General features: G+C 40.1%; 2 protein-coding genes across 2 annotated transcripts; one reads left to right on the top strand and one right to left on the bottom strand.

Annotated features, from left to right (window-relative positions):
* The first annotated feature begins 21,393 nt into the window (after nucleotides 1-21,393).
* On the top strand, nucleotides 21,394-23,760 carry LOC127644509 (CD209 antigen-like protein E). Its single transcript, XM_052127698.1, has 5 exons — nucleotides 21,394-21,539; nucleotides 21,967-22,149; nucleotides 22,896-23,044; nucleotides 23,142-23,254; nucleotides 23,353-23,760. The coding sequence occupies exons 1-5, from the start codon at nucleotides 21,434-21,436 to the stop codon at nucleotides 23,510-23,512; spliced, it is 711 nt and encodes a 236-aa protein (XP_051983658.1). The 5' UTR covers nucleotides 21,394-21,433; the 3' UTR covers nucleotides 23,513-23,760.
* Nucleotides 23,761-37,208: 13,448 nt separating this feature from the next.
* LOC127645111 (uncharacterized) lies at nucleotides 37,209-176,459 on the bottom strand. The gene is made up of 13 exons (XM_052128641.1): nucleotides 175,176-176,459; nucleotides 124,482-124,776; nucleotides 121,287-121,406; nucleotides 114,918-115,085; nucleotides 91,130-91,311; nucleotides 56,601-56,857; nucleotides 55,592-55,728; nucleotides 53,919-54,040; nucleotides 50,336-50,453; nucleotides 48,140-48,448; nucleotides 46,754-46,958; nucleotides 44,981-45,419; nucleotides 37,209-41,670 (listed from the first exon to the last, which is right to left on the bottom strand). Exons 1-13 carry the CDS (start codon nucleotides 176,457-176,459, stop codon nucleotides 40,708-40,710), a joined length of 4,599 nt encoding a protein of 1,532 aa, XP_051984601.1. The 3' UTR covers nucleotides 37,209-40,707.
* Between the last annotated feature and the right edge of the window lie 71,566 nt (nucleotides 176,460-248,025).

Below are 248,025 nucleotides of genomic sequence, written 5' to 3' on the forward strand. Positions count from 1 at the left end.
CTGTAACCTGCGGCCAATGCCCATACAGCAGCTCAAACGGGGAAAACCCGGTGGAGGCTTGTGGAACCTTTCGTACTGCAAAGAGCAGGGTTTTGAGCCACTTTTCCCAGATTTTAGAATCTTTTCGTGTACGAACTTGCGAATCATGTTTTTTAAGGTATTATTTATTCGTTCGACCAACCCGTCGGTTTGCGGGTGGTAAACACTAGTGCGAATCGACTTAATGCCTAATAATTAATATAGTTTGTGAAGTGTACGTGACATGAATGTTGTGCCTTGATCAGTGAGAATCCCCACTTAGTGGGGGGGCAGTTTCACCAACCTGGGGGGGATAGCGGAGAGAGGCGGGGTCTGGGTGGGCCTCCCCACCTCGAGGAGCCGGAACTGGGCGGAAGTGAGGGGAACAGGGGGAAGGGGATGGAACATAAGGCACAGGGGGTGGAGAGAGAGAAGAGAGAGAAGAGACTGCTTAGCCACCTCTGCCAGCTGGATGGCTGGACCCACTCAGACACGCCTCTACGAACTGCTCCAGTACCACCAGATTGACCACTTCCACATCGTCACGGGTTCCCCCCACCAGAAGCCATTTCCGGCAGGCGTCACGGATCTGCTGTGCAAAAGCGAACGGGTGGCCGTTTAACACACTCGACGGTAACCGTCGTCAACCAAAGAAAACTCAAAATATAAAACTCTCTCGGAGCGTGCTTGTTGTGCCTTCAGGTCACTCTCTCCTCTCACTAAAGCTCTGTTGTCCCTTTTTGGTCTCCCTCTGCATCACTATAATGAGAGACAGGTGTTAGGGATAATTGTGAACCAGGTGACGAGGATTAGCGCTCTCTCCCGCAGATCGTCACATGACCACGCCCCCATGCCACAAAGATTGTTTGGTTTTAATTTATATATATGTAAATAAATTCAGATGTTTTAAGTGTGGCATATCCAAATACTGTGACTACTGTAAATGTGAGAAACCCTCTATAAAGAATCGCAGCTTCCCTTTAAATATAAGTTCAATGTTCAAGGTTGCTAATTCATATTTCCAATTTGTACTTGACAAAAATGTTATTATGGTGGATTTACAGCAATGCTGGCTTACATTATGTATATTTACTGTAAGTCTGAGGCATTTCCTCATGTTTCTTAGCTGAACTGATAAGAAAAGTCTTTGAGGGAAGCCTGTCTCATAAAATGGTCAATAAAATAATATTAAAAGGAATTAAATGGATCAATAAGCAAGTCAGATACTACAAATATTTGTAATTTATGTTCTTGTTTACTGCCTCTACCTTTTTTTTCTGAACATCTCAGTTTATATCTCTGGTTCTCCCCTCCATGATGTTGTGAAATAAAAGTGAAACTATTTTTAAAATGTACTGCTAAACCGTCAAATTCCTGTGCTTAACTTTTGCTTCACTGCCGTGGAGGTAGGTTGGTTGTCTCGTTATGCTTAAATCAGAATTGTTATTGTAACTGTATAGCACTACCAAATTGTTATTATAACCCTTTAATTACATGGCATTAAAAGGAGAATTCACCACTGTACATTCAAAAACTTTTAGGAAGCCTTTAGGTGGAACATTTAATTTTTACTTCTCCGGGATTATATATTGAAAGGGTTCATTACAAATACACAGATATGTGTAATCAAAGATACATTATATGCTAATTGTTATTCATGGGAAGACAAACAGATCAATGTGTTTAAGGTAGGGTACAACAGGGCAAAAGGCACACTTTTTTCTGGTTACAAGATTCAAGTTTTTTTTACTGAATATTGATGGAGCAACATCATTTATGTGAAAAGAAATAACAGAAAGTTGTTTTGAATAATAAAAAAAAAGAAGAAATAAAAAAAAAGCTGGCAGACCTGGGTAAAACGCACCCATGGGGTTAAACTGATTTAGTGTAGATACTGAGGAAATGTAAAGGGCACTATTTGTCAACTTATGCAAATACTTTTGAGACAGCAAGATGCTTTTTTGAGCAACAAATTAAGATGATGCTTACTCAAAATAACTACTTCAGAGCAGGGTGAACGATTTCTTGTTTATTTCAAACACAATGGGCAATTCATAAAGTATTTTATGGAAAAAAATTAAATAAATCAATGTCCACCATGATTGGATCAGTCAATGGAAGTCCACTTTGAACATTATTCAGAACAAATGTATTCTTTCTACTTAAAAAAACAAACATGTGTATGCCCACTTATTTTAATTTTTTTTTTAAGAATGAATCACCTTGAACAAAACTGAAGTTGACAAATAAGTCTTTATCTCAAAATAGATGTGATAATTACCTGAATATTCATTAGCTACATACATTTGCAACATTAACCAACATCATATACAAATGATTAAATAGGAGACAAAATGACCTCAAAATATACAGACATTACATGCAATAATCTCATGGAACAGGACATTTTGCAGTGTAAAGTGACAAACAGGTGTTTAGGAAAGTGCTGTGGAAGTTTTTGATGCTATTTAGTGTTTTGGGAGAAAATAAAATCAAAAGAGCCTTTTACCCCATGGAGCCTTTTGCCCCGTTGTACCCTTTGCATTGTGCTAAGTTTAAGCAGTTCACAAAATTATACTTGACTAACTAATGTATTCCAACATTTATCTAAAGGTTTACCCAACGTTAGTCCTACTTTCAGTAAAGCAGGATGTTTCCGGCACCAATGTTTCAGACCCAAAGTTGTCCTTGTTGTATCTGGCCTGAATGTTACTATGCTGGCATTCAACCGGTGTGGCATGGAGGCAGAAAATCCTACGTTATGTATCATGGAACTACAATGGCAAATGCAATGAGAATCATGACTGAAGGCTTCACCCCTTCTTCCAGTGGAATGCTGGGACCTGGAGTTTATGTCACTAGAAGCTTTCAAAAAGCCAGCAGTTACCCCAAGCATTCAAATGGCCAGATGCTCGCTGTTCTCAAACTTAGTGTAAGAGTGGGCCGGGTGAAGAGGATTGATTATCAGGGTCATCCTTTACAGAAGACCTGGTCTCAACATGGATATGACACAGCATGGGTTCCTCCTAACTGCGGAATGGTACCTAGTGGCCTAGAGGAGGATTGCATTTATGATCCAAGGAGAATCAGAGTGCTAGAACTGATTACAAACCCCAGATTATGGTAGAACCGTGATAAAAAAAAATCTGGTACCCTGTAGAGTATCACCTTTACTTGTTTAACAATTAAATGAGATTGCAAAAGCCACAATGAACTATTTGGAAGTACTTCATGGCTGGTAATAAGTATGCGCAACATACTGTTGCAGAGCCTACTTTTTTAATCTGATTTAGAATTAAATTCTTTATTAAATATTGGGTGGGACATTTTCAGAAGAGGACAAGTGAGCATCAGGATTTATTGTGTTAAACCTTCTGTTTACCAGAACATTTAATGTTACCTAGTAAACACTGATACTGGATCTTATATTGAAAATATTAAACTGTACTTCTTCAGAGTCATTTTGCATGATTATGGTTTTACAAAATGTCAAAACATTAAATTAATAAAATGTGACTTTGTACATTTCTCCATATGATACACATATTTAAAATGACCTTTATGTAGACTTATGTATAAATCAATGTGCATGCATTCCGATGCCCATTGTAGGAATTACAACATGTAAACACTGTTGAAAACAGATGAGGAAAAAATGCTATACAAATTTTACAATTTCCCCCGCAACATAAAATTGGTGTTGGCCAACCTAACTTGTAAAAGTAAAATATTGTAGTAAAAACTATTTGGGAAGCAGTATGTTAAGATAAACAGAGAACAGTGAAAAGCTTTAAACCTCATCAGAAGAATGAATGAAGACTTAGCTTATCTTTCTGATGAAGAGCTGCACGAGGGAGTGGAAACATCAAGGTGAGTAAACTGAAGATGTATAATCCCATGTTAAATCGACTGTTTGCTTGAGAAGCAAGGCAAAGCATGTGAGATGGAAGTTAGCGATTGTTTGCTTGAGAGCAAAGGTATAGCGTGTGTTCCGCTCACATGCGTGAAAACAAACAGCGATATAACGAGAGGTAAATCTGGAGTTTATGAAGCAGAGGCTGGATTATGAATGGATGAGATACCTGAATTGATTGAAAGGCATGGAGCTACTAGAGGTCTCCCAGCGAGAACTACCACTTATGCTTCCATTTATATGTTGAGAGAACCCATATGAGATTTTAATTTTTTACTTTTTTATTTAATTTGATGCAAATTACATACACATCTTCACTGCAGGATCAGGATTTATTCCTTGCGTTCTCTGAGCGTTTAATGTCAATGGTCAAAAAGCTATCTTGTTGATAGTTTAGATAACTGCAGCAGCTCTTGGCACATGATAAAAGCTCTTATTTGATTTTTATTGGGCAAGGCATTCATCTCCCGTCAAAGAAAAAATTATTGACACACTCACCATAACCGTTTCTACTATATGGAAGAAAATCTGCTCACCCCCGCTTCACACGCTAGACAGCAACTGCTTTTTGGCATGTTTGTATTGTCTATCAGTGTTTTCGAAATACAATTAATAATATCATCTTATATATGTGCGATTGCAGTTGGAAAGATGCCAGCTTAGTTTTTGAATGTCCACAATGCAAAAAGTGATTTATTAATCATTTGCTTATCCAGCCATAGTATTGCCACAATGAATGCGTGCAATCATCATTTGAAGTCTGTTTGAAGACAGAAATATACATGAAGATGTGAATAAAGCACTGAATCCACTAAAAAAGAAAGTCCAGCATTAAAGGCATATTTTCTGCATTTATGACAGACGTCAATGCTTCAGCTCACAGTGATGGGCTGGCACCCAGCGTTCTTTGTTTCAAACTTGCATAAAGCCGAGGAATTAAATTTTTTTAATGCCCTCCACCACCATCAACGCTTTATCTGCACCGCTGTCATTCCCACAATGCACCTCGCAAGCATGGCACTTGGCGTCAATAGACCTTATTCACCCAAAAGCCATCTTTGATTTCTAATGGGAATGACAATGAGGCTGTGAGGGATAGACTTACAGACTCTTCAGTGGACTGTACAGCAGTTTAAAGTGTTTTCGGATCATTACATGGACAAAACATAGATAAAATCTTCAAAAAGAACTCCACACAACAAGAGTTGCGATCAGATGTGATCTAGGAACTTTATACAGCTTTATACCATTCATGCCTTTGAAGTCTATCCCTCACAGCCTCATTGTATTTCCTATTAAAAATCAAAGATGGCACTAGCCTGAATAAGGTCTATAGCACTGAAAATGTGCCAGTGGAATCGTAGGGTGGAATTCGCGCGATTCAGCACGAAGGTTCGCTCAGAGAATGGCTCGTTAGAAATCCATTGTTTCGATTCAAAATGTTAATCTCGGCACAAAATCGCAACAAAGATTGCAAGAATGTGTGCAAAGGCCTTTAATGTAGGTCGACACATCTAAATGAGTGTTTACCTCTTATAACCTCTTACTGTTAATATTATTACAGTTAAGGTTATGTAGTAAACTATAGGCCGGGTTGAAAGCGTAATTTGTAATGAATTCTGTTAGAATACTCTTCGTCAGTAACATAATCTAAATACTTTGGATTACTTTTTTAGCACTGGTAGATTTTTTCACTTGTTTTTTACTTTAAAGATGTGAATGACATACTGATTTTATAATGTTCATTTTTGTAATATATAGTTTTAATAATGCATGGATTTTTTGTTTCTTGAGTTCTTGTTAAAGGGATAGTTCACCCAAAAATAATGCTCTCATCATTTACTCACCCTCATGATATCCCAGGTGTGCAGCTGTAACGATTACCCTGTCTTGTCTCACTGTTGCCCTCTTGTTTTCCATCTTGTCACTTTTGCACTTCTTAGTTTTCACTTTAGTCCCTTATGTAATTCCATAGTCCTTGTTAGCGTTCGTGTTCACTGTTCATTGTTTACACCTGCCCTTGTTAATTTGCCTTTTGGTTTCTGTTAATCACCTTGTTATCTTGTTTGAGTTCTGTTCTTTCATTGGCCACCTATCCCATGTTTGTGTATTTATACCCCGTGTCTTTGTTCTGTCTTTGTCGATCGTTGTTTGATGTTAGCCTGATGTGTGCTTCTCTCCCTTGTTCCCTGTTTGTCTCTACCGTGGTTACCTTAACTAGTTTATGTTTCTTTCCCCATCGTGGGTTGTTCTTTTGTTCATTTGGTATTTTCTGATTAAATAAACTCAAACTGCGCTTTGGATCCGCGATCTCCTCGCCAGCCTCGTTATTCAAACGCTACAGAACGATCGACCGCGACAATGGATCCAGCAGTTTTTCGGGCTGAACTATGAACTGCTCAGCCTGAAGCAAGGGGACCGACCTATAGAAGATCACATCCACGACTTTCTGGCTCTGGCAAACGTTTCAGACTTCCCTAATTTCTCCCTGGTGGTCTTCTTCCGAGGCAACCTGAGTGACGGGCTGAAGGAGCGGCTGCCACCGCCAACGCTAGCGACTGGACGCTCCGCTGCTCGCTGAGGAGACCCTACAGATCTGCGGTTCTCCCTTAACAGTGGACATCCTCGAGGAGAACCCCGTAGCGCCTCCCGCAGTATTGACCCTCCATTCACCCGTGGTTCGTCCTTTCACGCCAGTCAACGAGCCAGCGTGGTCCTCTTCGTCTGCCCGGAGGAGAAGACAGGCTTCCGCCTCCCGGCCCACGCCTGCCCCGGTCTGCGAGCCAGAGCCCACGCCTGCCCCGGTGAGCGAGCCAGCTGCCACGCATGTCACGGTGAGCGAGCTAGAGCCCACGCATGTCACCGTGAGCGAGCCCGAATCCTCGTCAACCATGGTAACCCAGCCAGAGCCTGTAGCCTCAGACGTCAGTGAGCCAGTGCCGCTAGCCTCAACCGTCAATGAGCCAGTGCCGCAAGCCTCAAACGTCAATGAGCCAGCGCCTGTGGCCTCGACCGTCCCTGAGCCAGCGCCTGTGGCCTCGACCGTCCCTGAGCCAGCGCCTGTGGCCTCGACCGTCCCTGAGCCAGCGCCAGTAGCCATGACCGTCCAAGAGCCAGTGCCAGTGCCAATGGCCGTGACCGTCCAAGAGCCAGCGCCTCTCGAGCCCCCTAGGGTTCCGCCTCTCAAGTCTCTCGAGTCTTCCAGGGCTCCTCCTCCCGAGCTTTCCAGAGCTCCGCCTTCCGAGTTTCCCGAGCTTTCCAGAGCTCTGCCCTCCGAGCTTCCCAGAGCTCCACCTCTTAAGCCTCTCGAGCCTCCTAGGGCTCCGCCTCTCGAGCCTCCTAGGGCTCCGCCTCTCGAGCCTCCTAGGGCTCCGCCTCTCAAGTCTCTCGAGTCTTCCAGGGCTCCGTCTCTCAAGCCTCCCGAGCTTTCCAGAGCTCCGCCCTCCGAGCTTCCCAGAGCTCCACCTCTTAAGCCTCTCGAGCCTTCCAGGGCTCCGCCTCTCGAGCCTCCCAGGGCTCCGCCCCTCAAGCCTCTCGAGCCTCCCAGGGCTCCGCCCCTCAAGCCTCTCGAGCCTTCCAGGGCTTCGCCTCTCGAGCCTCCCAGGGCTCCGCCCCTCAAGCCTCTCGAGCCTCCCAGGGCCCCGCCTCTCAAGCCTCTCGAGCCTCCCAGGGCTCCGCCCCTCAAGCCTCTCGAGCCTTCCAGGGCTCCGCCCCTCAAGCCTCTCGAGCCTTCCAGGGCACCGCCTCAAGCCTCTCGAGCCTTCCAGGGCTCCGCCTCTCAAGCCTCTCGAGCCTTCCAGGGCTCCGCCTCTCAAGCCCCTCGAGCTTCCCAGGGCTCCACCCTTCAAGCCTCTCGAGCCATCCACGGCTCTGCCTTCCGAGCCTCCTCCAGAGCCTCCTACGGCTCTGCCTCCGGAGCCTTCTGCGGCTCCGTCTCCTGAGCCTTCCTTGGCTCCGTCTCCTGTGCCTTCCTCAGCTCCGTCCCCGGAGCCTTCCAGGCCTCCGCCTCAAGAACTGCCTACGGCGCCACCGCCCTCAGCTCCGCCTCCTGAGCCTCCAGAGCCTCCCTCTGCTCCGCCTCCTGAGCTTTCCAGGGCTCCGCCCCCCGAGCCTCCTACGGCTCCGCCTCCAGAGCCTTCTAGGGCTCCGCCTCTAGAGCATCCTAGGGCGCCACCTCCCTCGGCTCCACCTCCAGAGCCCTCCAGGCCTCCGCCTCTAGAACCTCCTTCGGCTCCGCCTCCTGAGCCTCCCTCAGCACCGCCTTCTGAGCCTTCTACACCATCGCCTCCATCGGCTCCGTCTCCCGAGCCTCCCTCGGCTCCGTCTCCCGAGCCTTCCACGGCGCCAACTCCCAAGCCTTCTTCTGCTCCGCCCCCAGGGTCTCCTGCGGCCCTGCCTATGCCTCCTGCGGCGCCGCCACCCAAGTCTTCGACTGCCCCGCCTCAGAGGTCCTCCTTGGCTCCGCCTCACGCGGCTCCGCCAGCTCCCCCAGTGGCCACACCTCCCAGGTTCCCTGAACCAGCCCTTGCCCTGTGGTCATCTCCCAGGTCCCCTGAACCGGCCATTGGCCCACGACCACCTCCCACCTCCCGGCCTCCATCCTGTGGCCTCCTCCCAGGCCTCCTGACCCGGTCCCTGTCTTGTGGCCTCCTCCCAGGGCTTCTGACCCTGTTCCCGTCCTGTGGCCTCCACCCAGGCCTCCTGCCCCTGTTCCCGTCCTGAGTCCTCTCTCCTGGCCTCCTGACCCAGTCCCTACCCAGTGGATGTCCACCAGGCCACCTGACCCTGGTCCCTTGACACACCCCCATAGACTGCTTGCCTGCCCTCTCGGCCTCCATGGTCTACCTGTCTACCCTCTCCACCTCCCTGGACTGCCTAATGGGACTGTCGCAGTGCCCCTTGTACCCCCGTGAACTGTCTCTGTGTGTTTGCCCCTGGTGCCCTCATTTTGTTTTTTCTTTGTGGGTCTTTTTGTCTTGTGTTTTTTTTTTTTTTTTTTTTTGGATCGTCTGGTATCCGATCCTTAAGGGGGGGGCTATGTAACGATTACCCTGTCTCGTTTCACTGTTGCCCTCTTGTTTACCATTGTTGTCACTTTTGCACTTCTTAGTTTTCACTTTAGTCCCTTATGTAATTCCATAGTCCTTGTTAGCGTTTGTGTTCACTGTTCATTGTTTACACCTGCCCTTGTTAAGTTGCCTTTTGGTTTCTGTTAATCACCTTGTTATCTTGTTTTGAGTTCTGTTCTTTCATTGGCCACCTATCCCATGTTTGTGTATTTATACCCCGTGTCTTTGTTCTGTCTTTGTCGATCGTTGTTTGATGTTAGCCTGATGTGTGCTTCTCTCCCTTGTTCCCTGTTTGTCTCTACCGTGGTTACCTTAACTAGTTTGTTTCTTTCCCCATCGTGGGTTGTTCTTTTGTTCATTTGGTATTTTCTGATTAAATAAACTCAAACTGCGTTTGGATCCGCATCTCCTCGTCAGCCTCGTTATTCAAACGTTACAGCAGCCTATGTATTTCTTTCTTCAGCAGAACATATCTGAAGAAAAATAGAAAAATATCTTAGCTCAGTTGGTCCTTAAATATGGGGGCCCATATGCGACATGCAATAATCAATTGATAAATAAATAAATAAATTGAGAAATCGAAAAATCAATTGAACAATCAATTATAAACATAATCTGATAAACCAGTAAATCAGCATATCAACAGATAAATCAATTGAGCAGTCAATTATATACATAAATAAATAGATCAACAGTTTTATAATAAAAATAACTAATTAATAAAAACAAATATGCCTATACATAAGTTAAAAATGCAATATTCATAGCAATATAGTAGCAATATCTATAGCAATATAGAATTTATGAATAATATTTTTCATTATTCAAATGTGATTACGGAGTGATTGCTAATTATCACTCACTGCCCAGATGTTACAGAATTCAGGATTCTAGACCCTCCGTCTGTGACAGATATGTACCAACATGCAGCATGAGATCCTGTATCAGCGGACACCAATTAGCGGCCCACGGCCTGGGCCGGACCCCAGATTGGTTCCATCCAGATTGTGAGATCATGACAACGTTTGCCCACATCACACCGTTTCAATGGAGCTGCCTACAGCGCAAGCACTCCGGCACATGGATAGCACTTAACACCAAACACGCTTCATTTATGCCCTTTCACGCTCTGCACTCATTGCCTGTGTCCCACAGCCTGCGACATGAGTCACTGCATAGAAGAGCTGCAGACACTCTGCTTCTCTTAGAAGCCGAGACAATCCAGATATCTTTGATGCATGAAACGTTAATAATAATGTGAAAACGGCGTGAAACAGTGCAATCAACGAGCATTGACCAATGACAGATTCTGGGACAAAAGTGATGATAGCAGATTAGGCACTGCCTCCTTCCCTTTATCGAGGGAAATCGATAAAAGGACACCAGATAATAGAAAAAACAATTGGCAAATTAAAAATTAAACTATCAATCACTCCGTAATCAGTTTTTAATAATAAAAAAATCGAGTTCATCATAAATTCTGTATTATAATTTGTTATATTGAATATTGCATTATTTTATTTTTTAACATATGTTTTTATTAATTAGTTATTTTTTGATGATAAAATTGTTTATTTTTTTCTATTTTTCAATCCCATGTATATAATTGATTGCTTTATATATTTGAATAATTGATATAATTGAATAGGATTGATTTTTCTGTTGATGTATTTATTTATCACATTATTTTTTTCATTGATTGCTCAATTGATTTATCGATTTCTCAATTGATTGATTTATTTATCAATTGATTATGGCATGTCACATATGGGCCCCAATACTAAACATGAAAGTGGATGGTTATTCGACTTTTGAAGCTCCAAAAATCACAGACAGTCAACATAAACTTCAGAGTGCAGTGCAGACTACGCTCCTGGGCATGTCGACAGCCCTCTAAAAAAAGAGTAAATATTTCTCTAAAAGAGTAAGCACGTTGACGTTGAACATCTTTTTAAAGACGCGTCTTTTTGAAGATGCCCTTCCTACTTTGTTTCATTCCTGATGCGGTCGTTAGCTCTCCACGTCTGACGGCCATGGGCACTGCCTCACGTGTCTGGGCAGAGATCACACCGAGGCAGCGTTTGTGGATAGTTAATGTTCTCAACATTAATGTGAGAACATGACCATGGCAACGTTGCGGTCATGGCTTTCCTTCTTCCGGGTGACAGCCACTCTAGCCGCCCCCTACGTCGCACCTTCCACCCATGGGTATAGGGCCAGCACAGCTGGCGCTGGAGGCAAATTTGGGAATTTCGCTGGGTAAATCCTCGCGGACCACCCGTTCCCCATGCCCCCATCCGGTCACCTTACAGCCAGTCTGATGTCTCTTTCAGATCCTCCGAGCTGGATGAGAGTTTCACCCCTGCATCGGAGAGCATCTTGGCGGACTCCGGCGTTGAGGACTCAACTGGGCTAGCGCCTTCGGGTGTGCCGGCCCAGTCTGAGGCCGATGCTGAGCTGTCTGCTTTGCTTGCCTGAGCCGCCTCGAGTGTGGGGCTGGATTGGAACCCTCCATCCTCACCTTAGCCCACACGGCTAGATGATTGGTTCCTGGGTTCGGGGCACCTCTCACAGCCACGGTGCGGACCTTCCGCCTTCACGTGCCCATCTGCACCACACTCGCACCTCAGGCCGGCAGGTGGTGATGAGTCTAGAGGTCGTCGCTATAGAACCTACTCCTCAGTCACCTACCAGCCCCAGGCCGGGTATATGGAGCAAAGTGAGTGCTTTGAGCCTCTCCTCAGCACTACCACTCGGGATGAAGTAACGCTCCCCGAAGGGACGTCGCCTGCTCTCCCCACCCCCCCCGCCGTCAGGCCTCACCTCCAGGTAAGTCACATGTGATCGTCCACTTTGTGCCCCTCGCCCCGGAGACGTGTGGCTCATGTTTTCCATCCCTGGCTGGCCAGGACCATTCGACTTGGCTACGCATTCAGTTCGCAAGGCGCCCTCCCCGCTTCAGCGGCGTCTGCTTCACCTCGGTGCAGGGCGAAAACGTATCCACCCTGCATGCGGAGATCACAACCCTTCTGCGCAAGGACACGATAGAGCCTGTCCCTCCAGCTGTGATGGAGAAGGGGTTCTACAGCCCTTACTTCATCGTACCGAAGAAAAGTGGTGGGTTGCAGCCAATATTGGACCTGCGAGTTCCAAAAAGGGTCTTACACAGACTCCTGTTCAAGATGCTGATGTTAGACTCAGTCTCAATGACAGTGCGCCTCACAAGCGACCATGCACAGTCAGTGCTGAACTGCCTGAGTACGTTCAGACCAGGCACAGCGGTTCCACTGAAACAATTTCAGAGGCTCCTGGGGTATATGGCATCCTCAGCGATGGTCGCGTGCTCGGGATGATGCATATGAGACCACTTCAGCACTGGCTTCAGACTCGAGTCCCGCGATGGGTGTGACCCACACCCCTTCCTGTTGTCACTTATTCATCCCTTGGACAGACATCTGTTTTCTATGGGCAGGAGTCCCCCTACAGCAGGTGTTCAGAAGAGTCATAGTTACTACAGACTCCTCCCAGTCGTGTGCAACGGGCACTCAGCCGCTGGCTCCTGGATAGGGCCGTGGCTGGGTTGGCACATCAGCTGCCAAGAGTTGCTGGCTGTATTTCATGCTCTGCTCAGATTTCATCAAGCGCTGCCCTGGGAGGAGGCAGACCCAGCCTTTGCATTGCTGTGTCCGGTGCATGCTTTGCGCACCTATTTGGATTGCACACAGAGCTTTAGACACTCTGAGAAGCTCTTTGTCTGTTTTGTGGACAGCGGCAAGGGAACGCTGTCTCCAAACAAAGCCTTGTCAACTGGATCGTGGATGCCATTGCGTTGGCCTACAAGACCCAGGCCGTGCCCGCCCCCTTGCGGATTCGAGCACACTCTACAAGGAGTGTGGCATCCTCATGGGCACTGGCCAATGGCACCTCTCTAGCAGACATCTGCAGAGCGGCAGGCTGGGCAACACACAATACCTTCGCGAGATTTTACAATCTTCAGGTTGAGCCGGTCTCGTTCTGTGTTTTGACAGGTCTGAACATGTAGAATTCAGTAATACCGTTAGTGTGAATAGTGTGTTACGCATGCGCATAGCGCCTTTCCCCTCACCTGAGGCGAAGACGCATGCTCTACTCCCCCAGTCAAGTTCACAAGTCACGGATCCTGGATGTTCTTCCTCCCTAGCCTTCTGGCTCCAAATTCAGCAGAGGAAGTTCCCAGCCAGACCCACCACAGGCACTGATTTGCCTGTACTGGAACAGGTGCTCAACAAGTTCTGATTATTCCGATAATCTCCTGTGATGTATTTTCCGCAGTACGGTCCCCCGGTTAGCGGACCAACATCTCCCTTGGGCAGAGTTCCCTCTGCCCTCCGTTCACTGTGTTTGTAGGGCTCCTCTCCATCGAGGCAGGACCTACCTCCCGCCACATCCATATGTGGCTGGTAAGCCCATGTGACGTATTTTGCCACATTTTAGCCTCCCCTGCTGGGCACAATGTGGTCTACACAGGGTGTTTTCCCCCTGAAAGAATAGGATAGGAAAAGAACGCCTTCCCTGTATAACAAATGTGTGTTATAGCGGTAAAATGGCCACAGCCTTATCTAACACTCTAAAGAGCGAAAACATAGAGTGCTCCCATGCTAGTTACATCGCTTCCCCCCTCAGGGATGTGGGGAACTATATGACGTCTTTTGGGGGATTGTGGAATGTTACGTGCAGTCTGATGCACCTGCTATTTTGTACCTAGCAGCTTGCTTGCACCTGCATCTGCAGTTCACATAACATGGTTCAGTATTGTGGAGTTTTTAGATAGGGACCCCTAGTGTCACTACATCGACACAATGTCGAGTGACTGACAGAAGGGGATCGTCTCGGTTATTGTTGTAACCTCCGTTCCCTGATGGAGGGAATGAGACATTGTGTCCCTCTTGCCACAACACTGTACTAGTTACTGATATGGCCGGAACCTTACTCTCAGCTCCTCAGCTCAAAACCTGCCTGAACAGACACACGCTTCCCTCCTTTTATACCCGTATGTCTGGGGGAGGGGCATGGAAATTCTGTTCGCCTATTCTCATTGGCCTTTTCTCAAAGATAAGAGGTAACTGAGGCGTTTTACTCATTAAATCTCCATAATATTGACCCTTAAAAACCTCTTCTGATTGCGACACCATTTCATTATGTCACACTTAAATATTTAGTATTAATTTATACCACTGGGCTGTTGAATGTTTGTGTCATATTCCCTGTTGTCTTTTGTTTTTATACTTTTATGTTGAAATTTTTGTTTAGTTCCTGTATCCTGTTAGTTTTGTAGTCATTTGTAGTTTTATTCCTTGATTGGTTCTCCCTGATTATTTCTCATTCCCTGATTGTTTCCCCAGGTGTTCCTCATTCCCTTGTTTGTTCCCTTGTGTATTTAAGCCCTTGGTGTCCCTGTTACCTGTGTCAGTTCTTGCATGTTTAGCTTTCATGTTATTATTTCTGGATTTCAATTCACAGTTTTTAAAGAGTGTCTCCAAAACAACTGTGATATTATTGCACTGCTCTATCTCTGTGTCTGATTTAGAATGGGCAGAACTCCAAATCTCAAATCTTCCAGTCCAAATATGCACAGTAAAAATCAAAGACAATTGTAAGTAATCAACGCTGACAAGTGACCTTGGTTAAACTATTTGAATGCACTTCTGGAGGCAATGTTCGATGCACTCCTGGGTGTGAATTATCCCTTATTTGGCCATTTGAAGTGATTGTTATTACTAATGAGAGCCGCTTCAAACACAGGTAATTCCACACACAATCTCTCTCAGTTCCTCTCTTTCTCTCTCTCACACACACACACACACACACACAAGCACACATGCACTACCTTGTTACTCCAGTAAGTACTCCACTAAATCAGCACATCATCTGTTGCAAGTTCTGAAATGACTTTTTCAAACTGGCAAGGAAGGCTCGGGCTGTCTCAAACAACACACAGAATCCGTGGCAGATGAAAGTAGTCCCACTCACAAGAGCGTTTTAGGGATGAAAACCAGAAAATGTCTTGAGATACAACCCTGAACGATGTCTTAAGGTGTGGTAACCATGGTATTGTCATGATCCCTTGTTGTCTGTCCCATGTTTTCTGTTTCACTTATCACATTCCATGTCACGTTTTCCTTGTTGTCCACCCCGTGTTTTTCACTAGTCCTTGTCAAAGAAACTACACTTCCCATGTTTCCCGGCCCTCATCTCTGCCTGCACTGTGTATTGTCCACACCTGTTTGTTATTTTGTCATCATTGTGTCTGTCTATTTAAACCCTGTTTGTTCTCCTTTCCCTTGTCTATAGTTAATGCTTGTGGATGCCTGTTTCCGTGGTCTTTGTATGTTTCCTTGTTAAACTCCTCATATGTTTTTCCGTATTTTTGGTTATTTTCCCATTGCGGGCATTTTCTTTGATTTGGTTTTGTCTGTTTAAGTTTTCTCCAAATTAATAAAGTTACACTGCGTTTAGATCCTGTCTCCACGTCTGCCTTCATCTGCAATCGAAACAGAACGATAGACCACAAATGGATCTAGCGGTGCAACGTGCAAACTTCCTGCTGCTCAGCCTGAAACAAGAGGACCGTCCATTGGAAGACCACATCCACGACTTCATCAAACTGGTGAATATCTCAGACTTCCCTGACTCATCCCTGGTGGTATTCTTCAGGGGCAATTTACATGTTTCGCTCAAGGAGCGGTTGCCACCGGCGATGCGCGGCTGGACGCTATGGGACTATATAGAGGCGACTTTATTGGTCTGTGGTTCACCGTTCACCGTGGGCGTCGTTGAGGAGGATCCTACCTCTCCTCCCTCAGTGGTGACTCTCCAGTCACCCATGGTACTTCCTGTCACGCCAGCCCCATCTGTCAGCGAGCTCAACTTCGTCTGCCCGGAGGAGAAATAGAAGACAGGCTTCCGCCTCCCGGCCCACGCCTGCCCCGGTCAGCGAGCCTGAGCCCACGCCTGCCCCGGTCAGCGAGCCTGAGCCCACGCCAGCCACGGTCAGCGAGCCTGATGCCACGCCAGCCACGGTCAGCGAGCCTGATGCCACGCCAGCCACGGTCAGCGAGCCTGATGCCACGCCAGCCACGGTCAGCGAGCCTGATGCCACGCCAACCACGGTCAGCGAGCCTGACGCCACGCCAACCACGGCTAACCAGCCAGAGCCTGAAGCCTCAACTGTCAATGAGCCAGTGCCAGAAGCCTCAAACGTCAGTGAGCCAGCGCCTGTAGCCTCGACCGTCCCTGAGCCAGCGCCTGTAGCCTCGACCGTCCCTGAGCCGGCGCATGTAGCCTCGACCATCCAAGAGCCAGCGCCAGTAGCCATGACCGTCCAAGAGCCAGCGCCCCTCGAGCCTTCCAAGGCTCCACCTCCCGAGCCTCCTAGGGCTCCGCCTCTCAAGTCTCTCGAGTCCTCCAGGGCTTCTCCTCCCGAGCCTTCCAGGGCTCCGCCTCTCAAGTCTCTCTAGCCTCCCAGGGCTCCTCTCGGGCCTCCCAGGGCTCCGCCTCTCAAGTCTCTCGAGTTTTCCAGGGCTCCTCCTCCCGAGCCTCCCAGGGCTCCGCCTCTCAAGTCTCTCGAGTCTTCCAGGGCTCCTCCTCCCGAGCCTCCCAGGGCTCCGCCTCTCAAGTCCCTCGAGTCTTCCAGGGCTCCGCCTCTCAAGTCCCTCGAGTCTTCCAGGGCTCCGCCTCTCAAGTCCCTCGAGTCTTCCAGGGCTCCTCCTCCCGAGCCTTCCAGGCCTCTGCCTCTAGAGCCTCCTATGGCTCTACCTCCCTCGGCTCCGCCTCCCGAGCCTTATGAGGCTCCGCCCCCTGAGCCTCCAGAGCTTTCCATGGTTCCGCCTCCCTCGGCTCCTCCTCCTAAGTCTCCCTCGGCTCCGCCTCCTGAGCCTTCCTCGGCTCTGCCTCCTGAGCCTCCCACAGCTCCGTCTCCTGAGCCTCCTGAGCCTCCCTCGGCTCCGCCTCCCGAGCCTCCCTCGGCTCTGCCTACGCCTTCCAAGGCGCCGCCTCCCAATCCTTCTATGGCTCCGCCTCCAAAGTCCTCCTTGGCTCCTCCTATCACGGCTCCGTCTCTTGAGCCACATTCGTCTCCGCCTCCCGAGCCCCCGTCTCCAGAGCCCACCACGGTTCTGCCTCCTGACCCACCCAAGGCCTTACCACCTGAGTCTGCCATGGCTCTGCCTGCTTCTGCTCCACCCTCAGAGTCTCCCACGGCTCTGCCTGCCTCTGCTCCGCCCTCAGGGGCTTCCACGGCTCTGCCTGCCTCGGCTCCGCCCCCAGGGCTTCCTGCAGCCCTGCCTACACCTCCTTTGGCACCGCCACCCAAGTCTTCGACTGTTCCGCCTCAGAAGTCCTCCTTGGTTCCGCATCACACAGCTCCGCCAGCTCCCCCAGTGGCCACTCCTCCTCCCAGGCCTCCGGAACCGGCCCCTGCCCTGTGGCCAGCTCCCGGACCACCTAAACCGGCCTCTGTCCTGTGGCCACCTCCCAGTTCCCCTGAACCGGCCCTTGCCCTGTGGCCAGCTCCCGGGCCATCTAAACCGGCCTCTGTCCTGTGGCCACCTCCCAGACCTCCTAAACCTGTCCCTGCCCAGTTGACGCCTCCCAGGCCACCTGACCCGGTCCCCGTCTCACACCCTCATAGACTGCCTGTCTGCCCTCTCGGCCTCCCTGGTCTGCCTGTCTGCCCCTTGTGCCTCCGTGGACTGCCTAATTGCCCCTTGTGCCTCCTTGGACTGTCTCTGTGTCCCTTGTGCCCCCTTTGGTCTGTCTGTTCTCCCCCTGTTCTAGCCCCTCTCTCCTTGGACAATTTTTTTTGTTGTTTTGTTGTTTTTGTGGGTTCCTTTTTTTGGACCGTCTGGAATCCGGTCCTTTTGAGGGGGGGTTATGTCACGATCCCTTGTTGTCTGTCCCGTGTTTTCTGTTTCACTTATCACATTCCATGTCGCATTTTCCTTGTCCGCCCAGTGTTTTTCACTAGTCCTTGTCAAAGAAACTACACTTCCCATGTTTCCCGGCCCTCATCTCTGCCTGCACTGTGTATTGTCCACACCTGTTTGTTATTTTGTCATCATTGTGTCTGTCTATTTAAACCCTGTTTGTTCTCCTTTCCATTGTCTATCGTTGAAGTTTGTGGACGCCTGTTTCCGTGGTCTTTGTATGTTTCCTTGTTAAACTCCTCGTATGTTTTTCCGTGTTTTTGGTTTATTTCCCCATTGCGGGCATTTTCTTTGTTTTGGTTTTTTCTAAGTTTTCTCCAAATTAATAAAGTTACACTGCATTTAGATCCTGTCTCCACGTCTGCCTTCATCTGCACAGGTATAATAATAATAATAAAAATTATATAATTAATTTAATTTATATAGCACTTTTCCCAAACTAAAAGTGCTTTAAATGCAACAACAAACATAAATACATACATAAAATAGTCCCCACAAATCACTAAAACAATACAGTCCACAAAAGCAGAACACAACAATCCAGGAGTAAAATGTTTTCCGAAGTAAAAATGTTGATGTGCACAAGTCCAATCCAACAGTTCAAAAGAAATGAGCAGAGGGGGAACAAAATGGGATGAACCTCGTGGAGTGGCTCCCACCAAAGTACCTGCGCTGACCTGCATCTCCAACGCCACATAGCCATGACGAGTACAAACTGCAGGACACCTAATGGCGAACAGGAACGCAAGAAGATACTCACACCGGACACAGATTTGTGTATAAGCAGAATAGTGCGTTGTGGCTGCATTCCAACCTCGGGTATTCATTATCTTTCAATAATTCAATGGTCTGTCATTATTTGTCCCTTACAGTACATTGTGCACACAGTGTAATTAAAATGTTTAATAACAGTTAATGTTCTAAATGTTTACATCAGATGGTTACAATTCAGATTAATTGTTTTTTCAAATTGCATATATGAAATATGTAGGTGAAACAAGTATGCATACTACCTGAGTGGAAGAGAATGTAAAATAGAGGGTAGAGAAAGATGCCAATTGAAAGCTGAAAGATTGGCATGATGACCTGTAAGCCAGTTGCCCAAGTGCAAAGCCCAGAGAAAGAGACAAGAGCTCAAGTTACAGTACTGTTTTATATTTGACTGGAGCATGTGACCAGAACCAAACCTGATACACTTAAACGGACCAATTAGCTGACCACCTTTAACCCCCACTGTACTCAGGTTGTGGCCATTTGCAGACGAATACAAAAACACTTCTGATAGCGATAGATCACTTTTAGCAAGCTCTGAAAAAGATATGGAAACATATTTATTTCTTTGATCATTTTCAACCCTACAAAGCATTACATTGGCATTATGAATCACTTTGGTATGAGCATGTTTGCACAGCAAATACACTTAAATAAACCATAGATGTAAATGTACATTAAATAAGCAACAGAGTAGATAAACTGAGCTGGGTTTACCTTTAGTTTAGAGGTGTCAAGAAGTTTGCTTGAGGAATCCATGATCATGAACTAGATCATATGTGCTAAAAAAAAAAATATATATATATATATATATATATATATATATATATATATTATAGAACTTGATCATTTTTACTTGATAAAAATCTATTTAAAAAACCTGAAGTTAGACTAATATGTAAACAACAGCAAAAACTATATATATATATATAACATTTTGATGAAGTTGCACATAAAGATAGAAGGATAACCAGTAAGACACTTCAACAAATGACCATAAATGGACAATATGAGTGTTGTGGTGGTGGTGTAGTGGACTAAAGCAAAACTCTGTTAATCAGAAGGTTGCTGGTTCAAGCCCCATGGCCACCAACATTGTGTCCTTGAGCAAGGCACTTAACTCCAGGTTGCTCCAGGGGGATTGTCCCTGTAATAAATGCACTGTAAGTCACTTTGGATAAAAGTGTCTGCCAAATACATAAATGTAAATATGTCATTGTGCAATGACTCATAATATAAACAGCAAATAATGGCCATAATTAAGTGTGCAAATGGAAACAAAAGGGTACAGAAAACAAGAATACTCTGTGTTTGAAAAATACACATAAAGAAATTTGTTTAAAAAATTATATAATTAAAACAATGATCTCTTCACCATGGCGAAAAATAGGATTTCTGGTCAGTTTGTGGTTATTACCACATTGCCAGTACAGTTCTAGTTAAATTTATAAATAAGTGTATGATGGAAGTGTGGGTTTTGTCAGATAAAAAAAAGATTAAAACCTTAAACAAGGCTTGTCCTTGTTTAAATGCAACATTTCAAATGTATATTGATAAACCTATATTAATTATAATAACAGACATTTCCCTTAAAACTGTCAAAAGCTTCGTTTTTGTTCATCAGTGTCTCTTCGCCTAACTTTGAGAATTAAGCAAGCAAATTTGGCATCTATTCCCCTAGTGAGTCATTTTGCGGAACATTGCAAATCTCCAGTCTAGGTCTATTATAATTATAATTCTAGGTCTTTTACAATTCGAGTTAGATTAAATGAATAATTGAGAAAGATTCGGTCTAAACTAACCAAACAGCCAAAATCACATGCGCCAGAAAAGACACTCTACTGGATACCGCTATTGGACCAGTGGGGTGTTGGGGTTAACTGGTGTTGGGGTGGCTGGTACACTTTGCCTTAACTACCTGGCACAATTAATATTCTGAGAGAACTCTAAAGGCTATTGTCACTAAGGGGTTTCTGAACTTAAGGGGTTCTTGCAACCGGCTGCTGGTCCTTAAAGGGATAGTTCACCTAAAAATGAATTTAAATATATTTACACACCCTCACGATATCCCAGGTGTGTATGACTTTCTTTCTTCACCAGAACACATTTGAAGAAAATGTTAAATATATCTTAGCTCAGTAGGTCATTAAAATGCAAGTGGATGGGAATCTGATTTTTTAAGCTCCAAAAAGTCAGCATAAACATCATCAATATGATACCAGCGGTTAAATTAATGTCTTCAAAAATCAGATCACCATTCACTTGCATTTTAAGGACCTACTGAGCTAAGATGTTTTTCTAATTTTCTTCAAATGTGTTCTGGTGAAGAAAGAAAGTCATACACACCTGGGATATTATCGGGGTGAGTAAATAATGATTTTGCATTTTTGGGTGAACTGTCTCTTTAAGAAAGGAAAAGAGGATCAGTATTGATATCATATTGTTGACTTTAAATATACAGTGGAGATTTTCAGAGACAGTCCTGCTAATCTTCTTAAATTCATTCAGTCTGAGCAAGTACACTTCTGTATACTTCAAAAACACTGAAGTCACATGAATCCATGGCTTCCTCTTTATAACCACTTAAAAAAGAATGTGTGACTTATTTTGAGAGCTGGAAGTGGTCAAAGGGTGCATATAAAACTTTAGATTTCTGTGTATACCAACAGTAAAATAACTACATCTCTGTGTAAAAAGGAATGGAGTCTTTTCAGAACACAAATCAAACATTTCATCATACTAGAGATGAGTTTGACATATCATATCAGCATGAAGGAGCAAGAAACAAACCTGGACATCAACAAGGTAAACACTCAAACAAAACAGATTATAGAAAATACATTAAAAAATAATTTGATAGTTCTAAATGCAAGCTAAATTTAGCCACAGTTAGTAATTATAGGTGTCCTCAAATTGTTAAGTAATTTTCCTGACTCATGTGACATGTTATCTAAATGTGCTTATGTGCAGACAACCCGAGTTCACCTCTCTTCTCCTTATCTTTTGTCATGCTTCCTGTTCCAGTCTTGTATAATAATAATAATAATAATAATAATAATAATAATAATAATAATAATAATACCTGTACAAAGCTGGCTAAATCAAAGGATGAATCTGAGATAAACTGCTGTAACTCAAAGTGTGTGCAATTTTGAGATCTGAGACAATGACATTTAAGCTGTGAAAACTGAACACTTCTACATTTTGGCATGTGTCCTGTATTTACTTTCAGGATTTCTCTGCTGTAATAAGAGGCCATGTTTCAAAGGAATCAGTTCAGTGTGTCTGGGATTACTGTGTATTCTCCTGCTGGTTACCACAGTCATACAGCATTTCATGTGTATATCAAGCGAGGAACAGCTAAAATGCATTCAAAACAAGACTGTACAAATAGACAATTTCCTCTCTGATGTGGGTAAGTGAATCTTTGAAATAAAATAATTCCAAAGCACAAAAGTTCAAAGTGGTCTCATATAAGCAACGGGGATATTCTAAATCTTTTGAATACTCTTAAGCTAACACTAGATGGACTGTGATGAATCTCATCAGATACAGTGTCTCCAAATTCAATTTGGACACTTTAGCCACACTTAAAAATAAATATGTATGAATGTTTTTGCATAATATAACAAAATATCAAAACATGTGGCATGTATTTTAAAGAAATACTTTTCAAGCAAAACCTTTCTCTTTAAGAAGTTTATATGGTTTCAAATGATAAAATCGTACTATATAGTCTTCAAAAATGAAGGGAAAAAGTACATTATTTGGACACTATAATTGTCAAACTGTTTGGAATTAGCCCATAGCAAAAGTGATTAACTGGTTACTCTTCAAGTACTCCTGTGTGAACATAAAGGGGAACTGACTTCATGCATCCATTTAAAATCAGCAGTTAAAAGTGATTGGGAAATTTGTTTTCTGAGAAATGTGTTTGCAGACATTTGCTTTGATATTTTGTTATCTATTGCAGTGACATTGAGGCATCAAGTGTTTAAATAGCTTGGTTACTTTGTGCTGGGCCACTAGCTTAATGCCCAAATTTAACAATCAAAAAACACGAACAAGACACAAGATAGTTACACTCAATAGGGTTGTTAAGGAGCAAATTACATACATAAAGATATAGCAGAGATGCTATAATAATTCTTTGCTACACAGATGAAGCAATACAAAATAGATGGTGGTATTACAACTTAAGTGTTTACTACATATCCAAGTTTGAAGAGAATATGGACTGGACTACGAGCAGACACTTCTGTAGGATGAAGAAAGCAGATCTGGTGATCATAAACAGCTTTGAGGAACAGGTGAGTAAAGTATAGTTCCGTATATGAAAATATGTGTAAGTCTTTTCAATTCATTTGAAATAAAACTGATGACATGAGCGGTTCGCCCTCACAACAGAAGTTTATTGCACATTTATGCGATATCTTTCAAATGGACGTGTGGATCGGTTTGAAGGACAGAGATAATAATGGAGAGTGGATGTGGGTGGATGGTACTCGACAAATCACTTGGTAAAATATTTTTTCATGAGCAATTACTTACAGCTTTCAGTGCAATTCTCTTTGTGAAAAGAAATGCAATAATTGCTTTTATTTTATGTTGTTATCAGGTTCTGGAGTCCAAACCAACCCATAAATCTGGGATATCAAGACTGTGTTGAAAGCAGAGCAGGGTTTTTAACACAATATATTTTTGCAGGAAAACGATGGAACACCAAAAGTTGCTATTGTGCAAATGGTTTCATTTGTGAGAAGAAAATGTTCATCTGATTATTAGTTACAGATTCTGTTTTGTTTTAACTGTGCAATGGCAGCTTCACTATAATGCGGTATACTTCGCTGTGTAGTCCAGAGTAAGTGGGTTAATTCAATTTAAGAAGTATAATGCCAAACCCAAACCAATATGTTTTGCTTTGAAAGCACAGCACATGTAGCTACAATTACTTTTATAAACATTCTTAAATCCCAATTATTCTCTGTTCATTTAATATGTATGTAATTAACTATTATTTAGTTATTCTGCTTTTCAAGTGTTGATGTGCACTTTCATTCAAAATATTTGTAAAATCTTCATTCTACAAATGCATGTACTGAAGTGTCCTAAGTTACAGCGGTGTCATATTTAGCATCACATTAACAGGGTCTTAAATGTGTGTTTGATTTTATTCAACATTACATCAAGGTTGATTATGATGTTCCAACAGGAAAAACTCAGAAATGTATGCAATGTTTGTCACAAACTAAAGGCTGCATTAGACTGAATGTAAGAGTAGAAAGATAAGTTGAAAGTTTACAGTGTTGGGTGGGGTTCAAGTAATGTGTTTAACTGATGTCAGAGTGCAAATATATGCATGAGGTACAAAAACATAAGAATACAACTCTCTTTTACAACTCACTCACTAACTTATCTGCATGCACCACCACACCAATTCTAACCAGTGACATTAAATACATTTTACAACTTGAATGAGTGTACCTCAAATGTCAGGGATGGTGTGCTGCATACAGTAGTTAATGAGATCCTGCTGGTACCTCCATAATGGCCACAAGATGGCAGCACCATCTTTGGTTGAATCCAATAGACGGTAGAGTCATGAAGTAATTTTCCTTTCTTTTCTTTTCTTTTCTTTCCTTCACATTTTGAAATACCAAAGTCTGGATCTGGACAGACCTCTCCAAGGGACAGAAATTAAATCAATATATTTTGTAATGAAACAAAATGTAAAATTTTCATGGTGAATGCTGACTTACATTGTTCTGCCCTCTGTGGTTGTACTTCCTTTTTGCCCAAGCAAAAGGTCTCTTGGATGTATCAGTCTTTGTCCTTTTTACTAAGAACCATGAAACAGATTGTTTAAACAACTATTCTGCATTGCAATGGCTTAATGCAAGTGAGGGGAAAAAAAATAATTATGCCAAAACTGAGTTATGACTGTAATGATGTCTCTGGTCTGACCTATGACATAGGGGTTTGGCTCAAAAATTCTGAGATTCAGATAATTATAATACAATAATTCTATTTTCAGAGTATTATAACAATGTTTTATTATCAACCTTTGGCTGGACTATCAGAACAACTTTGAATGTTCTTAGTTTTAGAATTGGTGTAATTACAGTGTTTTGGCTTTGTAATCTTATCTACTCTACTGACTGTAAAATCTTATCTACTCGACTGTAAACATGCTTTAGTAAAAAAATTATAATAATAATTGTTAAACGGGTATTAAAATTGTAATATATTTATAAACACAATACATACAATTATGTAAAAATTAAAACATTTTAAATGGAAAAAAATAAATGTATATTATGTTTAACAAGAGAGTACATGTACTTTTTAAAAAGTAAATTATTGTTAATATTAAGGTAAACATCAATAATCAATAATTCCCAGCGTGACTCATTACATTTAATCAGATTTTAAGGGAATAGTTGTGTTTCTCTTCATTTTTAAGATCAGTTATGTACTTAGGGGTGTTCTGTTATGTAGCTGATGTAGTTAAGTTAATGTTTATTGCATTATTTTAATTTCACATGTGTTACCCTGATGGTGTCTCTACATGTTTATATGTCATTGCTACTGGAATGGCAACTATTGATGAACTTAATTTCATCATGGTCCTTCTGTAATTACTAAGGTTATTAATGATACATTATAAAGTGAAAAGCAGCTTTTTTCAGTTTCAGAAGATAAATATATCAAGTTTTCATAATATAAACAACGGTATACATCATAAAATTTACAGGCATTAAAATTAAATCTTGTAAAGCCTGAAACACGATTATTATAAAATGTCTTCCCTGATAGGTTATAAAGGGAGGTAAATGAGTCTGTCCATTCAGGTTTTTGCTCTGAGGAGCTGAGAAGGAGGTTCGGCCATAACAGTTCAGCGTCGTGGCTGGGAGGACACAACGTCTCTTTCCCTCCATTTGTGTCGAAGAAGTGACACTAGGGATCCATATTTAATCACACCATACGCTGAACCGTGCACGTGCACTGCTGATGCAGGTGCGGGCAGGCAGTTGCTTGCCAAAGCGACAGGCCATGTCAGACTGCACGTACCCTTCCCCAACGCCCCATAAAATCATCATAAACTTCTGGTTCCCGGCACCCCCAAGGGGGGAACACGACGACGTGCCAAGCATGGGAGCAGGCCACGCAAGCCGCGCCTTTTCTCTGGGACCATCTTAACACTATCACATGCATCAGGGAAGGCATTCTTTAACAACTCCTATTTTTTCAGGGGGAAAAGACCCCTCGGAGACTACACCTGCCAAGGCTAGGGGAGGGAAAAGAGTTAAATAAATCACATGGGTTTTCAGGCCACATGTGGAAAATGCCGCGGTGGTAGATTCTACCTACTGAGAGGGAGGAGTTGCTACAACATGGTGACCAGGGAGCAGCGGAGACTGCCCAAGGGAGACACGGGTCTGCCCGTAGGGGGACCGTACCATGGAAAATACACACAGGGTGATTAATCCACACAGGGTCCCATCCTGTGGAGCACCTATTCCAGTACAGAGTAGTTTCAGTACCCGTAGTGGGTCTGGTCGAGGAATTCCTCCGCTGAATTTGTGGACCAGAGGGCTAGGGAGGAATCATCCAGGTAGCCGAGTTAGTGGGATCTCCTGGGACAAGAGCGCACATGATCCCCTCAGTGGAGGGGAAAGACGCTAGGTGCAAGCAGTACACCTGGTCAGCTCTACCGGCTCGGACCTGAGAAAAAAACGGGACAAGACGACTCAGCCCTGAGATTGTAATATCTCGTAAAGGTGGTGGTGGGCCACAATAGCGGCTACATACACCTTCAAGGTGGAGGGGGACAGCCGTCCCTCCAAACTCTCTTGCACGGATGAGAGCACTGAGCACATCTCTGTGGGTCTTCAGACTGGGAAGAATACCCGAACAAGCACCACTTCATGACGTCTGGTAGAGGGAGCTCTGGCTTGGTTGATTGTGTCTACGACGGCTGGTGGTAAGCCACTTAGATATTCCACATCCCATTCAGGGGCCAGACATGGAGGTTCCAGAGGTCTGGGCATGGATGCCAGAAGGTGCTCCGTCATTGAGAAAGAAGGTCCTTCCTCAGGGGAATTCGTCAGGGAGGGGCTGTTGCGAGGAGCACGAGATCCAAGTGGGCCAGTAGGGGGCCACCAGAATGACATGTTCTCATCCTCCCTGACCTTGCACAGCACCCATGCAAGTAGGCTCACTGGGGAAAATGTGTAATTGCACAGCACACAGGGCCAGCTGTGTGCCAGCGTGTCTGTCCCGGGGGGAGCCTCCATTAGGGAGTACCAGAGCAGGCAATGGGAAGTCTCTTGGGAAGCGAACAGGTCTACCTGTGCCAAACCATTCCCAAACCAGCTGGACCGCCTGGGGGTGGAGCCTCCACTCTCCGCTTTTCACCTTTTCGCAACAGCACGTCCATTGCCTTGTTGAGGTTGCCCGGGATGTGAGTGGCACGCAGCAATCTGAGTTGCTGCTGTCTCCAGAGGAGGAGATGGTGGGCAAGTTGTAATATATGACGGGAGCACACGCTGCCTTGGCGATTTATGTATGAATTATCTTGCCGAATCAGCTGGAGGAACCTCAGTAGGGCAAGAAATACAGCCAGCAACTCTAGGCAGTTGATGTGTCAATGCAGCGGGGGCCCTTTCCAGGAGCCAGCAGCTGTGTGCCCATTGCACACGGCGCCCCAACCCTGTTTGGAGGTGTCTGTGGTGACCAGAACGCGTCGGGACACCTGCTGTAAGGGTACTTCTATCCACAGAAAGCAGAGGTCTGTCCAGGGGTTGAAAGTCCCGAGGCTCTGGTGCTGAGAGAAGACTCGAAGCACTTACCTTGCTCCGCACACCTGGCAGGGGGCGGTTTAGTGACTGAGGAGGAGAAGTCCTCTGGACTCGTCAGAACTGGCCGGCTAGGGGGAAGCCGTCGTAGGTCCGGAGGCGGGGGGTCCACGTCCGGGGTGCCGGGACTGCTGAAGTGTGGCACCAGGTTGCCGTGAGCATGGCAATTCAATCAATCAATCAATCAATCAATCAAATCAAATCACTTTATTGTCACACTAACATGTAAACAAGTGCAACAGTTGGTGAAAGTCTTGTGTGCAGATGCGAGACGTTTACCAATTACAATAACAACATATTTACACAACACAATTTACATATCAATTTACACATACTTACACAACACAATAATAATATACAATGTAAATATACACACAATATAGAATACACAAACAATAAAAAAAAACTAAAGAGTATATAAAAAATATATATATATATATACAGTAGCTGTATTGTGGAGAATATAATTATGACTGTCCAGTGTGAGATATAAGATTACTAAAGTGCAGTGCTGATTATTGATCGTGAGAGATCAAGTGTTCAAAAGTCTGATTGCTTGGGGGAAGAAGCTGTCATGTAGTCGGCTGGTGCGTGTCCTGATGCTACGATACCGCTTGCCTGATGGTAGGAGTGAGAGCAGCCCATGACTCGGGTGGCTGGAGTCTCTGATGATCCTCCTAGCCTTTGCAGGCCAGGTGACCCGGGAAGAGAGGAAATTGCTCTATTATTGAGAATGTTGGAACAGCAGCCCGATGGTTCTCCTCCCGGCCTTCCACCGGGGGACTGAGTGGTCTACTTACCAGTAAAAGGTGCCCTCTATGGCTTTGTGAACTCTTCATGCACCTCGGGGAAGAAAGGATCGGGGGGGTGGCTAACCTGTCTAGCCATGAGGGGTGAGGGGGGGTTGAAGGTTTCCAGTCCCGCCCCGCACTCACGCTGGTCTGGGCAAGCATAGCGGACATCTGCGCATCAGGCTCAGACTGGACGAGCAGACCGGGATGTGGCAGCCCAATCGAGTCATCAGCATCAGACGCCATTGTGACACTCTCCGATGCAGAGGCGAAATCATCATCCAGCTCGCGGGGTCTGAGGGAGTAAACAGACTGGCAGTGAAGTGAGCCGCTCTCACCTCAAGCACGAACGGAAACATAGGAGCGTGCTGGGGGGCGGGTGCTTCGTGGGGACGTACCCCGTTGTACGCCCCAAATCGGCTTCATCACCAGGTGTGGTTGGCAGCTGAAGTGGCTTTCTCTTCTGAAGAAAGAAAGCCATGACCACAACATTGCCATGGCTATGTTCTCGCACTGAGAACATGAACCATTAAAAAACACAACGTTGAAGTGAGCGACAGATGGGGAACTAGATGCCACAGTGTGCTTCTTAGTTACTAAGCTTCATTTGAGCAGGATTACAGGCCAATTCACTTATTTAACCTTCAATGAAGATATTTTTTACAGTGAATAGATGAATAAAAGTAATTGTTTCTATTTTAATACCTGATAACATCTTCTTTGCCGTTACTGCTGTGCTGCGCTGGTGCTGAAATAAAAACATTTTACTTATTTATTTTGTAAAATATTAATTACAAAATAACTAATACTACTTTCTGGTTTAAAGTCCTTTAGTCCTCTTCTACATACCTCGCTCCCTTCCTTTCTATTTCTACACTGATTTTCTGTCAATTTACTCTTGGGAGTTCGAAGACTAAGAATTATTGGTAATTAAGATTGAATTATCCACTTCAAACTTGAACACATAGGAGTCAATGTGAAGGAGGAGCAAAATGTGGGCACAGCCAGAGGGGTGAAATGAGATGGTGGGCAATGAATTATTACATACAGGTACATAGGTACTCTTTTTTTACTCTGCTAGTCCCCCTACAACAGACTAACAAACACACTCACAGAATGAAGCCAAGAGACTTTGTGTACCATGGAGAAGATCAAAGAGAATTAGTAATTGTTGCTTTGGATAGTTACTACCTGCTGCAAAACACACACACACACACACACACACACACACACACAACACACACACACACACACACACACACACACACACACACACACACACACACACACACACACACACACACACACACAAAACTTGCTTTTATATCATTGTGGGGACTCTCCATAGACTTCCATGCATATTATGGATTACCCCTACCCCTACCCTTAAATTTAACCCTCACAGAAACCTTTTTGCATTTTTACATGTTTACTAAGACATTACCCTAGTGGGTACCGCTGGCTTGGCCCCACAAGGTAGGTGATCTCCGATTTTACTATCCTTGTGGGGACATTTGGCCCCCAAAATATTGTATAAACATGTACACATACACCAACACACACACACACCACACATCATGACCAAAAGGTGTTTTACTGCAGTGTTAGTGCATGTACATACTAGGACTGTCAGGAAAGTGCAGAGTTGCTGCTCTTGGGTTGGTTTTTCAGTGGGTTAGTTATCATGGAACACAGTCATTTTCACCTTGCTGTCTTTAAGGATGCAGAAAAAAATGCAAAACTGAGAAACATTCATGCAGTGTTGGGTGTAATCTAAATACAAAGTAATTAATTAATGTAATAGAATGGCTTTTAGTACAAAAAAAGTGTTACAATAATTTTAATTACTTTTAATTACTTTATCTGGGTTATACATATTTCTAAAAATAATATTATATATGTACATCCCATTTAAAACATTACACACTGAACCGATTTTTCTAACCATGCATCTTTGAATGCAAATGTGCCTGAAATTATTTGCACTAATTAGTGGGCCCACAAGGTGGCAACACTTGCATTTGAGCCATGATGTCACGAAGAAATGCTAGAAGATGTAATCATCGCTAAACATCAGGAGATGAAGGTAAAAACAACAAAAGTGTATGTGCAAGTCAAGAGCGTGTGTGTGTGAAGAGTTAAGGAGATGCCTCCATTTTTATACCTCGAGTCTGAAGGAATATAAAAACAATTCTGCACGTGCAAAATTCTATTTTGAGCATGCAAGATTTTATTTTGAGCACATGAAAATGTTCTGTGAGTGTAAGATGATATTTTGAATGCATTAAATGGTATTTTGTACACGCAGTATTTTGTTTGTAAAGCAATGTAAATTCTTGCAAAGATTAATTTTGTGCTTGAATACGTTTCTTTGAATAAGTTTCTTTGAATGTGAATTTGCAGATTTCTGAAATGTGTGTAATGCCACTGTTTTTTGCATAAGATCTCACTCGCTCTCTCCTACTACCCACTCTGCGTGCGCTCATAGCTTTGACTGCTTGTTTGCTCAACAAGTTTACAGTATTATAATATGTCAGAACTTCATTCAATCAGAGATGAGGTGGTACATTTTGATTGGCTGGCTAGATCAGAGATAAAACTGCTAATCAAAACAGAAGGAAGAGGAGAAGGGAATGGTTTGTTTTCAAGAAAGGAAATGTGTAACACTATGACCACATGAAAGCAGTTCTTTTGTTGACTGTTTTTATTTAACCTTAATGAAATATATTTTTTTAGTCTGTACACTGCCAATAGGCTTACAAGCTAGATAACTATCTGTCTAGCTCTCTTAGTTTGGTCTATATTAATATTTGGTCATCTAGGTTACCAAGTTAAACTTACATAGCAACTATCTTGGCCATGTTAGCTAACACTTTTATCTGAGATTGTATTAATTTAATCCCTCCCATGTGTAAAACTACAGTTATGAAGGAACTTAATTTGACTTATATCTATCCCAAAGGATATTCTGAGACATCAGTTTATTAAAATAAATGTGACCAGATTGCCGTCTACCATGGATCTGCAACAACTGAATCTTCTTCTTTTTGTAATTAGTAAATTAAATATTATTTTGTCCACCATTTTTAGTGTATCCTCTCCCATTTTTCATCAGCCTTGTGTATTATAAATTGTATTAATATTACAAATATTACCTAAATTAACTTCTTCTATTCTTGATAATATAGTAGAAAAGCTGTTTATGTTTGCATTTCAAAGCTGTGGGGTATCTTGAAATGTTCAGTAAGTTTATGCATTCTACCACAACCCTTATGGCAAAAATTATTAATGAGAATACATTTAAGAAAAGGAAAAGAGGCAAATTATGTCTCCTGTCATAGTTTGGGGTAAATTAATTGTACAGTATATTGAACATCAATTGTTTGAGACTGCAGAAAGTAAAAAAAATAGAAAGAACTCCATAGTATTGCATGATCCCAGTCTACTATATTTTGAAAAATGTGCATTACAGTAAATTAAACCTTTCAGTATTGTTGGTAAGTCTATAATCCATGGGGAAATATATTTTGTAATGGTAACTGCGTGCAGTATTTAGCAAAATATCATTTTGCGTTTGCAGAACTTATTTGTGCACTCAAAATGTAATCTTGTGCATATACAATATTTTTTTTGTACTCAAAATATAATTTTGCATGCTCAAAATACAATTTTGTATGCACAGAATTGTAGCACATACAGTATATAACTCCATATATAAATACATCTTTTTGTGTATACACTCCTGAAGAGAAATAGTCCAGTGTAGCATCTGGACCAATCAGACACACAAATATTCATTATTTAATGAATATGCCAACAGATGTCTCAAGACCATAACAAGCAAAGGTCCAAGTAGGCCAAAGCCGGCTCCATTTTGTCTGCTCCCCCACTGATCATTATCAAGCCTTTACACTGTCTTTGCTGCCACTGGACCAGCAAATAGTGGACTCCAGTGACATTCCAAGCAGGGGGAGATTAGCTGCATGCTAGAGCAAAGAATGCAGAAAGATTGATTCATTCCTTTCCCCAATATGAAAAGGACATAAAGCACAGAACACAGACTTTTATTCATACATTTATAGACAAACTATAAATGAACATGTATATCCCCAGGATAATGTGTATAGGATCATTATTGTCTTGTATAGTGTCTTTTTTATTTACTGTGTACTGTTTTTATGCATGCCTTATGACAGAACTACCAGATAATGTACAATTAGTTCTGTCATGTTTCCTACCAAATGAATCCTTGTGTGACCCACTGCAAAGTGGTATATATATAATTTGGATAGTACGCATAGTATGCTTGCTATATTAATCAGAGCATAAAGGGGCACATATTAAAAACGAACCCCAATCATACAAATGAGTCAGCTTCCAACAAAGGAACATTTCCCACTTGGTAATTGCACCTTTCTCATTGGTCAAGCCAGACTCGAGAGGAGGGACCTCCAGCAGAAGTTAAAAGACACGTCCCGCTACTCACTCTCTTTCACCTGGCTCTTTCCCTTGACTCTCTGCTGCTGTTTGTGTGGGACCGGGACCCCGGTCCGACCATGAGGCCGGCAGGCCTCAACACCTCAAGCCATGTGCAACTACCACAAACATAGAGAAGAAACACCACCGTTCATCATAATTTCTTCATTCAACGTGGAAAAAATTGGGTGCAACTTGAACACCATCGACTCGAGGAACCATTGAGACGTTCTCCTGTGACTGCTCTCTCGACAGCCAAGGCAATTGCAAGTATTGTACCAGTAGCTAACTGAACCTATGTTTAGTCTAAGAGGTAAACCCCTTTGTAACAAAAGGTGCTTTTAAATTAAGAGCTCGATGGTTCTCTCAGATGGTCAAAATTACTCTTTTCATTACTGCATTTCCCCTATTCTGTTCCAGTTTCATTTTATTTTTCCCTTTCCCATGTATGAGTGATTTGTTTGTATGTTTTTGTTTTGATTAGTTATGTGTTCGTATTTTCGTTAAATAAACTTTTGTGTACATTCTTGCGAGTTGATTCTGGTCTGCTTGAAAATCAACATAAATTTAACGATTTGATCTCAGCTCCATGCTAAGGAAGAGTTATTTTGTGTGGCCACGAAAAATGTTCCTTTCTGAGAATTGATAGACGATCAATACTTAGTGTTCACTGGATAAATTGATTGTAATAATTCAGATACATTAAGTTGATTCTATTAACCGATCCATGTCCCCATAGACTTCTCGGGGATACACAAATGAAGGCCATGAGATTGCAAGTTCACATTAATTGTGTCATTTGGGACAGGGTCTTATATGGAGTATTCTTTGACAGGCTTGCGGTTGACTGTATGCAGACGCTGAGTGTTCACGTTAAAATGGAAGTATACCAAGGGTTTAGAAAGCAATTTCATGACACTAAAATTATGTTTACATGTATAATGTTTACGTCTTGTGGTTTTCTTTTAAAACAGTGTGTATTTTAACCTGTATGGACTGGTCGCATTCACTTTCATTTCCTTAGAGTAGCTACGATTGCTTTTATATTATTTATATATATATATATATATATATATATATATATATATATATATATATATATATATATATATATATATAAATGAGGGACAAGTCTAAATATGTTTTGTGGTAATCAACAAATACCACAAAGTGCTCTCGATTGAGCTTAACTATTAAATCCGTAACTTTCCTTTAAAAGGTGAGTTCTGAATGATCGTTAATTTTGAGCCTTGCAAAGCTATCACAGTGGAAGGTAAAGTCTTCAAAGGGAATAGAGCATAGGGATGAGCAATTATGAATGGAACACAACTGAAATTACAGGCAAGTATGCAAGAGCTGGATCGGAACAACAACATCTGCAGGATAGTGGCCCTCCAGGAGCAAATTTGAATTGCCTTGCTAAAAGAGGTCTTGCGGATGAGCTGCATGGTAATGATCTATAACTTCATTTTTTTTTTTTTTTTGTGCAGGATGCAGACTGTGCAGGATTTCAGGGCAATTCACTAATGTAATCTTTAATGAAGATATTTTGCAGTGAATAAATAGGAAATCACTTCTTTCTTATTCATGATAGCATACGTCTGTGCACCTCATCTTCTGATCTAAATGTTTTCCTGTTTACAAAATACTAAAAATATTTTGTTTCCTGACTACTTTTAGAAATAATCCATTTGTGGCATAATTTCCTTGTCTGATTCCTTCAACATGCCCATTAGTAATCCTATTTGTGTGCAGAACGGAATGGAGAAAATTATTTCTAGTCTTAGTTTATAATTCTTGATACTTTTGAGTTGTACTGATGATTGGGGCCCCTTACCACATCCTCCACAGTTTTAGCAAAAATTTGTTGAATTATTAATAATACAAATTTTACATTCTTTCTTATATGTTAAAATTTGAATTTTCCTGACCTGTAAATACATCTTTTATATATATATATATATATATATAAAAATATGTGCTTTTTTTAATCTTCTTTATGTATACAGTACATTTTGGTTGGTTTATAATAATTTTTTATCATTTTTGTTTATTTATTTTTTCCTTTTTCTTTATGACTCTATCTGTGTAATTTTGTACATCTTTTTGAACATTTATATTGAACAAAAATCCAGTTTAGCACAATGTGTGAAGTTTTCACATGGCCCCTTATCACACCCTCCATAGTATTTGCACGTTTAGCACAATGTGTGGACTTTTCAGATAGTCCCCCAGACCCACCATAGGCAACATTTCCAACTTATATCAATGATAAATTAGCGATCTCAAACGATTTTACCCTACAAATTGCGTCCCGTTTTGATTCGATACAGGATGCATCATTTCATCTTTAAAAAAGGGACAATCCTGTATTTTACAGGACGCGTGGCAACCCTAACTGTAAGTGTGAAAGGTTCTCACACCATCTACAGCGTATTCAACCCAGTCTCATGAAAATTCATACATATTTTACGAGTTGGCTATTTCGTATGATTTAGTACAAGTTTGTTTGTATAAATTTGTACGATTACAAATGCGGAAGTAAGTATGAGTTTCACACATGAGGTGTTAAGGACATGCTTATTAATATAATGCCATACCCAAACCTCTTATCTAAACTTAACCAATCAGTAGACAGTGTAAACATGATAGGAAGCTGTGTGTGACAGAAGCTAATTGTTGCTGTTGTAGATGGAAACGATGTCCAGCCATGTCATTGGCTGTTCAATTTATATGAGTGCAATCGTACCATATCATACAAATTAGTCAAATTTCGAAGTCATATGAATCCTTTCGATTTCGGCATGAGACTGTGTAGGTGTATTGCGTAATAACTTTCACATTAATTCATTATGTAACTCAAGTATAGAGCACACATTCATAATCTCACTCTCCCCAAATCATTTTAAATCCCTCTCCTGAGCTAACTTAATTTTGAATCAATCACTCTCTGTCTCTCTCACTATTGCCTCACATTTCATGAGTCAAGCTTTGTGAACATAATTAAGCCAAGCTTCATCTAACAAGATATTTGTCGAAGCTCATGAATGGTTAATCATCCTCAAATCGAAAAGGTGGATGTGGCTTGTTTATTTGCAATTACTTATGGGTATGCACCATTTCTAACACAATCACACACCCTTTGCAGGATTGAGGCAAAAGCATGGTTGGCTCAGAGGTGCCTTATTTTCAACACTTTTATTGGATCAGATAAGGCATGTCAAGCCTGCTAATAAATCCAGCACATTTTGTGTAATCCAGACTTCACCTAGCCCGATTTTCAGTTTGAACTTTTGTCTTACTTAAAGGGCTACCTCTCTCCATTTAATTGTTGACCAAGAGTTTTGTGTCTGTCACATAATTGGACTGGACACTGTGTTCACTCCCTGCAAACTCTTTCTCTGTTTGGAGTGGCTTCATGGCCACAGCCAAAACTTTTATTTAGCCTACTCAAGAACAGCAAACAGAAACAAATCTATCACTCACCTTTGTCTTTTGTACCCCCACAGCCACACCAGTAAAGCTCAAGCACCCCTTCATCTATACCAAGCTAAACAAAAATTGCAAATGACATATTACAATGAATTATCATTTAGAATTACCATTAATCTATTTAAAATTAAAAAATGCAGTTATTATAAACACTTAACTCAAGTATTGAGAATTAAAAATGTATTAACTGTACTGTGGTATTGGTGTCTGCTTGACTGAGACGTTTGATGGGAGGAAAATATTACAGAGATTTGTATTATAGAGTGAGATGAGTAAAAAACGGTTATGGTAAATGGTCTGCACTTATATAGCACCTATTTAACCTTAACGGTATTCAAATCGCTTTACACTGTGACTCATTCACACACACCAATGGCGGCAGAGCTGCCATGCAAGGCGCTAGCCTGCCATTGGGAGCAATTTGGGGTTCAGTGTCTTGCCCAAGGACACTTTGACATGTGGACTCGTGTGGCCGGGATTCGAACCACCACCCTGCGATTAGACCCACTCTACCAACTGAGCCACAGCCGCCCCGAACTGTTGCAACAATCTACCTCTGTGTATTGTGTCTTACTATACAGTAAGCCTACATTGTGAACATGTATGGCTACAAGTGTCTTCAACACACACTGACAAAACTTACATACTATTTTATTTTCCTTGAATTGATTGATAATTAACAGAAAATAATTTTCCCCCCCCAAAAAAAAGATGAATTAATATTTTGTATAAAATTATAATTGACAGCAAACCTATTGACATATATATATATAACGTAAATCCCCGTTTCTGTTTTGTAGCTTAATCACAATTATTCCAAGGACCCCTTGAAGTATATTACAGTATGTGTATGCTTGGTTGAGAATCATTGGATTACACACTTGACTCAGTCACACATACACATATTTTTTGTCAAAGGTCAATTTAGTCTGCAGTTTCTTTAAAAAAAAAGAGCATTCACATTATGTTGCGCACACACCCCCTCAAAACATACTGTCTTTATTCAAATTTACAAAAAATAAAAGGAAAAATATAACATAATAAATACATTTTATTTAGTACACGCCATTGTGAGATCTCAGTACCAACAGGGCCAACTTAGTGCTGGAACAAATACAGTGCAAAAAGAAGGCAGAAACCAGGATGAATATAGTAACTCCACACCCAGTTACATTTTTACCTAATGAACCTAAAAAAATAAATTAAAAAAATTATGAACATTATTTATGAAATGGGAACAGAGTACATTTTCTTTTTATCGTCCCACAAAATCTGTTGAAAAAATTACTCAACAGGGATGCAATTTGTCTTTCTGTAATCTGTCAAACTTCTTACCATACAATAAAACTGACATGATATTTAATTTAATCATTTAAGAGCATGCCTTTTATTGACATGACATTTGTTGGTTTGGTCGGCAGGTATAGGTTTGGATCTTGTGAAGCCCCCTGGTATCGTTTCTCTCTAAACCCGTGCACATGATTGTGAAATGATAAAGTGGTTCTGGTTTAGTCCAGTCACAGTGACTCAGAGTCCACGTGGCAACAAACAGTGTGATTAATCGGGACATCAAGGCAGAGTGTGTGCTCCACCCAGAATGAGGATTAGAAAAAGTCTGTTTTACAGTTTTTCACATAGTTTCCACAATGACTTTGCATTCAATTCAATTAAAAAATGGCCGGTTTGGGAAGAGCAACACATCTATATCATGTATATAAATCCAACATACTGTAAATGGCAGGGTTTAATCTAGTTCTGTCTGTCCAGTCTAGTCCATTGTCTTCCAGTTATATCCAGTTCCCCAGTCCTGTATTTTTAGGTGGCATTGTATAGTGGTAATTTTTAATTTTTTTTGTTAAAGACCACAGAACTGTTGTCACTTTTCACAATGGCATTCAGTGATATTTACATTTAAACATAAAACATCTGTTTTTTTTTTCAAAGAAAAAACAAAACAAAAAACAACAACAACAACAACAATCTGTAATCTATTTATGAACATCATATATAAAAGTGCATTGTAGCTGAAGCAGGCCTGTCAGCTTTCATAGATCGTCTCGAACTTGAACATTTATTTGTTTACTTATTCAAGGGCTTTTAGACAGGTAATTATAGTTTACTGTATCTGTTAGTTTGTGGCTTGTCAGCTCTCTCCTCGTATACAGTATGTTGCACAGTTTTAGCATTTTTATTTTGTGATTTTTGTTTTCTTGAGCAACTTCATAAACAATCTGTTCTTGGCAAAATGTGTGAATCTTGAACCCTGACAATGAGACATCCGCATTGAAGAGGCAAAGCAGAATTTTCAAGCAAGGTATGAAATACAGGGTTTGATGTGTGTTTTCGTCCGCGAAAATGTTTGTATATGTGTAAATGCCAAGAATATTTCAGCAGACAATTATTCAGGACTCGACTGTAATATTCAGTGCTTTCTTTTGGAATGAAATGGACTGAATAATTCAGCCCTCTTGTGAATGCATAAAAAATTTCTGTACAAATTTTAATTTCCTACCCCCTCTCACGTGTTCCTTAACATCTCATCTGTGTTATTCAGCCCTTGTCTCTTACTCCCATGGGGTGGCATTGTCTTGCACACTGCCACAGAATTACAAGTTCAAATCTCTCTCTCTCTCTCTCTCTCTCTCTCTCTCTCTCTCTTTATTAATGTGGTCTAGAACAGAGGTTTTCAAACATTTTGATGACAAGGACCCCCACATATGATGACCTCTTTCCTAAATTGGCAACTATATATATATTAATTTTTTTTCATTTAAAAAGACTGATTTCACAGTTAAAAGTATATAAAAACAACACACACAAACACACACACACACACACACTGACGAACTGAGCAAAGCTAAAAAATCAAATATGCAGGACAATATTTGAGTTCTTAATAATTGTCCTCAGTATCACTGCTTTGTTTAGTCAACTTAAATCTCTTGTTGAAAAAACTACTAATTTCTTGTCCAGCCAACTATCAATTCACAATAGAGAATTAATAATTAACTGCATTTTAAATTAACTGCATTTTTTTTGTCTCTGAAGAAAGGTATACAAATAGTATGTACAATTGTTTGTCATAGACACACAATAGACCTCAATCCTTATCACACAAACCTCAATAAAGGTGACAATCAACAAACCTCATTAAGTTAGAAGATGAACGCTTAACAATTAAATAACAATGGCAACAACAAAAAAAAACTAAATTAGCATTATATATAAAGTCAGCAAACAGTGAAAAATAAGCGTATAACACTTACCGCTAAATTTATACATGTTGCGATGCATGCTGGGAACTCGCAAATCAGAAATTGAAATAGCTCAATATGAATATGAGATTGTTCGTTCAGACAACTTTGTTAAGCAAGTTGGGACAAAATTTGGGGGAATGCTGTTGGTCTTACATGTTTTTATGTAAATGCAATATAATTCACATTTCGTAGAATCTGTGACTCAAAAAAACCTATAAGCTGGATAAAATTAAATACAATTTTTAATGTATGATATGTATATTACATAAATAATGTTTTTTTTTTTTTTGTGTGTCATTGTACTAAAACCAAATCAAATGGTAAAAATGTTATCTGAAAATATTAACTTTTTTTTTCCTGCCCAACATTATAACTAGGAGCATAATTAATTTAAGTGTATTTGTAAAATCGCAACATCTTTTCTGAAACAAATACGTTACATTGGACAGATGAAAAATGTATTTTTTTTTAACAAAACTATATGCACAAATGTTATTTGTGTCTAAAGGCCCAGGTATACTTGTTTTTGCATGTTCCAGATCGGCTCACGCCTGGTCGACCACGTTGCATTTGTGAGTATACTCTTCTGACCGGGAAATTCTAACACGTTTGACACATGCCCACTTCTTTGTGATAATCTTTTAGTAGAGTCAATAGCTGGGGCATGCGGCAACGATGCACACAGACGGAGGCCATGCAGACTGGATCCACAACATGGATGTGCGAAGTATGCTTTGGCCTTTACATTTTATTTTTTTCTTTCAAACTTTCTGCAGACCTTTAAAACCGTCCTTTGGCTCCATGTTTGAAAACCCCTGACCTAGAAGAGTTAACTTGCACTCGCTTCCCAGCACACTTGAGGAATGTTAAATGCTGGCTAAAGAAACACATCTCTAAGTGTCTCTGTGCTCACACATCAGCGCTTATTGCTTCAAATTGCATCAGTCTCTCTCTCCATTGCCTTCCCTCTCTCTCCATGTCCTGTCTTCCCTTATTACCTTTCCTCTTCATCTCTCCCTCCTTACCATTCACTTTCCATTATCCTAACTCCTGTTGCCTTTTAATCATTGTACCACCCCTCCCTTTCACTCTCGCTTTCTCAGACATTCGCCTGCTCCTCGTCTCCAGACTGGTCCTCCTTCTCCTCCCATTCTCTATCCTTGTGCTTTATGCTTGTCTCCCCATCTTCTTCCTTCTCTCCACCCTCCTTCTCTCTCTCTCTAAAAAGCTGGGCTAATTTCTGGAACTGTGGGCCCCAATCTTCCAGCCCTGCTCCCCATACCTCCTTCTCGGAATCCTTCCCTCCCTCGCTGTCCAGGGAGCTAAGCGACCCAGCACGCGATCCAGTGCCCTCAAGCCCGTACACCTGCACTGAGTCGTAAGGAGGCTGCGAGGGGTCAAACATTACCTGTGCCAGGCGCAGACGCAGGAACTCGCCAACCCTCAGGGCCAGGGAGTGTGCCCCTCCTACAGGGCCACCCCTTCCCGATGTGTCAGGCACTGAGGGCCAGGCTCCACCATAACCCAGGATTCCCCTAAAATCCCCCCGGCCCTGCCCAGGGTATGGAAGCAGTTGGGGAGTCATATCCCTCCTGCCTAGCGGGTACCCTGTTAAACCCACCCGTTCAAGCCAGTCTCCCATGAACCCTCCACCCTCTGGATATCCCATCCCAGCACAGGTACTCCCACTCAACGGAATGCTCCCCTCTCTCTCGGGCCTCCCCAACACAAAACCACTACCCATCTCCAACCCTCCCCGACCCAGAGTCCCTGGGTAGTCTCTCTGCGGCTCCCCCTGCAGGATTGTGGCGTAATTGCCACTGACAGATTGCATCTGGACCTCCGCACTGCCATTAACATTATCCACCACTCTGGCGTGGTTGGACTCTGCATTGCCAGTACTGCTTCGGTTCAGGGAAAGACTGTCCCGAGAAGAGTGCCGCCCTGATCTGGGAAGTGTGGTGGTGTCACACACCCATCCACCAGTGGGACCCGGCCCAGCAACTGAGCCGGAACGGGTCAACACCAACTCTCGTTCACGTGGGGCTGTTTCCGACTGGACCTGTAGGCAACGGGGAGGAGCAGGAGGGTTAGAGCGGGAAGTAAGGATGAGTTTATTCTTCTGTTATTCAAAAAGGGATGTGAGAGAGGATTGTTAAGAAAGGAGAGGTATTTGAAAGAGAGAAAGCAAGAGATAAGTCAGACACAATGAACAGGTAAAAAAACAGTAAAAGTGATAAAGATGAAGGAAGTAGTGTAGAGGAAGTTACAAAATCAGGTATAAAAACAGAAGAGACAGAAAAAGAGACAGAGTTGATGAGCTGAAACAGGTTAACTGATCTCTAAAAAGAGCTAACACTGTACTGTGAGATGAGGATGAGAAGGGAGAGACAGCAAGAGACAAAAAGTGGAAACACACCTTTATCAGCAACCTGTTCAGCATCACCAAAAAAAAAAAAAAAACAGCCAACAATAACTAACATGCAACCAGAGATGGACTGGGACTTAAAAAAAAAAAGAATACAGCCCAATGCAAGCCCCGCTCCACCCATATGTAGGGTACAATGGAGCTAAAGCCACCCCGTAACCTTGTGCGACCCCACGTACACATGCGTGGACATTAATTTATTTAAACCGACCGAACTCAGTTCAGAAGATTCTGTGCAATCAGTAAAGTGTTAAACTTTCAATGGTTTGTCATTGGGGAAAACGGCAACAAAACTACATCTGCTAAGAAACCAAATAAAGTTTTTACATTGAAACCTCTTATTTCATCCAATATGTCATATTTCAAGTTTGAGTGATTTATTGTGAAATGCCACGCTGCTTAACACATTGTACACTTATGTGTACTTTGGCAAATTTTTTCCTAAGAAAACCTATATTTACTGTGTATGTTTATATGGAGTTAGGGTGAAAAAAAAGGTGCATTTCGAAAGTTCAGTTTCAGGCTGCATATGATGTTTGCATCACTCAACTTGTTTGGCAGACATGGAACAGTGGTAATCAGCACATTTTAGAATGTATAATTTTATTTTAAGATGGTTGGCAGTGATTGGATATTGCTGGCCATTACTTTTAATCAGAATTATTTATGCTTATTTCTGATGTAATGTCAGTAATGTCCCAAAACATGAATAACCATGGATACAAAATAAACAATATGATAAAATAAATCTGACTTTCTATAGCTTGGTATTATTTAACATTTCGTGACTTAGTCCTGCTGTCTACATCTGTGGACATACATTTTAGGAAAACTATTTGCGCTAGCATTTTTATTTATTTTTTTATGTTTAATGGAAATGGACAGCAGTTACACTCGGGTTTCAGGAGGTTAAAAAAAAGAAGAAAAAAAACAATTCTGGTCGCAAAGTGCATCAAGATTCAATTATTTTCATTTAACTGATGGAGGAACATGATTTGTGTGAAAATAAATAATAATGGAAGGTTGTTTTTAGCCCTTTTAGCCCAGTTAAAAAGTTATACTGATACTGTAGTGTAGATAAAGCAAGATGTTTTTTTGAATAAGAAATTAAAGGGGTCATGACATGAGAAACCAAATTTGCCTTGATCTTTTGGTATATAAGAGGTCTTTGTATCATTAAAACGTCCTGCAAGTTTAATATTTTAAGACGTCCTCCCCATTCTAAACGAATCATTTATTTAATCAAGCTCAAAATACAGCTCGTTCTGGATTCATGGTTAGAAGTGACGTGACGGTTAGAAGTGACGTACCAGCGTTTGCATATGACCGCCTCCAGCACAAGATAACTACGCTTTAAGCGCAAGACAACTACGCTCATTTCAGTAGCGCCGTGCGCCTCACAAGTGTTCAGTCGATGGACAGCGAGCTCTGACAGAGACTACTTGTGCACAGGAAAATTACGATGCCACACAGATGTGCTGTTCCTGGCTGTGGTCAAACAAAACCTCTGAATAAGCTGCCGAATGATCCAGGCGTCAGGGAAAAATGGATGCAGTTTATTTTTTGCGGACGTCCCAGTCACGGCAGTGTTAACTTAAGCGTTTGTTCTGTACATTTTAAGGATGACTGTTTTGAGAACAAATCTCAATATGATGCTGGCTTTGCCAGAAAACTGTTGCTCAAAGATAAGTCCGTGCCGACTATTCTGGGAACAACGACGGCGCTAAACTGTAAGTAATCTATTTTAAACTTTAAACTACTTTTTAAAGCGCAATTTCATTCATTATGAATAATCACAGTGTTTTTACTTAGTTTACTTGCATATTGTTCTGGCTGGGAGCGTCAATAATTGATACATAGGCACTGGCGTTAGCCAATCATAACAGTGGGCGTTAACACTGAAGTCTTAAATGGAAAACGCCCCCAAAACAGACTGTTTGAATCAGAGGATGAGAAACAGGGTGGGAAAAGGTCATAAATCACTAGATTTTAGAAGTTTTCTTAAAAAAAAATATATTAATACTATAATTGCACCTAAGGGAACATAATAATACAATAAAAAAACTCATGTCATGACCCCTTTAAGACAATGTTTATTCAAAATAACCACTTATGAAAAGGATGCACCATGCCCTGTCAATTGCAGTCACATTTGGGATTTCTTAACTTCTCCAGTATCTCCATTGTGTGGATCAGTTTTAGAATTCTTCAAAACTCTTTTCCCCTCTTATGAAAAGCAATGTGTTTTATCTTTTCACTTATTGGACAGTTATTGAAAAACTTTGATTGAATCATCTTGAACAGAACTGAAGTATTGTTTCTAGAAATAAATGTGACAATTTCACAGAATCTCACTGGCTATATACATTTGAAAAGTTATTAAATGTTCCATCAAATTACTCAAAAATCTACCTTTAGACATTGATAACCTCATGGATCATGAACATTTAGCAGGGCATATTGATAAACTTGTGTTTGGGGAATTGCTGTTTTTATTTTTATTATTATTTTGATATTTAGTGTTTTGGGAGAAACTAAAATAAAATGTACCTTTTACTCCAGGGGGCCTTTAGCTCTGTTGTACCATATAACGTGTATACAAATTGCCTTATATCGATTTAACGTACTGTCTTAATTAGCTGTTTTTATGTTGAAAATATATAAATACACAATAGGTAGTTGTAAGGGCTGCTCTACAAATCTTTGCCCATATACTGTATGCTAAATCGCCTGTGAATTCTAGGAACTTAATTTTCCTCCCTGTAAATCTATGAATTAAAATTTTTTATAAACTTGGTCCACAAGTCAACCAGCACACTGGAAAATCTCCCAGTGCTCCCTACGGCCAGTCCATCCCTGCCCGCCACTGAAAAAGAGAATAAACAACACTCGGACTCTCACTTTATTACAATAACAACAAAAAGAGCAAAGAATGTTGTTTTACCCAGTCCAGATCCTGTCTTTGATTCTGACTCTGCTGAGCATCACTGCTTGAATCCTCCTTTGAGTCATTTTTGCTTGGTGTTCCTCTCCCTGATGTGGTTGCTCTGTCCTGAGATATTATCCCTTCTTTAGAGCTGTGACTGACCTCTGCTGGCCCCCCATAATTGGCCCCGGGCTCCAGAGGCCCCACCATGGCAGCTTGGTTCTGAATGACAAGTGAGTGATCTGGTTGACTCCCAGGAAAGCGGTAAGCCAGCTCAGATAAGCCAGGCTCATAAGGCCCCTGTGAGTGACGTAGCACTGGGAGGGTGTGGCTGCTGTAGCATAGCCTCCCGTATAGAGGGGCCCCTTGACTTGCGTTCTGCCCGGGGTCCAGTGCTCCAGCCTGAGCCCAGCTGTTATAAGTACGAGCCTTATCCTGATTGTGTTGTGAATAACGTCTGGGGGAATCGAGAACATAACATGAACTGAAGCCCTATACATCCAGCAATTAGTTTACAAAAGTTAAATGAATAATGAATTTACTTATTTACTCTATACCTGCTATTTATAAAAATGTACATGCTGCTGTTTCCCATAAACCTAAAGTAAATAGGAACTGGGGTTGTAAAGAGATAAGAAAGCATTGGAAAAGTAGTTGATTTGACTTGTGTGCTACATTCCAAGTCTTCTGGAGACATACAAAAGCTTTATGTGAGAAACAGACTGAAGGTGTTATTTGCTAAAAATATTCCCTCCACAATAGAGTTTGATTGCTTGCCCTAATTACCATTAACTTTCATAGTATGTATTCTGTTAAACACCTATTTTTGTGCTCCATTAAAAGATAGGAAACGGGTTTGGGAAAACATGAGCACAAGCAAATGAGAGTAACGGGCAGCTTCCCGGCATGTGTTTGTCTTTTTAAGTTTGTTATTATTTGTATTGTTAAGCCGGTTCTCGCCTCCTCCTTTCCATTGAACTTTGTTACACTGGTGACACAAACTGGGAAGGAGGAGGGATGTGCCGTAGTAGAGTCCTCGCCACTACCATCCAACCCAATGGAGCAGACGTAGCCATCAGCCGGGGGACGGAGGAGCACGGCCGCCTGAGAGCAGAGGAACAGCCAACGACCACGAGGGGAAGAGGGGCTCCTAGTTGACCACCTGGAGCAGTCAGGGCCGCTTCCAGGGGTGGAGGAGACCCCTACCAGCCGCTTCAACGAGCATGGAAGAGTTCCTGGTCGACCGCCTGGAGCAATCAGGGCTGCTGCCAGGGAGGGGAGACCACCTTCCATCCATCCATCAAATGCGGGGCACTTCTGTCCGATAAACCCGGGGAGGTGCAGATGTCGCCCACTAGAGTGTAGATGAGTGGCCGAGGACCAGGCTATGGCGTATTGGAGAACTGGCGAGTATGTTTTTTTTCTCTCTCTCTCTCTTCTCTCTCTCTTGCTGTCGCTCTGTGTTGGCCATTCCCTCTCTTTTTTTTTTCCCCTACCCTTGTCACCCTCCCAGGTGATGCCGGGAAGGCACGCCCCCAGAAAGGGGGGTATACGGGAGGAGTGTAGGGGGAAGGGGAGGAAGGATTAGCCTAATCAGGCTAATCAAATAATTTTTCATACCCATTGCTAGATTTATGCTTAAAAAAAATAGATAACGAATAGATAGCAACAAAAATTATTTTGCACTGTATTCATTTGTCTTTGTACAGTAAGATTGAATTTACAGTAAATAGCAAATATAAGAGTATACTGTACTTCCCCACAATGAGTGTGTAAATGAGCCATACTCACATGTTCCTGCTGTCCAGTGTGCGGTACCCCCTGCGTGTATTGTGAGGAGCACTCTGCAGCGCTGTGATGTCAAATGCTGCCGTGTCAGCCTCGCCCCCTCCTTCATCATCATATGTGATGATGTTTTCTCTTACATCATCATCCTCTAATGGAGAAAGAGAGTCTCTTTTCTGCCTGCGCAGGGAGAGTGACAAAGCACTGACAGCTAGAGAGAGAAGAGAGTGAGAGATACATTTTTATTATGTTTTTATTATTATTTCAATAATAATAACAACCACAACAACAACAGTTATGATTAATACATTTATTTATTTATTTGTTTATTTGTGGAGACCTGAAATCACCTACATTGTGGGAGCCAGTTAAAAATCATACTAAACATTGTCGCAATAAATGGCTTTTGAGAGGGTTACGTTTAGGGTAAGGTTAGGGTATAGAAAATATAATTAGCTAAGTATAAAAACAACAGACGTCAATGGACAATTGGACTATGGAAAAGAAAGAGAAGAAAAAGGAAGTGCGGGGGAAAGAAAACACAGAGGGGAATGGAGAGACAAAGAGTGAGTGTTCTGTGTTGCCATTTATAAATAAGGGAGGACTTGTGTGGTTTTGCTGGATGACAAATTTGTGCAATAAAATTGCAGGGTGCTAAAGAAAGACAGATACTCAATAGACACATTTGAAAAGCTGGCAATCTAACACTTAAATAGATTTATAGCTAACTTTTTTTTTATTAAGGGACAGTAATTGTCACCTGCAATAGCTTTTTAACCCTTTTTAACCCTTAGAATTGGTTGTATTGCATGTTAGATTATAAATCTCTCTTCTGTCTGTCATGTCTGTTGTAGATTTTGATTTAGATTTATATTAGCTACATTTCCAACAACACTCAACAATGGTCTGAGATAGAAAAAATAGGTATCTGCCAGCTACACTGCAGGGAAAATGCAAAACAAGCAGTAGTAATTACACATTTTGTCCAAACTGATTTATAACCAAAAGCTAGTCTATTTAGACTATGATCTGCCCTGCAAAAAACAGGTTTGCATTAACTATTGTGCTTCAGATTCATGTAATGTACATATTTAATCAGTGCATTACCATTTGTGTATTTACCGTATGTAATTTTGTTTTACTTAATATGTTGCCATAGTTACTGCATTTTGCCTTTATCGGGCAATACATGTCATTGTCTGCAGAGGCACCAAACCCATAACTACATAGGACTAGAATGGAGTATTCTAAAATATATCAAATGGGAGGAATTCAGAACATTTTAAGTATAGGGAGCATTTTTATCAATTTCCGGTTTCATTTTTGCACCAAAGCCTCACATAAGGGTCACATAATCACAGATATGCCATTAGGAAGCCAAACGGATCTTACCCAACAGAGTGGCCACACAGGCTAAAATAGCCAGCAGGGCAGCAGTGCTGAGTCCAGGTGAGGGCAGGGAAGAGTGCTGGGGCAAACAGACCGTCTCTCTGTCCCACTCTGCCTCACTTTGTTTCTCTTTTTCTCCAGCCCGGGCTCCCCCTTTCAGACAGGGACACACAGATACAGTGACTGTTCCTGTGCTGGTCAAACCTGAAGTCCCATCCCTCAGGACCAGAGGGACATAAAGAGTGAGGGAGGATGAAGCAGAGCGAGACAGGGTCTGCAAAGGTGATGCCAGTACCAAACTGGCAGTGGGGCCTAGAAAGAGAGACAGACCATTAAGCAATATCTCATGAGTACAGTTCAACTAAATTCAATATCAGCACGCCTGTTGTTTATAAACAGGATGTTGAGCAACTTACATTGGCCAGTTATTTAGTCTATTTTACAAAAAAATTTAAAAACCTTGTGCAGTCTCGTGCCTATGGCCGATATTACTCGATATTAAACAAGAAGTTAATATCCAGTAACTCATATTTTGATTCAATTTGGTAATTTATTTTGTCTATTTTTGATCTGCAAACAAAATTAGTTACAAAGGCTATATCCACACCAGGGTCAGATTGGCCCATCGGGAAAGTCAAATTTTCCTGTTGGGTCAGTGGGCAAGAGGGTCGCTAGAAGGCTAAGGCACATTATGATATAAAAAATTATGCATTAATACAATTTTAAATAGCCAATTAAACTAATGAATCCCCTTCAAAATATATACATTCTTGGGGGGGAAATTGTTAATATTTCATGTGACAAGCTGTGTCATCATTTAAAGATGTTAGATTGTAGAAAATGCAAGGGGTGTTCTCACGAAACATGTAGGCCTTCCCGCACTAAAATACCCTAGACGCATTGCCATGAACAGAGCAGAACGCAGATGTGTCAATACACCTTTTTAAAATGTAACAGCTTTTTTAACAGTTAAAGTTCTTTTCAACTTGACACGTTGCCTAAAAATCACAGAGCTCCAGCACAAGACAGAAAAACAGTGAGACTTGGAACAATGGTCAAGGACGTCCATCTAGAGCATGTTCACATAGGAATACAACTGGAAAACAGCATGGATGGATGCAAACATGCAACAGCCCCAAAGTGTGGTGCTGAGAAATACAATGTCTCAAAGGAATTAAAATAAGCAGCTAGATATGGATAATGTACAATGTCATTGGGCTTGCCCACAAGTTCCTAACTCAGCCAATTAATGTGAGAGGAGTTTTTTTGACTCTTCAGTTCTTAAAAAACATACTTGATCAACCAGCTCACAAAAAGTAATCTCCTAAGATGACTATTGACAACTTAAAGGTAAGACAGATTTGGTCAGAAAGGTCTGTATAGTCTGTTATCAATCATAAACCTTTTTTTTACTATATAATTAAACAAATTTTTTTTTATTGCCGTTTGCCCATTTACCATCCAACACTTAGATATTTATAATAAAACCTATGTCCAGTGGGGCGCAAGTCTCCAGACATTACCAGTAAAAAGTTTCTCACAATGTGACCTTGATCCACACTAATTTATTTTCGGTTGAAAAACATTTGCAAAGTTCAAGCCTCGCATCAAAAGTGGAATGCTGTTTTCCTCCACCAAAATCTGTGACTTTTGAAAAACTCTCTAGTACTGTTGATATTGACTCTCTACAGTACTATAAATTGATGTTATTAGGACGTGACCAAAGTCAATACAGGATCCCAATGTTATATAAAAAATAAGCACTATTGGAACATTGCTTGTCCAATCATATTAGAGACCCAAAACTTACTGTTGTAAGAATAATAGCAGGGAAATGGAGAGAAAGAGTCAGAAAAAGAGGGCTTTTAGATCAAATTGAGCTTGATGGAACTTTAATTTAACTGAACTCAATCGACTCCAGTTTAATTCCATTGCTCCTGGTATAACATTTGTACAGCCCAGTGAGCCCGAATGCACAAGGAATGCCAGAGTGCATTTTGTCTCTATGCGCCGGGAGTAGATAGATATGCCAGAGAAGCAAAAGCAAACAATGAGGGAAACAAAGAAGCAGGGCACAAAGCAGCAACACAATACAGTCCCAGACACAGACTAACGGATCAAGACAGGGGCTGATGCACAAGGGTGGATGGGAGAAACAAATTGAGGCAGAGAAAAAGGGTGAACGAGGAGACTGCATACCTCCACTCTCCCTGACGCTAAAGTTGAGGGCAGCACCGGAGTCCAGAGGGATGTTAAAATGAACGGCGCTGTCATTTCCTCCCTCATCTCTATCAATCGCCCGCAACACCTGCACCACCTGAGAAAATGAGATAGGAGGAAGATGGAGAGAGAGGGAAGAAAATGAGGGTCATGGCCAAAAGGGAGGGAGGTGAAAAAGAAGAAGAGAGCGAAAGAATAATGGACAGAGAGTGGAAAAAGAGAGGAGGAATTTGTTTTATAAACCTGATCCGCATTTTAATCTCAGACATCAGCATTAACCTCGGCAGCACCTTTGGTAAAGAGGTGATGGGAGACTGATTAGCCCACACTGCGCAGTCAAACAATAATTAAATTTGACTCGAGCAGCAAACCTTGTGGAACACCTAAACATAGACACAGCTTAAGCATGTGCTCTACAAATGAGGCACTGACTCCAGAGATCCACTTAAACTAGAAATAATCACACTCTACGCTCTTTCTGCTACACTGCCCGCTCTCTCAGGGAGAAACTTAAAAAAAAGCGAGCTGTGTGATGGAGATCAGAAGAATGGGTTAGGAATTGTGCTGAGGCACAAAAAAGGCTTTTTTTCCTGTGATCTAAGTGCTGCACGGAGATTAAGATTGTCGAGTCACATTAGTAGTTCGCTAAATTTGAAGGTCGCCAAACTTTTCTGCCCAGTAAGAAAAACGTGCAGTAGGAAGTTATGCAAGCTTCCAGTAAAACAAGTAATAATAAGTAGCCACTTAGTAGTCGTGACTTACAGTACACTTACTATAGGGACAATCCTCCTGGAACAACCTGGGGTTGTCCCTGGATATTTTGTTGGCCTTGGAACAACATTCCAGCCAAACAAACATAGTCCTTGGCTTAATCTTGCCTATTAACTTCCTACTAAATTCAGAGGGAAACAATAGGTTGATAAGAACTTCCTTTAGGCTCCAACCTGCCGATTTTTCTTCAGCTTAAAACGGTATACATTGACAGAATTTGAAAACACTGCCTCCATAGGCTAAAGCGGTATGTGTTTCAGAGCATATAAACATCAGTTTATATCCACGAAAGGTCGCCAGGTCGATGTAAATAGAATTGTTTTCACCTGAACATGGTGTAAACCAGTGAAGAGAAATGCTTATTTTCTTTAATCTACACCATTAACCAAAACCCAAATCTTACCCTAACCATTAGTAGAGATTAAATGCAATGTTAGGGATAAAAATGCAAGCTCCTTATCATGCTCGTGATTGTTTATACAACGTGATTACTTCATCATTTGAATGTGGATTGAACTGTGGTCTCCATTGCAACTGAAGCAACACACTACCAGTTCCAAATATGTCCGATGGGAGATAGGGCATGTCAGTGTGTCGGCATACTGTTGCCAATCCTAGGATACGGGAACTTTCAGAAACAGCATGCCGACTTCCCATGTGATCATGCTGCAAGGATTGGAATTATTATAATGAGGAATAAGAATTATTATTATTTTAAGAATATTATTAATTATTATACAATTTTATATAGCTTTAAATATTATTTTTTATTCTTTTTATATGATTTAATTATTAACTCATTTAATTATTACCTTTTGATATTAATTAATAATTAATCCTTTGATCAGCTCATCTTCATTAATGTTACATTAATGTTAGTTCTGTGACGTACATGTTGTTCTCAGTGTCTAACTTTCTTAATACACCAGAATACACTAACTCTAATATAAAGATTGCTTTGGTGTGTTAGATGCATGGATATTTATCAAAACGTGTTTTCTGATATCCACAACTGCATAACAATGTCAACAATCTTCTCTGGATAAGTGTGTTCTGACTATTCACTCACTGCCATAAGCTTATAAAGGAATGTTTCGGGTTCAACACAAGTTAAGCTCAATTGACAGCATTTGTGGAATAATGTTGATTACCACAAAAAATTATTTAGACTCATCCCTCCTTTTCTTTTTGAAAAATTATTAATTTCAACATTATGCCACAAATGCTGTCAATTGAGCTTAATTTGTATTGAACCCAGTATATTCCTTTAATGCCAGTCAGCAGAGGTGAATATTGGATAAAAGTGCCCGCCAAATTAATAAATGTAATTGTAAATATTATCATATTCTGGTGCCCCTAAACCCTTAACCTAACACTAAAATCTGATTTAGATTATAAAAATGTTGATCTAACAAATATGTTGATCCAGGAACATGTCCTATTTGGTGAAAGCACAGTAATCTTCCAAACTAGGCCAAGCCACAACTACAGTAGAATCATGAAGACAAGGAAAAGGATACATGCTAAGACAGCTGTACAAATGCACACTATCCAATTAAGAAGGAAAGAAAAAACACGAGTCAATCACATGGAACAGACAAAAACATGGAAAAGACAATCACTCGAAATTAATGAAAGTACTGGAAAGAGCTGGCAAGACGGATGTACGTCAACAGACCAGAAGATTAGAAGATTATAATGTATATATAAAGGATATGAAAAATCATGTGGCATTCTCATGATCAACAGCAGTGATTCAGCTGCAGGGCAACAACAGAACAAATCAATCAGTGTGCAGCCTGTTTAATGGACACATTCAGAAAGGTGTACAAAAACAAGTTAATGCGCCACCAAATCCATATGAACACAAAGAGCACGAGTCAGTGAGTCTAAAGGACTGAAGTCTTGAGAAAAGATAATTAACCATTCATAATTCACCTGTGACAATTATTTCATTGCATCACAAATACAGGACTCTTATTAGAGAACTTCCTGTACCTATTTTAGTAAAGTTTTATAAACTGTGCAGTCAATGAAGACAGGTATGGACTTAATGGTCATGAGGAATCTATTTTTCCTTATTTTGAGATAAGGGTTCAATGTACTATGAAAGCATACTTTCAGAACTCAAAACTTCCTCCCAAAGTGAAAAGAATTAAGCTGCAAAAATGTCTTGTTCTGTCACAACCCTGCTAAAAATACAGCATTGCTGGTGTTTTGTGTTCTGGTCCCCCAGCATGAAATGTTGGTGTGCTGGTGACCTTACCAGGCTTTTTATTTAGCTAAAACTGTTTCACCTGAAAGACCATGCTGGTCAACTAACTTCACCAGCTTGGTTTTGCTGGTGAAACGCATGGCTATGCTGGTCCACCAGCTTGACCAGCACCAAACCAGCACTAACCAGCATTAACCAGCTTAGACCAGCATGGGAATTGCATATGGTTAAAGCTGGATTTTTTTAGCAGGGAAGTCAATGCAGACTTTTGAAAGAACTGTTACTGAAGAATGGAGCAAACTTGCAGCCCATGTGTAAAATTGCAGTAAATTGCTGTATTTTGATTCAAAGTAGGTGTTTACATAAATCTTAAAGGCACAGAAGCAAAAACTGGCTGCTTATTACTAAAAGAAAAATAGTAAAAAGAAAAAAAGTTATGATTGTATTTACACTATATACAATATAAATGGACCTCAGGGGAGAAAAATCAATATAAACATTTATGAAATGATAAGAATTTTACAATCTCAAATTCACACTCTACTTCTATACATAATGCATGGCTTGTTCTTTCACCTGTCCAGTGGAGGTAGAGTCACAAATGGCAGTACTGTACTGCCTGTCCAGCTCTGGGGCATTGTCATTTAAGTCCAGCGTTTCTATGGCAACAACAACCCTGGACACCTGGCTGGGGTTATCTGAGGTAAGACACACACACACACACACACACACACACACACACACACACACACACACACACACACACACACACAAAGTAAAGTTTATTACACATTTACATATGCACATGCAAGTTCACACTGCAAAAATAACATTTTCATACAATTTTGTTTAGAAAAAATATCTAAATATCCAAATAAACTTGTATACCTGTTATCCAAAAAAGTAAAATGGCACAAGATATTAGGACTTGTTTTTAGAGAATACATTTTGAAGTAAATACATTTTATGTTAACCAACCCTCTGACAGTGTTAGGGAGTAACAAAATACATGTAATGAGAATACGTATTTAAAATACAAAATATAAGTAACTCTATTCAATTACAGTTACAATTTAAATTATTGTTTTTTAGAATAAAGTTACATTAAAAAATTATTTTGATTACTGAAGAGAATACTGAATTTTATAGTCATTTGTTTCATTTAATATTTAGTCCTTTCAGATGGAAAAATGTATACATATAAATGATGCGATCCAAAATGCATTTGAACAGAGGTGAAACACTTTCTTATGATGTGTTACATTCATATGAGCAGACAGAGAAGTAAGTTTAAAGTAAGTTTGGAGCAGAAGAAATAGAAATAAACCTTGTGTATATTGGCCATTTTACATGCACGTGTTAACAGGCACAATCATATTTTTTTATCAAGAAAATTCACGTTGGATCATTATTTCTTTTTTCTAGTAAGACCTTTGATATTAGGGCAAAAATTGTATTCTTGATAATATTTTTTGTATTGTTTTCCTGTAAAAATATCTAAAAATCCTTAAAACAAGATCAGTTTGATTAATCTTGTTTTAGAAACAACACACGCAGAGCATCAGTCACTCTTCATATTCTAGACTAATGGCTTGTCATGACAAATAAATAGCTCTCACTGTAGTATTTTGGTAGTATAGGTAACTATAGGTCTCACCGGAAAACAAACCTAATTGATTGGTGTGAACCTGAAAAGAAATAGATGCATTCTCTCTCCCTCTCTCGTTATAATTCAGTCCCACACACTTGCCTGTGGTTTAGGCTGATTTCACTCAAATGTCTTGGACTACATCCACACAAACACACACTCACACACTTAGAGCTGTAACATGATGTTGTGGATAAGTGCCCACTGCTTCACATTACTGGGAAGAAGCTTTGCCTACAATAGCCATCAGGCCTCCCTGAAGCTGTTCAGACCTACTTTCCATACGACAACAAAGAAACATAGATCCTCTGCTAACATGCCATCTTGGGGAGAGATAATACAATGTATGTTTAAACCATGTTTAATCCATGCATGAATACAGATAAATAAGTAAAGAAAATAATGAAACCACACATCTGGTGTTTCAGTTAACATCATGATTGGCAAAACAGTATAGAGAGGATATTAAATGATAGAAAAGACCCTGAAAATATTGTTTCTTTTTGACAGGCATTGTAAAACCAAGTATCCTTTTGGCCTAATGAACAGCACTGTATTCTGACCAATGTCAATGAGACCTTGTTACTATGTGTGTGTGTACCTCTCTGTGTGGCAATGATGGTGACATTATACCACTGCTCATGCTCACGGTCCAGCTCAGCTACAGTAGTGATGAGCCCAGAGTCTGGAGTGATGCGAAACAGAGCCTCTGGGTCAGACTGAGGATCGATGGAGAACCTGAGGGAGACAAAATGGGTATGCCATAGACTGAATATGAGCAGATGACTTGGCTTATCACAAAATCTCTCATACAGGAGTTTCTTTAAGCCCAGTGGATATAAAGAAGAGCTGCAAATGACAAAGTAAGGATTCTCTAGTCTAAACCCTAATTAGGCACTATTGAAGTAACTGTGGACCACTTGAATAATAGATGACCTATATTATTGGGCTTTTCCATATGAAAATTAGCAGGTAGGCTTTGTAACATGATTACCTTCATCTTTGTGATACGTTTTTGAAGTGTTTGAAACACAGAATATAGAACCACACAGCCTTAGTTAATTAGTCACATGATGGCTCTGTTCCAAATTCTAATGAACTTCCTACATTGAGAACATTTTTATCCATTAAAAGAAAGGCTGTTCTAAAATTATGCTGCCTTATAAGATAAATCATTTTGGTTAAATTCTAAGGCAGTGCCACTTGTATCTTTTGCAGATATTGCCATCCAGGAATGCAGCAAGACAAACTTGGTCAACAAAGTCGAGAGAAATGTTGTAAATGTACTGTATGTTTTTCAGTAGTGAATCAATAATATCTAAAGAAATTTAAATCTACAATAATTAAAAATATTACCCTACATGTATGAGTGTTGCAGACTTTACTGCTTCATGTGAGGATCATGTTACCTTTAAAAAAGTATCTGCCTATGTAAAGTGTCTCAATTCAGTCACTTACAGTATAAGGTTCAGTTTCAGTTGGGATGCTGCCATTGAAGGTAGTTACATTTGTAGGCAGTTTACAGCAAGGTTGCACTTAAGTTTGGAACAGGGCCTTTGTATTCTTTGGTGCCTACAACGCATTCAGAGCAGCACAAGACTGCAGTTTACCTGATGTTGTTTGTGAGCCCCGTATCTGGGTCCACTGCACTGACCCGTCCCACTGTGCAAGCCGGCGGGCAGTTCTCTGACACATCCATTCGGTACCGTGCTCGTGAGAAGCGAGGGGGCTCATCTGCATCCAACACAGCCACTCTGATTGAGGCACGGTCTTTAAAGGGCCCGTGGCGGAGGAAGCGAGGGTCCACGGTGGGATTCAGAACCTCCACTGAGAAAGAGTAAGAGCTCCGGCTCTCATAGTCCACCGCCTGCAGGCCAAACACAGAGCAGTTGTTTTATACACAAATACATAACAATTTCACAGCATTGATAAATCAAACATATTCACTGCATCTGAATATCAATAATTCCCTACAATATAATATGCCAAAAACTGTGTGCCAATGAAGTAGTATGTCAAAATATCCAGTATTCATAAAACAGTAAGCAAGAAATACCAGATAACCTATTATTTCCAGCAAGATTCTGAAGTGCAGATCGACTGAACGCACTTTACGATCCTGTCACATCACGATTTCACAAAGTCATCTTCATCAAATACAGTATATCCTCTGACATGAATGTGATTTCAGATGCAGGGATTGACATACTTTTATGTCAGCTCGAGCTTTTGAAAAGTGGGGAAGCACAGACTCTTGCTTTTATGAACAAAAATAATGGAGCAAGCTCAAAAAAATTTCCCCCCGAAAAAACGGAAAATATCCCATTATAAGTGTAGCGTCATTTCAGGCGGGTCACGTTAGCTCAGCTGATCTTCACGTCTACCAATACAATTCAGACACCTATCAGAGTTCTATTTAAGTGCTCCATTTATTAATTGCTGACTTTCCATTGCATGGATGCAAGCTGTACTTAACACCCTCTTCAATCGCCAGCTATCTCTTGTATGGCAGCTTTGTCTTTTAGTTTGTTTACATCTGTCTTGTTCTGTGCTAAGACTAATACAGTATATAAATACAGTATATGTCATGGGAGATCTCCGGACGTCACTGCACTATCGGGGGAGTTTATTTATCTCTCTTACACCCCACCCCAGTAGCCCCTGAAAGATGTCCCGTTTTCCCCCCTGTGGGTGGGTGTAGAGTTTGCCTAAAACAAAACCATAGCGCCAAAACCAACAGATTGCTTTAATTGTGTATAAGAGTATAAAAGTTTTCAAGTATTCAAGTCAAGTATTCATTTGACGGAAGTGGTCCTGACCAAAATAAGTGTGTTACATGATGCAACATTGTAAATAAATGTGCTTGTATCGCTGAGTGGCCGAACACTTTGATGTCTACAATGATGTTTTTAGATGTAATACACTGTCTGTCACATATATCACTATCTCAATTACTGGCTGTGTGCTGAAAAGTCACGCCTATTTGTGAGGTCAGCCAATCATCACATAGAGAGCCCAATGTCCAACAGGCAATCAGATGCAGATCCAATGCAAATAGATCTTACAAAGCTCCCACAGAGTTACTGTGTCTAGGCAGGACCCAAAATGTTTAAAGCCTCTTGTCCAATAAACATCGATCTTTTGCGGCATTCATTTGAATGGTACAGGTATTTGCTGTACTTAATGGGGCTCTATTGTCCGTGCGTCCACTGAATTCTATAGATATAATGATGTAGAAAAAAAAGCTTATTGCATAACTAGAAAAGTACCATAGTGATGTGATATTTTGCACTTTTATTGGCAAAAATATTGAAATGCACAAATATTTATATTTATATAGATAATTTGTAGATTAAACTTGTCATTGCCATATGTCTTATGAAATTTTACAGCAAGCCATGCTTCCCATGTAGTCTTAAAGCAATTACTTCTGAGAAGTACATCCTCCCAACGATAGATTGTGGTTTTTACAATGCAAAAAGTAGATAACAGACTACAAATACACAGCAATTTGAGTTTTACAATTACAATTATTCAATTAGCTGACACTTTTATCCAGTGTGACTTACAAAATGAGGCATACAACTCAAGTAATATATCCTACAGAGGCAATAACATAAAAAGTGCAGCAATGCAATGTTTCTCACAGAAGTACAAGGTAGATAGAGCAGAGATGAAAGTGATACAGATAAGCGATTTTCTTTTATTTATTTATTTTTTTTCATTAACAAAATGGTCACACTTATATTACTTGAGTTGTATTCCTCATTTTGCAAGTACTCAAAAAAAATGGGGAGAGAGTGTGGAAAGAGGATTGGGGAAATGTTGCAAGCCAGATACAAACTGGCATTGTCTATATGAGCACCAAAGCTCTGTATATCGCTTTACACACTTAACGCTAGGGAATTTCGTGACAGTAACCTATTCTTGAACTATAGGCTACTCTCTTTGGTATGCATCTAGCATAATTTTTCAGACTTTAATAGTTAAGATTTTTGGTTATCACAGTCTCTTTATATGCAATTAAGCTCTTTGATAAGGTTGGACATGGTAATATCAGGAGCAGGGCCCAACATTTATTGTATTGTGAGGAGACATGGGATTTGGATCTGGCATTGGGCAATGGTTGTCTGGGACACTGGAGCCGCAGGAGTGGGTAATGGGTTAGTGTTGGCAAATGAAGCCCAACTGGAGCAGTGAATGGGGCTCATTACGAGAGCTACACCGTGTGGATAAGAGTCAATGCTGTCATCAGCTCCGTATATCTGCTCATTGCTATAATACAAACACACGGGTGCCCACATACACACACTTACACACAAATTCTCACACTCTCCTCAATGCAAGACCAAGATTATGTTGGATGGAGTCAGTGTTGCACACACTGTGATTTGGCCTCTGTTTCCTTTAACAGACTGAAGGACTGTGAGCTGAATTAAACTGAATGGATTGGAGGACATCAGGTCACTATAATCTCCAAATTCCTGTCTCATATTGACCTGCCACTACCAAGATACCAGCAAACCAGAGTCAGTGTCTTGATCTTGTGATCTTGGTCTTGAGACTGCTGAAGACCACATAAATGTGGCCTTGGTCTGGGTCTGAGTCATTATTCAAGATCTTGGTCTGGGCCTGGGTTCCAAAATCAAAGTCTTGGAAGTTAAGTCTGGATCTGGGTATTGGCTTATGGTCTTTGACAGACACTCTATTATGCAACTTAATAAAGGTGATGGTTTACTCAACCACTGGTCTGCATAGGATGTGCTGCAGTAAATTCAGCATTTTAATTGTAATTCATTACAATGGACTACCTGGTGCTTGGGCCAAGAGGTCTGGTATTTCATCAGAATGTGCGCCTTAGGGGGCCTGGCATTGCTCTGGGTCTTAGTAGGTCTGGCATTGTTCTGGGTCTTATGGGGTCTGGTATTGGTATGTGGTGGGTCTTAATAGGTCTGGTATTAGTTTGGGTCTTAGGGGGGCTGGTATTTATTTGGGTTTTAGGAGGTCTAGTATTGATCTGGGTCTTAGGTGGTCTGGTATTGTTCAGGGTCTTAGTGAATCTGGTATTGGTCTGGGTTGGGACTTAAAGGGATAGTTCACCCAAAAATTAAATTTCTCTCATAAAAAAAATCCATATGATTCCAGTGGTTTAATGTTTTCTGATGCGATCCACTCGGTTTTTGGATGAAAACAGACCAAAATGTCACTAATTTTTCATTGCACATCATGCCACTGCAGCCTCTAGGCATGATTTCAAACATTGTTTCAATCTTGATTTCAATTCCTAAGGCTTGCAATAGGATGTGTAATTGAGCTTGAAATTGTGATTGCAAAGGAGACTGCTGTCAAGATTTACAGTTTTCATTTTTGGGTGAATTATCCCTTTAAATGGTTTGGTATTGGTCTTGGATGAGTCTTAGGGCATTTGGTATTAGTCTAGTATCGGTCTTAGAGGGTCTGGTATTGGTCTTGGCGGGCCTAGTATTGGCCTGAGGTGGGTTTTAAGGGGACTGGTTTCGGTCTTTGATGGGTCTTAGAAGGTCTGATATTGGCCTGGTTTTATAGGGCCTGGTATTGATCTGGGATGGGTCTTAAGGGGTCTGATATTGGTCTGAGTTATAATGATATCTGGTATTGGTTTGGGTATAAGGGAGACGGGTATTGGTTTGAATACTAGGGGGTCTAGTTTTGAACTCACATAAGATCAAACTCACATACACAATTGCACACTCAGCTATTAATCAAAAAACCTCTACAAAGAGACAGATTAAAGATTTAATATATTTATTATAATATATATTCCCAGGATCCCATTAGAGGCAGAGTGAGACAATCTGTCTGAGGAGGAGAAATGCCACTTACACTGTGAGCACACACTCATCACCCTATCCCTTCTCTCATGTACTCAATCAGTCTCTCGCTCTTACTCTTTCTCTCTCTCTCCCTCACCCTCCTTCCCTCTCTCCATCACTCCATCAAACACTCTACACCCTCCTAGAAAGCAGAAGTCTGATGGGTAATGGCTTCACAAAATGGAAAATGGCTATAGGAAAATAGCTAAAGCATTGAAAATACCCATTTCCACCATCAGGTCAATAAAGTTCCAATCAACTTCAGATGTTATGAATCAGCCTGGAAGAGGACACGTGCCTATATTGTCTCCAAGCATGGTAAGGAGGATAGTTCAAGTGGCCAAAATTCTCCAAGGAACACAGCTGGAGAATTGCAAAAATTAGTTGGGTCTTGAGGGTCAGAACGTCTCCAAACTACAATCAGATGTCACCTACATCACAAAAAGTTGTTTGGGAGGGTTTCAAGTAAAAGCCTCTGCTCTCATCCAACAATAAATTCAAGTATCTTCAGTTTGCTAGACACTACTGGAACTTCAAATGGGACCGGGTTCTATGGTCAGATAAAACAAAAATAGAGCTTTTTGGCAGCAAACACCAGAGATGGGTTTGGTGCACACAGTGAGGAAGCCATATGGAAAAGTAACTCATGGCCACGGTTAAATATGTTGGTGGATATTTAACATTGTGGGGCTGCCAAAGGTCCTGGACATCTAGTTTGGATACATGGCATCATGGACTCTATCAAATACCAACAGATAAAAAAATAATCAAAACCTTACTGCCTCAGCCAGAAATCTTAAAATGGTCCCTGCTTGGATCTTCCAGCAAGATAATGATCCAAAACACACATCAAAATCAACACAAAAATTGTTCACTGACCACAAAATCAAGGTTCTGCCATGGCCATCCCAGTCTCCTAACCTGAATCCCATAGAAAACCTGTGGGGTGAACTGAAGAGGAAACTCTACCATGTGGACCCCAGAATTTGAAGGATCTGGAGAGATTCTGTATGGAGGAATGGTGTCAAATCACTTGCCATGTGTTCTCCAACCTCAGTATGCATTATAGGAGAAGACTCAGAGCTGTTATCTTGGCAAAGGGAGGTTGCACAAAGTATTGAATAAAAGGGAGCCAATAGTTGTGCCACACATATATTTGACAAACTATTCGTTTTTTGATAAAACTTGTTTTGTGTTTGTAATTGTTTGACATCCATTAAATAATATATTTGTGTGAATATTAAGAATAAAAATCAAAAGGATAAACAATAAAGACATATTTTTCACAGCCTTCTTTGCTCATTTTTACCATAGGTGCAAATATTTTTGGCCACGACTGTATGTGTGTGGGTGGGTTTGGGTGGTATCCAAGGACTTTTTAGGTTAAAAACTGGTAATTACAAGGGTATTATGCTATAAATGTGGTTTATGAGCACATTTCTAGTGTTCCCATAATTTAAATTGCTTAAAGAACATACTAAACTATGTTATTTTTTAAATGTAAAAAAAGATTTTGTGAGGGTTAGGTTTAGGGGTAGGGTTAGGGGATAGAATCTATAGGTTGTACAGTATAAAAATAATTATCTCTATGGAGAGTCCTCATAAGGACAGCCTCACTAACGCGCAAGTGTGTGTGTGTGTGTGTGTGTGTGTGTGTGTGTGTGTGTGTGTGTGTGTGTGTGTGTGTGTGTGTGTGTGTGTGTGTGTGTGTGTGTTTGTGAGTGCGTGCATGCGCGTGTGTGTGTTTGTATGTGTGTGCCTCAGAGTGTTTGGATCTATTTTCTTTATGAATTTGTATTTTCCCCCTGTTTGCCTATCTGTGCATAAATACATTTGAAAAAAACACAAAAAAGTGTCTATTTTTTTATATGCATCTGTATGTGTGTTAAGATGCTTGCATTAAAAGGTGACAGGTTGTCAAGTATTAGGTTGTCTTCTGACACCTGATTCACAGTCTCTCTCTCTCTCTCTCTCTCTCTCTTGTGTTTTAATACAACTCTGGGACGTTAAACCCAGATTATCCTCTGAAGCACTTCACACACAAAATTCAAACAAAGTACAGCTTTCCTGTGCTCCCTCCTCAGTCATTCCTTCATATCTCGCTTTCTTAAACCTTACAAGCCCACAACTTTGAGTCAAAAACAGGATTTTGTTTCAAATATGACCCTGCCAACAATCTAGGTCCAAAATTCCATCATTCCAATACTCTTCTTTTTCACTTTAATTCCTTCTCCTTTTCACATAGTCCTTTTCTCTCTCTTCATCTCTCCTTCCATCACTCTCTCTCTTTCTTTCTCTCTCTCTCTCTCTCTCTCTCACTCACTCACTCACTCTCTCTCTTTCAATGTATTTCTAAAGAAGATTAACAACCAATATACAGCCAATTAAATATTTTAGAGCAGAACATAACTTGAAAGAAATATGTTAATACTGTATATCAGAATATACTGTATATGAATAACAAAGTTAATTTATAAAATATATAAAATGAATGTAATTATATTTTCTAGATTTTATTACACACACGTGTAAAATATATACACCGATCAGACACAACATGAAAACCACCTGCCTAATGTTGTGTAGGTCCCCCTTGTGTCGCCAAAACAGCGCCAACCTGTATCTCAGAATAGCGTTCTGAGATCCTATTCTTCTCACCACAATTGTACAGAGCAGTTATCTGAGTTACCATAGACTTTGTCAGTTCGAACCAGTCTGGCCATTCTCTGTTGGCCTCTCTCATCAACAAGGCATTTCCATCCACAGAACTGCAGCTCACTGAATGTTTTTTGTTGTTGTTTATAGCACCATTCTGAGTAAATTCTATAGACTGCTATGTGTGAAAATCCCAGGAGATTAGCAGCTACAGAAATACTCAAACCAGCCTGTCTGGCACCAACAATCATGCCACGGTCCAAATCACTGAGATAAAATGTTTTCCCCATTCTGATGGTTGATGTGAACATTACCTGAACTCCTGACCCATATCTGCATTATTTTATGCAGTGCACTTGTACCACTCATTTGGCTGATTAGATAATTGCTTAGATGATTGTTGGTGCCAGAAGGGCTGGTTTGAGTATATCTGTAACTGCTAGTCTCCTGGGATTTTCACACACAACAGTCTCTAGAACTTACTCCGAATGGAGCAAAAAAACAAACAAACAAAAAACTGAAGTTTACTTACACTTTGTTATTATTTGGTAGCATTGTCTTTGCTTGTGTCACAATCACAGACTCTGTAAACTCCCTCTCCAACCATCAGAGGGCGCCATAGCCTGAATATTGACTCTCTCTTCACACTACATTTCCCTACAGCCCCAGTTCTGACTCTAATCACCATGTTCAGCTGTTTCTCATCTACTAGGCTATTTAGCTGCACTGCATGCAGCTATCAGTGCAAAGTCTTGTTTTGCTACTGTGAACATTTCTGAGCGTTTATTCCTGTGACTGCCTGATTGTTTGTGACCCTGCCTATTTTGGTTTTCTCCCTGTCTGCTGCCTGCCCTGATCTTCTGCCTGGTATTGTTCTACGATTTAGCCCTGTCCTCACTGCTCTTTCTGCTGGTTCCGACCCTTGCCTGTTTGACTACTCTTTTCAATAAACTAAGCTGCATATGGATCTCTCTGACTCAGATCGTTCACAACAGAAGACTTCGCCTACTCATGATCCAGCAGCTATATCAACCTTGAACGCAGCCTTCTCTGCCCAAGCGGGTCAACTCGCTGCCCATCATCAGCAATTGGGTCATCTCACCTCTTTAACGGAGGAATTGGTCAAAGCAATACGAGGGCTTCAAACGTCGTCATCCGAGCAGTTGCCCAACCAAGCCTCGACCACTGTTGCCCCTCCTGCAGTACCTCCACCTACCACGAGTCCTCGTCTCGCACATCCAGAAAAGTTTGACGGAGATCCTGGCAAGTGTAAGGGGTTCATTCTCCAATGCTCTTTATTCATTGCGCAACAACCCACAATGTTTTCCACCGAAGCTGGTAAGATCGCCTTTGTCTGCTCGTTACTCACTGGGAGGGCATTGGATTGGATAACGGCAGTATGGAAGGATGACGGAACTGCATTTCCGTCATTCGAGGTGTTCCTCCAACGCTTTCGTGAGGTCTTCGAACATTCAAAGGATGGGAAGGGTGCTGGCGATCGCCTGCTTGAACTTACGCAGGGCAAAGTTACTGCGGCTGAGTATGCTCTTACGTTTCGCACCCTCGCCGCGCAGACTTCCTGGAATAACGACACGCTCAAAGTGGTCTTCCGAAGAGGCTTGAATGATGAACTACAGTCTGAGTTAGCTTGTCGTGATGAAGGTAAGGACCTCGACCAGTTCATAAACCTCACCATTCAAATTGACAACCTCATACGATCTCGCAGAGCGAACCACCGCACTATTCCTGCTCCCCGCAACGTCCAAATACCCAGAGCTACAATCCCCACTCGCACTGAGGAACCCGAGCCAATGCAGATCAACGCTTAACATCTGTCCGCAGAGGAGAGAGACCGAAGGATCCTTCATCACCTGTGTATGTACTGTGGCGAGGCCGGTCATCTTCGTATTTCCTGTCCATCCAGACCACGTCTAACAGCATCACGACCGGTGAGTCTTAATGTCGATGCATTAAACCCCAACTCATGTGTATCTGTGCCTGTTGTGATCACTGCCAACGGCCAGCAGATTACCACCGGTGCTCTATTGGACTCCGGAGCCGCCGGAAATTTCATATCTGCAGATTTTACTCGGCAACATAACATAACATTAATCCGTTGCCCCTCTTCTCTCACAGTCAAAGCCATCGATGGATGGCCACTAGGCTCAGGTCACGTTTCTCAGATCACCCAGGAACTCCATCTACAAACTGGGGCACTCCATCATGAAATCATACAATTTTATGTCTTCCACGCTCCGCACACACCTGTGATCCTAGGCCTACCCTGGCTTCGCAAACACGATCCACAAATTTCCTGGAGAACCAACCAGATTGTCCGCTGGAGCGATTCATGCCACTCCAAATGCCTCGTCCAGGTCGCTCTATCACCCGTCCGAGCGATAACCTTACCCGTGGGGAGATCGAACATGAACAACCTCCCTTCCGAATATCACGATCTGTCAGAAGCCTTCAGCAAAATAAATGCCTCTAAACTCCCACCTCATCGTGCCGGTGACTGCGCCATTGACTTGCTACCAGGGTCCACGCCTCCCAAGGGTCGTATATTTCCCCTCTCCCAACCTGAATCCGAGTCCATGAGGAAATATATTGAGGAGGAACTCACAAAGGGCTTCATTCGACCTTCCACGTCTCCGGTGTCTGCCGGTTTCTTCTTTGTACAGAAGAAGGACGGAGGACTCCGACCCTGCATTGACTATCGTGCCCTGAACAACATTACAGTCAAGTTTCGCTACCCACTCCCCTTGGTACCAGCCGCCCTGGAGTTGCTCCGCACTGCGAGGTACTACACCAAGCTTGACTTGCGCAGTACGTACAATCTCATCCGTATCCGGGAGGGGGACGAGTGGAAGACGGCCTTCTCTACCAGCACAGGGCACTATGAATATTTGGTCATGCCTTTTGGCCTGGCGAACAGTCCTTCCATTTTCCAGTCATTCATAAACGACGTGTTCAGAGACATGCTCCAAAGAACAGTTATAGTATACATCGACGACATCTTGATTTACACTGACACCCTGACTGACCATGTGCAGCACGTTCGAGCCGTCCTCCAGAGGCTCATCCAGCACCAGCTATACGCGAAACTGGAGAAGTGCGAGTTCCATCAGACTTCTACTACCTTCCTGGGGTACGTCATTAGCGCAGAAGGAGTAGCCATGGACGAGGGCAAGGTCGGAGCAGTTCTAGAATGGCCACGACCTACCACCCTGAAAGAACTACAGCGCTTCCTCGGATTTGCCAATTTCTATCGCCGCTTCATAAGAAACTTCAGTTCCGTGGCAAGCCCACTCACATCCCTGGTGAAGAAAGGAACACATCGTCTTCCATGGAATGAGTTGGCCACCCAAGCCTTTAATCAGCTCAAGCAACGTTTCACCACAGCACCCATCCTGCGTCATCCTGACCCTGAATTACCATTCGTGGTCAAAGTGGACGCTTCCAATACCGGCTTAGGAGCCGTTCTCTCTCAACGTCAGGGGTCACCGCCCAAGTTGCATCCCTGTGCGTTTTACTCCCGCAAACTAAATACTGCCGAAAGGAATTACGATGTGGGAGATCGAGAACTTCTAGCCATGAAGGCCGCCTTTGAAGAGTGGCGGCATTGGTTAGAGGGTGCTATTCACTCCTTTACTGTTTTTACCGACCACAAGAACCTGGAGTACCTACGTTCCGCCAAGAGACTGAACCCCAGACAAGCTCGCTGGTCACTGTTCTTTACCCGATTCCACTTCACAGTCACCTATCGTCCAGGTTCAAAGAACACCAAGGCAGATGCCCATCACGTCAATCTGACCCCGAGTTCACATCACAAGACCTCAAGACAATTTTGGCTCCAGACCTCATTGTCGCTCCCATTCAGTGGGACGTTGAAACTGAGATCGAGCAGATCAACTCCCGGTCTGAGATCCCATCCGCCTGTCCACCCAACCGGGTCTATGTCCCCGATACGCTCCGGGATCAGGTCCTGGAGCATGTTCTTACTCTTCCCAGCTCTGGACATCCGGGAATTACTACTACCATCCAGCTGCTACGAAATCGCTACTGGTGGCCCTCTTTGGCCCAAGACACCACTGCCTTTGTCCGACACTGCCAAATCTGCAATACTCAAAAATCATCACGCCAACTACCTGCCGGTCTGTTACAACCTCTTCCCATTCCACAACGCCCTTGGTCACACATAGCCATTGACTTCATTACCGATCTGCCTGTCTCCAGGGGTAACACCGCCATCCTTTCCGTTGTGGACAAGTTCTCCAAGGCCTGCCGCCTGATACCCCTGCCTAAGCTTCCTACTGCTTTACAAACAGCAGAGCACCTCTGCAACCTGGTCTTCCGATTTTACAGCCTACCCGAGGACATCGTCTCCGACAGAGGACCCCAATTCACGTCTCAAGTCTGGTCAGCCTTCTTCAAGACCCTTCAGATCAACATCAGTCTCACTTCAGGGTATCATCCTCAATCAAACGGGCAGGCCGAACACATGAATCAAGAGGTCATACGATTCCTACGCTCCTACTGTCATCAACATCAGGAGGACTGGAGTCGCTATTTGATGTGGGCAGAGTATGCCCAGAACTCCATCCAAAAGCATTCCACCGGCATGACCCCTTTCCAGTGTATCCTGGGGTTTCAACCGCCCCTCTTTCCATGGTCAGGAGAACCCACGAACGTCCCGGCCGTGAATGACTGGTTACAACGCAGTGAAGACACATGGAATCAGGCCCATACTCACCTTCAACGAGCCGTTCGTCGCCAGAGAGAGCAAGCCGATCGACGTCGTCGTCCAGGTCCGGTGTACCACCCTGGCCAGTGGGTCTGGTTATCCACCAGAGACCTACGCCAGCGGCTCCCCTGTAAAAAGCTCAGTCCCAGGTATGTCGGTCCATTTCAAATAACAAGACAAATCACACCAGTCTCTTTCCGTCTTGCCCTGCCTAACCATTACCGTATTGCTCCCACCTTCCATGTCTCACTGCTCAAACCCGCTGATGGTCCCAACGAGAGGGAGGAGGAGGGATCCCAGGAGCAGAGCCCCCAACCCATTCTAGTGGAGGCCTATCGAGTCCAGGAACTCCTAGACTCCAGGTGTCGGGGCAGCACCCTACAGTACCCGGTCGATTGGGAGGGATACGGACCAGAGGAGCATTCATGGGTTAATGCCACGGACATTCTGGACCCTATTCTAATTACTGACTTCCATCACGCCCATCCCAACAGACCTGCTCCCCGACCACGTGGGAGACCCCGACGCCGTCAGCCACCTCACGCCAGGAGTCGCTCGCGGGGGGGGGCTCTGTCACAATCACAGACTCTGTAAACTCCCTCTCCAACCATCAGAGGGCGCCATCGCCTGAATATTGACTCTCTCTTCACACTACATTTCCCTACAGCCCCAGTTCTGACTCTAATCACCATGTTCAGCTGTTTCTCATCTACTAGGCTATTTAGCTGCACTGCATGCAGCTATCAGTGCAAAGTCTTGTTTTGCTACTGTGAACATTTCTGAGCGTTTATTCCTGTGACTGCCTGATTGTTTGTGACCCTGCCTATTTTGGTTTTCTCCCTGTCTGCTGCCTGCCCTGATCTTCTGCCTGGTATTGTTCTACGATTTAGCCCTGTCCTCACTGCTCTTTCTGCTGGTTCCGACCATTGCCTGTTTGACTACTCTTTTCAATAAACTAAGCTGCATATGGATCTCTCTGACTCAGATCGTTCACAACAGCTTGGGTCAAACCTTTTGGGTAGCCTTCCACAAACTTTTCACAATAAGTTGCAGGTTTGTATGCCCCCTTGCTCACACATGCTTTTTTTAGTTCTGCCCACAAATTTTCTATAAGATTGCGATGGCCAATCCAATACCTTGATATTGTTGTTTTTGTGCCACAACTTGAGGTATGCTTGGGGTCATTGTCCATTAGGAAGACCCATTTGCGACCGAGCTTTAACTTCCTGGCTGATGTCTTGAGATGTTGCTTCAATATAGCCACATCATTTTTCTTCCTCATAATGCCATCTAGTTTATGACATGCACCAGTCCCTCCTGCCGCAAAGCACCCCCACAACATGATGCTGCCACCCCCATGCTTCACGGTTGGGATGGTGTTCTTCGGCTAGCAAGCCTCACCTTTTTTCCTCCAAACATAACAATGATCATTATAGCCAAACAGATCAATTTTTATTAAAAGACATTTTAATAAATAAAAGACACAAGACATATCTCCAAAAAGATCTTTGTCCCCATGTGCACTTTCAAACTGTAGTCTGGCTTTTTATTGTGGTTTTGGAGCAGTGAATTCTTCCTTCCTGAGCAGCCTTTCAGGTTATGTTGAGTTTTACTGTGGATATAGATACTTATCTACACTTTTACTCCAGCATCTTCACAAGATCCTTTGCTCTGGTTCTGGGATTGATTTGCACTTTTCGCAGCAAACTACGTTCATCTATTCGAGACAAAATTCATCTCCTTCCTGAGCGGTATGATGGCTGCATGGTCCCATGTATTTATATTTGCGTACTGTTGTTTGTACAGATGAACGTGGTACCTTCAAGCATTTGTAAATTGCTCCCAATGATGAACCAGACATGTGGATGTCAACAATTTTTTTCTGAGGTCTTGGCTGATTTATTTTGATTTTCCCATGATGTCAAGCAAAGACGCACTGAGTTTGAATGTAGGCCTTAAAATACATCCACAGGTACACCTTCAATTGACTGCAATTAGCCTATCAGAAGCTAAGTGGCTAATTGCCTTAAGGCTTGACATCCTTTTCTGGAATTTTCCAAGCTGCATAAAGGCACAGTTAACTCAGTGTATGTAAACTTCTGACCCACTGGAATTGTGATATAGTGAATTAAAAGTAAAACTATATGTCTGTAAACAATTGTTGGAACAAGTAATTTACTTGTGTCATGCACAAAGTAGATGTCCTAAATTACTTGCCAAAACTATGAATATATCCCTTAATCTTCCAGGCCGGGACAACGCCATGCTTATATAATTCTAGGTTGTCTATGTGCCTGGGAACCCTGTTTAGAGCAAATTAATTTACTCACATGGTCATGGACCAGAGTTTTAATTCAAAGCAAAACACTGCATTTGTGAATATCACAGCATCTAATTCATTCAAAATTTAAGCATGAAAACGTCAATCACTCAGCTCAAAGCAACTAATGTTGCAGATACGCCATTAGGTGGTACTGTTGTAAAGCTGTGCAACATTGTAGCAACTAGCACTTTCAAAAAGGTGTTTAATCACTACTTTAGCATCAATCACTTAAAGGACAGTTGGTTGTACAACACTGTCACAAGAGATTACAGATGCAGATCAATTGCCGGGACATAAAATATTTAAATGAGCACAGACCTCCTCCATCATAGTACCTCAGAGCACAGTTCTCTCTCTCTCTCTCTCTCTCTCTCTCTCTCTCTCTCTCTCTCTCTCTCTCTCTACACACACACACACACACACACAAACACAGATTTTCAGCAATCTGCATACGCTTAATCAGAGCAGCACGCCACCCACCAACCCACACAAACACACACGAGCCATTCTGTCTGGATAATTATGCATCTGAAAATTCACTTTGTGTTGATTAGTCTAAGAACAGTGAATAATGCTGTGTAATGCCAGCGTGAGGACACAATTTTAAATATGAGCAAAATTCAGACACAGACACATGTAAAGTGGACTCAAACATTGTCCCCGTATAATTTCAATCTGCAGTTTTATACTTTGTTCCATTTTTTAAACCTTAGCTCAAGGCTTTCCTAAGATGGACACAATGTTTTTGGGCTGGCTCTGAATCAACTCCCTAATTCTGAGTTTACACCACACGATTTTAAGCCCGATTTTCGCTCGCCAACAGTTTTGTGGAGATTGCTGGCAAAAGCCTGAAATCGTGGGACATTTGGAGCTCGCTCCCGTGAACAACGATTGCAATGTATGAACTATCAAAGGCGTGATCTGAGAGACGTTGTTAGCGAAAAATGTTAAATATCTGGACCAGTCTGCGACTTCAAATCGTCCAGTGTGAAATATGTTTTGACTGAATACAACGGCAGCGTTGACCTACAGCCAATGAGAGAGTGGTGGTGGTGTAGTGGTCTAAGCACATAACTGGTAATCAGAAGGATGCTGGTTCAAGCCCCACAGCCACCACCATTGTGTCCTTGAGCAAGGCACTTAACTCCAGGTTGCTCCGGGGGGATTGTCCCTGTAATAAGTGCAATGTAAGTCACTTTGGATAAAAGCGTCTGCCAAATGCATAAATGTAAATGTAAATGAGAGAGCAAGAAACAGGTCACGGGAAGTTTCAGTGGGAGGAGTCCTGATGTACCTGCAACAGAACATCAACTAGCATGGCTGTGGTATCAAGAAACTATAATTGGACTGAAGAAATGGAGGAAAAATTTGTGGAACATTGGCAGGAGCACCAGTGCCTATTTGATGTTTCCTCTGAACTGTACCACAACCGGGTGGAGAGAAGAGTTGCCAATTCTCTTGGACAGTCAGGTAAGCAAATAGGTCAATTGTTCAGTTGGAGCAACTTTTTCATATTGTAACCAAATAAAATATATGATAACTTGAGGCGATTAAAAGCATACACACCATAATCTGAAATGCATCATGCACTCTGTTGTGAAACGTAATCTGGAGTCCAGGCAGAGTCGTCTGGGATTCCTCAGTAGTGAAATGTTTTGTAATGTGTTCACCCCTGTCGAGGATTCGTTGTGTAATTTGAAAACGCTACGACTTCAGTGACAAGATACACAGTTTTGTAATATGAACGGTACCACGATCCGACATCTTTTAAAGTCGTGTAGTGTGTAGGAGCCATAAGACAATGTAAATGTGGTCTTGATCTTGGTCTCATATTTTAGAGTCTCTAAGTCTTTCCAACATGTGAAATGTAATAATTATCTCAACCGAACACAAATCAGTCCAGTATCCTCACTATTAAAGGTATAGTTCATCCAAAAATTGTTATTCTCTCATCATTTACCCACTCCCATGCTATCCCAGGCAGATGCGTATGACTTTCTTTCACACAAATTAAAATTATTTGAAGAGATTATATCTCAGCTCTGTAGGTCCATACAATGCAAGTGAATGGTGGCTAGACCTTTGAAGCTCCAAAAATCACAAAGTTAGCACAAAAGCTATCCATAAGACTCCAAAGACTACATAAATCCAAATCTTTTGAAGCGGTATAAGTGTGGGTGAAAATAAGAGTAAAATTTGAAGTCCTTCTTTAGTATTAATGGATTTAACCAATGGAGTCTTATGGATTACTTTTATGCTGACTTCATGTGCTTTTTGGAGATTCAATGTTCTGGCCACCATTCACTAGCACTGCGAGGATCTACAGAGCTGAGATATTCTTCAAATAAATCTTAATTTGTCTAGAAATTCATACACATCTGGGATGGCATAAGGGTGAGTAAATGATGAGAGAATTGTAATTTTTGGGTGAACTATCCCTTAAAGACCAAACACATGTATATTTGTTCCACTCAACATGTATAATTGTAGCCTGATAGAATCTAAGGCTGTCAAATTAAATTCAAAATTTGAATATTTGTCGAATTAAAGAGAAAAACACATTCAAATGTATTGCAATTTTTTATGTGTGCCAAGCACTGACAATAACTTCAGTCAGATTGCATTCTTGTGCTAAAAAAAGACTAGATACAGTTCAACAAATACAGAGCGCAGGTGTTACACCTGCAGTGCATGCTATCTCTCCTGAACGCCACCAGAGGTCGCCATCTCCAGAGTACTAACCCTTTACGAACAACATTTCCTATAATCCTCCACTCTGAATGATTACACACCCACCTGTTTCACATGAACTCTGTCTATTGAAGTTCCCGGTTTCCACGCATTCAGTGTGAAGCCTTGTTCTGCATTGTCTGCAATTCTGAGCGTTATTTACCATTCTTGTTTTCTCTGTGTTTTGACTCCTGCCTGTTCATCCTATTTCCCAGCCCGCTTGTGTGTTTTTTGGACTTATTGCCTGTTTACTGGATTACCCTTCTGTGTCTCAGATTTACTTGGTTTGCCTTTCTGGACTGTCTTCCTGTGTACCGAACTCTTGCCTGCCTTTTGTTTACCCTTTTATTTGCTACTTTCTTGTACTGTTATACTTTTTTTTTAACTGCATATGGATCTTAACATTACAGCCCCTGCATCTGCACTACAAAGACTTTGCCACACTTAGATCCAGAAGCCTTCTAACAGTAACAAGAGCTTGTTACAGCGCAAGCAGCAATGCTTGCCAGTCACCATCAGCAGCTGTGCAAGCTCACCTCAATCATGGAAGAACTCTTTAAATCCGTGCAGCCGAACCCGCAAGTCTCTCTGAAGGGGGTTTCCACAAGCAACTCATCCTACATCACAATGCACTCTACAGCTGTTGTTAATCCTCGACTCTTGCTTCCTAAGAAGTTTGACGGATCACCCAGTAAGTGTCGAGGATTTCTCTTACAATGTGAGCTTTTTCTTTCTCAACTACCTCAAATGTATCCCAATGATGAAGCTTGTGTTTCCTTTATTGTATCACTGCTGTCAGGAAAAGCACTAGATTGGGCTACTGCAGTATGGAGTTGTGAGAACATTTTAAAGTGCTCTTTGTGTCACTTCCTAGAGTAGATACTAGACGCCAAGATCTACACCAAACTGGATCTTTGTAACACCTACAATTTAATCCGTATCCGGGAGGGGGATGAATAGAAGACTTTACTACACACATTGGCCACTACGAAAACCAGGAAATGCCTTTCTGACTTTCCAACAGTCCATCTGTCTTCCAAGCCTTTGAAAATGGCATATTTCATGATCTCATTAGCAAATAGGTTACAGTATATATTGATGACATTCTGATATAAACTTCTTCTCTCAATGAGCACGTTCAACCACCTCATCCAACATCAACTGTATGCCAAGATGAAGAAATTAAAGTTTCATCAGTCTACCATCTCTTTTCTGCGATATGTCATCTCCCCGAGGGGGTCACCATGGACTCTTCTAAGGTACATGTCGTGCTGCAGTGACCACTACCTGGGTCGTGGTCACTCACCTCATTGCTTCGTGGTAACGCCCAGAAACTAAACTGGACACTTCTTGCCTGTCAAGCCTTCAATGATCTCAAACGTCACTTCACTACTGACCCCAATCTTCATCATCCAGACCCCACTCGACCCTTCGTGCTGGAAGTGGATGCCTCTGATTCTGGAGTTGGTTAAATACTCTCCCAACGACAAGGATCTCCCGACAAACTCCATCCCTGTGCCTTCACGCAAGTTATCTGCTGCTGAGAGAAACTATGATGTCGGCAACCAAGAACTCATATCCATGAAGGTGGCATTCGAGGAGTGGAGACATTGGCTTGAGGGAGCGTATCATCCTTTTCTGGTGATAACAGATCATCACAACCTGAACTGCATTCAGTCTGCTAAACACTTAAATCCTTGTCAAGCTTAATGGTCTCTCTTCTTCTCCAGGTTCGATTTCACCATTACCTTTCAACCTGGCTCCAAGAATACCAAAGCCTACGCCTTATCCTGCATTTATGGGTCCACTACTGGCAATGACTTGTGACTTCCATTATCCCACCTACTCTCATTGTTCCTCCCGTACAATGGGACATAATGGCAGACATCACCCAAGCTCAGAGCCAAGAACCCACTCCCGCAGACTGCCCTTCAGATAAGGTATATATTCCTAGCTCCTTACACAACAGAGTTCTAAAGTGGGTTCATGACTCTGCCTGCTCGGATCATCCAGGCGCTCAAGCTACTTGCAGGTTAGTTCAAAACCGGTTTTGGTGGGAGAACCTAGCGACTGAGTTTGCTGACTATGTAAAGAACTGCAGTGTGTGTGCCACATCTAAATCTATTCGACAGCTCCCATCTGGTCTCCTTCAGCCTCTACCCAACCCTTGACTTCCTTGGTCTCATATTGGAGTAGATTTCGTCATGGATCTTCCCAACTCTCAAGGTTTTACTACCATCTTAACCGTGGTGGACCACTTCTCTAAGGCCTGTAGATTTATCCCTCTGCCCAAGCTCCCCTTGTCTATGGAATGTGCTGAAAACCTGTTTCAGTATGTCTTCTGCTTTTTATCTACCTGAAGACATTGTCTCCGAATGTGGCCCCCAATTCAGCTCCCGAGGCTGGTCTGCATTCTTCAAATTGCTCAACATCAATGTGAGTCTAACCTCTGGTTATCACCCTCAATCCAATGGACAAGCTGAATGCCTTAAACAGTACATAGGTAAATTCCACTGGTCTTATTTTCAAGTTAATCAGCATGATTGGAGAAGTTTCCTTTCTTGGGACGAATATGCTCAAAACTCCCAGTTCAAACCAGAACCACCCCTTTCAAGTGCATCATAGGGTTTCAACCTCCACTCTTTCCCTGGTCCAGGGAGCCATCTGATGTTCCTGCAGTTGACTACTGGATTCAGCACAGTGAGGCCACCTGGGATCAAGCTTTACAATATGATATATTGTGGAGCAGGCCAATCTCCATCGGCGACCTGGCCCTAACTATGCAACTATCCAGGACAGTGGGTTTGGCTATCTATCTTTGTCTTCGTCTCCTGTGCAAGAAATTAAGTCCCAGGTATGTTGGCCCATACAAAATCCTTCGTTAAAAAATTTATGATTCCTTCAAGCTTTAGCTCCCTGCTAATTACCGTGTTTCCCCCACCTTTCATGTTTCCTTGCAATGCCTCCAAGAGAGAACACTTCCGTTGCTCATTGATGGAGAGGAGGCCTTTCGGGTAGGCAAGCTCCTGGACTCTCAACGTTGGGGTAGAACTCTCCAATTCTTGGTTAACTAGGAGGGCTACAGCCCTGAGGGGCATTCCTGGACAAACTCTGAGGACATTCTGGACCCTGCTCTCATCGCTGAATTCCACCACAATTTCCCTAATCATCACACTCCCAGAGGCCGAGGTAGACCCCGATGCAGACACCCTCCTCACATCAGGAGCCATTCGCAGGGGGGGGAGGGATCTGTTACACCTGCAGTGCCTGCTATCTCTCCTGAATGCCGCCAGAGGTCACCATCTCCCACCCACCTGATTCATATGAGCTCTGTCTATTTAAATTCCCGGTTTACATGCATTCAGTGTGAAGCCTTGTTCTGCCTAGTCTGCAATTCTGAGCATTATTTACCATTTCTGTTTTCCCTGTGTTTTGACTCCTGCCTGTTCATCGTATTTCCCAGCCCGCTTGTGTCTTTTTTTTTACTTAATGCCTGTTTACTGGATTACCCCTCTGTCTCTCAGATTTCCTTGGTTTGCCTTTCTGGACTGTCTTCCTGTGTACCGGACTCTTGCCTGCCTTTTTGTTTACCCTTTTATTTGCTACTTTGTTGCACTGTTATACTTTTATTAAACTGCATACGGATCTTAACATACTGCCCCGGTGTCTCTAGATACGTTTTGACACTGCATAAAAAAAACAGCACTCTAAATACAGAATAATCTATAAAATTGAAAACTATTGTTTGATTTAATGTTTACTATTGTTTAATGAAAGGAGTATAAACTGCTACTTAATACACTTTTCAATTAAATCTTCATCAAAACCAATCAATGCTATAACTAATCAAAAAGTAATCTGGTTCTATTACCTAAAATGTATAATTTAAAAGATTCCGTTACTGATTACAGTTTTTGTTGTGTAATTTGTAATCAGTACTAGATTGCATTTCAGAAGTAATCAAACTAACGCTGCCTGCAGTTTTACACTTTTTTTCTTCCTTAAAGGTGCACTTGCTGCCCGATATGGCAGTCATCTTGGACTTCTAGCTGCGTGGATGCTGCATCACAACCTACTCAATGTAAAATAAAACAGCTTTAATTAGGCTACTGATATGACTGGAGTTGTCATCCTATACATGACTGTATTCATATTTTTCACAAAGTACTTTTCAAAATTACAGCGTGCACCTTTAAAAACTCAAGGTGTTCCTCTGAAGGACACAGAGTTTTGGTACAGAATCTGTGATTTTCTAAAGCGGAGCACCGCCCTAGGTCTTTGAAGCTTAGAAATGAACGCAACACATAACTAACATCCCTCAGGGGAGAGAGATAGAGGGAGACTGCAGAGAGAAACCCAGCACTGCATACATGCTACGGAAAATGAAATGAGTGAGGGAAGGAGAGATAGAGAGGTTGCGGTGTAGCTTTCAATAGAAACTGTTTCTCCTCAGACAGTGGCAAGCATGACCTAGCTTACCAAAAAAGGTCCTGACTTACCCATTCACTCAAACACTCGCACACAAACCTTAAATATTTCAGCCCAAGGCTTTCTCTTTGACCTCTTTGCCTGTGTATCAAAGGTCCCTTCTCTTGTCTGCAAGAAGCTTCCTTCCTTAGTATGTTTCATTGTTATACTGTGCTCCACTTTTGTCATCACATAGTTTGTAATTCAGAGAACTATTAAAAGAGAGCAGAAAGGTCATGTGTAAATGAGGGTAGTCAGTATGTGTGAATGAAAGAAAGAAAGGGTGTTTGTATCTGTCCCTGCTGAAAGCACCAGCTTGGACCAGAATTAATTTCCATACTAGTTTAAGCTGGTCTATCTTGTGTAACAGCACAGTTTTTCTTGTGAAAGCTGGTTGACCAAGGTGGTTTTACTGGTTAAGCTATTGAAAGGAACAGATAACCAAATATAAAGAAAATATGTAATCATGTACTCATTCTCATGTCATTCCAAACCCATATGACTTTCTTTCAAATTCACAAATGGCCCACCATGGCAGATTTAACATCTATGACATCCAGTATCAATGTTTCTGGTGTGATCCATATGATATTTGATAGGTATGGCAAAGGGGTTTCAGCTTTTCAGCTACTTGGATTTCCGTCTGTTCCTCACACAAAGCTATTCTATGGCTTCAGAAGATTTGAAATATACAGCAGAAGTTATAAAGACTACTTTTATGATCCTGCTATGGAGCTTTTTCCCTGGCTCCCCAAGTTTTTAACACCATCCGTAACTGTTGTTAACCTTCCCTGATTAAACAGAGGATAAGCAAAAATTGTAAACACACTGAGAAAAAGATATATAAAATAAAATAAAAATAATCAAATAAAATAGAATTATTAAAATAAAAGAAAGACAAAAGCTAAATGATTCAGTGAAATCAATAAGTGCAGCACAATGCTCGGTCAGAAATTGCACAGCTAAACAGATGTGTTTTCAGTCTGGATTTAAATGTGGCTACTGTTGGGGCACATCTAACCTATTCTGGAAGCTGGTTCCAGCTGGGGTGGCATAATAGCTAAATGCTGTCTCACCTTGTTTTGAGTGACTCCTCTGTATGGTTAACTGACTTGATCCTAATGATCTGAGAGGTCTGTTAGTTTTATATTCAACACGCATATCTGCAATATCTCCTGTGTAAAGTCATGATGACTGGAGTAATGGGTGAGATTCCTGGCACCGGCATTCTGAATGAGCTGCAGGTGTCTAATGGTCTTTTTGGGAAGGCTGGTTAGGAGTCCATTGCAGTAGTCTACCTTACTGGTGATGAATGCATGAACAAGTTTCTCTAAGTCTTGACTGGATACAAAACATCTAATTCTGGCTGTATTTTTTAGATGATTGTAGGCTGATTTAGTTGCTTTGATGTGACTACTGAAACTAATGTCTGACTCCAAAATTACACCAAGATTTCTTACTTGATTGTTTGTCTTTAGGCCCTTGGAGTCAAGGTATGTATTAACCTTTGTAATTTCACCTATGTTGCCAAATACAATAACATCTGTCTTGTCATTGTTTAACTGAAGGAAGTTTTGGCACATCCAGCTGTTAATTTCATCAATGCACTGGCACAGAGAATCTATGGGGCTGTAGTCATTTGGCGATAGGGCTAGATAGATCTGGGTATCGTCATGGTATGAAATTTGGTTATTTTTCATAATTTGACCTAGTGGGATCATATACAGGTTGAACAGGAGCAGTGCCAGAATTGAGCCTTGTGGGACTCCACACGTCATGGATGTCCACTTAGATTCAGTTGCCTATTTTCACATAGTAACCCCTACCTTCTAGATATGACCTGAACCAGCTGAGGACCATCCCAAAGAGCCCTACCCAGTTTTTGAATCTGTCTGGAGAGTGTTGTGGTCAACAGTGTCAAAAGCAGCACTCAGATCTAATAATATCATCATTAGTATTTTGCCTAAATCAGTATTTAGGAGGATTCTTATGAGCGCCATCTCAGTGCTATGTTGTGGTCGGAATCCAGATTGTAAATTGTCCAAGTAGCCATTTGAGATTAAGAATTGGTTCAGCTGATTGAAAAAAACCTTTTCAATGATTTTGGCTGTTAAAGGAATATTTGTAATTATTTTGTTCAATATTGAGTAATCTAGATTGCTCTTTTTAAGAAGTGGCTTGACAAATGCAGTTTTCATGGACTTCGGAAATGTGTCTGAAAGGAGTGATGCATTTACTATTTCTAACAGATCTTTTTCCAGACAGTTAAACACATTTTTGAAAAAAGAGAATGGAGTGTGTCAAGACAGCAGATTGAAGTTTTAAGATGCTATATCTAGCGCATATTTACCTGTGTGGATGGTTGCAATACTGTAATGAATGATAAACACTGTGGTATCACCTTTATTATGAAACTTGAGCCAGGGGTAGCACCAGTGCAGCATCATGTTAAAATAGAACTGTCTATTGATGCTTTTCTTCTTCCCTCATTTTACTTTTACTTGACATTTGAGAATATGAACTGGCTAAATCTTTTTATTTATTTTATGCTTTTTAGTTTAAAATGTAATGCACTTTATTTTACAGCCAGGAATGTTCTTTGCAATAATATAACATGGTGCTGTTTGGCTTGTATGTCCTCATTGCACCCTTTTTTGTACTAAGGAAACTATGTAAATTTGAAAATCTGGTGGCTTCAAAATTTGAATTTAATTAAAATTTTGGTCATATTTAAGGTAAAAATTAAAATTTAGTTTCTCAGCCCAGTTGACATGCCTAGTAGAGACAGGGCACCAGCATCTAAAACAATGTATGTTGGTGTTTTCAACAGGGTTGTCATGCTGATATTTGTAAGTGTGTGTTTATATATACAGTATATACTATATATATATATATACTATATATATATATATATATATATATATATATATATATATATATTTATGTGTTTACATATATTATATGTATACACATTTGTGAGTGTGTGTCTCATCCAAGTAAAAGCGACAGTGCTCTATATGCTCAGTGGGCTCCTAAGGGGTCATGGCGGGCATTTTGATGACAGAAATTGCTCCTATTGGAAACACTTTCCTCACTGGGGAGAGCTCTTCCTCTCTTTCTGTCTCTTCTTTTCGCTATCTCTCACTCTCCCTCTCTGTCTCAGCCTACTCAAAGAAATCTCCAACTTCAGCCTTTCTTATATGCAGTGAAGTAAACAAGAGGCAGGCAAGACGTTCGGCTGTTCTCAACAAGATAGGGAGGTGGCCAGACAAGAGTGGGGTCCTGTAAAAACAAATGCAAACACTACAAATAACGTTCAGCTGTTTTTCTTTTTCTTTAATGAGCCGGAAACCAAAGGGGAGCTTAGTGCTAATTTTACACTTTGTTTGTTTTAATTCTATTATCGTGGTATCTTTCATGTTTTCTATTAGTTGCGCGTGGGTTCCCTAAAAAGGCTAAATCCCTTTTAACCTCTTCAATCTTCCTCGTCAGATACTCCCACCTGTCTCTCCTCACTCGTTGTTCTCTTTTTCTCTTTCTTTATTTCCATCATTGTCTAACAGCTCAGTCAAGAGACTTGGCCAGAATTTCGAATTTTGTAAAAGGACGGACAATGGAATAGTCTCTGTGTTTTGATAGGAATATTAGAGAGAACTGTAACACTGAAGCAATTTTAGAGATATGATTGGCAAATAAAGCATCAGTGCAATGGAGGATGAAGTATAAATTTAAGTAGAAGCACGGAAGGGGTTCATTTGTTTACCCTTAATAACCCCCTTTCTTTTCCTCCCTCACTAAGCATTCTTTAACCTTCCCCTTTTTCTTTTTCTCATAATCTCTTACTCTCATTCCCAGAAGAAAAGTTTATTGTTCCGAGGTTGCTCTTTCATTGCTCAGGAGACTTACTGGAGTTCTGTTCTACTGTATTTCATTTAAAGGGATAGTTCCCCCCAAAATATAAAATCTATAATAATTTCCTCACTCTAATTTCATTCAAAATCCAGATGACATTCTTACATGGAACACTAATGGAGACATAAGGCATATTGACAGCCTTAGTCACCATTAACTTTCATTGCTTCTTTTTCCTATCCAGTGAAATTTTGTGGTGGCTGAGGTTGTCATTCGGTCCAAATAAAGACTAAAAGTCATACAGGTTTGGAACAAATGAGGGTGAGTTAATGAAAAACAAATTGTCATTTATGGGTGAACTGTCTCTTTAAGTATCAACTTTACTTGTATTTTTCATCTAAAATTATTTTGGATGAATAAAAATAGACAAAAACGGGACAAATAATAATAAGTGGTAAGATTAATAAGAGCTACAAAATGTATGTGGATTGCATAGCTCAGATAATTATGTATTGGAAGAATTTTATTAGATATTTTTGTCTTATTTTTGTTGATCCTTTGTTGAGATGTCCTCTGAAATGTGACATCTCATGAGACACATGTGAGATAACTGGGAAGAAATTACAAGAAGCAGGAGACTTACAGGTTCAATACACAAGTTAAGCTCAATCGACAGCATTTGTGGCATAATGTTGATTATGTAGTTTGACTCAATCCTCCCTTTCTTTTATAAAAAAAAAAAATCGAGGTTACAGTGGAAGTGAATATAGACACTGAAAGTGAATGTGGCCAATTTTTGGAGGGTTTAAACACAGCTTATATAAGCTTATATTTTTATAAAAGCACTTACATTAATTCTTCTGTTAACACCCATGTATTATTTGAGGTGTAAGGTTGTTAAAATTGACATTTTTACAGTCATTTTGGGGTATTAGGGTTTGTTGACATTAAATCGTCATGGTACTGACACTGTAAAATTGGGTATAACTTTACACAGAAAAGGTTAGTAAGTGATTTTATCACACTAAAATCATGTTTACACTCATATCCTTTAAGTCTTGTGACTATCATTTTGAAACAGTGAGTATTTTAATGTTCAAAAATAGTTCCCCATTCACTTCCATTGTAAGTGCCTCACTGTTACCTTGCATTTTGCTTTTTGTAAAGAAAAGGAGGAACGAGTCAAAAATAATTTTTGTGGAAATCAACATTATGCCACAAATGCTGTCAATTTAGCTCAACTTGTATTGAATCTGGAATATTCCTTTAAAGAGGCCCTATTATGCTTTTATTATGCCACGCAAAAGGGAGTAATTCTCTCCCACAGACAACACCGGTCAAGAACTACATGAAACGGCTGGTTTGTAGTCCAAAAATTTCTTCTGAAAAGTAGCTACGTCACTATGTAACACATTTGCATAATGCCCTAAGGTCTACTTTGGCCTGTCTGCCACGATGAGTTGGGTTAGTGTTGTCGCCATGTCGAGAAGATGCTGTTTTCTTCACTGTGAAAGCAAAACCTCTTTGTTTGGACTAATCAAAGGCAGACGAATTGACGAGTATCAGTAGTTAAAATGTATTTTTCCACTATTCCTCAGCAGTACAACTACAAGCAATGCAGGATTTTCAAGGCAGCTACCCCTGAAAGATGGAGAATTTCCCACTCTGTTGGAACAATCTGGCGCATCAGTATAACAACCTGTAAGTATGTCTGATTATTTGTGGATTCATCTGCTACCGAGAGTTCAAATGCAGAGTTTTGTGTTGTTGCTACGGTGTACAACCAGTGCACAGCTGTAGGCCTCTGCTAACCCGCTAGCTAATGTTATTGCATTGAAATAAGTTTGCTAATCAGCTCTGGGCCCACTTTTACCTACAACTGTGTAGAATTATGCAGATTGTTTGTTATTCATACTATCATGAATATTGATCAAGTGTGGAGATGGATTTATTTTTACAAATGGTAATTTTATATCTGCAATCCACATTAGTGCTTGGATAACTTGCTATGTAATGGTATTGTTTTGGTAAGAGTTTATTAATCAGCTGTGGGCCGCCTTTTACCTAAAACTGTGTAACAAAATGGTTAATCTCAACAGTCTTATATAATTACAAGCTGTAATGTTCTGCAGGTATCCACGGTAGTCCACAGCTAACTTGCTCACTAACTCTCTAATACACCCAGCAATGTCCAACCAGAAGTAAGCCTCTGTTCTCTGTTCATATCTTGGGCGAAAAAAGTTTGGCTACACCCATTCCAGCAAAAGATGACAAACTTGGATGCACTAAGTGTCTTTTACTTGAAGCTTTGTTAGGTTCACAATAATCATCAATGTACTCGTAAGAAAGCTACAAAATTAAACCTTACCACTGTAAAACGTCCTACTCAAGTTGCACTTGCAAAGGTGGTTCGGGTCGATCAGCTTGTTCTTCCAAACATTCATTATCGGATTCGGGCTAGAGCAGGTATGGCAAAAATGGACACCGCTGTTACCATAGTTACAATAGTGTTTACAGAGCTGCTCAGGAAGACTCGTAGCTGAAACTCGGTTATGGTAAGGGGTGATACATTTCCGACACACACTCTACGCGGTTTTCCAATCACAGCAGACTGGGCTTTTTGGAAAGGGGGGCTTTAAAGAGACAGGAGCTAAATCAGAGTATTTCAGCCAGAGTATGAAGAGAGGGAAGTAGCAATGTACAGTATGAGAAAAAGTATGTTTTTTGAACATTTAAGCAGGTATATTCTATTCTAGTATACCCCAAAAATAACATTATGAACCTGTAAATTAGCATAATATGGGCTCATTAAGTAAAAGGCTCAATTTGCATAAGAAAAACAATTGAGATAATAATATTTTATTTTTTATTTTTTTCTGCCATCATTTGACTCATATGGCTTTCTTTGTTACATGGAACACAAAAGGAGCTATTTATAGCAGTTCCAAACTGCTCTTTTCCATACAATGAAAGAGAATGTTGGCCACTGTTCTCAAGCAAGATATTCAGTTAATACATAGTCCACAAGTTGTATAGTCTACCTTTATAATGTTTTTAAAAGTGTTTTTTGTCCTTTTTAGAACTTAACAGCCCCTGCTACCCATCAACTTTCATTGTATGGAAGAGAGCAGCTTGGACATCCTGCAAAATTTCTCTTTTTATGTTCTGCAGAGGAAAAAAGTAATATACGTGAGTAAATTAGGCAAGAATTTTCATTTTTGGTTGAACTATCAGTCAAATTAAAGAGATCTCTTTTGTGATTTTTCTTTCCTACGGGTTCTGTCTTTATACAACTTCACCAGCTGTCGTTGCCTCGAGCTTTCCCCCTAACTGAAAGTTTGTAATCTGTAATACTGTCTTCTCTAGTGTATCTCTCGTGGTATATCTCTATATACTCCCTATTCTCTCTGGCCACTCGTTTAATCTCTTCTGTCTGTTCCCCCCTTCCCTCGATTTCCCTTATCGCAGCAACACATCCCTGGCCTAAAATCCCTACCTGGCTCACCTGCAGCCAAAGCTTTTTTAAACACAGACTTTTCCACACCTGCCAGGCCTGTCACAGTGACAAACCCCCTCACTTCATTCACACAAACTTGCATGAGCAAAGGGCACAGTACAGTCACTCTGACATGCATAGGAACAAGTCCAGGAAGCTGGATTGGCATCAATAGAACTGAGCTGACTTTTTCCAGTGTCTGATCACAGATCCAGATCGGCACACAGCATACACAAGCCATCAGTTGGCTTCCCTTCAGCTTAGAGGCAAAACGTAAAAGGCAACATGCAATTCAAAACGTACCTCATAATTTAATGGAGCGTCACTGCAAAACATAATTAGTTGAGATTATTCAAATTAAAACCGATCCTTTTGATTCATTTGCATTGCTTTCATTTAATAATGCATCTTGTGTTGCTTTTCTTGTCAGAAAGACAGACATTTTTCAAAAGGTTAAATGGTGTCACAGCAATCAAATTAAGTAATCTCCCTGACTAAAAAAAGACTTCGCTACAGTGTTTGAAGTGTCTGTACAGACTGTTGTAAATTTGTTCTCACAAACATTGACTAATGGGGGGGAGGGGTCCAATTACTCTTTTTTTGTGTTCCACTAAAGACAGAAGTCATACAGGTTTGGAACAAATGAGGGTGAGTTAATGAACAAAGAATAGTCATTTATAGGTGAACTGTCTCTTTAAGTATCAACTTTACTTGTATGTTTCCTCTAAAATTATTTTGGATAAATAAAGAGACACAAACGAGACTATTAATGACATGTGTTAAGATTAATAAGGGACACATCTCAACTCTTTTTAAGAACAAATCTTGATCAATCAAAAAAAAAATCATGATCATAAAACTATTAATAACTGTTATTAATTAACAGAGTCACATTTGGCTTGCTTACTTGGGGCCTTAAGACAATAATTTTTAAGGCATGCTTTTTCAATCTGGTTATTCATTTGAACTGCACAATAAGAACTTTAAGACATCACGGCATCATTTAATTTATATATATGGAATAATGTACAGAATTTTCAGTTTTGGAAGGAAATTGGTACTTTAATTCACCAAAGTGGCAATCAACTGATCACAAAGTATAGTCAGGACATTACTGATGTGAAAAACAGCACCATCACTATTTGAAAAATTTCATTATTTTTTTTTTCAAATCTAGACAGACCCCATTTCCAGCAGCCATCACTAACAAGTCAAGTCAAGTGGTTTTTATTGTCATTTCAACCATATACAGTTAGTACAGTACACAGCAAAACGAGACAACGTTCCTCCAGGACCATGGTGCTACATAAAAACAACAAAGGACCAACATAGGACCACATGAGACTACACAACGAAATAAAATACCTATATAACACCTTTTCCATGAGTAATCAATCTAAATTGCTAATTTGGTACTAGAAAATCACTTGCCATTATATCAAACACAGTCGAAAGCTATTTGGTTTGTTAAATGAAGCTTAATAATGTCTTTGTGTTTGTTTTTGAGTTGCCACAGTATGCAATAGAAGAAAAAAAAAGAAACAGCTTTCTCTAGAAACTCATCAGTCAATAACTGTTTTGAGGATTGAAGGATATAAAATGATTGAAATTGCCCAAAAAATTAAGATTTCATACAAATGTGTACACTACAGTCTTCAAAGACAAAGGACAACTTGCTTTAACAAGGACAGAAAGAGATGTGGAAGGCCAGAAGTACAACTAAACAAGAGGATAAGTACATCAGAGTCTCTAGTTTGAGAAATAGACACCTCACATGTCCTCTGCTGACAGCTTCATTGAATTCTACCTGCTCAACACCAGTTTCGTGTACAACAGTAAAGAGAAGACTCAGGGGTGCAGGCCTTATGGAAAGAATTGCAAAGAAAAAAACACTTTTGAAACAGAAATACAAAAAGAAAAGGCTAGAGTGGGCAAAGGAACACGACATTGTGCAACAGATAATTGGAAAAGAGTGTTATGGATCATAACCCATTGAGCTTTTGTGGGATCAACCAGTCTGTAAGGTACGTGAGATGTGCCCATCAAGACAGGAACATCTATGGCAAGTGCTACAGGAAGCGTGGGGTGAAATGTCACCTGAGTATCTGGACAAACTGACACGAGGATTTTTTGATGAGAACTCTTTGAAGTAGTTTAAGAAGTTCTGAATTTTTTGTCAAATTGTAATAGTAATTCTTCACGTTATTAATGTCCTGACTATACATTGTGATCAGTTGAATGCCATTTGGTGAATATAAGTACAAAATTCTTTCTATAAGAGCATACACACACACACACGCACAATATATATATATATATATATATATATATATATACAGTGAGGAAAATAAGTATTTGAACACCCTGCTATTTTGCAAGTTCTCCCACTTAGAAATCATGGAGGGGTCTGAAATTGTCATCGTAGGTGCATGTCCACTTTGAGAGACATAATATTAAAAAAAAATCCAGAAATCACAATGTATGATTTTTTAACTATTTATTTGTATGATACAGCTGCAAATAAGTATTTGAACACCTGAGAAAATCAATGTTAATATTTGGTACAGTAGCCTTTGTTTGCAATTACAGAGGTCAAACGTTTCCTGTAGTTTTTCACCATGTTTGCACACACTGCAGGAGGGATTTTGGCCCACTCCTCCACACAGATCTTCTCTAGATCAGTCAGGTTTCTGGGCTGTCGCTGAGAAACACGGAGTTTGAGCTCCCTCCAAAGATTCTCTATTGGGTTTAGGTCTGGAGACTGGCTAGGCCACGCCAGAACCTTGATATGTTTCTTACAGAGCCACTCCTTGGTTATCCTGGCTGTGTGCTTCGGGTCATTGTCATGTTGGAAGACCCAGCCTCGACCCATCTTCAATGCTCTAACTGAGGGAAGGAGGTTGTTCCCCAAAATCTCGCAATACATGGCCCCGGTCATCCTCTCCTTAATACAGTGCAGTCAGCCCTGTCCCATGTGCAGAAAAACACCCCCAAAGCATGATGCTACCACCCCCATGCTTCACAGTAGGGATGGTGTTCTTGGGATGTACTCATCATTCTTCTTCCTCCAAACACAGTTAGTGGAATTATGACCAAAAAGTTCTATTTTGGTCTCATCTGACCACATGACTTTCTCCCAGGACTCCTCTGGATCATCCAAATGGTCATTGGCAAACTTAAGACGGGCCTTGACATGTGCTGGTTTAAGCAGGGAAGCTTCCGTGCCATGCATGATTTCAAACCATGACGTCTTAGTGTATTACCAACAGTAACCTTGGAAACGGTGGTCCCAGCTCTTTTCAGGTCATTGACCAGCTCCTCCCGTGTAGTTCTGGGCTGATTTCTCATCTTTCTTAGGATCATTGAGACCCCACGAGGTGAGATCTTGCATGGAGCCCCAGTCCGAGGGAGATTGACAGTCATGTTTAGCTTCTTCCATTTTCTAATGATTGCTCCAACAGTGGACCTTTTTTCACCAAGCTGCTTGGCAATTTCCCCGTAGCCCTTTCCAGCCTTGTGGAGGTGTACAATTTTGTCTCTAGTGTCTTTGGACAGCTCTTTGGTCTTGGCCATGTCAGTAGTTGGATTCTTACTGATTGTATGGGGTGGACAGGTGTCTTTATGCAGCTAACAACCTCAAACAGGTGCATCTAATTTAGGATAATAAATGGAGTGTAGGTGGACATTTTAAAGGCAGACTAACAGGTCTTTGAGGGTCAGAATTCTAGCTGATAGACAGGTGTTCAAATACTTATTTGCAGCTGTATCATACAAATAAATAGTTAAAAAATCATACATTGTGATTTCTGGATTTTTTTTTTAGATTATGTCTCTCACAGTGGACATGCACCTACGATGACAATTTCAGACCCCTCCATGATTTCTAAGTGGGAGAACTTGCAAAATAGCAGGGTGTTCAAATACTTATTTTCCTCACTGTATATATATATATATATATATATATATATATAGCTTAAAGGCTTTAGTTTCATTACAGCATGCACCACGATTTGCTACTTGCTGTTTTGTTGCAGAAAGGAGGGACTTTCATTCTAGAGAACATGTGTTTGGACAGAGAAAAGTAGTGCGAGATGAGTCATCAGTATTTTTGGTTTATTTTCCTAAGGGAGAAAGATTGTCCTTTTAAAAAAAAAATGTTTTGCTTCAAGTACAATTTGTCAATGTTTAGGAGTACTCTAGCATAAAGGTGACCTTAAAGCTAACACATGTGGTCTAAAAGCCACCTTTAATTTTTTGATTTCATGAGGTCTTAAACTAAAGATTTGCACCTCTACGTTGTTGCTGAAAACTGAAAATCAAACTAGGATCATTTGGAAATTGGATCGTGACTCACTGAATTAAAATCAAATCAAATCAAAAGTTGCCTAAAGTTTCATACCCCTAGTCAGCTTGAATGTTCATCAATGATGAAAGTAGCTCTCAAAGACAAGTACAGTCTCATGGGGATCACACATGTGACAAGCACCGCATGGGCGTGCCAGTGTAAATCACACTCCATTCTATTGCAGCCTGTCTGATGGGTGTCTCACATGCATACTTGGCTGCTCTCAGTGTTGCACAGACTGTGATGGAGCTGATTCAACATTGACTCTACAGCACTGACACTCTCGCTTTGTCCTTTTGTGGAGGGTTATTTTCTTCACTGGAACAGATTTCCACACGACACCTGGCAGAGTGAGTAACATGCCCCTCCCACACCAGAACATCATCTCTATGAGACATCTTCTGATCTCTGCCCACCCTCCATAAACTCATGCACACACACACATTTCCCACCTGAAAAGACCAGCATGTGGACACCTGAACACCACCCACTTACTTGCGATATAAAACAGCTGTTGGCTCGTTGAGACTCATGTATACAGAGCCTAAATCAAATATGGTAACATGTCAATAACATCAAACCTCAATGGTTCTTCTGCATCTTTAAATGTCATGAGGTCATGATGACCAATGTGGCTTGATGTTGTTGTGTCACCATATTTGACCTGGCTTCTGTACACATGAGTAGCTTAATTATTTGAACTGATTTGATTTGAAAGCTCCAAAAATCACTGTCAGCATAAACGTCATCCATAGGACACCAGCTGTTATATTAATGTCTTCTAAAGTGGCACGATCGCTTTTGGTGTGAAAAAGATAAATATTTAAGTACTTTTTAACTGTCATCCAATGTTTCCGAGAGGGAGGAGTTCAAGTGGTCTCTCATATGATGTATTTGCGTTACCATGATACAGAAGCAATCTCACATTTTCCACTCGGTTGAGATATCCAGGATAAACACACAAACACACCCTTGTAAGAAAATAAACAGATAAAAATATATCTAAACCAAAACCAACCACTGAACAGTGTTCCTCCTTCTCACTTGTAAACTGCGCTGCTCTTCCGGCTGCTCCTTCTTGCTTGTTTTAAATACCAATGTGATTACGTCACACAAGCGTTCCGCTGCAAACCGGGAGCATGATTTAGAGCTACAAATAGTACTTAAATATTGATCTTTTTCACACCAAAAGCCATTGTATCGCTTTAGAAGTCATTTGGTTTATGCTGACTGTGATATTTGGAGCTTCAAATATCAGATCACCATCCACTTGCATTTTAAGGGCCTACTGAGCTAAGATATTTTTCTAATTTTCTTCAAATGTGTTTTGGTGAAAAAAGAAAGTCATACACACCTGGGATATCATGAGAGAGTAAATAATGTGAGATTTTGAATTTTTGGGTGAACTATCCCTTTAATACTAACGAGCATAGGTCTTTTCAGCAGGGAACACATTAATAGACAGCATGGAAAAAAGCTCAATCATAAATGATTAGACAGCAATGTTAGTCCATGTCCAGATGTATAGAAAACATTGGGTAAAAAACAAGCTAGACCAGCACAAACCAGCATTAACTAGCCTGAAACAGCATAAAAATTCATGTTGGCCCAAGCTGATCTTTTCAGCAGGGTTCTCTCCCACCTCTCCCAGACTTCCTTTGGACCTTCCTCCCACCTTGTCGAGAATGATCACGGCCTCTTGATTCGCTACAGTAATGTTGAAGGTGTCCCCTGACTCTCCGTCCAGGATGGTATATTCCAGCTTGGCATTGTCACCCAAGTCAGCATCTGTTGCTGAGATCCGGCCCACCTCCGCCCCAGTCACGGCCAACTCTGATATAGAGAACAGCCAGGAACCTGAGATAGCGAAAGGATTTGGACAAAGGATTTGGAAGACAAGAAAGACATGGAGAGAATCAATTAGGTCATACACCCATTCCTCATTTGAAACTGACTTTGACGCAATCTCCATGTACCTCTATCTTGTATTCCTTTTGTCATTAAGAAGTTTACATTTTGGCTGGCATATTTCAGCGTCAGCCATTCTATGGTAGAATTGTAACCTGACGACCTCACATTAAATCAAACAATTACTGCTACTCATCTACAGAATGTAGCACTCTCATTAGATTCAGCAGGTGTGGAAACATTTAATTTTGGTTCTCAGTGGTTTGTACTATTCACATTCTCTCATTGTATTTGATCCCAGCTGAAAAGACCAGCAGGTAACACACATACAATACATTATGTTATTATAGGGGTTGGTTGGCATGCTGGTGTCCCCAAGAGGATTCTCAATAGTTTAACTAGCAAACTTCCTTGGTCAGCAGGCTTCTTCAAAAAAACATAGTAGTCGACTAACTTCACCATAGGGTTCCCACACATTTTCATCAATGAATTTCCATGTCTTTTCCATGATATTACAATGGATTTTATAGTTGTTACTGGTTATAAGAATTTTTACTAAATAATTTCATAGAGATTGCACTCACAAAGAGCAACTTCTAACAGATTAAATGTTTTAGTGATGAACATTATGAGAACAATGATTAGTCAATATAAAGTAGATATTCCCATGTCTTTTTCCTCTTTATTTATGACTTTTCCTGGTCTAAGTCGATCTTTTCAATGTGGTTTTCCAAAACAAAAAAAAGAAGCAGAGAGAGCACATATAAAAAGAGTAAAAGAGAAAGACTGAGTATTATATATTGAAAAATACAAGGCGGAATAAAAATGCAGAAGAATTATAGCTCAAAAAAGTGTTCATAGTGAGCGTTTGTTCCAAACATCACAACTTGGTATATTATACAGTATATCTCCATTAGACACCTTGTATGTGTGACAGAACAAAACAACAGACTGATATGAAAGTCAAAGCTAATCTCTATCCCAGTATGTCAACAAACCACATCATAATGTAAAGAAATACATTATAACAGACTTTTAGATCCGTTTTGCATCTGAAAGGCTTTGTATTGTGCAGACTGGCATGCAGTCAACGGCCTGCTGCTCTTTGATGAGAGAGAGGTGGCTGATGGGAAAGAGTCACCGGCACTACAAGTGTCTGAGGAGATGTCCAGTGAGTGGCCACCGCGTCATTCCTGGGACATTAAAACACTCTGTCACTACTGTCAAGCAAATGGACACGCTTCCTCTTAAAACGTCAGCCTAACATACAGCGCATTTGAAGCAAAATCGAGGTGAGCTGTTTGCCTTGGGATTTAAGGATTTTACACAACAGGAACTCAAACACAGACACAAACATTGTTGCAAGCTCAAGGTTGCTCACTTGACAAGACAAGACGTCCACTAAACAACAAGACTCAGAAAACACACACAGTTGCAATGTATGCCCTTGAAAAAAACCCTCTTGATTGGCTGAGAATGACTAATTGATTTTTATGTTTGGGGTCCCAAAGATGAATACATAAAAAAAAAAATGATATATATAAAAAAAAATTAAAAAACAGACAAGACACAGCACTGAAACACCACAAACCTCATAAATGTAGCTCTTATAATTAAAAAAATAAGTGCTCTTATGACAAAGTGAGAGCATATATTTCTCAGATATTTCCTTGTCATGGTGGAAAACTATTATTGTCAAAAAATGTGTCCTTTGATCCTATTTTGCAAACTATGAATCATGTTTTAGAAATGGTGCACACATTGTGTGTGGTGGATAAACAATTTATTAAAAATCCACTATAGCACTATAATACAGTAAAATCTAGACCTAATAGAGCAATTTAAAAACAGGAGTTATGTACATTTGCATAAAAGGGTCATGAAATAGAAAAAAACAAACATTTTCCTTGATATTTACACGTATAAGAGGTAACTGTTCAATAAAAAATACATTTCTGAACTCAAATCTTCCTCCACAGTCAAAAAAAAGAGCATTTATAGTTAATAATTCCACTTGGCTGAAACTTCTCATTTTGAAAACTGTGTGTTTGTGTCATCACGAGACATTGCTCAGTTGTATTTGCACACTCCACAACATTGACCCCGCCCACATGCGCTCAGTTCTTTTCGTAAACAGAGGGAGAGAGACAGGCCTAGTGTGACCAACTATTCCTTAACAACAAAGGTGACCCATCTGGACTATTTTGAAATTTTTTGTGCATATAACATGCATTACACAGACATCTTTGACCATTGTCATGTTTATCGTGCCGCTTTTAAAGGACGCTGTGTCAAGTTACAAGTCAGAAAATTAGACTCAGTTCGGACTTATTCAGCTGCTCTGTGTCTTGCTGTTCTTGCGCCCATCTGCGCTGTTTTTAATTGTCGGTGTATGTAAACAAGCACTTGGTCGTCTTTGACAGTTTGGATGCATTTCTGGTGATCTGCACCTCAGCGCACCTATGTGTTCTGTTTTACCATGCCATGGACAGAATATGTGTGGCAAATATCAGCGTGGACTGCTTGTGAACCAGTAATAATACGATTCAAGATTTGCAAAGGAACTATTATTGAAGAATGGGCAGTTAAAAACACTTTACTGATATTATCAGTGGACCTCAAGGAAGACATAAAAATTTCATCTTCATGACCCCTTTAAAACTTTTTTTTTCTATGGTACTGTATGGTTGACATTTATGTGGAATTGCCTGAAAGTAATTAAAAAATTAGCCTCTTATTTCCCCTTCAAATTCTTACCCATTTAGCAGATTTTATGGCAGCTTTATCCATCTGTATCACCACACAGTAGGCACACACGTTTCAGAAAGGTATGCATTCTAGTAACACTGTTTCTGTTTGTTAAAAATGAAAATTCTCTTCTCACTCACATCATATGACTTTCTTTCTGCTGCACAAACAAAGATTTTTAAAAGGAATATCTCAGCTCTGATGGTCCATTCAATGTTAGTGAATGGTGGCCAGAACTCTGAAAGTCCAAAAAGCACACAGAGGCATAAAAGTAATCCATACATCTCCATTGTTTAAATCCATGTCTTCATAAGTGATATAATAGGTGTGGGAGAGAAACAGATCAATACTTAAGTCATTTTTTACTATAAATCTCCACCTTTGACTAGCCCTAAGCAGTAGGTGGCAATATGCATGAAGAATGTGAACCACCAATAATCAAAAGAGGAAGAATGTGTATGTGAAAGTGAAAGTGGAGATTTACAGTAAAAAGGATTTAAATCTTAAATCGCTTCTGAAGACATCGATTTAACAACTGGACTCGTATGTACAACTTTTATACTGCCTTTATGTGCTTTATGGACCTTCAGAGTTCTGGCCAGCATTCACTTGCTATGGACCTATAGAGCTGAGATATTCTTCTAAACTTCTTTGTTTGTGTTCAGCAGAAGAAAGAAGGTCAAACACATCTGGGATGGCATGAGGGTAAATTAAATGAGAGTAAATGATGAGAGGATTAACATTTTTGAGTGAACTATCCCTTTAAGATCTTTATTTATAGTCAGTTATAAAAAGGCATTAAGTATCCATTTAATTGTTCAATATTGAGTTTATTTATTAAGCTATTAAAATGGCCTTCAGGTCTCTCAGACCCCAAACAGAACATGAGAGTTAAGCTTCTCAAACTGTTTCCCAGGCTCTCACAAAATGATTTGTCATATTCTATGGCTTAAAACTGATCAAACTACTCCACTTCACTCACACAAACACGACGACAGCTATCAGTCACCTCATAAATCAGAAATCAGGACAGAAGACGGGCAGAACAGGAAAAACGCAGCGAACAGATGATCAATTTTTCCAAGGCAGCTTTAGCCGGCCAATCAAACAGCATGAAGAGACGGGATCAATGTTCTGTGACCTAGAGATATAGCACTCCCCACTGGGTCACTGTAATTGTGTTCAGAAGGGACAATCGAGGTTTCTCCACAGTGCCTGCTCTAACTCACTTCACAGAACCACCTTTACTCTTTGGCTTCACTTCTGTTATAAGAGAAAACCTCCTTGTTTTATTCTTTTAATTCATTAAGTACTCTAATGGGGCTCGGCTGTCCAGGGAGGAAGCTAGGATTGGCCGGTATGAGTCAGCACCCAAAAGGAGATCAAGAGGAGAGTATTTAGTGCTTTAAAAGGATAGGCAGATGGAGTTAATTAGTGGGTCTGTGGATAAATACAGGTTCAACTCAGTAAATAACACAGAGCAAAATTATCTCAGGTCCACAGAGCAAGATGACTGAGAGCGAGAGAACATGAGAGAGAGGAAAGTGGAAAGACTGCATGTGGGCAAACAAGAGGTGACTTTAGAAAAGAAACACACTAACATGTAAACGGCACAATGCATCTAGATGGATAGAGAGGACTGTATTGTTTGTAAATGAGGGGAAAACGGCTTGATTCAAGATTAAGCAATTACAAACAGAGCTGCATAGAAATTCAAAAATAGGCAATGCTAAAAGAGAGACCATGCAGTCAGGAGGCAAACAGTGAGAGAGAATGAAAGAAAGAAAGAAAGAAAGAAAGAAAGAAAGAAAGAAAGAAAATAAGGGGTCCTGGCAGTTGCAGACCTTATCTATGGATGAGGCTTTATGTTGCAGTAGAAATGAGAGTTAGCAGAGTCATTAAAAATGTGTCTAGCTAGCTAAAGCTCAAGCGCTGGTTGAAAACAGCTTGAATAAAATCTGCATCCTTTTAGGACATCCATCACCGCTGCACTTATGGAGGTAGTATGTAAAATGAGGGATGTGGAGAGAGAGAACGAGATAAAAAGAGAAAAGCAGAGATAAACATTAGCAAAATAAGATTTGCTACACTACATACTAGGGATGGGCATTTTGCTCATTTTGTCTGGTCAAGTATTCAACAGACAAATCAGGCGAGTACTCAAGTACTCTGGAGAACACATAATTGTGCTAATCGTTTCTTATGTACATTAGGGTTTACACTGACATGTGGCGGACCACATAATTTCAATTGAGCTTGTTCTGTGTATGGTTAATTTTGAGTATTTTAGATAAGGTCAACACTAATCCAGCAACAAGTCAAATATTTTTATGGACATCAGTCGACTAGTGAAAATGAGAAGCCGTACAACCGTACCCGTCAAATCAAACTTATTTGCCATAGCATCCTGTCTTTGCTGTCTAATGTCACGAGTGTCATGTAAAACGGCATGTCAAGTTAAAAATACTTCAAGTTCATTTCTATTCCATTGGTATGCAAAAATGTGTTCTACGTGATATTGATGAAAATTTATTTCTGATGGCTCAGAATGCAAATTACTGCTGAAAACGATGCCATAATAGGACAAAGCAGCTTTTTTCAAACTTTATTAATAAAATAAATTAGAGCTGTCAGTAGATAACATTTTTTAATTGCGATTAATCTCATGATATTTCATAGTTTATCGTGATTAATTTCAGATTTTAAAAGTGCTGAAATTTTACTCTATATATACTTATTTCCTGTCAAAATGCATTTATTTCCTTCTTTGGAAAGAACAACACAATATAACAATAATGCTTTATTTAACATTTTCCAAACTCCACAGTACAAAGACAGAAATTCACTAAAATAGCACCAATTCTAGTAACATTAATCATTCACCAAAGTCTAAGTGGGGTGTTGACTGATTGATAGAACTACTATTCATTGCAATATGCATTAAATCTCTTAAATCCTCATCCTCCACAATATTTATCATCATCGGGCTGTCTTTTCACTTTGAATATGGAATGCACATGATTTGTTTCAGGGCAGCAAGAATTGTGTTCTGCATTTTGCTCTGGCACTGCCGATGGAAATACAATTAATCAGAATTGTCTGGTAATCATTAGCAATGGGTACAGAGTTGAAATGATGATACATTTGAGTGGAGGGTCAACAGACCCTCCATGTGGTAAAATGTTGACTTACAAAAGACGCAAAGAACTTGTCACAATTTCCGTCAGCATTTGTTTTATAAGAGTTCCTTTCTCCATCACGGACTTACTGTTGTGTGTTTGTTTGTAGTGTGTATTTGAGTATATTGTCCCCAATAGTCACATTGTAAGGGATCCACCCTCTAACGAGTGTTCAGAACTCACACAGAGCTGAATAACCCGTCAAAATATAATGTCAAATCGGTACATGGCTTAATCGGGATTAATGAAAAATTAACACATTATACATTTTAAATTAATCATAGACAGCACTAAAATAAGTTTAAAGAACTGCATGTGCTACAATAAAAATGGTGTTATTTATTAGAAATATGATGTCAGTTTATATGTTTACATCTATTAAACTAGTTTATTAGCTTATTTTAAATCATTTTAAATCCTCTTGAGGACCCCTTTGAAGTCTTCAGAGGCACACTAATGGGCCATTAATCTACATTAACAACACATTGTGTCAAGATCAAGAGTTATGACTGAAATTGGGTCCCTAAGACTCTGTCCTGTGACAGATGGGATTGGTTAAATTATGCTCAGGTTTTAGGAAAACAATATGTGAATTAGAGGTTGACTGATGGGTTTTATTGATATATTGGCACCGATAGTAACTTTTTGACACTATCGGTTATTGGAAAACATCAACGCCTGTTGTTGCCGATAGTTTTTATTATTAATATTCAAATGTTTCCACATCTGGACGGTTCAACAGTATAAAAGTGGCCTCTAGAGGTGAAATAAAAACAATCACTGACTTCAAGTGGAGTTTGCTGTGGTAGCTGATTACTATTGATGAGTGATGAATTATTGATCATACAGTATTTATTAACATATTAGAACGATTACTTTATAGTGCTTATATTGTAATAGATTGTAGATTATTGCAAGAGTGCATGTTTTGATTTCCTTATGTGTTAGTGTAAGCTGGGAGCACATACATTTTCAAAATAAGAGTCCCTGGTGTATTGCTGGCTTTTTAGTAGCTAAAGTTTCTATGTGCACTAAGTCTTTTTTCATTTTTTTTTTGTTTTGTTGTTGTTGTGGTTATTGGGTATTTGTTTACACATTAAACTACATCTGGGATTTTTGTCATTTTGGACTCTTGAAATCATTTTTTAATTATTCAATAAATTGATTTTTAAAATAGATCCGCCAATTAATCGGTTATCTGTCTTTTCCACCAGCTTAGTTATCAGTTTCTGCAAATCCACTACTGGTCGTCATCTAGTATAAACATTGCAGTAAATTCAAAATCAAAAATTATTTTTTCATTGTTTCAGCATTATAGGGCGGTGTAGTTGTTACTGGATTTTAATCTGTGTAAAATGTTTTGAAACTGATAAAAAAGTTAAAATTGCACAATCACTTTCTTTTCATGATTGATCACTGCTGTCACTTCCAAGTACTCAAGTGTTTCCTTCTACATGCCCATGAAGAAAGGATAAGACTCACTGAAAAAGAGGCATATGAGGCCTTTTTCACCCAAAGAGCAAAGACATCAATAAAGACCCACTGAGTTGATATGATTATAGCTGTTTTAACAGGATATTTGCATACAGCTCCTGCTGCGAGGTTAAATACGTGATATTAGTGGTGCACTGGTGGAGCCAGAGATCACATCCTGAGCTCACATCCAGTGAATGGGTGAATCATGGGATTGAGAGAGGGTTACAACCACTCACTCGTGCCAACCGGAAAGATTCAACACAGCACGGGGGAAATTTGGTAACTGTATATGAATCCATCAAAAGACTAACTGAAGACACACAGAAAGTAAAAGGAGAGATTATGAAATGAAGGCAGTGAGTGGAGGACTCAAAGTGAGAGATGCGTGGGAGATGGGCAGTTATACAGTTCCATCGAATAAAAAGACGAATGCAGGGTTCCAAAAGCTAAAGGGAGGGAAAGAGAAGTCAGACGAGGTGAAATAAATAAAGAAAAAAAGGTGGAGAAGGAAAGGAGAGATATAATGGGGAAAGGCAGAGCATTTGTGTGTCCATTTCCATGAGTATGTGCTGTCATCTGTGATATGGAGGGATGAGAAAGTTGAGGCTGGGAGGAGGGGGGAAGTGTCTGTGAGCAACGATTATGCCGTCTATTGAAGCAGAAAGCAGTGATCTTTAGAGAAATATTAATAAACAGAGCAAAACTAAGAGGCCAGAAAAAATAAAAGGTATTAAAAGAAGGCTAATATTAACAAATATTTTCATTATTGCTCTACTAAGATGTGGAGCTTAAAGGGATAGTTCACCTAAAAAAATGTAATTCTCTCATCATTTACTCAAGATTTTTAGAACAATATTTCAGCTCTGTTGGTCCATACAATGCAAGTAAATGGGTGCCAGAACTTTGATGCTCCAGATAGCACATAAAGGCATCATATAATCCATACAACTCCATGTTTTTAGTTCATATTTTTAGTGTCATGATAGGTAAGGATGAGAAACAGATCAACATTTAAGTCCTTTTTTTGCTAGAAATTCTTCTCCCTGTCCAATAGAGCGCAATATGCATGAATAATTTGAATCACCAAAACCACAAGAAGAAGAATATGAAAGTGAAAGTTAAAGTGGAGATTGACTGAGATGGAAGAAGAATTTAAAGTAAAAAAGTACTTTAATATTTATCTGTTTCTCACACACACCTAACATATCGCTTCTGAAGACATTGATTTAACCACTGGAGTCTTGTGGCTTACTTTTATGCTGACTTATGCGATTTTTGGAGCTTAACATTTTTGGCACCTATTCACCTGCTTTGTATGGACTTACAGAGCTGAAATATTATTCTAAAAATCTTCATTTGAGTTCAGCTGATGAAAGAGATTCATATACTGTACATCTGGGCTGACATGAGGGTGAGTAAATTAGAGAATTTTCATTTTTTGGTGAACAATTCCTTTAATTAGAGAAGAAAACAATTGAAATTATGTTTATTATCACACTGTTCTGTTATTATTTATATCACCATCATTTCTACCATTCCAACAAGATGTTTAATCAGCGCTAAATTAGGATGACTTGGGTTGAAACAGCCATTCACCCATCGTGCACTAGACTGGGCCAGACTTTTATAGATCAGCCTAAATTAACACTGGATAACTCTACAGTTACAGGGTATACTTAAATACTTTGCTTTTTATAACCCTGGAACCCAGTAGTTTTTCACTGGGTAATCTATAGCCACTTATTTACTGCTGCTAAATATGGTTGTCAGAGAGTGCACGCTGCTTAAAGCAGCATTTTAATGAACTGAAACAAAACACTGTGCACCTCTGTTGATTTATATCAAATCAATTAATTGAATCAAATTATTAATCAGAATAATTATGACTGTTAACTTTAAAATATTTGTACAAAATAAAATTCCATGCTGTAATAAACATTTGGCCGCAGTTTCCCAATGAAATGTCTAGCGGGGGCACCAAAAGCGAGTGAAATAATGTAATCATACAAGGTTTGAGGTTTTAATATTAAAACACACATCCCTTATCTAAAACTTAAGCCTAAACCTAATCAATAATGTCCTAAAAGATAAATGGGAGATGAACAAAACAGACGTCCTTACCCTAAAGCAACACCTAAACATAACTGATAGTGTTCTTGTCGCAAATGTGGCATAAAAGGCAATGTTTTTAAGCGACCATGTTGGTTCTATAACGCTTTTGACTCACACGTCAGCTTCCATGCTTGGCTGGGTTGTTGTAGTGCCTTTGATGTTGATTTCACCAGGAATCTGCTGTGAAATGTAGAACGTGACATGTAAAACTCAGTTTGCAAAAATGTAGCTATATTAATTTTTATTCTGTGAGACTAGGTTATTTAAAATAAGGGCCTTTTTCTCACATTTGCTGGCATTTTGTTCCAGAGCCTTGGTTATTACTACAATTTAAATCAGAAGTTTACATACACCTTAGCCAAATACATTTAAACTCAGTTTTTCACAATTCCTGACATTTAATCATAGAAAATATTCCATGTCTTAGGTAAGTTATGATCACTACTTTATTTTAAGAATGTGAAATGTCAAGTCAAGTCAAGTGGTTTTTATTGTCGTTTCAACCATATACAGTTAGTACAGTACACAGCAAAATGAGACAACGTTCCTCCAGGACCATGATGCTACATAAAAACAACAAAGGACCAACACAGGACCACATGAGACTACACAACGAAATAAAATACCTATATAAACTACCTATATATACCTATATAAAGTGCACGTGCAAACATGTGCAAAAAGTACAGGACAGTACAACAAATTACTGACAATGAACAGGACAATAGACAGTGCAGCGCCGACCAGTACTCAGTAGTGCAAAAAGATGACAGTTTCTAAAAATGTAAACATAACATACTATGAGATAGTGTTCTATGCACATAGCCGTTATTGGGGTAGCGGACAGTTATATTAATGTGGGAATAATAGTAGAGAGAATTATTTATTTCAGCTTTTATTTATTTCATCACATCCCCAGTGGGACAGAAGTTTACATACACTTTGTTGGTATTTGGTAGCATTGCCTTTAAATTGTTTAACTTGTGTCAAACATTTTGCATAGTCTTCCACAAGCTACTCACAAATATTTGTTGGAACTTTGGCCCATTCCTCCAGACAGAACTGGTGTAACTGAGTCAGATTTGCAGGACTCCTTGCTTCTTCAGTTCTGCCAACAAATTTTCTATCGATTTAGGTCAAGGCTTTGTGATGACCACTCTAATACCTTGATTTTATTGTCCTTAAGCCATTTTGCCACAACTTTGGAGGTATGCTTGGGGTCATTGTCCATTTGGGAAAACCTATTTGCAACCAAGTTTTAACTTCCTGTCTGATATCTTGAGATATTGCTTCAATATATCAACATAAATTTCCTTCCTCATGATGCCATCTATTTTGTGAAGTGCACCAGTCTCTCCTGCAGCAAAGCACCCCACAGCATAATGCTGCCACCCCCATGATTCGCGGTTGGGATGGTGTTCTTTGGCTAGCAAGCCTTACCCTTTTTCCTCCAAACATAACGATGGTCATTATGACCAAACAGTTACATTTTTGTTTCATTAGACCAGAGGACACTTCTCCAAAAAGTAAGATTTTTGTCCCTATATGCATTTCTAGTCTGGCTTTTTTTTATGGCAGTTTTGGAGTAGTGGCTTTGCAGAGCAGCCTTTCAGGTTGTGTCAGTATAGGACTCGTTTTAATGTGGCTATAGGTACTTACCTACCTGTTTACTCCAGCATCTTCACAGGGTCCTTTGCTGTTGTTCTTAAATTGATTTGCACATTTTGCCGCAAATTCATCTCTTAGAGACAGAATACGTCTCCTTCCTGAGCGTTATGATGGCTGCATAGTCCCATGGAGTTTATATTGGCATACTATTTTTTGTACAGATGAACGTGGTACCTACAGGCATTTGGATTCGCTCCTAAGAATGAACCAGACTTGTGGAGGTCCACAATTTTTTTCTGAGGACTTGGCTGATTTGAAGCAAAGAGGCACTGAGTTTGAAGGTAGGCCTTAAAATACATCACAGATACACCTCCAGTTCAGAAAACCTCCTATCAGAAGCTAATTGGCTAATTGTCTAAAAGTTTGACGTCATTTTCTGGAATTTTCCTCTCTGCTTGAAGGCACAGTTAACTTAGTGTATGTAAACTTCTGACCCACTGGAATTGTGATAAAGTCAATTGAAAGTGAAACAATCTGCATGTAAACAATTGTTGGAAAAATTACTCAAAGTAGATGTCCTAAACGACTTGCCAAAACTATAGTTTGCTAATATTAAATCTGTAGAGTGCCCAATAAATGAGTTTTAATGACTTCAACCTAAGTGTATGTAAACTTTTGACTTCAACTGTAAAGAGTATGTCAACCATTTAAGTTTGAGTGTGTCTCAAATCAGTCATTGAATAACCCATATTAAATGACCACCAATCTGAATATGGGTGTCTCTTGTCTGCCAAAACTTTGCAGTATGTATAAGTAGGCTATGAGTTTCCCAGAAGAAGAGGAAGAGAGACTAAAGCATGAAAATAGATAGGGAATGGTGACAGATATTGCTTGGAAAAGAAAATAGAGAAAAGGTGGACAGAAAATGAGAAGGAAAGGGCCAGAGATTGTTTATGTCAGGATTGCAATGTTTCTTAGAAGAGATACAGGTGGTGGAATCAGTGTTGTGTGGTTCCTTCAGGGTGTTAATACCTCCTGAGATCTCTTAGTCTATTTCTCTCACAAAGACCACTGGGGCTGTGGGGTAATCAAAAAACATCCGCACCTTCAGCTCAAAATGAGTTTAATATAAAACCCTTCCCTCTCTGTAATTCAACTTTAATAACAGAGACAGGATTGTGTCCTGGCCTCCTGGTATATATTGTTAGGCTGTTGCTGGCTTTCTCAGGACACCTCAGGTCAGTTATGTGGTCACAGCAGCATTTGAAATCAACGTGAAATGCTATTCTTCCTTAATGTGTTTACGAGTGAAACACTATTAAATTGAGCATGAAAATTGTCTCCTGTCATTGGTCAGTTTTTTCGCGCTCAATTTTACTGTATTTGGATTTACAGTAAATAAAAAATGCTGTATTTTAATACCACTCAGAGTATATTTACCCATGATGCAACTGTGAAATACAGTAGCATACTGTGTAATCACTCCTCAGTAATAAGCCAGAGAGAGAAAAAACAAGAACGTAATGGGAGTTTGCTGATGTATTTCTGATATTAAATTGTCTTATATGATATTTTTTTTCTCGCCTTTATTTATATTAGGGCCGCTGCAGGACAAATTGATGCCCTACGCAGTGTTCCCGTGGTGATATGAGCGTGAAGCGATCGTCTGTGTTTCAGCAACTAATTTTGGGTCGTTGAATAATGTATAACGTGCGAGTAAGGGCAGCCGATGGATTTCTGGTGCCCTCCTAGGGTAAGATTGTGCCCCTCTAGGGAGTTGGTGCCCTACGCAGACTGCATAGTATGCGTGTAGGGAGCGGCGGTACTGATTTATAGTAATAAGGTGCGATTTATTCAATTAATCGATTATTTAAAGTCGAGTTCTATGTGCGTTATGCTTCCCATTTGCCTCAGGCTTCACTGTGTGGCCACCAGAGAGCGGATAAATTTTTCGAACGTAAACTTAATCTCTCTGAAAATATTTGTCAACCAGTATTTGTGTGAAATAAAGAGCAAGGACTCCATGCTGGTTCTTGTGAAACACTTTCAGAATGGCTCAAAAAGTTGAGTGTTGTTGAGGCAATTGTGCCTATTTTTTTTTTTATTTTTTTTTAACGGTTTGTAGTTTTATGTGCTTTTCCCTTCATGTAAATGTCACCATAAGTTTAGTTACAAGATAGTTAGCTAGTGTAGATTTGAATCACCTTGTAATCGCAATATTTGATAGCCTGCATGCATTTTGTGTTTGCTGGGCTTAACGCTCACAAAATGATTCAAAATGCACATCTGCGAGCAATGTTGTCTCTTTCTGGAGACCATACATGCTTTTAATAGGTTTGCAAAGGGGCACGACTAGGGCACAACTAGGCTATGTCTGAATCCCTGTGTACGTTCACAATGGATGCGTCAAAAAAAATCTACAAATGCTGGCCTCTGATGCTGTAAGTGAAGGTAGGATGAAAATAAGTTATTTTTCAAACTGTTCTGAGACCACTTTTCTTGAGAGTCCCCTTCATTTAAAAAAAACTATTAACTGATTAGGCAGCGAGTCAGCTGCCCAAAACTTTAGAATGCAGCCACTATCGGTTTTCCAAAGTATGTGGTAATGGAAATCGTTTTCAAAATGCATATGTATTATTGTGGACAAGGTCTAATTTTATGTGTTCTGTGTTTTGGTACATTTGTGACATAATTAATATCTCAGACAATACACAAAAATCTGAAGTTTGCATCCTATTAATATTATATATGCTCTGCAGAGAGAGATACTCAAAAGTATGATTCACTGTTCCTTTTCACAGATGTAAGTACTTTTCATTTTAAAAAGTGACATAATCCATGATATAATTCACACCTGATATAACTGTTAAATAATCTGTCTACTGCAAACTAACTAACTAACTGTGTGTGTGTGTGTGTGTGTGTGTGTGTGTGTGTGTGTGTGTGTGTGTGTGTGTGTGTGTGTGTGTGTGTGTGTGTGTTTGTGTGTGAGAGAGCGCATGCGTGCGCGTGTGTGTTTTAGGTCGCATCAACAGCAGATGCAGAGATTTGCACTCCCAAGTACATCACAGCTGAACACTCTTGGTAAGATCCTTTAAAACTTTAACTAGTGTACTTCCCTGGTGCATCTGATTTATCACTACAAATAAAAAATGTGGGATCATATGGATTCAGAGCACTTGCAATCTATAGTGTTTAAGTTATTTAGACTAATCGTGTCTAAATTAACCATGCTTTTTGTTTTGTCCTTTCCAGAACTTCACCGATTCTGCTCACTATGCGTGCACTGTATGGAAAAGAGGGGTTGGCAATGGTGACGGAATGATGTTAGGTGAGTAAATTATGGCAGAATTTTCATTTTTGGGTGAACTAACAATTATCAGAAAAGCTCACACATTTACACATAACTAATGACAAAACTTTTGAATGTTTTAGCGAGTTTTCTTTTTCAGGGGATTCAATTCTGCCCAGAAAATAAATGAATGCTGGCAATTGAAAGTCAAAAGTAAGCACATCTAGTGATATGTCATAATATCTTATTCTGTTAAAAAGATTTTTATATTGTGATATAAAAACTCTAATTTACTCATCCTTATTTCATTCAAACCCCAAATAAATTTTTTATGCTGAAATCTTAAATGATTAGTACACCCAAAAATGAAAATTCTCTCATAATTTCTCATCACAGACATGTACGACTGTCTTTCTTTAGTAGAACTCAAGATTTTTGAAAGAATATTTCAGCTCTGTAGGTTCATAAAATGCAAGTGAATGGGGGCCAAATTTGCAGCTCTAAAAAGCACATATAGCCATCATAAAAGTAACCCACATGACTCCAGTGGTTTAATTCATTAATGTCTTCTGAAGTGAAATGCAAGGTCTGTGTAAGAAATAGATCAATATCTAAAACTTTTTTCTAAAAATGTTTAGAGTTCAATCAGCCTTCCGCGTGACCGTGTAAGCCACAGCTCAGAAGTGCAGTGTTGTTTACAACACAGGAGCATAGATAATCAAAAATACAGTGGTTGCCTCATTTGGCTGGTTTAAATACATCAACTGTGGCATCATCTTTGAACGGTCAACAAGGAGAACTGTTTTAATCAGTTTGAATGTAAGTGAAATGAGGAGATGCCTCACACCGAGCTCCTTGCTCAGACCATTGCATAAACTGCTTTTGTGTGGAAACAGTATCGCAGTCCATAGGAACAGCTGATAATAAGGGATCTTATTATATCTTGAATATCTATGCACAGGAGGCTTTCACGCTTAAGTCATGCAAGAGGCAGTTTGAACTCCACCCTCGTCAACGAGTAAACAACAGCTGGACGGAAGTGATAATTTTTATGAAAAATAAAAAAAACGTTTGAAATATTAATCTAACACTTTTGCTTCAGAAGACATTCATTAAACCACCGGAGTCATATGGATTACTTGTATGATGACTATATGTGCTTTTAGGAGCATCAAATATTTGGCACCCATTTCCTTGCATTTTTATGGACCTACAGAAATTAGATATTCTTTAAAGAGCAACATGCAGGTTGAATTTATAACTGAATTAATACATTATATTGTCTGCAGAGGTCTTTTAAAAACACATATGTAGAAATTACTAATGAAATCTCATTTGATGTAGAGATTTTGATGAAAATGTGCTAGGCTCTGGAATACGCCCTTCCCGCTGTAGCAACGCGTCATTTGACGTAGGGCGAGGCAAATAAAGGAGCTCGCGGTCAGCTCTCTCATTGTTGGGTGTTGATGTAGTTAGAGCAGTAGTAAGAGACAGAAAGTTTTAGATCGAGTTTTAGAGAAGCCATAATGGTAAATTATTGTGTTTGTGCTGGTTGCACGAATTCCAGCCTGTCAGGACATCGTGTCCATCATTTTCCTTCTAGGAAAAACAAGGCTTTTCGGTCTTGGGTGCGTTTTGTGCAGGTGAAGAGAGCAGACTTCACTGCCGCGTCTGTTACCACACACTCGGTCGTGTGTGGTAGCACATAAATTATCGACCTGGAGATTTGTTGGAGTCTCGGATGGGATTTCGGAGTAAGGACCACGTGAGGCTGATTACTGATGCTGTTCCCTCGGTGCACTCGATGGAATCAAGTCCACCGTCAAAGATTACACCGGATTTTGGCGCGGGCGGGACTGGAGGACTAAGTGCTAACGTTAGCAGACATTCTGTGCAACGGAAACGAGCACTTAGCAGAGTAAGTCTTACTTTTAATTATTTTAACTCTTAATTTGTGTAATTTCGTAATAATACTAGTATAATATTTTTATATAATATATTTTTTTATAATATTTAATATTTATTTAGTATAATAATACAGAGAGAGGGAGAGAGACTGAGCTTTAGGACAGGTTGTCGTAACGTAATTGTCTGCCTTCTGAAATGAATTTAGTAGTTTGCACAATGCCATCATAGGCATGTTCGTCCACACCGGAGAACTCAGTTTCTTCATTCGCATCCATTGTAACCTGAGCTTGAGCTTGACCAGACTCCCTCGGCCATCGTCACTTCCGGTTAGTGCTTTATAGACGCGGAAGTTATTTTATCACAATTTATCTCAAAATATCGTTAATGGCTAAATATATATTACTCCAGTTCCAGTTGATCTAGTTGTTTTATCATCAACATACACTATGCTATATAGGGGTGTCCAACCTGCATGTTGCTCTTTAAAAAATCTTCGTTTGGGTACTGTTGAAGAAAGACAGTCATACACGTCTGGGATGGCTTGAGGGTGAGGAATTGATGAGAGAATTTTTATTTTTGGGTGAACTAACCATTATAAGAAAAGCTCCCACATTTACACAAAACTAAGGGCAACACTTTTGAATACTTTAGCAAGATTAAAATGATTTATTTTGCAGGGGATTCAGTTCTCTATTGAAAGCACAGTAAAAGGTAAGCAGATCTTGTAATATTCCATAATATTTCAATCTGTTTAAAAGCTTTTTATAATAGTAGAGGTGATATACAAATTCTGTCATAATTAACTCGTCTTTATGTCGTTCAAAACCCATAGAATTTCTTATGCTGAAGACAAAAGGAGATATCTTAATAAATATCTCTAGCTGTCTTATCAATCCAATGGCAGTGGACATTGCCTTCATGCAGCTTGTGCATCATATTCCAGGTCTGAAGTGATATGGTCACATTGTGTGATTAACAGAATAAAATAATATAAATATTGTAAAGCAGTTCAATGGAAAGGAGGAGACGAGAATGTGTAGGAATTCACTAAACATTCACTAGTTCTACCTCAGAATCCAGTCTTTATTGTAGTTCTACAGTATATGAGAGCTCATTTTACTTTCTTTTCTGCGAGAGGAAGTTGCGGGTTCATGGTATGGTGTGAGACCCCCATTGTGCTGGCAGTCCGACGGCTGCATCCATCATAGAGACATAGAGCACAGACAGAAAGCCCTGCCGGTAACATTCACATTAGCATGGAAATCACTTCCCTCTTACCTACCCCCCACCCCTCCCCATCTCTCTCGTTCTCTGCCTCCATACAAAAATAATGGCTCTAACTCCTATTATTCTGCGTAAAGGCACACTGCCAAGGTAGATGACAAGAAAAGCAAAATCGTTGACCATTTTTTCCCTCACTCCACTCTCGCTGATAGAACAAGAGCCAACTTCCTGATTGATTCCATCGCTTATGTACGGCTCTGGGTTATTCCTCAAAACTCAGACAAAGGACCAGCACTCGTTAAACAAAGTTTCCCCTACAGCTCACATCAGAATTTTGTTACCCTTGGTTTCCTGTGTTAGATTCAAGAAATTTATCTGTTGTTAGATTGTCTAAAAAATATTCTCACAGTGACAAACTAACCATATGTTATGAACCAAAATTGGGACAAACATAAGAAGCGGTCACAAGGACAGTAGAAAACAAAAGTCACTGATCTACAATACTTAGTCTTACATCAGAAACCCGTATAGGTTCTTTTGATGGTAATTTGGCCTCTTGGAAAAAACAAGATTGTTGGCATGTCATTTTGATCTGTAGTATTGCTGATGATTACTGATGTAAATCTCTAAGGAGGCTTTGCAATTTTTCTCATTGTTTTCTCTCGTTAATGACATTAAACTCAGTTCCAAGAAGCCTTTTATGTTTCACCCTTCATACCCTCCAGTGTCTTCCATTCCCCACATGCAGAGTTAGCAGACTGCCCCGCCTGGCCGCAAAGACACAGTCGTCACCACAAATGATCGCATGCTACCAGTGCCTCATGTTGAACTAGAGGCCATCCAATCCCAGCTCTAATTGGCCATTGTGATATGATGTAGTGATTTCAGGAATGTTTTCATGCCCCACTGCTATCTGTAGCCCCCCAAGGAGAGCCCATGGGCAGCCGGGGAGTCAGAAAAGCTTTGCCCGCTTGCCTTATTCATACCAAACCCAATCAGGCGAATCAGTCAACAAATTATCCAATCTGAGCACATGACTGAGCACCTCTCCAGCGAACTGACTTAGGAAATGGACAAAGACCAGGCCATGCATCACAGATAAGAAGCAGACAGCATAGCTTCTTTGACATTAAAAAAAGCACATCTTCTACATATTGTTACTGAGCACAGCGTGAGATGAAACAACTCACACTTGTGTGAATCCAGCAGGCTGTATGGCCAAGATGAGGTTGTTAGCATTCCTCACATATCTCCTCTGCACCCCCTCCATATCCTTTCCTTCCTTCATCCCTCCTTCACGCTCGGAGAACTCACCCTCGGGATGTGTTTTTATGGCTTCAGACACACATTACACATCTTTATCGCATCATACGTGGTGAAAACATAGCAATATAAACTTATGGGATTTAACCAGCCCATCAACTACAAATAGCTGGAGAGACTCTCAACCAGTGGGAGGGCCTACTGAAGAGAATGAATTATGTGAAGGTACTGTCATTTTAATTGAGTCCTCAAGACCCAAAGGTAAAAAAAAAAACATATGTGACTACTATAAAATAAAAAAAAGCTGAAAGCGCTTGACGTGAATTTTTTTCAGAAAAGTCACGAGACAGAGGGTTTCACAGGCTTGGCCCTGATTAAAACCTCTTTGCTCTCTCCACAGACAACATCAAACAAATTTGTGTGATGCCAGGCAACTCATTCTTTACGTTTTAGTCTTGCCTTACTTTAAAATGGGTTCCATTAGAGGCTGAGATGAGCTTACAGTGTAGAATCTAGTTACATTCGAAATGTAGCGTTTTATTACCATTATAGTTTTCAAGAGCACATTTGCATCAGTCCTAATTGCTTGCTGAACTTGACACTGCATGATTCCATAATGCATAGCTAGAACACTAAATGAGCTTTATGGTTTCATAAGAGTGTTACTGCTGCTGTTAATAAATGGGCTTTATGGTCTGCTGAGAGCACACAGTAGCTGTTTTGATGTTAGCGAAGAAGAGTATTGCATGCATACATGTATTTTATTGTCTGTGTACTTGAATGTCCACTGCAGTGCCTTTAAAATAAATGTCAGCTGAGGATATGGGGGTGAGGAGTAGTCTTAGCCTCATACGGCATGCCTACAGACTGCCAGCTGTCTGTTTGCTGACTGCCAGATGCATATTACTCTCAAAACTGGCAAGCACATTTTCAATCTGGAAAATTCTAATCTTATTGGCTGACTTTATGCAACATCCCAGAGTAAGAGCACATGTGTTTTTTATTAGTCCGCCTGTAAATCGTGTTGACAAAGTACCGGGTTATTACAACAAGCACTTTTGAGGCATGATCATATGGGAAATCTACATGTTGTTTCCGAAAGTTCATGTACCCTAAAATCAACAAGTGTGAACACATTTTCCTCTAGTAAAACTAATGGTGTGTTGCGCAAGTAACTTAGAAGACACAGATTCTGGTCACCTGGGAGCCAGGAAGTAATTGCGTTCACATTAACAATGATGAACGTGATTAAGAGGTTGCATTTTTGCTCTAAAATTGCCTATTTACTCCACTGAGGGTTAGGTTTAGGGTTGGGGTTTGGGGGTGAAGTTATTAGATTATGCATTCCTGTTGACTGTGTTACATCAATTACAATTAAAAATACTACTTGCTTTTGACGCCACTCTGTGGACATTTCACCATTTAACTAGATTTCCACAAGCAGAACTGTATATCCTATTTAATTTTCTGAGTTATGTCTGTGAATTTGCCTGTAGACTAGTTATTACTTTTAGATCAGCAGAAATTCTGATCACACATTGAGTCTATACACATTTTCTGCTATTTTCCTGGTGTTTTCTGTTTAACTGTTTATAGACACTGCTGAACTATTATTTCAATAAATTTTCTCATGTCACTATTGTGCTATAATCTATTTCAGATAGTCCAGCCTTAATCAGCACATGAAAACACAAATAACTGTTGTTGGTTGATTTACATACAGGTTTAAATGGGCAGTTCTTGGCCAGAATATGCTGCCATGTGGACCAGACCCTGTGTCGTTCGTCAACAATCTGGCTGTGCGAGACTAAGTAAAGAGAGGATAGAAATAGGCAATGCATATGTCAAGGAGACATGCAGAAAACCAAAGAGAGAGAGTGAGAGATTGAGAATGAAAATTAGTCCTCAGGGTTGATGACAAACCCTGTCACCTCTGAGTTTCTCCATCTCAAGCCTTCCTCTCCTCCCTCAGTCTGATGAACTGCCAAACATGTGAATATGACATGAATGCACAGTACATGTGTGTGTGCGAGACAGAAGCTGGGAGCGAGCGTGCACATGTGTCCCTCTTATGAGCCCATCTGTGAGTAATGAAATTGCATGTGTGTGACAGAGAGAAAGACAGAGCCTCACCAAACACAGTGATCATAGAAAAGGCAGACACAAGAAAACATGGCTGTTTTCACTGGTGAGACACGAGAGAGAAATATCTTGACTTTCAAACCTCATTCACTTTTTCCAGTTTACTAAAAAAAGATCAAATGCAAATATTATTGGAGGAGGACAGTTACACTCCTTTCTGAGCTGCACACCCTTTAGAAACTCACTGCTTTGATCATCATATTCAAGAATTGTCTGTACAACAGAATAATACTACTAATACCATAGTGTTGTTAATGTTTCTTAATGTCTTACCAAATGTTCAATTCTATTCTATTCGATTATTTAGAATAGGCAATGTAACTCTTATGAATAATACTGTGCATGGTATGATTTGAAATTGGATGGCCATGGTCTCGACTCCGTTTATTGTGCACATATGGAGCTTGTCGAGAGTAACATTAACTAAGATAAAACATTCTATACATTTCCACTTCTTGAAATGTCTATGTTAATGTATCAAACGATTTACACGTAGTGATTCCCATTTATTCATTTATAAACCAACCTGAGCACAATTTAAATTTCCTGACCTGAAGAGATGATTTCACAGCGGAGCTCGTTAAGTTTACCAGATTTATATCCACATCAGCGATTAAGTTTATTATCTGGTTAAGACTTTATTCCAAAAAAGTTTAAATTGTCCATACAGGTTTAAATGCTCCATAGTGTACAGTACATCTATTCAGAATATTCCTGCTCATGTGATACGAAGAAACTGAAACATGATCGTTCTTTTTTTTTTTTCATTTCATTTAAACTGTACTAAATTTGAGAATGTTAAGTGTCCTTGGGCTCAGGAAAGGCACTATATAATTTAAATCAAATTAAATTAAATTAAAGAATTATTATTTTTATTATTATTCTGACAATGCCCTTTTGTGTGCATGTATTGACGCTTTGGCAATTTTGCAGGTAAAACAATCACACCAATAAAATACTTTCAAATTAAAATTGATTTTAGAGAGAAATAAAAACAGACAGATGGAGTGTGTGCTTGTGTCATAGATGATTCAAATTGTACAGACCCACAGAAGAACACACACACACACACACACACACACACACACACATAAATAAAATTTATTCCAGGGCAGAGTTAAGCTGTTCCTTTCCTTCTATGTCACCATCACCTCTATTCTCCTTCCTGTCTCTGTCTCCCTGTCAAACATTTTACACCTTTTCTCATTTCATCTGAGAACAAATTACAGTGATTTGTTTCCCTATTATTACACTCCTTCCCTTCATTAGCTATCTTTGCTTTTTGTCTACCATCAATCCTCTTGTTTCCAGACTCCAAAAATTATTTTCTAATTCAGTATTTTTGTTAGTATTAATTTAGACTTTATATCTAATTTCAGTTTGCTTTTCAAGTAAATGTCTCTTATTTTAAAGATATTACCTGGAAAACAAGACAAAAATACTGTGAAAGAGAATGATTTTTCACAGTGCACTCATCCCCTTTCCCTTGCTTTTGTCCACTCTCTTTCTCTCTCACTCCCTCTCTTTCAGTAACTGCCGGAGACTCAGGGGAAATAAATTAGTAACATTTATGATGAAACCTTCTCTGTATCGTTGCTTCTCATCTCATCGTCGCATAAAAAAAGACACTGATCATGACAGGCATACCTATGTAGTCAGCCGTCAAACAATCTACCCACCCATCCATCAAGCTGGCACAGTGAGCTCTTTTGCTCCTCTCCGCTGCCCATCACGCCAGCCGAGGCTGTTAAAACTACATAAACTAGCCCGACTCCCTCTGCACCTGAGTCTGCATCTGTTATACAGAGGGATGCATCAGCCTTGGCGCTCCTTGCAACATTCTTCAAACATAATTGCAATGGTCAAAACAGCTCCCAAACCACCTGTAATTAGTTTGTTTTTATCTGAGGTGAATTCCCAGAGAGATTTCTAAATCAACTTCAAGATACGAGGAGATTTAGCCAACCTTGCCCATTGAACCAGAAAGCCTACCTGGTAAGACTTTGATATATTTTCCTCACATGGCCTCTCTTTGGTCTTCAGATAATTTCACCTCAGCCCACACCAGTAAAAGCAACGTGAGAGACAGAGAAGGGCAGAGCTAACGTTGAGAGAGAAAAGGATGCTGTTTTGACCTTACTAAGAAAGGGCTGGTATGTAATTGAGCAGAACTGGAGGGAGGCTACGTTTCATTGTGCTATAACCCTCATGCAAGCACAGTTAAACAGCTGGAGGTGTAACGGTTGGTGTACTTTGTGGAATAAAACTCATTTTTAAGACATATAACCTACCTAACTTTAGCTCCTTGTCACAATGCGCAAAACATAAACTCATAAATACAGATGGATGAGAGGAGTAAATGTAGCATAATCAATGCGTTTTCAACCAAAAATGTATTAGTTTGGGCTTGCCCTTAGTATAACTAAACTGTGGCACTTCAATGTTTGTTGCACCATGTTTGCAGCATTCCAGACAGGCCGTTAGTACGCTCATAATTCTGTACTGCATTAACCAATCAGCCTCCAGGACTGAAACTGTCAATAGTGCATCAGCTTTAAAGCTACAACATGCATATGTTGATGTGTCAAATGGAAGCTACTCACTTTGTGTGAAGTGTGGAGGGTTATCATTGACATCTGTCAACCGTACAGTAACCGTTGTTGTTCCTGACAGACCGCCCAAATGGCCACCCATGTCTTTAGCTTGTAGGACCACCAAATATTGATCCTGTGCTTCTCTATCCAGATCAGAAACTGCAGTACGTAGGATACCTGAGAAAGAAGAGGAAAGAGAGACAAAGAAAGAAACAAATGTAATCATCTCATTAAATCCATTCATTTCCATGCGTTCTCTGATCATAAACGTACATATAAGTGCACTGACAGCAAAGGTCACCAGTGCGACACTGCAACAATCAGACAACAGTTTATGTGGAGCTTTTTGAAAATATCATGAGGATACATAATGTAATGTAGATAGGCAGAGATCTTTCAGAATGCTAAGGCTCAAAATGCTAATTCCTGCTAATGAGCAAAAAAGAGTGCCAAGCAATGCATACAGTACAGAATTAGGTTAATATCCATGATTAGCATTCAAAAACCTCGAGGAGAAAAAGCCCTATCATTCATATCAGCGTGGGGTCCACAAATGTCAACTAAATTCATTAGGTTTCATTAGACGACCAAATGGAAGCAACACACGAAGAAAGTCCATTATCCACGTAGACAGAGGCACAATACACTAACTGCTACACAAACATCCACACAGTGGGTCCATGCAAGCGGACTCTCTCATAAAATTCATCTTTCATTCTTTGTCGCTCCTTTTCTCTGCCTCATTCTTTCCAACCTGTTATACACACAAATACCCATCATTCTATTCTCAACCCCTAGCACACACACATACACATACAGACTGGCCATACAGTGCCCACTGCGACTAGAATCACCCATGCTCAGTTCACTTCTGCAAATTTCACTTTACAGCACAAAGAAGCAAGAGTGATTTTTCAAATGGCTGCAGCACCCCTGTAACCCTGAATAAAAAGACTCCCGACAGCTACTGAGGCTGAGCGCAGAGAGCATTACCCTGTGCAATTAAAGCTTCCATATAATAGTTCACAAACTTGCAGTGGCGTCCACAGGAACCACTTATTTTTGTTTTTCATACCCTTAGAACTGTTATTTTAGTTTGTGTTTGTTAGAAGTGCAGCGTCCACATTTACATTTAGATTTAGTCATTTAGCAGACACTTTATCAAAAGCGACTTACAAATGAGGCATAATAAGCAGTTTGTCATACAAAATGTGTCCAAAATGTGACCAACTGTAAAACCTATCCATAAAATGTGTTAGTGCTAGGGCAGTCAATCGATACAATTTTTTAATAGAATTAATTACATGGTGTCCCAATTAATTAATCGTGATTAATCGCATTTAATCGCATTTACAAATATATCCTGAGAAAGCCCCTCATATAACAATAATTCAATATATAATTATGAAATAATTATACTTAGTTATATATATATATATATATATATATATATATATATATATATATATATATATATATAAATATTCAGGTAATTAAAATGCATTACATTCTTGTAGCAGAAGAGTTCATCATTGATAAGACAATACAAAACACGTCTTTAGAATACAATGTATTGTTTACTACCATATTATTGAACATAAGCCAATCATTGGCATACAGTTCACAGCAATTAATTTCACATGTGAATATGTCAATCAGTTCGAGATTTATTATGAGGGCTTGTTTAAGGACCCTGTCAATTTACACCTGCGTCAGACATGCTTGTGTGGCGTCTCGGGTGCGTTGCGTCATAAACATAAAATGTTTAGGTCACTGTGTCAAGTTAAATATACTTCAATATTTTGAACACTACTTAGTTTGAATTTGCGCTCAATCCAGTGTTTTGAATGCAAGAACGTAACGCATGTCTGTGTTGTGGGTTATTTTCTTCACTGTATAAACTGCGCGTTGCCACACAGCTCAAATTTCACTTACTGCCCTCTGGAGTAAACAGGTGGCACTACATGCTTGCATTTCTCAGGGATCGTCCTTATTACAATCAGCATTGCGATTAATTGCATAATTTTTTTTACTGAATTAACGCGTTAATTCGACAGCCCTAGTTAGTACAAAATTAGGTCTGTCACATCTTGCATACTTCTGCAATATTTAGTAGTACAAGTTGTGCGAGTAGTGTATTCACACAGGAAAATGTGACAAGATGTAGATTGCAGCTTTCCCTATGTAGCGGATGGGGCAGGCTTATCAGCCCCACGATGCTGGTCTAAACAAAATTGGCAGATGGCAGACGGCAGACATGCCGATTACCAAAACCTCTGTGGAAAAGACAACGCCTTACAAATGTGAGTTGAATGCTTTACTATAACCCCACATTGTGTGATTCCTTGAAATATGAATGTGTCATGAGTTAATATCTTAAAAAAAAACTATTCCATTACCATTTTAAAGAAATATGGCCCTATATTAGTGATTTTTAAAGATGCTCCACCAGCCAAACATCTGTATCGGCCGATAAAAGCAATCGATTGCAATCGATAGCGATTGTTTAGAAATAACCGATTATCAGTGCTGAATTTCTCCGGTCAAAAGGGGGTGGAAAATGCATTGGAGAATTAGGCTTCAACTCGTGCTGTGTGTGAAAGAAAATGTCTCTTGTCTGGAATGACTTTAAATTGGATGACAATGACAGCAGAGTTACAAATTGTAAGCTTTGCACTGCAAGAATTTCATGAGGTGGAACTACCGTTAAAACTTTTAACAGAGCTAACTTGATTACTCATATTAAAGCTTGACACAAGAAGGAACATGATGTCTATATAAAAGCTAAAGTGGATGCTCTTTCAGCTAAAAGCAGACATTTCAGAATTCAGTGTGTTCTGAATTCTGAATGCACTCTAAATTCTGAAAAAAGCAGAAAAAAGCAGAACCAGCAAATAATCGCTATCTGTAGTTTTTATTCTAAATAATCGTATATCAGTATCTGCTCACAGATTTTGTATCAGTTCCTCCCTAGTAAATTTGACAATGAATTTGTTTTGGTGGATAATAACTATCTAAAAATATACCTGAAATTGTTTTTGATCTAATGTGGCTACCTTTATAATTTTTTTTAAATGCTTAATATGTGTAATAATCTTAATAATATTGCCATAAGTCATAAGCACAAAGTCATTGGGCATGGCCATGAAGTTTTGGTATTTTCGTGCAAACATGCACTAAGTCTAGATGCAAGTGGGTTTTGTAAAACGAACGCGTAATGCCCAAATGGGCTGGTTAAAGTGCAATTTAATTCTGAGGTTCTTCACCGGATATTCCACCATCTGTGTTCTTTTATAATGTCCATTTCCTGAAGCACCAGTGATATTAAACTAAGACAGCACGTTCATAAGAAGTTGGTAGTGTAAATGGGCTGTAAAATTGTGTTCTTTTGTGCATTAATTGCGTCCTCGATGATTGTCGGCTATTTCTATGACAGTGACACGCTCCTTTCGTACGCATGGAAAATTTTATTTCTCGACAGAGATATTATTAATCATTTTCATCTACTGATGCACAAATCATGGCTAGTAATAACAGTGCACTTAATTTCTACTAGTCGATTTTAATTAATTAATACATTTATTGAAACACGAATAAATTAAACCAAACATATTACTAAATTATATTACACTTCAAACAAACTAAATTAAAATCAAAGTGCTCAAAAAAACATACCAATTCAAAAACATTTTACTGTCTCCAGCTTCTTCCACCGGCCCGTTTTGCAATGACTCTACTTTACGACAACAGGTGGAAAAATACCAAAATGTACATTTTAACATAATAATAATAATTGAAAATAAGCCATGACCTATAGAGAGCTTAAAACAAATCTCAGAAATGTTTGTTTCATATAAGATGGCTACAAATCTGATAGTCAGGGACATACTGTAATTTCGATGTTCCACTATATTTTCACATAGTTTGGACATTAACTGTATTACAATCTGCTAGTGAAATCTCCAAACTGCAAATGCAGGAACTGAGTTTTATCTTTGCGCACAGTTAAGATGTGGTTTTCAAATGTATTAGTGCTTAGACATATTTCTCAGGAAAATTGTGCTTTGCTCCACTTCGTTAACATACAATACACCCACAGTTAGCGTGCATACAACCACCATAGCGCAAAGACTCCCACCCATGCACACTTGTGCTTTGCGCTGGCACAAAAACTGTGATTAGAATTAGCATTCTCGAGAAACTTAGACGAGATGCTGTGCACAGTCATTGCGTGTAGCGCTGCGCTTTACGCTCTCACAAAAATGTATGTTATTGTTTGTTTTTCTTTATTTCAGATTTTGTGAATTGACAAACCCTTGTTCTACCTGGTTTAAAAACAGGTATTTATTTTGTTCTCGTATATGTACCTGTGAATTTGTGAAATACTATGTGGGGTTTTTAACTTGCATAAAATAATAAAAATGTAAAATACCTCATTCCTTATTATTCATTTTATTGTACAAGCCTCTACATAATTGGGATTAATTTCACACTGGGGTTTTGCCTAATGAAGACCTAATTGTTGAAACATTGCAGTTGTTCAACATTTGCATTAATTTCAGTGTGTTGATATTAATTTTTTATCTTATTTCCTTTCTTTTTATTCTCCTGCAGGTGCATAGCCACATTTCCAGCACCTGTATCCAATTTGGTTTGAATCTGACACTTTTTCTATAATTTCCATTTTTTTTTATCTATTATCATATAAACAGAATAAAATATACAAACAACAACAACAGCAGAATGTGCAGGATCTTACGCATGTGAATACATTTCTGTCAAGTCAGTCTGGGTTAATGAGTAGTGAAGAGAGGGAGGTGAGAATCAGGAACAAAAGAAAAGAGCAATGAGGAAAGCAGCAGGAAGATGAAGGGAGGACAGAGTGAGGGGAACTCAAGGATATGATCAGGCCTTTGAAGGAGGAGCAGTGTGGCTTTAATGTGTCATCAGGGACTTAGGCTGGCCTTAAGACACTATAGCATGAAACTGAAGGCTCGCTATTTTGGAAAAGCATTTTAATATATTTTTCACTGAATCTGAGTGACCTTTTCTTGGCCCTTATGGTTAAGGGGCTCAGAGAATCTGAGAAGCCTTTTCTTAGGTTCTCCATAGACAACAGTGTGTAACACTGTTTCATGCTGTTTTCCTCAAAAATATTATAACTGTCAATATAAATAACTGTCATCATGTTAGTAGTGTAAAAAAGCTTTTGTTTTGTTTTATGGACTATATAGGCTTAAAAAGAGACCTTCATTTTGGTGTTGTTAGTTTTATTGACAGTAGATAGAGGGGGACAGGAAATGTTGAGTAGAGGATGGGCAAATGGGATCAGAAAATGTCACACTTAAACTCGAATTGGCCACATGAGCACCAAGCTGTGTTGGAAAATCTACACTACCTTTCTGGAAAGATAAGCTTAGATCAGCATGAAGGTTGATTTTGCTGGTTAGTGCTGTTTTAGCTGGTGGACTAGCATAACCATACTGGTAACTAAGAAACACAAAGTTGTTTGAATCTGTTCGACCAGCATGGTGGGTTTGGTGAAGCTGGTTGAATAAGGAAGACTTGTTGGTTAAGCTAGTTAAAGCTAAAGTATGCAATTCCTACACCTTTAGCATCACCAAATGGAATAGCAAAAATAACTACATCTAAAGAAAATGTGAGTGATGCTTGCCATAGCAAAACTCCCTGCCAAAATGTTCCATCAAGGGTCACAGTGCAGCACCCTAAATCATAAGAGGTCACCCCCAAATATTTATAATGTTCTAGTGCAGAGATCTGCTTTTCTAGGTAATTGATAGGGCCTTGCTAGGTGGTTGCTGGGGTGTTGTGTGTGGGTTGCTAGGTGTCACTAAACCTTTCTTACTATTTTATTTCTTACAATTTTCTGTTCTGGAGATATGAGCTCTTTACTCCCTTCTTAATGTTAAGTCCATGGTGGAAGAAGAAAAATTGTTTAAGGGATTTTTGCTTTGCTAAAGCAAGCATCACTAATGATTGTTTTCAAACAGATTTTCTGAATCCTCCCGCTATCTTCCATTAGTTGGACAAAGAGACAGATCCTGCTTCAAACTCATGCTATTAGTTGAACCAGTGTTGCTGTGTAGGGCTGGTTGGGATGAAGAAACAGAGCAATATTTAAATAGCACCCTGTGATGCAGTGTTGACACTTTTCACAATGGCTAATTATAGCTGACTCTACATTTTCAATTTGTATAGAAGAAAGTATTATAACATCCGGTAAATATATAATCATACACTTCAGCTTTAAGAAGCCTGCATGGGACACATACTAGGATCCCAAACCCAATATATGCTGGTGAAGAACAATTCTGTTCTTGTCAATAACTGCTAGGCCTAAATAAATCCAACACATACCTGTCTGTGGGTCCACAGAGAAGTGCGGCTGTCCCTGAACCAGCGTGTACACTAGTCGAGCGCTGTTCCCATAGGTTGGATCATCAGCATCTGAAGCCGTAACCTGGATGATAGAGGTCCCTGAGGTAGAGTACACAAGAGAGTAAAAGTGAGAGGACAAGGAAGAAAATATGAGATGATTGATACAGCACATTTGAACATGGGAATACCAGTTCACCACAGGACAAGCACATTAAATGGAGAAAGCATTATAAAGACTGACAGATTGTCCTCTTTTCTCTCTCCCCCCTGCTGCAGTTTGACAAATACTGTATTCACTCTCTCCTCTCTCAAGCTGCACACCTTCTTTCTTTCTCACCTCTGTCTGTCTCGCTTCATTTCTCTTCATCTCCTTCTTCAATTTCCTTTTGCTCCCTCTCTCAATCTCTCTGTCTTGCTACGGCCACACTCCCCCGTTCCCATAACTCCCATATGTCCTGGATTGCTCCCCCATTTCAGCCTTTTATACAACCAAATAAATCAAAGACAGTCAGCTTCATGTGAAAGACTGAAATTGTTTGAAAAAACATATATATGTAAAATGAAAAGGGAACTACGTTTCCCATGGGGCAACGGCTTTTGACAAGCTCAAAGTGAAGGGGGGTTGGTGGGTGCATCTGTTGATGTTTTCTGACATCAAATGCCTGACAGTTTCAGCAAGAGTGTGTGTGGGTTGATGGGAGGGTGTAGTCTGATTACACATCTTCCACAGGTAGTTAAGAAGCAGGAGAAGGCAAATGGAAGATGGTAGGAGAATGAAAGCGAGAGAGAGAGAAAGAGATTGCCACAGTAAACTAATGGTCTGATAGGCAGATCAAAAAGAATTGTGACTGTTGGGTTGATGCAACATGCACCGGCTCAGAGAAATCTATTCATATTCAATCTGAGAGCAACTGCAAACATGCCACAATTTAGACTGATAACACATTCACATTGGTTGATTATTAGATTTGAATGGAGCTCAGTTCAGTTTACCCAAGCAAGGTTTCAAGCGTTCAAATTCAGAGCATCAGACTCTAAACACAGAATATTCCCATTCTGATCTTGTTTGCTTTTGGAATCCTTTGAAATGAATTAAACTTGGTTCAGAAAAAAAAAATAGGGGTAATATTTTGAACCGCAGCGCACAGACTTGAAATCGATAAATGTGAGAGGTTATTTGTGGAATGAGCATTATTAACATTTAAACACTGAAAATCATAGAGAGCATTGCATTGGCTTTTCAAATGAGAGTATGTATGATGGATTTTGGGCATAAACGAGCTTGAATCCTTGTTGCTCCATTTTGAAACCTAATGAGCTGCCTGTCTACTGCCAACATAGACAGCTGCCTTCTAAGGCCATGTACACAAAAATCTGTTTTTGTTTGAAAACTGCTATTTCAGTGCCTTAGTATTATATTTTTACAAACTATGCAATACTAGAGAGAAAATTTTGTTTTTCAGGGGAGGAAAACAGCATTCCAATGTTGATGAGCGGTATAATGAAGAATAATTTCTAAAGAAAACAGATCATTGTGTGTGTGGCCCAAGGCAGCATCTTATCTGAAATGAAACCTCATAAGCAAACATTTGAAATGCTCTACATAGGCAGAAACTCACAATTTATTCTAATATGCTTTGTCCCAAATTACACACTATATACTTTGCACTTAGACTATGCAGTGGACCATTTAGTGTGTGAATTTTCAAAATATAATATTGTTTTAAATTGATACTTTAAAAAAAAAAAAAAATAGGATACTTTTTATATAAGAAAGTACTACACGGAGTGACAAGCACTTGCGATGTGTTAGCAAATTAGCCAACCTTAGTCCAACATTTACAGTATATATCAAGTAATGGCAGCCATACTTAAAAATGTTTTTTTGATTCAACTAATTATATTTAGTGCCTTTTTTGCAGTAAGTATGCCTGACTTAATAAGCAAATTAAAAAGTAATCTGAACTGATGTAGTTGTGAAAACGGTTTATTTAGCTGAACTTAATCAGTTCATATAGCTGAACTTAACTGGATGTAGTTATAACAACACATTTACAGAATTTCAAGGTCTGCCGCTGTAAAGTTAGTGTTCAGTGAACCTAACTTTAATTGTCAAGTAAACCAGCCTGCAAGTTTTGGAATGCAGGGTGGTCTCTTCCAGAGAGACACAGGCTACACATGTGATGGTTTGATTAGAAGGCACATGATGTCAAGACTTGACACACAAAGCTCATTAGTAGTTATAATCAACAAAGATCATTAAGTAAAACAAGAGCTCTTAAAATTAGCACAACTATTAATCAACAGTAATGACAAAAACAACAACAGCATCAGAAATAAAGTCTGAAAATATCAAAAAATGTAATAAATAAAAATAAGCCTGAAACACTAACCTCACTATTTTTTCATGCTGCTGTAAATGCTAGGAGCTGGCAAGTCTTTGTTCAGACAACTTTGTTGAGAGGACAAATTCACTTGTTGGTTCAACTTAAGTACAAGTTGATAGAATCACAACTTACTATGTCACGCTAACTAGACAATTTAGTTGTGTCAACTCAAAAAAGCACCTTGATACAACTAGATGAAAAATAATACAGTGCAGGTAACCCCACCCTTGCCAATACATAGGACAAGTGTATGATGTGTCCAACATTCCAGACTCTTCTTCTATTGCATTTTCAGTGTGAACACCCTACTTACCCTACTTACACGACAAAATGGTGTAGAAAAGTTCAGAAGTATGCAATTTGGGAGTTTGCCATTAGCTAAAACAGCAATAATCTAATAAACATAATCTAATAAACCTGATAACACATAGTACACACAAACACTGGGTAAAATACTACATTTTTAATTAGATTAGATTAAAATCATTTATACTATATTTAATTAAATTAAACCTATTCTTAACTAAACTTTTCTGTATTGAGTGAATTATAAATACATTTTAGAGCCTCAACATTTTTGTCTGCCATCTTGGATTACTGCTTTAGAATTTGGCCAAAAGAAAGCATCTTAGAAGGTAGCTTTGGAAAAGCCTTTATGTCAGGAGTTCACCAACAATATGATGCCTTACTAGGCTTTAGAACTTTATGAAGCACTGCATTATGAATATAGTATTGACATTCAGTAGGGGCATGCTAGCAGGCATTTGCGTATGTTGTCTTCCAGTACCTATGTTTGCCATCTCCGGTACTGTGGCACTGTAGGGCCCTTCCTCAAACACAGGTGGGTTGTCGTTGATATCTTGCACTCTAATGATGAACTGGGAGGAAGGCTCCAGGGCACGCTCTGTCTGACTATCTGTTGCAGTGGCAATCAGCCGGTATTCGTCCTTCTCCTCCCTGTCCAAGGGCTTGGTAACATGGATGTTGCCTGTCTTCTCATCAATCACAAAAACTGACCCCGCCCCCTCACCTCGCAGCACGTACTTAGTGCGTCCATCACCTCTGTCCATGTCAGTGTGAAGCTGAGAGGAAGAGAAAAAAAAGAAAAAAAGAGAGGATGAGACAGAGACAGAAGGATTAAAAGAGATTCACATTAAAAGAGAAAGAGCTAAGGGCTGAGAAGCAAACATATTGAAGATTATATTGGACACAAAGGTCAAAGGAGGTGAAATCGCTACTATGAAAGGCTAATCCAACCATCAGCTCACAAAGCAGTGTTTATCAAATGGCCATTTGAATTAATCAGTGCACAAACAAGGACAGTCAAAAGATTAGTCTGGAAATATAGACTCCAGTGTGACGGATGATGACTTTGGAGGCTCAATCACAGATAGTACATATGGGAGGTAATGATCATTACCTCCCATATCATTAATGATCATATGCCTCATGTAAGGCATTCATACACAGAGCATTGATTGCAGGTGGAGTCCACTTATTGGATCAGTGCTAGTCTACAGCTGAGGAGATGCGGCGTGCAGTAATAGTGCAAAGTTGGGCTGCAAAGAGAGCTTGTGACGCTCGGAGGGAAGAGCGCAGCCAACACATCGGCATTCATCCTCATTACCACTTCTACGTGGCAAGAACACGGCTGCTTAAAAAGACCCCATAACAGCACAACTTCTACAAAAGTGCCACACTGCAAGTTTGGAAGACAAATGAGAGTGTGTCCAATGTTTGCAGGCATTCAAGTGTGCAAATAGCTAAGAACGTTTCCTCAATGGATATTTTTGAATTAGAATGTTCATTGTCTTTTCCAGTTGAATTTTGAGGCAAAACATGAGGTTATGTAGATGTGCATCTCAAAAAGTATGGCTAACATGCTGGTGCAATGATTAGGAAAATTATATGGAAGCACATTGTGCTTATTGATAAACATATTATTGTATAAGTCATTTCAAATTCCTTTGGAAATTCTGGAGGGAACCTGTGGCTTGAAAATGCTAATTGTCTTCTGGGGTTTAGCCTCGCCCAGTGAAATCTCATTGGCTACAATTCCACTACACATAACTGTAATGTGCAGCAGTCTGGTTCCGGAAGTAAAAATCCCATATTTTTTTTTCCATAAGGGAATTGATTATTACTGATTATTAAAAGAAGATATGTATGCTTCTGTTGAAGCCATCAGTCCATATTATTTCAAGTTTATTTCAACCATGTTTACTAGTGGAATTCTTGCAAAATAACTAAACTATCCATCACCCAGAGGGTGAAAATCCACCAATCGCAGCAAACAATCCACAGCAAAAGTGCCCAGCAGTGACCTCACAGTTCCATGACACAGTGCCAATGATGCAATCGACTCAATATACTCTAAAATATATTTGTGTCATGGTTTTTTGTATCATGGTGTTTTCGTTCACCTTGTGTGTTTTACTTTGCCTCGGGAGCGGAGCAATCAGCATTTCCTTGGAGATGCCCGTTTGCGCCACTCACTAGGTAATCACCTTCAACTGTGTGTCACTACCGCTGTGTATTTATTTCCCTCTAGTGCCTCATCTAGTCACCAGATTGTTCCCATTTGTTTTTGTTGTGCAGTCTTGTCTTCCTGTTGGTCTGTTTTCACCATTGTTTCTCTCAGTATTTTCCAGTGTGGATTCGGTGGTTACCACTCTTGGTTTCACCTGTTGGAATTATCACATGGACACTTGCTCAGAACTGTTACTGCTCTGTGGATTACTCACCTCACCACAGTGCTATCCTCTCCGCCATTCCTTTCCTGTGTGTTTCAGTTCACCACAGTCATTACTACTCTTTGAACAATTTACCTCATCACTGCTCTCATCCTCACCACCTTTCCTCACCTAGGTGTCTCAGCTCATCACAGCCATTACTGAACTTTGGATTACTCACCTCATCGCTGTTAACATCCTCCCCACCATTCCTCGTCCGGGTGTCCCAGTTCATTACTGCCATCATCGTCACTCACCTCTCTGCAACCAGGACCAGGTTTTCAGTCATCAGTTCATTATTACATTCATTTGTGTTTCAATAAAAACTGTTTAATTTGTATTCCCTCAGCATTTGGGTCCTTCCTTAAACCACTCCTGACAGTACAATCTGGCCAAACATGGATCCGGCAGAGAGAACATCTCTTGTTAATACTATTTCACAACAGGGGGTGCTCCTCGGTTGTCAACAAGAGAAACTTACATCCACCAGTCAAGCCACTGAGAAGGCAAGACGGATAGCCGACCTGACATCCAGGATTTAACAACTTCGTCTCTTCCTCAATGCCGGTGCCGACGCCGAAGCCACACCTCCACCCACAGCGGTCTCAACTACATCAAGATCCTCCGAGCCCTGGTTAAATCCTCCGTCACCATACCCTGGTGAGCCTAAGATTCTTCAATATTTTCTGTCCCAGTGTTGTCTGATATTTGCATTACAACATCATCATTTCCCTCTGAACAAGCCAAGGTTGCCTACGTCATCACCTAGTTCACCGGTAGAGCTTGTGAGCGGGGAACCGCTGTGTGGGAGAATGAACATCCTTGCTGCTCTTCCTTCCGCAGGTTTTCTGATCAACTTCACAAGGTCTTCAACCGATCTACGTCTGGGAAGGAGGCAGTGAGGGATCTCTCTGACCTTTGGCAAGGAGATCTGTAAAGCAGTTCAATGGAAAGGAGGAGGCGAGAACCGGCTTGGCAATGTAAATAATATTTTAATGAGTAACTTAAACAAAAGACAAACACACACACATGACGGACATGTCCATAAACGATCTCTTTCTCCAGCTCCACTGTCCGCAATCGGCCTTTATCCCTCTCGGAGGCTTAATTAGCCTGATAAGGGACCGGGTGTGTATAATCACGACCCGGCCCCGCCCTCCGCCCTGTCACAAGATCGTTCAGTTTCCGACTTCTGCATTGAGTTTCGTACCTTCGCTACATTGTGCGGTTGGAATGAGCAGACCATGTGGGACCAGTTTCTTCATGGGCTATCCAACCACATTAAGGACGAGATTTACGCGTTGGACCTAGCAACCCGTTTTGACGATCTGGTGGACCTAGTGATAAGGATCGACAACAGGCTGGCCCTGCAACATCATCACCGTAGACTTCCTCCAACTGGTGCTTCTGTGTCTGCTGCTACTTGACCTCATTCGTCTGGTAAACACTTCCCATCCAGTGCCAAGGAAGAGCACATGCAGATTGGGAGAGCTCGGCTATCTGCCACAGAATGACACCAACGCCTCATCAACGGCCTCTGTATGTACTGTAGACGACCAGGACACACTGCAGCCTACTGTCCGGAAAAAGATGCAGCTCACCAATAGGCAAGGGGTTACTGGTGAGCGTTACAGCTTTGGATAAATCCCCTGGCAATAGAACCCTCTGTTTGCAGAGCAACAACATCCGTTACTCCTTCTCGGTTCTGTTGGACTCTGGGGCAGTGGGTAACGTTATAGATGCCAATCTAGTGGCTAATTGGTCTCATCCAAAAGAATCTTCTGGATGAATCCATCACTGCCAATACTCTCTGTGACACTCCCCTCACTACGGTAACCCACATCATGGCACCACTCCAGCTCACCATCTCTGGGAACCACGTCAAGGAGTTTTGGGATATCGGTGGCTGGTAACCCATCATCCACACTTAAATTGGGCTAAGAGTTCTCTGTTGTCCTGGAGTTCTTTCTGTCTGTCTCATTGTCTTGTTTCTGCTCTCTCTCCAGTTGTGTCCTGTTCTGTGTTGCAGGAGTAGCCAGTGGATCTTGCATACCTTCCACCAGGGTGGTGTTCAGCAAGTCTTGGACTGCCTCTATTCCTCCATACTGCCCATATATCTGTGCTATTGATCTCCTTCCTGACACTTCTCCATCTCAGAAACGTCTGTATTTGCTCTCAGCCCCTGAGCGGTGTGGAAATGGAGAGGTATACTGATGATTCTCTTGCAGCTGGTATTATTCAGCCCTTTTCCTCTCCGGCTGGGGCGGGTTCTTCTTCATATGGAAGAAAGTCGGCTCTTTGTGTCCCTGCATAGATTATTGGAGGCTGAAGGACATCATGGTAAATAATCGCGATCCTTTGCCATTGATGTCTGCGGCCTTCGAACTCTTGCAGGGAGCTTCTGTCTACATGAAGTTGCACCTTCACAATGCTTATCACCTTGCTCGGATCAGGGAGGTTGATGAATATAAGCTTTTAACATGCCTATGGGCATTTTGAATTCTTGGTCATGCCTTTCCGGTCTTTTCAACGCCCCCTGCCGTCTTCCAGGCACTCGTCAATGACGTGCTGCATGACGTAGTCAATCGATTTGTTTTTGTATATCTTGATGATATCCTCATATTTTCTAGTAACTTACAAGACCATGCATGTCAGGAGAGTGCTTCAGTGGTTTTCTGGAGAATCGTTTGTTCGTCAAGGTGGAGAAGTGTGAGTTTCATGCCAGGTCGGATCCGTTTCTGGGGTTCGTCCTCTCAACCAACGGTATCCGGATGGACCCAGGTAAGGTAAAAGCAGTCGCAGATTGGCCAGTCCCAGATTCTCGCAAAGCAGTCCAGCAGTTTCTGGGTTTTGCCAATTTGTACCGCCGGTTCATCCAGAATTTCAGTCAGACCACCGCCCCTCTGACGAACCTAACTTCCACCAAAATCCATTTCTGTTGGTCCCAGCAGACTCAGTGTGCTTTCTAAAATATAAAAAGCTGCTTTGTTTCAGCTCCCATTCTGGTAAATCCTAACACATCTTGTCAGTTTGTGGTGAAAGTTGATGCATCTGATGTGGGGGTAGGGGCTATTTTGTCCTAAAGGTCTCTGTCGGACAGGAGGAGACACCCTTGCGCAATCTTTTCTCATCAACTTACCCCTGCAGAACGGAACTACGACATCGAGAATAGGTTACTGGCTGTCAGATTAGTGTTGGTTGAGTGGCGTCTCTGGTTGGAGGGTGTGGGTGTTCCATTCCTGGTTTGGATTAACCACAAGAATCTCGAGTATATCCACACTAGAAAACAACTAAATTCCAGGCAGGCTCACTGGGCACTTTTCTTTGGCAGATTAGATTTTAATATCTCGTATCGCCCCTGGACTAAGAACAATAAACCTGATGCTTTTTCCCACTCTTTTGATACTAAAAGCACCTCAACCTCCCCGGATACTGTTATTTCACCTAACAGGGTGGTGGTAGTGGTGTCTTGGGAGATCGAGTCCACAGTCTGCTCTGCTTTGTGGCACATCACCATTCCTGCGAAGTGTCCAGAGAGACTGCTATTTGTTCCTGACTCAGTCTGAACTCACGTCCTCCAGTGGGTTCATTCCTCTAACATGTCATCCAGGAGCTACTCATACCCAGACATTAGTTAAGCAATGGTTCTTGTGGCCCTTGTTGGCGCGGGTCACAGAGATTCATTTCGGCCTGTCTGGTTTTTGCTAGCTTCAAGTCTTCCAGATTACCCCACTGCATCTTCCTGTCGACCCTGGTCGCACTTTGCCATGTATTTCAGTGCCAAATTACCCCATCCAATGGCAATACATTTATTTTAACTGTAGTAGATCTGTTCTCAAAGGTGGCTCATTTCATTCCCTCCCCAAATTACCTTCAGCGAGGGATACAGTGGCTGTAGTCATTGATCACTTCTTCCTTATTCATGGACCTCAATTCTTGTCTAAGTTTTGGACAGAATTCTGCTAACAGCTGGGGGTGACTTCTAGCTTGTCGTCTGGGTTCCACCCCAGACCAACATTGTTCCCCTCCCAGGAACGTGATGCTGTTGTTCCATCCACACATGCATTCATCTAGAGATGCCATCACACCTGAAGGAAGAGGAGAGAAGCCTTTCTCCAGACTAGCGATCGGAAAAAATAATCAGCGGACCGTTACCGTTCTAAGCCCCCAGATTATATGTGTGGACAGAAGGAATGGGACCTAAATTTACTGGACCATTTACCATCTGTTAGGTGCTTAGTCCGGTGGTAGTCCTCCCCCCGAATTCCATTTGCATCATGGTGGACCTTCATGGGATGCCAGGAGGCGTCCCTAGATGAGGGGATACTGTCACAGTGTCGTGGGTTTTCCTTTGCCTCAGGAGTGGAGCAATCAGCATTTCCTTGGAAGTGCTCGTTTGACCCACTCACAAGGTAATCACCCCCACCTGTGTCAATACTGCTGTGTTTTTATTTCCCTCTCATGCCTCGTCTAGTTACCAGATTGTTCCAGTTTGTTTCTGGTGTGCAGTTTTTCTTTCCTGTCAGTCTGTATTCACCTTTGTTTCTCTCTGAATATTCCAGTGTGGATTCGGTGGTTATCGCTCCTGGTTTCACCTGTTGGAATTATTGTATGGACACTTGCTTGGAACTGTTACTTCTCTGTGGATTATTCACCTCTTCCCATTTCCATCCTATTTGCCATTCCTAACCCAGGTGTGTCAGCTCACCACAGCCACTACTACTCTGTGAACAGGTTACCTCATCACCGTTATCATCCTCAACGCCTTTCCTCACTGCCTTTCCTCACCTGGATGACTCAGCTCATCACAGCCATCACTGCTCTGTTGATTACTCACCTCATTGCTGTTATCATCCTCACCACCATTCCTCGTCCAGGTGTCCCAGTTCATCACTGCCATCATCGTCACTCACCTCTCTGCAACCAGGACCGGGTTTTCAGTCATCAGTTTATTATAACATTTATTTGTGTTTTATATATTTACACATTTTACAATATTCTTTAAATATATTGATTCTGTACTTTTAAAGTTCCCAGTCTTGTGCATTTGTCTTTTTGTTTTCAAATCAAAGTTTGTAATGCGTTGAGTCATCTTGGAGCTGGTTGATTTGGTTCATGGCTTAGAACCCTTTTATGAAGGATTTATGAAATCCCCATGAAAAAACATTAATGGGAAGAATACCTCCTGAACCAAGACGTAAAGCAAGAAACTCAAGACATTTTTACACCAAAGGTGACATGAAAATGAGAAATGAAATTATGACAAAAGGTCCTTTCACTTAGAAAGGGATGCAAATGATCAACATTAACACATTCATGCCATTACAATAGGTGTAGTAACCAACAAAACCCAGCTTCATTCTGACCCGAAAACGTAACTGCTGTTAATGAAATGATAGCACAGTAAAAACTATTACATCATTTTGTGGAGACATCACTATGTGTATGGTATACAAAGGCATTTTGATACAAAGACATATAGCCTATACAAAGTGCACTACAATTCACAAACTTGTGATCCAAATCTCTTATTTTATTGGTCAGGGCATTTCATCGCGGGGCAAAGAAAAATGGGATGAAATGGACAAACTCACCTTAAAAAAAACTTTGCTTTGTCGGCGAGCTATTCAGCATGATTGTTCTCTCCAGGTGAGAATGGCTCATTATGAATCTATTGATTCGATTCAAAATGTTAAAGGATTTGTTCACCCAAAAATGACAACTCTCTCATCATTCACTTACCTTGATGCCATCCCAGACAGATTTGACTGTCTTTCTTCAGCAGAACACAAATTAAGATTATTAGAAGACAGAGCTCTGTCAGGTCCTTATAATGCAAGTGCCAGCACTTTAACATCGCATTTAGGAAGCATAAAAGTAATCCATGCAACTCCAGTTGATCAATGAATGTCTTTTGACACAAACTGATACATTTGTGTAAACAATCAATTGATAATTAAAATGTTATTAACTTTTAAAAAGTGCTTCCTGCCTGCAGTTGATGCATCACTTAGCTGTCAAGTGACGTAAGCTCGTCTGTGAGTTCACGTGAGAATTCAGAAGTGCCACTTATTTATAACAGAAGAACGAATGTCATGTGAGAGTTCACCCATTTCAAACTACATCAGAGTCCTGGACGGAATTGTCGATTTAATGTTAATAACATTGTAATAACTAATTTGTATCTTACATAAACCTATTGATTAGCTTCAGAAGACATTAATTGATCGACTGGTGTCATGTGGATTACTTTTATGCTGCCTAAATGTGACCTTTTGACTGTCAAAGTCCTGGCACCAGTTTACTTGCATTATAAGGACCTGACAGAGCTCTATCTTCTTCTTAAAATCTTTATTTGTGTTCTGCTGAACAAAGACAGTCATACACATATGGAATGGCATCAGGGCAGAGTCCTGCAACGGGTCGCATACCCGCGGGTACCCGCATAAAAGGATCTAAAACGGGTGGATTGTGACATTCCTAAAATTCACGGGCGGGGATGCGGGTGGATAATGAACTCCTTGCGGGCGGGTAGTAGCGGATGAAAAATATGTGCAATACTTGTGTCTAAATTACCATTACACATTCGCAACAATGATATGACCTTTGGACCCATTACATCACCACTGCGACAATGCAACTTTCGTTGATGCTTCTCGTAGCCTAGTTGGAGCGTTGCAGGAGTAGCTATGGATGAAGTAAAAGTAAAGTTGGTGAGCGGAGTATATAAAATTGTTGACAACGGGTCTTTAAAGGCAAAATCGGATGTGTGGAGAAAGTGTGGTGTAATACGTGATAAGGAAAATAACATCATAAGCGGATTTGCGGCTTGCAAAACATGCCATAAAGTTTTGGCGTTTGATAGCCGGAAGCTGGGCACATCTTCTCTTAGGAAGCATGTCGAGACTTGCAGGAGCACAGCAGGGGTTTCCAGTGCTACAATTGACAGGTATTTTGCCAAAGGGTACAAACCTCCAAGAGGGGAAGACAAGGAGGCGATAGCACAAATTTTTTCTTGTTCTTTTTTAAAAAAATGTATTAATAGGTCTATTTGCGTTATCAGGTTCCATAGCCTATTTAGGTGCCGATGTAGGCTACTTGAATGGCGCAAAACAAAGCGCACTTTAGCCTGTTTCATTTGCCCATTCATGAGGCTATTGTGATGTTGAGAGAGGTGCGAGATAAAAAATAAATCACTTTAATTGGAATGATTTTAGTGTGTGTGAGTTATCGCGGGCACGGGTCAAATATTAACGGGTCTGGGCGGGTGCGGATTTAATTTTGATATTATCACGGGTGACGGGTCGGATCTGGTGCTGAACTTTGCGGGTACGGGCGGGGGCGGGTCTCCAAAAATGGACCCGTGCAGGACTCTGCATCAGGGTAAGTGAATAATGAGAGAATTTTTATTTTTAGGTGAATTATTTCTTTAATGTTAATAGTGTGAAAAGGCCTTTACAGGTTCCAAATGGTTAGGATTAGGGTGGAGGCGGGGTTAGGGCATCTGCTGCCTGGTAGGAACAAACAGAGGTACTTTTGTACAATAGGTGAACAAAGATAATTGAAAAGTGGGTTGGTACTGTTGCGCTATATTAAACATAAAATATATTCTGATTGGCTGTGATTTTGTACGACAATTTTGCTTCAAGAGCAGACAGGAAAATTACTAAGGACACAGTATTAGAGAGCTGGTGTCAAACTGTGATTGACAACATGTTTGGAAACAAATTTTCCACTAGGAAAAAAGGACGCAATTTAAGGACTGCAAGCCCAGGTGATGGGTTCAGTTGTTGGAGAGGCGGGCACATATGAAGCCGTTGCTGTGTTGGGGCTTTTGAATTTTTTATTCCATCCATTACATGTACCCGGAGCTCTCGGTCAGTCAAGCCTGCCAGCAGTTTGCCGTTCCAAGCCTAGGGTTCTTAACGAAGGGCCTTAATGACCTGCCTTAACGACAGGCCTTAATTACATAATTTAACGAGGCTCTTAATGAAGCTGCCGCTATCGTTAAAGCTGGTGAAAAGAGAAGGAGTATCCTCTCAGCGGAGCAACAGAGAAGAAGAGGAGCATGTCCTTATGTCCCTAGCTTTGACCTGACAAACATGATCCCCACCAACGCACCATGTGATTTACACATCCAATAACACCAACGTAGTGACACTACTCAAAACAAACACACACACAGAGAGAGTCTCAAGGACAGACACACAGCATGGTGCACAGAGGCACATACTTTATTCTGTCTCAAACACACTGCCAAGCAGATGCCTGACCACATTACGGGGAGGGGGGGTCAGACATGAATTCAAAGATTCGTACCATTATTGGTCCTATAGAGATTACAATATTGGTTCTAAATGAGGTATAATATGTACACAGCTGAACTGAGCTGAGACCATAATAAAGGTTTTATCTGAGGGGCCATTGTATGGAAAATTTTAAATAGCAACTGAATTATACATGAAATTAAAGCGGCATCAATAAACATGTTTTGAATTTATGCAGTGACACCCAGCTGACAACAATAAGCATTTAAATTAACCATGTAAAATCCAACCAGACATCCTGTGTTTAAAGGACAGATTTTGGACTTCCTTTGTATACACGGGCATTATCCTCAGGCCCCTAAATCAACTAAATCACTTATATTATAAAGTAATGGTCTTACACTTATATGCTGGATTTCAAATGTTTGCAATAACCATAAATCATGAACTGTGAGAAAAAATATTCTGTGTCAACCTCTAAATCACTTAAATAACTTATTCGGGTATACTCAATTTCATATTTCTGTGGCACAATACATCATAAAACATTGGGAGTGAATGAAAAAAGCATTTTGCATCTGCGCATTAACCTAATGAATGTGTTTTCCTGGGCAGATTTATTTAGCAGCACCTCGAATTGAGAGAAACAGTGTTTGAGAAAATGGCACTTCAGCCATCATGTGAAATTGGTTTTGACTACTCTAAACAGCAATGTGGTGGCCTGGATGCTGAAGCCATATGCACACATAATCGTTATAGAAACACACACCCCAATACACACAGATCCCAGTGTGTTATGAGTGTCAATCCCCTCTGTGCCACCATGGAATCTTATCAAAGGCTTTAAAGCTGATGGGAGAGAATCCTCGGGTCCTTCACGTCTGAGTGAGGAGACTCGCACACATGTTCCTCGGACCACATCAGTTTCACATGACACACTAGTAGTGTTGGTGAATGTGGCTTCTAAAAGTAACCTGTTACATTACTGTTTACATTAGTACTCCAATAAAATTAACTAATTTAACTAATTAAAAAGTGGTAACCTGCAATTGTTTCTACTTGATCTAACATATAAAAAATACTTTCATTGATGTAGCCTAATTTTATGGTTGATTTAGACAGATTAAATAGCATAGCAATTAATCAAATGTGAGATTTTAAGTGGGGGTTTTTTCATAATGAATGTGGCTTCATTATAGGGGAAGAGAAAGGCTTTCATATGTATATCTCAGTAAATAAACAACATAATGTATATTGAAAAAAATCATATGCTATTTGAAAAAGTATGTTGGTTATTCTAGTGTACATTCAAAAAGTAATGCACATCTTAGCGTTGCTAACAAAAAATGAAGTTCTAAACTTTAGTTTGAGAGGAGCTTATTCATCTAGACCTGCAAATCATATCCCAAGGATATGTAAGCAGCTGCTTCCCCTGTTAAAATGACGATTCTTCCAGCATCCCTTCACCTCACCATCTTCACCTTTATATTTTATAATCACCTATACCAATTATTTCAAATTGCCTTTCCATTTCCTGCTTTAGTCCAACAATCAGGGAGAGGGGATCTCAGAGCTCAAACTCAGTCCCCTAAGCTTTGGTCAGCATGCCAAATATGTTTACCTTGAAGACGTGAAGTATGATTACATAACTCATGTCACTTGTAATGCGTAACCCCCACTTGCCCAAGCCGCTTTTAATGTATGTACACCAGACCCTCAGGCCGCCATAAATAACTTTTAGGGGAACCTGTTTTACAGTAGCTTTATAACTGCAATAAACATGAAATATCCACTACTCAACCATTTTAGGGTATATCTTGCTAAATAAGTCTAATGAAAACATTACAGAATACCAAATGATAATCTATTACGCAGTTGTTACACAACACCTCACGGCAGTTTCTGTGGCATTTCTGTGCTGGCACCTTGACAGGTGTCTCTTACAGGTGCAGTGTGGGAGAAATTCAAATTGAGGTGACCTTGCTTGGCTAACTATCCAGACTTGGCCCTGCTACATGACTAAGAGCAGGCGTGTCTGTGTCTCCTCACCCAGACTGACCCTTCATCTGTCTGGCCCCAAGCTAGATGCAACCTTACATCCCTCACTGGATCTCTTCTGCCAGGCGGCTCTGCACCTGCAGCCCTAGGGCCCAGCTGAGAGTTGGCGGCTATGGGGCCAGCACAGAGCTTTAGCGGTGCCCTTATCTATCCACTGACACATAATTAACATCAGCCCTGCCAGCACAGTCTCCCATGCACTAGTCGCATTATTAAAACTGTTTTCCCAAGCTTAGGTTGAAACGTAACACCAAAGCACCAGACTCCTCTGAAGTGCAGCCTCTGCTGGAGATCTGAGGACCAGAGGTTGCATTAACTAAAATGTTTCCATAAAAGATATTGATGGAAAATGAATTCTGACAGATTAAAAATAGGGTGTCTATTGCGTCTCCCTACTTTAGAATCATTCCCACAGTAAAGAATGCTGATATGGATTTGAAAAGAAGAAAAGGGGATAATTTTATTTATTAAAAGTGCACCTGTGAAAATAGACTAGGAGAGAGATGTGAGTGAGGATTTGGGGAGAGAAATTAGAGTTTTCAAGTGAAGTTCAGTGGAACAATTCATGGGATGTTGTTCACAGGGCCGCATAAAGGTGCTCCAGGGAATGTTATCATTCGATGACCATGCGAATGTTATCACTCGATGACCATGCGCTACACAGTAGGATTTAGCATTACGCACTCTCTTATTCATCAGTGTCTCCCGCTGAACGCGTTTACATACACGCCCTCCCGGGAACGTCGACGGGAGTCTAGGGCCCCCCTGCAGCTGCGAGCGCCAGGGCTTAAGCCCCGGTAAGCCTGTGTGTTATTGCGGCCCTGGTTGTTGATCAAATCGTGTTGACCAGATCACAAGACTGCAATGACTGTTGTATTTTTTACATTGTGAACTGATTTTATAAAAAAAAAAAATAAACCACACAACACTGCAGTTGGTAACTGTCATTGCAGTCTATCTTTTGTCAAGTCCAGGTTGTTATAGACCAATACTCTATAATTTTTGGAAAAATGAAAATGATGGAACACAAATGGAAATTTTACCACCCAGTCTGTCAAAGTGTCGAAAAATGTGTAGCATTAAAAACAGGAACTCTCTATTTAAACACTCCTCTCTATGGCTTGGCTCAAGTCTGTGGAAGAAGAAATGAGATTCAAAACTGTACCTAAAGAGACTTGCACCGCAAAAGACTGAAAGTTGAGAATGGTGTCCCACAGTGGCTTTCACATGTTGAGATGTGGTTACAGGTCTTAACGCTGTAGTGGAGTAAGACCGTGGCCTGATTTCACCCACACTTTTATCCTCATACACCTTGCAAGTAGCAGGGATGCTACAGTATGCAGTTGATGAGGAGTAACTTACTAAAAGTAGTGACGCTTATAATTTATATTATATTTGATTATAACTAATATTCTGGGTTCAATACAAGTTAAGCTTAATCAACAACATTTGTGGGAGGCACTTTCAATGGAAGTGAATGTTCTCTCGTTTGTAGAGTTAGACAGTCCATTTCGTGTGAGTGAATTTGTTCATTCGGACAGTTCATGTAAATGATTTGGGTCAAAATAAATGATTCAATGATTTGTGTCTCTGCGGAGTCCCTGGATGGCATTTTTATAGCAAAATATTCAGATAAACACTCAGACTTGATCGAATCATTTATGTTTTTTTTTTTTTTTGTAATTAGTGTACATTTATCTGTTCAAGTCAACCTAATCAAGATTCATTCATTTAACATCCCTAAACAAAATAGTCCTCTGATTTCATTACAAATGAAATATAAATAAAATAAATAAATAAATAAATAAAGTATATTTTAGCCCCATTATTATTGAATCCTTTTATGTTTTTAGTTTACAGTGTTATTACAGTTTCACTTGCTTTATCAACTACCCGTGTTACTTGTTCTAGACATTTTCGTTTTAGTCATAGTTTGTCTTTTGAAAAAAAATTATTTATTCCTTCTGTTTCATTCGTTGCGCTGCGTCTAGACTGTTTTTAGCACAGATGTTACAAAGATTAACGTTCTGAACAAGTTCAGGCTGCAAAGAGGTAACTGTTAAATTGTTTTACATTATTCCAGATTATTCTGCACCAAGCAAAGTTTCAGCGCTTGATAAACGTCAATGTTGTTTTTTTGTTGTTGTTTTTTTAGTTTTTTTTTATTATGCTCTAGTGTACTGAGGGGCCTGATGTTTACTGTTACAATACCGTAACGAATGTTGCCTATGATACTTAGCCAACATAAAATACAGTCTTTTGCAACATGATGAACAATACACTGCAGCATTAGAATATAAGCTTCAGGTGAATGTAAATAACACAGAATTATATTACTATTGTATATAACACCTCAAAAAATATGATACAAATACTGTATCATATTGTTATGACAATCTGGACAACAATAAATAATTGTTGCGATATTTCATATATACTGTAACAACTGAATTTCAAAATGTTACTGGGTGAATTAGTGTTTTGCACACCCTGTTCACATCGCTCGCACGCACACACACACACACACACACACACACACACACAAAGTGTTTTGTAAACATATTATGTAGATAAATATTGCTTTTTATCACTGTATTGTGGAAAAACTTTAAATAGATTTGTATTTTATTAAACATTTTGAATGTACTTGGATACAATGGTGGATATGAAGAATTTAAAGTTATGATTTAAAAAATTTTTTTAAATTTTTAAGCAAAATCTTTCAAAATGGGCCCCGGGTAGGTTAGTTGATTGGAGCCTCAGAAATCGTAAACTTGCCCCAGCCGTTCTGAATAATTTGGCGGCCCGTTTCAGATTATCGCTGCCCGTTCGGCCCTGTTTCATGGCCAACCCACCAGATCTCCCCATGGCCAGTCTGACCCTGAACGAGATTAACACTGGGTTGTACATAATGTAAAAATAATGAAGTCTTCCACTGAACTCATATCAGCCATATCATGATCGTTATCTCTTAAATTTAGAAATGTAGTACAATACAAACATTAATAGTAGATTCAACACTTGAATAATCATATTAACATATGATGGTAACTGGTGATGCTTTGTTAACAATGTAAAGGCGCTTTCAGTGTACTGCCAGAAAAGCACTATACATGTAAAACTCATTCATTCAAAATATGTAAATGACAGTGTTATTTATCTTCACCAAAGCAAGTAATATTTCATTTTTAAATGTTTAATCGTTTAACATAATAATAGCAATATGAATATAGCAAGTCCGGCTCTGACTATCTTCCAAACAGGCAATAACGCTGTGTTCCATTCAACACAGAAAGTCAGATTTTCCAACTTCCAACTGGGAAAGTCATGCGGAAATTTTAAACTTTGATTTCGCCGAGATGCAGGTGCGTGATGTCACACAATCATGTCAGCACCAAGGAAGATATGCAAAATAAGTGATACACAGTCATTTGTATTAAATAATATTGATAGATGAGTCAAATGTCCTATATTACATGATATTAAAGCGTGTTTATCAAAAGTCAGCAGAGTAGCAGCTGTTCAAAACATCTCTTATGATAATCATACACCTGTAGCACAAATGCCAGCGTTGCAGATTGTTTCTGAACAGTATAACACCTGCTAAGCTAACGGGAGCATTGCAGTTTTGCTTCCTTAAACGTCATCTTCTGAGCATCTGGCAACGGAATCCATTTATGGTTGGAGATCAGAGATATCAAGTTGGAATATCACACATCCGATTTGAATGGAATGCAGCATAAGCTCAAATCATGAGATTCATCTGCCAGAAGAGCAGTGCCGAAATACGATTCACGTAAAGTGTTCTTTCAAAATTGCTTGCATTTTTAAATTTCAACCACAGATGTCCCTAGAGAGCACAAATTTACATAGTGCAGCTTTAAAGCCGAAGTGTGCAATTTCTGTGCCACTAGCACCACCTAAAGGAACTGTAAAAATAAACATGGTTTTCAAACTGCTTTTATGAATACTCCCCATCTGCTGTATTTTGAACAAACAGATTTTGCCGCCCCAAACCCAAACTGTAGGTTGAGTCAGTGTTTCCATGTTAGGCAGTAAGGATGCTCAAAAGAACAGAGCAATTTTTTAAGAGTGTGACAGAGACTCAGAGGTTTCGAGGAAATCAAACTACAAATAGCTTACTTTTAGTTGTCTCTGTATGTTAAACTGACTAGGAGAAAGTATTTTAACATCAAAAAGATGCACACTTCAGCTCTGATATTCAATACCATTAGCTTTAATTCCATTAGCAAGCTAGCTTTTTTTAGCAGCTACAGTATTATAGTGTAGCTAGCAAATTTTCAAATTCAAATTGGTAATTTAATTAACCACTTTAAATCATGTGTAGCTTGTGGCTTGGCAATTTACCGCTTTGAAGTAGCTTCCCCAATGGGTAGTTCTATGTAAGTTGCTGGTGCTAAGTCTGAGAATTGGGATGTTGTTTTTGTACATGTTGTTTTGTCAGGCTGAGCCCAAACTGATGTAATGCCATCTAACTCAGCTTTGCCCAAAACCCACGTCCATCACCCGAGCGTCACTTGTGTCCATGTCTGCTAGTCTCATGTGCAGTTAGTCTAGATCATCAGCAGGTATTTTTCCAATTTGCGGCTGTTATTCTCAGCCTCCTTCATACATCATTTATGATCAAAACCATTGTTATTTGGCCCAAGTTTATGCAAATACTGGTGGCTATTAACATAATCAGCTGAAATTTGAAGAGAGAGAGTGTGGTTGACTTTCATGACTTATTTTATCTTTAATGGCTCTGCTTTGAGACCGATGATATACACTTTAGCTTTATAAACTTCAAGATTTTTAACCAGAGAAAAAGCAGGCAGTAAAAAGGCAGCGTTTTGGAAGTAAATCTCTTCTGAGCATTTAAAGGGCAGCTTGTTTACTTATGTGCCCCTGTGTGGCACCGCCAAGATGTGAAATCCTGTGCCAAAAACTATACATCACCAAACCGCAAGAGACAGAATTTGATTTTTAATTATTCTGAGCATGACTTTGAGTAGCATGTATGAATAAAAGTACAAACAATAGTTACTTGGTACTTTTCCAAGACAATTTGCATATAAAGTGCAGTTTAAAAATAGCCAGAGTCAGTCTCCCTAGAGAACTGTTAAGCGTAGTTAAGTGTGTAGTCCGTTTGAAAGTGGTCACCTCTTTGGTTACTATTCCCAGTAAAGGACAAACTTTTGAAGCAGTAACTCTGAAGGGGCAAAGGGGATCACGTATATTGCAGTGATCTGGAATTTACCTCCAAAATCTCTACAGTTCAATGGAAGAAACGAAGCCATGGGAAGCAATTTTACGATATTGTTTTATCACACTGAACATGAGCAAAACACATGATTACATTATTAAAATATGTTTTATTTCTACATATTTTCTCTTAGTTTTATTGTATAACTAAAAAAGGAAAGCTGGATGGACAGACGGACAGACAGATGGATGGACGGACAGATTGATGGACACTTAGTTCTTAAATTACGGATTAAAAAATATCCTAACCCCAGTATGTATAATAACTGTATGTTGGCTTGGTCAAGCCAACATAATTAATTATATAAATTATAGAAACATTTTGCAGCTCTGCGTAGAGCTGAAAAACCTGTTTCGACTGTAGCCTTAGGCTGCACACCACCATATTATTGATTATGTGCCTTTGCAGTATGCAGGCTGTTAGATTAGATACACAGCTCAAAAAAGCACAAAGTCATTCCTCTAGTCTGCATCTTTGTATACTCATGTTTTAACAGTCCAAAAGGGCACAGGTCAGGCCCCCTCCCCTTCAAACATCTCTCTCTCTCTGGCTTTCGCGCTCTCTCTCTCTCTCTCTCTCTCTCTCTCTCTCTCTCTCAATTCAATTTAATTCAATTCAATTCAGATTTATTGGCATGACAGTTTTACACAAGTATTGCAAAAGAATTACATTTATATATTTTAAATAAATAAATAAAATGATGCAATAAAACAATAACAGTGAACTAGGAAGAGTGAAACATGTAAATACTAACAAATATTACATAGGAAAACAATAAAAAAGACACAAAATGACTTAACTATTTCTTATATTGTGAATGGCAGACTGATACACCAATCAGCCACAATATTAAAACCGCCTGCCTAAAATTGTATAGGTCCCGCTCAACAGAGAGGTTATCTGAGTTACCGTAGACTTTGTCAGTTCGAACCAGTATAGCCATTCTCTGTTGACCTCTCTCATCAACAAGGCGTTCCATCCACAGAACTGCCGCTCAATGAATGTTTTTTGTTTTTGGCACTATTCTGAGTAAATTCTAGAGACAGTAAATCCCAGGAGATCAGCCGTTACATAAATACTCAAACCAGCCCATTTGACACCAACAATCATGCCATGGTACAAATCACTGAGATCACATTTTTCCCCATTCTGATGGTTGATGTGAACATTAACTGAAGCTCCTTACCTGTATCTGAATGAGTTTACGCACTGTACTGCTGCCACACAATTGGCTAATTAGATAATCGCATCACTGATCGGTGTATATAGCTGCTAGTGTGGTTGTGTTTTTATCTTCTCACATATGTGAGTTTCTCTGTCTCAGACAGTTTATGGAATGAATGATGAAATGTTTCAAATTGTTTAAAGAATGTTTCTCTGACAGTCTGGTACTTTGGGAAGATCAAAAGGAAGTGTTTCTTATCTTCTATTTGGTTTGTATCATACTGTCTGCATATCCTCTGCTCTCACGGAAACCAGGACCTGTGATGTCTTCCTCTCTCTATCTCTAGACCATGGTCACTTCTGTCTATATTTAGACAGAATCTTTCTTTCTTTAAATTGTTTAATTGATAAGTAATTTGCGAATTTGGTAGTTCTATTTAGGAATTGCGTCAATGGCATTTTTTTTTGTTGTGGAGGTCAAATACAGGGTGTGTTACAGCAGGGGTTTTGTTGGCGAGGAGGGTTTTAAATTTAATAGATTAGACTGTTTGAGGTGATACTTTTTTCTGAATTTCAATGTTTAGGGGGTATAAACCTAACAGATCTACAGGCACTGTTTGATGTGCAACTATGTTTTTATTAAAATTTTATCCCAATGGTGGAAATTTGTCATGGGTCCCCATACTTCACATTGAGGTATAAAGTTGGTTAAGTTTAAGGTTTGGTGTAGGGTTGAGGGAACAAAAATATCTATAAAATTGTAGAAATTTACAAATATATTTAGTTATTTTAAACATTTGTACAAAAATGTATACAATTTATTTGTAAATAGTTTACGTTTCTACAGCTTTGAACCCCTTCGACCCCCTTCGAACCTCTAGAGTCAGCATCTGATAAACTTCTGACTCTCAAGATGGTTTTTCTTATGGCAATTACTTCTCTAAAAAGAATTGGGGATCTACAGGCTTAGATTTTGCCCCAGGAATGGCTAAAGCAATTTTGCACCCTCATCCTGACAACCTGCCTAAGGTTCCTTTCTCGACTGTACATCCGGTCACTTTCGAAGCCTTCTGCTCTCACCGTTTACAACGCCGGAGCAGGAAAGACATCACGGACTCCTTCAGACTTATGTCCATGGCAATAGCCAGTGCCGTAAGTCAGGGCAACTATTCGTTTGCCATGGGGGCCGCAACAGGGGGCAGCCACCACCTAGCAGACTATGTTGCATTGGGTGAGGGACACTATTGCCCTGGCCTATGAGGCGCGCGGTCAAGCTTCACCAGTAGGTATCAGGGCTCACTCTACCAGAGGGGTCGCCTCCTCTAAAGCCTTAGCTAGAGTTGTCCCTCTGCAGCATGTTTGTGATGCGGCAGGCTGGTCCTCTCCGCACACATTCATAAGATTTTATAGCCCACTCCGGGCTCTTATGACCTTGAGTCAACATCACAAGCTCATATCTGAGACCTCTCACGCTCTTATGAGCACAACTACACAACCGTAAGGGGTCCGGACATCCACAGTGCGATGGCGTGGGTATTCTCGTTCAAAAAGCCCTAAATCAGCGCAGCATCAAAGTGTAGCTTTTTGATAGGGAACGCCTCGGGTTACTTAACTATAACCCCTGTTCCCTGATAAAAGCGGAACGAGATGCTGTGCTTCATTGCCACACTGGGATGCCCCAGGACAAAATACCTGACGATGCACCTATGACGCATCTATTTATAGCCCTGCAACAGGTGCATCCAATGATGTCATCAGCAGAGGCTACAAATTCTGGTCAATTTCATTGACGTGTTGCACACATATTCACAGCTGGTCACACCTAAAGTTGTTCCCAAAGCGCTGAATCAGTGCAGCATCTAGTTCCGCTTTAATCAGGGAACAGGGTTTACAGTTAAGTAACCCGAGAAGTTTCTCTGTAACATGGGGGGAATAAAAGTCAAAGTTATTCATGTGTCAGAAAATATCAGAATGCCATGTGATAACACTGCTTGTTTGAGCAATCAAAATAAGTTCACTTGTACATGCGATGAAAGGCTTGTTTGAGCAAAGGAAGAAAAAAGTACAAACACAGCTCTACACTGCTAGTATGTATGGCATTATCTTGATTTGAAAGATGCACAGGGAGAGGAAAGGAGCAGACGAATGTGAGAGGGGAGAAGAGAATGGCTTCAACATGTTCTCTTTGAATTTCACTTACAATAGACTCTCCGAATCCTCCCCCTCCACTACTTCTCCCTTTCAGCTCCCACTCTCAGAACAGAAACACGTATGAATTTCTTCTCCACAGGGGTTTATAATAAAATGGTATTTAACCACACTCTCTCTCCCTTGTTTGCATCCTACTCTCTCCTTTTTAACTGTGCTTTCTCACTGCTCTATCTCTCTCTCCCTTTCTAGCTCTTTATCCTCTGTTAATTATTTTTCATTCCCCTCTCTGTTTCTATCTCAATTTCAAAATACTTTATTGGCATAATTGTTTTGTATACAATATTACCAAAGAGATGCAATGGCAGGAAAAATGAAAAAAGATTAAATAAAAAAAATAAGGTAGTTAATATGTTAATAAGACAATAAAATAAAATTGCTTGCCTTTCAGCAACGTTTAAATAAACGTTTCCCTGTATTTATTATTTCCATTTCTTTCTCTCTATTTAAACAGTGTAAATCTATCCTTTAAAATACAAATGTAAAAAAAGAAAGAAATATAAGGTACCAGTAAGGTTAACAAAAACAATTCTATAAAACATTATTTAAAATAAAATAACATTGAGCAAGATATTAATAGACATTAAGATTATTGTCTATACAACTAAACTGTTGCATAGACATTAATTGAACTTTTAATATAGATATCAGAGCAGTGGTTGTCTGAGGTTAGCATTTCAGTGGTTGCATTATCTCTCTCTCTCTCTCTTACTGTTAAGTAGGTAGACTTCGAGGTCAAGATCTTGCTTGCATGTGAGTTCAGCGCTGACCCTCCTCCACTCTTGCATGAATTTTCCAGCTCATTTGCAGCATGGCATTAACTTTCTGATATTTTCTCATTCCTAACCCATCTCTCCATCCATCCTTCATTTCTGCTGCCCACCCTGCTGCTCAGCTCCAGTCTTTATCTCTGCAGCATTCCTGACACTTCCTTTATCATTCACTTGTACCTTTTCTTTCCTTCTCTCTCTCTCCTTGTCAGTCTCTTTTTCTCTCTAATTGCCAGTGTTGTAGTACTCGAGACCGGACAAGGTACTCCATATTTTCAAGGTCTTGGTCTTGTCATGAACTCGTGAGCTACTCGAACAATTCTGGACTAGTAACCCTGAGTCCAGTCGAGTCTCTTTTACAAAAAATATGCAGTGAAAATTTGTTTGATCTGAAAACATTTTTGGACTGACAATATCAGAGATCTTGACATTTGTACCGCATTTCAATATGCTGCATAGAACCAGAACTAGTGATGCCTCATTCATGATTAAATAATTCTATTGAGTCAGTTCTTTCAGTAAATTGGCCAAACAGGTTAGCAAAAAGGTCTGAATTGACTGGCTATTCAGTCCGATTAGTTCGGACTGATATCTCACTGAATAATTTGCAGCAGCTTCTCGCTCATTAAAACTGCATCGGGATATTTAAAAAAAAAAAAACAGAAAACAAACAAATCGTTGGATAAAGTGGATATTTACCTACAGTCAACAAAAGACTGCTTTTTTGAGAGGTAACTCTGGGAAACTTCCATTGTGTGTGTCTTGTTAATAAGTGGCTGTTCACACCAAACGCATTGTTGGATCCACCCATGCTGTTTTTCAGTTGTTTTTTCTATGTAAACATGTTAAAAATATGTCTTTGACCATTGCATTATGCATCGCTGTATTTTTAGCATCTCGTGCAAGAATACCCCAATTTGTATTTTTTAATTCTGTTGTCAAGTTAAAAAGAACATGAACTGTTAAAGACATGTCTCGAGACACATGCGTTATACTCTTTTCCCTGATAGCACGCGTACAACACCCAGACGTCTATTTGATGGGTGTGTTTACATCTGGTAGACATCTATTTTACATTATTTGCTCTTCTGCAATACATCTATAAGACATATCTCAATAAGTATGTCTCAGATGTCAATAAGAGTAGTTTTAGTTATAGTACAGTAATATTGTATTTTGTAAAGCAGAAATGTTTACTTGACTTGAATGGAATATAATAGTATACAGAAGCTGGTAGTTTGTACTGCCATGCTGAGCCACATAGGCACTTTGAACCTTTAAGTTTTTCACTGACATTTTGTTAACATTGACATGTCATAATTGTAATACAAATTTGTTCACTTAACCTAGGATGTGTAATTTATTTCATTTGTATTCTCAACTGGTAATATAGTTTAACCAACATAAGATTAAGAAAATAATACATGAGGGTTATTTGATATATGCGCCTAGAATCAAGAGTTCTTTAAATTATACATTCATAAAAAACTTTTCTTAGAGTCTGCCTTTACTGGTCTCGGTCTCGACTTGGACTTGGCCCTCTCAGGTCTTGGTCTTGACTTATACTCTACCTTCTTCTGGTCTCTGTCTTGACTCAATCTCAACCTACTCTGGTCTTGGACAGAACTTGGACTCGGATGAGCTGGTCTCAACTACAACACTGCTAATTGCGCTCTCTCTCCCGCTGAGCTCCAGCCCAGAGGCTAAATGATTTTCACTGCCACAAACAGAGTGAAAAAAAATAAAGCCGTTGTGAAAACGACATTCCACAATCATTACTGATGATCTCTCTCCCAGCATGTGTGTGCTGTAACTGTTGCCCCTGACATGCTATCTTTCTGTCTCTCGCCCCGTGTGTCTCTTTCACACTTTTACATATTAAAAAACAGACAAGAGTTGCTGGTCACAAGCATATAGTTCTGGCCAAAAATATTGGCACCTTTGGTAAATATGAGAAAAGAAGGCTGTGAAAAATATATCCTTATTGTTTATCCTTTTGGTCTTTTATTCAAAATATTCACAAAAATCTATCCTCAAATAGATATCAAACAATTCCAAACACAACACAAGTTTAAAAAATAAATATATATTTTTGTCAAATATATGTGTTACACAATTATTGGCACCCTTGTATTCAATACTTTGTGCAACCTCCCTTTGCTAAGATAACAGCTCAGAGTCTCCTCCTATAATGCCTAATGGGGTTGGAGAACATATGGCAAGTGATCTGACACCATTCCTCCATACAGAATCGCCACAGATCCTTCAAATTCTGAGGTCCATGTTGGTGGACTCCTCTTCAGTTCACCCCACAGATTTTATATGGGGTTCAGATCAGGGGACTGGGATGGCCATGGAAGAACCTTGATATTGTGGACATTGAACTATTTTTGTGTTGATTTTTATGTGTGTTTTGGATCAATGTCTTGCCAGAAGATCCAACCACAGCCCTCTGCTTTCAGGCATAGGCAATCATGTTTTGATATTTGATCAGTTGGTATTTGATAGAGTCCAAGATGCCATGTATCCAAACTAGATGTCCAGGACCCCTGACATAAAAACTGCCCCACAACATTAAAGATCCACCAACATATTTAAACTTGGGCATGAGATACCTTCCCTTATGGCTACCTCTCTGTGTGCACCAAACCATCTCTGGTGTTTGCTGCCATAAAGCTCTATTTTTGTGTTGTCTGACCACAGAACCAGTCCCATTTGAAGTTCCAGTACTGTCTGGCAAACTGAAGATGCTTGAGTTTGGTGTTGGATGAGAGCAGAGGCTTTTTTCTTGAAACCCTCCCAAACAACTTGTTCTGATGTAGGTGATGTCTGATTGTAATTTTGGAGACTGTCTGACCACAAGAACAAACTTATTCCTGCAATTCTCCAGCGTAGATAATTTTTGGACACTCGAATCATCCTCCTCACCATGCATGGAGACAATATAGACACACATCCTCTTTCAGGCCGATTCTTAACATCTCCAGTTGACTGGCACTTCTTAATTATTGCCATGATGGTGGAAATGGGTATTTTCAATGCTTTAGCTTTTTTTTTGCCACTTCCCATTTTGTGAAGCTCAACAACTTTTTCTGCACATCTTAACTATATTCTTTGGTCTTACCCATTGTGATGGATGACTAAGAGAATTTGGCTTGTGTGGTACCTCATATTTATACCCCTGTGATGTCATGGCTGAACAATTTCATGTTCCTTGTCACCCAGGTGTACTAAAATTAAAACAAATTAAATAAATTTGAATGGGAATATACTTCAGATATATTTTAACTCATAAGAATTTCTAGGGGTGCCAATAATTGTGGCAAACGTGTTTTGGAGAAACCCACACCCCACCCTCTTCAATTAGTTAACTTAAATGAAAGGTTAGATTTTGAATGAAATATAAAAAGGATAAACAATAAAGACACTTTTCACAGCCTACTCTGCTCAAAATTACCAAGGGTGCCAATATTTTTGGCCACAACTGTATGTTTTGGATGCTGGTTCTCAGCACTGGATGCTGGTGTGTTGGTGTTCCCACCAGGGTTTTTAATTACATTAACCAGCAGATATACTTGGTTATCCAGCTTCACCAGAAAGACCATGCTGGTTAACCAGCAGTGTTGGTTACTAGATATTTCTAATTACTTCCCTAAAAAGTGCATTCAGATTACTGATTCCTTAATTAGGCTACTTTGCTATTATATTTTTTGGGTTTTTTTCTACTCAATTAATTAAATATAATGCACAGTATTTCCTCTTTGTCCATTGTCACCTGGACGGCATGCACTCAGTACCATACAATTCTCCCTTACAATCAGTACATTTACAAGAGCATTTTTTAATATAGTGAGTTATAGTCGAGCTACAGTCTTTATCTGTCTGGCCAAGTAGACATGACACAATGCGTAATCGAATATTTAAAGGAAGCACATCAAATACGGTGGGTTAAATATATGTCACAAGTCTTCTCTGTCTTTCAGAGCCAGCGCACTACACCTAGGCCAATTGTACTCCGAGTAACGTGCATACAGCCTGGAAAATTTCTGCAGGGTTGGTAGTGCTATTTAATTCTATTTGGATGTGTACTTATTTAAAAACAGTCAGACTGGTTTCAGGAATAAGAAGAAGGAGCAGACTGGCCGTGTTCATGTGTTATATGTGTGTGGCCACATCTTGCACACTATGCCATACTGGCCCCCCATGAGACACACCCCATTAAAATCTCAGTGACAGCCAACACCTAACATATTCAAACCCCTCCCCAAGTGCTCATGAAATTAGGAATATAATAACTCAGTATCTCAGTGCAGCAAACGTGTGCACATGCTCCAACATTCCTCAATTTCATCAGCTTGGAGCCCCACTTGGAACCTCCTCTTTTTTTTTTTCAGCAAAAATATGCTCTTCTGTGCTACAAAGTGCCTCTTTTGAATTGAGTTACAGGCTTTATCAATAGATTGTCTCAGATCGTCACACTCTCTGGAGTGCTGTGTGTAAAGCAGTGTGAGCATCGGCGAGGATCCCTTGTGACAGCCATTGGCCCTGGAGCTTGCAGAAGAGTGCAGGGGTTCGAGCAGGTGGTTGCGACTGTGATGTGTTGTTCCTCTGAGGAACAGCTTGAAAGGAGGGCACAATACATTACAGGTTGCCTGTATTACCCGTCAGCAACTGAGCATAAGGCAGGAACACAAGGGCAACAGACTCATACCATCTCTCTCGACCACACACAGGGAAGGACTGAGACTAAAACAAACAGTATGGGGCCTTTGACGTATCATTACAAATGATTGCTTGCTGTATTTTGTAGTTGTATATATTGATTGTCACTGTATTTTCATTTGCCTGAAAGGCAGCACATATTTGTGCAAAGGAAGCATAATTAGGTTTTCCGAAAAAACAAAAAGGGGTTTTGTGGTTATTCAAAAGATGTTAGACAGAATGTTAGCCCCTGGGTTAGATTGGAGTCATTAAATTTTATGGTATAGAAAAAAGATCCAATGAAAGTAAATGGTGACTGATTACATTTCAATAACATATTTTAAATTTAAGTGAAATTAAATTAGTTAAAATTATTTAAGTACATTATTTATCACAAACTAACAATCTTTTTTCCAAAGTTATAAATAGTTTTTATGACTCTATCGTTATTTCTGATCAAGGTCCAGTTTCTCGTATATAAAGTGTCAAATAAAACAAAAGGAAGTCAAAGGTGGCATCTACATTCAAAGTGGTTACATGATCCTAAATTCGTAAATAATATTGGAACTCATATATATATATTTATTTCAATTTAAACAAGGGGGAGACATCTGCCTCCACAAGGTGGGAAGCATTTAAAGCAGGGGTGCCCAATAAGTCGATCGAAATCTACCAGTCAATGGCAAAGGCAATGCTGGTAGATCGCACAAAATTGAAATGTACTTTCGTTACATTTTTATAAAAAAAAATATAATGTCTTTCCTTCATTTAGTTTCTGTCTGACTTACACTTGACGAGTAAATATTGACCAGGCGAGATGTTTATTCAGTTGCCATGACTGGTAGGTTTGTGCATACGCGCCTTCCAAGGGCTTCTGAGAACAGAGCGCGAAATTGCGATGCTAGCAGTGTTTGAGACCTGCTACTGCCCAGATTATGCAAAACTGTCTGATTCCATTCAGTGCAAGTCATCAGAATGAGGTAAATGCCCTGGCTATTGTAATATATTGTGCTGTAGGTGTTTTGGGTTTAGTTTTAAACTGAATGATATCAACATTGGACATTATTATATATTTTTTTATTAAATAGAAGATAAATTCCATGTAGGGATACATGCAGTAGTCCCAACAAGCATTTTCTTTGTTTTTTTTTAAATGAAACTGTGTTTTTTTAGATGGTAGATTTTATTGAGTTGGTCATTTAAAAGTAGATCATCACGCAAAAAAGTGTGGGCACCCCTGATTTAAAGCTTACATTTGGGGATAGATAATTGGATATACTAGCTCAAAGACCAACATGACCAAGTTAGAATTGCAATCATTAGAGAGGAGAATCAAGAATGCAGAAAAGGAGGTTTATTTAGATACATCGAAGGTAACACACCATGAACTTTTAATGCTCAGTGCTCAGTATAACGTACTTTCTACTGCCAAGGCTGAAAATAGTTTAATAAAGCTGAAACAATCATTTTATGAGCATGCCGTAAAAGCAGGGAAATTGTTAGCATGACAAATATAAAAATAGATGTTGAAAGAGCTATTAACAATATTCAAATGGTGAGTGTAAACGGTGACATATTTGCTGACCAAATAGAACTTAATAATACATTTGTATCAATTTTCACCACTTTGTACACATCTGAACCATCTAAGTTAATCGATGACAAGGCCCGTTTTTTAAGTGAGCTTCAGCTCCCCTTTTTATCAGAAGGTGACCAATCCCTGCTAAACAGTGCCCTTGAGGAGGATGAAATTCTGAGGGGAATAGTTAGTATGTTAAATAGTTAATATGAAAGGTGGCAAGGCAGCAGGTCAAGACGGGCTTCCGATTGATATCTATAAGTTATTTAAAGACAAATTGGTAGGTCCCTTGATAGACATGTTTGAAGAATCTTTTCAAATGGGTTGTTTACCACCATCTCTAAGGTACACATTAATCAAATTGATTTTGAAACCTGACAAACCCCCCACTAAATGTGAGTCTTTTAGACCAATCTATTTGTTCAACACAGACGCCAAGCTAATTGCTAAAATCCTCATATCAAGATTAGAGGGCTGCCTTCCAACTCTGATATAGCCAGATCAAAATGGTTTTATTAAACATGGTCAAGCGTTTCACAACATTAGATGCCTACAAAATATAATACATGAAAAAACTAAGCCCAGGGCTATATATTCTGTCACTCGATGATGAAAAAGAGTAGACAGATTGGAATGGTCTTATATGTTTGCAGTACTGTCGCGTATTGGCTTTGGTGATAATTTTCAAAGATGGTCAGATTATTGTACAGGAATCCAATTGCAGAAGTTAGAAAAAAACTAAATAACATAATTTCAAAACATTTCCAATTACATCGGGGCACACAGCAGGGCTGCCCTCTGTCACCAATGTTATTTATCTTAGCATTAGAACCCTCGGCTGTTGCGACCAGATGTCACCCTCTTATTAAAGGAATCCAAACAAGAGACCTGGAACAAGGCATAGCATTATATACAGTCTACACTCTTCTTGTTTTGTCTAACCTTAGTAGGACTATCCCAGCCCTATTAAAATTCCTTTGTATATTTGGGAAATATTCAGGTTACACAATAAACAAATCCAAATCATATATTCTTTTCCTTAACACTCAAGAAAGGCTTTATCCTATAATCCGACATCCATTTATTAATGCAGTTAGTGGATTCAAGTTTCTAGGTATAGTCATCACTCCACTATTAAGTAGTCTAACCTCAAGTAACTGAATCTCTGAATAGGTGGCTTTCTCTTCCAATTTACCTGATAGGTTGTATGAATATTATAAAGATGAATAGTCTCCCTAGATTTTTGTATTTGGTTTGGTCTATCCCATTTGCTCGCCCTTCTGGATTTTTTTTCCAATATGGAGAAATAGGCATCCAAGACTTCGCTTAACCCTGCTGTATCTCCTTAATGACAAAGGGGGTCTTCGTCTACCAAACTTGCTATGATATTACTGGTCGGCATAATTGGCAGCAGCCTTCTTCTGGCTCTCTGCACAGCTGCAATAACCCTGGGTTAGATTGAAGTCTGAAGCTGGAAAGGGGCTTATTCTGGTTCTGTGCATGTATTCTGATTTCTGCCGGAATTTGAGAAAGATCACGAGGAATCCTTTTGTAAAAATACACTTTTAATATGGAATTAGGGGCATCAGGCCTTAGGAGGAGTACCGGCTCTCTCTTGCTTCTCTCCCATTTGGATGAATGCACAATTTATACCAGGGAAAAATTATATGGGGTTTAAACAGTGGCTCCAAAAAGGCATTCATGTGGTTGCAGATTTGTTTAAGGATGACACCATATCTTTTTGTGGCCTTTAAAGCAAATGTGGCATTCCTCAGTCTAAGTTCTTTAAATATTTACAAGTTCGTAGTTTCATAAGTGCTAAGTAATATCGTTCTCTAACTCATCCACCATTAACAGAACTGGAACAATTTATGTCTCAGGAGACAGGAAATAAGAGCATATCAGTGTTATACAATAAATTCATGTCATGCTCTAAAGAGTTATCTGAATCAAAAAGAGAAGCATGGAGTGTAGACCTGAAGCGTGAAATTTCAGACTTGGAATGGAATCAAATATGCGGTAGGGCCTAGAGTATATCAATCAACACTAGGTTATTCAAATCAATTGGATAATGAGAACATATATCACTCCTGTAAAGATAAATACATTTAATCCTAAAATTCCAGATATGTGTTACAAGTGTCAAAATCATAAGGGAACACTATTCTGAAGAGATTAAAACATTCTGGAAGGCAGTAAGAGGAGTTATTTCTGAAATGGTCTCTAAACCTATTCCTCTTGCTCCTGAACTATGTGTGTTGGGCTTACTACCTGAATGCTTACCTTTGTGTGAAACAAAAACTATTGACATCTGCTTAGTTTATGGAAGAAGCCTAATTGTACTTTAGTGGAAGAATAGTACACGCCCTTCTAGTACCCACTGGATGAAAGAATTGGCAAACTGCCTTGCATTAGAAAAAATAACATATAGCATAAACACAAAGAATTTTATAAAATCTGGGAAGTTTTCTGAAAAATGTTTCACAATGTGACAGGGCAGAGCGCAGGCCGGGTCGTGATTTTACACACCCGGTACCTTATTAGGCTAATCAAGCCTACGAGGGGGATAACGGCCGACTGCGGATGGTGGTGCGACAGAGAGAGAAAGTTTATGGGCAGCTGTCCGTCCAATGTGTGTGTTAGTGTCTTTTGGTTTATTTGTTCATTAAACTATTATTTATATTGTCAAGCCGGTTCTCGCCTCCTCCTTTACATTGAACTGCTTTACACTGGTGCCAAAACCCAGGATGGAGGAGGCATATGCTGTAGTGGAGTTCTCCCCACTACCATTCACCCCAACGGAGCAGACTTGACAGTCTTCCGGGGAACGGAGGAGCTCGGCCGCCTGGAAGCGGAGGAATTGGCCACCGACTGAGAGGGGAGAAGGGGCTTCTAGCCGACCACCTGGAGTGGTCAGGGCCGCTCCCAGTGGCGGAGGAGGCCCCTACCAGCTGCTGAAGCGCGGCGGGGTCAGAGACCACAGACCGTGAGCGGGGAGGAGCACACTGCCGACCGCCTGGAGTGGGAGAACTGCTACCATGGGTGGGGGAGACCCCTTATGTTCCCCGAGAACGCGGCGGGGTGTGCTGTCCGCCAGGGGCTGGAGGACTGCCTCAGATCCACCCGGGGAGGTGTGGCTGTCATCCACTAGAGGGTGGAGGAGTGGCCGAGGACCAAGCTACGGCGTATTGGAGAACCGGCGAGCAAGTGTTTTTTTCTTTCTCTCTCTCTCTCTCCACATTGGCCTTTTCCCTCTCTTTTAAATTTTACAGTTTATTTGTTTTGTTTTTATGTTACTGCACAGTAACAGGGAGTACCCCCCTATTTTTCATTATTGTTTCCATCCCCCCATCCCCTCCCAGATTCAAGAAGGCGGGGATGACCTGCCGGCAGATGGGGCATAAAGGCACGCTCTCCCCAGGGAAAGAGGGGGGTGTACGTCATGCCGGGGGCACCCCGGCCTGAGAGAACGAGGGAGGAATGTGACAGGGCGGAGGGCGAGGCCAGATTGTGATTATACATTGTGATTTTAGAAAGAAAAAAATGGCAATATTGTACTGTATTGCAGGATATTTGTTTTGTTTGAAGTCACCATTAATGGTGCTTAATGTTCCCATTGAATGGGAAATGTGACTTATTTAAAGTTAATACATTTTCTTCTAGCTGATGCATTTGTGTTTTAAGAACAGTTTTCTTTGCACTGTACTGCAGGGAAAAAATTATTAAGATTAAGAATTCTAACTAACAAGGACAATTGCATATATGTGAACTTCTGCAGTTAATCCAGGATGGACTTCAAAGACATCTTACAGTTCATATGAAATCTTTGTTTAAACACTGTCCCTTAACACTTACTTAGTTTAATAATTTTAAACCATGGCTTACACTATGCAAAAGTAATATTGGCATTATATTCATGATGTTAGCCACAGGGGAACTGGTCCCCACAGTGAGTCTGGTTTCTCCCAAGGTTATTTTTCTCCATTAACCAACATATTATGGAGTTTTGTGTTCCTTGCCACAGTCGGCATGCTCACTGGGGTTATAAACACAATTATTATTTAATTACTTATTTTAAACAATTAAATCATATTTCATCAAACTACACAATGATGACTCAAAGACATCATAGATATTACAGTTTTCTCTTCTGATCTTCTGTAAAACTTCTTTGAAACGGTGTGTTGTGACAAATAAAAATTACTTGACTTGAATTCAATTCAGAGATTGACTAACTATGATCAAGCTGTATAATGTGGTGCATTTGTAAGAAAAATACAGTTGTAATTAAACAATGAAGTAGTAATTCTTGCAATGCCGTGCTGTGATACGATTGATCTGTTATGGCACATAAACTTTTAGTAGAGCTGGCAACCAGGTACGCACAGATGGCAACACTCAGCATACAAAACTCAACAGTGGTGACAACATTGCAGGTTAAAAAATATACATTTGATAATTGTGATTCTATAGAGCACTGCAGTACAGATGCATCAAATGAATCTTGTCAGGAGTCAGGAGAATTGTCACAGGAATAAGGTAAGCAGTGGCTTATATGCTCCTACTCACGGACAGTGATTTGTCCGATTTACATGCTCCTCCTGAACCTCTGTTAATTAACTACATTTCAGTAGATCGTATGCAGTGGGGGGCCTTGCATTAAAAGTCTAGGCCATCAGTGTGATTCATGCCATTAAGAAACACAGTTTCACAATGAATAAGACACCCTATGCCTTCGGGCATCATACATTATTTCGCAGCTATCTAATAATTCCATCTGACATTTTAAAAACACATCCACGCACGAAAGCCAGAACTTGAAACGACACTTAATGCTCAAGCAAGCCTAATTTTAACTCCAGCATGACTGTTTTATGAAATGAATGTATCAAAGTCAGATATAACTGCATTCCATTCTCTGATATTCGGAAGATGACGTGTAAGGTATGGCGGAGGATCAGTGGCCTCTGCAGATTCATGAATAAGAAACCCCACTTTTAAAACTCCCCTAATTACTGAAATAGCGCCAACCAGTCTCCACAAGCACAATAAATGTATTGACAAAGAGACAAGGAACCACTGACAGAGGATCCTCGTGGTGCTTTCTAAAAAACCCCGCACACGTGAGACTCTGTGCTTCACCACGTGAGAAAAGGGCACGTGAAAAGTTGGCAACAGAGAATGTGTGTTTTCAGTTTTAAACTTAGAAATGTATTTTCTAGTGAAATATGTTTTAATCCCCGTATGTTTTGTGTGTCTGATGTTAGATCAAAACTAGTAGAATTGTTTTCATTTGTGTAGAAAGCTCTGAGGCTTGATATTTAATAGCCGAAGAGTGTATATTCCTTCTTGAGTGTACCAAATACACGTTTCTTGGTATCAAATTAAACCTTACGATTTGTCCGAGCTGAATTCGAATACAAGATCTCTGTAGAATATTACGCTATGTTTTACTATCTTTTGAGTCATTCAGCCCAAAATCTCTTACTGTCATAAACCCGGTCATAAACATGCAAATGAGCCTTGACAAAGGAATCATTCTCCTGTCCCAATGGAAGGAGAATTTTACGACCTCCAAAGGAATGTGCAGAGATGGCCAACTCTCACTTACTGAGAAGGAGAAATGAACCCTTTTTAATCCTGTATATCCTATATATATATCCATGTGATAAAAATATTAACATGTATCTAATGTTCCATCTCAGGATTTTCCTAAGTGTTGTTGATCTATGTTTTCTTGCAAACTCTAATGGGTTAATGTTTCAGACTTTGCATTCCATGGTTAACCGAAATCATATGTGTGGCATATTTGGTCTCTATAACTTGGTATTTTGAAGATTGAAATGACTGTGTACATGATATGTCGATAACAACAACATATTAGTATTACAAGAAGATTTTCTAGTTTCTTCATCGGCTACCACCCCTCTCAGAACAAAGGGCCATAAACCAAATTCCTGCCTGAAACTTCCACTCTTCTTATTGGTCGAGCCAATGAGAGGTGGGACACGTTTTCTAAGGGCATAAACTGCACCAACAACGGACCTTCGCTCTTACGTCTCTTCGCTCTCTTATGCTCCTCTTGCTTCCTGCCTCTCTTGCCCTCTGAGCCTTGTGCTCTCTCACTCTCTTGCTGAATGATGCTGAACTAGAAGGCCCCAAGGACTCCCAAGCATGCGCCAGGCTACGGCCTTGTCTTTCCATTCACCAAAGATCAATCTGACCCCCACTGGTTCTCTCTCTCATCAAGACAACATCATCAAAGATCAACTGGAGCCTCAACAATTGCATCAGGACAGTTTAATTCAAATGGGACATGCAAGTATCAAACTTAGTCTCATTATTTGATACATTAAGTATCCTCACCCCTTTCTAAAAAGGGCGTGTCAGAACTAATATGATGGTTTGCACAGTCTGTTGATCTGCTGAATTTCAAACAATGCTATAACTTCTTGCCTTCCTGTATTCTGCTTCAACCCTCTTTCCCTTGGTAAACTGTATGCATGTATGTATATGTATGTTAGAGTAGTTTAAATGTTTAGTCTAGTTAATAAAGTCTTGTTCATGTCACATGTAAAGTTGTCTGTGTCTCAAGCTCATATCTAAAGTCACTAATCATAGATTTTGACTACTTGCTCTTAATACGTAGTAAGAAAGACATTTCCCATGCCCCGAAATGTACCTTTCTATTAATTAATTAATTAATTAACCAATATTGAGTGTTCACGGGATGAACCGAGCATTTGGTTGTAATGTTAATGTAGCTACATCAAGTTAACCCGATTAACTGATCCAAATATTCATGATCGACTATAACAAGTTATGATTGATTATTAATATTTCATAGAGCTGATTCGCTACATAATGGTGGAGAATGATGCGGCATGATTAAACAAAGGTTATGAGCTTGAACCACTGTCAACCTAAAAGTGTGCATTGAATAATTCCGGTCAGAATAGGACATGACATGCTGAAACGGCATTTGCTTCACTAGTTGCTGGCTTGTTTGGATGCGGATAAAGTGATGGCTTGAATTGACATCTCTACTGTAATTGAAAGAGTCTTAACACATTTAAGCATATTTTCAAAAGGCATCAGTGTACGCAGTAATATGATTTTAGCGGAGAAACCCTAATTTCAGTATTAAAGTGTAAGTCTGTTTTGATGAAGGAATCTCAGCTCAGCGGCATGTAAACTGTACCAGAATTGATTGCTTAACCTGTTTCTGATGAAGAAATCTCAGTACAGTGTTATATAAATGTAGATTTGGGCGATGCTCCCTTTTCACAGTATAAAGGCCTTACAAATTATAGTTAGATTGATGTCCTTCATCTAAACTTTATCTGTGCATCTAAAAGGCTTAGCTTCCTGGTGATCAAAACTGTGTTTCACTCACTGAAACTCTGAAGTGCATTGGTTCCCATGACAACGACTTGTCACAGGAAGTGCTCACTCCAGATAGCGCATGTGTTTCCTTCCGACGCCATTTTGTAAACAAACCAGCCTAGGTGGCTAAGCTAACCCAACTTAGCAGCCCCTTAGTTTAGGCTAAGCTAACTAATAGCTTCAACAGTTAGCTGCTAGCATAATTTACATGAAGCCTTTATCTACAGCTTGTGTGCATGCAGAGTGAAGTGATCTAAACCATTTTCCTTTAACCCCATTTCTGGTTTCTGAATTCTCACTTTCTCTTTCCTTAACTTTAATTCTTCTCATCTAACTTCACCTGCACCTTTCAGGTGCATCCCTTACTGAACGCTGTTCAGCTAAATTTGCAGTTACTTTGTTAATTAAATCTAAAACTTAATTACATGTAAACTGTTTAGATAGAGAATAATTTTTATAGTTATTGGGAACTTTCAATGGCACGTTGACTAAACTTTATAGAGGGACAAACACATTGTGTGGTCTTGAACACGCAACAGCTGTGACCAACTATAGAATGATGCCCAAAGCAAATCTAATTGTTGATCATAAGTGCTATTGATTATTCCCAATACAAGGTTATTCTGCTATTTTAATCACTTCTTCAAGTCTTTTTATTATTTTTACTAATAATAGAAGTCAGCTATTCATTTTCCCATTTAACCCTCTTGGTCTAGTGTAGTTTATTTCCCCATAAAACTGCAAAAGTAACTAGACATACTTTTCTTCTCGATTTTGTGTTTATTTGCAACAAGTTGCTTAAATTTTATGAGCCAGCTACACTAGTAATCTAGACGATTTCTATGGCATAATTTTGAGCACCACTAATAGACACAATCTAATAGGAAAGCTCTTTTCTTCCTCTTTCTTTCTCCTCTTCATGTGTTCAAAGATCAGGCCTGTTGTATGCTATCAGTAAGTGCTGATAAATAATTTGACCCAAAGAAACATCTTAAGTCATTTATTAAATCTAGGCTTACGCTCTTTTAGCAAAGCCACTCAGATCCACACAAATCTGAGCATCCTGCTATTTGCAGCTAAGATAGTAATAATCAGGAACACATTTCAATTGTTAACCACACCTAGCAAAACCTAGCTGTACATTATACACCTTGCTGTCTCACTTTGCCTTTAGCTCCAAATTCTGTTTGATCTTGCATTAGTCTCTTGCCCTTACTCTCACCAGAAGTGTGCCAAAAATGTTGCAGATGCTTAGCCTAACTGCCCAGATGGCAGGCCAAAAGGACTGGCTAGGTGTTTTGAGGAACACCCTTTTATCCATGGCTGCTGATGACCTTCAGCAACAGAACAAAAAGCAACTGGAAAACGAGGGAAAAGAACTAATGACAGACGACTCAAACCAGAGGTATGAGCACAAATATCTGACTGAGGTTATCGTCCTGGCCCACAACCTCACAGGTTTGAAACAGGAGGTAAACAACCTCCAACGCCAGATCACTGAGTCCCAAACGGAGCTGACACATGCTAAAAACCGCATAGACCAGCTAGAGATGGAGGCTCAGGACAGACACAAGGACCCTGGCAGAAGGGAGTCACAGGAGGTAATCCACAGACTTCAAACGGCTCTGACAGCTGCTAAACAACAAGAGCAGCTGAAAGACAGCCAGAGAGCACCTGGAAAGGTACTCTTTCACAAAGATTCACTGTTAAAAACAGCAAATTCTGAACTCTTGGACAAAGATGCCAGAATCATGGCCTGTGAAGGTCAACTGAATGTGTCCAGAGCTGGAGTTAAAGTGCTGACTCAGCAGCTGGACAACACCAAAGATGAACTTGACATGGTCCAACGAGAACTGAGACACTCTTACCTGCTGCAAAAGGAACCACAGCAGGAGAGACATCTCACTCCCCACTTGCAATCAGCAGAGAAACCTCCCCCAGCCAAGCACAGAGTTACAAAGGGGGGAGACAAACCCCTCTGCCTAACACGTCATCGGACAGTTTCCTTAAAGCTTCTGCAGCCACGGAAGGAAAAGGATTGATTCAGACGAATCTTGAAACGACACGTGTAGCAACACTCAAAGACCTCAACCGAATGGCCAGACATATCCCTGCATTTACACCAGAGCTTGCAGGAGAACACGACGTCCACGCTTACCTGCGAGACATTGACTTTCACCTGCAGTCTTTGATGAGTGTGAACCATCAAGATAGACTCCATCTGATCTGGATCACATCCAGCCCAGAGTTGCGACGCTTTCTGGCTCGACAGCCAGAAAACATCCAGTCTAACTACCAGCAGCTGAAACAAGCCATCATAAGGGAATTCTCAGAGTCTAACAACGGACTGATCGCTGCCCTAGACACCAAACAGGGTCGGCATGAAACTCCCTATGTTTACTACCACAGACTCAGACGAGCTTACTTCGGTGCTCGCAACATACCTGGGATGGAGGAGGACGCCAGCTTCAAGAGCCTTTTCCTCCGAAACCTCCATCCTATGGTAAATCACCATTTAGGCATTATGGCCTGCCCCCACACAATGCCTATCCAACAACTGCGTGACCTGACACAGAAGGCCTTTAACAAACACAAGGCCTCCTCAAAAAGAGTTTGTAAGACCCCAGTGATTCTGAACTGCAAAATCCAGAATCCAAAGCTGGTACCAGAAGGCACCCAGCATTGCCACAATGCAAGAGCCTTCAACTAAACGCTACTAGCCAGCAGAGGGCAGAACCGTCACCATGGCCATAGATCTAGACACAAGACCAACCGCTGGGAGAAGCCATGGAAAAGAACATCCTCACCCAGCAAACACCACAGGACGTCCCACAGCAGTCTACAACAACATCCTCCTGTACACCTTTCAAACAGGTGCCAAACAGAGGCTGCACAAAGACAGCTAGAAAAGCCTGTTTATGAGTTACAAGAGCTGCTAGCACTAGCAAAAGAGCTCCTGGAACAGAACTCCCCTGTGGAGTACTGGGAAGAACAAACCTCTGACTCTTGCCCAACACCACTCAGGCAAGCTCAAGTCAGCACTGCTGCCAGAGCAGAGTAACACTGCAGACTTCAGACACCTGGTGACTGGGTGCCGAACCAAGGGTGAACGGCCACCTGCTGCCCTTTTGCTACCAGTACTAGGTCAGTCTGAAACTCTCTCCACACTACACAATGCCCATAACCACTCAATGCAGCCACAAAACAAGCACCTGCCTCAAACGAACTGACTTCATAATGACAGGTGACACACTGTCAAGGCACCTGCTGCCTCTGCACCTGCTGCCTCTGCACCTGCTGCAGAGACCTGGATGTGGCTACTGTCTACATCACCCACCGTGGAACAACCACCTGCTACAAAACCCTCATGATTCACCTGCCATCCGCCATTGTGATGATTGTCGTCCGATGATGTCTCCAACAGGGACACCACCTGGCGAAAAAGGGGGACTGTAAGGTATGGCGGAGGATCAGTGGCCTCTGCAGATTCATGAATAAGAAACCCCACTTTTAAAACTCCCCTAATTACTGAAATAGCGCCAACCAGTCTCCACAAGCACAATAAATGTATTGACAAAGAGACAAGGAACCATTGACAGAGGATCCTCGTGGTGCTTTCTAAAAAACCCCGCACATGTGAGACTCTGTGCTTCACCACGTGAGAAAAGGGCACGTGAAAAGTTGGCAACAGAGAATGTGTGTGTTTTCAGTTTTAAACTTAGAAATGTATTTTCTGCCTCTCTTGCCCTCTGAGCCTTGTGCTCTCTCACTCTCTTGCTGAATGATGCTGAACTAGATGGCCCCAAGGACTCCCAAGCATGCGCCAGGCTACGGCCTTGTCTTTCCATTCACCAAAGATCAATCTGACCCCCACTGGTTCTCTCTCTCATCAAGACAACATCATCAAAGATCAACTGGAGCCTCAACAATTGCAACAGGACAGTTTAATTCAAATGGGACATGCAAGTATCAAACTTAGTCTCATTATTTGATACATTAAGTATCCTCACCCCTTTCTAAAAAGGGCGTGTCAGAACTAATATGATGGTTTGCTCAGGCTGTTGATCTGCTGAATTTCAAACAATGCTATAACTTCTTGCCTTCCTGTATTCTGCTTCAACCCTCTTTCCCTTGGTAAACTGTATGCATGTATGTATATGTATGTTAGAGTAGTTTAAATGTTTAGTCTAGTTAATAAAGTCTTGTTCATGTCACATGTAAAGTTGTCTGTGTCTCAGGCTCATATCTAAAGTCACTAATCATAGATTTTGACTACTTGCTCTTAATACGTAGTAAGAAAGACATTTCCCATGCCCCGGAAATGTACCTTTCTATTAATTAATTAATTAATAACCAATATTGAGTGTTCACGGGATGAACCGAGCATTTGGTTGTAATGTTAATGTAGCTACATCAAGTTAACCCGATTAACTGATCCAAATATTCATGATCGATTATAACAAGTTATGATTGATTATTAATATTTCATAGAGCTGATTCGCTACAGACGTTTAAGGAAACAAAAGTGCAACGCAGGGGTTTGACTCTCATTAGAGATGTCTCCTACCAACCCAACTGATAAACAATGCTGCTGAGCTAACATTTGTGCATCAGGTGTTAAAAAAGATTTTAAAATGTATCAATATTAATTAATAAAGTGAATGTTTAACACTTACTTTGTATATCTCCTGAGTGTTGACATGTTTGTGTGCCATCTTGCCCCTGCATCTCAGTGAAATTAGAGTTGAGAATTTCTGCCAGAGCCTACAAGTAATTCTGATTTAAAGATGCATACCATTGTATTTTTCCTTGTAGGAAATCCGACTTTCCAAGTTGAATGGAACGCAGCACTATTCAAAACTTGATCCGACACTGAATGTTCAAGCAGCCTAATTTACACTTAGAAAACTCATGATTTTGCTATAACAATGCAAAAAGCACTTACCAATTTGCTTGGAGTGAAAATCAGTCCTCCTTTCCTGTTTAATGAATTAAGCAATCACATGGTCATAAAGAACATCTTGTGTTTTTAAATCCATAAGGATCTCTTTCTCAGTGGCGATAGCAGCAGTGACAGCCGACTCATCAGTGCTCTTCGATTTCAAATTACGTCACTTAAAGCGTGATTGCATCACTCAAGGCCAACTAGAAGGCATCAACTGGGACATATCCTAAAGATCACACTCACCAAGAACAAATAAATCAATCTGATTGGCTGATGAATCTGACAATCTGACTTTAGCTGCTCAATCAATTGCACTGTTGAGGGATTATGTGGAAATTCTGAAGGCCTGATGGGGTGGAACTCAAACACATGCGCTACTTTGGACATGTGATTTGTGAAACAGTTGTCACACTTTGCTTGTAAGCATCAAGGAAAATATTATTAACTTTTAGTTTTTCTCTATTTGTTTTTAGATTAATTAAGAGTGGAAAGCGATTAAAAATACATAGGCAAGAAGGTTATTGAGAATGAAAGGATGAAAAATATTTATTTATTTGGCATGTTAGGACAACAGAGAAGGCTTTGCTGGCCCTGAGAATTCACCACTGTTCGTATGTTAATGTAATCTTGTATAGAAGACGTAAACTTGTTTGGCTTGCTTTTCTTGTTTGTCTGAACTTGAGTCCTGATTACCCCCAAAAAAGGCTTTAATGTAGAAAATCAGTACCATGATAATGGTAGTAAATATATAGGACAGCAAGCTGGCAACAATTTTATTTGGGAAATTAGCATGGCGGATGCTACTGAAAATGTGTTCTTCCCTGACAAAAAGCTATATAGAGGGAGCCTTTTAGGCATTTGTTTGAGGGTGTGCTCTTGTCCGATGGCTGATTGAGAGGGGCTACACTGCGATTCAATAAATTAAATAAATTATGAAATGCATATTAGAGAGAAATTTGGGAACTGCAAATTATAGGTTTGGTGGAATGGTTTGTAGCATTTCCAGGCAGTCCCCTAGGTTTGGAGAGTTCTCTGTGAAACTGCTCAAATTATGTAGTCAAGTGATGCAGTGAGACATTTTTTGAGGGGATGGTCTATAGGAATTTCAGCTCCAAACAGGGATGTAACAGGATCGGAGTCGAGTCCGCCTCTGGAGCTTATGCTTTGAATTTCTGAAAGAAAATGTGAGAAATTGAGTCAGCAATTTGGTTCTTTGAACCTGGTATGTATCTAGCAGATTATGAATTGGTTATAGGCTGAAATCCAAATTAGAAGTCTTAGAAACGGCATGATTTCGGGGCGTGTTTAAAGGCTGCGACCACGAGTATCATTTGTGAAGAGCTGAGGAAGCTGCTGATGGTGGGAGACTGGTGAGGTGGAAGCGAAACAGTGACCTTGATAGAATCCCCTGATTTGACAGATGGGGCGGCATCGGTGAAAATTTGGATGTCTTCAGGGAATGAGAGGCAGTCCTCATAAGGGATGTAAGCCGATTCCATTGTTTTAGGAATGTTAACCAGAGCTGGAGGTCAGCATGCAATGATGGATGAAACAAGGGAGAGGAGGTGCAAGATAAAGGGGTGGCCTTGGGGAATGATGCACATGGCGAAATTAAGATGCCTGAGGAGGGAGAGGAGCTTTTGTTAGTTGGTTGGACTTAATTATGATTATCCTGTCGATTTTCTCTTTTGGCAGGGAGGCTTGGAAGACATCTGTATCAAGAATGATATCTAGAAACACGATAGATGAGGAAGGGCCAGCTATATTCTCCTGGGAAATTGGAATTCCTAAATCAGGTAAAAGTTTCTGACTCAGTACTGAGGTGGGCAGCGGGGGGCGCATCAGGGGGTGAGATGAAGAGGACATTTTCCAGTAGATGAATGAGGTGGGGAAAGGCATGGTTATTTTACAAGATCCAGCAGATGGTTTCAGACAGCAATTAAAATATCTTAGGCCTGCTTCTGCAGCTGAAAGTTAGGAGGACAGAAAAAATAATATTTCTCACGCCAGCGAAGTCCGATTAAATCAGAGTGGATACGCATTATTTTAAACACTGATGTGATATTGACTTTTGCTAGCCAGGCTCCATTGCTGACATTTTTTATCATTTGGATTGCTTGGTTGACGTTGTGGAAGGGGAGAAAGAATTCTTCAAGAGGAATCAGGTTGTTAATACTTTGGTATTAGGATTGGTGTGGGGCCGAAAGATCGATGATGATGTGTTTTTGCCTGAGAATTTTCTAATTGTTATCTTGATAGGGCTGATGTGGAAGGTTTTGAAAGGGGAGCTTCAAACGGGCTGATCATGAAACCTGACTTTAGCTCATTATTGATTAGATAATCTACCACTTCAGGTTCAGCAAGTGCAGATTGCAAATTATTGCAAATTACGCTAGTAGAGGGCAAGCTTTCTAGCCCGGGGTTGAAGCCGCATTTTAGGCCATTTAGGAGGTCTTTTGTAAATTGAGTGTCGGGATGATTCGCAAGTTCCTTAGCAAGAAAATAAATATTGACAGGGAGTGCTGAGATATTTTCTATGATTTGTAATAATGAAAAGTTTCGATACATGGCATGCGCTCTGTCGCAATAAGTACAGACATGTAAGAAATGACAGCATTGCCTAGGGCAGCCAAACCTGTTTTAAGTTTTTGCAACTTGTCTGCTAGGTGAAATTCTGACTACCCTTCCCCAGGAATCGATATCTGATTGATCAAGGGGGGATCATTGGGGGGGCGTGGGACGTAGCTTGTAGAGTTATCAGGTTTTTGGACTGACTGGGTAGGAAAGTTGGAATTTATGAGAGGACATAATTTGGTTTGGTGATCTGATGATCTAGGTATCCTCACACCTGGGGCGGCTCCGAAAGCAGGATAGAGTGAGGGGCTGTAAAAGGTAAACACTGGGTTGGAGCTTATGTCATTAGTGGAGGTGGCTTCATGCTCGATTACACTTCGGAAGCCCACGGGTAAGACAGAGGGAAAGAGCTAGGGAAATCTGGTTGAGGAGAGGGATTTGGGGCTACGCTGAGTGGTGGTGGCGGGAAGACTCCTGAGTCAGGTGCCCAGTGGTTCGGTGCGCAGTAAGTGGGTGCTGGAATGAGAGATAAAGGAGAGATGGTGGCTTGCTAGGCTTTTGGCCTAGTGCGGACACCTCACTCGCTGAAGGCCTTTTATGAGATGACAGTCTGGAGAGGGAAACGTGGCCTGTTCCTGGAAGTGCGGAGGGTTGGGAGCGGTTGGGTGTTTGTGAGCTGAAGCAGTGGGTTTAGAGGAATGGGTAGAAGGTATAGCTTGGGCTTTAGTGATTACAGGGGTTTTTGAGGTAGAGGGAATGTCATGTTGGGAAGAGACATAAAATTCATGTAGTAGGATTTTACTTAGCCTGCGTGAAAAGTGGATTTTGGAAGAGGCTAAAGCATGACGAAATGGATCTGTTCGTGATCCATTTTGAAACATCCGGTATAGTTAGGCAGGCAGCAGGAGGTGAAGATCTGGATGATCTGAATGGCACAGGAGAGGGTTGATTCCTGCATCTTAGTGTGGGGGTTGCTGAGCGAGAAGCTCTGTGTCCTCGGCTTGGAGCATCCGGATCGGTGACAGCATTGGATGGATGTGATGGAGTATGGAGGGGGTAGTTAAAGAATTCCTCATCAGAAGGAAAGAGCTCCAGTTCGGACATCTTGCTGACTTGAGGGTGGGGCCAAATGTCAGGAGAATTGTCACATGAAGCAGTTAAGCAGCGGCTTATATACTCCTACTTGTTGGCTGTGATTTGTCAGACTAAAATTAACAAGCTCCTCCTGAACCTCTGTTAATTGACTCAATTTTGGAGAATTTATCAACAGTTAGAGAGATCAAAAACTTAATTTGTTAGTAAGCAAATTATTATTTAGGACTAATTGCTGTCTCTTATTTATATCTCTCTGTCTGGGTCTCATTAATTGATACAGCTGAGGAAATAGATTTGAACATGACAGCTGCTCATGATGTTATTCTAGCTCTACGTAGACTTACATTTACTCTAAATATCAATATTCCCAATCTCATGCCATATAAAATAGAAAAATGCATGTAACTGACAAAACAATTCTGTGGAATTGCAAATGGGATTTGTAAAAAAAAAATTCAAATCAAACAAAACTCAAGGAAATTATACTCAAGAGAACCAAAACCCAATCCCAAAACTTTGGGGTTTGTGCATACAAATTATGTCTGTTAGAAACAGTTTTACAAGACCACCATACAGTACAGTGAAAATTTGTTTTCCCAGTGGTCAGACCCTTTGATTGCTTACAAATGCAAAAGATTTTCTCATTTTTCTCCTACATTTAGATGGAAATATCATCATGGAATTTATGATGAGACCAATATCATAAATATCATAGATATCATAAACTCCCTGCATATGCTCACTCTAGTTGGAAATTAGTCCTTATATAGAAATGTAATGCAGAACATGTGGATGCTTGTAATGCAACTTGATTATGATATAACATAATGGTAATTACATAGGCCTATAATTGATGCTACCTACCATAAAACACATTAAAATCCTGGATATTGGTACATCAGCCAGTGTAGTATTTATAGACACTATTATGAGCGTGTACCAGCTCAGAAATCCAAATGCCGAGTCTGTGATTAGCTTCATGCTGTAGATACATACTGTAGTGTTTGGCAAGTTTGCCACTAGGCTATAAAGTTAACTTCAGCCCTTTATTAAATCATAATCATCTCAGTTATAAGGCACAGAAAACACGTCACTATTGATCTTCATGCAGTCGCGCAGCAAGCTTGACACAGGGTCGAAGTGGCTATTTAATCATCCATAAAACCATTAGGATGTGTAAGAGCATTAGGTGTGTACATACACTCATGCATAACACATGCTCAGGCTCTGAATCGGGTCAGTCTCAGCAGAAATACCATGAAGAATGCTCGGGGACGATTCACTAAACTGTAGCGGTATTTTCGTGCACAGTATTTTGGCTGCAATTCATCCCTATTCTAATTTATTCCCCCACAGTGTTCTGCCACCTGTTAAACACACCATATTGCATCTAATGGCATACAGGACTGCCCACCTGTAGAAATGGACAACAGCACCAAAGGCATCCTTATCTTTCTGAATACCACTCCTTCTCTTACCCACGTTCTCGCTCTCTTTTTTTTTTTTTTTTTTGCTGTCCACATGCTCCTAATGAATATCAGTGCTTGTCTACTTAGCCACTCTAAACAGCCATCTCATTTGAAACATAGTGATCAAATGTGTCTAAAGCTATTGGGTGGATGAGTCTGGCTATGGAGCTGGGTATTAACAGCACAGGGGTTTCATTAAATGCGGGAGGAGCAAACTCGCAGACAGAAAGACAGTCCCTAAAGAGCACGCAAGAGGGATTTTTATCCCACAGTGCTGTCTGACTGCCTTGAGCAAACACAAAGTATCATCATCATTCATTTACTCAAAGTATTACCTCACTGCTTTCCCCAGCCACTCAAATGCAGCACAGAGAAAAGAAAAGAAAGAGATTGAAAAGACTATAAAACAATGATCTGCAATACCAGTCAAAAGTTTGGACACAGCTAACTGAATGTTTGTTTCTTATGGTCTTACAGACCTTAGATGAATTCTTTAAAGACCTTAAAGAAATTATTTTGTAGAATAAAAGATAAGCTTGGACTCAAGATGGCGGCAAGTATGGCTGCTGCATTGCAAGCTCCAACACAACACTGCAGTTTATTGTTTGTTTTGTTTACAGTTTTTTGTTTTTTTGTCTTGGATGTTGTCTGCCTTATTGTGTACGACAGACAAACGCTTTTGGACACTGGTTCGGCAATTACACACCGAAAACCGGACTTCAAATTCCTCAATACCGACCCGCTGTTTACAAACACGCCAGCGGAGCCCTTTGTCTGGGCTGTCCAGCCGCGGAAACACAGAACGAAAAGGGAAAAAGAGCCTGCGTTCTCATCAGAGTAAGACGTCGCGCAAATCGACCCCCACTACCCAGTATACTACTGGCAAATGTTCAGTCTCTGGACAACAAGCTCTGCGAGCTGAGAGCGTGGATCTCTTTCCTATGAGAGACGAGGGATTGCTGCATTATCTGCCTTACAGAAACCTGGATGTCTGCGGAGATTCCAGACTCACCCATCGAACCCGAGGGGTTCTCCGTCCACCGAGCGGACAGAGCGAAATACCTCTCAGGTAAAAGCAGAGGTGGTGGTGTATGTTTTATGATCAACAAATCATGGTGTGAGCAGAGGAACGTACATTTTATCAAGTCTTTCTGCTCTCTTGATCTGGAATATCTCATGCTTCTGTGTCGACCATTCTGGCTACCGAGGTAATTCACAGCGGTCATTATCACAGCTGTGTACATCCCCCCACAAGCCGACACAGACCGGGCACTCAAGGAACTGTATGGGAGTATAAGTGAGCAGGAAACCACGCACCCTGAGGCCTTCATTGTTATCGGGGACTTTAACAAAGCCAATTTTAAAACAATAGCACCAAAATACCACCAACACATCAGCTTCAACACACGAGGGGACCGGGTTTTGGACCATTGCTATTCTCCTTTCCGGGATGGCTACAAATCCCTCCCCCGTCCACCATTTGGGAAATCAGACCACTCTTCCGTTCTGCTTCTGCCCGCTTACAGGCATAAATTGAAAGAGGAAGCACCCACCCTCAGAACGATCCAGTGCTGGTCGGACCAATCAGACTTTGCGCTACAAGACTGTTTTGATCACACGGACTGGGAGATGTTCTCTGTCTTTCCTCAGAATTCAGGAGGAAAGACAGAGAACACAGCCCCATCGCCATTAATGGAGCACCAGTGGAGAGAGTCAGCAGTGTCAAGTTCCTCGGTGTCCACAATACTGATGAACTCACATGGTCCGTCCACACTGAGGCCGTTGTGAAGAAGGCTCACCAGCGCCTCTTCTTCCTGAGACGGCTGAGGAAGTTTGGAATGAACCACCATATCCTCACATGGTTCTACACCAGTACTGTAGAGAGCAGCCTGACTGGCTGCATCACCGCCTGGTACAGCATTAGCACCGCCCACAACCACAAAGACCTGCAAAGGGTGATGCTGCCAGAAACATCATCGGAGGTGAGCTTCCCTCCCTCCAGGACATATATAACAGGCTGTGTGTGAAAAAAGCTCAGGGGATCATCAGAGACTCCAGCCACCCGAGTCAGCCACCCACATTTCTGGTCACCATTCACTTGCATTTTAAGGACCAACAGAGCTGAAATATTCTTTCAAATATTCCCTCCACCCCTTGGGATGCCCGTAGGACCAACGCTGAAAGGTAATCAAAGGTAACCAACACAAGCAAAATTATCAAGGATGAGCACCCCCCCCATCTAGCAAAGCGATAAACAGTTGCCCACCCTAAAGTCCTAAATGACTTCCAAAGAACACATCCTAGTACAGCCTCTGACTGATACCATTTAAGAAGTACAGTATTCAAGGTGGCACCTGTAATGTCCATTGTTTGTGTTGCTTAATAAAACACTGACGTTAGAGAAAATCTGCTGTTTATTGAGACTCTGGTGTGTGTACAGATTCAGTGCATCTCTATTCATGCTCTCTACATTCTAGTCGACTGACTGACTAACTCCACGCTCTCAGATGACATAAAATAAACGTCATTGTATAGGCATGTATACCAATGAAATTGCTCAGAACATTACATCACCACATAAGGTGTGCAGAGTTGTAATCTAAGCAAGGGTGGCTACATTGAAGTAGTTAAAATATAAGATACAGTGGCCCCAAAAAGTATTTGGACACGCTAAAATATATTTCATTGCATTTGATAACAAAATATGAAACCAAGAGGCATCTGCAAACAAATGATTATTAAACCTTTTCTCAGAACTAACTTCACTTTCCTGACCCAATTTTGCTATTACTTTTCACCAACTAGTGTCAAGGTGATTTTACAGTAGTGGATGTTAAGTGAGTCCAAACACTTTTGATTTTTAGCTGTTTATTTATTTTTTTATCATTTAAAAGTCACCAAACATCTTTTTGTGAAAGGTTTAGCTTGAAAAGTGTGCTTGAGCTTTTTTTCTTTAAAATAAATGCCACTTGATTTTAATGCATTCTTCCACCGATGCGGACGGAACAACATAATAAAATACTCTGACAGTGGTTCCTGCTGCACTGGTCAGCAGCACTGCAACACCGCTACACAAGTAGCAATGTATAACATACATGTAGTCTGATTCACAAATGAATGACTCATATGATGAGCCATTCTTTTGAATCTATAGCAAATCTACAGTGCTACCAGTGTAGATCGATTTCTGAACAAATTACACTTATAAGCCATTCTTTTGAATCTACAGCACAGAATATACAGTTTGTCCAGTGTAGTCCAGTTCCCAACTATTGACTCTTATTAGCTGTTATTACATGTAAATGTAGGTAATAAATATATATATATATATATATATATATATATATATATATATATATATATATATACGTAAATGTAAGTAATAACTGACGACAGACTGTTGAATTTTTTAAATAATGCACACCCGAGGTGTAACAGTAGTGCATTACCACCACGGGTGTGCATTGTTTTTAAACAATTCAAGGTCCGTCGTCGATTATTCGGCTTATACCATGGTTACCACACCTCAAGACATCATTCAGGGTTTTATTTTAAGATATTTTCTGGTTGTCATCCTTATGACAACACTCTTATGAGAGGAACTACTTTCTTTTGCCACAGATTCTGAGTCTTACTTTAATACAGCTCAAGCTTTGATTGCTAATTCGAAAACTTCACGTCAGAACTAGCAACGGAGGATTGTGCTGCTTTACTGGAGCACTTACTGGAGTAAAAAGGGAGTGTATTTGTGCATGTGTGAGTTAGTATTTGATGGATCAAAAGATGGGATTACCTTTTTTGTTGCAGCTCTTTTCAGAAGAAACATCGCTTCAAAATCACCAAGATGTGTGTCACCATATTCCCATTGTAAACCTTTGAACTTTTTTGAGGGAGCGTGAGGGCTCTTTTTAACCGAAATTGAAATAAATGTAGGATATTTTAGACATTGTTTAGACGTTCTTAACTGATTTACTTTAACCAATTACTTCATAGCCGTGCGCTTCCTTTAAAAAATAATTGCACACCTTAGAACATCTGAGAAACAATCAGAATCAAGCATTCAACAGACCCGTGGTATAAATATATATAATTTATTTAAAAAAAATTGTATATTTCTTCCTCAAACAACTAAACAAATCGTTACTGTAAGCATTAAGAGGAATCAGAATCTGAACCGGAATCGTTAAATTCCTTGTGATTCCCATTCCTAGTTTTTCATAGTGTTGATGACAAGTAAAAAAATTGTTAAGAATAAGAAGTTATGTTTTGTTTAAACATTTGACTGGTACTGTAAGTGATGGGGAGTTCAGCACAGTGACCCTCCAGACAGGGACAGTCACTGCATATGACTCATAGAAGCAATGGCAGGTAACTACAGTTCATCGTTTCATTGCCCCACTACTAGGCTCTTGAGTTTCTGATGAGAAGACCAATTGTTCATCACGACACGTACTGTAGCTTTAACAGAGTGGAATCAGTGGCTGATTAAGAGGCTGATTGAAACATTATTCTGTGACCTGCTGAGCTCAGCTTCCCCAGGAATCAAATTGGCAAAGACAGTAAGAAAAAAGAGACTGTGATAATGTTACTAATGCCATTAAGATCAGTGGTGTGATAAACATTCAGGCACAGAGCTCCATTGGAGACTTGTTTCGGTCACACTGTGGGCTAGGAAGTGTGCTTTTTTTCCAATTTGCATTCATATTGATTGGTGATCTCTGATGTTACTGTGCCAAAATGTATTCATCGCAGTTCATTATTTGGTTAGGAAAGCTAGTAATTTAGATGTATAGGAAATCATTGTCTATTAAAAGTTGATGGCAACCAATAGAAATGCACTTTTGTGAAAGAAACTGGGAGAAAAGACAACCAAGTGCAACATTCTGGATCTGGAATTAAAATTCCCATTATTTTTTTTTCATAGGGGAATTGATTTGTAAACAATACTAATAAACATTTAAAGACAGACGTAGTTCTGAGGCTGTTTATCAATGGTATCAATGGTATATGCTTCTGTTGATGCCAGTAGTCCACATTATTTGAACGTCACTTTTTAAAGCAGAATACGTTGTAAAGTACTACACTATCAATGATCCAGAAGAGAAAGACCCATCAATTACAGAATCCCAGCAGACAATGATGCAAACAAGTGGGTCTCACTCAGGCTAATGATATACAGTATATGTACAGTATATCTCTGAATATTTTGCAAAAAACTGTTGCGCTCTATTGAGTTGTGTGTTAAGGGAAACAGACTTTGTTCTTACCCTTCCAATTAGCACTGGTTCTGGCCCAGCATACTCCTCAATGACAAAGAACTGGTTCCAGATCCAGCTTCGTCTTCTTCTAGATCGAGAGATTTCTCCTTTCTGTTGGCTCCGCTCCTCATCTTCATCCTCATCCATTTCCTGAAACACAAGTCCCTGACCACCTCTTCCTGGATGGGAGTCCACAGTCATCTCTTCACTGTCCTCTGCTTCCTTCCCTCTCCATTCTGGATTTGGGGGAAGTTTTAGGATATGACTGCTGTTGATGGGTTCTGAAGTTTTCATCAACGGATTATGAGTGACACCGAAATCCAGTCCTGGCATGTGAATGCTCTGATCTGATTTCCCTTTAACATCAAGAGTTCTTTCAGTCATTGAGCTGAAAGTGACATCAGATCTATGTACCGAGTCCATTTGAGAAGGTGTGTGTGGTATGCCCATATGCAACGATGTAGGGGTATCACTCTGTCCAGTGAAGTGATTCGTTCCTGTGCTGGGCATGACCTCACTTTGGGGAGTTGATGCTATGTGAGTCGTGAAGTGTTTGTACTTCCATGAAGCTGTGCCTGGTGCCCGGTCCATTTTTCTGTCCCCCTCGACAACATCCATATTGAATCCACTAAATGGTTTCCAAAGAGTGCGAACAGTCTGATCTGGATTTAGACTGTCATTTATAAAAGAGCTTGAATGTAGCTCTACAGTCTGGTTATCAGAGTTATAAAGTTCAAGAGTACCTGGCCTATCTTGTTTTTTTATTTTGAGTGCCTCCATCTGGCTGTGATCCATGTTGATCAAATCCCTTTTCCTGCTGTGACTTTTCCTTTTCCTGCCTGGAATATTGAGACCTGGCAAACTCTGAAGCTGGGAATTCACAATCCGCACAAGGTTGTCTTTGGATATCAGTTTTAACACTCCATAGCTTCCAGTCAGGTTTAATTTCTGAGGCAAATCCACAGTGACTTCCTTAGTACCCGCTGTAGTGTGAATGGCAGAATTTGAAATCACTTTGGATCTCGAGGGGATTTTGAATCTGGTTCTGTTGAATCGCATGCCAGATGTCATCTTGTGATGAACTGGGATCAATTTGTCATTTCTGCCATTTTTAGAGAAAACATCACTTTTCTTGGTGTTGTTTCGGTTCCCTCTAAACTCTAACAGGACTCTGGCATCATCAGCTGCTATTTTTACCTCAGAGTCTTCATTTATTTTAGGTGTTTTGGCATTAAACCCAACAAAGTTTTCTTTGTTAAATACAGGAGAAGCTCCATGGCTCTGATGAGCCATAATTTGCTCTTCAACTTCCTCAGGACCTATCAGTTCTTTGAGTCTTGTCAATATATTTCCCTTCCTTTCCAAACTTCCGTCCCATTGGTCAGTCGCTCCATTCCCTCCATGCAACTGGGTGTGAATAGAGCCAACACCCCACCTTCGAACATTCTTAGTGACACACACCCCAACTACAAGACAAAGGGACACCAGTAGGAGCAGCCTCCTGTCAATCATGTTGTCCAATTTTGATGTATTAATTGAAATGACAATTGATGAAAAGAAGTATTCGCTTTGCAGTTGTCTTCATTCTCTTTTTCTCTTCTTACTCTGGTTTCCCTTACTTATTTCTCCATTAAACTCTTCATCCAATAATGTCTTTTTTCATGAATTTTCATGAGATTTCATGAATCTCTCTCTATCTTGCAGAGCTTCAGTGTTTTCGTTCCGGTAAAACGTTTTACTCAGTTTCCCACAGAGAGTTGGATGCCCTAAGAAAAACAATAAAGATAATTAAGTTAAAACATTAATTATTGCAGTATGTTAATTAAAAGTGTAATTACAAGGCAAGGCAGCAGAACACTCAGGTAGGCCAATTCATTAACTTATGACCAATCACAAACAGAAACATAATTTGGACTTCTGAACCACAGTGACTGATGCTTGTTTTTCAAACTCTCATATGAAACAAACATGGTCAGAAAGATAGTGGGGGAAAAAATTTCAATTGTGTAATCCCCTTTTCCCCCTATTGTTTTCTGTCCTATAAAGGCAAGTTTCTTTAGCTAAACTGGTAGATTGTGATGCTAACAATGGCGAGGTGCAAGATGTGTTCAAAACTGATCAAATGTATACCTTGAATGTCGCTGTGGCAGGGCGGAGGGTGGGCCGGGTCGTGATTCTACACACCCGGTCCCTTATCAGGCTAATCAAGCCTCCGAGAGGGATCAAGGCCGACTGCGGAGGATGGTGCGGGAGAGAGAAATTGTTTACGGACATGTCTGTTATATGGGTGTTTTGTCTTTTGTTTAAGTTTATTATTCAAATATTATTTATATTGTCAAGCTGGTTCTCACCTCCTCCTTTCCACTGAATTGCGTTACACTGGTGCCGAAACCCAGGAAGGAGGAGGGATACCCGTAGTAGAGTTCTCGCCACTACCGTCCACCCCAACGGAGCAGCCGCGGCCATCTATAACGCGGCCATCTATAACAAGCAATAACGTGGCGGGGCGTTCCGTCCACCCGGTCCCTCATCAGGCTAAAATAGCCTCCGAGAGGGATTAAGGCCAACTACGGAGGATGGTGCGGGAGAGAGATCGTTTACGGACATGTCTGTCATGTCAGTGTTTTGTCTTTTGTTTAAGTTTATTATTCAAATATTATTTATATTGCCAAGCCGGTTCTCGCCTCCTCCTTTCCATTGAATTGCGTTACAGTCGCTTTGGTAAAAGCGTCTGCAAAAATGTTAATGCAAAAAAGCTCATGAATAAATCATTTGTGTTCTTATTGGGTTTTGCATTTTTATTCCCTTTTTACATCAGTGCTGTGTTGATAGTGTGGCCCCAAAAAAGTATTTGCCCACTTAAGCCACAATAAAAATGCATGAATGTTATTGCATTAGATAGCAAAATATAAAACCAAGTGGCATTTATTTGAAAGAAAGATAACACAAGAAGATTTTCTAAGCAAAAGATTTGAAAAACAGAAGCTTGTATGGCTGCTGTTCAAAATTAGTACAATTGGACACTATGTCCATAGTTAATGTAATGAACTACATATGTACTCTGCTAAGTAACAGATTTCATCCATTCACCCAAAAGTGACCAATTGGTTAAAAATAAAAGTAAAAATGGCTCAGAAAGTTAATTCTGAGAATTATTTGTTTGCATATGCCACTTTGGTTTGATATGTTGTTATCTAATACAAAAGATATTCATATAGTTTTGTGTAGTTTAAGACTCCATGTACTTTTTTGGGACACTGTTTTTAAGCCCATGTTCTCTAAAATTGTGATTTAATTCAAATTCTACAATCTGTATCCATCTGTGTGGTGACCTATAAAGCTGGGTTTTTCTTGTAGTCAACTGCCCAGATTTCTAAAGTGAAGAACCTTAAATTGAGCCTTCCATTGTGTAAACACTTTAAGACCTTCGAGTTTAAGTGTCTGATATTTTTGTCAAACAAACCAAATACCTGATAAAATTGTTTCTGGTGAAAAGGTATTCAAGCATATCCTTACTGTGTTTGTTAATTCAATTCATTGAATCCATCTCATTAAATGCAACTTTAAAACCACTTCACTCTAGTTTGTTTTGTTTTTTGTTTGTTTTTGTATTTTGCTGGAATGAATGACAGGATTCTCAGGCAGTCAAGCATTCCATCTTCTCCTCTAATAGAAAAGCTCCTTCCAAGTTGGTGATGCATCATTTTACGGGCTGATTTTGCAATTACCAGGAAATGAAGCTGTTTCCACCACAATACATTATGAACTGTGCAATCTTACAGTTTAATGTGTGATGTTGTATCAAGGCAGTCTGATTTGAAATGAACAATGTGCAAGAGCAGTATATGTTGTGTTTATGAAGAGTAATGAACCGAACGTTGAATTATGGCAAGTATAAATGCAGAATGATGTATGATGGGTTTTGCATCTTATCGCCCTGAGATGTTTAACTGCAAAGCAATGCATTATTGACTGTATTACGACAAAAAAATATATTTTTATAATATATTCTCAGATGTCATTGTATGCCACAGCATATAATATTCACCAACTTCACCCAAAACATTTCTTACACCATTTACACATTGTTCAAACCATTATGACTTTCTTTCTACAATGGAACACAACAAGACATGTTAGCAGAATGTTTGTCTCACACGTAATTAATTTTTTCATACAATTAAAGTGAATGATGACTGAGTCATTCTGGCTGATATCAGCTTTTGTGTTCCACAAAGAAAGAAAGTCATATGGGATTGGATAAACATAAGGGTAAGTAAATATCCCTTTAAGACTTCACTGGAATTAGTGGAATAGCCAAACACAGTGGTAATATCTCAGGGTGAGCAAAGCATTCTCTGCTGGTGTAACATGCCTAATAAATAAATCTTTTTTCATCCTTGCAAAACGAATAGCAAAAAAAAAAGCTTATCCAATCAGAATTTATTCCTCAATGCTAACATGCAAAGCGTGACAACTGTTTCACAAATCGCATGCCTGAGCTCTGAGCTCCAACCCATCAGGCCTTCAGAATTACCACAAAATCCCTCAACACTGCAGTGAATAGGAATCTAAAGTCAGATTGTCAGATTCATCAGCCAATCAAATGTATTTATTTGTTCTTGTTGGTTGTGATCTGAAGGATATGTCCCAGTCCAGGCCTCCTAGCTGGCCTTGAGTGACGTAATCACGCTTTAAGTGATGTACATAATTTTAAAGTGAAGCGCGTGAGATCTTGCTGATGAGATGGCTCATAACCATTGAGAAAGATATCCTTATGGATTTAAAAACCTGAGATGTTCTGCATGATCGTGCGATTGATTAATTAAACAGGAAATGATGGCTGATTTTCACTTCAAGCAAACTGGTAAGTGCTTTTTGCATTGTTATATCAACATCAGGAGTTTTCTAAGTGTAAATTAGGCTGCTTGAGCATTCAGTGTCAGATAAAGTTTTGAAAAGGAACCGTGTACACCCTGATGAAACAAAATGTATTGCAAGCAAAATTGTATAGAGCTTTTTCTTGGTATTAGACCTCCTTGGTTCTGGCTTTCGTGCATGGATGTGTTTTTAAAATGTCAACTGGCATTATTAGTTGACTGCCACCTAAAGTATGAAACTGTGTTTTCTTAATGGCATGAATCACACTGAAGCCCTTGACTTAAAATGCATGGGCCACCACTAGCCAAACTTGTTAAATAGAACAGGGTGTCCACATACTTTTTATTTTGTAGTGTATTTTTGGATAGCGTTACTAAGAGTGGCAGTGTAGTTGTGCAATTCAAAAATAATCCATTAAGGGCAATTAAATCTGCAAGGGAAGATGCTGTTGATAACCAATGCATTGAGTACTAATGTTGCTTACTAGTCTAGCTTAGTGTTATGCGCTCTGTTAATGCAGTGTGAAACGTGAATACAGTGGTGTTAGACATTGTCAATGGCCACTGAAGCATGGTAGATGTCTCTGTATCCCAGAGGACCCTAAACTGCTTATTCAAACAACTCTCTTATTCCTTAAAACAAATATTCATCTTGTCTCCAAAAAGCTTTTCTGTACATTTTATATTTTGTTGTTCATCACGTCCTCCTACTCAACACCAGTCTCACTGCCTCTCTCTCTCTCCATTTCACATTATTGTTTTAATATGTAATCGCCTGCCTCTCTCCGTTTCTTCAGCAATCTCCGCATCAATCATTATTGTGCTTTAACCTCTCTCACCTTCTGCGCTCTGTCTCGCTTCGATCAATCAGCCATTCTCCTGGTGACATTGGAACTGATGGCTGTTTGGCACCTGTACTGATGCCTAAACTAAATGAACGTGAAGCTGACATTCTTATCTGTGATTCATATAGATTATACAAATTAAAACATGTTAACATGTTACATTGTGTCACGTTCCTCTGTTGTCTGCCCTGTGTCTCACTAGTCTATTGTTAAAGAACTATACTTCCCAGTATCCACCTGTCAACATCACTGCCATTTTGTTCATTTTTCTCACCTGTGTCCAATTTAGTCATCACTCCCTGTGTATTTAAGCCCTGATTCTTGTTTTCTCCTTGTCCGTCGTTGTATGTTGTCAAGCCTGGAATGTTTCTCCTGCCCGAGTTTACTCGTTTATATTTGTTTCCCCATCGAGGGTTTTTCCTTTGTGTTTTGCCTGTTTACCTTTTTAATAAAAGTCTGCATTTGGATCCGCGTCTCCTCGCTGCCTCATTCGTTACAGAACGACAGACCAAACAATGGATCTAGCGGCTTTTTTCAATGAGCTGGCCCAAGCGGATCTGTCGATCCGCAAATACACTTACTTTTTTGTCGCTGTGACCAGCATTGGCGGATGGAGTGAGGAAGCGCTGAAAGCGACGTACCGAGTCGGCCTGCCTATGCACCGGTGGCAAGAGTCGCCCGGAATCGAGGGTTACGGCTGGCGGGAGTACGTCGATCTAATCTTGTCGACGTTCGCAGCTGACAAACCTCCCCTCTCGATCCCGGGTGTGCTCTCCACGGGAATCAACACCTCCACGCTGCCAGCTTGGTCCGCTCCAGAGCCGGTGTGCCCAGCTTCCTCTGCTCCTGCGCCAGCGCGCTCAACCTCGTCAGCCCGAAGGAGGAGGAGGGCAGAAGCTTCTGCTCGCTACTCCACGCCTTCCACGGCCAGCGAGCCAGAGCCCTCGCCTGCCCCGGTCTGCGAGCCAGAGCCCTCGCCTGCCCCGGTCTGCGAGCCAGAGCCCTCGCCTGCCCCGGTCTGCGAGCCAGAGCCCTCGTCAGCTACGATCAGCGAGCCAGAGCCCTCGCCTAACCCGGTCTGCGAGCCAGAGCCCTCGTCAGCTACGGTCAGCGAGCCAGAGCCCTCGCCTGCCCCGGTCTGCGAGCCAGAGCCCTCGTCAGCTACGATCAGCGAGCCAGAGCCCTCACCTGCCCCGGTCTGCGAGCCAGACCCCTCGTCAGCTACGGTCAGCGAGCCAGAGCCCTCGTCAGCTACGGTCAGCGAGCCAGAGCCCTCGTCAGCCACGGTCAGCGAACCCAAGCCAACGCATACCACGGTCATCCAGCCAGAGCCTGTCGCCTCAGAGGTCAGTGAGCCAGTACCTGTCGCCTCAGATATCAGTGAGCCAGCGCCTGTAGCCTCCGACGTCAGTGAGCCAGCGCTTGTAGCCTCCGACGTCAGTCAGCCAATGCCTGTAGCCTCCGACGTCAGTGAGCCAACGCCTGTAGCCTCGACCGCCCCTGAGCCAGCGCCTGTAGCCTCGACCGCCCCTGAGCCAGCGCCTGTAGCCTCGACCGTCCCTGAGCCAGCACCTGTGGTCTTGTCCGTCCCAGTGCCAGTAGCCATGACCGTCCAAGAGCCAGCGCCAGTAGCCATGACCGTCCAAGAGCCAGCACCAGTAGCCATGACCGTCCAAGAGCCAGCACCCCTCGAGCCTCCCAGGGCTCCTCCTTCTGAGCTTTCCAGAGCTCCGCCTTCCGAGCTTTCTAGAGCTCCGCCTTCCGAGCTTTCTAGAGCTCCACCTCCCAAGCTTTCCAGAGCTCCGCCTTCCGAGCCTCCCGAGCTTTCCAGAGCTCCGCCTTCCGAGCTTTCCAGAGCTCCGCCTTCCGAGCTTTCCAGAGCTCCGCCTTCCGAGCTTTCCAGAGCTCCGCCTCTCAAGCCTCTCGAGCCTCCCAGGGCTCCGCCTCTCAAGTCTTCCGAGCCTCCCATGGCTCCTCTCGAGCCTCCCAGTGCTCCGCCCCTCAAGTCTCTCGAGCCTTCTAGGGCTCCGCCCCTCAAGTCTCTCGAGCCTCCCAGGGCTCCACCCCTCCAGTCTCTTGAGCCTCCCAGGGCTCCGCCTCTCAAGCCTCTCGAGCCTTCCAGGGCTCCGCCTCTCAAGTCTCCCGAGCCACCCAGGGCTCCTCCTCCCAAGCCTCCTAGGACTCCGCCTCCCAGGGCTCCATCTCTCAAGTCTCTCGAGTCTGCCAGGGCTCCTCCTCCCGAGATTCCCAGGGCTCTGCCTCTCGAGCCTCCCTCTGCTCTGCCTCCTGAGCCTCCCGCGGCTCCGCCTCCTGAGCCTCCCGCGGCTCCGCCCCCTGAGCCTCCCGAGCTTTCCATGGTTCCTCCTCCCTTGGCTCTGCCTCCTGAGCCTCCCACGGCTCTGCCCCCTGAGGCCTCTGAGCCTCCCTCAGCTCCGCCTCTCGAGCCTCCCTCTGCTCTGCCTCCTGAGCCTCCCACGGCTCCGCCCCTGAGCCTCCCGAGCTTTCCATGGTTCCTCCTCCCTTGGCTCTGCCTCCTGAGCCTCCCACGGCTCCACCCCCTGAGGCCTCTGAGCCTCCAGAGCCTCCCTCAGCTCCGCCTCCCCGGCCTCCTGCGGCTCCGCCTCCTGAGCCTCCTACGGCTCCGCCCCCAGAGCCTCCTGAGCCTCCTACGGCTCCGCCCCCAGAGCCTCCTACGGCTCCGCCTCCAGAGCCTCCTATGGCTCAGCCTCCAGAGCCTCCCGAGCCTCCTACGGCTCTGCTCCCAGAGACTCCAGAGCTTTCTAGGGCTCCGCCTCCTAAGCCTCCTACGGCTCCGCCTCCTGAGCTTCCGACGGCTCCGCCTCCCGAGCCTCCTACGGCTCTGCTCCCAGAGACTTCTGAGCTTTTTGGGGCTCTGCCTCTCGAGCCTCCTACGGCTCGGCTCCCAGAGCCTCCCGAGCCTCCTGACCCGGCCCCTATCTTGTGGCCTCCTCCCAGGCCTCCTGACCCGGCCCCTGTCCTGTGGCCTCCTCCCAGGGCCCCTGACCCTGTTCCTGACCTGTGGCCTCCTCCCGGGCCCCCTGACCCAGTCCCTGTCCTGTGGCCTCCTCCCTGGCCCCCTGACCCAGTCCCTGTCCTGTGGCCTCCTCCCCGGCCTCCTGACCCTGTTCCCGTCCAGTGGCCTCCTCCCCGGCCTCCTGACCCTGTTCCCGTCCTGTGGCCTCCTCCCAGGCCTCCTGATCTGTTCCAGTCCTGTGGCCTCCTCCCAGGCCCCCTGACCTGGTCCCTGTCTTGTGGTCTCTTCCCAGGCCCCCTGACCCAGTCCCTGTCCAGTGGCCTCCCCCCAGGTTCCCCAAACCTGACCTTGCCCTGTGGCCAGCCCCCAGACCACCTGAACCTGTCCTTGCCCTCTGTGCCCCCTTGGACTTCCTGCCTGCCCTCTGTTCCCCCTTGGACTTCCTGCCTGCCCTCTGTGCCCCCCTGGACTTCCTGCCTGCCCCTTGTGCCCCCCTTGGACTCCCTGCCTGCCCTCTGTGCCCCCTTGGACTTCCTGCCTGCCCTCTGTGCCCCCTTGGAATTCCTGCCTGCCCTCTGTGCCCCCTTGGACTTCCTTCCTGCCCCTTGTGCCCCCCTTGGACTTCCTGCCTGCCCTCTGTGCCCCCTTGGACTTCCTGCCTGCCCTCTGTGCCCCCTTGGAATTCCTGCCTGCCCTTTGTGCCCCCTTGGACTTCCTGCCTGCCCTCTGTGCCCCCTTGGACTGCCTGTCTGCCCCCTGTGCCTCCATGATCTGTCGGTTTGCCCCTTGTGCTCCCTTGATATGTCGGTTTGCCCCTTGTGCTCCCTTGGTCTGTCTGTGTGCCCCCACACACACCCCCAACCATTACTCCTAAGATGCTTTGAACTTCCCGCGAGCGATCCATGCTCCGGAAGCACCAACAGAAATCCTCCAGCTCACGGACGCATCGAGGACATTCACGCACACACGCAGTCTTGTTCTGCGACACAAAGGTCCATTTTGCAAGTATTATTCCATCTAAATTCAAATGCGTTAGAGTGTGTAATTCCCTTGCTGGCTCTTAAGGTTTAACTGTTGTAACAAGTTTGCTATCATTTTCCTTACTTTGTTTGTTCTATGTTAAATGTTTGTTGTTAAATGTGTTCTATGTTCGTTTAAGTGTAGTGATATATCCTATTTCCTTGTATTAAACCCAATTATACGCTTGATTGTCTGTGTTTGTTGGTCATAAAGCAAAGCCTCTTTAATGTGCGATCTAAAGCTACGAGCTGATATTATCAAAGTAAGTTAATGTGCTTTGATTAAGTAAGCTTATACTAAGAATAAACCTTCTGGTGAATTGATCCAGAGTCTCGAACAAGTGGTTTGCTGGACGAACTGATTGGTTGCGGTACGGGTTAATTCCATTAAGGTGTTCTGAAAATTAATACAGCCTGTCTGCATGATGTATAAAGTTGATCTACTACTCCGCAGTATTATATTTCTGCAACATTGATAATTTAACATACTTCTTAAACACAAAAATGGACTTTGAAGTTTTAATTTTACAATCAAGACTGTTCCACAAACTGACTCCTTTGATTGTGACACATTTTTCCTTTGCAGCCGATGTAATCATTGATTACAATCATTAATATTAATTGTACATTCCCCAAACCTGAACCAAGAAACCCTACAACAGTTTTTGTGTTTAAATATTTTAACATTCATATATATATGGGGCATAGGAGGCCTTTTGAAGGATAAAAATATTGTATGGGGGTTCAGGGGTGTCATGTAAAATGTAAAAGTCTGAAAGGACCAATTTTATAAAAAAAAAACTCCTGAAAGTGAGAATCTACTAATAAGCAATTTACATAACAACAGTAAAGCATTAACATTACTTTATGTAGAAATAGGCTTTCCTTGCCACCCATGCCATGATGACATCTCTGATTAATTTTCACAAAATTAGAAGAAAATTCTGTATGTTTATTATGAAAGGCTCCGAACATGTTAATTAATGAAGCTAAATATAGATGAAAAAAACGTTATTGTATAAAGGCGCCACATTAACTTGCCCTAACACAAACCTTGCTGAGCTAACCCATCTGAATCACACATCAGACAAATGAAGATAGTTTCACTTTGCTTCATTTTGGTTTTCAGCAGTGTGTATAAGAGAAAGATGCCAGTATCTTTAGCAGTGTCTCCACTACTGTTGTTAAAATAACCACACCTGCAACTACATACAGTGAATTAGGCTTTATGTGGCAACTCTATATATCATAAAGAGAGCAATGTGCATGGGATGGGAACTAAGCATGATCAACGCTAGGGAATAAGCAAGTAGCACTGGAAACACTTTATTCCCACTCTGCTCACATATACACGTATGCTTACACAACCCCTTATCCAGGTGTCAGATAACTAGTACAAAGATTTAGATCTCGGACGGTCCAGACTGATTTGTCATTCGGCCCGGATCCGGACCGGAGTCGACCTATTGAGTACCCCTGCAGTATACTGTAAATATTTTAAACTTGTAGTCTTTTTTTTCTGGGAAAATGTATAAAAAAATCTTGATGACTCATCATGTACCGTAATTTCCGGACTATAAGCCGCAACTTTTTTCCCACGCTTTGAACCTCACGGCTTATACAATGACGCGGCTAATATATGGATTTTTCCCGCTTTCAAATTTTATAAAAAAAAAAAAATAAAAAAAAAGTGCTCAGTTTTTTGGCGGCGTGAAGCTTTCCAAAGATTAAATCGAGCGCGCTCAAACTTCCCATCATTCTGATTACGGTTGTAATTTTGTCACCCTCACCATGGCAAAGACATGGAGAAACGCATATGATGCTGCTTTCAAGTTGAAGGCGATTTATCTGGCTGTTGAAAAGGAAATAGAGCTGCTGCACGGGAGCTTGGTCTTAATGAGTCGATGATAAGATGTTGGAAACAGCAGCGCGAGGAATTGACTCAGTGCAAAAAGACAACTAAATCTGAGGCTATTCAACTCCGACACCGAAGGAGATGACTTCAGTGGTTTCAGTGCACAGGACGAGGAAGATAGTGACCAATGACTTTCTTGGTAGGCTACTGTTTACTGCAAATGTTTTATTACAAGCCGTGTGTGGCAGCGGGGGCGTGGTCAAGCGCCTGTCCGGGAGAGAAAAGCTGTAAGGGCGCTTACACCTGCACTAAATTATGTCTAACACCGGTGTCTAATTTCAAGTGCCCTGCTTCACGTGTCCTTCTTGGGAAAACTGTCACACGGGCACCAGTTTCATCAGGGCACTTGACGTTCCAGGTAAGGCTTTTAATGGCCACAGCAATGTTTACAATCAATTTTATAAAGTTTCTCAATTCTTCTATGCGCCAACTCTAGACTGACGTGTGTCACTCTCTCAGCTCTGTGGCTGCTGCCTTTTATGCCGCTCTCCCCATGCTTACTGAAATTAGACACCAGTGTTAGACATAATTTAGCTCAGGTGTAAGCGCCCTTACCGCTTTTCTCTCCCGGACGGGCGCTTGACCACGCCCCCGCTGCCACACCGTGTTTCGTTAAAGCCTATTTATTTTTGTTACAAGCCGTGTTTCGTTAAAGCCTGAGTAAAGTTAATTTGTTTCAATGTACCGGTAGGCACCTGCGGCTTATAGACAGGTGCGGCTTATTTATGTTTAAAATAATATTTTATTTAAAAATCAGTGTGTGCGGCTTATATTCAGGTGCGCTCAATAGTCCGGAAATTACGGTACTACACAGATTATTGTCCAATCATCTATTAATTGACCAAAATTGTTTTTTAAAGATACAGTATATAAATAAACTGTCTACAGGAAATAGTGCTTTTCATGACTGTATTGTAATATTTGTGTATATAAATTGTACAGTATATATTATATTATCAATTAAATATAATTCTTCCTTGTGTTCATTTAGTGAAAAACTGAAGAAAATATGGCTTCAGTATCTTAAACAAAATGTTTATTTCATGTATAATTAATTGTGAATCTACTTGGCTACAATGGCTGTTTGGTTGAAATTATGGTTCCTCTGATTAAAAGAATCTAACTTTTATGCCATTTCAGGGCAAATGTATCATTATCTTGATATAAAATATTGAGATTTAATATAATTTTTGTAGTCATACCTCACAACCCTTCCTGTGGCATAACTAAAGCCTATTAACTAAAAAAAGTGACAAGCCCTTCGATATGCTAGATAGTATTTATAGGAAATATGTCAACACATTATTCAAGAATTGTCATGGGGTATTTAAGTTCTGTGCAAAAAGTATATTTGTTTGTGTTTAAAAGCTGAATATGCATCAAATTTACAACTCATTCATGCAGGCAGGGTTGATTGGAAACTGCTGATGATTCTTTTACAATAAATTTAACAGGCTTGACTGAAGAGGCAGTGAAATCTTCTTGCTGGCAGAGACAGTTTCTTAAGATAAGATTCATTAGATTGGAACTGGTCCATTGGGTTTTGCCCAATGGCGTATTATTGACACCTAGGTAGTCATAATCGAAAGTAGCCTCACAGATCATACAAATGGCTCCTGTAATGCAATAATAGCTGAGGAAGTGGCTGCAGCCTACAGTTATAAAGATTGTGGCTGCCAACACAAAGGTTGCTGGTCTATTTCCAGAAAGGAGAGTCCCACTGGAGATGTTCTGTGACACCACTCTTGCTCTACAACAGTTGTGCTCCACAGTGAGACATTAACCTCACTATGACCCTGAGAAAGACTCTTAACACTAGGCTGTTTACCAGTAAGTACCTCTGTTCCAGGACGACTTTCCTTCCAATTATAGTAGTGTTACTTTGTATAAACAATAAACTATATTTGATACATTTAAAAGTGGAGTTGAAAGTGGTACACATTTTCTTTGCTTATTTCATTCAAACTCAATTTTGCTCATCCATCTATGTGAATATATATTCTGAAAGTTCCCATTTGTGATTTAAATTTTGCCTTGAATTCATTTTGGAGAGTTCTCTTATAAATAACACACTTAGAAATGTTGAAAAGACCAGCCTTGCTGGTCACCAGTTGTGTTTTCGATGCTGACACCTGGCATGAGATGCTGGTGTGCTGGTTTCCCCAACAGGCCTCTTAACTAGCTTAACCTGTGAGATTTGCTTGGTCAACCAGCATTACCATGAAAATATATATTTTATTTTTATTTTATATTCTTTTTTTTTTTTTTTTGCTAAATGAAATGATGTGGTTTATCAGAGATCTTTTACCAAAAGCAAGTTGTGTTTTCCAGTTGAGGTTTTGTAGGTTAGTGCTCTATCAAGTTGGAAATCAACAAAACCTACCTCCCTACCCTAAACTTTAAACCTAAAACTTACAGAAAGAAATGTAAGAAATGTAAAGAAATGCAAAGGACCTGGGAATCATACCCAGGTCCTTTGCATCGCAAGTCCTTTGCATTGCTATCAGTTGAGCTACCGTGCAATTTGATCGTGCTTGAGCAAGCTTGTAAATGTGGTTATGCAATGCAAAAATTTAAAGATGCACTTAGTATTTTTTTCTCATTTAAAAAGTTTTAATTTAGAAACATTTTACTAAAGAAATATATAGTAATGTTGAAACATGTAAAAAATCATGACCACTCAAGTGAGATGAAGAGTTCAGTCATCTCAGTAACCTTATAAAAGCTCTTTTATTCTACATGGAGCAGGGGCGCATCATGGGGGCAGCCATGTTAGCATCACATGGCCATCTTAATACTACTTGCTTAATTTTAGTAATTTCCCTGTTATTTAACATTTTCATTCATGGATTAAATTAATCCTGGTTTACTGTGCATTGTGAATTTCTACAATGAAATTGGTTACTGAAAACTTCTGTATTTGAATGATGCAGCATCCAGGCCATTAGGTGTCAGTGTAAGCCATATATCCAATAATTACTGAGTGCACCTTTAAATATATCTCCTTACAAGTCATGCACTATAGTAAAAGTGTTAAGATGTCATAAAACACGATTGTGTGAAAAGTGCTCATGACCTGTTAATCTGCCTTTTTACTTGTGATTTGTGTGAAAGTGTATCAAAATAATTGTTGTTGTAGTGCCTCTAGTGTTTATTGCACCAGGGAACTGTCGCGATACATAAAACGAGCCATGTAAAAATAATTTTTGAAAAATATATTTCATATTCTGTGATTCTACAACACCAGTTTGTATTTTTTGCTGGTGAACCGTATGGCTATGCTGATCAACCAGCTAAACCAGCATCAAACCAGCACTGACCAGCATAAACCAGACTGGAATATCAGCAGTTTCAATTTTCTGCAGTGAAGTGATAGAGCTGAGTTATAGAAAAGAAGAATTTCCTAAGGCTACAAAAGGAAGAGCCCTTTCTAGAGGAGAAATCAATACAGCTGTTGCTAATTTGAAGAATAAAGAAGAAATAAGCATTGACGTAAGCAAACTTAGCAAATGAATAGCTCTACTATATGCTACTCACACTTATGCCAATCCAATAATGGTGAATGCCCATATGATGGCTATATGATGCAGATGGAAGGATCACTCTGTTGTCATGGGCATCGGGGCAACAGGCAGAGAGCATAGAGTAAACCAGCGTATCGACACTGTCACATCTGCGGTGGGAGTGCACCCCAGCTTAACATGAGGAGTGAATGTGTGAGAGACACAGTGACCATAATGCCCCTGTCACTATGCGGTCTCTTTGAGGCTGTTAAGAGCAATCAGTGCAGGGGACAAGTGTCTGGCTGGCAGTGGACTGAAAGTGCAGAGAGCAGGTGGTACTTAAAGAGAGCCGTATTACTTTCTTTCTTCCATGGAACACAAAATGTGATAGAATGTTAGGGATTGACAGCCTCAGTCACCATTTAGCTTCATTGCATCTTTTTCCAAACAATAAAAGTGCATGGTGACTGATTATTTTGTATAACATCACTTTTGTATAATGTGTAAGAAAGAAAGTTATATGGGTTTGGAACCAAATGTGGTTGTGTAAATGATGACAGAATTAAAAAATGTTGGTGAACTATGCCTTTAAGCTGAAGTGCGTGTGTGTGTGTGTTGTGTGCGTGCGTGTGTGTGCATGCATGCATGCGTATGTGTTGTGCCAAACAGCAGGATGTTACCGCATCCGATCATTTTCAGAGCTTCCATTCGCTTCATGCAACATGCATCCATACAACCCCCTGGACAATCATAGTATCTTAGTGAACTGATTAATTGGGGCCATAAATATTTTTTATTAATTTTGCTCTTCCCCAGGCACTGGGATCTCTTGGTTCGTTAGTATTGGAGGCAGATTTTTTCATCGATTGCCGAGAGCCACGGTACGGTGAAGTCCATCACCAACTTAACGAGACTTAACATTTTAATTATGATTTTCCACCATACTCTAAATCGCTATTTATTTCTCTCTCACACACACATAACACCTACCCACACTATTCTCACTCAGAAAGCCATAATCATGTTCATATTCATAGTTCACCCAAATATTTAAATTCTCTATATTTAAATATCATTTGCTTACACTCATGCCATCCCAGATGTGTATGACTTTCTTTCGACTGCAGAACACAAATGAAGCTTTTTAGAAGAGTATCTTAGCTCTGTAGGTCCATAGAATGCAAGTGAATGATGAAAAGAACTAAAAAAATGATATAAAGGAGGCATACAAGTAATCCGTACAACTCCATTGGTTAAATCAGTGGTTCTCAACCGGTGGGGCGCGCCCCCCACTCTCCCGGGGGGGCGCGAGTAGGCTACGATGGAAGGGAAAAAAAACTGGAAAAAAAAAAAATTTGGGCACATTTTTTTTATCACTAAACTACTGTCATAAAAAGTTATAGTTCTGTATATACAGAACTCCTGAATAAAAATTTAAATGTGTTTGGACTGATTTAAAAAAAAAAAAGTTTTGAACAAATTTGATTGGTTTGTCGATAGTGAGTGCAAATGCAGGTGATAAGCGGTTTCATTAAGCGAGTCATTGAGTCGTTCATTTAAACGATTCGTTCAAACAGCCGATTCATCAAGAATGAGACAGATGTTTGTGAATGGGTCATTGAATCTTTGACTCAACCGATTCGTTCACAACACTGAATCATTCAACACACGATTGAGTATTGCTGTGAGATGCGCTATGGCTATGCTGTGATCTTTGTTTGGATTCATCGGATCTATTTTCGCTGCTAAAATAGACCAAAACAGTCATTATTTCATCTAAAATGTAAGTGACTTAATATTATTAACTTGTTTGTTGAACTGTCATATGAAATCAGTGTCACATTTTCAATCGTGAGGGGATGGTAAATTAAGTGATGGTCAATTGTCAGCTCTCTTGGTCGTCAGGTCGTGTGATGTATGTTGCTGAACTGTATTAAAATGTTATAAATATAAAAACACCACATTTTGAAATTTAACTGCAGTATGTCAATTTTTTATTTGTGTGTGCTGCGCTCATAGACTTTAGAAAACGGCGCTCATTTGTTTGATTTCAACCTGTCTTTGCAAGGCCGCGAAACTCATATTTTGCTCCTTGCAGACAAAGTGCACGCCTTCACACAAAAACTAGACCTCTGGCATGGCCGCATCAGTCGAGGGAACTGCGACATGTTCCCCAGCCTTGCAAACTTTATCACTGATGCAGGCACGTCACACGATTTCTCCTCCCTATTTCAATCAGCGTCTGAGCACCTGTCAGCAATGAGAAAACAATTTGCGACGTACTTTAAAGAGGATTATCGCTCTTTTGCGTGGGTTCAAGATCCGTTTGTGTGCACAGCAAACGAGCTATCAATTGATATGCAGGAACAGCTTATTGAGCTGAAGAGTGACAGTAGACTGAAGGAACTCTTTAGCTCCTGCCCTCTTTCGTCATTCTGGGCAGCATTGATGCAGGAATACCCTGAACTCTGTGACGTCGCCTTGAAGATTCTCCTTCCTTTCGCGTCGACATATTTGTGTGAGGCAGGATTCTCAAAAATGACTGCACTCAAAACGAAATACTGCAATCGTGCACAAATCGAGAATGATTTGAGGCTATGTTTATCAAACATTGAGCCAAGAATTGAGGATCTTTGCAAGGCAAAGCAGGCTCAGGTCTCACATTAACATCACCTACCAGCAAGCTTCTATAGGCCTACTGATGATGATAATAATAATAATAATAATAATAATAACAACAATAAAGCATGTAACCTCATATAATTATATAGCAATAGCCTAGTAATGATGATAGGCCTACTACTACTCATAATAATAATAATAATAATAATAATAATAATAATAATAATAATGCCTGCAAGCTCACATTAGAAGTCTGGTGCTACTGCCAATTATAATAATAATAATAATAATAATAATAATAATGAACCAGCTTTGGGGGGGGCCCAGCTTGCAAAAGGTTGAGAACCCCTGGGTTAAATGAATATCTTCTGAAGCAATATGATACAGTAAGTGTGGTTGAGAAACACATCAATATTTATGTAATTTTTTACTACCAATCTCCACCTCTGACCAGTAGGTGGCTGAATGTGAAAGTGAATGTCAATTCCACACCAGAATGTGGAAGAATGTGTACACACAATCATATCACTTCAGAAGATATGGATTAAATCAGTGTAGTTTTATGGACTACTTTTAATCTGCCTTTTGGGCCTTCAAAGTTCTGGTCACCACTCACTTGCATTGTGAGGACCAACAGAGATGAAATAAAAAACCTTAATTTGTTTTCTGCTGAAAAAAGAAGATCATGCACATCTGGGATGGCATCATTTTTGGGTGCACTATCCCAAAGTTGAATTGTAAGAATTGTACTCTTACCTTAGAATGTCAAATGAATGCCAAAAGAAAATTTGAATATTCCTTGCATTAAGCCACCAAACCAAAAACATGAGTACAAAGTCTCAATGTAAATGTAAAATTTTTGCAACAAGTGCAGTTTTATTGAAAGATTGAGACTGGCTCATGTTGTGTAAATGATGCTACGAGTGTGCTATTTGTCACTAACATGCATGGGATAAAAAGCTAAATAATAAAATTATCATAGAGACAAGAATATATTCTTTAAAGTTGAAAAGTCACTTTTTGTTTATGTTGCGCTAGCCGATATGGCATCGACTTGGACTCGGACACTTATTGGCATGGATGCAGCATCAGGCAAAAGCAACAGTTTTTTTTAATTAAAAATGCCATTAAAGAAATGAGCTATTCAGAAATATTTATGGCTGGTAAACTTGTACAGTTTACTGCCATTGGCAAACTACTACATAGTTTACCTCGAAAATATTTACTCTTGAAAATTCGCTTTGTGCACTAGATTTCAGATCAGAAATATACACACAGCGGCACTAGGAAACATTATCCCACATACAGCAGAGGAAATAAATAAAGCTAGCTTTGTTGTTTCTTTTCCCACCTCTCAATCTGTAGTGCTCCAGGGAAGAGCTTTTTTGGACCAAACGGGAAAGAGGAGAAGAAAGACAGCCTTTTCCTCTATATTACCCCCTTTAGTAAAAAGAGTAGTTAATTCTACAAATAAAGGCAAACTAATGCTGTGCAGAGGCTATGGTGACTGTAGGTGATCCCTGCTGTGAGACCTTCAGCAGCACAGAAGTACAACAATGACTTTGAGTCAATCAGCCTCTCCTCCCTCACAAAAGCTTGAGTGTGAAACAAGAGATCTGAGATCCACAGCAGCGGGGGAAATCTGCTAAGACATAGAGGGATAATGCATGAGGCATTTTGTTAGCAAAAAGGAGGAAGTATATTTATCTAAACAGATAAAATGTATCCTCCTACACTCTCAGATTACCTGAGGTGAAATTGTTAAACTGCTGATCAGAATGCCATGACTATGCCCAGCATAGGGTGTCTGTGGGGGGTCTGTGTCTTTCAAAACATCGTTTCTCTCGGGACACAAGAGAAACTAGCTTGAAGAGGCAAAAACAATATGATCGCTAAGAGAAAGGAAAAGAGATAGAAAATAGGGATGGGCATGAGAACCCAAATACTCTGAAGTGACAGAAGTCATCAATCATGAAAACACAACAATAACAATTGCGTGACTTAATTATTTTTCAATTTTAAAACACCCAATTGAAATTTGGCAATAACTTCACAAACAAGATACAAGGACCTAATTTTTTTTTTTATTCTGTCCCTTACAAAAAATGTAATGTTCTCACAAACTTGCCGCAATCTTGCCATAAATTTCCCACTCATTATTCTCACAAGCAAATAAGCTTGAGAATCGCCGCAAATGTTTTTGCCAGAAGTTTGCATCTCTTCACTTCTGGTAATGAATCTGCAGCAAACCTATGGTGACAATGCTCATTTGCATGTGAAATGAGTGGCGAATGTACAGCAAATTTGGAACAAAAACTTGTAAAGGTTGTGATTCAATTCATCAGACAGCACAGCATTTGCGGCAACACTGCTCACGGAGGCCACATCCACACTAATAAATGTTTCTTTGAAAGCGCATTCATTTTGCTAAGTTTACACCTCACATTAACATTAGAATAGCTTTTACTTGGCCAAAAATGTAGCATTTCGAAAATGCTCTTCATTACAGCATATTTTGGAAAATGATGATGTTAGAAAATTGATAACGGATTAGTGTGGATGTGGCCAGAGATGGGGCAGCACAAAGTAATGCACACAGAATGCCAAAAATGCCCATTCCTAAAAGACAGAGACAGAAAGAGAGAGAACATAATATAGATCATTTTCAAGTTCAAATAAGTGCCAAGGATAAGTCCTCTCAGGGCGGCTCCCGTCTGGAGGATTAAAATAAAAGGATAATTTTAACGCAAAGACAAAAAGGGGCTTAAAACTGCATCGGGTCTTGGCATTGCAAGAACACTGTGATCGGGACAAGCAGAGGAGGGGAAATGAAAACTACTCAATGATCGGCAGATGAAACAGGACAAGAGTGAGAGAGATAAACAATCTCTGTTGCTTGGAGAGAGCGGAGTCCTCTGTAACAAAACAGCCTATAAGAGACAACCAATCTACCTCCCACACCACAACCCGAATGGAGAAATCATGGCATCGGTAATCAGATTATGGATGATAGCTCCACAGGGCTAAAGGTGCAGTTGAAAAAATGCTTAACATGGTCTAACTCTGACCCTGCCATCATAAGCACCTCATTATTATCATAATCAGTATTCACATTCATTTCTGTGCTTTTATTAATTCAGGTGTTAGGGAACAGGAAATAGGAAATTGATAGGAAAAATGTTGGTATTTCGGGGGTATTTTAGGTATTTCAGGGGGTTTCAGGGTCCAAAATTGACTTTTTGCCACAGCTGCCAATGGTAAGTCAGCTGGGAAAATGTATCACTCAATATTTCTGAATAGCATATTTCTATAAAGGCATTAGTAACCGAAAAGTAAACCCTTGCTTTTCCTGATGCTGCATCAATACAACTAGGTCCTCGTTTATAGAATATGTTTTTGTCCCTATGACAAATGGATTATTAGGTATTTTTTCCAGCATATTTGTGACAAATTTGCACAGGTCTTTCTTTTACTCACAGTATATATAATATTATACAAGAAGAGCCAGTAAGCCTTTCTATTCAACTTTGTTTTTTTCATGGCTTAATGTGAAGTATATTCCACATACACGTGTCACAACATGGAGTTCTGGAGAGAAAAAAATGTACAACTTCAGGCATCCTAGAGAACCTTTGAATGATACATTTTCCACTGTGGTACAGTAAAAGTTGGAACAGACCACAATAAAGTTACAGGCCAACTGGCAGTCAATTTTAACTTGCATTTGTCACTGGGGGAGTTTCATTTTGGACCCTCTGTGTTTGTCTTATAATCTGATGATTGTAATAGAGACATTTCTAATAAACGTTGAGGAGGGTTAGAATTTTTATGCTGTACTTTCCTCTGGAAAAAGGGACTATTAAACTGTCTAGTTACCTCTTATAATGATAGCTTCTGCTCAATCATCAGTGCTAGCGACTAAGATGCATGCCAGAGTTGCAAGAGAAGACTTGGTGGGGAGTCAGAAAGTGCAGAAACATTTGCTGAAATTACACTTGATGCCCATCAAGAAATATTTCTTCTTCTTCTGCCTCAGTAGCTCTTGACATCAAAAAGCTGATTCCTTCAGTCCTTGACATTTAACTGTATGGCCCCTGAAATCTTTGTCTCTTTCTACAGTACAGGTCTGTGTGTGTGTGTGTGTGTGTGTGTGTGTGTGTGTGTGTGTGTGTGTGTGTGTTTACGAGGAAAATTGTTTAGGTTACAAACTGGTAATTACGAGGGTATTATGCTATAAATGTGGTTTATGAGGACATTTCTAGTGTCCCCATAATTTAAATAGCTTAAAAAACATATTAAATTATGTTTTATTGAAAATGTAAAAATGCATCAAGTTTTCTGTGAGGGTTAGGTTTGGGGGTTGTGTTAGGTTTAGGGGATAGAATCTAATAAAAATCATTATGTCTATGGAAAGTCCAATGATAGGTAGACCAACATGCGTGTGTGTGTGTGCGTGTGTGTGTGTGTGTGTGTGTGTGTGTGTGTGTGTGTGTGTGTGTGTGTGTGTTTTATGAGGAATTTTTTTTGGTTAAAACTGGTAATTACAAGGGTATTATGCTATAAATGTGGTTTATGAGGACATTTCTAGTGTCTCCATAATTCAAATAGTTTAAAAATCATACCAAACAATGTTTTTTTTTTTTTATGTAAAAATGTAGAACGTTTTTTTGTGAGGGTTAGGTTTAGGGGTAGGGTTAGTGTTAGGGGATAGAGTCTATAGTTCGTACAGTATAAAAATAATTATGTCTATGGAGAGCCCTCATAATGATAGCCGCACTAACGTGTGTGTGTGTGTGTGTGTGTGTGTGTGTGTGTGTGTGTGTGTGTGTGTGTGTGTGTGTGTGCGTGTGCGTGTTTTTGTGATTTACGAGGACAATTTTGTAAGTTACAAACTGGTAATTACAAGGTTATTATGCTATAAATGTGATTTATGAGGACATTTCTAGTGTCCCCATAATTCAAATCGCTTAAAAATCATACTAAACAATGTTTTATTGAAAATGTAAAAATGCAGAAGGTTTCCTGTGATGATTAGGTTTAGGGGTTGTGTTAGGTTTAGAGGATAGAATCTATAGTTTGTACAGTATAAAAGTCATTATGTCTATGGAAAGTCCTCATAATGATAGGTAGACCAACATGTGTGTGTGTGTGTGTGTGTGTGTGTGTGTGTGTGTGTGTGTGTGTGTGTGTGTGTGTGTGTGTGTGTGTGTGAGTGTGTGAGTGTGTGTGGACGGTTTGGGAGGGGGGTCGTAATGTTTCATTACAACACATTACACAATGCATAATAACAGTTCAAATGAATGCAAATAAAGTATATTCGATACCGCGGTGTGAGTTTTTGATGGTTAGATTACTGTCTGAGGAAATAGACCACATTTATAGCATAATACCCTTGTAATTACCACTTTGTAACCTAAAATAAATTTCCTCGTAAACCACCCAAACCCCCCTTCACACACAAAGGAGGTAATAAGAGACTCTCCGATCTAGGGCACAACACTGCGTATGCGCATCCCGAGCTCAGTGATGTGCTTAAGTGTAAACAGAGTGCTTCAAAAGTGCGTAAATGTAAGATTACTGTGGGTGCGCAAAATGTAGTTCACAGCATTAAACATTTTATTCTTCTGTATCAGTTTATTATAGCAACCCATTGTTCTGTCAGACATCCCAACATAAAGAATCGGCAACAGACTCTAAATCCTGACCACACAACTCTTTACAAATCAACCTTTGGACTATGCATAATAACGGGCTATTTAAAGTCTGATCATGACTAAAATTTACATTTATTGTTGAATGCGGTGAATTTGTACAGAAGCAATGCTTTAAATAATGAGTACAATTTTAGACACAACTTTTCAAAGTTCACTCACTGATAGTAACTACACACTAATGGGCACTAAAACATAAAAAAAAAGTGGCATCTTTAATTCAACACTTTAAAATCATCACAGCTAAATATATGTGTCTTTCTATGACTTCTGTCTGATTGTTTACATCCGTCGTCTTCAGTCAGTCATTTAAATGCTGCCAAACAGCCAATTTAAGTTGCTTTCATGACACCTTGCGATTAAAGCACCACGCGGCCACCGTCCTTAGAGTTTTCCCATTTAGGATTACAAAATCTTGCGTAAAACTCTTTTATTTGATATACTTATACATTGTATATAACATTTTTGCTTTCATATCAAACAGTCAGAAAAAGCATTAGGGATAATTACAATGTACTCTTTCAGAAAATTACAATTCTTACCTGCTCATCTGCTTTCCTCATCATGAAAAACAACTGATCATTTATACGAATACCTTGAACATCTCCACTGACTCCACATATGACTCATGTAATATATTGCATGTTTTCTAAATTCATACGAAAGTTTTGTGTGGGTAACAGACCTACAGACCGAAATTGCACTTTGTCAGCCACTGACTGTCTTGTGATTTGTATTCCTGCAGGGGGCGCTTGACCCTTCAAAGCCAAATCCGTCATTCAGCTGCATTTAAATCTAAGAATGCTTTATATCCATTTGGAGACATTTTACACTGGATAGTTATTTTTAATAAAAACTGATAATTGCAAGGCTTTATATCTGTAAATGAAAATCCGCCTCAGCATTATCTATAAAAGCGTTTTTTTAAATCCTAACCAGTAATAATAAATGACTGTGAGTTCATACATCCTGGCCTGGTGCTGAGAAAAATAACAGGTACCACGTGACACCACCTTCTAGTTGGGCGATACCAACTCAACTCGTTTGTGCTCTGGAAGCTTCTGTGTAAGCATATTTGGCAATAAATCTCATTCTGATTCTGAACAACGGAGGGGGGACTTCAGTTTTTTGTCTCAATATGACAGACTCACAGCCACGCAATTGCACAGTATCTCATACGATATTATTTTCAGTGTTGACAAGGACAGATGCATGATGGGGGTCTTCACAGCATTGGGTATGTTGTAAAAGAATAGAGATATAGGTGCCGCTCTTTCCAGATTAAATGCAATTTTAAATGCTATTTATTACAGGGATATTCCCCTGTGGTAACTAAAGTTAAAGTGGTTTACCTAAAGGTAAAGTGTCTAGCTCAAGAGCAATAAAGCTGCTCCGTTTATCACCCCTTATGCAGTTTGAATCTACAATCTTTTGATTTTTAACTTCAAGGCTACATCACCCTTTTAAAATCACTCAAGTAAGTTCATAGCTTTATCAGACTCTTTTAGTGTTGCCTATAATTACAAACTTGCCTCTGAAGGAGCAAAAATGGAGTATAATACAGGGCACATCCTCTCACTGTTTGGTGACAAAGTGAACTTCAGAAAAAAAAAAGAACAACAGAGATTGATTGGCTGTGTAGAAGCCATTTGCTGGTCAGCCTTTTGTTGGATAGCCACGCGATCAACACAAAACAAACGGCCATCTTAAGTGAACTCGAATTCACGTCACACACACTCTTTTCATATCAAATCTTACTTTGGGGTTCTAAAGCCTTGAGCAGGTTTTCCAATGCCTTTAGTGCAACCTTTGGTGAGTCTGGTAGCTTTAGGGATCTGCAATGGCTGGAGGAGCTGATCAAGCTAACAAGCTCAGGGTAGTGCTTCGGCTGAATGCTGTGGTGTGCTAAAAGATGAGATTTAAAGTTTGTTTTGGATTTTGGGAGGCACAGATTTTTTAAACTCACCCTTGCCCCACAAACTTCTGGCTCATACCACAATCCCTGACAAGTTCAATACACTCAGAGAATTGGGGTAAATTGATTGGGTCAAAGCAATTAAAGGGATAATTAACCTAAATTCTAAATTCTGTACTCATTTAATCGCCCTCATGTCTTACCAAACCTGTATGATTTTATTTCTTTCATAGAACACAAAACGGTGACTTAAAACAAAACTATTAGCTATTACAACAAAACACTAAAAAGAGCTGATTGCCCAATTGATTCTAAAATACAACATCCCTTTGTCAGGTGAGAATGGCCTCTAAACTCTGAGACCCCGTTTACACCTGGTATTAAGATGCGTTTCGGGTGATCCGATCACATGTGGTCAGCACTAAATACATGTTTAAATGGGGTCTAAAACGTTTTGTGATCGAATCACAAAAAACACATCTGAAGGTAGTCAAAAACGGATGTGACCACATCGCATTTGAGGTGTAAACACTAAACCGTCCTGTATGCTTCCTGGACTGCAGTGAAGTGCCACCCCTCACCTATCAATCAACCATTGCGCTAAAACAAGGGTTTCAAATTTGCCAGTTATGAGCAACTTTAAAAGGAAATTACCTAAAAATAAAAAATGCAGATACACACACACAAGCATGAGAACTTCACATATCTTCTTCAGTATGTCTGATATCAACATGCAGAGACAGATGGGAAGCATGAACACCTGGAAATCCTTTAATACAGGTGACCCACCAATTTGATGGCTAATTCTGGTTGAAATTTTGCATTTCTGCTTAGATTAAATTTCAGATGCATCTGGTAGATCATGTCATTATAAGTCAGGAGTGGGTGAATGGTGAATAAAATGCAGTGGGAGCAGATGGGGGCCGTATGAAACTTGCAGGAGTGGTATGAAAAAGAAAAGTCTCACGTAGACCTTTGGGATAGTGCTAACACTTACTGATATCGAATGTTAGCATACTGGTACTTAATGTTGAAAATCCTGCAGCGTCAGCTACAGCTGAGTATTCGCTATATCTGCAATGCTGTCTTATCTTGAATGTAAGAACAGTTGGAGCTAAAACACCTCTTTGGTTCTCTAAAAAGCATCCATTCAACAGTCACTTCATGAGAGTTGCGGAATTTCAGAATAATATGCTCAATGACCAACACAATTAATAATAATAATAATCTTTATTTTATGTAGCGCCTTTAAAAGTAGCTCCTCAAGGCACTTTACACAGTAAAACAAACATTTAATAGTACAAAACATAAAGATGAAACAAAATAAAACATGCATATCAAAAATAAGAAATCATAAAACAAAACTAAAATAATAAAGTAAAAGCTAATCTGAAGAAGTATGTTTTTAGATGAGATTTAAAAATGCCTAAAGTCTGTGCTTCTTGAATATCAATTGGAAGTAAATTTAGGAGCATAAGATGAAAAAGCCCAGTCACCCATGGAACGCAAGTGTGGTTGAGGGACAGCCAAGAGACCAGATTGGGAGGAGCACAGATTACACACAAATACTGAGGAGACAGACCATGCAGTGCTTTATCTGTAAGCATATTTATTAAATTGTAAGTATTTTAAAATCAACACGAAATATGTCAGTGCCACGATTCCAAAATAAGAGTACTGTGGTCACTTGTTCTGGTCCTAGTCAGGATCTTAGCTGCTGAATTTTGTACACATTGACATTTTTAAAGTGTGGATTTAGAGATACCAACAAGAAGTGCATTACAATAGTCAATGTAGGAAAAGACAAAGGTGTTGATCAGCTTTTCAGCCAGAGAAAAAGTTAGCATAGGGTATAATCTTGTGATATTTCTGAGATAGAAAAAGGAAGTCTTAACAGTATTCTTCACATGGGGATCAAATGTCAAACAAGCATCAAAAATCACAGAATTTTAGAGCTATAGATAGAGTTACAGATAGAGTTATAGAACCAGCTTTATGAAGCTGGTGAGGAGAGCCAAGAAGCAAAACTTCAGTCTTATTACTGTTTAGACATAGAAAATTGTTAGTCATCCGCCTCAGAAATATAATGTAAAAGATAAGAAACAGCTCCATTTTTACCATGTGTAAAGGTTTGAAATATTGAGAAGTGCAATGGCTTACACTAATAACTATCTAACATTATTCCAAGCAATTAGTTCCATTTGCAGTGTCCATTGTAAGCTCAGCTACACAGTTCAATAAATCTGAGAATCTCAGAAACGTTGTTGAAATAAAAGATGAAAATCTCCGGTTTTTATTCCTTGGATTTACAAAAGAAAATGTGAGCTGAATAATACAATTACTTTGATTGCTAATAAAATAAAATATTCTTAATAGAAATAGCTATAAGTTAACAGTTAGCAGGTAAGAAAACCGTTCGCTTCCACAGCTCTCAATATCTGAGTCACATAATAAGAACCAAGGTAATGTAGTCGGAGTTGGCCTGTCCTTAAAGAGGCAGTACACTGTTTTTACCAAATCTACAAGCACATGAATTATAGTATGCTTTTAACCTTTTAAGTATTATTTAAAATTTTTAACCATTACATGAACTTCTAAATGAAATTATTTACCTGTTTAACATTAATTCTTATTCACATTACTATGAATTATACATTGGCCTCTACACCATGTTTAGAGTGGATATACTGTAGATCTGAGTATCATCAGCATAAAAGTTATAGTTAAGATCGAGCGATCTTACGGGCTGACCAAGAGGAAAATATGAAATGCAAAAAAGTAAGGGGCCTAAAATTTAACCCTGGGGGACACCAGTATGAACTAAACCAATCTCAGACCTGTAACCACCCATAGAAACAAACTGGCTATGATCGGAAAGATAGGATGAGTAAAATATTGTGATTGACAGTATCAAAAGCGGCACTGAGATCAAGAAGGATAAGGAAAATGAGCCAGAATCAGATGCTAATAATTAATAATTGGTGACCTTGATCAAGCCCATTTCTGTGCTATTGAATTTTTGAAAAACCAGATTGAAGGGGCTCAAAGAGATCATTAACAGTAAGGTGATTATGCAGTTGAGAGACAACAACACAATCTATGATTTTTGCCAAAAAAGGAAGATTAGAAATAGAAAGGAAGTTGTTAAATTGTCCAAATGCATGTTTTGCTTTTTTACAGCAGTTACAGCAGCAATTTTTAATTCTGCTGGCACAACACCAGTGCACAGGGAGTCATTTATTATGCTGAAAACAACCGGACATGAGTCAAAACAAGATTTTAAAAATCTTGTAAGGAGAGGATCAATTATGCAAGTGGTGGCTTTCGTAAATTATACCTCTTTAATAAGCGAATCAGGGTCAAGTTCAAAGAAATTAGAAAAAGGGGTACCAGAAAAACTGGTGTGGTGAGGCAGAAGAGACAGATGGAGAAAGAATAAATTTACAGGCACTGTCGATATTAACACTAAAAAAATTAAGAAAATTGTTGCATAACTGATGTGAGACTGTTAACTTTGAACAGTCATTTTATAGTGTGAAAGAGATGTCTGGAATTGTTTTGATTATTTTCAATAATCTGAGCAAAATAAGAAGATCTGTCAGATTCGATTGCTACTCTATAGTCACAAGTGGTCTTTCCAAGCTTGGTTATAAATGTTCAAGCCAGAAATACATCACATATTCTCCATATTACCACAAATACGCACAGGTTGCCATTATACCAGGAAGCAGAACAGGCATAGAAAACATTATGTGACTTTAAAGGAGCAAAGGAATCCAAGAATATTATTTAACTGTGAAACTTTGTCCTCAAGGGGAGCAGAAAAGAAATCACTTACAGACGAATCAACAGAGTTGGCAAAAGTCTGATCAATTGATTTTCACTTTCAGAAATTAACAGTGCGAAAAGAGGACATGCTTGAATGAGGCAATTCCACATTAAAAAAGATAGCTAAGTGGTCAGGGAGACCAATATCAACGGAAGAGAACTTGGAAACAAATTAATCATTTGCAATCACCAGTCAAATTGTGACCTTTGTTTTGATTAAAGCCATTAACAAACTGAGTAAAATTTAAACATTACAGTAAAGACAGAAAGTCCTTGGCAATCACAGACTTATTTTAGTCAATGTGTATGATAAAGTCCCACCAAATAAGGATTCTCTTGAAATTGAAATGCAACATTGACAACAAATTGGCTTCATTTGACTTTGGAGGTCTGTAGACTGTAGCGATGATGGTTGCTTGTGGGGCAGAGATACTCAAAACGAGGCATTCAAATGACACAAACTGTTGTACAGACACAGAGCTCATATTATATTGCAGATTATATAACACAATGATACCCTCGCCTCTGCCAGAGAGTCAGGAAAAATCAAATAGCCCATAACCCGTAGGAGTAATCTGATAAAAAAAGAAGTCTATAATTTTGTGTGCCATGTTTCTGTTAACAATAAATAAAAAACATTTCTGTGATGATGTCCGATAAAAGCAGAGCCTTGTTATTCACGGAACGTCCATTAAATAACGCAACATTAACCAGATTCTGAGACACAGAAGGAAAGGATTTAAGCTCCGAGCAGTAAAGCAATGATAAATTATTGAGGTCAGCAGTTAAAACAGTCTTTTGGTCTTTCGCTGAGACATAGGTACAGAGATGGTAGAGGATGATGAAAGGACGTAACTGCGTCCTGATCTCCTATGAATATACCACTTTGGTCACAACAGGCCAACGTTTCGGCAGAGTTCAAGTGTCTTTTGCCAAATAATGGTTTCATATTAAGTTCAATAGCTGGCGTGAGGTGTACCTTAAAGCCATGCTAGGCGACGCAACAGCAAGGTAAACTCCAACAGGGAAAACACACAGATAAGAACAAGAGTCCAAAGAGTCCAAAGTGCATAAAATGATTTAGCTAAATCACAACTGTAGAGCAATAAGATGTCTTCAAATCTAACAATCAGCGGGACCCCAAAACCTGTGCTACCATTAAAATAAAATAAACAAACAAGTGTGGCAGGAGTGGCAGCCAAATGCACCAGCATGTCCTGTCAACCAGAGATTAAGACAATTAAACTGGTTGAAAGTCAAAGCATAGCTTATGGTGTGTCACAATGGTAGCCAAAGTTTGGAATAATGTACAGATTTTGCTGTTTCAGAAGGAAATTAATTCACCAAAGTGTCATTCAAATGATCACAAAGTATAGTCAGGACATTACTGATGTGAAAAACAACACCTTCACTATTTAAAAAAAGTAATTATTGATCAAAACTAGACAGACCCCATTTCCAGCAGCCATCACGCCAACACCTTATCCTTGAGTAATCATGCTATATTGCTAATTTGGTACTAGAAAATCACTTGCCATTATATCAAACACTGCTGAAAGCTATTTAATTCGTTAAATTAAGCTTAACATTGTCTTTGTGTTTGTTTTTGAGTTCCCACAGTATGCAATAGACTGGTATGTCTTAAAGTCAATATTAGGTCAAAAATGCCAAAAAATAAACAGCTTTCTCTTGAAACTCATCAGTCAATCATTGTTTTAAGGAATGAAGGCTATAACATGCTTGAGATTGCCCAAAAAAACCCTGAAGATTTCATTCAAAGGTGTACACTACAGTCTTCAAAGACAAAGGGAAACTATCTCTATCAAGAACAGAAAGAGATGTGGAAGGTCAAATGAACAACTAAACAAGAGCATAAGTACATCAGTCTCTGGTTTGATAAATAGATACCTCACATGTCCTCAGATGACAGCTTCACTGAATTGTACCCACTCAACACCAGTTTCATGTACAACAGTAAAGATAAGACTCAGGGGTGCAGGCCATATGGGAAGAATTGCAAAGAAAAAGCCACTTTTGAAACAGAAATACAAAAAAAAAAAAAGGTTAGAGTGGGCAAAGGAACACAGACATTGGACAACAGATAATTGGAAAAGAGTGTTATGGATCTTAACCCCATTGAACTTTTGTTGGATCAGCTAGAATGTAAGGTGCGTGAAAAGTGCCCGACAAGACAGCCACATCTTTAGCAAGTGCTACAGGAAGCATGGGGTGAAATGTCACCTGAGTATCTGGACAAACTGACAGCTAGAATGTCAAGGATCTGCAAAGCTGTCATTGCTGCATGTGGAGGATTTTTGATGAGAACTCTTTAAAGTAGTTTATTAATTGTTTTCAATTTGTAATACCGGTAGTCATTTTTCACATTATTAATGTCCTGACTATCCATTGTGATCAGCTGAATGCCACTTTGGTGAATAAAAGTACCAGTTTCTTACAATAAGAGCAACATCTGTACATTATTCCAAACTTTTGGCCACCAGTGTATGTATATAGCCCTTTGCACCAGTACAAAAGCTTGCACAAGCTATATGACAAGCAATTGCCTCTGTCAGGATTATATTATACATACATACAGTGTGTGCAGAAATTGCTATGCTGCTGCTCTCTTTACTCCACAAAACACTAGGTACACATGAGTGCAGCAGAGAAGTACAGCAGTATGCAGGACTGTAAAACTCATCTGCTTTCATTTTTTAATCCCCCGGTTGGAGTCACAGCCTGCACTGCCTCATTAGCATATCTCACTCTATGGGTGACTTTAATTTTTTCTGGGTCCTCTTGCACTTTAGCAAGCTGTTGACAGTTATTTTTGTAATTCTAATGACTTTGCCCCAAACTCAAATGTATTTCCTGTTAGTGTCTTTCTCTGTATGTGGGTCATTTTGGGGGGTACATTCTTCCCCTATATCGTAGAAAACTAGAATGTCACCATTTATGAACAATGTTTAAATGTTTAGTAAAAATACAAATGTTGTTGTCATTTACTCACCCATGTTGACAAAATGTTCATTTTTGGGTGAATTATCCCTTTTAATATCTTAGAAAAGAAAAAAGCGAGAAAGAGGAAAAAACATTTTGATTAACAAAACACCATGTAAAATCAATAATCTAGCATTTAAATAAAAGCTCTTTTGGAGGTAAAAGCTCCTCTCGGTTTGTTTGTGTAGATGTAGGTTGGCTGTATGATCTGGCTCGCTCCTTGTCACTACATTTTGATGTATTCATTTATGTTGTATTGAGCCCAAGGGCTGATTTGAGCGGGCTGCGTTTCTGCTGTCCTTAGCTCGAAACTGTGTTATGAGTCATTCTAATAGCCTGCTGGTTTTATTTGGATGCTTTTACATCTTTGGTAGTTTGAGTCGGAGATGGATATAATGCACTGTGTATGGCTTGGCTTGTTCTTTGTAGCATCAAGCTGATGTTGCATTGCACAAGCTAAGCGTGCAACTCAATAAAGTGCCGTTCCATGGCTTTGGTTGGTGTCGTGTTTTTATTGAGTTATTTTGATAGAGATTTAAAGGGCTGTATGCGAGTTGAGTAGGGCCTCGTATAGGTTTTGTGGAGGATAGATTGAGTTTTATGTTGAGCTCTGCTCTGCAGGTTATGCTGATATACTTTCTCACAAGCTTCTGCAACCGTTATTTAGCACTTGGTGTTAGTATGACCTCTCCGGCCTTAGTATGCACTGTTTTTTGTGTTTGAAGGGAGATTAATTAGTTTAGTGTTTTGAGAGGTTGTATTTCAGGGTCGTTTTCACTGGGTCATGTTGTCAGGCTTTGCAATAGTTGGGGAGGTGTTGGTGTGGCTCCAGCGAGAGGTAGTAACTGTCGAAGATGTCTGAGTGGGCAGACGGTGCCCTCCCCCTCCTCATCCTACACTCATTATCTCCTGCCCCTTGACTGCCTATCTGTTGCCATAGAGTCCTCAAGGTCACCCCAATATGACAGCACTTGCCCAGAAGGACAGTTTATAAGAGGCTTTTACATGATTTGCATCAGGGTGTCAACGCACAGCTCAACTTCAGCATCAAGCGTCACTTTGACCTCCACAAGAAAAGCATTGCAGATAATGTCCTTGGTGAATTTAAATTGGTCCTAGAAATGAGGTCTCTGGGTGCTCGGAAACAATAAGCTAAATATTTGTGAATAAACAAATATGAGACATTCAAAATCTATTCATAAATTTTGACAGTTTTTAAATATTTCTTGTTGCTTTTGTATTAAAATCATTAGTGAGGCAAAAACGTGGGTGAAAATAACAATGCAGTAAAGTTGGATCTGTCAAAGTCTGACTTTTTGTATATGCAAATAACTCTATAATCACTGGCTGATGCTCAAAAGGTCAGCGGAAAAGGGGTCAAAATTCAAATTGTTTCAACTTAAGAGCCGAGTTCCAATGCTTGAGGGAAAAGCAAGTGGTAACGCTGACTTCAATGTATTTGGCAACGCTAAGCCGAGTCACGTGGAAGTCCGTTTATTTGCTAACCACCCTGTAAACCAGTTTAGCCTGAAATAAAATGTGCTAAAATAGCACTGTCATGAGTAGGGATGGGATGATATATCTCATTTTCAAAAAATTATGAATCGTATTGATGCAAATGTAATTTTTTCAAAATTTGCAACATTTTTTTTTTTTAATGTGCTTGAAAATAAAATGGACCATTTCTTGTGTAATGTGTGTCCATCAAAGATGAGATCCACTTTCATTGAATAATATGTTCTTTACAGTCAGAAAATAAGTAAAAAGAACATTAATTGTAATCACACATAGCAAGGATGTGCTTAAGAAACTAAAAACTTCTCTCTTGTTAATAAACTGGAACACTGTGTGACTCTGTGAGATGCTCATTTGCATTCAGCACTTAAAGTGACAGTACCATTTAAGCACTTGTTAAACAAATAAATGTAAATTCAATATTGTTATTTGTAAATTGTATGTATTATTTCAAACATTGACAGCTCATATTGTTATTACATATACAATTTTATGATATAACATTTTAGAAATATAGACTTTTTATTAAGTTATGTGACTATATTAATGATGACAAACAAATTATAAAAATAAAATACACACTTTTACATACTTTTTCAGAACAGTTTCAGTTCTATTGCTTGTCATGCACCTGATCACCCTGAATCAACTTTTTCTTAAGGTTTATTTGTTTGTGATCTTTTCTTATAGAGAAATGTTTATGAGAAACTCTTATTATTTAAACTTTGAGCATTTATATTGTGCATTAAAGAACTTTATTTTGATGAGAAATTATAATGTGCATTTAGCTCAAACATCTTTCAAAAATTATAAAATTTTCTGTCATACTTTGTCATTCAAGTGTTATAATATAGAACTGGGATTATATCGAATTGTGAACCTCATATAATATATTGAACCGAATCCTAAGATAACCATATCCTCCAACCCCTAGTCATTATAGTTTCAATCAAGACACAGTCATTCTTTTCAGAGCAATTAGGCTTAATAGGTATTGCACCTGATTCGCATGCAATTAACAATTAGTGGAGCAATGCTGTACACTGTAAAAAAAAAAAAGAAAGTCCATAATTTTAACGGTAAAACACTGTAACAATGCTACAGTAAAAAAATGTAAATCGATTAACGAGTAGTAACCGTAAAATATACACATTATATATATATATATATATATATATATATATATATATATATATATATATATATATATATATATATATAAATAATGCGTATATTCAGTTAAAAAAAATGATGATACATGTAATTTTTATGATAAAATGCTGTAGAATTACAGTAAAAAAACAGTAATCGGGTGTTCCCAGAATTGCCTACGTGGCCCATTTTATTATATTTTATGCGATTAGCTATGTTTCTTCTTATTTTAAATATTGGTTATGTACTTTGGGTTGTTCTGTGTTATGTTTAGTTAATGTTTATTACATAATTTTAATTTCACATGTGTTACACTGATGTGTTAATTGTTTGTTTGAGTGACACTGAGCACTGTTTCTATATGTTTATTTGTCATTGTTCCTGGGAGGGCCACTATTGATGAAATTCAAGTCATCGTGTGCCCTTCTGTAATTACTACAGTGATTAACAATACATTATAACGTGAAATGCAGATTTTTACAGTTTCAAAAGGTTAATATATTAAGCTTACCATGTAATCATATAAACGACGGTACTGCACCATAAAATATTCCATAAAAAAAAAAACTGATTTAAACTGTAAAATGTACAGGATGTTATGTAAAGTTGTTTACATTTTTTGTTTATTTTTTACATAATTATTCTGGCAACCACAGCTGCCAGTTTTTTTTTTTTTTTTTTTTTAGTTTTTTTTAAACAACTAAATTGTACAGTCCCAGTAAAGCGTGCCAGATTGGGCTATGCTGGATCTTCCACAACCTAAGACTCAGAACAGGCATGCAGGATCAGTATTTGTGCCTTTTAAATTGCATTCAGCACAAAATTTTTGCATAAATCCCGTGGTGTATCGGATGCTAAACCAATGTAGAGAGCGCATTCATTCTTAGGTGAATTCTCTCCAGAGACTGGTTGGTATTAGAAGTAATCGTGTGGCGGTGAGCATAGGATGGTCCAGGTAAAGTAAATTTAAACGTTCTGTCTGATGAGGAGGTTCCCTACCTTGAGAGCACAGAGATCATGTCCTATCTTTTCTGAAAACCCTGTGCTTTGTTTAGCCTTCCTTTCCTTTTTCTTGTTTATAAAGCTACATCCAATACTGTGGAGAAGCTTAAACGATAATCCTGCATAACGGATTGACTCTGTCGTTCCTTTTGATGGGTCTACCTTTAATTTTTATGCGTGTGCTGCTCCCACAGTCACAATCCTGCCGACTGGAACAAGCATTTACAGGTATATTCTCTGTGCAGCATTGGTACAAGCTTTGAAATGGAAAACTAGCTTACTGCTTACTGGATACCACACAGTATATCCATTATATACTGCTTACTTTTTTAAACATAATGCAAACAGAGCATATTATGCAGCAGTATTTGACTTCAGAGTTTGCTCTGTTGTACACTGCACATTTTGGCAATGTAGTATGTAGTATATGGCAGCAAGAATATTTCAAACATATCCAATGAGACATACAGAGGAATAGCAAAAGGCAACTTTAAAGAAGGGCATCATAAGAGCTTTGTTTAGGCCCCTCTCTCTCTGTGTGCCTATAAATAAGGGCATTACAGTTAACAGTGTATTTCTTCATTTTGTAGACCACTGCCATTAAGAGTCATTGGAGTCAGCTTTTCTCTATTTTTCTATATCTATCCCTCCATTCCTTTATTGTTCATATATTCTATCTCTCCCTCTCTCAAGGTATTAGCCATTCAGAGATCTCTCTATGGCATGCAGTAAAAGTTATCACTCCATTTCTCTCGCCCTCGCTCTATCTCTCTAATCTTCCTTAATCTTCGAGCCGAGAGTGAAGTGAGAATTAGTTTCACACTCTCTCTCATCAATCTCTCACACCCTAGCCTTCCATCCAGCTCTTTCCCTTTCTTTCACCATCTACCTCTCATTTGTCCTTTTTCTACCATTTTCCTTTGGGCCCTGTTCTTTCTCCACCTTTTTATGTTCTCGCTCAGATCTGATATCTTTCTCTATCTGAAACACGAAGATAGATTATTTCTTTCTACAGGTTCCCACACCTTTTGACCAATTAATTTCCACTATTCTTTTCATGATTTTTTCAGACATTTGTGATTACTGAATAAGGTTTTTTTTAAATAATTATTTTAGAGATTGCACTGATTTAAAAATATTTCTAGCCAATGAGATATTTTATAGCTGAGCACAGCTAGAATGATGTATATTACAGACTATAGAAATTTGCATGACATTTTTTTATATTTCAAGGGTTTCCATGACCATTGGAACCCTGTCTCTAGCCCCCTTTCAACTGACAGGGTGCCAGTGCCCAATCTGGAATGTTCTGCACATTTCCCTCACAAAAAAACTAAAATAAAAAATATGTTGGGATGCAAAAACGGGCTGTATCAGCACCCTCTAAAACTTATTCTCGAACCAGGAATTGCTAACATCAGAGGCTGAGGGAGTGGGATAATGCCTGTACCAAGTAAATAAATTAAAACTTGTTCTGGCAAAACTGAAACAAAAAATACATACATACATACATACATACATACATACATACATACATACATACATATATATATTGCACAAAGCTAGATTGCTCCCATTATAATCAACAAAGCTCTCTACACTGGAACCATCCGAAGTGGCAGTGCGAAGCACATTCAGTTGACATTTTCTATGTCATATTACACAGTGATTCCAGCCACTTTATTTTCCCTGTTCATTCAAAATAAAATGATTTAGAAATACAATGTGTGAATTGATTTCTGTAATGTTATTCATTGTAACTGTTGACAAAGAACCAGCACCATTTCAGTTTGAATTGTTTTGTTTTTTTTCTCTAACCTTTTCTGTCTAAATTCTAAGCCTATATCTAAATCCTGTTCTTTCTTCCTGTCCTTCCAATCTTTCTCTCTATTCAGTTTCCTTGTCATCTAGTCATCAGCAAGTATTAACTGTACCTTTTTAGCCGCTCAGTATCTTTGTTGCATCCAAAGTGCAACTTTGTCCTCTGTCAACCCTGCTGGAAAAGGGGTTGGCTTATTTTTTCTCCCAGTCTAGCCAAGGTGGTTAGCTGGTCTCCCAGCATGGCTGGGAGACCAGCTTTAGACCACCTTGGCTAGACTGGGAGAAAAAATAAGCCAGCTTAAACATCTACAACCAGCCAACCACCTTAGACTGGTTTAGGCACTTTTACTTTTGAAACTCTACAAATTACACCTGAATTACAAATAACATTGTGCTGCTGCTGCAAAAAAAAAGAGAGCCGATGTCTTTTTCATTATAAATCTAAAAGGATATCAATGTATTTGCTAAAGAATGATAAACCAATGTTGACAAAAACACAAATGCTGATGAGAACTCAAAAGCTGCATGTCATTTTTTTAGAGCATCCAATCTGCACAATCCCAATGAAAGGACACCTGGCTAAAATCCTGAGAAAGCTATCATATCTCTGTACTTTTTCCTGTTACGGCCCTGGGTGTTAGTGCTGTTTTGTCCACCAGATGGCATTGTGTCTCTCTCTGTTGATAGGGTGGATTCACAGAACAGGTGTGGCAGGTTACCTGTGATTGAGTTTGGGACTGAACAGCTCAAAAAATGGCTCTTCTCCCCAGTGTGTGGGCCTCTCCTTGTTGGATTTATTATGTTATTTGATATGATTAATACAATTATGTTACTCCCCTTCATGTTACTCTACCTTGAGCTGGGTGGTTTGTAACATAGGGGCTCATAGCCTGAGAATGTAGCTGGGATCAGGTCAGTAATTCTCTTGGGAATATTTGTTTTTCACAACACATTACGTGAGTGGTATTGTGTTAGTTTGAAATATTTGGGTGGGCCTGTTTACGTATTGGTAAGTCAATCATTTAATGGTATTTGATTGTAAATTGGGCCTATTTGGTTTGGGGAGTGCTGTGTGGAATGCCAAGTTCATCCTGTGGTCAAAGTTCCGGTACTTTGACAGAGTTGAGCTTTTGATGCATATGATCAATTAAGGTAAGTGTGAGATTCCGATACATTTTCTGGAGAAAAGGTTAGGCGTGGTTTAGACCACCAGAGCTACGTAAAACCCTGTGCTAGGCAGTAGAGCAATTAATGTTGTTTGTTATTTTTGCTTGTTGTTTTTGGTGCGTCGGACATGGGTAGACTGATTAGCAGTTGAGCTGCTTATACCATAGACTAGGGTTAAGATTTAGTTAATTGGCCTATTAGTTTAGATACAGGCCAGCTCCTAAAAGTATGCTTTCTTCTAGCTGTCTTCACTGCTCCGTGGGTCCTGCGCAGTCAAGGGAATTTGGGGAATTTGAAAGTGGCGATCAGTAATTTGTTTGATTGTATGCTTTTTCAATTGATTCCAACTGGTAGAAATTTGGGCATTTTGAGCAGCAAAAGGAACTCCTAAAAATTTGAAATCTGGAACTGAATTAGATCGGCAATTGGAATTAGAAAAGGTACGAATTCAAGAACGAGAAATTTGAGAATGAGAGTGTGAGCTAGAGTTTGAACATTTTTAATCTCAGCAAAAAATTTAAGAAACTAAATTGGTACAAGAAGCAAAACGTTTGAGATTGATTGCTGAGGGAAAAATGCCAAGCGGGGGCGCTGATTCCTCAGGTGACCAGTCAAGTTCAAATGTTGGCCAATTATCAAATAACATGAGTATGATTAAATTGTTGCCCAAATTTAACGAAAAAGATCCAGACGTGTTTGAATGTGGCTTTCGATAGAGCATGGGTTGATGCAGGGCGCACTCTCTTATTGCAAAGTTTTTTTGAGGGTAAAGCACGAGAGGCTTTATTGCACTGTCAGTAGTAGATAGAAGGGTATAGAAGACTGTAAAAGATGCTGTTTTAAAAGCATATGAGCTCGTCCCTGAAGTTTACCGACGGCATTTTGGGGTTTGAAAAAGGGAAAAACAAACTCATGTTGTGGTGGCTAGAGAGCTTACCGGTCATTTTTCCCATTGATGTATGTCTGTAGGTATAAATTATTTTGAGAGTCTTTGGGATCTGATAGTGCTGGAACAATTTAAAAACATTGTTCCTGGTCGAATTGCCACATATGTTAATGCAAGGCAGCCGAAGCCGTCATTCCCACGGATGAGTTTGTGTTGACTCGCAGAGGTAATGGTGACCATAATCGCAGTGAATATCACAAATATGAGGGCAGGGATAGTTAAACTTCACCAAAATTAGATCAGAGTCGTAAGATAGACACAAATTCTTACTTGTAACCACTGACTGGAAAAGGGGCATTGGAAGAAAGACATTTCAGTTCTTAAAGGTAAGTGTATGTCTGCTACCGTAAGACCAGTAGTTCTTGTTTCCCGGCCTGTGTTCAGTCACATATGTGCATCTGTAGGCATTTCTGGTGTAAAATCATCAGCTGTTGTGATGGCTGAGATCACTGACGGTCAGTGTAGTGCTGACAAATCAGTATCAGATCGAGACTATGGTAATTTCATCACTACTGGGTTTGTTTCCATGGTGAATTGATCCCAGAGAACGCAGCGAGGCATTCCATTCGCCAGGGGCTGGAGGACTGCCTACGATCCGCCCGGGGAGGCATGGCTGTTGTCCGTTAGATGGTGGCGGAGTGGCCGAGGACCAAGCTACGGTGTATCGGAGAACCGGCGAGTAAATGTTTTTTTTTTCCTCTCTCTCTCTCTCCCACTGCCGCTCTGTGTTGGCTTTATTCCTCTCTTTTAAATTTTACAGTTTTTTTTACTATTTAAGATTTTACTATTTTTCATTGTTGTTTCCCTCACCCTGTCCCCTCCCAGATTCAGGAAGATGACCTGCCGGCAGATGGGGCGTAAGGTACGCCCTCCCCAAGGGAATGAGGGAGGTGTACATCATGCGGGGGCTCCCCGGCTGAGGGAGAGAATGAGGGAGGAATGTGACAGGGCGGAGGGCGGGGCCTGGTCGTGATTTTACACACTCAACTACCTCAACAACTAGCTAATCTTAACTCACTATTGATGTGTGCACACCGGGACCGGGTGCTTGCGCACCTCAGCCGGCTAGGGCTTCCGGTCAACTGGGAAAAGAGCAAGCACCTCCCGGTTCAGAGCATCTCTATTCTCGGTTTGGAGTTGGACTCGGTCTCGATGACTGTGCGCCTCACGAATGAGCACGCCCAGTTGGTGCTGACCTATTTGAAGGCATGCAGACAGAAGACCACGGTCCCACTGAAAATATTTCAGAGGCTCCTGGGACATATGGCATCCTTGCTGGTGGCCACACTGCTCGGGTGTATGCATATGAAACATATGTATGCATCAGCACTGGCTCTGAGTCCAGAGATGGGCATGGCGCCGCGGGACATATGGCAAATTCCCCTGAGGAAGGACCTTCTTTCTCAGGGACAGGGCTCCCGCGACCAGACCTCTGGAACCTCCTGGTCTGGCCCCTGGATGGGGCTTGGAAGAAGACCGAAGTGGCTTACCATCTTTTCTGGTAGTCATGATCGCTCAGGCCATGGCATACTCTACGATGGGGCCTGCGTGCAAAGACCCCCAGAGCTGCGCTATCGGCTCGATGCTCCCTTCCTCCAGGAGAGGCTGGAGGGTGGCTGTCTCCCTCCACCTCAAAGGTATATGCAGCTGCTATGACGACACACCCCGACGTAGTAGACGGTGAGTCCTAGGGAACCACGTCCCGTTCATCAGGTTCCTAAGAGGTGCAGGGACGTTGAACACCTCTGGACCGCATCTTGTCCCCTCATGGGGCTTCTCTGTAGTTTTTCAGGGTCTACGAGGAGCCCTCTGAGCCCTTAAAGTCAGCCGAGATAAGGCACGCTCTTGGTGACTGCGCTTACTTCCATCAAGAGGGTAAGACACCTGCAAGCATTCTCTGTGAGTAAAATGTGCCTGGAGTCCAGTCTGGGATACTCTCATGTGATCCTGAGAACCCGACAGGGCTATGTGCCCAAGGTTCCCACGACCCCGTCCAGGGATCAAGTGGTGTACCTGCAAGTGCTGCCCCAGGAGGAGGCAGACCCAGCGTCCGGTGCGCACTTTACGCATCTACTTGGATCGAACGCAGAGCTTTAGGATCTCTGAGCAGCTCTTTGTCTGCTTTGGTGGACAGCAGAAAGGAAGCGCTGTCTCCAAACACAGGATCGCCCACTGGATCATTGACGCCATAACTGTTGCCTACCAGGCTCCGCATGTGCAGCCCCCTGCAGGGCTATGAGCTCATTGCACCAGGAGTGTGGCGGCCTCCTGGGCTCTGATCAGTGAAGCCACTCTATCAGACATTTGCAGAGCAGCAGCCTGGGTTACACCCAACACCTTTACAAGATTCTACAATCTCTGGGTTGAGCCGGTTTCATCATTTGTCTTAGCAGGAACAAACTGGTAAGTCCGGGTCAGCTGGCCTGGTATATCGCTTGCACCTAGCAAATTTCACCTCCCTTGAGCTGAAGAAGTGTGTTGTTGATTCCCAGTAGTGTTCACAAATGTGTTCCCTGGATGATTTACTCCTAGCCCTGTGGCAGGCTAGTTAGCGGAGAAACTCACTGCCAGCCCAGTACTTGTGCTGACTAAGCTCCGTACTGGGACAGGTGCTCCACATGCACTGGTTCCCCGTAGGCAACCCCTTGCAACGTATATTCTGCTGAAATATGTTTCCATGTTGACAAACGCCCCTCTGCCCCAGTCACCATGCTCCCCCATTGGGCAGGACCTACCATGGGAATTCTCCACGTGACATACTTCTGACTACACTCGGCAAGAATATGTGACGTATTTCCAATTAACCCCCCCCCCCGGGCGGGGTGTGGTCTACGCTGTGTCTTCCCCTTTGGAAGGACACCACCACCCCCGACGTGGATACTGGCAGCCCGGTCGGTAAGCGAATTTTCTCTTTTTCTGGGGAGAATAATAAAAAAGGAGAGAAAAGAGGCACGACTATGGCAAGCCTGTCCCTATCCTTTGGGTAGTCGACTCATCCCAGAAAGGCTGTTTGACACTCATACTAACGTCAGGGGAGGTTACTTCCGTAACCTCTATTCCCTGATGGAGGGAATGATACATTGTGTCCCTGCTGCCACAACACTGAACTACCGATGAAATGGCCGGGACCTTATTCTCGGCTCCTCAGCACAAAACCTGAATGAGCGGTATGCATGTCCCCTCATTTATAGGTGAATATGTCTGGGGGAGAAGCATGCAAATACCACTCACCAATTCCCATTGGCCTTTTATCAAATATCAGAGGTGTCTCGGGCTCCCAAGATTGACCCCTAGTGTCACTACATCGACACAACGTCTTGTTTCCTCGATCAGGGAATGGAGGTTACAGAAGCAACCAGGATGTTTCCCTTAACCTCGCCTACTCTGTAAATGTATGCCTTTATAACACTGTGGATTATATATATTATATATACTATAGGATTATATTCCTATACCGTGATGAGTTTTGGTCTTTGGGACACATCTACAACAGATGAACAGTGTAGTCTTAGGGCTGAAAGGTAGCATACAGTCAAATGTGGGAGGAACATCTTTGCAGTTTACATGCACTATTTGTGAGTCAGGCAGAAGCGAACCTGACAGTTAACCTGGCTAAGTGCAAGTTTGCAAGTGCCATAGTAACCTATTTGGGGAAGGTAGTAGGACAAGTGCGTCCTGTGCATACTAAAGTTTTGGCCATTGACAGATTTCCTCCTACTACTAAAAAATAATGAATGTGTTTTTTAGGAATGGTAGGTTGCTATCACAATTTTTGTGCTAACTTTTCAACAGTGGTAGGTCCGTTAACTGATCTTCTGAAAAACAAAAACAAATTTGAGTGGTCTCAAAATTGCCAGCGCGTGTTTGAAAACACTGTGCAGGTACACAGAGAAATAGACGGAGAAAGAGTGAGCCAAGCGAAGTGTAAGAGTGTGAACAAACTAAAAAGAAATCTAAATTGGAGCAAGAAAAGACATTAATGCGGCAAGCAGGAGAGAGAAAAAGATGAAGATTAGAGGTTTAGGGATAAACAGACAAGGAAAGCAAGCTCGTGGCAGGCGATGGAGCAAGTTGCAAAAAAAAAATTAGATGAGAGACTGGCAGCCGATAAGATGTAATCCCCCCTTTCCCTGTCATTCCAAAGAAAATGGAGAGAGAACAGAAGAAAAAGAGAGAGAAAAAAATCACAAGAGTTAAGTATGACCTGCTTAAGCAGTTAACTCGTTTACCTTGGCGCTCACGAGTTGGTTCCATTCTCAGCGGTCCGGTGATTAAACCTAACTCACATTCTGTCTCCAAGAAATCAAACATAAACAGCCACTACCAATGCCAGTTCTGAGACATTTTACTCCACAAGCTCCCCTTTCCAGCATGTACATGTAGCATATATAACTGCTGCAATTGTATGTAAAAATAATGGACCAGTATCAGAAGATCTTAGTTCAGCTCAAGGAGGAAGAGGTGAAGTTCAATGAACACAGACTCAAGGCTGCAGTGCAATTGTGAATTGTATTAGACAGATAAGACAACAAACATTTACAATATTTACACGCGCACATAGATAATATTCAGTTCAAAGTTATTGATGAACATACAGCAATGTCAGAATTCATTTGATAATCAGTGCTTGAAGCCGCAGCAGTTCACGACACACAACTCTTAACAGGCAAAGTCCAATGAGTCCATGATGGAATAGTCCATGAAATAAACATGAATGTGTGCAGGTGTGAATATGTCTAAAGGTGTGTGCAGGTGTATCTAACGAAGCAGCTGCAGCGCCTCCTACCACACCGGCAGATGCATGCACTCCAAAGCATCAGTTTTGGGCCTGGTGGCTTGCCATCCATATACAGAACCTGGCCAGTTCCCGTATCATTAAGTCACTCAAACAGCAGTCAATGAAATGGTAGAGGCATCTGCAGCAGCTCAACACACCGGCTCCCACACACACACACACACACACCCCCCAAACAACAGCGCGTGGCCATATTTAAAGGAAAATGATGCAACTGTATGTCAAGTATCGCGATACTATCACAGAGTCTCGCGACAACGCGAACACAGTGCTGAGCCGCGAGAAGTGAACAAGGGCAGAAAACACCTGTGTTACACCCTCCCCCCTCAAATCATGCACGTCCCTGTTGCATAGGAACTGCAGAAGTATTACAATTTAGGAACAGAGTCTGCTGCAACAGTTTAACTAAGGGCCTCTGTATAAACATTAGACAAGCTATGAAAATGGCCAAAGTTTAGAAGAATTTTTTTTTCTAAGAGACATTTTTAGCAATCCTTGCACTAAACTTTGGATTGACTCTGCACTCAAGCAGACAGCCATTTTAACCATGCACTGAAGATAGTATAGCAAGACCAAATATCAGCCACAGAAGTGACTTTGCACATTCATGACCTGAGAAATGTCTTTCAGGCCAGGCTGGAAGAATCATTCATATTCTCTGACATTAAAAAGCAGTTCCATGCCCTGGTTGAAACTGGTGATATGCGAGCGGATGATTTATTTTGTGCATTGAGAAACTTTTATTCAGCATCGGTGATTTACCTCCAAAATTGGAGCTGCTCATTGAAGAACACCGAAACACTTGAGTGGGACCTAATGAGAGACATCCCAGAGTGGAAAGACATTCAGAGCAACCTTGAACACTTCTACTCCAGAATCCCTGCTCTCAGTTTGTTGACGAAACCACACTCTTTGATGAGTGGGCTTGTGCGAAAAACACTGTCACTTGTCGCAACACTGAGAGGAAAATGAACAAGACGGCCATGTCTGAGAGATGGACAGATGTTTTTCATGACCTGGACAGCAAGACCATCAAATTCAGAGTCTTAGCCAAGGTAGTGGAACTTGTTATATGCCTGCTTGGAACATCTGCATCTGTGGAGCATGTGTTCTCATAAATGAACACAGCATGGACACCAGATAAATCTCGACTCAATATGTAGATGGCGCCGGTGAAGTCGGCTGCCGTCACGACTGCTCTGACCACAGTTTACTTTTTTCTCTTGCACTATAAGTTATTTTAATCTTTCTTACTTCTCACCATGGCTACTATCAATTACGTAAGACATACTCTTATCTTCTTTCTCCTATTTTATTTTGTATTTTAATGTGTTGTAAATTGTTTTTATCGTAAACTGTCGTACCAAGAATTTCACTACATGTCGTACTGTGTATGGTTATTTATGTGACCAATAAAACTTGAAACAATCATGAAGGCAATGCTTTTCGTATGTCTTAATTTTGGACCGGACTGCTCTCATTTTATGATAAACTCTTGAAAGACAAGCATACACTGAGAAAAATTGCTGCCAGCGAAAAGTACAAGGTGACAACAGTTACAGATGCACCCTCTACTTCGCATTGATCTGCACCTCGGTAAGGATACGTAAATTAAATTTTTGCTGGGAGGGGGCTGTCCCGTTTTCCACCATCAGGAACCTGGTCACCCTATATATGCATCAAAGTAAACAGCACACACAAATATTGGGTAAAATAATTTGTTTTTATTTACCAGTGCATTGAACTACTTTTTAGTTTTAAGGCTGCAAGATGCAAAAATTTACAAATTGCCATTATTGATCAAGTACATAAACAATCAGTGTTCAAAACAATGTGGGGTCGGATTTGGCACGTAATCGCTGGCTTATAATGTGTTTCTTCTTTGCGTCATGACGTCATGTCCATAAACACTGGAATGAATTGCTGGCTGTCACATGTTCCGGCTGAGGATGCTGTTCAGTTCAATCAGTCACAATCACACAGTTGAGGATGGCATCGCTTCAGTCTGGATTGATGTTTATCTGTTATCCATTTGGCGAAGTTGTTTACCTGCTATAATGCTTGGAATTGTATACAGTATGTTGTCTGGTAGGGTTGCCATGCTTTTAAGAAATTAACATTACCTGTGTGTTAACCCGTTGTCAGGGGAATTTGCTGTGCATTTTTACTAATACGTATGACTTCTGAAAATGACTTCTTGTACATATGATTTTCATGTTTAATAAAAGTGTATTTATCCTCACTATTGCTCGTTTTATGTTTTTATTTTACAGTGTTATTAGGCCTACAGTTTCACTTTATCAACTGCCATGTTAATCTTTTTCAGTTTTTTGTTTTAGTCACATTTTTTGTGTTTTGACAAAAATGTCCTTTAAAAATAGTCAATATTTCTTCATGTTATATTCATTCAAGTCAGTTTTACAAAAATGGCATAACATTTTTGTCAACAAAAATAATATCTTTTACATGCTGATGATGACATGCAAAAAGGACACAAACATGTCAAACAGTATCAGACCAAACTTATACCATGTATAAATAAGATATGTTTAAATGAGGTATTTAAAAAGCGGTTCGTTTTGGCGTGTTCAACTCTCGCAGCTCAAGCGCGAAATGCATAACATAATTATATAAACATGAAAATGGCACGTTATAACTCCGGCTCTGAATATCTTCAGTCATGATTACACACAGGCAATGTCCAGGTTCATTTGTGCACTGAGCTTGTCACAATTCACTCAAGGATTGCCTTTTCCTTGATTCCTCAGGATTGTCCCCTGAGATAAAACTTAAAAAAAAAATGTAAAGTCAGAATGGACCATTTTGATATTTTTCTTAAAGTGAGAATCTACTAACTTGCATAACAGTGAAGCATTAAAATACTGTTTGCTTAATTTAAGTCTAAATAGGCTTTCATTTCCACCCATGCCATGATGACAAAAAAATCGGTTTGTTTATTATAAAAGGCTCCTAACATGCTGATAAATGAAGCTAAATATAGACAGAAAATAATGCCTGGTCAACGCATGTATACAAGTATGCTTCCTCAATCACTTAGACAGGTGTCAGGTAACTAGCACAAAGATTTAGATATCCGTCCGGACTGAATTGTCTTTTGGTCCAAATCCAGACTAGAGCCCGCCTATTGAATAACCCTGCCCTAAATGATACCTTCGTAGACTGCCCACTATAGGTTTTCAAGAGCCTGATCTCATGAAAAAAAAAAGTGACTGTGACAACTTTTTTGCTAAATTAAATTACATCGCTCCTTACATGTATTGTGGCAGTTCCGAGGTGAAATATCCATTGTGTGTCTCTAAAGGTGAGTTAAATATTCACCCAAACAGATTGGGTTTTTAAGATCAATGCTCTTTCAAGATTTAAATAAAAAAAACAGACCTAACTACCTTAAATCTAAACCAGATAGTGTCAGAAAAGAAAATGTGAGATGAAAAAAGCAATTGCTGAAGCAAGCACGTCATTTTTTTATGCTTCTACGACACTTTTGGCTCATGTGTCAACTCAGTTGCTCTGCAGGCCTCTTTGCCTGGTCCTTTTCATTGCAAGTGCTGTGCTCTTTCAGTTATGTTACTGTGCAATCTGATAATGCAAACACTAAAATGTTTTGCGTTTCAAGTCATGCACTATTGTGAAAGTGTCTAGATGTCATAATGTGAGGAAAAATTATGTGGAAAAAATTGTCGAGGAAAAGTGCGAAATGCAAGCATTTATTAACTGTTAAGCTGTCTTTTTCCTGGAGATTTGTGTGAAAAGAATCAATCAATCAAGTTTATTTCTATAGCACGTTTAAAAACAACACCTGTTGACCAAAGTGCTTTACACAAGATAAGTTAAACTACATACACATGCACAATAAAAAATGAATTAAATATAATTACAGTTCTATGTACACTCATAGGCAATTGAGAAAAAACATGCTTTCAATTGAGATTTAAAAGACTCCAGAGTAAAACAGCAACAGGCAAAGCACATTCCCCTTTCGATTTCAAACGAGATTTGGGGACACTAAAGAACAGGCCCTGTAACGACCTTAAAGGCCAAGATGTCTGATAATGAATATGAAGATCAGAAATATAATGAGGTGCCACAAGTCATTATACAAGTCATTGATATTTTAGCACCTCTGTTCATTTAATCAGGAAACTGCTGCAATATGTACATGAGGTCTGCAAAAATTATTTTGGAAAAATTTAGGTATAGTAACTTTGTTTTATGAAACAAGGTTGGTTTTGGAACGGAGCAATGTCTGGCTTTAATTTTTATTGTATCTACCGAGTATATAAATCAAGCATTAGACATTATAAATAGCCCCTATTAGCATTAGGAATGGAACTAAGAGACCCAATTAATCATTGAGAAGTTTAAAAACCGTTCTAGAATCATTATGTTTGCAACAAGGTTTGAAATACATATATAATTAAGCAAATACATAAGAAAAAAAACAATCCAGCTTTTGAAAACAGATGAGTTGGTATTAAGCTGATGTTGGGGATGTTTTGCTGTATCCATGATCTGAGCAATTAACCTGAAATTCTCTGGCAAAATCCCCAGCAGTGCAAGCAGGGCGCGTGTAATGCCGTAACCTACAAAACGTCTCCATGGCTAAGGGCATCTGCCAATCAAATAAGCAAAGCAGTGTAATCAAAATGAGCAAGTCACTGCAGCCTAAATTATCACAGCTACAAAAAGCTACTACAGAAGAGTACGAGAGGATAGAAAGAGACTGAGGCGGTGTGGCAGAACCAGGCTGCATCAAATATATCACAGACACTGTGAGAGAGAGAGAGAGAGGCAAGCGGGGGGTCGGGAGAATTAACGGGAGAGTTAAGAAGTTAGCGAAAAGAAAGGAGAAGAGGAAAGAGAGATGTGCGTGGAAAATGACAGGGGGGAACTGCAGGAGGTACAGGCAGAGAGAGCAGAAAGCTGGAGGCAGAAAAGAGAATGGTGTGAAACATCGCTATATATCTCGGGAAAACTCTGATGCTTCTAAGCTCACTAATTCAATCTCGGCAATCCAGTTGAGTGACTGAACCCTCCGCCCTTCCTGTACCTCAGCCGAGCTCTTTCAGCACAGCTCCTGCGTGCTAATCTGCTGCCTATATCCACTACAGTCAGAGCCACCCTACATAACATGACAGAGACAGCAGTGAGGAGAGGAGCTGATGGAGGAAGCAAGATGAAGAGAGGTAAGAGGAGGTGAACGGAGTAAAGGGAGGAGAAAGTCACTTTTGAACGAACTGTTAAATTATGCCAGTATTAATAAATACGTCTTTAATTAAAACTCTAAATCCCTCACGCTTTAAAGCCATTTTTATAATTAACACTCTGATCTTCCCCTCCATAATATAAATCAAAAAACAATTAAAACTTTTGTGATTTATTTTTCTTAAAAACCCTTTAATTAAAAAATGCAAACGGACAATGGAAGATATTGAGTCGGACCCCTCTTTGCTCATTAGCTTGTGGTTAATTGATCCAAACTGGAATGTTTACCACAGGGAAGGCATTATGCACTTATTTTATGCACTTAATTGTATCCTTTGTATTTCCCTTCCATTTTATTGAAGATTGGATGAAATCACATGAAAAGATTTTCTTCTAATCCCCCCTTCTCTGTCTTCAAGGAAGACAAAAATGACAATTCTGTTGATATTTTTTAGCTTATTCTTAAAATCTGACAATGCAAGAAAACCTTGTTTACACAAGACTTTAAATCATCCGATTATTCTTTGCTTTTGACATCAAAGTGTAAACTGGCATGCACACAGCACATGTGCACATTGGATGAACCGCTAAGATTGCTGGTAAAGGCGTTTACATGCAATGTGAATTTGGGGATATGGGCAAAATCTATGTGTGCCAATTGTTATGACAATCATTGTGACCTCACTCCGATAAAGGAAAACCTTTTAAGGTCTTTACTTGTATTTTTTCCAGTCAACATGAACACACTGCCACCATTTTATCATAGGCGGAAATCGCCCCCATCTGAGGGTTGTCCCCCTAAAATATCATTAAAATATGTGTATTGTAAATAATATAATGATATATTCTTAAAATAATTGTTTAAGAAATAAAATACAAATGCAAACGGGGCAACAACAAAAAAAACCTTGGTGTACCCTTCAAAAATTGCTCTTGAGAATTGTTATGTTTATTGTCCCCCCCAACATTTTGATGTAATTTTCGCCCCTGCCTTTTATACACCCATTTTTGTAGTAGTATCAATGTTGTTCTTTAACAAGAATAACCACTCTATTTTATGATCTTATGTCACAAAATGCATATTTAATAACAATAACAGAGGGTAACCTTTGACTATTATGACCATGTACAGGGTGTAAGCCTTAGCATTAGCACCATGAATGCAGAATGTAAACATGACAAATTACACAGTTTACGGCATTTGTATTTTTTGTATACAAAAAATGGTTATTTGTATTACACATCTTTACATGGGCACTTGTGAATAGATACCTTATTATCCAAATTGTTTAGATTTTTAGAATTAACCGGTTAAAATCTATAACACATGTATGCTGTGTAAAAATGTGGTCAGATTTTCACATTGATCTAATAAAAACGGCAGACAGGCTGAATGAAAATGCAAATTCGCTCACTGACATTAAGTGGCGCTTATGGAACAGTAGGAATATAGCTGTTACCTTGGTAAAGCCTGTACACAAAGCAGCCCTGCGCTTATAAACAATACTTTATTAGACATTATACGGAGGTAAGATGAAAATAAAATGCCATCAAAACTTTTCTGAAGACAGTCATTTCCCTTCAGAGAGACATTTATATAAAATAGTCATAAAGATATTGCATTCAAGGGCTTTAGTTAAAGTCTTCAGAAGTCATAATTACTATGAGAGCACTTGGATTTCATCACAAGTCATTCTGTATATTTTATACTACTTGTCACATTTTAAATAAAGTGATATGACTGCAAACCTGCCTGTTTTTATATTGCTAACAAATGGTTATGGTATATTTTTGACTGTTGAGAAGGTTTAGAAAAGGCAAACACACATTTACAGGCAATGTGGGTTATTTCAAACTTGTCGCTCTACAAAACATGAGATTAATTGTGAATCATTTTAATTTACTGACAACCCTCAAATATTTGAACAGTAATTTTACATATTAATCTTTCTGGATAATGAAATGATAACAAAATGATTTCCTTACCTTTCCTTGTGTTTTTTTAAATGTCTGATGAAATTCGAGGTTGTGGTGGTTGTATCGGATACCTTTCCATTGCATATTGTGCATATGGCAAATGTTTTTTATTCACACAGTCCAATTCAAAATCTTTATATCCAAAGCAGATTATTTTTGGAACTCGACAATCATCTGTCATTTTGGCGCATTGTGAGTGCAGCGTTAACTGCGCCGATGCAGATCAGTGGTGCTGGCGGGCTTATATTTTTGCACATTAATTAATTTATGTTGCAATGTTTTTTTAACGCATTTCATTACTGTTTATAATAATATATTGAAAATAATCATTGTCGAGTCATGCTGGTCAAGTCAAGTCTCGAGTCACTGGTTCTCAAGTCAAAGTCAAGTCAAATAATTTTCTTCATTTTGTCAAGCAAGTCACAATTCCTTCAATTTGTAGTCATGTAACTCGAGTCCCTCACCTCTGCCAGGCTGTGTAAATGCCCATTTCCATGGTACATACTTTCATAATGCGAACTTCTGTGCCGCATGTGCTGTGTAAATGATGGAAATAGATGCTCTACATTTTGCCATGGTTTCTACAATACACCCTCCAAGTCTGAAGTGGTTCAATGAACAGTTGAAAGATAAAGTTTGTGTTTTTCTTGAAAAAGCAGATTCTTCAGTGTTCAGCACGTGAACTAATGGTCATGCCCTTCACCGTGACCCTGATAGAGGAATGATACGAGCTCATCCATCAACACTACTATACCGTAGATCCATCACTGAAAGATCGTATGGCAAACAGACAGCGCCTGAAGACACACATGCCATTGAGATGGCAAAAAAGCCATAAACTCACTCATCCTTTGTTCCAACACTCCTCCTTTGCATTCACTTCATTTCTTCTTCTCTCACCTCCAGGCAAGAGCAACTTTTAATTTAAAAAAGCATTTTATTTTTTGTAAGTATACTGAAAGTACACATACTTTAAAATGTGCAAAACCAATAAACTTTTGTTGCAACTGGACTAGACCTAGTTGGAATGCTGTAATTGACACTTTTCAAGATCTGTTATATGTAGCAGCTATAATTGTAATCTTGATTATTTATTATGTTAATTGTGCAGCCATTTTCTTGCATACACTTTCATCCTGCCTCTCCGCTTTTGTCCTTTACACTCAGAGACACTAATACAATTGTTTAAATTTGCTTACCATCCAGACTAACAATAAATGTCCTATTTTTCACAGCCCGTCCACCATCACCCCAAAAGGTCAGATCCTGTCCCCTCACACCCGTGTTCGGTCTCGCACGCGTCTGATCTCTCAGCCCCTGTCATCAGGTTGCGCCGCCACAGGCGAATCTCATTCAATTACGGCTTCCAGTGTTGCTGTTATTGTCCTCACTAATAATAGAGCATTCATCCTTTCTTCCAACACTCCTCCTTTGAATTCACTTCATTTCTTCTTCTCTCACCTTCAGACAAGAGGAACGTTTAATAAAATAAAAAAATGCATTTTAGCAGGGAACATGGGTGTTGTAAAAATGAGCATGAGAAGCCCATCTCACTGTAACATGGTTATGAATAATTTAACGGCAGAGATGCTACGTGCCAACCTGCCAAAAGGCCCAGGCAGGTTGTTGTTTTTTTTTCTGACATCATTTAAATAATTATTTTATCTATCAGTATCTGGTTCAAACTAATGGCTAGGCAAAGGCATGTACCTTTTCACTTTGCTTTTTTGTTTTCCAACAGCACTTAAACACACATTATCGCATTCTCATCAATATTCATCTCTGTCACTCCTATTTCGTCGGACTTCTTCTGCTAACTCAGTTAACATCTCCATCTTTCTCATAATAGTTCTGCTCTTCCAGAAAGCTTTTACTTTCCAACTGCCCCAACCATTTTGCCATCTCTCCAACACCTTGGTTCTTAACACCCTCAGTTTCTGTCATATGGTGAGTAAAAAAAATGTTTTGGCAAAATGATGCAGGGTTTATGTCAGTAGAACTTTTGTTGCTACTGGACTAAACCTAGATGAAATGCTGTAATTGTAATAATAACTGTATAATTGTAATGATTATTTATTTTGTTAATTGCGCAGCCATATTCTGGATCACAATTTCTTTGCATAGAAACCTGCCCTTGTTGACATCTTGGCAAACTTCTTCTTATTGACAACAACAACAAAAGTTAATGGAAGTGTTTCCTCTTTTCTTTTAAAAGTTGAACAGACAATTTATTTTGCTATCCCAACTATACACATTTATACCATTATTTGCACCTTACTATTAGCATTCAGCATTGTTTTCCACATTTTCCCTGCTGTTCACCATCCTATCAGAACATACCCGAGACCCGTCAATCCAGAACCTTTGCCACAAAAGATCCATTCCACCTCCCATTTTTCTTTTGATTGAACATTTTCCACTGTTTACCTGCCCCCAACAGTGTCCAATTTTCCTCACAAAATCTTACTACAAAGACCATTTCAAACAAATGAATCTGCCTCTCCAGTTTTGTCCTTTACACTCAGAGACACTAATACAATTGTTTAAATTTGTTTACGATCCAGACTAACTATAAATGTCCTATTTTTCACAGCCCGTCCACCATCGCCCCAAAAGGTCAGATCCTGTCCCCTCACGCCCGTGTTCGGTCTCGCACGCATCTGATCTCTCAGCCCCTGTCATCAGGTTGCGCCGCCGCAGGCGCATCTCATTCAATTACGGCTTCCAGTGTTGCTGTTATTGTCCTCACTAATAATAGAGCACCTCTGTCTTCGCTGTCATGAGAGGAGTCATCAATAGTGCCAGCCCTTATCTCCATCTCAGCAATCAGCCATAGCAGTGCCACCCTCATTGACGAAAGACGGGGGGTGGGGAGGGCACACAAACAGCGAAACAGTCATAAATGAGAGAAGGAAGAGATGAATGGAGGCCCTGGAGTGCTGGAGAGAGAGGCGAGGATGAAGTAGGGGCTAGTGAGTTTTTTGTGCATTATAGGGCTATGTGTGTGAGTGTGTGCTTACAAGACAATAAAGAGAAGAGGAGGAAATGTAGGAGAAATGGAAGAAGCAGGGTAGGCAGACAGAGAGATTCTGAGATGAATAAGGGGGTGACAGACAGAAGTGCCCGAAGGCTCTGGTTACATTTGGAATCGAGGACGCACTGTGACATGGATGTAATTGGTGGAAACTAGCTTAAGAGGGGGGGTGGGATGGCCAGTTGTGAAGTAAGGCCAATTGCATCATTGCTAATCCCAACTCTCTCCGCTCACTAACTTTTTAATCTCAAAGGTTCACTTTGTATTTTCACCCCGTTATTGTACCGCAAAAGCCTATATTTATTGCTCATTTTCTCTCCATGTTCAGTGGTTTAGTCCCTTCCAAAACAAACCCATCTCTGCACTGCCCAACCTTCAGTGAGCCCCCCTATAATGACCAAAACACCACTTTTACTTTGTAAAGAAAAGGCAATCTGGCAATTTTACTGAAATTTAACGGGTTTCATCTGTGAAAGGGAAAAACTAAAACGAAACAAATTAGAAAACGCAGAAAAAACTTTCAACTAAACTGAAACATATAGTAATCGAGTGAAAATTAACAAAAGTGAAACTAAATTTCAAGGGCAAATTGAAAGTAAAATAGAAATAAAAAAAATGTAATAAATCTAATCTATAAAACCTCAAAATGTCATCACAATTTCCCTGCTTATTTGCTCTCTATATTCAGGGCTGCCCAAACAGGTGGATATCCCAAAGGGCCTGGTATGACTCTCTCAGACATCTCTGATCATGGTGAGCTCTATAAATGTGGTGAAACCTTTATAATGTCTGACAGACAGATGGCCAGCAGGGCGGCTGAGATTAATCTATACCATACCAAAAGCTTTCACACCATGTGGTCACAGCAAGAAACTGGATTTCACTGACACCCGGTAATAACATTTCTATATCTCTCAGAGTTAACAAAGTAGTGCAGTGCCAAAGTCCGAAGCCAGCATGAGTGTGAACCTTAGACCTCACACTGATAGCACTTGGCTCGGAAAAGGTGTTCCTCTTTCATTAGGGAACATCGGAACTCAGACTCAGAAGAGATGGCGTTAATACCTGATGTTAACAACAATTAATGAATTTTACGTCCAGTTACCTTTGTTTAACACATTCAATCTGCCCCGCAACTGCCTTGCGGCCAATGGCATCCGTAGTGCAAGTCTAGCATACCAAGGGGAGCCTATGAGTTTTAAGACCCTGTAAAATGGCTTGATGGACATGGCTTTCTTTCCTGTGTTTTTGTATTTTCACATTGAAATTGGATATCGAAGTGTTCGTCTCTTTTTTTAAATATAGGCTTGATAGGCTTGACTGAACATGGTAATGATAAAATAAGAACTAGAAAATAATATGCTTTCCATGTCTTTACACTACATATGACAGTTACACTTTAAGCTTAAATAATTTAGATTTTAGCCTTCTGACATTAGATTTCATTGCATCTGTTGGAAAAAATAAGTGAATTTTAATGTCAACGCAATTAACAACACAATAGAATTGTAACTGTACATAAATATTTCAAGCCATTGAAAATATGAGCAGCAATGAAATGCTTAAGAAACTTACTAATGCTTGAGTCTTTGCATTTTTACATGTCATTCAAAAAACATATTCAGAGGATGTTTTCGGAAAGCTGTTTTGAAGCAATGTTTATTTTTGCAATTCTGTTCGGTGGCACAGAAATGATACTTTTCAGCTTTAAATTATGAAATAAAAACAATAATACTTTAAATCTACTTGTAGCTAGTTAACTGTACTTAAATTGTAAAGTTCACTGTACTTGAGCCAATAAGGCTTTAAGTAAAGTAAGTTTACTTAAAAAAAAAAAAAAAAAAAAAAAAACAAGCAAACCAACTTCCTTAAAACAAATTCAGTGTTAGGGGTACACTAGTAGGCTATATAGATGGTCCCAAAGCTGATGGGCATGAATTAAAAAACACAAAACTCCCATTTTGATTTCACAGGGTCTTTAAATGTGTGTCCATATTTCTGGAAGCATTTCATAAAGTAGCTGTCATTCTTTTCAGCACAGCCTTTGGGTATAAACAGAGGTGAATTCACTCACATAAAGTATGCCTATTTGTAAGGAAGATTGTGGTCAAGTAGACTGAGTGTGAATTTTAATTCATGAAATAGCAAGAACTGTCAAAATATCATGTCATTTGAGAGCAGAGATCTTGATCAGTCCAAGGTCATGAGCTAAAATGATAAGGTTTGTGTGTGAGCACAGGTTATTTTATTACTTAATAGTGGACTGTTAAATTTGATGTTCACAGACAGAAAAAGAAGTAGAGAAAGGAATTAAGTAGGGAGAAAATCACTGGTGGAAAAAGAAAGACAACTGCAACAGTCTTTAATACTACCACTGCAGCATGCTAGTATGTCCCATAAACAATAAAAGTGTTTCTGCGTTTCTCATCTACACCACACATACCTTTTCCTTGGTGCCAAAGGGAGAGAACCAATCACATGATACTCACAAGCACATCCTGCAAATAGGAAACACCATTTCTCAGCCCCACACACACACACACACACGCCTACTCAACTCTTCACTACTCTGTGCACATATAATATAAAACTAAGCCCCTGCACACAACCCATAAACCTCTACAGTAATGGAGTAGATTTCTTCATGAGAGAGCATGCACTGTCTGCATTGGAATGAAACCAGCGCTAAAAATACACACAAGCACTTGGGTTCTCAAAGTGGAAAGAGAAAGGCTCTAAAAATGCAATTTTTTTTTATTTAACTTTTCCCTTTCCTCCTTTCGTCCTGAGAGACCTTGTGGATTAAACCTTTTTGTAAGTCAAGAAAGTTGGTGCTGCCAAGATTTCTAAATGAAGGGGGTGTCTTAATTGGAAAAGGCTTTAGATATTCCTGAGTCTGATTAAACAGCTCTTCACAATAGAGAGTGATGAAGGGAGGGAGGAAAGGATGAGAAGAGAGGGGGAAGACAGAGACAAAGTAAAGGAAGAGATGCAGTAGTAAGAGTGGAAGCAAAGTAGGATGAAGAATGCTGTATGTTCATTGAAGTAGGGGAAGTAGATGTGAGCAGAGGCAGATGAGTTGACATAAAGGCTTCAAGTGGCCAGAGTAGGACTAAATCCTGCACAACACTTTAAAAAAATAAAGGTTACTGTTCGAACCAAAAAGGGTTTTACAGCCCGATGTCATGGGAAAATCTTTTTAAGCTCCTAATATTCTCTAGTTCCTTTGAATTATGCCATTCCTTTGTCATTAGGATGACATAAAATAGGCTTATATCACGGCTCTCTGGAATACTCTATTCTGATTGGTCCATGGCACCATCTAGTGATGTCATATTGCTCAGTACCAACCGTACATCCAAGTATCATACCGCTCATCCAGGTATTGCGAGCCATTATTCTCAGATCACAGTCCAATCTCTACATATAAGCTAATAAACTCATTTAAACTCAAATCAATATTCCATGTGCATAATTTTTTTTATTTATACAGTATATAAGTAGTCTTGAAATAATATGCATAATGAGCAGTCAGTCATTAATTACAAAATAAACACCAAAAGAACTCAATCTGGAGATGGATTTCAGCTGTTCAGCGATTTATTTATTCTCACTTATTTACATAATTTCAATGGAAATCAATGTTTCATGTCCATGCATTTATTTATAGCCATGTAATAAGCGGGATAATGTACAGTTAGCCAGTTGTTATCGCACTTCAGCTTCGCGTCGGTGTCCTGATCACCCTGTTGGGTTTATTTTGTGATGATATCTAGCATATATATTGTCCCTTACTTATCAACTTCTAAAAGCAGGAAGAATTTTTTTAGCATCTTGAAATCAATGGGCATATTTACACTGGTGCCGGATTTCGGCACCAGTGTAAAGGGATCCATGGAAAGGAGGAGGCGAGAACCGGCTTGATAATATAAATAATATTTTAATAATAAACTGAAACTTAACAGACAAACACACACGATGGACATGTCCGTAAACGATCTCTCTCTCCTGCACGATCCTCTGCAGTCGACCTTTATCCCTCTCGGAGGCTTGATTAGCCTAATAAGGGACTGGGTGTGTAGGATCACAACCCGGCCCCGCGCTCCGCCCTGCCACACATAGCATCACGTTTCTATAGCTCAGTTGTTCACTGTATGAATCTTGGAAGCTTCCTGGTTAAATAACTACAAGAGATGCTACAACAAAAAGTTTTATTCACTATTACATGAATCACGAGTAAAACGGCAGATCATTTGTTCTTAAACACTTTTCGCCTTTTGTTTTTCACACAATGCTATATTATGACATCAAAACACTTTTACTATATTGCATGACTATAAAAGGCAATATATTCTAACCTTTGCCTTATATAACCAACTACAAAGACAAGCATGTTAGAGTGTGATTAACCTGCGCGTAGTTCAAATAATAGAGTGTTACACTTGTAATGCAAAAGACTGTGGTGAAAAGCACACAAGTAGACACGTGAGACGAAAGTGTCACTGAAGCACCAATAAAAACGTGGTTGCTTAGAAAATGAATTTTCGTGACATATTTGTCTTTTATGACATTATAAACCCTAAATACCTTAGCTGTTTGGAACTCGCTGTTAGCACCACATTTCACCTCAGAACTGCTTCAATACGTGTAAGGAACCACGTAATATAATTTAGCAAACATTTTCCCACAATCGCACTAAGTAGAAGCAGCCATATTAGGCAGATACCAACATGGGCAGGTTAATTGACATACCCTAATCCTGGAACACTACAGTATAAACTAAATTATGCAAGATAAAAGAAAATGCAACCCACTCTAAGTTGAAAATGGGTTAATAATGAAAAACATGGTTTCTGGTGACCACAATGTGTACTGAGTGTTGGTTATTGACTACAGAGAGCATTTAACCATTGCAATGCAAAATACATTCAGATACGAAACACTCAAACTATAAAAGACAAGTCTGCTTTTAAAAGAAAGCAGCAGAAAAATCATCAAAAATGTAAATCACAATTTTCCTTTCATGTAATGTCATTTTATAAATGTTGCTGAACTTTCTCTGATACTTTAAAGGATCATTTCACTAACCGAAGGACTACTTCACCATTTCATATATCATACAAAACATATAATTTTAATATAATCCTTGAGTGAGAGAGGAAGGTAGACTGAATTGGATTGTTGTTGTGATGGAGTGCTTGAGTATGCAACTCAACTCAAGGTTTAAATTCTACCCTGGACTTGAAAAAGTACTGAATATTGAATAGAAATTCACAGAAATAGAGGTGGTGTTGGGATGTTGGAAGGTCACCAGGAGATTTGTCACAGGAGTGAGGTAAACAGCTGTTTATATACACTTGCGGTGTGATTGACAGGATTAGATGAATTTAAGGATTAGTCTTGTAGAACTTAATTTAAGACCCTTTGCTTTTCATATAAAGTTCATGAAGCTTTGGTGGCAAACTGTTTCCTTTTGGGAGCCCCCTGGAAAAATAAGCTCTCTCTGTCATTCCATCGGCCCCTGAGGACCCCTTCACGTTTCCTCCACTGTCTCCAAGAGGACAAGATTAAACATAGACCAAACTGAGGATTACTTACAGTCTCACAGTGCAAGTCTGTGACTCAAATTATTAATCATACCTTTCCGCAACACTTATATTTCTTGTGAGGCTAAAATATTCATGATTTTCACAGGAACATGGTGAGAAATTGGCAGACTGTGTGCATGTGAGCACATATTTGAGTACCAATATATATTTGTTTATGCATGTTTGCCAGTGTGTTTATGCAGTATTTCCTACTTTATACCGATTTTGATTTCACCAAAGCTTGCGTACACATGTCTTATTAGCAAATAGTTAGTGGTTATAATTGAGAGAGTGCGTATGTTGACACGATACATGTGTGGCAAACCGGTGAAGGAGTTTAGGACATGCTCCTCCACACCTCGGGGCCTGATTAGGCTCCCCTCTCCTTCCTTTCCAAAGAGCCCTTAGGTGGGCTTTAGTACAGCAGATTATTCACCCTTCCTTAGCTCACCCTTGGGGCAGTTGGCTGAATGGCTGGTTGGCTGGCTGAGTATGTGGCCCAGGCCATAGTGGCTGGAGGGTGTGGGGACTGCTCTGTCCTGTGGAGGTTCTGCTGGAGACCACCCAGCTGGTGTCTATAGATCAGCGAGCACCTCAGGAAAAGGGTTTGGCACAAAACTAACATGTGAGACCAACTAGAACTGTGTCTGGCTACATCATTGTGGCATTGTGCCCCATGTCGTCTTAATACTGCAGTTAAAAGGCTTGGACTGTTGTTCAGAGGGACAGGAAGTAGATACAACATCGATCCAAAAATCGAATACTCCCGGTTTCCCTTATAAACTTGGAATTAACACAAAATGAACATATATATCAGGGATAGTCTGTTGGATGTGATGTGCTTGGATGCAGAGCACTCCTATCCAGCCTAGAAAAGGGTTTTCAGATAGTTTTAGCATGTTGTGTACTTGTGGCAGAGCAGCTAACTCACTGCGATCCATTGAAAATCAGCCCTCTATCCCATCCTGGATGATGTGAATGCCGTTTTCCTAACTCGGGTATGCACCCTCGAACAGCACCTGAGTTCACTTGAAAAGGTGGTCTGGGTTATGTTCATGTGAACTCCAATACGGCTTACTGCTGATATGATTAAAATCATAACAAATCGTGGAAGTGAACCATCTTTATTATGTATAATTTGCGTCATGCAGGCTCCCGGATGCAATTATAATGTTATAATACATTTCTCATAGCTGCTTGTCGACTTCAGAGAGCAGCTCACATTTTTCACTTTTCTTGCAACATCCGCAGGCTCACGGCATCACATCTTTGCACATTGAGTGAATCCTTGGCAGACAAAAACAAATGTTGTTCTGTGCATGTAAAGTTTTGGTGGTAAATCCAAAGAAATTTATATTTTACTAACACAGCCAAGCTGATGTCTTCTTGAGTTGTAACCTAGTTAAAGTGGTAAACAGCTGCCACTTGAACTCACATCGATGACAAAATCAGGCCGCAGTTCAGACACAAATAATAAGATGTGAACAATGACCAGTGGGGCCAGGGGGAGGGGTCCAAGCAAGCCTTAGTTCCGTGATGGGTGCATACTAGACTCAAAACCCATCCAGATGTGGCCTTCATGGCTCGCCTGCAGAAGCTTTGGTGACTCTAGATAACCTCAGGCAGATTGTGCACCCTTTCTAGTGGCAACGCCTCATTGGAATATCTGCCCTATCAACTTTCAACGTTACTTACCATGGTCACCACGGGCAATGGAGTTCAGGGTTCAATTCCAGAGAGTGAGCCTGATAAACGGCTACCACATCCAAGAAAGGAAGAAGGTGCACACATTATTTCTTTCCACTTCTAGCACTGCCTTATGTAATACACACACAGTGCTCCTGCACAGGATGCACTCCAAGCTCACCTTCATTTGATCCAACGTCTACAGTGGTACATATTATAAAATCATTCTAAATTGTTTTGCTGTACAGCAATGTTTTATTTTGTGATGGTTTTTCAGCCGCATCTTTCTCTACACATTTGCAACTGTACAAGTGTGGTGGTCCTGAAAGCCCTCATATGAAGATGGATTTGGTGGGGGGTCCCCTCATTCAGAATAATTCAGATTAATTAACATTAAAATGAGGTTAACCCTCTGGGGTCGACGGACACGACAGCGAGTCCTGCTGGATTTTTTTCGTCATTACAGCGGAAACAACATAAAATACTCCGTTATTTTGGGGCATACAGATAAGTGTAAGACATCATTAGAGACTATAAAGGATCTACTGTTATTTGTGTACACTCACAATAAAAACAAAACCTTGTGCTATTGTAAAATAAGAAAATAAAAATGCTTTCAGCAGTCTCTGTGTTCACGAGCATATTTCTGAAACTAATTTCTGAAATGAACTGAAACTCCGCAAATACTTATCACACAAACATGAAACACATGTCTAAATTTCTAATTTTAAATAAAACAATTCAAATTTAAAACAAATATTCTCCTGCAATGTAATCTGTATGAAACAAAGCAATGTACAATTTCTCCTAGCTCAGCTAATTATCCCAAAAGTGATCACACCTACGGGCAGAGGGCGCTATTCATACGGAAATGTGTTGAAACGATCAATGCAAATGGTAAACGCCCTCGACTGTGCCTTAAAAAGCATCAAGTTCATTAAATTTTCTGTGTGTTTGGAAGACGGCACGATACACAGGTGAGAAAACTCCTAGATAGTTCCTCAGAAGAAGCGCGGGACTCCTATGAACATTTGAATTTTGAAGAGTGACTTGATCCAGCCGAGTATACAATTTCGGATGAGTAAGTCATTTAGTTTTACTAACATTAGTTGACATGCTATTTTATATAAACGTACATATTTTACTAGTGGAATGTTTCCAGACTTGCCAGCCAGGAGGCATGTTGTTTCGTCTAAAGCAGTCATTAAAGTGTATGCTGTATGATATAAATATGATATGTAATATGATATAAAAATAATATGAATGTTTAGATTATATTTTAACTAGTGTTTATGCTGCCTCATTATCATCAACAAAACTTGTGCTTGCAAATATGTGTTTGGGTGTAAATGTGTCAAATGAGATGTAAATATGCACATATCAGAAAATCAGCATATGATAATGATTTCTGAAGGATCATGTGACACTGATGACTGCAGTAATGATGCTGAAAATACAGCTTTGATCACAAATTGTATTTTACAATATATTCAAATAGAAAACTGTACTTTTAAATTGTAAAAAGAGTTCACAATATCACTGTTTTTACTGTATTTTGGATCAAATAAATGCAGCCTTGGTGAGCAGAAGAGACTTCTTTTAAACGTAATGTAGGTCCAAAATTAAGTAAAGTCTTTATGTAAAGAAAATGTATAGTCAGATTACTTCTTTTGACTTAAAACTTGATTTTGATCATTAAGTCTCCTCACATACATTCTATTTCTGTCACATTCCTCATTGATAGGCCCAGGGGAGGGGTCCTTGTCTCCTCAGGTGTGAAATATAATCAATATTCATGATAGTTCACGCCTCCTTGCATATGACCTTTCTAACACTAAAAGTATCTTACAAAAGTTAAATGACTAAATTGTTTTGAATGAATAAGTGATCAGGATGGTTTTCACATAATTTTGTAGCAAAAACACTAGGCTAAGTGATCCAGTTCTCAAAGGTCTTGTGGACAAATGTTTAGTATGTAGTTTAGTTTTTTCAAAAACCATGAATAAACGTTATTTTCTCAAAAATACAAACCTGTACATACATGTTGCTCACATATTATTTTAGCCCAGTTTGTGCTGAATACAGTGTTATCAGACTTTAGCCATTAATATGTTTTTAAGCAACTGAAAAAAGTACAAATGTCAAGGAATGTCAAAACTTCTCCAGGGCCCAAAACACCCTCAGACCCCAGAGGGTTTAGAACAAATTCATGCACACCTGTTGTGAATCTGCTGGCGAAATATTTTTGTGAGATGTTCTGTGTATATAAGTATGCAAAATACACATAATTATTAGTGAATGAGACGCAAAGTTCTGATTCCTGCTTCCTGTTGATGGTTCTCATACTGATATCAGGTTAAAAGTTTCAGTACATACTAACAGGGCAGGTGTCAGGTTTTGGTTCTACTCTGTGTCTTTTTGTTTGTATGTGTTCACCACTAGTATGTGTGCACTTTAGTTTTGATGGCATTTTAATCACAAATGAATCAAGCACCTGTGAGTTTGTCACAGTTTCAAGCCTGTCAAGAAAAAAGAAAAATTTCAAAGAAGCGAGTTTGTGTGCCATGGTCGGCAACTACCACAACCGACACAGCCACTGTTAAAAGGGCTGTCATGGCAAGCCCTCAGTGTTCAGAACTTTTTCACAGTGCGTTAATGGAAAGTCATTCCATTCTTGTACAGAGAAAACTACGGCGCATCAGCACGAAAGGAACCAGTTGGACATTGAAACAAATACACACACACACACACACACAGTTGGAGAGATTATGAGAGAAATAGATAAAGGGAATCTTAGACTGAGAATGGAAGAGGTGGAGGAGGTGGAAATAAATAGTGGAAGTGAAAGAGAGTGAGGGAAAAGAATACGAATGAAGAGAATAAGAAAGAGTAGGACAGGAAATGGAAGAAAAGTACCACAGATCAACAAATGAGAAAAGCGGGAGATTGATTTGTGAATGGTTTTGGTTTGATTTGAGACACAGTCAGTGGCAGAACTATAACTTCAGCGGAATGGAGAGGATTGAAGGTGCGAGGCAGAACATCAAAAGAAATTATAAATTATAAAGTGTTATGAAAGTTAAACTATAAAAGTACCTTAAATGCCAAGTTAACCAGAAAAAGAACATTTTGTCATAATTTACTCACTCTCATGTCATTCCAAGCTAGTTTAGGAGAATGTACAAGTTCCAAGGATGGGGACCGAGCTCCAAAAAGGACAAAAAAGTATCATAAAAGTAGTCCATGTTACTTGTGTGCTATATTTTAAGTCATATGATAGTTTGTGAATATAAGTAATTATTCACTGAAAACCTTGCTTGATGCCATGGTCACCATTTACATTCATTGTTTGAAATAGAGAAGCTTGGAAATTCAGCTAAATATCTCTTTTTATGTTCCACGGAAGATTGAAAGTCATGTGAGTTTGGAACTACAGTAAGGTGAGTCAATAATGACAGAATATTTGGTTGTTCTATTCCTTTAAATGCATGGATGGATAAATGCAAACGAATGGATTGTGGGAGAGAAACTCGTAGAAAATAAAAAATTATCAAGAGTTGTGAAAGTTAAACTATGAAAGTAACTTTAAGGAGTAGTTCACCCAAAAATGAATGTTTTTTCTTTATTTACTCACTCTCATATTTTAAGTCACACAGTATGATAACCTTGTATGAGAAACAGAGTCAAATTTAAGTAATTATTTACTGAAAATCTTGCGTGACATCATGGTCACCATTCACTTCCATTGTATGAAAAATGAAGCAGCTTGGACATTCTGTTTTGGAACAACATACTGTAAAGTTGAGTAAATGATGACAGAATTTTTGTGTGTGCCATTACTTTAAATGGAACTGAGAGGATTGATGGGGCAAGAGAGAAAATCGTAAACTTTAAAGAGTCATAAAGTTAAACTATAAAAGCAACTTAAAGAACCAGGGAGAGTAGAGAAGGATTAGTGAGAGTAACAAATCAAGGCCAGGGGAACATAAAGAGAGAGCGCAGAGAGAGAGAGAGAGAGAGAGAGAGATGATGATGACGTTTGATTCGATGTTATCTCAGTGCACAGAGATGTATGTGACACAATCTCAAATTGGAAATCGCTGTTTCAATCTCGCCTCACTCTTTGCTCGCCTACTTCACTGATAACGAGATGAGCTTAATTCTATTAAAAATATCCATGTACGTGTGGCAGGAACAGCACTGGCCCAGGCTGCTAAAAGATACAGGTCCCTTTCACTGACAGCCAACATTATAGCACACTTTAACAAACCCCCCACCAGATCCCCCGCTGGACTAACTTTCATCTTGATCTCAGCATTACCACCTCTCAGCATTCATCTATCTATCTAATTATCCATCTGTCCCTCAATCACTCTCACCCATCTGCTCAGCTATATCTCTCTCTTGCAGTCAGAGATCTCCAATACCAGCTCTAGGGATACTTAAATTTTTCTCTTGCCCTCATTTTCAAGTCTTTGCTTTGTTTTGCTTTGCTGAGCATTGTGTTTTTCTTTAAACCGTTCTTCCTTGGTCTCGCCTTCTTGCCATCCTAATCTTTGTTTGCTTCAGCTGCTCTTTTCTGTCTTAGCTTCAACTTTTCTTTCTTTTCCCCTTTTACTTGCTTCTTCTCTCTTTCTTGTTTCCAGACAGTAAGGTTGCGTCATATCATTCTGAACACAGAGATACATTTGCTAAACAATTGTGCTACTTTTGTGCACACTATTTCAGTGCAAAAACCTCTTAATCACAAAAAAAACATCCAGTAAAATTTCTAAAATGTCTTGTTTTCAGAGAAACAAAATGTAGTCAAATGTTTGCTTATAACAAGATAAATCAATTTGCCAATGGGTTAGAAAAAAAAACTTGATTCAAAGGGAAAACAAGCTTATTGCTCTTCCTCCTTGGTGAAGAGTTTTTTTTATTCTCTTAAGCAAATCTAGTTTGATTTCTCTGAAAACAAGACTTCAGATATCATGTGCCATTCTGATTCTCAACAATTTTTTTTCAATGCCCTGAAATAGAGCTGCATCATATTTAAAAGGAATGTTGCAGGAGTAATACAAATTAAGCTCAATTGACAGCATTTTTGCGGCATAATGATGATTACCACAAAAAAGCAACCTTCCCCCTCGTTTACTAAAAACTGTTTTTTAATTAAATAAAAATGACCAAAATTGTGGTGACTGTATAGCATTTATAATGGAAGTGAATCCCTTTAAACTCAATTGTTGTCCTTTGGGACAGCCAAATGGTCCTTTTATGCTGATCAATTGTCATGGTGTGTTGCTACTTTGGTTTTAGTTGTTTTAATGTCCTTATTAAAAAAAAAAAAAAGAGCTTAAAGTTTGCCTCTGTTCTTAAGTTGTTGTTCTTTTCTAGTTTGTATTGTTTAATCTTATCTAAATGTAAAGTGCTTTACAACAAAATTTGACAGACTTTTTCACAAAACCCCATTTGCCATGGAACAAATAACATCACACTATTGCCACTTGTGGAAAAGGTGGTAAATGGATTTTTATTTAAAAGGGGCGATCCTGTTAGCAGTTATTCATCAAATGATGATCAAATTATGGCAAAGAATGTTATATCTGGGCATGTATCGCATCGTACTCTGCAGTTGAGTCCTCAATTTTAAACAGATGACTCAAATTCATGAAATACAGTGGTGAAGCAATGATGTAAATTAAAACAACTCATTCTTATGCCGACTTGACACGATTTTAAGCCAGATTTTCGATCGCCGACAGTTTTGTGGAGATCACCATCAAAAGCCTGAACATCGTAGGCAAATTGGAGCTCACTCCCGTTAGCAACAATCGCAATGTATGAACTTTTAAAGATGCTATTTGAGAGAAGTGCCGACGCGTCGCCAATGTCAGCGAGATATCAAGAATTTTAAATATCTGGACCTGTCTGCGATTCCAAATCGCGCAATGTGAAATATGTTTTGACTGCAGCGTTGACCTACAGCTAATGAGAGAGCAAGTAACAGGGCACCAGAAGTTTCAGTGGAAGGAGTCCTGATGTACCTGCAACAGAATATTTACTAGCATGACTGCGGTATCAAGAAAGTCTCATTGGACGGAAGAAAAGGAGGAAAAATTTGTGGAAAACTGGCACGAGCACCAGCGCCTATTTGATGTTTCCTCTGAACTGTACCACAACCGGGTGGAGAAAGAGAAGGGTTGGAGAGAAATTGCCAATTCTCTTGGACAGTCAGGTAAGCAAAGAGGTAGATTTTTCCTAGATATGACAACTTCCATGATAAGACAGACAGTTGTGTAATATGAATGGTACCAAGATCCGACGTCTTTGAAAGTCGTGTAGTGTGTAGGAGGCATTAGTGAAGTCCCCTCTCAGTGTCTTCCAAGCTGCCCTAATCTTTGCATGCTTCAGCTACTCTTTTTCTGTTTCCTTTTCTTCTTTTTTCTCTTTTCCTTCTTTACTCTTTCTTAAGGGCAAGGTTCCATCACAGAGCTAAGAGTTGTCCCTCTGCTCTGTCAAATGAGTGACAGTCCATACTCCCTCACCTTTAAACTGACCCTGGCTACACAGCAAAGACAACCTTGTATGCTAATGCCACCACCAATCACTTATCAGTGGGTAGCCAAATGGCCAATCAGATCACGATGCTCCATCTCACAGTGGGAAGGTAAAATGAGGCTCATTAAATTAGCGAGATATGTTTCTCAGAATGATGAGAGACCAGCTCTCTTCAGCAAACTCTCCCTGCTGGAAAATAAATAACACATGAAATCATAATGAGCCTTGATATTAGATTCTTACAGAGATCCATAACTTGTCAGAGAAGAGATGAAAAAGAAAGAAAAAAGGCCAGGCGTGCAGAGAGTGAACTTTATAGATAAAAGGTTGGAAGAACAATCAAGAATTGCTCTGTTTGAATAGCTTTAAAGACCCCAAGAGTTCAATGTGTGTTAGCTTTGAGGCCATCTGTATGCTAGCATACTAGTAAACATTGTCAATTCACTTTTAGCAGATATACAGTAAGCAGTGGCGGCTGCTGGTCTTTCAAAGAGGGGAAGCTCATTTTCGGCCTACATTATAAACTTATTTACCCTATTTTTTGCACTAAATCAATCTTAGGTGTTGATCTGCCCTGCTGTTTAATTCAAATTTTTTCCTCGTAAGGAAGACTTTCAAATGGCTTCGCCAAAATCAGGTCGACAATATTAGCACCGTCTGCCATCGTGTGCAGTTTCACCCGTACGACGCTAACCTAGCCTACTGTATGAATGAATGAATGAACGAACGAACAAACGAACGAACGCTCTAAAACAAAATATATTAAACTTGGTAAAACTGAAACAAGGAATGTGGTGTATAATTGTGTGAAATGTATTATGCAAACTGACTAGCAATTTTGCCAAACAAATATAAAGAAATAGGTTGCAGCAGTTTGTCTTTCAACTACACTTGAGAAATCCATGATGGGACTGAGCCTGAAATAGCTTCAGTGACTTCTTATAGTACAGATTCGCTGTCAATCAAAAGGAGATGCAGTCTTTCGACAGATCCTCCAATCATCACGCGGAAGCCCGAGTCCGGGCCAGCCCACTCCTCATTCACCCCCAGAGACGCTGAGCATCCGTGGGCGGGACATAATCGCAGCATTTATCCAATGACCGTCTATTTTCGGAGCACTGAAAAAAACTGTTCAGAGCAGCCCCATTGAAGTCAATGGACGCTCGGCTTCAACAGGGAAATGCACTGACGCTTACGGGAATGTATGAGAAGTAAATCGAGTCAGCCGACCTGCTATATGTAATGCAGCTGATTCTGAACGAACTCGTCTTCGAGATGAACGTGTTCTAACGCATTTTTAGTCAATAAATTGTTTACACAATAGTACATATTTGACCATTATTTTTTTGACATTATAGGGGAAGCTGAGCTTCCCTTGCAGTCTTAAAGAAATCCCCATCCCCACTGACAGTAAGTAGTTTTTAGTATTTCTTCAGCTTCAGGCATTTTAGCACTGTGAATTTCAGAAAACAAAGTCTTGGTAAAAAACATTTAAAAAAAAAAAATCACACTTTCACTTAGGGCTGGTCAATAAAATATTTATCACAATAAAAAAAGCCACGATATCGATGATAAGTATTTGAGGAATATACTATGTTTAGTGCATGTCGCTAAAAACGCACGCAGTATGGCTTTCTCAGGCTGTGTTTCCACTGGCGCAGAATAAATCCGCTCAAAGATGTTCACAACGCACCGTTGTCAATCCTACAATCCATTATACGAACGTGGCACTCGTCTTCCATAGGAAATGCTCTCTAAGCTTCGCTCACAACGCGCCAGTGGAAACGTAGGGTCAGATTGGATGAACTTGCTAATGTTAGCTGCCTTAGTAATGATTAGGCTATGTCAGACACCGGATTGATTCCATCCGCACTGCAAAACTTCATGACAACTGTTGCGCCATCTTATCGTATCTAGTGAAATGTGCGACAGCAGTGCTGTGTACATTTTCTAAATGTTCTCTCAGGGGATTCTCCTGAACCCCCATACAGTATAATTCCACAGTCACAAGGGCTTCAATTATGCTTCAAAATGAACAGATGATAATTTAACATTCTTTTTCAAATGCACTCGATTGATAAACTATCAAATATTATAATATTTTGGTAAAAGATCCCTCAGACTCCACTGGACCCTCTGGACCCCCAATGCAGTTTTGTAGTGACTATTTTGACAGTTTGGAATAAATTTTTTCTTCTTTACTTCCACCAAATTTGAAATAAAAAAAAAAAGTGCGATGTGTAAATGTGAATGAATATTGTGATAAATATCGTGTTTTATATAGATATATATATATATATATATTAGGGCTGCCGATTTAAATGCGTTAATTCAGCGTGTTAAAAAAATAAATAATTAAGAAGTGTCGCGGGGATTACGTCGCTACAGGGACGCACGCTGCTTTCTGATGAGTAAAGTGTGCACCACTTATCCAATACATTTAAACAGGAATCCAGCTTTCTCACAGAAAGCCACATTCTCACAATAACCTGCTTTTCTGGTGTCCATCTGAGTGTACTGAGTGACAGAACCGTTTGCTTAACAAATCTGATCAACTTGTGACCACACTCAACAGCGCTACCACAGTGCATTCTGTTATAACTGCCAGTTTTAGTTTGTATGTTCAGGATTTAACATGCATCTCACTGTATATATGGCCAGCAAAGCAAAACTTTGCAAATTTCGAATAGTATTTTTACTATTCAAATAGTTATTGCAGAACGAATATTCGACTACTCATGCACATCCCTAATTATTATTATTGTATACAATGTCCAACAGTGTATAAACATGAATCACAGGATATTCATGTTATTTGTGTATTTTTCCTTTTCTGAAAGTTTTCAAAATTCCAGCTAGGGCTGTCACAATTACTAAAAAATATCCAAGATTAGGGTACAAAGGGGGCTAAAGGCACCATTAAGGATATTTAGCTTTTTTCTGGTCACAAAATGTATCAAGGTAAAAAAAAATAATAATAACTTTATTGTAAATTGATAGAGCAACATAATTTGTTTTAAAAATCAGTTTAAAAAAAAAGGTGAGGGAGCCTTTTACCAACACTCGGGGTAAAAGTTTCCCTCGCTTGAGGTAAAAAGCCCCTAGGAGGTTTAAAGTGACATCGTGTAGATAGGGCAATAGTTATAGGTCACATTTTATCAACTAATGCAAATCATTTTGAGACACCAATATGCTTTTTTGAGTAACAAATTAAGATGATGCTTACTCAAAATAACTACTTCAGAAAACGTCAACCATTTCCTGTTAATTTCAAACATATTTGGCATTTAATTACATCTCGAGTATTCTATAAACAAACTAATCTCTATTATGATTGGACTCAATGTGAGCCCACTTTGAAAATTGTTCATGAAAATTCTATTCGTGCACTTTAAAAAATGAATGTGTTCAATAGGGGACTTTAGCCCCTGCAACAGGGGGGCTTTTTACCCCAAATACTATCCTTTCACCTACTGGACAGTCATTGAACATTTTTTGATTTAATGACCATAAACAAAACTTAAAATGATAAATAAGTATTCTGTCTCATAAGAAATGTGTTTATTTCAGGGATTTTCATTAGCTACATAAATGTGAAAAAATTTACAAAATAATAAAAATTAGATCAAATTGTCTCAAAATCAACTTTTAGACACCTTAAACAACGCTCTTATGGAACAGGAACATTTCCAGTGCATAGTGACAAACAGGTGTTTAGGAAAGTGCTGTGGTAGTTTTTGTTGCTATTTAGTGTTTTGGGAGAAAAGAAAATCAATAGAGCCTTTTACCCCATGGAGTCTTTAGCCCTGTTGTACCCTAAAAAATCCGAAAATAAGGCGGAATTGACTTTACACCGATGAGCACGTGACAACAAGAGGGATCAGCCATGTAAGATCACTTCACTTTAGACTTGAAAAACAATGCAGGTGTTGTACGTCCAGATGCGGGAGAGAAGATGAGCCCTTCGTGGTCGCGCAGAACACTGAACTCATGTCCAGATGCTTAAGGGCATTTTACAGTATGTGTCACAAGCGACAAGTTTGTGATCTGAGCAGTACGTAGCACAAGCGCAACAATGCCTGCAAGTTTAACACAGCTTTAATGCAATAATATACAAATATTTATCTCTCAGTGATACAATTAATGTAAACAGCCTTTTGTATTCCATGTTGCA

The sequence above is a fragment of the Xyrauchen texanus genome, chromosome 6 (genome assembly GCF_025860055.1).
Source record: "Xyrauchen texanus isolate HMW12.3.18 chromosome 6, RBS_HiC_50CHRs, whole genome shotgun sequence".
Classification (NCBI taxonomy): domain Eukaryota; kingdom Metazoa; phylum Chordata; class Actinopteri; order Cypriniformes; family Catostomidae; genus Xyrauchen; species Xyrauchen texanus.

Excerpts from the sequence above, each read along its gene's own strand:
- LOC127645111 (XM_052128641.1), bottom strand. The coding sequence starts at position 176,459 with ATGGCTCATCAGAGCCATGGAGCTTCTCCTGTATTTAACAAAGAAAAC. Across the intron at positions 121,407-124,481 it reads ACCGGAGATGGCAAACATAG|GGACCTCTATCATCCAGGTT; the intron begins GTACTGGAAGAC and ends ACTCTACCTCAG. Across the intron at positions 54,041-55,591 it reads CATCATTGCCACACAGAGAG|ATAACCCCAGCCAGGTGTCC; the intron begins GTACACACACAC and ends GTCTTACCTCAG.
- LOC127644509 (XM_052127698.1), top strand. The coding sequence starts at position 21,434 with ATGGAGTCTTTTCAGAACACAAATCAAACATTTCATCATACTAGAGAT. Across the intron at positions 21,540-21,966 it reads CAAACCTGGACATCAACAAG|GATTTCTCTGCTGTAATAAG; the intron begins GTAAACACTCAA and ends ATTTACTTTCAG. Across the intron at positions 23,045-23,141 it reads TAAACAGCTTTGAGGAACAG|AAGTTTATTGCACATTTATG; the intron begins GTGAGTAAAGTA and ends CCCTCACAACAG.